The following is a 214,821-nucleotide window of genomic DNA, read 5'->3' as shown; positions in this document are numbered from 1 at the left end:
ACCCCTTCCCCCCGCCAAGGTGCGCTGCTGCTGCTGGTGACGCGGTCCGAGGAGGCCCCGGTGGTGGGAGCGGCCGGGACGAGGACGGGGAGGGGCGGTGCGCGGACTCGGACGCCGGCCGGGGTGGCGGTGGCCGGCCACGCGGCGGCGGTAATTTGGACAAACGCGGTGCTCTCGCGACTCGAGGACGGCGACGGCGGCACGGATCCAAAGCGAGCGCGCGAAAAAAAGAACGAAAAGAAAGACACGAGGCGGGGGTGTCTCCAACAGGTGAGCCATTCGGCGAGTGTGGTTGCTCTTAGCGAGGGGCCCAGCGACTGGCTCGCGTGGCCACGTTGTTTGGTTTGTCGAGGATTTGCTAACTGACACGGTTCCTGCCATGTAAGAGGCTGCTAGGCATAAATTCGGCCGCCGCGACCCCGTGCCGTGCCGCTGCTTCATATTGGATGGTGCCCCGCGCATTCCTCACGTTCGCGTCGGGTTGGTTGGGTTGGCAACCCTAGCCGGGCCGTGCCGGGCAGGCCGGGTCGGCGTTGGCACGGCCGGCGTGATCCTTTACCGCCAGTTTGCGGTGTGACCGTTCAGTTGGCAAGGCCCGCCAGGACGCCGGCCGCCGGGCCGCCAGGTTACCGACCTCCAAAACAAAGCAACAGCGGGACCGAGGTTCGCGCGGCGGTGCGGCACCGCGTGGCACCGCCCGCTGCGTGGGTGCTGGCCGGCTTTTGCACTACTTCCTCCACGCTGACGGCCTCCGACGCGTCCAAGGCCACGTCACGTCGGCCACGCCGAATCGGATAAAAGGTCGCAGTGCACGCTGGGTGCCTCGGGGCGGGCCTCCACGCGGGGTGGGCCGCACCGGGTTGGTATCTCCTCCGGCCAGGGCGGCAGGGCGGCCAGGTGACCTTAGCGCTGACGTTGACAAACCGGCCCGCTTTCTGCGGAAACTGATCGGCAGGGGCTGCAGCCCAGTGCGAGAATGATCGGCCGTTCCAGCGACGGCCGAGTTCGGCTGTCTGGAAGGGCGCCGCGAAAATATTCAAATTCGTCCGATTAAAAATGAAGGTAAGAGGTGCCGTCAAGAAGACAGCGCCCACACACTCATGGCTCTGAAACTGAGTCGAACGCGAAAAAAGCGATGCACCGCCCGAACCCTTTCCACTTAATTGCGCCATTAAATGGTCCGGAAGTGGCGCTGCTCGCCGCGCTCGCCGCTCTGTCTCCTTCCCGCGCACGCTCCTCTCCGTCTCTGCCGCTTCCACCCATTGCTCCATCTCTGCCCCGCGCACACGCGCCCCTCTCTCTCCCCCCCTCTCTCTCACACACCTGCCGCCCGCCCTCCGCCCGGTCATCACTCATATTCACTTGTGTCTCCGCTCTACAAATGACGCATAAGTCCCTCTGTCTGCTGACGGGCCCGCAGCACCGCACCGCGCCGCGGGTCCACCCTGCAGCGTCTTCGCCCCGCCGTCTCTGTCTCTCTCGGGGGGCTTTGTCGCGAGTGGGAGGGAGACGGGGCGCCGAAAGCGTAGTTCGGCATCAGTCTGCGGTGGCGGCGCGGGGAGGAATTAATAACTGCTCTAAGGAGAGGGCGTCTGCAGTGTAGTAGTCGCTCACGCATCAGGACGGTGTTGTCTCTGAATTAATCGCGCCGCCACTAGAAGCTTCGGGCCGGCGGCCCGCCGAGCACGTCGCGAGGAAGTTGACCCGCAAGGCCGTCGCGCTGAGCACGCGTTTGTGTTGTGTTTCTGGCCCGCGACGCGGGGCAGTTTTCGCCAAATGTCCCCCGCCATGTCAAAGGCTGCTGCGCGGTCGCGGTGGAAGACGAACGTGGGGCTGATGGCGGCCATGAGTCACAGCGGGTCTTTTACTCGTTTGTTCCTCGCGAGCGCCACCGCAGCCTCCGGGCCGGCAGTCGCCAGAGCGTATCGTGCTAAACACTCGGCAGGAGGACAGTTCCAAATAACTTTAGAATTTTCGTTTCGGCCGTTGCCATTTTCGCGTCCCACTCAGCGCGCGCCGCCTGGACGTATTACCGCGGCAAACGCCACGTGACGTGACGTCACATTTTCCCGGCCATTTCCCTGAAAGGGTGAACGCGGCCCGTCTCGCGACGCCGCCATCAAAACCCGTCACTTTCGGCAAACAAAGTGGCGCCGCCGCCAGAAAAAAGAGTGTGGTGGTTCGGCGGTGGCGGTGCGCCCGCTCCAGGCGCTCCGCGGGGAAACTGTTGCATATTTTGCCTGGAACTTGCAGTGCAAGCACGGCTACCCCTTCCTCGGCGGCATTGTCCACCTGGCGTCGCAAGACAGATTTCCCATTCTTTATTTTCCGGCCGTAATGAAAGCGCCGCTTTTCCTTCTTTTCCGAGGCGCCATTGTGCCGCGCGGCCGCGTCATTTTCCCCATTCACGGCCTTTTACAATGTGGGCGCACGGCCGGCGGGCTTTTTGAACTCGAGATGCTTCGCCCGGTTCGAAAAATGGCGGAAGACCAGCTGGCCCCGTCGTTTCCGGACGAAATAAAATATTTTTCGAACTGGAGCTGGAAGTTGGAGCGCTCGTTGGCGCGGACTGACGCTGCGACGGGCTGCGGCTGATTAAACACGCAAATTAGTGGCGATTCATCAACAAAAACGCGGCCAGCTACTAAAAATATCCTAATTTTTGCTGCCATCCCTTTTTGTTTCAATGATTTGTCCGTACCGATCGCCACGTCACTCACTGACGGATCAAACGCTTGCCGGAAAAGGCGCGTTGTCATGTGATTGCCATAACCGGCGTGAGAACAAAAACGAAAAGAGTGCGCGGTATCATTGCCCCCCTCCCCCCTCCCCCTTTTCCCTCTGACCGCGGGCAGGCGCCGCCAGTAGCGCCATCACCGCGATCAGAATTTGCTCATGTCGCTTTTGTTATTTGTCATCGCGAGCCCTACATAATTCATCAAGGCGACAGTGGCGCCCCCAGCGGGGGCATCGCGCACCACGCAACGCCATCAGCCGGCGAAAAAGGCAAACACCAAGCGGTGCCCAAATTTCACCATAAATTAAAAGCTTTTTTTCTTTTTTTTGTAAGTTGATGGCGGCAACTGCAACAGCCGCAAACTTGGAGGTGAAAGGGAAATTGGCGCGGAAAGGGCGCGTGCGACGGCTTGTCATTAGCGGGTAATAGCGGCGGTTAAAAGTTCGCCAAGACACGCGGCGCTGCGGTCGGCCCGCCGAGGCCCTCAAACCATCACGGGGAATCAGCATATCGACCCGAAGGTGAGAACACCTCGCAAATAAAAAGAGCCAGGCCCCGGTGGTCGGATGGTCGGCATAAACTTCATCAACTTGTTGGCAACTGCCGAATAGCGACGCTGCTTACTGCTTTTGGGGGCTGCAGCTTCGTCGGCGGGCATGCGCGAGGCTAATGGAAATGCGATGGACCGTCCTGATGTAATCTGCTGCAGGACAGCGGGGGGAGCACTGCGAAATAATCGACTGCTGGCGGGCGGGCGCGGGTTGCCGGGTTACGTGGCGGCTAGAAAATGAGACGGCGGCAGACTCCGTGGAGCCGCCGCTGTGGTCGCCATGGCTCTGCGCTGCCGGGCCGTTTTATGATGTTTCAGTCATTCAAATCGCATGCAATTGTTTATCATTGGCATGTTTCCCTTTCGTTCGGTCCACACACGCACGCTCACACAGACGCACACACAAACACGGAGCTGGCGCGCAAAAAATAAACCGCTTCGCGCCGCTCATCCATAAGCAAACACAGTGTGGTCAGGGGTCGACGCGGTCCGAGGCGCCATCGGCCGCCAGCGGCATGATCGCTGCTTCAGAGGAAGAAAAAAGGGGAAGGAAATAAAAACAGGAGGAAACGTGTCAGTCGCTGTCAGCCAAGACAGGGCGGAGGAAAAAAAAGGTTTATTCTGTCACTCGCAGTATAAGTTCGAGTAGTAGTGGCAGCAGTGGTGTGACGAAAGTCGCGGATTACTTGGTAATAATGCTGCGGTCAGGAAGCATTGCCGGACTATCTCTGGAGGTCACTGGCTTTCGTACACCCATGAAGATAAAGGCGATTCAATTAGAGTCTCGCGTTTCAAGAAAGAAGAAGGAGAAGAAGAAGAAGAAAAAGAAGAAGAACGCCGTCACGTTAGATTAATCCTTTGTCATAAAACTTTGGCGGTGTGAACGAGTCGGGCGTTTTGTCGGAACCCTTTCAAGGGTACCCCTGTTCCCCGGCCGGTAGCTCCACTCGGCCTTTTCACCTGTACCCGCTCGTCGCCGATGCTCCCTTGCCGCTACTTCACCCTCTCCTACAATGCAAATAGCGAACTATTAAGCCGGCGATGCTTATACAACGGTAATGAAAAGAAGAGAGGGTCGAAGGGGTGCGGCTAAATGAATTAATCTACCCCTTCCCTTCGAGTCGGCCGCCATTTTTCGTGTCGATATGACGCGGCGGCTGCAGCGACTCCCCGCCACTCTGCGAAACCCGACGCTCGCTTTCGATCGGCTCCGTTTCAGCGAGGCACAGCGAGGCTCAGCACGGCACAGCGAGGCCGTGTCGACGCCGCGCCGCTGAAAGGCTTCGTGCCGCGCCGGCATGGCGTCGCCCGGCGTCGCCCGGCGTCGTTGTTGTCGGTGCTCTTGTCCTCGTGAGAGATGTCGGCCCAAGACAAGGCCTCCGTCAACAACACCAGGCTCCGGGACGGGGTGGGCCCGCCAGACCCGCGGGGTGGGGCTTCCCCGACCACGACGTCGCCCTGCTGGTCCAGGAAGGCGTCCTCCTCTCCCGGCGAGGCGTGGCGTGGCGCGGCGCACCATCCATCACAGCGCATAGCGTCATCGGACGGCGGCCCAGGCAGGGCGAACGAACACCCCTGTTGTTGTTGTTGTCAATCAAAGCCGCAAAATGGAAACGGAAAAAAGGGAAGGCCAACTTTGAACGTTTATTTCGGAGAGAAATCGATTGAGAAGAGGGAACTGCTTCGAAAGTTTGGCGCTGTATTTTTGGCATTTACGTAGCGAGAGCATTTCTTCAACACAGCATTTTCTTTTGCCACATGTACTCTTTCTAGCTGAGAGCACTTTACATACTGCCAAGAGCAGTGTTCTGTGTCTATAGTTGAAGTATTCTGCTTCCTCCTGAAACCTGCATCCCGGCATCGGTCCCTTACCGCGTGAAGCGTTTTGGGGGCAGCGGACGGGCAGTAACTGTAATGCTACAGTATGTACGAACTTCAAAGAGGTCGACTCCCTCTCGGTTGAGCCGCTTTGGGGGTGGGGGCTGCGCGACCGAAAAGCACCAATAGAACGCCGGCTTGCAAACTGCTGAATCACGCTCAGCGCAACACCACTGCTGAGTCATGCAATGGAGACACCCTGCCTTCGGCGGGCCAAAACTGTTGGCACACAATCCAAAATAAAATGCGCAACTTTTTTTTTTTTAGAGTAATCCATGCATTATCAGGGTGGACCCGACGGGGCCAGATACAAGTCTGATACACTCAATGAAAGGGACCCAGCCTTGCAGGGCGCCGCGCCAGGGGGGTGGGGGCGATGACGACATTTGTCTTCCTCAGACTACTGTCACCCGGCGTCCCTCCGTACACGGCCAGGGCCGCCACGCCGCCACCCTCCCAAGACAACCCTCCGTCGCGGTGCGGAGCGGTGCGGCGCGGGACTGCGGGGTTGCCACTTCGGGAGGCCGCATCGACAGGTTACGGAGGTACCCGAGGTACCCGACGAACTTTGGGGCTCGAGGCGCCACCGTTACACCGCCGCCGCGACCCAGGAATTCGGATGTTGTGTCGCGGCCATGGCGCGTACATGTGTGCCGCGTCGTCCACGTCTCGCGGGGCCCGCGAGGGAGAGGACGAGAGGCACGCTGCGCGAGGGAGACAGAGAGAGGAACACTGCGAGACTAGACTCGCGCCACGCCAGCTGCCACTCAGAAAGAAGGGGCCTTGGCGGGCTTCATTTATCATCTTCATCGCAGTGGTGGGGGTAGCTACTCGTGTGTGTGTGTGTGTGTTGTGTGTGTGTGTCCGTGCGTGCGCCCCGCGGAGTGGCCTGGCAGGGCGCAGTGAGGGTGGTTCTAATATGATTCGGCGGCCTATGCAGCCCCTCCCCATGTAAGGGAGGGCTCAAACAATTCTTGCAATAACCAAAATGATAATAATTTTCCTCCATGATTGTCGAAAGCCCTGATAATACTCACCACGTCCGCGCCGTGAAGGTGTGAGTTCCATGAGAGTGGTGCCCTTAAAATGTGCGAGAGCGGCCGCCTAAGTGGACTGGCTCCTCCATGAATGCAGCTGTCTGGGTGCGTCGCACATGTTGTCCAAAACCAACCGTGCATCATGCAAGAGCGAATATTCTGGCTGGCTGAAAAATCAGCATATTGAAACATTCAAATAACGACGGTCTCCGGCAGCCCTGAAGCCGATATGACCTCTGCGCAGCAGCCTGGCAGACGAAATTCGTCCGCTACCCCTTTGCGAGTCAAATCCTGTGAAAATGGTATAAAGGCATGAAATCAACAGAAGAATAGTTAACAGCCCGACATGAACCTTGAGCACGGTCTCCGAAGTCACTGCCCCTGGTTGCGCTGGTAATTTACGTCCGCCTAGACACAGGGCGTCCTTGTCGAGTCCTCTCGTACAAAGACGCGTCTTGTCTTCGCGGCCAGATATCAATCTGTCAAATTAGGGGCAGACCGTCTTCACTCCATCGCTCTCCACTAACAAGGCGGCGGTGTGCAAAGTTTAAAATTGGAGCCGTTCCTTCATCCAAACCTATCGAGAGGAAGCGATGTTTGTTTTTGCTCCTCGATGCACCCAGGGAAAAATGAATGATTTTGAATTCAAGGAAGAAATCTCGACCTATGAATGTGTTACTTACTCGATTTAAGAAAAATGCTAATGGCACCTGTACTGAGACCATAGACATAGTAGAAATGTGTATGCCTGAGACTGTGAGCAACCTTCCAAGACCTTGATGCCCTGACTCAAGTATGCGATTGACATCACTTATTTAGGAGGAGAAGCCTGGCAAAGTTCAAAAAAAATATCACTTTTGTAAACGAATATTCGAAGCGGTTTCCCCCTTCCCAACGATGGATGAGTCAAAATTGACATCGAAATGAGTCAACTGATATACCCTCTGACTGGCATCATCACCACCTTGATGATTTTGCAGCAGAAATGACCCCTTCCAGACGAAGTCGCCAGTCTGAGGTGACTGCAGAATGTTCCCAATAACTCTGAACTGGACCGCAGCAAAACACGGTATTGACTTGACCGGCTCGTAATGGATGGCGTCGCCCTAACCTCGCACCTCTGCACCGCGAGGCGAGGCGACTAACGCGGTGTGAAGAACAGCTGCCCTGCGCGCATCGTCGGCCGCATCGCCGGCCGCATCGCCGCTTCGCCGCATCGGGCAGGTCGCAGTGTTTAGTGGGCTCTTGTTGTGGAAGCTGTCCATCGGCAGGGGCTCGATTAGATTAATGATGCCGTGTTGGGCCTCGCCAGCCCCGGGCGGTTTGCGTACGCTCACACACGCGGCCCGCTTCCAGCGCTTCCAGGGCCACGCCAGGGCCGCCACCTACACCATGCGAAATCGCGGCAGTCATAACACGAGACGCGGCCTGTCGATTTAGGGGTGATGGATGAAATGTCGAGTCGTGTCACCGCCATGTTCGAGTTGTTGTGTTGGTAGCAACAGCGGCCGGGGCGAGGTCCCGATGCAGCACGGACTCAGGCATGGAAAGACGAGGACTTGTTCGAAGAGTGTTATGTTTGAGTTATGTAAAGTCCAACCAAGTCTTTGGACTTGAACCAATTGGAAAATCAGAACATGACAGTCTTCCGTAAGGTTCACACTGCCACCAGAGAGGAAGCTGCGAGGTATGCGCGTTGCTGCGGCTTGAAGAACACACGCACCACACAAATGGCTCATTCATTCGTACAAATGACGATTCGACGAGCGGAGGCAACCGGCTAACTGTCGCTTAATCAGCAATCATGATACCACCGGCATGGAGGTGGTGTCACATGCTGGTGCCGGCCAGAGCTACTGATTGGATAAAATATTCAGCGCCAGTTTTAAGACTTTACCATCTTGTTGTTGTTAGCCAAGTCGACCATCCATCACCAACGAACACAGTCCCAACGTGTCCACGTTTTTTTATCGGTCTTTTTTCGTCCGCTACGTTATTTGACCCAGTGTCAATGGCACAAAAAGCACGAGGCAGGCACACACAACCAGTAGGCTTGTAAATAAAAATAAAATAATACTTTTGGCGAGGTTTGGCGTGTTCCCCGCGCCCGGCAGCCATCTTTGGCCACATTTGTCTCTTCCGCTTGGCCGGGCCAAAGCGAAGGCGGTCCGCCGCTCGGCTCCTGCGGATGAAAGCTGTATTATGCCCGCAGCCCGCGGGGCTTTCCCGGCCCTCGCCGCCAGCGCTTTCGGGAGCTTTCGGAGAGCTCGAGGCCAGCAGTGCCATCGGCCGGTGATGAGACACGCTGCGTTCCCAGGCCGTGTTGCCTTCGGGTGGCGGACGGTGGATTTGGGGTTTGGCCCTCGGTCGTTTTCCTTCTTGAATATTATTGGCCGGGGCGCCTAGTGCGTGGCCTGGCCTCGCGTGGAGGAAGCAGACTCATGAAAGGGGGGACACCCACTGGGAAGGCCAGCCCCATGCCGCTGTCGGATACACGTTGCGGGGGTGGAGTGAGAGAAGAGTGTGTGTGTGTGTGAGGGAGGGGGGAAGGGGTAGACTGACGCGCACGGGCATGCACCACGCCCTCGGAGGATCGTCTATGCAAGAGCAAGGTCACTGGTTGAGCGACCCGGATTGGAAAACCTCCGGACAAGGACAGCGAGCAGCAGTGGCACGCTCATGTCGAAATCCGGGCGGCGGGCAAGCAGGGTGCAGCCCCGTGGCAAAACATAAGCATTGTGGGATTTGCGGAGACGCTTGCTGCGATGATCCGAGCCTTCCAAGCCGCCCTGCAGCAGGACGACTCCGAGCAGGGGGTTCTCTCTCTCTGTCGCTCTCATGGGGCGCGCCGTGCGGGTGCGAGAGAGACAGACTGACCGCTCGGAGGCAGCCTGGCCGCCTCCCCCTCCCCGCCCAGCGTGATCCGCGTCCAGGGTCTTGATGAGGGCGGGCTGGGGGAGGGAAGTCCGACCGACCCCGGCAGAAGGGAGGACGCCGTCGTGGCGCAACCGACTCGCGGGGCAGGCGAAGATGGGCAACTTCTCTGTCGTGCCGACCAACCACCGCGTCGTGTCTGCTGCTTTGGTTCACGTCCGGATGGGGATGTCCGCATTGATAGGGCTGCTTGCGCGGGCAGGGCCGGGCACGGCGATCCGTCACTGCCAATCCAGAGGGCGATAGCGCAAACAGAAAAAGCAAAAACAAAAATAAATGGGCCGATCCGGCTAATGAGAAGAGAGCGTCAAAACGCGCCGGCCGCGTCGGATGAGTCAGATGTCGGCAGGAATGCTCCAATTACGAATGCTGCAGCAATTGACCAGCCGCCCCCGCGGCCGGTCGAGGGGGTGGGGTTGGCCGCCGGGGGAGGGGAAAGTTTTCACAAGCGTCCACTGATCGCCATCAAACCGCAATTCTTACTTCCAGTGGCCAGCGGCGCGGGCCCGGCCCGGTCGGCGTAAGGCGGGCGGGGAGGGCGGCCAGAGTTTCCCCGATAAATCTTGTTTACGGGGGGTTGAGCTGGCCGGGCTGGCGGCGGCCGTGCGGCCGGGCAGCGCGTTTACAAGTGAAGTGTCAATTGGCCGCCACTCCGACATGGGCGGCGAGAGCGGCGAGTGGCGGCCCCCGAAAAAAGGGCGCCGAATTCGAACGCCAGCGGTCAAAGTGCAATACAAATTCGAAGACCCCCACATGCACTGGGCGAGTTTCAGACAGTGCAGACCCAAGAACCTGACGGGTTCCGTGCAGTTTCCGAACCTCACGGTCTCCACTTGCATACATACCTGTGTTTCGTTAGAGCGCCGTGGCTTTGATCATGGAAATGGGCACGTGTAGCCATGGGCGGGTGTGGCATGGCGGGGTGGGCGGGGTGGGGCGAGGTGGGGCGGGGTGGGGCGCCCCCAGGAGCCCCTCGAGGCGTTCTGAAAAATGGGTGCAGTCGGGGACGTCGCGGAAAGAAAAGGGGGTGGGGGAGACAAGACAGTGACGCGAGGGGTGGGAATGAAAGGAAAAGAAAGTTGCATGTGAAACGGAACGGAACGTCGGAGGGGCAGTGGCGGAAGAAGAAGAAGAAGAAGAAGAAGAAGAAGAAGAAGAAGAAGAAGAAGAAGAAGGGTGGAAAAAGGGAAAAGAAAGGGCGAATATCAAAGCCAAAACGGCGCGCGCCACCCCGCCGTCGCTAGGGCCGTGCCGTGGCCATGCCCGGTACAAATGGCGCGGTGCGTGGGTGTGGCGCCCAGATTGATCGCGTGTGACGAGTTTCGATTATTTATTTTGGAGTTCAGTGGGTCGGAATCCGCGGCTAATGCGCCAGATCCGTCATCGGGGAGCAGCGCGGCAACGCGCCGCAAAGCGCGGCGGCAACGGCCGGGCACGACGGTTTTGGCGCCAAATTCAAACAACGTACCTGTTAGCGGGCCCCGTTTTTGTTTCGGCATAAAAAGAAGCGGGTGTAAGTGCGCGCTGTTGTCGACAGAGGCGGAATGTCCCGTGTGACACCTTAAGCACGGCCGGGACACTAATTAAGGGACGCGTTCCAAAATAAAGAAAGCGGCGGTGGCGGCGGAGGGAGGGGGGGGGAGAAGGGTGTATCCTAATTAAAAAATACAATTGGAGTAGTGAGGACTGAAATCCTGGGCTCTCTCCGCGCCGTCCCGCCTCAATCGCCAGCGAGCGATTTGTACCCGTCGCGAGGGAGCTCCGCAGTGCCCCCGCCTGCCGACCGCGTGCGAGCGGCGTCGTGGCGTCTCTCTCGCACTCGCGGGGCGTCCCGTGGCGGTGCGAGGGAGACAGCACCGTTTGGAGGCAGCCTGCAGCCCGCCTCGAGCCGGCTCGGGCCGGGGGAGCCAGGGGGTGTCGTCCCTCCCTATCTCTCTCCGTTTGTTTATCTCTCACCTTCTTTCCATACTGATGTACTTTGGTGACGTCTCGGCAGGAATGCCAACGTGTTCCGTTCGTTAGGTTGGCAACATGTCCGGCCGCTGCGGCGCGCCGGGCAGGAAGGCGGGCCGGACCGCGCGTGTGACACGCCGAGTAAAAGTGACCTCAGGGACATAAGGGAGGGAAGGGGTAAAAGTGACAGGGGATGGAGCGAGCCCTGGGGAGGCGCTGCTTCAAGTGGGGGAGGCTGACCTGCGCCCGCTGCCCGTTTCGACCGCAGGCCGGCCAACTTTCGGCATGGAGATGTTTGACGGCGAGCTTGAGGGCGGGGAGGATCGGCCGCGCGACGGCCCTGCTGCAGCCTGCTGCAGGGGAGTTGGCGGGCGGGGTGCGGGCGCAGTGTTTGAATGACAATAGCGGGAAACGCGGCGAGGCGCTTGGCGCTCTTGCCTGGGAGTGTACAGGGGAGGGGCGAGGCCCGGCGAGGCCGCGGTGGTCGCCCAGCCGGCGCAGGCCAGGACGGCGGCACGCAGGCGGGCGGGGAGGGGGCACGTCAGGGAGCCGTCACAGTTTTTGGAGCCTCCGAAGCTCGCAACATGGCCGCGGCTCGGCGGGGTGACGCAGGGTGACGCGCGGGGTGACGGCCGCGCGGCGGTTCGCTTGCCACGCTCCCACAAGCAGAGGCAGAGCAGAGCAGTGCGCATGTACAACCAGTCGCAAAGCGAACCGGTGACGCTGCAGTAAGAGTCATGTCAGAGTTTTTGCAATTAAAAGGACCTTCTTTACAGTACCAGAAGTACCTCTCCAATGTCTCTCTTCTGAGTGGCTGGCAAGTAATCAGCTCATTCAAGCTTCAAAGTGGAGAACGCTTGAAACGGGGCCTATCATGGCGTAAGTGCAGGTCTTGCTGGATAGTACAACGTGAGCACTCTCACAGACACTCGCACGCGTGTTGCGCACGGGACACACGTCGCCATCATCGCAGGCGGCGAGGAGGGGGTTGCGCGGCCGCAGCCTCGCGCCGCTAAGGCTATAAATTAGAAGGGTCTTTGTGGCGCGGACAAATAATGGCCAAATAATGGTCCAATAATGGAGTGTTGGCAACTCTAGCACCTCCACACGCACCGCGTGTCTAACGTGCCAAGTGCTTCATCGATGCGTCGAACCTAGCCTGACGAATAAATGATGTTGTACCAGTTACAAAGTATGTCCAATCCTAGCTACAAAGAGAGTGCTTCGTAATTTACGAAGTAATTCTTCGCATAATAAAGTACATAATTTGCACCTTACATGTGCTGAAAGCAATTCGTAAGGCCTTTACAATGTTCCTTTTTGGTGAGACCGAAAGTTACGCGCCAAGTTCCGAATTAGAATGTCGGCTTCCCTGTTCGTTCCCAGCGCCGCCTTTTGTTTTGCCCGCGGCGTGTGCTCGCGATCTCAAGGAACATTACCTCCTTAATGCAATGTGCAATTAGCGCGTAACGCATGCACGCGAGTAATTAAATTAATCAGACGGCGGCTATTAACGGCCGATTAGGATCGCGCCTAGTATTTCAGCGGTGTCGCCGGGGCGTTTTGTTTACCCGATCGACGCGGATGTGTAACGGCACAGCCAAACAAACCCGCGCAGATAAAACGACGACTCAATCCCGTTCGCCAGTCACCTGCTGACGACTGGTTGCTCAGTTCTAACGACGATGCTCAATCAGGGAAAAGGTGTTAGCGATCCGTCTCGCGCCGAGCCGAGCCGTGTCGAGCAGCGCCGCGAAATGTCTTCAGCGGGCTCATTCTGAACAGTGTCTGGTCGACGTCGGACGTCCCGCGGGTGCGAGAGAGACAGAGCGACACTCCGCGGAATCGGGCGGCGGGTGGCGGCGAATCCAACAAGGTGGTTCGGAGACACGCGGAAGGGATCATCTATCGGCTGGGGTTTTCGGGACGGGAATGGAATGGTGGACTCAGGCCAACCACAGGACTCCGAGTCTCAAGACCGTCTGAAGGGGACACAGTCTCTTATTCCCCGGCGATGATTCATGGCCAGGGAGATGGATCATCCATTTACTTTCTGTCTCGACCTGCGTGTCTCTGCGTCTGTCTGCCCATCTGTCCGGCCGTTGCCATGACAACCGTTCCCACGGCGTTCCAGGCCTCATTCCGATCCTGGTGTTACGCTGTCTTTCTTACTCTATTCGTGTATAAATACCGGGGGTAGACCACGATTCACTGGCCATTGACCTAGGGAAAGAAACATTTGAAACGACAGACAATTCACTAAAGTGGAGGTTAATCTCACCAACTTCACCATAGGTGCAGGTTGTTTGGAACTCGTTCACAGACTGAAATCACAAAAAATTGACGTTTAGAAGCATCTGTCGGTTTTTGAGCTTTGCTTTGAGCAGCCGCTTGTTTTCCGTTTTGATCACAACGTATAACTGTTCTTCACTCAAGAACAAGAACACGATAGACTTCACCACAAACACAGGGCCCTTCAACAACACGGACAAACGGTCTCTCAGAGAACGACGTCTCAAGAAATTCTGATAGAGCCTCGGAAATATGATTGTTTTTGTCATCGTGTTCAGCGGAGCGTTTCCGGGCTACCGCCAAAACCCTTGGCGTTTGTGCCGCTGATGTGGACAAATCATCATTTCCCTCCCAGTCATTTGGTTCGGAGGAACGGCGCACCAGCAGCAGCGTCAGCACAGCGCCAGAAACAGCGAAACACAAAGGACCGGCGCTGACAATGAGATATCAAAACAAGTCGGCCATTTGACGGCGCTCATTAATATTACGCAACAATACACGATGATGGGAATTTCCTCGCCTCTGGCCCGCCGGCCGCGATGGCCGCCTGGAGAGGCTCCGGACTGCACTGGAATCCACTGGCGAAACCAGACACAACCGCGCAAGTCAGGAGGGAACGGCACACGAGATACGCTCTTACGTCCGCGGAGTCCAGGTGAATCTGGACCGCAGAGTTCATCCCAGTATCGGCCTTACGTGACATCGAGCACGGAGAGATTATCTCGAGGGGTGAATTGCAATGGTAGATGAATAACCCATGGGCTGACTCCAAAACACGTGCATTCGGGCAGCGCGTGCGTGTGTGTGCGTGTGTAGGTGAGTGTGTCGCCCTCAGAGACGAAATGACTAGGACCACCTCTCGGAAATAACTTAATCAGGGAGGGCAGTGCCCCTGTCTATGCACTTCGCTCCGAGCCGGTTTTCGTTACAGTTTGATCAGGAAAAATAAAACGAGTGCACCCGGCAGCAGGAAGACAGGTACCCGGAGCGTCCCGCGGAGCTGATGGGCGGAGTAAAAGGGTTGCCTGTCGCCGCGCTATCGCCGTAACACGGCACCGGGTTCACGGTCGGCAACAGAAAATGGAAAGAAGGGAAAATAATGTTTAGGAGATTTTGTGCGGGCAGCTGCACACGCGGCGTTGCCAACACGACGACAACAACAGCGTGCACGCGGAGCCCAGGTGAGCCGAGGGTGGTCCGCCTGACCTTGACTCGGGATGGCACCCATCAATCTGCCCAGCGTCAATAGGTGTGCTGGGAGGGGGCACGGGAGAGCGAGAGAGAGGGGCAGAGTCCTGTAGAGTCACCGCAGCTGATGACCGCCACGCTCGCCACCACTTACGCCCTACGCGTGCCGATGGGGCATCCACACTGTGCGATGGGGCGTCCATACTACTGCCACTAACTGCAGCGGTAGGGCCGCCCGAAGTTCGCGCGAGGCACGGCCGCCTCCCGGCGGCTCAGGTCAGCCAGGTCGGCCATCCAGGCCGGTGCGTAACCTTGACCCGTCGCCGCCTAACGACGGCCCATCCGTCTCGCCACTGTATGCATGAGGTGCATCAGGTGTTTCTGGGAAAGCGGGACTGCCAATGCAGTTCAATGCAACGAGCCTCGCCGCAGTCGTTGACCCAAGAGTTGTGAGCAGAGAGCTAGCGGCCAGCGGTGACGCTCCATCTCCAGAGTGCTGCAAAAAAAGGGGGTGCGCTACAGAATCCGCTAAGCCGATTGTCTCGGCCGCTGGATTTCTCATAGCCGCCCGCGTATCGGCAGCTGCGGCGAGGAGAAAAATCCCCCGAGCGATCGCGCTTCTCCGGAGCTCAACAGGAAGCAGCAGGAATTCATTGGGCGGGCTGCGCGCAAGACGGATGGCGGCCCGGGCCGATTGCGCGCGAAGAAAGGAAGAAAGGCGTCTGACCGCGCCATCTCGGTTATCTCCCTGGGTGCTTTGGGCGCCTGGACGCCCATTAGGCAAAACAATCCGGCGATTTGCAGCAGGTGCCGCAGATTACACAGTGGGAAGCTGCATTCAAGTCACCGCCGAGAAATATCAACTGGTCGCGACGCGGGAAGCGGGGCGCCGGGGCGCCAGCCAGCGCGCGCAAACCAGCGGTACCAACCCACTCACGGACAAAAAAAATGTAAAAAGGGCGCGCTTGGACGCATTGTGACACGTTTCTGGCAGGGTTTTGAGGTCGTAATTTTCGGGTGAAAGGAGAATTATTTTAAGTGGCCGCCGCGTAGCCGCGTCCGGCACGTGGTTATTACGCATTTAACTCGCCATAAATAAGGTGGGGGATTTGATGGAAGGGCCGACGCGATCTCACGGCGAAGATGCTGCGTCTCAATCGGGCCCTCGCCGCCCTGGTGCCCGCTGGTGCGCGCTGCACAATGTTATTATTACTATATTCCCGATTTTTATCTCGCTCGTTGCCGCTGCTGCAGTTGCCCGGCCGCCTGATGTACGATGTGTGTTCAGGCGATCGATTTGGTGGCAGCAGCCTGCTTTTCTATCGGACCGACGAGTTATGAGGTGGAGCGGGAGGCGAGGTATTAGTGTCCAATTCGATACCGATCAATTACCGAAGCCGCGCACGCCGCCCGTCGCCTGGTTTCACTTTTTACGCCGGTTTTTTCCTTTTTTTCCGGTTTTGGAAACGTGGAACAACTGCGGGAGTGTTTGAACCATCAGTTAATCGGGGGCGCCTTAGATGAGTGAGCGCTCTGGCACCGCAGCACCATTGTTGTTGTCTGCAGCTGGACGCCTCCCACGGCCACGCGGCCACGGCCCTTTGCCACTGCGATGCCCTTTGCCCCGGAATGTCCGTCAGTCCGTCCGCTACTGCCCTTCTCGCACTCGGGAGACGGACGCGTACCCGGCGCAGACAATTCGAAAAATCGCGTAAAATTATTACTTCTTCAGCTTTAGGTCGCATTTTATCCCATTGCGATCGATGGGACCACCGCGCGGCATTGTTGAACCCCCCTGCTCGATCTCGTTTTCCCACTTTTCCTCTTTCCCTCTTTTTTCCCGCGTTCAAATTGATAGGTCAGACGGACGGAGGCAGCGAAGGCGGCCCGAAGGTCCCTCAACCCGCGCGGCCCGCGCCCGGGCGCACATATTTCGTGCAATCTTTCTGACATTTGCGTCGCCAACCGAGCGTGGCGGGCCGGGGTCTGCCCGGGGCCCGGGCCGGCAGTGCTGCTGGCGGCGGCACCAGATTTCCCCTTCATTGGCCGCCATTTTGGTGACGCACCCCCACCGTGGCGGCGGGGCCCTGGCGGGGCACTGGCAGGGCCGGCGGCGGCGCGGGCGGCCCACGGCGAGAGGCTTTCAATCACGTTGTATCAACGATCCGCCGTCAATTTCTGTCCGCCAGCCCCACGCCGTGTACCCACTCACAGGTTCCAGGTCCGAAATTTGCTCGCCGTGAAGACGCGTTTCTTGCCTGGCCACGCCACATCCCTCTGAGATGTGAACGGCAGTGCGTTCGCTTTCGAGGGCGTGTGGGTCTTCCTCAGCTATGAGAAATTTGCGTGCCGAATGAGGCTCAGAGCTCATCCGCCGCGCAAATTTCGCATACGCGTCCTTCCGCCGCGGGGCCCCGGAGGGCTTATTTGTTGGCCTAGGCCTGACGGGCCGCGAGGCGGCGCGGCCCTGGGGGCCCTTGGGGCCCTTGCGTGGGTTATGATCGGCTCCGTTTAGCATACGCGCGGCCATTTGTTGCCGAAACGGGACGCCCCGCGTCGTTGCCGCGTCGTTGGCGCGCCGTCCGCCGCGCCGTTGACACCGCGAGCCTCATTTGAAAGCGAGATGCGGCGTGGCGTGGCCCGGCGGCAGCGGCGCGGCAGTGTGTGCAGCAAGGTGCGGGTCGTCACTGGCCGCGGCTGAGCCTCTCACCGCCCACTAGATTATGCAAACAGCAGCGCGCTCGTGCCGCGGCTGCGAAGCTCTGCGACGCTCAAGCTCGGCGAAGCTCGCAGACCCTAAGCCGCCGCGCCACGCCCTGCCCCGCCACGCCACGCTCCCCCGCTGGGGCGCAACTCTTGCCGCCGCCGCTACAAAAGCCCCTAGAGCTCCCCGCTGCACGCGGCTGGCGCGGCTGGCGCGGCGGGTTGGCGGCACTGATCCCGCGTCAATCAGCATGCAGTTGGCAAGCTTGCGGCGCCTCAAATCCCTGCGGCGCCCCTCCTCCCGGATACATTTTTTATTTCTTGTTTCTCCGCGCCAAATTGAGTTTTCCCTTCCAGTTTTTGCGGCCGGAATGCAGTAGCGGCGCCGCCAGGGAAAGCCTTCCTCTCCTCCTCCTTCTTCCCGGTGCCCTTCGGCATGTTAATGCGGGGCCGATAGGCCAAGTCGGATGCTACTCGAAGTGACGTCACTGCTAGCAGTGTGCTCGCAGTGCCCTCTGCTTGCCGCGCAAACAATTACCGCAATCATTCGCGGCAAAAATGGCGCGAGTCGTGGCGCCGCTGCGTCATCCATCTCGCTCCCTCGCTCTGTCTTTGCCGCTATCTTTCTCTCGTCGAGCGCGCGATTGATGGCGAAGCATGGCGAGGCCTGGAGCCGCGGAACGGGGTGAGCGGGGCGGCGCGGCGCGGCCGGACTGCCCGCCTTTTGTTTGGAAACGCCAAGGGTTTTGACGGCGCCTTCCATTTTTGATGAGACTTCTGCGAGAAGCGCCACGTGCGTGCGGTGCGCCACCCACGCGGTGTGTTTCAATTCGCCATGATTACAATGTTTTGAATGGTGCATCGCGATATTAATGGCGGGAAACATGACAAATGACGAACGTCCACACGGCGGGCACGGCAGAGCGCGGCAGAGCCACGGGCAAAGCAAGACGGATCGCAGCGCGTCCGGAGCAGCGGCGCGCTGCCCCGAACACAGCCCGCGGGGCCTGCGGGTGCCTTCCCGCCTGCAGTCGCGGAAAATTAATAAATAACCCAACTTTTGCCAGTGTACCTCTCAAATCAGCCGCGCACAGCGCAACGCGCTCCCCACCGCAACGTTCATTTTTCGTCGTATTTTTTGAAAGGTGCGCCAGAACAGCGTTCCTGATAAAAGCCTTTCCCCACTATCGCCCCGTTTTCCCTCGCCTCCTCATAAAGAAATAACCAAACCTAACGCAAGTGCAACCGTCACTCACGCGTCGTGTCGCCATTTCACAGAGCGCGCCGCTCGCTCATATGTGCCCGCTCGCCTTGCTCGCAATAAATTTCTCATATTAATGCGACGCAATCAGTTACTCGCCATTGTTGGCGCCAAGTATGAAACTCGTCAACGTACACACTATGCGTCCCCGCTCGTTTTTCAGGAGGAGCGTATGGCGTTTGTGCTCTCCGTCATACGCGGCGGTGCAGGCTGATGCGCGACACGCGCGCCCCCTAGGAACGGTGCCACGTGGGCGCCCTCCAACCTCACCTAACCGACTAACCTCACCAAACCGACCAACCTCACCTAACCGACCAACCTCTCCTAACCGACCAACCTCACGACTGACCAACCTGACCAACCTAACCAAGCACCTAACCGACCAACCTCACCAAACCGACCAACCTCACCTAACCGACCAGCCTCTCCTAACCGACCAACCTCACGACTGACCAACCTCACCTAACCAAGCACCTAACCGACCAACCTCACCTAACCGTCAATCTCACCTAACCGACCAACCTCACCTAACCGACTAACCTCACCTGAACGACCAACCTCACCTGAACGACCAACCTCACCTAACCAACCGACTAACTCCACCAAACCGATCAACCTCACCTAACCTCACTTCAAGTCGGCCGGCAGCGCCAAAGGTGTGCCGTTGTTGTTGTAACACTGAAAGACCGAACAAACGGCGAGGCAGTGTTCTGGTTAAACGGACATTAGATGCACCCACGCGGCCTTGAGGTGTCGCATCCCGCCAGCGAGATATTGATGATGGCCCGGTAGCCTGGCCAGACGACGGACAATGCTCTGGAACCTTTTCCACCGGCCGACACACTTCGATTTGACCTCTGGGCACTGCCAAAAAAAGAGAGAGCTACTTACGAGGAGGCCAGGCCTTCTTCAGCACCAATTTATTAGCTGTGCCAATTTCCAATTCAGACCCAGGCTGACCCACTGTAGTCCGGGCAGCACATGTGCCGCATGCAGAGCGGTAACTCGACTCGAACGGCGCCTCTCTTTTCCACGGAAAGGTCGACCGAAGTGGCATGTGCCGAAAAATAGCTAATCTGTCCGCCTAATTTCGCATAATGACAAAAGACACCGCCAGGGCGGCGGGGCGCGGCCCTCCGAGCCCTCCACGTGTGGAAACTGGGTCAGCCTTTGTGGCGGCGAAGACTGACCTGCGGTGAGGAAGTTTTCATTACAACGTTTAGGAAGAGAGGCTATTGTGGCGGGGAGAGTGGACGACGCGCTTTTAGTTCCGCATTCTAATTGCATTTCCCCGGACCGCACAGATGGACGCATTATTCGCCAACGAGACGTCGCACGGAGGTTCGACGACCCAAGAAGAAGAAGAAGAAGAAGAAGAAGAAGAAGAAGAAGAAGAAGAAGAAGAAATATCCGGGCGACGTGTGCGGCGGCGGGGGGACACCGCACACAATATCGCACATCGGCCTCATTCCGGGGCGAAAAATTTCGCATTTGCAACACATGTTGAGATGAATTACGTGCAGCGCGGGCGGACGGCTGGACAGACAAGCTGGCGGCATAAAAACCGGAAGGCGATGTCTTCATATCAGGCGAGGGAGTGCGCGCCCCGAGCCTTTGCGCGGTGTGTGCGCGAGTCAGCAAGTAATTCCAACTCACTTGTGAGATGGCGTGCTGATGGAGGCGCTGCCTGCCTGCGGGCTGATTCCGAACCGGGCTTTCGTCGCTCCGTCGCCCCATCTCGCTCCCACTCAGGGGCGGGGCCGCAGAAGCGCGAGAGAGACGGGGGGACGAAACCGCCCGCAGGACCTGCCAGGTTGGGCCGTTGGCGATTTGGCGGCGATAAGGCGACTGGTTGTCCCGAACGGGGAAGTCCGCGCATTTCGACGGCCAATCAGGCTGGAGCGCGAATGCGTGTACAGCCATTGGCAGCTTTTGGCAACGGACTTTGGCCGCCGCGGAGACGAATGCCGTCCGGTGCGGGTGAATAAATAGGACGACGGCACGAGCTCAGAGTAATCCAGCTTGGTTGTTTTTTTGTATGTTTCTTAATTGGTTCGAGTCTCTTTCTCTCTGTCAAGCCAGACTTAAAATCAATTCGATCCACGACAATATCGATCACGAATGCACAACGTAGTTTGTTAGCGAATGTTTGAATTCGAATGCTAGACACTAAAAGAAAGGTCCAGAATCCCATGTTGTGCAGATAATCCAACGTCGTCATCGTTATCACCAACCAGTGAGAACAACAACACACGTCGCACGATAGATTATTTTCCACAGTGATATTACCGCGGCGCTTGAAAAAACGAACCTACTCGCATCAAAAATTAATAAAGAACATGCATCTTTAACCAGTTTAAAAATTCGGAGCCCCATTTCTCATGGGCGTCGAACACGCATTCCCCGGCCGGCTGCAGGGCTGGCTGGCTGGCAGGCTGCGCGGGCACGCCCGCTCGGCACGTGGGTGAGTCCTGATGGATGTCCCTTTCCGGCCGGACGGCTGTCTCTGTCGCTCCCACGGCGCGGCCGCGCTGCACCGCCGGCCCGACAGAGACGGTGCGCTGAGGCGCTTCCCGAGGACGCCGCCAGGGGGCGCGGGCGGCGCTACGCCACGCCGCGGCAGGCCGGCACGGCGCCTCTCCGCGTCGCATGGCGTCGCGGCGCCCCCAGCGCGGCGTAGCGACGGCGAAGCCTAGCGCCAGCCACACCAGTTTTCACTTTGTTTCCCTTCCAGGTTTCGCCGGCAGCTGAGCACCCGCTCCACTTTTTTCGCATTCTCGATGCGAAATTCAGCGCCGGTCAAAATAACGCGTTGGCCGGTCGGCGGAGCAGTGATTAATGGAACGTGGACTTGGACACAGCCGCAGACTCATTCAAGAACGTCCAGGATGTTGTCATGCATCACGACGGATAAAGCGGCAGAACGTTGCCATCCTCGCTTTGATGCCATTAGTCAAGTTCGGCTCCAGCCGCGACACCCAGCCGTCCGCGCCTCGCCGCCAATCCGGGCGCGGCCTGGAGCCTGCTGGAGCCCGCCGGAGCCCGCTGGAGCGGCCGGGAACCGCCCCAGATCCATTAGCATTGCGCGTACACCGTTAGAAAGGAGAATCGTAAACGCGCCGGTTGATGGCAGCCCCGTGGAAAACGTCACAGCTTTGTCCAATTATCCCGATATTTAAAAAATTAAGCTATCGTGTACACAAAAATTCATTCATTCATTCATTCGATATCGATGAAAACTTTTTTGTATCTTTCTGTTTTTAGACAGTTGGTTTACAATAAATATTTTCAAAATTTGCCAGTCGATCATATAAGGCCAACAAAACTGCTGCCAACTGTTAATTTTCACCATTGCCGATAATTGCGAGGAAATAAAACAACAAGGCCCCCTGCAAAAGGGCCCCGGAGGTCCTTGGAGGGTTCGCCACTCCGTCCGTCCAGTGACTTGCAGGACGCCTTGGATCACGCCGATGCCAGTTTTTACAGTCATCACTCAAGCGGGGCTGGTGCCTGTCGGCGGCGCGACCAATGGCAGCGCACGGAAAGTCATTACGGACTCCAGGGGCACAGCCATGGCAGGCACGGCACGCCACGGCGTAGGTAGGGGAAGTGCCAGGGGCGTAGCAGTGGCGTAGCTGCAGCCTTGGCCTTTTTCATACAGTAATTACGCTTCCGGGACGTTATGTGAGCTATGAAAAATATTTCGGCTCCTTTTGACGTTTCCTCTTGAGCTCCGCGCGCACGATCGAATAGCGAAGCGCGTTTTCTGTGGCGGGAGAACGCTGCAGATCGAAAAAAGAAAGATTTCATGGAGTCTTTGGCGCGGGTGCGAAGAGAATTCTGGCAGAAAAATGAGGGATTGCGAAGCCAAGCAAGCGCTTCGGCCGCGATGGATGTCGTGTTCCTTTGTGAGAGGCAGACTATCCGAATGTGACGGAGATGGTGTGTCTCCCTGAGGTGTGTGTGTGTGTGTGTGTGTGTGTGTGTGTGTGTGTGTGTGTGTGTGTGTGCCGAGAATGGGCCTCACCCGTTTCGAGTCGATCCATCAGTACATCGGCACGGGAAGCTGTCATCCCGTCAACCCGTCTAGCCCTGTCAACCAATCGCCTGCCGCGTACGGGGCCAGGGGCGTGGTCGGTGGGCTCAACGTGGGGCGAAGAACACACACGCACACACCACACACACATCGAAGTGGATTTCGATGCAGAGCCGGAATTGCACTTCCCTGGAGGAACCAGCAGCCGGCATACTCAACAGTTTTACTTTGCAAAAAGTAGTTTACTTGAATGTTTCAAGTAAAATTCATACTTGTGAAAACCACATTTGCGAGCGATGGAGCTCACCACGACGGGGCCTAGAAAGTAGCATTCTTCCCGTGTTCTTTTTTTACGCGCGCGTTTTGAAAACGGTAAACATTACAACGTCGGGCATTCGTCTTGGCGCCTGATGCTTTGTTTTGAAATGTGTGTGATGGCCTCCCCGTCTTGAGGGACGCCGATTAAACGGGCATCAGCGGCGCGAAGCATCATCGCAGTTCCGGCGCCATCTTCCCTTCGCCTTCCTGGACGTCGGGGGTGTGCTGCTGCTGATGGTGGTGGCGGTATTTCGCAGTGGAGGTTGGATAACAGCGAAAAGACGTTGATCCAAAGGCTTGCTTGCAAGGCGCGGGGAACCGGGCAGGCAGTCAGGCTGCGCGCTAGGCAGGTATTAATGCACCCACAGAGCCAGGTGGGAGTGATGATGAACAACAGGTGCACGCAGCAACATGGGACACACACACACACACGTCGACATTCGCAGGCGACAGCTTTTCCCCCGAAGGTTCCTCCATGGCGGCAATCAGGATCCGCGTTGATTGGCGATGCGATCTGGGCCGAGGCCGTGTAACCCTTGGCGGAGGCGCCGCGGGCGAAGTGCGGCGTCGTGTGGTGGGTGAAGGCCTTTCGTCGCGGTGTCGCGAGCAGAGGCAGTGAGCAGTCCGGGGTGGAGGCTGTAGTGAAGGCCGTGGAGGCTGTAGTGAAGGCCGCGGTGGAGGCTGTAGTGAAGGCCGTGGTGGAGGCTGTAGCGAAGGCCGTGGTGGAGGCTAGTAAAGGCCATGGCGGAGGCCGCGCAGAGGCAGTGAGCAGTCTGAGGTGGAGGTTGCTCTGGCAGTGGTGGAGGCCAAGGTTAGTCCGGCCGTCACCCAGATGCGACTTTAACCACCCCTAAATGGGCCATCATAGCCGGGCAAAGGGGTTGGCGGTCCGCGACGTGTGGCCAGCCAAGGCGGGGATGGAACCTCTCCAAAGACCTCCGAGAAGCGGACGGCGGCGCGGAGGTTTCAGTACGCGAGGTAATGTCCCTTCTTGCGTCCCTTCCCGCTGCCAGCACCGCGGAGTCGCGATGCAGCGGGTCCGGATAAAAATGCGGCATGTTGGTTGCTGCCATCCGTCAGCCGTCACACACAAACACTTTCCTCCCTCCTTTTACACGATTTCGGGGACCTCTTCCGTCCTTCTTGCGCTCCTTTTTCTCTGCGGCGGCCTCCTCGCCGCTCCGCCTGCCATCCGCTGGACGCGCTGGCAGCTTCCGTCAAACATCTCCATAAGACGGTCGCGCGTTCAAGTCGCCGCGCAGACTCTGCAGATCCCGGAAGAGTCGTGAATTTTTTGGCAATAGAACGTCCAGTACCGATGCGAGAGAGGTGGAGTGACGAAAGCACTGTTGTGGAATCGCTGGATGTAACACCCTTTGAACCAGTCTTCAAATGTGGATCAAATCACACACGGTTGGCTGCCACCCGTATTCGATTAGACCTAAAAACTCGTCATGACCGCCAAAACGGATTTTCTGGCCCACTGGGACGCCCAAAATGGCCGCCTGATCGAGAAAGGCCTCCCTCCAGGAACTACGCGTCGCGTCACGGTCGGTTAAAAAACGAATCTGATTCCGTTGGCTGCCGCCATGATGTTTGGGGCGCCCTCTGGTGAATCGAGCATGAAAGAGAAACAAAGACATCACGGTAATGGAGTTTATGCCGTCATTGGCTCTCTCTCGCTCTCTTCCCCGACTCTTCCCTGACGGTTCCCTGACGGCTTCTTGACGGACGGCTGAGTGATGACGCCGCCCGAACACCTCGGCTCCTGTGGGATTGAGAGGTCAATCTCGATCGTCGTTTGTTTCATGCCTTCCCCGAATTAAAAGGCAAGTCGAAAAAAAGGCGCGGGGAATCTGAAAGTAGGCCCGCGGAAAAAGCCTCCACTTCTTCATTTGGCTCGCCGCGCGAGTCGCTGGAGCAAGAAGTGTTCGCTGGCGTCTTTAATCCGACTTTAATACAGCGTTGGCGCCTATTGGCTGGTAACGAGTGCTGGCCGCTCGCAACCCTTCCCTCCATCACGGCCGCGGCGCCGCGGCACGTCAACTCGTAGTTTCGTTGTGTGTGGGGTCAAGCCGCCTTCTCGCTCGCACCGCCGCAACTGCCCAGGGAAAGCCCCGCAGTTAGGCCCTTCCAGGCCGAGCGACGAGGACGGGCGAGGACCTTGCGGTCTGGGCCTCCAGGCCCTGCAGGCCGGCCCCCGCGCCACCAAACTAATTATCCTGATTAGTTTTTAATGAGCGGCCAGCCGCGTCGGCAGCACCGCCGCCATCTTGGTCAATACGTGTCAAGACACTGCGTGGAATTCGACGCCGGAAAGGAAAAACCCTACCTGTTTTTTCAGTTTTGTGCTTTCAAATCAGAGAGAGAGAGGCAAGATTGCCGTTGCCTCGTGAAGACGCGAAGCTGTGCTCAATGCAGAGGACGACACTTGAAGGAAGGCAGTCGGCGTGATGCGACTTTAATGGCCGGGCACAAGCCATCCTTGCAACAATGTTTCAAGAAAGCACTTGAAAAAAAAAAAAACTGGGAGGAAAGAAAACTTAAAACTCCGTCAAACGTGTATAATGAGTAATTTTGACGTTTCAGGTTGCTGGTGTTGCCGCGTATCTAGCGTTGTGTACTTGTGTAAAAAGAGACGGGTACGAGACAAGCGTGGCGTGCAAACAGTGCCATTGCGTGCTCGCGTGCGCGGCGCACTAAAGTAAAAGCTTTCGGAACGCCCGGCGAAGGCCCGGCGAATGCCCACACGACCACAATGCGCAATTACATCGTTACGCGGAGCATCTGCAGCCACTTGGGAACTAAACCGTTTGATGAAATTAGCCCGGCCGACCAGCCCGCATTAGCCACTACACTGTTTTACAATTGCCGATCGCGTCACCGACATACACTCTGTCCTATACAGTGCGTACCGCGAGGCGCCAGCCTGGCCCTCCTGGAAAGCTCCAGGCTCCAGCCGTGGCTCCAGCGGCCCCGGCCATCAGCGGCCTGCAAACTTGGAGTGCAGCTCCATCAGGACTACGCGACGCGCCGGGAGGAGTGACACGGAATGATGGAACGGGAGGGAAAAAGGAAAAGGGAGGGAAAGGCGGGGAAAACAAGCACGGGAGGCTCAAGGTGTATCGCGCGGCCCAGCCCCGGCGCGCAAGCTGCGGACGCTGCGGAAATCATTGAAACAACAAGCTTTCTGGCCGAAAACTCGCGTAAAGATCCTCTCCGGGGAGGAGGAAACTTCATTCCCCGGCCGGCCCAGCCTCGTCCGCGGACGCGTCCTCGGGATTGAATAAGAGACGCGTCTCCGAAGGACGGACGGGTGGGGCGGCGGCACGCTGCGGCGGGCGGCGTAAAAAGAAGACCCTGCGCTCCCATTCTTCAAACTCTGTTGGTCTGTCCGCCACGGCAGTGCACGCCGGGCCATGACAGATGCGTGGGCAGTACCTGCGCTGCGCCCTGACGCCCCGCCGCCCCGCCGGGCTGGCAGCTCTAGATAGCACTGCGCGGCTAGAGCGCTAGAGGGCGCGGGGATCGCCAAGGGGTTGCCCGCCAAGGGGTTGCTTGCCACTTGTTGATGGATCGTCCCTTCGACCTGCAGGCCTGCCGGACGAATGCCCTTCCCTTCGGCCCGCTCCACCTTCACCATTTTCCTCTTTCCCTGCTGCTTTGGCTAACGAACGAGTCGCCGGGAATAATCACTGCGTTCGGTCGGAGGCTGCGCTGCTGCCGGGAGACGCCGGCAGCGCCCGGATTAGGATTTCATTCATTCTTATCACAACACGCCGCGCACGTGCCGACAGAGAGCGACAGAGAGCGACGCGTGCTGAGCGCTGTAGATATTGATGGCGAGTCATTGGGGCTGGCTGCCAGCTCGGGCTGTGGTGCCGGCGCGAGCGGCCAGCCATAAGCAGGCGACACACGCGGTCACACGACTGGGTCACCACCCTCTTCCTGCTTGACCAACCAGGCCGCACTTGGAACGGGGTCCGAGTACTAGCACGGAGGTTGAACGGGGCGGACAATGTGACCAATCAGCAAACGGTGCGCCACACGCGGAGAGAGGATGTCTCGTGTAAAATTGAGAGAGTGTTTGTGTGGCGGTAGTGCTCTGGGCCCTTTCACACACACACGCACATACACACTCTCCCACACACATATACACAGACACCACAGCAGCAGCAGCAACATCAGACTGAGTGCTCTCACTTGTTCTTTGGAAAATGAAAAATGAGCGTTTGGTGACAGAACGCGATACAACACGGTCTCCTCGCCGCGTGCCCCTCTCTCCCTCTCTCTCTCCCTGCGTCCCCCGTTCTCTGTTTTCCCTCCTCGCTCGGACCCTGCTGCCCTACCTACACACCGCGATCGGCCTACGATCATCGATTCTACTTTGGTCCACACTGTAAACACCCCACGCCATAGACGCCACTTGAGGTTTCAATCGATACTTCCACCGTGATCAGTCTGATTGAATGGTATAATACCCATTACTGAACGAAATTGTTTACGTTGTTTTGTTCTTGCTTTCCAGAAATGACGCAGCGTGTCGCCTCGCTGCGCGTCGCGCCAGTCGCGCCCCAACGGCCAAACTGAGAGATCAAGAGGGCGGTGGAACTTCAAAAGGCGCGCTGTGACGAATCCGGCCGAATTGAGACGCGACAGGTGCGGCCAGGTGCGCGGCGTGGCGCGGCGTGTTTATTCTAAAAGGGAAAAAGTTTGAACCGATCCGGCCGGAGACTATTGTATCTTGGCCGACACGTACACACGGACGAACGGACGGACAAACGGACAGACAGACGGGCACGCAGTCGGGCGGACGCGCGGACGGGCGGAAGGGCAAGCGAGAGAGAGAGAGACGGAGAGAGAGGGAAAAGAAAAATAGCTTGACGGGGATGACATATAGCCACTGATTCGTCAGTGTCACGGCGTGGAGGGGAGCGCCTAGGGGAGGGGGGCGCGGCGTGGCGCGGCAGCGCGGCCTCTGCAATGGAGGAGGGGCAGGGCGGGGCGGCAGGGTGCGGCGGGGCGGCGGCAGTCCGTGATGAGCGTTGCTGTGATATTATTACAGCCTCCGCCCTGCAGGGCCTGCATACACCCGATTCCAATTTACCTTGGGATCGCCCCTAAATAACGTCACCGCGTTTCGCGGCAGGGGCCACCCTTGCCTGCGTGCTTCGCGCTCAAAGGACCGAGATGCAGAGCGAGAGTCGAATGGGGCATTCGGGACACTCGATACCGGTCGTGCGGGCATTTGACCGGCGAGCTGCAGGCTGGCTGGTTGGGCAACACCGGTAGGAGGACCGCCCGGGGAGCGCGCTAGGCAGCTCCCGGAGCCCTGCGCTGGCGGGACGGCCGGACGGGCGAACGGCCGGGGCGCGGTCGCAGCGGCGTCGAAGCTGCGGAGCGGGCCTTCCAGTGCCTCGCCCGCCTCGCTGCCGCCTCGCTGCCGCCAGCGGGCGGAGAGGGCCAGCCGGCCTCAGAGCTCTCCTCTGATTGGTGGAGAACGGTTGACTAATGACATCTCCGGGACCCAAGCGGCGTAGCGCTCGGCTCGGCTCGGCCCGCTGCTCGCTCGGCGCTCGGCCCCGCTCGCTTAGCGCCGGCCGGGGCGGGGTGGGGTGGGGCGGGGCGGCTCCACGGCGGCGTGGTCCCTGCGCCCTGCGCCTCGCCGCTCCGCGCGCTCCGCGCCATCATGGCCGCGGCACACGGAGTGCTGCACCTGCCGCCCGGATCTGCAAGTGTAACCGCGCAGCCACCGCGGAGTCGCCGCCGAGGAACCACGGAGTCACCGCGACGGCGGCGTCTTGGAGGTCGCGCGCGTAATGGCAGGTGCAGAGTTATGCAGATGGCGGTCGTTGCGGCTCCCTCGAGTTTACCCGCTTCCTTCTTCAAGTTTGAACACTTTGATCGCCGCCATCACGCCGGCAATTATACGGCAGTACCGGCGGCGAGACGCGGAAAAGGGCCGCCAACCTGGCCCTGGCCAACGAACAAAGGGGGACCGTGTGGACCACCGCGTCCGATAAGGCTATCGCGCTGGCGGGCGGAGTGCGGCGGGAAGGGTATTCGTCTGGAAGGAGGAGAGCCTACACGGTGCAAACCGTTCCGAGTAGTATGTCGTACGCAAACGGTTAGTTTCAAGAAGAAGAAGAAGAAGAAGAAGAAGAAGAAGAAGAAGAAGAAGAAGAAGAAGAAGAAGAAGAAGAAGAAGAAGGGACCGAGCGGGCCAATTTGGTTAATTGTCAGCTCGAGCCGTGATGGTCATGTACCCCTGCTCCGCGCCGCCGCCGCGGTGCCGCGGTGCCGACGCCGGCCCTGTCTCCATCGCGGCTGATGAGACTTGGGCGAAGACGTTGCGACGCGCCATCCCTCCATGAATGCGCGATCGCGCGAGGCGAAGCGAAGCGCCCCGAAGCGCCATCGAAAAGTTTGCCTTCCTCCGAGCGGGGGGGCCTTCTGCATGCCATCCAGGCGCAGTAATGGCCGCGGTGAATTTTGATGCGGCAGGCCTCTCGAGGTCTCCCTCTCTCTCTCTCGCACTCGCGGGGCGTCCCGTGCGGGTGCGAGAGAGACAGAGCGACGCCTCCTCGCAGGGCCGCGCCCGCCGCCCGCCTCGCGGCGGAGCGCCTGGCGCGTAGGCAGCGCGCTGCGACGCCCGGCTCGACGGGCAGGCCGCCCGGCAGGGTGAAGCCAGCCGCTGGCCGCGACGCGAAACGCCCAACACACCGCGGAGAGGCCACCGGCCTGGCTGTCCAGCGGCGGTTAGACAAGCGCCACTTTTGTAGCACAGTTCGGAGATTGGTAAGGCCCGTTCACGATAAATTCAGTACATTAGTTTTCTTTTTACAGGGTTCAAACGAGTTGGATGATCGGATAGAGCGATTTGAATGCCACCGTTGAAATCCGCGGGCGCCTAGACACTATCCAACAATAAAAGTGCGTATTTTCGGTTTGCTGCAGTTTCCCCCGATGCGCGCGGAGACTGCAGACGCCAGCGATACCCCCTGCGCGGTTCGCACACGGTTGCCGCTCCACCCGACAGATGGCAGCACGGCCGCCACCCCGCGCTGGCCGCGCACGCAGCGCGCCGCCACCCTCGGCAGCCCTCGGCAGCCCTCGGCGCGCTCCAGCCGCACGGTGCTGCCGCCGGCGGGGGAGCGGCGAACTAGCAGCGCAGCAGCCAACGCGCCCCGGGCGAGAGCGCGGGAAAAGCGAGGCCGGCCGAACGCGGCGAGGCGGCGAGGGTCGCCGCCGTCGAGGGAAGGCACTGGAAGACACCGAGGCACGGCAGCTCATCAGCTGATTCGGCACGGCGCCGCGGCAGACCCGCCGGTTTCAAAACGCGAAAATGGCCGCCGTTTCGAAAGGGCGTAAACGCGGTTGGCGGCGAGGCTCGGGGACGCGCACCGCGACCACGGCGACGACGGACTCGGACGCCATCGCCGCGGCGTGACGCTGCAGAACGAACGTCGTGCCGCCATCGCTGACGACCTCGTGGGAAGCGGGCCGCCGGCGGCGCCATCACGACGCCGCACAAAGTTTTAGCGGGGAAAAAAGTAAAAAATGAAATCGAAACGGAATTTTTATCGGTGGCTGTGACGCAGCACGATCAGGGCTTTGTTGTACGTACGGGAGGGATTGGTCACGCAGAAGGCCGGCCGTGGCGTCCCGCTGCCCCAGGGCTGCCCCCGCCTCGTCGATTGAGACCAAGGTCGAGCAGAAGGGGTGCGTCGCGGCGGCCTCCCCGGCGCCCACCCTCTCACTCGCACTCGCGGCCCGGGCCGGCCGCGTCGTCGGGAGCGAGAGAGACGGCTGCCAAAGGGTTTGTTTTATGGTCGCGCGCCGGAGTCAACACAAATGCGAAGGAGAGAAAGTGGACCGTTTCCAATTGCCGTCGCGTTGGCTGCACTGGTGCTGCACTTGTTGGCCCCCTTTGTGCTCGGCGGAATCTGATGCACCGTACGGGGTGCGGCGACAATGAATGGCTGGTGACGTCGGAATTTAAACTTCGGCACGAAAATCACTTTCCACAGTACGTTCGGTACTCAAACATTTCGCATTCCGAAGGTGCAGCCAACTTTTGAAAAATAAATAGCTTGACCCTGGTGGCGGTAAAATTAAACGTGGCATCTATTGATGTAGGGCGGCCGGCAGCCCGTCACGTGTGCCGGGGGGAGGGGAGGGGGGGGGAATGTGCAGTGAAGGGGCTGCTGCGAATATTCAGACTTGCAGTGCACGTCCTTCGGCCTTCCCGCCGCCGCGGGTCTGAAAGGAATGCAATGTCTTGCAACACCAACACACGCACACACAGACACACGGCGGCGCGCGGTGAAGGGATGGTGGTCGCGATGGGGGTTGTGTGCTCCTCCCCCGTTGGCCGCGGCGTCCGCGCGCCTCGCCGCGCCTCGCCTGGCGCGGCAGTGGCACGGCGGCGCGCCGCTGCAAAACGCGGAAACCTTCGTCCAGAAGTCCATTAATCACCGCAACGTATCCAAAACGCGGTATAGACGCGGCCTTCGCCTGCCTGTCTATCTCTCTCTCTTTCCCCCTCACTCTGGCAGGCACCTCCCTGGATACGTTACACAACTGCGTTCCGCGTGCAAAAACGTTTTCTTTCGTCTCACTTTTACATAATCGAGTTTTGGTAAGATGCCTCTCCGCCCACGCCTCACCTCCTCCACGCCCACCTTGCGGCCGCGGACACCATTAGAGGCGGCGGCCACCCTCGGGAAGACATCTCTTTCAGTTTCATCAATCCCTCGGCTTGGCCGGCCATCAATTTCGCTCGGACCTGTCCTCCTCCAAGCAGCGCGTCGCCGCGGCACCCGCCGGGCCGGTGGCGTCAGGGCGTCAGGTATGCTCATTCAAGAGGGTGCCCCAAAACCATGGGTGATCTGGTCACCTATGTGATTACCACACCCCACACTTTTTAGGGTGGAAAAAGGCATCAAATATCTTAGAAATTAGTATTGAGGTCCTCAAAGGAGTCATTTGCTTCTGATAGACCAAAGGGCTCCCTTTACCTGAGCCGCACCAAAGGCCCCCAAATTCTGAATGCCTCGGAAACCTAGAAGCGCCTTCAAACTAGTCGCCTTGGATTCCCAGAATCTGGGCGTCTCCAAATGGTTACCAGAAACTCAACATCTTTAAGAAAATTTGCATGCTTCCATGTGCGTACAGAATAGAGCACAACAATGATTCACCGCTCCATAGGAGTGAAGTAAATCCTGATGGCCGGAGCAGGTATGGATAAAACTTAACTTATCCAACTTACCTAAAATTTAGGCTTTCTCGTTTTGACAAAAGCTTCTTGGTTTACTCGAACTTGCTGTATGGTTCTAAACTGCACAACACAATGTAAGACTCTTGGCTGAGATTACTGAGGTGTGGAGAGATAGGGTTAGCAGGTGGATTTCTTCCATAAAGCAAGTTCAATAATGCAATATTTGGCCATGTCAACACACACAAAGCACGTCCTCTGCGCTGCCGTTGACATACATTCGTGATTTTAAAGCCAAAAACATCTTGGGCACCTGAAAATTTGTTCAAAATTGACACAAAAGGCACTGTCATTGTACAAAAAACTCAACAAGTCGAACGTCGAACGCTGCAGCCAACTTAAGAAAATAAAACTGTGCGAGTGACGATGAATGGCGTAGGGGCCGCCGGGATTTTATTTTCTCATGTTGGTATCTCCGCCCCCTAACTGTTACTTGTTTATGTTCCGAAAAAAATATTTCAGTTTTGAGCAGATTCACAACTGCACAAGATATTTTCTACTTCGAAATTGAGGATGAGTATCTTTGGCAAGGGAGTGAACGTGCTTTGTGCGTGTTGACATGTCCCAATGTCGCAACGTCGAAGCTATTTTTAGGAAGGTTGTGGCCGACTAACCCTACAAACTTGACTGGCTTTCCATGACAGTGTCGAGTGATGTGTTGTGTTGTAAAGTCTAAAACCATTCAGCAAGCTCAAGAGAAACAAGAACCTACCGACCAAACAAATCACCCGCCAGGAACTTGGACTTCATGCAGTGTACGTATGGTGAGTCTCAAATCTGTATCTCCTCAGACGGTCATAATTGACAGCACTTGGAGCGGAACAGGGGAATTTTATTTCAGTTAAGTGTGCATGAAATAGCAGGAAAATTAGTCAAAGATTCCCAGTTTCCGGTGACCATTTCAAGACGCTCATTCATTTCAGGGCATTCAAGATGACTACGAAGGTTCTGGGCGACAAAGGCATTTAGATTGTGAACGCCTTTGGTGCTGCTCAGGTCCAAGCCACTCTTTGGCCTATCTATGGCCAATGAGGCATAGATGGTCTATCATGGGAGAAGGCCTGTTATTGGATCATGTATTTAGCTCCTTGAGACTAGTGAAGCGGCAGACAAGGTGCCTACTTTGTGGCATATCTGCTAATTATTTTGGTGGGTGACGGCAAGGGGCCTAAGTCCTGGTCACTCTTTTCTAAGAGTGTAGAGGTTTAGCCGCGCGTCCAGGCAGCGTGTCCGCGCCGCCGGCTGCCGGATTCCGGCCAAAAACTCAAAACAACGCCGCCGACATGCCGACAGTGTGTCCGACAGTCCGACATTGTGTGCCCATGCCTACGGCTGGATGCTGACGTCTGCTGACGTCGGCACTGCCAAGTCTGCCGCGGAGTGGTGCACGGCGGAATAACAAAAGCACGGAAAATATGACGGGCGCATGACCCAGATAACACTGTCTTCCTCTCTGTCTCTGCCGAGCCGACCCCCAGCCGCCCCGCCCCGCCCCGCCCCACCCCGCCGCCGCCTGGCCGCCAGCCCCGTCAGTCCGGCGCGCGGGGCTGCAGACTGATTCCGAGAGTCGTTTGCGTCGCTCTGTCTCTCTCGCACTCATGGGGCGCCCCGCATAGGTGTGAGACAGCGACGAAGGTGACTCTCGGAACCAGTGTGCTGGCGGGGCTGGTGCGGCTTTTATGGCTCTACGGTGCATTTCCAGCAGCAGCAACAGCAGCGGTGCAGTGACAGGCAGGGACTCGTCACAACACCGCACAAAAAAAAATTAAAACAATGGAGGATATTTTTGGAATGAAAGTGCACAGCGAAACGCAAGGGTGGTTTACGCGGAGTGGCTCCAAACTCCCGTCTCGCTGGACTCGGCCTAGTTCCAGGCGTGGTGCGTCCTGGAAAAGGGACTCCAGCCGCACGCACGCTCACACACGCACACACACAGACGCACACACTCTCCTACATTGAGCCAGGCAGCCAGCATCACAGACGGAGAGAGAAGATTAATTGAATTTGCCGGATGGGGGGAAGAAGTGAAAAGAAGTGTGTCGATCCTGGAACGCGGCGGCGCGGCGCGCAGTGGCGAGCAGGACACGGCGGCGCGTCGCTACCGGCCCGCCGGCCCGCGCCTCCAAAGGACTCCAAAGGACACAGCATGCAAAAAAGACGGCGCCGCCGGGGAGAGTCGAACCCCGGACCGTGCGGCCTGCGTCCAGGGCGCGGCGGCCGGCGTGGCCTGTGGCGTGGCCAGGTGCGTGGCGCCGAGACGCTGTGCTCTTTCTCCCTTTTCGCCGCGACGATCATTAATTCGTTTCTGACAAGGGCTGAAAGGTCGCCGTCCCTCCCGTCTAATTGTTTGCGCCGCCGGAATCAAAGAAAGCCAGTGCAGTGGCGTGGCGGCCGGGGGCTCGCCGACGGCGACGGTCGGAACGCGACACCGCCGAGGCGACGCGGGAAAGCTCGCAGTGGGCCAGAAGACCGGTCCGCCTCCACCGGCCCACTGTGAAGCGGCAGGCAGCACAAGCAGGGCGTCATATCGCTACTCGGGCTGATGGAAAATTACTTAATACTAGGATTCCCAAAGGAAAAAGGGAAAAAGGCGGCTTTGGGCGGTGGTGCGGAAGGGAGAGGACGGCCGGCGACATGACTGGTGGCGGCGAAGACGCCGGGCGGGGGGTGGAGTGGGTCCAGAGTCCCCGCAATTTTCTCAACTTTAAATTTATAATTTTTTTACCGTCCAAAACTTCCCCAAAAAAAATGGTGAAAATTTTACAAACTCCCGCGTTTTTTGGCGCACAAAAAAAACCCCGGGGCTTGATTGTGAAAAAAACTGGGAAGGTTGTGTCATTATTTTAAGTCAATTACGTTTTGGATGGTCTTTCCCTAAAATCCGTCAAAATTGTCGTAGCGACATGCCGTTTGCACAACCCTCCATAAAATGTTATTAGCGTTTTACAACAAGCATTAGTTTTAATTTGAGTTCAAAATTTAAGTTTCGATTTGGTGCAGCAGTTAAAAGGCCATTATTATTCCTCTGCCTTTTGTCCCGACTGCGAGGGTCGCGCTCCACCCGCACAAAGGGGCGGGGTCCGGGGGCCCGTGTCGAAGGGTCCAGGACGGGCCAGGTCAGAAATGTTGTTGCGGTAGCTGGGGAGGCGTAGCAAGGCGACAAAGATTGCCGAGCCGCCTTCCATCCTGAATCCTAGTATAATCCGCGTGCCGCCCCATAAGCCAGCCAAACGCGGAAACACAATGCCGCGACAAAGGCCAAATAAGGCATAATGGTGAAGGACGCGCTGCGAATGCTGCGAAAGGGAGAGGACGGGCCGGACGGACGGGGGATAGCAGTGTGGTGGCAAGGGGAGTGAGACGCGACTGGCGCGCGGGGGCCGAGCTGGAGCACTGGATCAGGAACAGAGGCGGTCCCCGCAAATTTTCTGCAACTTTTAAAATTTCCAAACATTTCTCGCTTTGTCCCGTCGCCCACACTTCCTGCAAAAAAAAGGTGAAAATTTTTGATGTGGTAACTCCCGCGGTTTGGCGCGACAAAATACGTACTTGACTTCTTTGAATTTTTGCGCCTTTTTTTTCGGAGCAAGTTGGGGTCTTGGATGACGAGGAAAAACACTGGGAACACTATGGCGTTTGCGGTAACCGAATCCGCGAGCCTTCCGCAGGCCGTGCATCGCGTCGCTGCGCTTCGCTATCGCCGCGGATTGGCCGAGCCGTTTTGATTGATGGCAGCCACCCCTCCCCCTCCCCCCCCTCTCCAGTCCCTCCACAAACCTGTGGCGCTGCCCAGCGGACCAGACACTGCCCCCTCCCCCCTCACTTCTTGCGCACAACTCTGTGCGATTTCGGTGTAAGTACAGTCGACTCCAGAAAAGAGGGAGGGAGCGCCGACTCGTACAGAAAAGGGAAAAATAAAGTTTTTGAAATCATCGCTCTGCGGGTGCGTACATACGCACCGCGTGCGGTTGTGAATTTTACGGAAGAGTGGGAATACGGGGGTCATTTCACCGGCAATCGAACCCCCTCTTCCTCTCTGTAAACTTTTGGCACCGGCAGATGGGCGACACAAATCTTTGCGGCCGACCCACACGCGAGTCGACTTACACACACACACATACACGCGCGCTTGTACACACACACACACACACACACACAGCCGCTCCCTCCGCGAGCGTGCCGCGTCCAACTCATAACTCTCGCCACGTCTCTATTACGGGGAGCGCGTTTTACACTTTTTGTGTGGCGGCCATCCGTCGGTGGCGCGGTGCTCGCGGTACTACTACTACAGGATCGTTATGATTGTCATTATCGCCGGATTATCATTAATTCAATTACCTTACAAGGTTTCACTCCATCGTCCGGCGCTGCAGGTCGCGTTCTAGTGCTGCTGCCGGTGGTCTCGGAGGGGGTGAGGGAGGCCGGGGTGTCGCGACGCCGCGCGCTGAAGAAGGAGGAGGAGGAGGAGGAGGCCGAGGACCATTACGGCGGCGTTCGTCACGGGGGCCGCGCGGGGCCGCGCATGCTGAGGCGAATCGAAAAGTGTAAACAAAAATTAGAAGGCCGCGCAGTCATTTCGCCGCAATGAATGACTTGCACGGGCCTCCTGAACGCGGTGCGGCGGCCGGATGGGCCGGATGTGCGGGGTAAACAGGGGCCCCTTTGATCGGGTTCACGAGAGCGCGGGTCCAGCGGGGTTTTGGGGGGCGTCGGCGCGGGGTTTTCGACGCGGCCGACGCGGTCTCGGGGCGGGTGCGTCGGTGCGTCCACTCCACTGCAAGCAACCTGTGCGATGAGCCACTCGGGAAAGTGCTCCAGTTGTCGCGGGGGCGGTCCCGGATTTCACGGCCGATTTGGCGCGCGATGAGTTGCAGTGTTGCAGTGCACACTGCATGCCTGCCACGCCACTGCCACGCCGGACCGCTGCGCGGCGGCACACCGGCAGATTGGAGGCTTTTCAAAGTCCGGGGGAAAGGTTTTATGGCCGTGCATCCTCCGGGCGGGCCGGGCCGGGTCGGGGCGCAGGCTGACGGCCAGCAGGTCGACGTCGGCGCGGTCGGCGCGGTGCGGCGACAGCAGGCTCAGGAAGAGGGGCGAGGAAAGGCGGTCATAAAACCGAACCCGGGTGCCACACGGGTGCCGCTACTCGCAGCAGGCTCGCAGCTTGCCGGTTCACTTTGCTTGCTTTGCTCCCTGCACCGTTTCACCCCCTGTTTACCCCCGCTTTCATTTGCGTGACCTACTTTTCCAAATGAACGTGATTTTTCTTGTATTTTTCAAAAACACAAAGCGGTGCGTGCTTTTCTCTCGCGAGTGGACCGCCGCCACCGCCCCCCACACTGGCGGTCCAGTTTCGCCTACGCAGGCTGCAGCCGCCAACCGAGGCGCGGCGCATGGCGGGGCGGCGGGGCGTGGCGGGGCGTGGCGGGGCGGGCCGCGGTGGCGGAGCGCGGCAGCGCAAGGGGTGCGTCCTTTGTTCAAGCGAGGGGGCTGGCCGCGCTGCCCGCGCTCGCCGGGGTAGTGGGAGGCGGGGGGAGGGGGTGGGGGAGGGAGGAGCCGCCGGATATAATAAGGCTCCATTTCAAATGTCTCACGGTGCTCCGCGCTGCAGCGCGGCGCAGCGCGTCATGAATGAAAACAACGGGTGTAATGCGGGAAACAAACAAGGGTCGGCACGGATTGGCCGCAGAGCGAGCGAACGGACAGAAGTGCCGAGTGAGCAGTCTCTGTCTAGCGCCGCGAACTGCAACGCACACACTCACACTCGGGCGATCCAGCAGCCTCTGATATCCCCCGATTTCTTTAAAATTTACTCGCTTGCGTTTTCTGGTCGATTCGCGCTTGATTCTAAAACGGCCTCCTTCCGGTGCGCCTGCCCCGTGGCTCGCAGTGTGCTCGCCGAAGCGCGCCGCGCAGTCACGTGACGGGCGGGGACGCGTGCCGCACGCGCGGCCAGCCAGCGCGACGCCGCGATGATACAGTGTCGATACCGTCCCAACGGCTGCAGGCGGATTCCGGACAGGGCCTCGACGCCCTGTCTCTCTCGCACCCTCACGGGGTGCTGCAGGGGTGCGAGAGAGACGGCGCGACGACGCGGTGCTCGGAGTTACTCGGAGTCAGCCCGCCGCCGCGGCGAGGCTGCGAGTTGGCGGAGGCCGCGGCGTTTTGGGGTGTTTTGGAGGGTGACTTCCCTGCAACCCCTACGCTGTTCGCCGCGCTGGCTGCGCGCTGCGCGCTCCGCGGCCTGCACGCGCGCCGCATTGTTCGCGCTCGCATCCCCCAGCCTGCCTCCCCAGCCTCCCCCCGCAAAACCAACGACCCCTCCCCTCTCCCTCGCCTCCCCCATCCGGGCGAGCGGACGGGCCGGGCCGGCGCGCAGGCCGACGGACCGCCGGGGTGCTGCAGTCTGCTGTGGGACAATTGCCCCCCAACAACAGTGGCACACATTTCAATACGGATCCGAAGCCGGCCGAGGCAGGACTGGCAGGACGACAGCAGTGCATCGGCGACACCCGGGCGGCCACGACGGCCATGTTCTAGTGCAGTGACAGTGCGTTTGTGTTGTTTGTGTGTGTGATTGTGCGTCGCCATGAGCAGCTACGCCATGTACGAGACGTCAGGCAACTACTGGAGCGGCGCCAACGGCTACGAGGCGGGCAGCTACTACCAGGGCGGCTACTACCAGGCCAACGGGTACCCCCAGCAGCAGCAGACCGGAGGCTACTTCGCGCCGCCGTCACCGGGAACGCCGCAGCAGCAGCTCGCAGGCTGGGGCGAGGTCGCCGACGACGTGCCCTCCACGACGGCCACCTCCGCGACGGCCACCTCCCCGCACTACGCGCCGCACTCGCCCGTCGGCGCGCAGACCTACTCCGTCAAGGCGGAGGACACCGCGGCCCAGGAGTACCGCCAGCAGGTGATGTACCAGCAGATGTACCTGCAGCAGCGGCAGTACCAGCAGAACATGACTCAGTACCAGCAGAAGGCGTTGCTGCAGCAGCAACAACAACTTCAACAAATGCAACAGCAGCAGCAGCAACAACAACACCAGCGGCAGCAGCAACAACAACAACAACATCAGCGGCAGCAGCAGCAACAACAACTCCAGCGGCAGCAGCAGCTTCAACAACAGCTACAACAGCAGCAGCAACAACAACAACAGCAGCTTCGACAGCACCAGTACCGGCAGCAGCAGCAGCAGCAGCCAGGGCCTCAGCCCCAGCCCCAGCAGCCCCAGGAGCACAAGGTGACCACCACGCTGTCGCCGTTCAGCTCGCCGTGCGAGGAGTTCGACGGCGCGTTCCAGGAAGCGGCGCCCGCCGACCTGCAGCCCTCGCTGGAGGCACTGGCGGCGCTGGAGACGCCCCCGCCCACCGGCTACTACACGCAGCGTGACACGCAGCGCCGCGGCGGCCCCTCCCCGCCGTCACCTGTGCGCCCCGCCCCCTCTTCCGGCCCGGCGGGTGAGAAGCCCAGCTTCCAGCTGCTCAAGTCCCTCCTGGAGAGGGGCATCTCCGTCGCCCGGAATCCAGGGCCCATCGCCGGGGCCACCGCCGGGACGTCACCTCCGGACGCCAAGCGGGAGCGGCAGTCGCCCCCTTCCGGCGACGAGGAGGGCTTCGCGAAGATGCTCGCGGACATGCAGCGCCCCGCCCCCGCTGCCCCCGCCGCCGCCGCGCGGGAGCTGACTACGCTGGAGAGACGCGGCGCCACCGCGGAGCCGCCGAAACCTGCACCTGTGGCCGCCCCCGTCGCCCCCGCAGCGCCAGCCGCCCCTGCAGTGCCAGCCGCCCCCGCCAACCCCGCCGCCCCTGCGGCCCGCAAGCCCCCGGAAGTGGTGGGCCGCCACAAGGGGCTGCCCAAGATGATCCAGAGGGAGCAGTCGGTGCCCAGCCCCAGGTCGGCCAGGTCCCCGGCGTGCCCGTCGCCCAGCGTGCCGGCCGACCAGGCCAGTGGACAGCACGCCGACGACGCCCCCAGCACCCAGACTCTCCAGCACGTCGACGACGTCCTCAGTCAGCACAGCCAGGACCGCGCCCAGGACGCCCCCAGTGGGCGTGGGGGCCGCCAGCAGCCCGAGGACCTCAGTGGGCAAGGCCAGCTTCGTCAGCACGCCGAGGACCTCAGTGGCCACGGCCAGCTTTTCCAGCACGCCGACGACGCCCACCGCGGCCAGGGTCAGCTTCACGACCTCGCCGACGACGTCCTCAACAGTCACAGCCAGCTCCGCCAGTTCACCGACAGCCCTTACGGGGGCCAGTTCGGCGGCCAGCGTGGCGGCCAGCAGGACGACACGAGGCAGGACGACGACGACAGCCAGACGGAGGACGACACGTACATGGCCTACCACCTGAGGCTGGCCATGGGGCCGGTGGACGCCGTGCTGCGCGCCAAGGAGGACGCCGCCTGGGCGAAGGCAGCCGGTAAGTCATCGCACGCCGCTCTTTACAGTGTAGTTTCCAGGCCGTTGCAACCCAGTGCTCACAGCCCTCCGTGACTGTTCCAGGCGCCGAGTCCAAGGCGGCGGCCGAGGTGCCGGGCGGCAAGCGCACGCGACAGACGTACTCGCGCAACCAGACGCTGGAGCTGGAGAGGGAGTTCCACTTCAACAAGTACCTGACGCGGCGGCGCCGCATGGAGATCGCCGCCAAGCTGGGGCTGTCCGACCGCCAGATCAAGATCTGGTTCCAGAACCGCCGCATGAAGGCCAAGAAGGACCAACCCGCCAGGTGAGACTTGACTTGCGCCAAATCTGTCGCCTTTTGGCCCCTCTTGTCTGTCTGTCTGTCCGTCCGTCTCCCCCTTGCGTCGCGCCACCCCGTGCGCCCAGGTCGGGGTGGCTGGCCATTCTGCGTCCCCGGCGTCCCCGACGGCAGCAGGTCAGCTGGGGAGCGAGAGGTCGTAAATTGTATCTCGCCCTGGTCACCACTGTCTCTTGTTCTCGCCCCTCTCCTCTCCAGGGGTGCCGTCCGTGTGTCCGTCCGTGCGTCCGTCCGCTTTTGTCGGTCAGTTGGGCCGATTGTCCGACTGTCTGTCCGTCTGTCTGTCTCTGTGCGTCATCCCGCCTCGCCTATTTCGCTTCGCGGAGGTTATGATCTGGAAATCTGCCGAGTTTTTCCGGTTGTTTCGCCCAGCGCTCTAATCATGTTGGTGCTGTTCCAGCTCCAGGGTTCCCGCCGGCCCCTCCTCGGACGAGGACTCGATGCTGGACGCCGCGGCCGCCGCCCCGCTGGGACCGCAGGCGGGGCAGGGCCTCCACGACGGCGGCCTCGACGCGCCCAGCCTGCAGCAGTTCCAGCAGCACCAGCGCCTGCACATGGAGAACCTCCAGTCGTACCAGCACTTCCTGCAGCAACAGCAGCTCCTCAGCCGCCAACTGCAGCAGCAACAGCAGCACCTGCCCGCCATGCCGGACCGCTTCCTGCCGCCCATGCCCTTCATGGACAAGAGCAGGTCGGGCTTCGAGTCGGCGCTCGACGCCCTGTCCTAGTGGAGTACACCGCCAAACGGCCAAGTATCTCGGTTTCAAAGTTCCTCGTCTGGTTAGAAATGCTCGACAATTTTTGCAGGTTAGAATTAAGTTTTAAAATGAATTGTTTTGGGGGTTGATTTATTTTAGCGAGTCTCTATTTTCGGGGTCGTTCTTTTTTTTTGACGCTGGACCTTGAGGCACTTCTTATGGGGCCACATGTGACAGCGGGGCCTTCCTGGACTTCGCGTCCGTATTTTGTGACATCCACGGGGATTCTCTTTTGTTTCTTAGGGGTGTGCGCATCCGGCCCCGGAAAGGGGGGGGGGTCTGGCAGACATGAAATGGGCCTTGACGTGGTCTGCGACTGCACCGTTCAGTCCTTCGCGTCGCGACCGCGGCCGGCTGCGCGCACATTGACTGCCGCGTAGGTTTGTTTTTTCATGACCCGACTTCAATGAGGGGCGAATACGGGGAGGGAGTCGCAGGAAATTTACTGCTCTCATGTTTAACAATCGTTCAAATCAGTCCATTCGCCCCGCGGTGAGGCAATCTGCATGCACCTGGATCGGCCGCGGTCGTTCGGAGTAAACCGTAGTAGTATTGACCCAATTCGCTTCTCGGCTAAAAGCAGAAATGTTTTTCTTTTTTTTACATTTTATTCTTTGCCGCGCGCGAAGCTGGAGTGGACACGTCGTGTAGTTTGTTTGTCTAGCCCTCTGGACACGCCGCGCCAACTCGTTTTTCCCGAAGAAGTCAGTTTTCGGCGAATAATTTACTGCCTATAGAGAGGCCGGGACAAAAGGGGCGGCGCAGGCGGCGCGACAGAGGACGTCCGAGCGTGTCCGTGCTGCCCGGGGTGGCTGCACTGTAAGGCTCTCCGGACAGGCCGACCTGGGCAGTGTGGCAGCACTGTGGCGGCGGCGCCCGTCCCGCCTGTTTTGACCGCTGTATATTTTGTCCCTTTGGCCGGTGCCCCAACAGGTCCCGCGTGACATGCACTTTGGGCGGATTACTGTAACGGACCGATACAGTGTGGCGGGGGTGTTTTGCCTTTCGGAGAGTTGCCGCGCAAACATCGGCCCCCGGGGAGACCCTTCGGTCGGTGCTAATGGTTATGATGTTCCAAAAAAAAATTAGAAATAAAATTGCGGGTGTTTTAGGATGTTTTCTTTTTTTTGCCGCGCTTTGTTTGCGCGGTTCTAGGTTGTCTATGACTAATGGACTGATGTAAGTTAGATTCTAATGAGCTCTCTGCCTTTTGTATCTTGATTATATATTTTATTCAAGAGATGTTCTAATGATGGAAGGAGATGTGATATGTATTTTAAGAGATAATTTGGCGATTTTGAATGTGAACTTTTCTCGCACTTTTCCGGGCGCTTCACTGTTTTTTGAGTTATAACGCAGTTTCGCCCCTGCGCTGCCGACTGAAATCGAAAGTGAGAACGCTGAATTAACTCCAAAATGGATGCCAAATTTATCTAGTCTTGGTCCTGCCCCGCGGCCCGCGCGTCGCCGGGCGCCGGACGCGTTGTGCCGAAGCCTTGCCATACGTGTATATTTTCTTAGCGTGTAATAAAGAGGAAAGTTACGAATTTTGTTCACCTTGTTCTTCTTGTTTCAACCCCCATTCTGTTCGTTTTCCACGCCGATATGCCACAGCCAGTTTGGCGGTCTGATGGGAGAAGGGTTGCGAAGGGACGTGGGCGGCGCGCGGAGAGCGAGAGAGAGACACACAGGGAGAGGGGGAAGCACTTCAGCTCCACTTTGCCACCGCTTGCCCTTTCCCTGACACCTGACATGGTCCCATTAGAAAGATGGTCCAGCGCGGCCGGCCGGACAGACAGACAGACAGACAGACAGGTAGGCGGAAGGGCGATAACCACCACACCCTTCAGACGGCGCGCCAGAGCCACCGGCCGGCCTCACGCCGAGCCTCACGGACTTGAGGGTCATCGGACGGCAACAACGGCCTCTGCCGTTCCCCGGAAAAGTGACCCGCACTCGCTTCCCGGATGCTTTGCCGTCGACGCGCTGTCTCTCTCGCACTGCAGGTAAGGCCGTGCAGGTGCGAGAGAGACAGACAGAGCGACGAGACGCTTTGCGGAATCCGCCAGCAGGCCGCTGCAGTCCTCAAGGGGGCGCTCGTAAGCGACGAGAGGGGGTTTGGGCTTGAACCGATTGATGAATCCGAGGGGGGCACTGGGAAGAGAGATAAACAGACAGACTGACAGACGGAAGGACAGACAGACAGTCAGACCGACAGACAGACAGACGTAATGTAAGGCACCGTTCGCTGTAGGGTACCGCCGCTCTAGATTTGCCCAACTTACACCGACTACGTACAGTCCACGTCTCTACTTGAGGCAAATAGAACAAACAGGTCCCTGTGGCTTGTTTCGCGTGTCTCGGGGCGAGACGTGGCGACCGTTCCCGGCCGTGTCCGCGGGGAAGGGGGACGGCGACGGCGTGGCACAGGGGTGGCGTCGGCGATACTCCGCGCTCAGAGAGACACTGCGCCGCCGGGCCGGCCGAGGCGGCAGCGACAACCAAGTGACGCCAATTTCGGTGACAGGCAGACGACCTGGGTCCAGATAAGCGTCCCAGGTGAGCCCGCTTTTCAGTTGCAAGGTAACGCGGAAGACATGAACACCGGCGTGCAAGTCGAACTTGCGAAGCAACTCGGCGGATTGTTCATTTGGGTTCAACTTGCCGTTGCAGCCGATGCATCATCTGCTGAAAACACTTTCACCCGGGCCGCGTTTGACGCGTCCCTTCGGGGAGTCCCTTTGGGGAGCCGGGAAAATCCATTAGCAGAATGCCTGCCGGCCCAGTGCCGGCCCAGTGGCGGCCCTCGCCGCCCTGCCGCGGCCCGACTGGCCCTCGCGGAGGAGGAGGGGAGGTCCTAAAACAAATACAAGTCTGGAATTTGTGAATGGTGTCGAACGCCGGGACCCCTCTCCGCGCTTTCCCCCTCGCGCCTCCAGAGTTTCAAGGTCTTTTTCCAGTGGAGGGGTAGTTTCCACCCCGGTCGGCGGGCAGGCAGCCGGCGTCAGTAACTTGTGTTTCCCTTTCCAAAAAAGGGCCGCCGCCGTCGGGCGAACCACCCCCGTGCCCCACGTCCAACTTGTCGAGGGGTGCGGCGTGGCGCGGCGGGGTGGGGTGGGGCGGGGCGCCCGCGCTTCACTGCGCGGTATTTGCTGGCTTGTCTTTGCGGTTGACAGCTGCTGCTGCCACTGCCGCCAGGTCGAGAAGGCAGGCGGGCAGCCCGCTCTCCATGCTCGCCACTCCGCGGCTCTGCGAGTCGAAAAACCATTAGTCAATCCATCAGAGAGGCAACTACCCTCTCCTCTCCGCGGCACCCCTGCCGTCCCCGTCGGCCTGCCCGCCAGCCAGCCGCCCGGGCCTGGACCGCACTCTCACACCGCAACGACACTTTGAACCCACCGGCCGTGCGCGCGCCGTGTCGCGGTCCGCGTGAGCAGACGACGCATTGTTGGCGATACCCCGCGCGCTGGCCATGCCGGGGGCTGGTGCTGCCCGCCTCGCCCGCCGCGCGGCGTCTCTGGCGCGCGGGGTATCGCCGGCCGCGGAGGGAAGCGAGCCAGCCTCCGCCGCCCCGCCAGTCAACACGGCCTGGCCATCGGCCGGCCATCGCCTGCACTGTAATGACGCCCACGACGGATTTACCGGCCGATCGCGGAATGGCCGTAAAGCTTTCACGCCGCCCCGGGCATACGCCCCGAATGGCGCCGTCTCGCTCGCACTCAGGGGGCGCGAGGGAGACAGCGCGGACCGCTGTGCTCAATCAGTCCACCGGGCATCCACTGCGCGTCAAAACAAGCCGCGACTTATGGCGAGCGCATCGCAGGTGACTCCGAGCGGCGCTAGTTCTAGTTCCAGCGACCGCCGCAAGCCAGGTGGCGCCACCGGCACACGCACGCCGCGGTCGAGTCCGGCGCGATGGTGCGCGAGGCCCGGTGTGACCGGCTTGCCAGGCAGCAGGCAGGCACAGCGCCGCAGTGCACAGCAGTGCCGGCTTGGAACTCATTAGTGCCTATACATCACTGGCTTTAACGCCACTCAATTTGGCCCCCTGCCGGACTACACCGCTACAAACTCCGCGACACTGTAGACTGGACCCGCGCGATAACTCACCACCACTGCGAATGCAACAGTCTTGCTTGCAAAACTGCCCATTAATAACGGCCTAATCGAGCGATGGGAAAGTGAGCAAACACGCGGCGACTGTGTTTATGAGAAATTAAGCGGTGCCGCGACCCCCCTTTGGGGCTTTGAGGGGCTCGCCGTACATCACCGCACTCGCGCGCCAATAAGGCCCCATTCAGTGGCGGCTGGCAGGGAAATTTCCCGCACGAACGGTTGCCTGGACCGCGTTCAATGAGCTCACACTGAAGGGAGGATGAGAAGGGAACTTTCCCAGCATAGTTATACGGCTCAGCTTGGCCGTTTCCTTTATGAGATAAAATGTGTGTGGGGGGAGGGGGACGTCTCAGAGGGGAAATTCCCCAACACGATCACCTGGTGTAATTGCGCAAAAAGTGTGAGGGGCGGGGGAGAAATTTCCCGCCATGCCACGGGCGTGCCTCGGCCCGGCTCACCTGGACCGCATTCAATGAGCGCCAACAAGCCAACAGGTGGTTCGGCCGGTCTAGCGACGCCAGCGATAAATTTGGCGGTGGAGGCCGTGGAGGCCGCCACTCTGGTGGCGAGCTGACGACGTGCATTGTGAGCACCGCGTCTTCCTCCTTTCTCTCTCTCTCTCTCTCTCTCTCTCTCTCTCTCTCTCTCTCTCTCTCTCTCTCTCTCTCTCTCTCTCTCTCTCTGATCGCCGGCGCGATGTCCGTCCCGCTGGAGGTGTCCCGCCTCTCTCTCCCTCCCGGTGGTGTGACGTCACAACGGCCATAAATCCTCTGGGGCCACCTTGTCCCTGAGCTTTGTCCAGGTAATTGCCGTGATTATGATTTGATTTCACGTTTCCAGGAGCCGGCCCGTGTAGCCGGGCCCGCTGCCACAATGGCCATTCAGCAATGCGGCGGTGGAAATTCGCACTTGCGATCGTCTCTCTAGTCTCTAGCCGACGCTTAAATTTTTAAAATTACGTATGTACATACTGTTTCGAAAATAGATGAATAAGTACTTCAGACCACATCTTGGCGTGGTGGCTTGGTGTTGGTTGTCCCACTCATTCATTCCGTATAACTGTCCCACCTTCCCCTCGCCTAATTTTAAAACGGGAAACGTTCAATAAAATGGCAAAGCTTCTTCAAGCTCGATTCTGCTATAAAGAGTACTAAAGAAAAAGAGAAACTTGGATTTTTTTTAAAAAAATCGCACGTATTTTTGCAGTGTGTGCGGCACACACGTTTCTGCACGGTCTTGCATGCGCGGCAATGGACAATGGGACTGCCGGGTCAGGTCAGACTGTTTCACGGAACACTAGTGCCGCCCCAACCGCACACCGCGCCCTATCCGGCCATCCCTGTCTCTCTCGCACCCCCGGGCAACGCCCCGTGAGTGCGAGGGAGACAGAAGACGCTGTTCGGGATCGGTCTGACTCCGGCCCGGCTGACTCGACCTCCGGAGTTCTCCGGGCCTCCTCCGGGGTCTCCGGGGTCAAGAGCCGCCCCGGTGTGTCTGTGGGCCAGGGCAGCCAGGGCAGCGGGGCCGGCACGCAGGTACACTGTGAAGAACGGCGCAGGACGCGAGCGGGGAGGAAGTCGACCGCCGGCTTCTGGTTCTGCTCAGCAGCGCGTCAGGTGTGGGTGCTGTCGGTGCACTCTGTCAGATCCTCTGCAGCCGAGGTGCAGCCCCTGGCGCGAGATTGACCAGATCGCGGCGCTTGTCACTGACTTCCTGACTTTCCCCTGACGAGGACGGGAGAGAGAGAGGGGGAAAACAAAACCGAGTGCGTCTTCTAATTGACGCGTAGTCGGCTTATGAAGAGCCACAATGGCAGAGCAGCTGAGCGCTGCCGCTATGCATTCAGAGGAACAATGCTGAAATAGAAAGTGAGCCGCGAAAACCCTTTTCTTCTTCTTCTCCCTCACCTGACAGCGTCTGGAATAAATTACCTGGCCACCCTTACAAAGGCACCCCAACGGACCGTCATCGTCGTGGCGTGCTACACGACGTGCTCGCCGCGTCCGTGTGGCCGCGTCGCGCGCATCGATTCAGAATTAAACATTTTTAGAATGCGGTTTTCTTTGTACGCGTCGGTTTTTGGTGGGAGGGTGTGTCGCATTCGGCGGAGCATGCGATTCCGTCGTTTGAGCCCCACAAAGGGGAGGACGGCGGCGATGAGTCTCCCTCGCCAAATGCAAACATTTTCGGCGGTGGGTCGTCGTCCTCGTCCACCGCCTTGAGGCCGCGGCTTCAGCGCGCCGAGCGGAGTGTCGCGTTTCGTTGTGATGAATTGTAGTGGCGACTCTGCTGTTATGAGAATTCAACACGGCGTTTATGACACCCCATCAACAAGGTGAGGCCACACACACACACACACACACACGGCCAGGGCTCGCGTTTTGTTTCATCTTTAATTAATGATGGCCTTTCAATAAACACACGTATCCCGTGTTGTCGGTGGCAGTCTGTTGGATCCCCATTCCCACCATCCATCATCCCCGATAGTCCTCACTTTCGCCGTGTCTCTGCGGCCCGGGCGGCGGGGCCACGGGGCCCGGGGCGGCTCGCTGGCTCGTTTTGTAGTGTTATCTCCGCGCGGGCTTGCTACGTGCGCTGAAAGTAGCAGCCTCATTATTTAAAATTTTTAGTACCCGAAAAAATATTTACCAATAGCTACCAGTAACACTTTACCAAAAAAAAAACATTTCGTATTAAAAATTGTGTCATAAATTTTTATTTTTCAAGCTTGCATCATTGGACTTCACGCGCCACTTTGATGAAGTCTTAATCTCGTGTATCCGAGGTGGGGCGTATCGATGCACACCGCCGGGCGAACAGACGGACAGACAGACGGACGGACTGACCGAATGACTCGAGGCGCAGCCACGCCGTTCTGACGTATCGGCAAGTTGTCAGCGGGTACCTCACGCTGCAAACCTGATCACGAGTAGCGATACAATTGGAACGGGCACGAGTGCGGAGCCGGGCTGGACTCGGCACTGGAGGAAAAACAGTCGTCATAATAGAAGAAAATAAGAGGAGGAGCGACGTGCGATAGATGCCCCTTTGACCCCATAAATTCCCGATGCCACACAGCGCACGTACAGGCTGCGTCAAAAGCCTAAGTATGTGTGTACACATATCCGGTGACACCACCGCATGGCGGACTGGGCTGAGCGGCCCTGAAAGCCGTTTTTCTCCGAGCGCACTCCCCCCTCGGATATCAAGCCGATTCGAGGCGGATGAAAATAAGCCGAGAAGTTGACATGCGGTCAGAAGCAGCGTAGTGGTTGGTCCTTTTCTCCGGCTGGCCGACCGGCTGGCTGCCCGGCTGGCTGCTCGGCCGGCTGGCCCGGCTGGCTGGCTGCTCCGTCTGCCCGTCCGTCTGCGCGCCATTTGACTCGCAACCTCCCAATGGCTGATAACAGCTGCTTTTGGCTCGCGACACACGCCACAGACCTAGCCCTGTAAATCATCCTTCACTCCCAGCTGGGATGGAATGCGGCGCCATTAGCACTCGTCTTAATTAGCAATTATGAAGAGCAGCAAACAAGGACAAGAGGAAGATGAGCCACAGCAACAACAACAGCAAGCAGAGGGCCCTTGATTGAATCGGCGAGGCGTTTCGCAGAGCAAGTGGCCCGCGGGGACATGATGACAACTCCTTGTACATAAGCGGCGTATTAATTTGCGTTTAGGAAGCCATTAACGCGAGCAACAAATCTCGCGCCTCAACAACGGTAATAATAGCTAGCGGGCGTCATAAATTCTAACCTACACGGCGGGGCGTGGCGGGGCGGGCAGCCTGGACTGCAGCGCTCCGAATCGGACGACACGAACCGCGACATTAATTTCGTATTTATCACCCTCGGCAGATGAGAGAGGTCAGTTTCAAGTGGCCGCCTGTCTCTTTTTGCAGTTTGCCTGTAATTGCTGCCGGGGGGTGTTGCTGCGTCTCTCTCGCACGCGTGCGCCTCGCCGCCGCCGCGCTTGCTCTCTCTCCCCCACCGGCCGGCTATAAATTACTGGCTCCCCCGGGCTGGCCGCGCTACCAAAACAAACAGCGGTGTGATTGTGTGAAATATTTATGACGTGTGAATCGGCCGGTCGGCCCCGGGCGGGGCAGCGGGGCGGGACACTAACTCGTCTTTGACCTGTTAATCGGCCGGGTGGTCGGATTATCAGATTAAACGGCCGTGTGAGGGGCTCACTTGGAGAAAGGAAGAGTGTCCTTCAGGAGAGTGGCAGGGCAGGGCCCACTCAACAAAATTTCAAATATCTCTGAAACGGCGAGAGATACTGGACCTCTGCTCGGGACAGTTTAGTCTCTAAATTTTATTTCTTATCTTTGTCACTCTGGGCATTAAACTTGTAACAGTCACCGTTTCGGAGATATCAACCTGAATCCGTCCGTAAAATAATTTTAATTTTTGCTCGTCAAGTTGGCGCGAGCTTTGCTGTGTACGGTACCGCACGTTGTCCGCTCTGGACGCGGTGCGACGCGGTGCCAATGTCTGTCAATGGCTGGCTGCTCTCCTTTCCCTTTCGGTGATTGTCTTTGCCTTCCCGTTGCTTTGCCTGTGCTGGCGCTGCAGGTGCCCGCCGGGCATGCCCATCACAGAGTCAAGGACTTGCAACGGTCAATAAGGGTTGCCGGCCTTGGGTCACACACGCTAGCCTCACAAAGGGCCCCAACAAAGGTCCTCATCTGTATGCACGCCAAGGAATGGGCATTGGCGAAGGACGGCGCGCGAAAGCTTTCCGCAGAACGCGCCCTTGCGGTTTGCGCTACTTCGTGCTTCAGGCCGACTTCTATTTCAACTTTATTTTTCCTCTGAACCCGTCGGGACTGAATGGCGGAACCGCCTTTTGAACAGACAGGCTTTCGGGCGCACCTTACACGGTACTCGGGGCGTTGAAAGGGACATGGGAGGGCCATGGGAGACCATGGAAATGGAGCGGTGCTCGGCCCGATTTCAGGCGCGTTACTCTACTAACTGGCCCATTCAGAGCGCCGAGATGGAGCTGTGACAAGCCAGCGTAAAAGGGTGCCTGGGCAGCACCAAATGAACATGATAGGCAAGAGACGCAAAAGTTGCAATACGCTGCGGTGCACCAGGATTCTGGCTAAACAAAGCTTTCCCCTCTTGAACATTTTTCTTTTTCAATTCATCGATGGGGATCGTGTTCAAATAATTGTGCAAAAATGGCGAGAATCCTCCGGGCCGCGGCTGCCTGTGGCTTGCGCCAGGCTTGCGCCGCGCGGTGCACGCTGCTCCGCCCACAGGGCCGCTCTGCCGCGCTCTGCCTCGCCGTGGCGCGGCCCGTCCCTCCCCTGCGGCCGGGCTGAGGCCGGGGCCAGCGGCTCGGCGCGCCCTCCCCTCCAGGCCCGGCGCGCCGTGTCCCCCACCACGCGCGGCCTGCCTCCCCGCCGCCGCCGGCTAGACCCCTCCCCACCAAGTCGGTACCCAATCACCGGTTGACGGACTTGGGGCATCGCCGCGCGGCCTGAAGTTTCCGTCAGAGCGACGGAGAGCGACGCCGTGCGCGACGAGGACGGCGATAGGAGCGAGAGAGAGGCCGGCGGCGCGCGCGGGTGCGAGTGAGAGCGCACTAGCTGGTGCTGGCATGGGGCATGGCCCGGGCGCACTCCGTGTCTCGTCGTCGTGGACGCCGCAGGTCGCCGCCGTGCCGCGTGTCGTGTGAGCCTGACTCGCCGTCAGAGTGCCGTGCCGTCCGTCCGCGCAGTGCCGCGCAGTGCCGCGCCGCGACAGTGCACCTGTGGGGGCCCACGCCGTGCCAGGGCCACACTCAGGGCCACCTTGGAGGGGCCGCCTTGGAGGGGCCCAGCGCACCGCCGCCACCATGGCCCGCAACGTGTGACAAAGTGAATTCCGTGTGTGTGATGAAGTGATAGTGCAGTGTGATAACAGTGACAACATGAGTTCGTACCAGTTCGTCAGCTCGCTCGCCTCCTGCTACGCCAACCAGGCCCAGCAGCAGGCGCGCACGGGGGCTTCCCCGGTGGAGGGCCCCGGGGGCCACCACCAGCAGCACGCCGGCGCGGCCACCTCGCCCGGCGGCGAGTACTACAACAACAACGCGAGCTACAGCGCGTCGCCGACATGCTACTCGCCGCAGGGCTACCCGCAGCAGGGCTACGGGCACATGAGCAACGACATGATGGACTACACGCAGCTGCACCCCGCGAGCCACCAGCGGACACACCTCCAGCACCACATGCCCACCAGCCCGGCGCCAGGGCCCGCCCCGCAGACGCCCAGCGGGCTGCTCAGCCCCGGCGGCGTCAACAGTAGCTGCAAGTACGAGGGCATGCCCGGCGGCCTGGCACCCTCCGTGTCCTCGCCGCAGGACCTGAGCAGCTCGTCGTCCTCGGCCACCAAGTCCACGGCCAGCGCCAGCAAGGCGCCGCCGTCGTCCGTCACGTCCCCGGTGACCGTGTCCACGCGGCCGTCGTCGTCGGCGTCCCCGGGCCTCAACGAGGCCTCGCCGTCGCCCGCGTCCTCCACGTCGTCCACCTCGAGTGGCAACAACAACGGCTCCTCCAAGTCGGGGGGAGGGTCCGGCAGCTCCGCCAACCCGCCCCAGATCTACCCCTGGATGAAGCGGGTCCACCTCGGCCAGAGTGAGTACTCTTTCATTTGTCACTTCCTAGTCACCTGACCTGTCACTGACAGCAGTCACCTGGCGTGACGACGCGGTGACGTACCTTGTCGGCACCCTCAGTCTGCCAAGGGGAGGCTCCGATCGGGAGCGTTCTCAGAAAGTCACCGTCATTTAAGTTTCGACTGAATAGCTTTGCGATTTCGCATCCACCAGTTGATAGTCCAGCATCATTAGGCTCCCCGCTAAAGACGGTGGCCGCCCTGCCCGGCAGTGCCCGCCGCCTGGCTGGCGTCTTGCATCTAGGACTGGATATAATTTATGGATTCGCCATGGAAATGAGCCGAGCTGCTCTAAGCTGGCCGCCAAACGACAGCACGACGAGAGGCGCGAGGACGCTTGTAAGGCGCACTGGGAAAACTCGTTAAAACCGCATCGACAAGCTTTCCTGGATGTTCGCGGTGACCACAGGGAGATCTCCACATTTTACAAACTCGGTTGCCATTCATCCAGTAAATGAATGGGGACCTCGCTTACACCTTATTCAATTATGACTTCATTGTTTCGCTTGATGCTGTAGCTGTGTCATCTGCTAATATTGACTGTGACTGCAATTTTCTTTATGATTTTTGATATTCACCTCATAACATGCAGAAGTATTCTTTCCTTGGACCAAAAATGCTCGTGAAAGAACCGCAAAGCATTTACTTGACACGAATGAAACATACTTTGCACCATAAGAGCTCACTCTGCACCCGCCACACTTTCCGTTTTTGGCTCGAAATTCAAACGGAGCGCTGCCGCCACCGCGGTGCCGTTGGACACTCACTGTTAATCATTAATCATAATGAAGGAGCAGACCCTTTCAGCGGGGTGGGTCCGGGCCGCCACCCTGGGCTGCCTGGGCTGCGGGGCGCGAGCCCCACAGAATCGCTCCGCTCCGCGACGAATCGAAGGCACGCCACTCTCCCGCCCTTAATTCAAGTTCCCCGCAGCAAAAGTTCATTGGTTCCCAACTTCCTCTCTCGCGGAAAGGGGCGCGACTGGCAGACTGACATCACCCCCCGCCGAGCCCAGCCTGGGGCCAGTGTCAAAATACTTTTTCCGAGGTGGATCATTAATCGAGGAAATAAGGAAAGTTGGGGCTTTGTTGGCCGCGGAATCGGAAAAACCAATAAGCGCCTTCAGTGCAAACAGTAGTGGTCCTCACGAAATCACCGCGGCGCGATGTGTGTGTGTGTGTGTGCGTGCATGGGAACGAATTTTTTCGAAAGTTTTGTCACCGGGTGCCTAGGTCTAAAAACTCTCGACACAATCTAAACACGCAGATTTCGCATGTAAAGTCTAGTAAAATCTTATCACAAAACATTCCTGACGATCTCGCTTGAACGAGGTGCAAAATCTATTCTTCCGATATTTTTGGACCAAGGGTCGTTGAACAATTAACCCTAAGGCGAGCTAATAATGTCTTTGAATGAATGGACACGTTATCTTTGGTTTTGAAAAGATCTTGACAGTGGCTCAAGAGCTAGAATGTCCTCTCCTGGATGGAAATTGTTTTATTGCCATTTTAATCAGACAGACTCGTTGTTTTCAGTAAAACGAAAATTTCAAAAAATCCTTTGGTGCTTAAGTGCAGATTCGGACTGAAGCCTCAACGTCCCGCGAGACGTCCACTCCACTGCGTCCAGGTCGTGCGAAGCGAGCGAAGGGCCCCGCGATGCCTTATCACCGAGCGTGACTCGCCGGCCCATAAATCAAAGCCGTGCGAGCTTATGTCAAATTACAAAGCGAGTCTCATTGTTGGATTTGCGGTGCGGTTTGAAAACTTGTGCCGTCTTGCGAAACGAGACCGCAGCTCGCCTCCTCACCACCCGCTCATTTTGGGGATGAAACAAAAAGCACGCCCTCTCCGTGTTTTGTTGTTGTTGTTGCCACACACGATTGCGCTATCGTGCCGTTTTCTTTCCCAGTGTACCCCAAGAACCTGCTGTCCTGCATAGCAGGGGAGTCACCCCAACGGAGCCCGCAGAGAGAGAGGGCATGTTACATATCCAACCGGGTGTCACTTCCCTCCGATGCCCTCTTCTCTCCTTTTTTCTTTTTTTTCTGTCGTCTTCTCTACCGAGCTCACCTTCCAATCGAACGGACAGGCATTCAGGCGCACAGGAGGGCAGGCTTCTTCCTTTTCTCTTCGTTCAAACATTCTAATAAGGGTATTTTCCGTGGTTTGGGGATGACACCCGGATAGGTGATTTACGGCTTGTGCGCCTGTCAGGTGACAAAACACACACACATACACACCCACGTCGTGCGGCTTTCTTATTTTCCCCCGGGACCCCTTCCGTGATTGGTGGAGAAGGTAGAGAAAACAAACACCCCTGCTTGCCTCCAAACTCCATTTTGGCGCGTGCTTCGCTTGCTATTTCTGCTCCTTTTCGCCCTTTTTCTCGACTTTTAGCACCGACAAATGGCCACAACTGGCTTTCGATTGAGCCCGATTACCCTTCGAGCCGTCCGGGCGCCGTGCGCACTTCGGCCAGCAGGGGGGCCGAACTACAAGCCCATAAATAACTTGGAGACGCTCCAGATATTAATTTACTGGCCGGCCGGCCGGGCCTGCTGACGGTCTATTCCACAGGAATGAGTTGAAAATTTCAAACACGGTGTCAGTGTGATGCGCGTGGCCTGCCGGCGCGGGGGGCCGCCTCGCTTCTTCTTCTTCTTCTTCTTCTTCTTCTTCTTCTTCTTCTTCTTCTTCTTCTTCTTCTTCTTCTTCTTCCACGTACGGTTCGGATTGGTTTCGGAGTACTACGTAAGAGCACAGCGGACATGCGCGCGGCAGCTAAAACTACGCAAACTAATTTGCACACCCCCGTACCCCGCCCCGCCCCGCTGAGCCTCGACAAGTGCCCCCGAAATCCGACTCCGGAAAAGGTCCCGCGCGGAGACTGGTGACAGCTCAAGGCTCTCCAAGAAGGAGCGAATAGTTCAGCTTGATAGAGTATTTAAAATGTAAAGACTGCCAATGAAACGTGGTGAAAAATTTGTCGGTTGTGGCAGAGCGCGGTGTGGGCCAAAGTATGAGAAATTGTCCGCGCGGCCTGTTGGGCCGCTGGACGCGGCTGAATGCCTGCCTTGACACCGGCTAAGGCGCTCAACTAGCGTGCGCCCAGCAGCAGGTACGCGCGCCTGCTCAGGCACAAGATTTATAGGAAGCACGTCGCGGCACGAATGCTAAATAAACTCTCATTCAAATCTTGAAAGTCCCGCGGCGGCCCGCAGCACTGGCGACTCCATATATACCGAACAAAACGGGCCAATCAGATACAGCCGTCGAGATATCGCGGCAAACACGCGAGAGAAACTCTAGAGTATCGAGGTGTCGGACGATTCCCCGGATTGGGGCGACTGTCCGCGCCTCTCCAGCATTGACGCCTGGAGCGGATCGCCGCGGTGCGCCGCGGGGAAGGGCGCTTCCTCCAGTCATTCCAGCGGGAACTCCCATCCGTCTCCAGTAGCCAGCCCGGCGTGCTCCTTCCGAACTGCGTCGCTCTGTCTCTCTCGCGCCCGCACGGAACGGCCCGTGAGTGCGAGAGGGACGGAGCACTGATCGCAAGCAGCCTGCAGGGGGCCGAAGTCGAGAAATTGCCCGGTGCAGCTCATTGGTGCTCGGTGCACGCATCAGGCTACTCGACTTGTGCTCGCTGCGCACGGTAGTTGTGATGCGCCAGGCCACCGACCCCCGCTTAGAGCACCGTATGTGGCATGGCGGCCCTGCGTGGTTAGGACCTTCTTCCCGGGCGGTTCGCAGGGTCGGGCCCGGCCAGGCGGTGGCCGGGCGTCGTCGTCCGGGTGTCCTCCGGCCAGTTTCTATTCAGCGGCCCGACAGAGAACTAAGCGGCCGAGGGTCCGCGAGGGGTCAGAGGGCGCGGCTACACTCGGCTACACTGCAACACCGACTTGCTGCGGCACGCTGCGGCACTGGAATTGGGCTGATTCGAATCGCGAGCTGGCTGGCTGGCACGGCGAGCCGCGCTGCAGCGTGGGCCGGTCACGTTGTGTTGCCGGCAATATTTACGCGTCACCCCCACGGCCCCCGCGGCCCCCGCGGCCCCACGCCCCCCGCGCTGCTGCACGAAAGGATGAAAAATTCGACAGGCGCGGCGGGCGGCTGGCTCCTCTAGTCTGCCTGTCTTCCGATTCGCGTCGCCTGCCTGTCTGACCGTCCGTCTGTTCGCCCGGCTGTCCGACTGTGTGTCCGCCAGCCTGGCCGGCTCAACAGGGCTGGGGGTTGCAAGGTGGACCTTGAACCCATTCGGGTGCAGTGCGGTGCAGGGCGGTACGCGCGGCGCGTGGCGGACACGGTGAGGGCCTTGTTGTGGTACGGGTTGGCTTTCCGGGCGGCCATTGTCATCGTTCAACGCCTGGCTGGCTGGGCGAGGCGGCTGGCCTGTGATTGACAGGTATTGACTGACACAGTGCACGCACAGCAAGGCGAGACCTAATTTCAAGGACCCCTTTCTCGCCTGGGAAACAGTCGCTGGCCCTCTGTGGGGCCTTTGTTTTGCATGCACCCTTTCAGCCACGATCGAAAGTTTCTTCGTTTTTACCACTTTCTATCTCCTTTTTGGGACACCAGGTCCCATTGTGCCCTTTCCCCTTGACGGCTTTTTGGATAGTATTTTCGATTTATTCCGTGTGCAATTGAGTTTTTTTTCAAACGATATTGATATTTGCCTTACTTTGAAAGACGTTTTAAAAATTTCGCCGCGCTTCACGGCGTAACCTTTCCTGTTCCTGCCGATGGACACGTGCGCGGCGCTGCAATGAAATTTCAATAAGAACAATACGAGGTGATCGGGCAATAAATAACGGCCTGCCCGGCCCGGCTCCCGACGCCCGTCTCGGCTGACGCGGCGTCGCGGCGTCGCGGCCTGCTCCACTCGCAGCGGGCGATGCCTCGGCGCTGCCTGCGGCGCCTGCACTGCCTCGGCGCTGCGGACAAGGCAGTGACACGGGCCGCGGCGCGGGCTGGCCATGTACGTGCGTCAGGCCGTCTTGTTTGCTTACTGAACTGCGGACCAGAAAGCTCGCGGAAAATCACTTCTCGGTTAGAAAACTCTGAAGAGACGATCGATAAGATCACTTTAGTACTTTGGTTCAATTTTTATCCACCTTCATTCATTACCTGAATTTCCATTCAAGGTTTCCTTTCCCACTCATGTCCCATTCATTTCTTCACGTTTATTTTCCACTCTTGTTTTGTTGTTCATTTCTTATTTATTGTTTTTTTCATGTCCATTTTTATTTAACGTTTGATCTTTTGTTCCCTTGAGACTTGTTTTTCGTTCATTTCTTTAACCTTTATTTTTCATTCATTCTCCGGGGCGTTCACTCGGCTTTCCGTTCCGTTTCCGTTCATCTGCATTTTCGTTTTCCCGGCCGGATCAAATAACACGGCCGTCCTGTAATCAGCCCGGAGTGAAATTCGGTGTCCGCCGGCCGCGCTGGCCGCGGTCCACTGCGTGATAATCATGAAGGCAATCTGGCGGGCCGCGCCGCGCTGGGCTGGCTGCCGCGGGCGAGGGAGATGACCAGCGTGGAGGAGGGGAGCGATCGCTCCCGCGCGCCTCCAAGCTAGTCGTGTGCGAGTTGGGCCCTTCTTACCTGCCGCTCTCACGCGCTGTAATGTAGACGTCGATGCACGCCTTCTATTAACTGCACATAAATAACCCTAAAGACGCGCGCCGCGCCCAGAGCGGCCCGGAGGGAAGGCCACTGGGCAGCCTGCCCCTCGGCGTGCCTGTCGGCCAGCCTCGCGGACCGCACCGGCACCGGGCCGTCCCCGCACAGTGGGCCAGAAGACCGGTAGGGGCGGCCAAAACTCTAGACGCGTTTTGAGCTCCAGAGTCGCTAAACAGGACTCGAACCGAACGTGTGACCCCACCAATGGATTCCTCGCTCGGAGAGCAATCCATTGGTGGGGTCACACGTTCGATTCTGGGGCTCAATACGCGTCCGGAACTTTGACCGCCTCCACCCGGTCTTCTGGCCCACTGTGCGCCGCAGTCCCGCCGCTCGGACGGACGCACTTCGCGAAAGCGTGCGCCTCTCAAAAGCAGTCACAGCGAGGAATGCAGCCGTCACACTTGTCCAGCGACGCGCCTGGAGGCTGGCCTTTGGCTGGCGGCTGGCTGGCCGGCTGTCGCTGGAGGCTGGCCGGGCCGGCGGGCAGGAATGCTAAACGCAACAGGAGGCTGGATGAACGGACAGCCGCGTCTCAATCGAGGCGGCCGGTCAGTGCGGGGCCGCGGGGCCGCGGGGCCAGTGCCGGCCAGTGCCGGGGCTCGTCGCTGATTTATGGCCTCGCGTGTGTTGAGCTCCGAGGCGCCCAATTCGCGGCGCCAAAGGCAGCCAAGGGCCCCAGTGTGCTGGCCAGTGTGCTGGCCGCCGTGGAGGAGGACGTCGTCTTCCACGGCCTGGACGACGCCGACCCCACTGGAAAATAAAGTCAAGATGAAGGTTTACTGTATACAGTCGTCTTGAAAGCAACGTGACCTACAGGGTACTTGAACTTGACCGAGGAAATCAACTCAGTTTCAGTCGATTCAATCTCCGATTTCTTTGGCAGTGCCGTGTCGCACGGGGAGTCCGGGTCCCTGCTTAGCCCGTAAATAGCGCCCTGGGCGGGTGGCGTCGACGACATCATGCGAGGGGGCACTGTCGGAAGCAGCAGACGAGCGGGAAATTTAAACACTGCGCGATGATTCCCCGCTGGAGTTTCGCTTTTGTTCTGATTCGTTTCGTAATCCTCCCGCGAGAGTGCGCGCTGGGGTCCGCTCCAATTCGCCGCGGCTCGATCGCGCCCAGTCAAAGTTTGACCTCGTCTTAGCGGGTCGGGCGGCGTCGGGCGGCGGCGGCGTCAGGTCGCTGCCGGGGAGACGCCACTCTCACGTCACAGGCTGTCCCAAAGTTGCGGGCCGAGGCAGCGCGGAGCAGGGCGAGGCGGAGGCAGCGCCACTGCCGGTACACTGGAAGCAGCCCAAAAAATTGTTCTCCTCGCTCTTTTCCTCCGTGTAGAAAACGGTCAAGCCTGCGTCTGCGCGGCGAGCAGACGCGAACCTGGGCCGAAAGGAAAAGAATGATCTGTGAAAGAATGCGAAATTAAATTGGGAGCCGTTCATGCGTTTTCGAATCCGGGATTGATATCGAGGGTGCATAATGGTGGCTAATGATGTTTCCCCCTCGCTTCGTCCCCGCGTCGCTGCGTCGCCGCGTCACCGCGTCCCTCGCGTCGCGCGACAGCTGTCACTGGCCAGAACGGCGTATGTCAGGGGCGGGAGGTGGGAGTTACGCTTTTGTGTGTCCAGCGGCCCGGACACACGTCTCGCTGGCCGGACGCGGCGTGGCGGGGCGGCGGGGCCCTGCGACCCAAACCTAGCGTGGCGCCGCATTCCTGCAGCCTATCACAAAAAAATGCAAACTATTTTCAAAAACGAAAACTTTTCCCCCCTTTTTGATAAGAACTCCGCGGCGTGTGCGGTCGTGGGGCCGGTGGCGGCGCGTGACAACCAAGTGACGGCAAAACAAACCCAGAGCCCCACCCGAGTGATCCGAGGAAAGCTCTAAATCAAAGTCCCCTCCTCCACGTCCTCCACCGGGACGTGCAGTGGCCCACCAGGCCCACCAGGCCCACCAGCCTGCCTCTGGTTCGCCCCCTGCGACGACTGTGGGTCCCACCTCGGAAACCTCCAATCAGATACACGCCAAAAAAAAATCCAGGAAAAAAATTCTCCCTTTGAAACCTAATTTTAAAACTGGCTCCTTCTTCAACTTGTGCGTCTAGTGTAAGACTGCGCGCGCCGTTGCCCTGCTCGCCGCAGCGGATGCGCGCCGCGCCGAAAAACTGCAACACTATTAATCACTCCGGACAAAACAAAGCGGGCAAAACAAAAGACATTGTCGGTCGCAAAGTTAACACGCGGAGTAGAGACAGAGTAGAGCAGCGGACAATGTGCCGCATTCCCCCGCGGCCAGCGCGGCCAGCAGCGCCGTGCCGTGACAAGTCGAGTGCGAATTTGGGGCGGAGAGAGGCAGCCCGCGATTGGCCAACAACCTCCTTGCTTTAGCCCGTTTCATCCGACACCTTGAGCACTCCCCCTCCCCCGCGTCCTCCTCCGCTGTCGCCGGCCGGCTCTTCTTATCGGGGGGAGCTTCGACTAATAGAACCTCCCAAGCGCAAAATGAGCTCTAAACCTCACATGATAACTCTATAAATCCTTGCCGCGGTACCGCCCAGCTCGCGCGTGTGTTTGTGTGTGTGTGCGTGCGTGTGTGCGTGCGTGTGTGTTGTCGCACTGCACGCCGCCCCAGCGTGCCCCAGCGCGCAGGAAGGGCCATAATTTTTGCTTGTCCGCGGCGTGATGCGCGCCTCCCTTCGCCCTCCCCCCTTGACGCGGGGAGCGCGGTGCATTTGCGGACTGAGGCAACCGCATGCCAGTTGTGGTAGTCCTCCTCCTTCGCCATGCCGATGAGAGGGGGAGGAAATTTTTCCTAAATTCACCTTTGACATTTCCCCCTGAAAGAAATTGAAAATTATGAACATGTCGGGGGGATTAACTGACAGCTTTTTGAAGTGCTCTGATATTTTTTCCAGCTTTTGTGTCGAAAGATTTCGTGTCTTCCTATCCATCTTTTTGTTTTTGTTTTTCTGATCAACAACAATAATGATCATGTTGTTGGAAACCGACACGGTAATGTCGAGCTCGGTTTAACGCTTTTGTTTTTCTCGTTTTCAGACCCACGTGAGTACCGCGGATTTTCTTTCGACACTGCCAAGGCGCCAACCTGAGAGGTGAACCCACCCACGGCGTTAGATCAACATCTTTCCGCACTGTTCTCACGATAAGTTTGCTCATTTTGTATGGAGTGTCCTACATCGTATTGTGCCGACCATTTTCCTCGTTTGTGCTCAAATTCGCACGAGAAATGAAAATGTGTGCAGAACCATGGAAGACACTCTTACAAAATTGCGCATAAAATCTTTAGTGTGCTCGGTTGATCTAACGCCGTCCTGGGTGGAGCACAGCAAACCCGCCCCTCCAAGTTAGTGTCAAAGGCGACAAAAAAAAGCCTTTTCATTGAATTTGCTTTTGGATCCCTTCTTGTGAGTATTCACCTCTCAGGTGCTTTCTTTTGATTCTTACTCTAGCTATGTAAGCGCGAGGCATAAAGGGGAGCGCCCCGCCCCGTCCCGCCCCGCCTGACAGCCGAGAGCAACTTCTGTCAGCAGCTTGTCCCGTGTGTCTCCGAGTCATTAGGCAAGGGGTGGAGGTTCGCCACGTTCGCCGCCGCGACAGGTCCGTCTTGACAAATCGCGATAGAAGGAGGTCGCGGGGCTCGGTTGCGGGGATGTGGGGCATTTGACGGGGCGGCGCGGCCCGGGTTCGAATCCCCCCCGCGCCCGGAGCACAATTTTTTTTTCCTGGTGTGCGTTGATGCGCCTCGAGTCAGTGCCACTTGCAGCGCCTCGTCCCCGCAATTACGTCATTTATTCTCCACGCCGATTGACAGCAAAATGGGGGTCTCGTTGGAGACGGCGCCGCGACGAGCGCCGCGACGCCAACGACTAGGTGCTGCTAAAGTGGCACCGCGACGCCAGTCACGCCGCCAGGCTGTCGACCTCAGCCAAAGACCCCTCCGCGAAACGCTGTTGCAGAGAGAAGGGGGGAGACAACCAGGAAACTCTTTTTCTTTATATTCACTCCTCCGGCCTTGCGTCTGTCTGGCCGGTGTCGGTGTGATAATTAACATAAACTGGTTCTCGTCCGCCGAGCAGCAGCAGCGCCGGCAAGTGCGCACGCAAGTTGATTAAAAACAAAATGGCGGCTCCCGGAGGCGGATAAAAACAAAAGTGGGGAGTTGGAAGGAGAGGGTTGAGGTTTAGGACCCCCTGGCGAGGCACCTGCGTGGACTGCGCGGTAGCTGCAGCCAGCAGGCAATCGAGAGGGCCTCCCCGTGGCGTGGCGCGGCGTGGAGGTCACCCGGAGTCTCGTCGCGGTGTCCAGCAGGCGCCGCCCCACCCAGGCCCCTCCACGGGCCGGCGCCAGGCCGCCAGGCCCCGCCTCCCAGCGCGCCGCCCGCCCCCCGCGACACCGCCACGCCCCGCCGCGCCCTCCGTGGGGCCACCACCGCGTGTCATACTTTTGCCTCATCGTTCGTCTTGGACCGTGATTGACACGGCCCGATACTTCCCCCACAATGCACGCCCGTGACGTCACGCATTGACCAGGTCGGAGCGAGAGAGACAGGGGCGCGGCGCGGGCCGCCGCGGAGCGAGAGGGAGCGAGAGGAGAAAAAATGGAGAATTAATGATGTGCGCGCGAGATCGGCGGGCCGCTGAGGAAGGGGAGTGAATGTGTGTCTGTCTCTATGGATGTGTGCCTGTGTGTGTGTGTGCGTGTATGTGTGTGTGTGTAAGGGGCCCCTTCTGCCACGCGGGCATTGGGCTAAATGGATGGTTCCGGTTCGATTCCCGTGGCAGGCGAGGAAAAGGGAAATTGAATATTACGCACGGAAGGACGGGTACCATCCGCGGGGAAAATAAAGTGTGTTTGAGGAACGCGGCTGGACGCGGCGGGGCGCGGACTCGCGTCGGGAAAGGCCGTGTTCTAGTTGTTGCTGGCGGCGATGCTGCTGCTGACGGACCGGGGCAACGGTCCCGCTGACATCCATCGTGACAGGGGCACCGGCCCAGCCAAGCCCTCCCGTCCGCCGCGCGGACGCAAGGCAAAAGCAAGGCGGCAGAGAAACACTTCACTTTTCGAAAAAAAATTCGACAATGCAAAAAAAAGTGATTCAAAACCCCCGCCGCTAATTCTGTCCTTGAATTCCCAGCCTTCGGAGTGCTTTTCTTTTCTCTCTCTTTCCCCGCGGCGCTCAAAGCGGCCGCGCTCCCTCCCTCCCTTTATCCGCGGCGAGACGACGATTGTCGCATCATTAATAATTATCCAACGACCGCCGCCTTGCGCCGCCACCGCAAAAGTTTTGTGTTTGTTTTTATTTTTTTTATTTTTGTTTTGTTCCCAAATTGAAAACGCGTCGTCGTGTCTGTACTTGCTGGGTATTTAAAAGCGACGGCATGGCTGAGCTTGGCGTGTGGGTTCCTGCTTGGCTCGCCGGGGTTGGGGATGGGGTTGGGGATGGGGTGTTCCCGTAACGCACCAGCTCACGCACCTGGAGTGTGATAGCGGCCCGACGGCCGCCCCGGCCTCGGCCCCGGCGCCTCCCTCGCTATCGTCCCTCGGCATCGCCGCCAAGGCCCCCGAGATGATGACTGCTTTGCCCGGAACGGACGCAAACAGACGCGGAGGGTTGGGGAATAATAAGTACTAACCTCAACGACTTTGCATGAAAAACTTTCTCATTTTCTCCCGAATCGCGTATATAAAATGCGGCCGCGCAAATTACAAAGGCAGCGCGAAAGTGATTATGGAGTGCGCGGGCCGCGGTGCAACAGGTCATGCTCCCGGTGGGGCGGGGCGGGGCGGGGCGCGCTACGGTGGTGCTGCTGGCGTGCGGTGGGCCTGTTGCCTGATCAGTCGATGCAGCGTCTTCACAAACGACCTCATTTACACGATTGTATCGGCCCCTCCTCCGAGCCTCCAAGCCTGCGCCGACGCTTGACACGCCACGCGATGAGTCCCGGACAACGCACGTCCACGTCAACAAACTTACAGGGGGAATTTGTCCGGCGGGTATCGAGACCGTGGCCCCGCGCGTCTCGGCTGCGCTGCGGCCGTCCAAGGAGAGCCTGGCGGTGGCGGACGCGCTGACGCCGAGGTCGACGGTCTGCTGGGCGCGGCGGCGGCGGTGTTGTTGGCGAGTGGGAATGCGTGTTAGGCGCGGCGGGGCTGGCGGGGCTGGCGGCCGGGCGGGGCAGACGAGGCTGGCAGAGCGTCAGACACAAGACGTGCAATCAGTCAAGACCGGGCAGCCAGTCCGCGACCAGGGCCGAGGCTTGCATCGGCTCGCCTGCGTTCCTCGTCCTTCGTCCGCCAGTGGCGTTGGTGCTGGCAGTGCAGCGATGGTGATAAGCAAGCCGTCACGCGCCGCCACGCCCCGTCACTCCGCCCCGTGCGGGTGACGCGTGTGACACCGGCGTGACGGGCCGCGTGCGCACTGTCACAGGCGGCGACGACGACGGCACGAGCTGGCGCACCGCGCGCGGAATGGAGGCGTTCTTCAGGGACTCGGGCAGCAGGGCGACGACGCGAACGCGACGCAACGCGAAGCAACGCGAAGCTGTCACGCGGCGAGAGGCCTTTGGTGTCCTTTGGTGCACGGCGGCGGGGCGTGGCGGGGCGGCGGGGCGGCAGCGCGGCAGCAGCACGAAGCGCGGACAGGCGGCCGACAAGGCTAGGCAGCTGCGCATCTGCGGCGCGCGGCCCGGCTGCTGCAGCTTACGTCGCCGATGACGTCACGCCGCCGATTCGGCTCATCTCCTCAAACAGAAAAATGGCCCGGATTTGCCGGCCGCCGCACGGCCGCCGCGGCTCGACATTCTCGGACAAAACCGACACACACACACACACACACACACACACACACACACACACACGTGCGCGTCGGTGGTTGCGCTAGGCAAACTGTTTTCCGAGCAAGGCGTGCGACGCGGGGCGACGTCGCGAAGCGTTGACGGTACTCCACCCGTGTCGCCTTCCCGTCCGCTCCTCGGAAGCGTGTTTGACGTCCGCCTCCCCCGCCGGCCGCCCCTCCCCTCCCCCCCCCCTCCCGAGGCCGTCGTCGTGGCCGTCGTCGTGGCCGTCGGCGACGATGCGCCGGACGTTGGTCCATGTCGGCGGCGACAAGCTCTTTCTCTCTGAAGGCGCGGCGTGGCGCGGGCGCATCGCGGGGCAGCGGTCCAACTGACTGCGCGCGTTCGGAAAAAAGTTTAATAATCGTTTATTTTGATGAAATTGGACTTGGTCGAAAGCGACGCGACGAGTGCGCTCCAGCAGCGCGACGGGGCCCATGTGGTGCGCCCGGAACGCGGAGTCGAACAAGTCGAACGCACGCAGACGGTCGCAGACACTCCTCCGGCGCCACATAAATCAAAAAGCGGGCACCCACTATAAAAAGTAATCAGCGTAAACAAAACGTGTGTGCGCAGCGTGCGTGTGTGAGTGTGTGTGTGTGTGCGTGTGACGCCGCCAAAGAGTATTAATTGCCGAAATGTGCAGTGAGCCGAGCGCCACCACATGGCTTCACTTTCTTCCGCTGCCTAGGGTCCTTCCCTCCTCGCCGTCCGTCTGTCTGTCTGTCTGTCTGTCCGTCTGTCCGTCTGCCCCCGTCCGTTCGTCCACCATACTCTCTCCTGTCACAGAAACACGGCCGGGTAAGTTCCTGTTGACCTGTCGGCTTATGTTGGTATCCTTCTCGCCTCCCTTGTGCCCCCTGGGGAAAGGCGGCCTCGCGGGGGAGGATGTGTGAGTAAGGAAGACGTGCGAGAGAGACGGACAGTCAGAGGGACAGACTGCGTCCGGACGGACGGACCGACGAACATGGTCTAGATCGGGAAGGTTCGGCAGCCAAAATTCGGCCGTCGTATCAAAACCAACAACTGTCCCGTCCAAGAGTGCGTCCGTTCGTCCGCGGCCCGCGTGCCTGTGCCGTCCCTCCACCGCGAGGGGGCCGTGGGGGTCCTCTGGGGCGCGGCGGCGCGGCGCGCGTCGGCCCCGAGCCCCTGGAGGCTCTGACGGCCCTGACGGCCCAGCGGCGCGCGGCTGTCTCTTTAAAAATACATTTCTCTCTCGGCGCCGAGCCGTCCCGGTAATTGCTTTCTAAACGCACAAATTGTCTCGGCCGCGCTTTAAAGAGCCGTGACAGGGGCGCTACCTTGCGAGGACATCCACATTCACATTGGGGTTGGGTGCGAGGGCCGGTCCGGGGATCGCATGACCCACATTCACATCGGGTTTGGGTCTCAGGTGCGGCCGTGTTGGTCTAGCCAGGCCGGGTCGTACCGATCTGTACCTCACATTCGCATTGCGGTTCGTCGGCTATTTTCCGCCGCGGATTGGGCGCCGCGGTGATGAATCGCAGCGCATGCCCGGCCAGCCCGCCCGGTTGTTTTGTCTTTTCGCTAGTTTCGGATCAACGCTTCAACGCGCCGCAAGATCCGAAAATCCGTTCGGCCGGCGGGCCGTGGCGGGGCGGGGCGCGGCGGGCGAGCCTGGCCGAGCGACGCAGACAGACAAACAATACACACCGAGCCATTCATCGCCGTCGCCCTGATGGTCCCTGATCCCGGCGTCGTCCTGCTCCTGATCCCCCCGACGGCCTCCCAGCTGCCCCGCACTGCCCCGCCGACGCGGACGACCGGTGCCGATTGTCACAGTGCCAACAAAGGCTGGCAGGTGTGCCTACAATGGGCGCTAGACGCCTAGAACTCCTAGAACGGCCTGGACGAGGCGGGTACCCGGTACGCGAGTGCCGGGACGCCCTGCTAGCTGGTTACCCGATCGGCACTCGGTGGACGGGGCGCCAGGAGAGGAGACACTTTTCGAGCTGGTCGCACTCAAGTGGAGCCTCCAATCGTCGCGCCCTTCAGACGAGACACCTCGCTACTGTTGCTAGACCTGAGAAAGTGTTCCCAGGCGCACGGTGGTACCCGCTTTACGCCGTTCGCTACCGTGGCTGGCCAACGCCTCTGGCCGATTGGTCTTGCACGGCGACGTTCTGAAAAAGATGAGAAATGTATTCGCCGCTGCGCGTGTGGGCGTGTGGGCGCGCCTAGACAGGGGCTTAGGCATTTATTCGAGTCGCCAAGCGCCGCGATGCGCCCCGCCCCGCCCGCGCGGGGTGGTCCTGGCGGGCCGCTGGCGGGCCGTGCGACGAGGACGCAACAGGTGCGCTGCCAGGGTGAGAGAGAGAGAAACGGGGCGAGAGAGAGCACACACGGCCCGTAATACGGAAAGCGTGTAGTACCCGTGACCTCATCGCAGCCCCAGTTTATCCCGGTATCAAAACAAAACCGAAAAAACTACTTACTTTGCGTACTCGACCCGCTCGGGCGGTACTACTTGACATTCGACCCGCGCCGCAGCCACTGTGGGCGTCAGGCTCGATTCACCTCAAACTGACCCTGCTAGAGACCGCAAGCCGGCGCGGCCCCAGGGGACCCTCCTCTCTCTCTCTCTCTCTCTCTCTCTCTCTCTCTCTCTCTGACTCTCTTTCTCCGCGGGGACCGTATGAAGGAAACTAAAAAAACGCGAAATAATTCCTCGCTGCGAAAACGTACGGCACCCAGGGGACGGCCTGCGGCGTGCGCTGGGTCGCCTCCGAAATGCGGCCTGGCCTCGGGTTTGCCCTCATTGCCCGCTAATGCAGACACACGGTCGCTTGGACGCGGTCCGACGGGCCTTTGGCCTGGAGGCGGCCTGGAGGCGGCCTGGAGGCGGCCTGGAGGCGGCCTGGAGGCGACTGTTGCACCTCGTTCTCTTTTCCCTTTTCCCATACCGTAAGGTTGTCGAAAAGACTCAGAGTGATTTTGCCCTTGTGATTGGGAGTTGTCACGCTGCCCCCCCCCCCTTTCGGCCGCGTTCAGGACCCGCTTGCAGGAGAGGCCTCGCCCTGGAGCCTGGCCTGGAGGGGCCCGGCTGCTGGAACGCTGCTGGAACGCCCCGTCCGTCCGAAGAGACAGTCATCCCGCGGAACGGGTTGCAGGCCGGCCGCTGATTGGACGAGATTGGAGGGGAATCGCACGCAATCAGCCAATCACACTGCTCTGCCTGCCTCGGTGACAAGGCGCGTTGGATGTCTGCGCTGTAAACAGAGAGAGAGAGAGAGAGAGAGAGAGAGAGAGAGAGAGAGACACGCCACACGGCCGGCGGAATGCCTCGGCGGCGACAACAGTGGCGTGTGCGTCGTCGTCGGGGAGGTGCGGCGGCCTGGTGGCGGCCGACGGGGTGCTCCAAGTGGCCGTGATGGTGACTGACACTTGGCCAATGAGCGAGCGGTTTGTCGTCCGCCCTTTCTGCTGAGTAATCCCCGAGCCTCCATGCCTCCATCGAGACCGTCGCCGTCACCCGCATGGCCACTGAATGCCTGCCACCCTGTCCCCGCCTGGCCGGCTGCTGCCGGCTGGCCCGGATTAGGGATTAAAATGGAGGGCTGTCAATCCCTCGTCACAGTCCCTTGAGGCGTCATGTCGGTCGGGTCGGGTCGCTGAGAGTGGCAGGGCGGCCCCCCCATTGGCCGCCGAGCGGCAGCGCGCCACGGCAGCCAATGGCAGACCGGGATTTGCAAGTTTGCGACGGGGGAAGGGACAAGTTGTTTTTGTTGTCGTGCGTGCAGTGCTGTTTTTGCTGGCGGAAATTGCGGCGCTTGGTTCCGGCGCTTGGTTGCGGCGCGGCCGCGCTTCGTGACGCTGTTTCCTTTTTGCTGACGCGCTTGTCTTTGTCCGCAGGCACCGTCAACGCCAACGGTGAAACGAAGCGGCAGCGGACGTCCTACACGCGGTACCAGACGCTGGAGCTGGAGAAGGAGTTCCACTTCAACCGCTACCTCACGCGGCGCCGGCGCATCGAGATCGCGCACGCCCTGTGCCTCACGGAGCGACAGATCAAGATCTGGTTCCAGAACCGGCGCATGAAGTGGAAGAAGGAGCACAAGATGGCCAGCATGAACATCGTGCCGTACTACCACAACATGAGCATGTCAGCCATGACCAACTACGGCGGCTACCCCAGCCCGCACCAGTTCGCCCCGCCCGCGCACCACGCGCAGTTCACGCACCTCACCACCTAGTATTAGACCGCCGTGTCGATGGGGAACCTGGGGAACCTGGCCAACCTGGGGAGCAGGGCGGGATCGGCCCTCAACGCCGCCCTGGGCCCCAGCTTCGGCTCGGGCTCCGGTCCAGGCTCCGGCCCAGGCTCAGGCCTCGGCTCAAGCGCCGGCCTGGGGCCCCAGAGGGGTGCCCCCGACCCCTGGGCCGGCGTGCCTGGCGTCCCCGGTGTCCCCGTTGATACGGACTTCAAGTACAGCCCGTCGCCGCAGCCCCCCGGCGAGGACTACTGGTGAAGGACTGGTGAGGTGGCGGCTGGTGGGGCAGCCGCGGGGCGGGGCCGGCCTCAAAGTGATAAAACTGTGCGAGTGGACGCTGCAAGCTGCAACGAGGAGTAGTAGTTAAGTAGTTTTACGGAAAGGATTAAGAAAATAATTACTTCGTTCGTAGGGACGGTTTTCACATAGCGCCCTAGGGGTGTTATACCTTATTCTACTAGTCACATTAAAAAATTAAAATGAAAGGACTCTGAATTGAGATTTTCGTATCGACTCGGTGTAGTTTCTAAATTTGTTCTTTATATGAGTGAGAATGTGAATTTTGTTCTTTTTTTATGGAATGGGGATCCCCCCACAGTCGAGCGATGAAGGAAGACTGCTAAAAGGCCTTGGCTTGTTCATACCTGGTTGTCATTTTCTTGTTCTCTATAGCCTCGCCTTGTCTCGTAGGTGAATCGCAATTCGAAATCTGCATCCTGGGTTTTGTTTAAACTCACCAAACTGTTGTTAAGCTTTTTGATTTGTATCGCTGTGTTTGTGTATCTGGAATGTGATATTTGATATTTTGTGCACATATAGCTGAATTGATGTAGTTAATTTGGTTTGAACATGTCTAACAGTGATATTAGTTGTCTACAGATATAGGTTTATATACTCGAATAGTGTCAAAGCTACAAACAAACCATCAAGGGCAATTTGTTTTTATTTGTCACATTTACTGACGTTATGTGTACCGTGCTTTAATGTGAGCTGTCATTTGTTAGTTAATTTGACTGCTTCTATCTACATTAAGTAATTGTTTGGTAACATTCCATTGGTGTCTTTTCACCAAAATATAGACACGTTTTTAGAGAAAAACAATACGAAAGCAAAATATTAATTTACTTTGAGGCTCAAAGTATTCCTGGATGTCGAAAATTCAATATTTGGCGATAGATTGCTGCTAAAGTAATCGTTTTGAATGTTACATTTGCCATAATGGTACAAGTAGATAACTGAAACGAGATCGTAGAATGTTCAAGCAGTTCCTGTTCGAGCAACATTTTTTTTTTGCACCCTTGGTAATTGGGTCACATAGATGACGTGGAGATGGTGTTTGGCCTGATTACCGTCTTCAAAAGAATAGAAGTTGTTGCTCAAAAGCACACGGTCCCTGCGCATAGCGCACTGGCGCTACATTGATCTCAATTTCGTGGGAGCAAGTGTGCTCTAAAAACAAAACGTTAGGAACACAGTTTCGTTTTTAGAAGTGTATTGTACATTTTGTGTAATAGATTTTGAGACTTATGTTTGTTTCATTCGTTTTTGTTAACAAATTACGTTGTGTCATTATTTTTTGTTGAGTGTACAGACCTATTTGAAAGCTGGTTACGTTCTTTTGATTTAAATGTTATGGCCAATTTTCTTTTCTGTAAAAGTTAAAAAGGTTTCTTGTTGTAAAGTAATTGATATATTTGTACCTTTGCACATTCGTCTTCGTCAAATTTTTATGAGACCTGTTACATCTTGTACAATCCTGTGCTGGGGTGTCTTTAGTACGAGGAAAAATTTTGCTTCAAACCAAATACTGTACATGAGAGTGCGTGCAGAAAAACTCAAATACGTAAACTTGATTTAATCTTATTTAAGAAACGAAAAGAGTGCAATTAATTTTCTGAGTCATTGTATACCAAATCCTGTTGCAGATTAGAAGTTTGTTTTTGTTAATTGTTCGTCAATAAACTCAACTGCACTCATTACCGACCGAGTCGTGTCTTTGCGACACAGACATCAAAACGCACCGTACTTCTGATTCTTAAGACCCAGTATTTTTTATAAACATACAATATATATTTTGCATATAGCTTAACTGTGTAGTGATGATCGTGTACACATATTTCATCGTCCTACGGCCCGATCCTGTGATTTGATAGGACGACCAAATTTTGACATAATTGTTTTATTATTATTTATCTATTGTTTTATTCTGTAAAATGTTTCAACCCCTTATAAATAATGATTATAATTATTATAGAAATGTCGTAAAGTGTCTATACTGTGTACAAAACAAATTTTATGGAAATAAAAAGTGCAATAAGACCTTATGCGTTCCAAAACGAGAAACAAGCATTTTCTTTTCTTTTTTTCTTCCTTTCTTTTTCGTTGTTTTTCACCCTACCCCAGACGACGACAGCTTGAAAGGAAACACACATTTTACTTTCTAGTGCTCATGAGTTGCTCGGTCTGAGCCGCCCGGTTATTTGTTTCACCGTTCAAGCAATAACAGCGAGTCCCCCTGCCGCTCCGCCGCCCCGCCGCTCGGCCGCCGCTCTTCCCCGGAATGCCAAAGTTGTTCTGCCTGCTTATTTCGAAACCACGCGCCCCTCTGACAGCGCGCGCCGAAACGCGCGGCCAAAAAGTCTCAGAGGTCGGTGGGAGGAGCGAACAAGCATCAGTCACCTCATCACGCCAACGGACCAAAAATGGGTATTATTTGCCGCGGATTGCTCGGCGGCGTCGCTCCACGCACAGGAAACACTTTCAGTCAGCTGACTGCGTGGGCGGGGCGCGAGGGGTCTCTATGTTCTTCTTCCCTTTCGCTTCCAGAGCGCTATCGCTTTGCCATCCATCACCGAACGGCATGAACAACAAGGACCGCGTCATCTTGATGCGGAAGTAGCGCACAGTCCCTTTGGCATAACCTTTTTCACACGCACACTCACACACACACAGGCCGCTCTAGCTGGCCGCCCGGCCGTGTCGATGGAGACATCGGGGGCGCCAATGGTCAGCCAGATTAATGGACTTGGGCCGGACAGCCCAGCAGCCAGTCCACGGCAGCCAGTCCACGGCAGCCCCCGGAGTCACCGAATCATCCCTCCAGCATCTCCAGGCTCTGCTGGCGCTCCAGGTGCAGAACATCTCCCGCGGCCCGGAGTCCGGAGAGGCGCTGGCTTTGGCGGTGACTTGACGGCGGCCCTGCTCCGCGCGTCTCTCGCTCTCTGCATCGCTCTGCGGTTCGCGCTGCTGCCGCCGCGGTCCGTTTCCGTGACACTCGCACGATTAGCAAGTCAAGCAGGACCACATCCTGGCCGGCCCCGTCAGTCGCATACGGTGACCCGGTGACCAGCCGTACCGAGAACCCGAAGAAGAAGAAGAAGAAGAAGAAGAAGAAGAAGAAGAAGAAGAAGAAGAAGAAGAAGAAGAAGAAGAAGAAGAAGAAGCGTCAATGAGACAAAACAGGCCCCGAATCAATCAGGCAATCAGATCGCCGGTCAATCAGTCAATCAATGACTCAACGAGGCCTCCTCCGCTATGCCTCCGCGGTGTCAGTGCGGCGGAGCGGCGGTGTGGAACGAACAAGCGGCGCTACCTGAGCCAGGCCTGAGCCTCCGCGGCGTGATTGCCCCCCGGGCACAAGCAGCCGTTGATTTGGGGGGGAGGGGGGAAGGGGGGCCCGTCTTGAACGCGTGGCAAAAAGCGGGGCTGAGGTAATGCGGCCTAAGTGGACGCCACCGTAGGACACACCAGGACGCGACAGTGATTCAATTTGCGTCCCCGCCTATTGAGCGCGTCTCCCGGCGTGACGTTACCGCCTGTTACCGCCGCCCCTTCCAGGACGACGACGGCGACGACCTGGACGGTGAATATTACGGGTGCATTGTGTAGCCGGGGCCTTCGGCCTAGGCCGCGTCGCGGTCGACTGCGTGCACGCCGTGAACGCCGTGAACGCGGAGGAGCAGATCGGCTTCCTCCACGCTGGCGTCACTACGAACGCGTTTTCGGCCCACTGTCCACCAGTTAGAAGCTTCGTCGTGCGAAGGGGCTGGCCGATTCTCAACCCGTTCGGGCAGCTCGAAACGGTCCAGAGCTGTTCCATCGTCTGGTCGTGGAAGGTCTGGCCCCCGCCGTACGCACTCCTTGTCATCGCGTCCTGTCCGTATGTCTCTCCGCCAGTCGCTGCAGCCCGTGCGTCCGTCCGTTTGCATCTCCCGCGAGTCTTTCTCTCCCCCTCCCCACCCCGCCGCCCCGCCGACCGACAGTGATAGATAATCCGTCAAGTCGCCCTCCTCGCGCCGCGCCGGGCCGCGCTTTCCCGCCCCGCCACCGCACTACTGCCCCTGTCCTGCCCTCGCGGCACCGCGCCGCACCGCGCCACCTTCAGGCCTTCAGTGTTGCACCCCGCGTGTCCTTCCGTTTGGTCCGGCTCGGTGGCGAGGCGAGTTAGCACCACGTGATGAGCTAGTGACGCGGCGACGCGATCACGGTAAAAGAAATTTAGGGGTATTGATGAATGGTCTAAAAGGAGTCAATGTTGCATCCGGGCTTAGACCACGGCTTACGTAGTGCAGCCAACTTTCGTACCTGCCGGGTCTTAGACGGATCTCTCTTGTATCCGTTAAAGACCCGGTTTCGCGGAAGTTGCGACAAACACTGTCGCTGACACGCTCACGTCACGGCCTCGGCAAGTGTCCCAGCGCTGAGACCTTCCAAAGCCGAAACGTGCATAGCTTGTCAGAACATGGCCATACAGGCATCAGCCGCGCGGATCCGTGACAAGATCCAACCCGCGGTGCTGACATCACACCAGGCATGCCTCGGACCCCTTCCAGCAATCGGCACACGGGTGTCGTATATATGCCGCGTGAGTGTCCCCGACACCGCCACCGAGAGGGTAGGGCCAGGCTCCCTTCGCGGCCGAGGCGCCGCCGCCGACGTCCGGCTTGGCCGCGAGGGCCCCGCGCGGTCACTTCCCCGGCCATCGCCGGGCAGGCCGCCCCCCGGCCGCGCGTCCGACGCTCCCTTCCAGCGATTTTGCTGCACGCAGCACGCCGACACGACCGCCAGCGCCCCTAGCGGCCCTGGCGCGCACCGGGCCGCCGCCTACGCGAGGGGTATCGGCGGCCATACTCCGCCAGCGGCCCCCGGCGATACCCCTCGCAGACGAGCGGCGGGGAAGGCCAGGAATACCCCACGTGGCGCGCGCGTTCCGGGAATACCCCCTGCGCGTCGCGCGAGGCGTCTGCCTGCCGTTTTGCGGGCAGGATGGGCGGGCTACTACTGCGGTCTGGGGCCCAAACAGGCCGCGTTCAGGATGATGCCCTCTCTTTGTGTGCTTCGCGGTGCTATGGCGCTGCCGCCGCCACGCGGCCCCAGGCGGCCCCCGCCGCAGCAGCGCCGCGGCACCGCGCCGATGTCCGAAATAGCGGGGCTCGGGGGAGCACTCCATTACACTGGCGGCGGTCAAAGTTCACGGCACTCTCGCCCCATCCGTCGACGCCACCCTGCCAGAAGCCAGCAGGCCCAACTGCGCTCTCGTCGCACTCGTGGGGGTGCGAGAGAGACAGAGCGGCTGTCTGCAAACGGCCGGATGTGACCTGGTGACGCGCGCGGAAGTGCAGTGAGTTCTAAATGGGAGAGAGCACGCCGTGGATAGGCAACACGGTCTACGGTGGCGGGGGCGGTGCGGCGGCACTCTGCTACTTAGAGGGACTGACTCAGCTTATTGTTCTGGTTGCACAAGCGGGCGAAACCGAGGGCCGAGGGGGCCGAGGTAGCGAGGGGCGGCTGTTTTCCAAGGTGGCTCGGGAGATTTCGGGTGAAACAAGCAAAGGCCCTCACATCGCCTGTATTAAACGCCTCTGGCTCGCGCGGGATTTGGCCTGCGCGGTTGGCCGCTGGCAGCTGCCGCGGAGGACGGCGTCGACCGGCGCGCCACCGCGTGCGGGAGGCTGTTTTGTCTGGACGACGCGGAGAAACTCGGCTGCATGCACCAGGCCGGGGAAGGGTGGAGAAGGGCGGAAACGCATGGCAGAAGGTGGAGCGGAGCGGGGGCGGCGGGACCTGCGGGTGCGACGGAGCGCGGGGACGGTCCGGGGACGGAGCGAAGGGAGAAAGGGAGAAAGGGAGCGGCCGTCATAGGGCAGAAATAGCCCGTAGGGCAGCGGGGCGCAGCGCAGCACAAGGGTCCCTTCGCGCGTCGCTTTCCCCGTGTTTTATCCGCGCTTCATTTTCTCGTTTTCTTCTGAAAGGGGGTGGGGGCAATCCAAACAGCCTCCCCGGCCCGCTGGGGGGCCCCCAGCCCCCGCGGCCCCGCAGCCCCCACCCTCCGCCAAGGGGAGCTGAACACAACGCAGCGGCAGAACCAAGCAGCCCGTCGACGCGGCCGCACCGCCAGCACGCCGACGACGCCCTCCGACACCGCGAGCGCCACCACGCCGCCGGCACCGAGCGGTGCAAGCGGCCACCGGCCGGCCGACGAGCAGCAGGCGAAGCAGTGCAGCGACTCCGACGGCAGCACGCCGTCAACGGCAGGTGTGACCGCCACCAGCAACCACGTGAGTAGCGCCACCAACGTCGTGCTCCAAGTTTTGAATTGATTTCGATGCAATGTCCTCCCACCCCTTTGATGACCGACTGTAAACAAAGAAAAAATGGCCGCTTTAAAATCGTCATAATTATGGTATGGTCAGTTTCTTATGCATCTTTTCGTGTAGTCTCATGCGCTGCCTGTTAGACGATTCGGTCTACGTAATCGTCCCAGTCGTGACAGCTCCCACAGCATTGTGCGAGGAGTCCAGATTGGTTGTGTACTACGTAGCGCGGAGTTTCTAGATGCTCCGCCATACATCAAACTGCCTTTGTGACACACACACTCACACACACACACACATACATGGACACCGAGGGCGTAAACACCCCGGTGCAGTGCCAGCCGAACAATGGGCTCCTCGCTATTAACGCTTCGTAGTGCAGCGCTGTGTGTGTGTGTGTGTGTGTGTGTGTGTGTGTCCCTTTTGCCACCTCGCTGCCATGCTGCAACTGCCTCCGCTCGTTGCGGCTTTGTCCTTTGTGCGCCGCGCGCTCCATTTTCCGAATTTCTCATCCCGGGTCGTCCCGGCCCCTCGCGGCCTCTCGCGCGGCTGCAGGCTGATTCCGAAGAGTCATCTCTCCGTCTCTGTCGCGCTCGTGGGGCGTCCCGTAAGGGTGCGAGAGAGACAGAGCGACGAAAAGGCGATTCTTCGGGATCGCTCGACGGCCGGGGGGTCGTCGGCGGCCGCGAAGCGTCCGCGTGCGCCGCGGTGCAGTCCAGGCCGTTGCTCCGGTGTCGGATGGGTTGCCTACCGCCAGGCGGTGGCGGGGGCACTGCCAGGCTACCTGCCGACACATTGCCTCCCCGGCCGTGCCGGGCCTAGCCGTGCCGGGCCGCCGCCCCGTGACGTGGGGGTGCTATTTGTGGCGCGGAGTGTGTAGTGGGCTGCGTGCGAGGAGAGAGGCCGCCGTCGCCAGGACCGGCCGCGCAGCCACACTGCAGGGGCTCACGGACGCGGACTCACGGCCGTCGGCGTCCGGACGCCACCCTGCCGGCGTACCCTCCGAAAAACGGTGTCGCCGCGTGCGCGTGACGAGTGGGTGCGTGAGCCTTGAACTTTGCACGCGGAACGAACTCGGCCCGAGGAAACTGCAGGCCAGGCACGACCCGCGGGTGCGTGAACTTGAGCGCGGGTGTGTGAGTGTGCAGTGTGTGTGTCGGGGGTTGTTGGCAGCTGTGTGGCGAACTGGCCACGTTACAGCCAATTTGACGCAACGCCGAGATGCGTTTCAGCTTCTGGGTTGGTAGACGTTCAAGTGTCTTTGCGTCATCCGGATTTTTTGGCATGGAATGCGTGTGCTATATTAGCGGGAGAGTTGAAAAACGTTTTTGTTGGTCTGGTTGTTCAGCGTAAACCTTGAGTCCGTCCGTTTTGTTATTTCTAATGGGGGGTTTGGTATCCCCAATGGTTGCCAATGATGAAAGCCGTGCACGTCTCCGACTGCAGCTCTTTCCCAAAAGAATGCAATTCGCTGTCCGATCTTGGCGAGCGGTCATTTCCGGCTTGTAGTTACGCGGCCAACCTTCTTCTTGGTACTTCACGAAAATAACCCCGGTATTTATGAGGTTCCGTGTCAAGGGTGTCCCTGCCGTCGCTGCCGGTGCAAGATACCGCCAGGACACCGCCGCGCGAACCTCCAATTCAGACATTCAGCCGTCCACCGAAGCCAACCTAACCTAAATCGAGCCCGTCATTATGACGTCACCGTCACGCCCTCGACGGAAGGTCTCGCGTCTCTTTGGCTCAAAGTCACTCACGGCCTAGACTTGGGCGCCATCGTTGTTAAGCCTTATGATAAATCCGTGAAATTCCTCTAGGATTAACGTGGCACAGTGGTTTTTAAATTCTTCCGATGCTAAAAAATTGAAATTATTCCCGCAGCCCGCTGAGAGGCAGCCACCTCGACGCTCGACGGCTAGCCAGCCGCTCGACGCTTTTGACGACATAGCCGTTCCGTTCCGACTCCCCAGCAGTAAGATAAAGACGCCGCCCCGCCGCCGAGTCCAAGTCTTGGACAGAAATAGTCTGCGCTTCCTGAGCCCGATCGCCCGATCTCCGAGCACTCTTCAAATTATGCCATTTCTTACCTTTTGCCCTCTCCGCGTCCGCAGGTGAGCCCATGCCCGGCGGCCTAGGCGACACACTAGAGGACCATGGGCGCGGCACAGAGCGTCAGCTCCACCGACCACCGGGACCCGGAGGACGCCGTCGACCCCTGGTGGGGCAGCAGCGATGCACGCGTGAGTACATGCGCGTCTCGGCGCCGAATTTCACCATTGTCAGCTGGAGGCGTCCCGGGAGGGGGGCTAAGTGGGATATTGGCCGGCAGAGTCGTCGTTCCCGACGCATATGGCCTGGTTAAGGCCATCACTGCGGGCGTGGCTCGGCGGCTCGGCGGCTCGGCGACGTACCGCGGAAGCCAGCAGGCTGATTCCGCGCAGTGTTTCGTCGTTTCGTCGCTCTGTCTCTCTCGCACCTCTACGGAACGGCCCACGAGTGCGAGAGAGACAGAGCGGCTAGCCCGCGGCACGTGGCTGCAAGTGACCGCAGCCCCATTTCAGGATCACAAAGTCAATAAGACGTTGGCAGCGCGGCATCTTTGATTTAAAAATAGAAATAGCCTCCAGGAAGAGCGCGCGTGCCAAGTCGGGACGATGGAAAAATAAATCCCTCGTTATTCGTCTTGCAGAGCGCGACACCGCCGAGGGCTGACCCGGAGCCGGTGCCCGAGACCTTGTCCACGACGCCGTCCTCGACGCTGTCCTCGCAGGACGACATGCTGGGGCTGATGGTGCGGCGCGTCGAGGAGCTGACGGCCGAGCTGGCCCACGAGCGCCAGGAGCGGCACCGCGCCTGGAGAGAGGTGGTGGGGGAGGTGCTGGCCCGTCTCGGCCACGTCCACGGGGCACTCCAGGGGGACCAGGGGGACCAGGGGGGAGCGGCCGGTGAGGGCGACGACGCCGCGACGCACGCCGCGCCGCAGTTGTCGGAGTCGCGGCGTCGCGAGCTGGACATGCTGCGGACGCAGCTGGGCGCGCAGCGCGAGGCGCGGCGCCGCAAGCTGGACGAGGTGTCCGCCGAGATGGACCGCCTGCGCGCCGAGCTGGCCGCCGAGCGCGCGATGCGCGAGCAGCTGGAGCGGCGTCTGCACGACGACGACGAGGACCAGATGCTGCGGGACGCCATGCTCGTCGAGTCGGACCAGCTCCGCGACGACCTGGAACGCGAGCGTGAGGCGCGCCAGCAGGTCCAGCTGCAGGTGCTGCAGCTGCAGCTGCGCTGCGACGAGCTGCAGGCCGCGCTGGACGCCGCGGACGGCGACGCGCGACGGGAGCGCGACGCGGCGGGGGCGGCGCGCCTCGAGTCCGGCCGGCTGCAGGGCGAGCTGCACGAGGCCGCCGCCGAGCTGGCCACCAGCAGGGAGGAGGGCGAGCGCGCCACCGTCCAGCTCGACGAGGTGCAGCGCCAGGCCACCGCGCTCAAGGAGGTGGCCGCCCTCAGCAAGCGCATGCTCGCCATCCGCGAGGCGCAGGTGCACGACATGCGGCAGCAGCTCACGGCCATCGAGGAGAAGGTGGGCAGTCCCGAGCACACGGCCACCACACTCACCCACCTGCGCTCCGAGTACGAGAAGCAGATCACCAACATCCGCGGCCTCAAGCAGCTCTACGAAGAGCGCGCGCGCGTGCTGCAGCAGGAGAAGGACAAGCAGGCCGGCGAGCTGGAGCAGCGCACACAGGAGGTGGGTGACAACGGCTATTTGGTTGGTTGTTTAGTTTACCAGATTTGTTAACTCGGGGTGCTCTCTGCCACCAGGTGGGCGAGCTCCAGGACGCCGTCAAGGAACTGGAGGAAAAGGCCAGCCAATTGGAAGCGACGCTGTCGGAGCGCAGCGACGCCCTGGAGGAGCTGGAGTTCCAGCTGGGCGACTCGGTGGCCGAGTGCCAGAGCCTGACGGCGCAGATGGCCAGGATCAACGGACTCTTCACGCAGATGCTGCTGGGCTGCAGCCACCCCGACATCGACCTGGACCGCCTCGGGCACCTGCTGCACGAGAACCACGACCTGATCGCCGACATCACCGACAAGGACGGCGGCACGGACATCGCGCCCGTGTTGCCCAAGCTCATCCTGGACCTCATCACGCAGGTGGAGGAAGAGGCCAGGCTGAAGCAGGAGGCCGAGGAGGGGGAGGAGGAGGAGGTCTGCGAGGACGCGGACGTCAAGGAAGGCGAGGAGGCCGTCAAGCAGGAGGACCAGCAGTCCGCGGAGGGCCAGGTTCAGGCAGACGACAAGCCGGCCGACGAGAAGCCGGCTGACGACAAGCAGGTCGGCGACAAGACAACCGAAGACCAGCAGCCCGAGGGTGCACAGCAGAACCCCCAGGACGCGGAGAAGGCGGTCATCGCGGCCGCGCCCGGCAGGGAGGAGCTCGTCAACGAGATTGCGTCCAACCTGCCCAAGGCGAGTACCTCGCCACGCGGCGTGTTGTCGCCTCACTCCGGCGCCCGTCCAACAACACTCTCTGCTTGCAGGTGTGGGCGGTGCTGCGGGAGCTGGTGTCTCAGCAGGCGGGCCGCGGCGTGCGGCGCGGCTCGGTGGGCGACTCGGAGAAGGGCAAGGCGTCGTGCTACACCAGCGTCAACACGCCGGGCGGCCCGCGCAAAGTCATCTCCGTGTCCAAGACGTACATCCGCCTCAAGGACCTGATCGTCGAGAAGCGCTCCCTGCAGAAGGAGCTGTGCAGCCTCAAGCAGCTCAACGGGCACCTGGAGACCCGCCTGGACGAGCAGGAAAACAGGTGAGGGAGGACGCCAGCTGCACGGAGTGATTCCGAACAGCGCTTCGTCGCCATCCTCCTCTCACCCGCACGTGGAGCGTGAGTGCGAGAGAGATGGAGCGACGAACGCGCCGTTCGGAATCTGCCTGCAGACAAAGGTGGTCCGCGTAAGGCGCGCAAAGAGCAATCGCGACGCAGCGCGAGGCGGCCGGCCAAGACATGCAGGCCGGCCGGGCCGGTCGGGCAGCGCGACGCGTGCGCCGTCGCCTCGGCCGTCGCCGTGTCGCAACAACAAGTACAGTGCAGCGTATACTAATGCGCTCGGATTGCCCTGTTTCTGTTGCGCCTCGGATATTATTGGACGTGCTTCATCTCTGGCAGCGCGACGCGGCGGACGCCGTTTGAGCGCGATCGGGCTGCTCTTGTTGTCGCTCGCGACTCGCGGTGTGGCGGCTGGCAGCGACCTTGCAGCGCGCCGCCACGCCGCCGTGTTGTGACGCGGGCTAACGCGGGCCGGGCCGCGCGGTGCAGTGCGTCACCGCGGAAGCGGCGCGCGGAAGGCAGCACCGCCAAGCCCAAGTATGGGCCGCCGGCCATACCCCGCGCGCGGAGCCGGAGCCCCGGCCGCGGAGTATTGCCGAGTCGCACGCGTTCTGACGACTGTTGCGTTGCTTGCAGGCTCGGCAAGGTGTCGTCCGAGCTGCACAAGACGTGGGGGCTGGTGGGCCGCCTGCAGGCGCAGCACCAGCAGCTGCACACGCACGAGAAGATCCTGCGCTACGAGCTGCACCAGAAGCGCGAGCTGCTGTCGGAGCTGAAGCAGGAGCTGGAGTACTGCCGCGAGAAGTGGGAGAGCGCGCGCGAGAAGAACTCGCAGACGGACCGCGAGTGGCGGGTGCTGCGGCGCGAGTTCGCGGCCCGCAAGACGAGGGACGCCACCCGCCTGGACGACCTCAACAACTCCACCTCCGGCGAGAGCGGCCTCGGCGAGGACAGCGGCGAGGACGACGCGGACGTGTCCTCTGGCCGGTCCGAGACGCCCTCCGTCGCCGAGGACGCCGTCGTCACCTCGTCGCTGGCAGAAGAGGACCTCGTCGTCGCGGCGCCAGACCTGCCTGTCGACCCGGAGAACGCCGTGGTCGAGGAGGCGGCCGCGCCCGCCGAAGCGTCGGCCGTGCCGATTCAGGTGAGTAGCTCCGGGCGCCTGCGAACTCGAGGGCGGGCCGCTCCGTTACGCGCGGGCGTTCGGCGGCACAGCATAACCTCCAGGCGCTCCAGCGTGGCCGCCGAGGCCCGCCGGGCTGCCCTGCGCCTTGACTCCAGCGCGCTGACTGAGGCCGCGTATCTTTATGTGCTGCTGCAGGTGTCGATGGCGCCGCAGCTCGAGGCGACTGAGGACGTGGAGATGCTCCCCCTGGAGCTGGCCCCGGTGCGCGCGGTCACGTCGAGTGCGTGCCGCGTGGTGACGACGGAGCCGCTGACGGCCACGGTGGTGCGCTCCGCCGCCGTGGTGCTGCAGACGGAGGTGGTGCCCGCCCAGCGCGCCACGACCACTCCACTGCCAGCGGCGCGTCGCCTCGGGGACGACGCCTCTGACGCCTCGGACAGCGACGCGTCGGGGCCGCGAGGAGCAGTGCGCGACCTCACGGACCTGAAGGCGCGGGCCCTCGTCACCTACGCCCAGCGCGTCGCCAGCATGCGGCAGCAGGACACCCTGCAGGACACCCTGCAGGACACCCGACAGGATGCCCAGCAGGACAGCCAGCAGGACAGCTCGCGGGACACGGAGGAGGAACCCGACCAGCCGAAGCCGAAGTGCAGGCCTCTGGCGGCGCGGCTGGACGTATCCCCGGCACCACTGGGAACCGACAGTCGAACGGACAGCCGAACGGACAGCCCCCCGGACACGCCGCAGGACACGGCGCTGCGGCCCCCGCCCACCAGGGTGGTGCCCGTGTTCGACCCGCTGGCCGCGGTGCGGCCGCCACAAGCCGCCCCGCAGTCCGACACCGCCACGCCCATGCTGTTCGGCTCGTTCGACGTGGCCTCGCTGGACTTCTCCGCGCTGGACGTCACCAAGTCCCTGGCGCCGGCCGCCGTCCACGAGGAGCAGCGTACCGCCCCCGTGGCGGAGTCGCCCTCAAGGGAAGGGTTATCCGCGTCCAGCCAGCGTGAGTACAGGGAATGTCAAACCGCTAATTGAAACCTCTCTCACGCAGTTTTTAAAATCTTTCTTTTCGTTTGCTTAGTGACCAGCAAGTTGACGGAGACGGCCTCGGCGGCCAGCAGCGCGAGGTCGCAGCGCACCCCGGAGGAGATCCTGGCGGACCGGTCGGCTCGGCTGCAGCGGCTGGAGCAGCAGGCTGACTGGCTAAAGCGGAAGGTGGCCAGCAACAACCAGCGGGGCACCGCCCTGTGCACCAAGCTGGAGGAGCTGCACGAGCAGTACGGGTCTGCCTCGGCCACCACCACAGCCGCGGAGCCCTCAGCGACGGCCGGCGTGGCGTCGGCAGTGACGCCTTCGGCCTCTCTGGACGCGGCCACCACGGCCTCGACCGTCGCGGCTTCGGTATCCACGGCCTCAACCACCACTGCCTCGGCCACCACGTCCTCGGACGTCGCGGTCCCGCCGACCACGGTCTCGGCCTCCACCAGGACCCCGGAGGAAATCCTGGCGGCGCGCGCGGAGCGACTGAGCCGCCTGGAGGAGCAGTGCAGCTCGCTGTTCAGCCAAATGAACCGCACCTCCAGGTTCAGCAGTGTGCTGTCCAACCGCCTCGAAGAGCTCCACGAACACTACGGCCAGGACGCCGCCAACACCGCGCCGGTCCCGCCGGTCCCGCCACCCATGCCCGGCGTGCTGCCCGCCGCCCGCCTCCCCGTCAGCGAGCCGCCCCCAGGCGCCGCCCCCGAGGAGCAGCGCGAAGAGGGAGGACCGCGGTAGAGCGTCGGGGGAGGGAGGGGCGTCGTGTGGGTGCACAGGGGTTGCTGAAAACGACTTATTTTAATGAAAAGATAATGTTTAGTATTGATAATTCTGTCTTGAGAAGAAGACTGATGGCGTTGCCGTGCTGTGAATTTTCAAAGACGGAAGACGAAGAGTCGAACGTGATGTTTCAGACGATAGATGAAGGCGGGTGGAAACTTCCGTAGAAAAAGAACATGTGGAAATGCCAGGTTCGTGCCACATTGATACAGAATTAGTGTTTAGTAGCGTTAAAATACCACAGTTTTAAAAATTACTTAAGTATTTGTGCCAACATTACCCTACGAACCTGCTCCACTTTTACAAAGGACAGGACCACGCGCTTCTTATGTGAAGTTGCAGACATCACAGTCACAGTTTAAGTTTCTATACAGTCTGATACCATATATTCTGTATATTTTCGTACCTGCTGCTTTGTTTTGTATTCGGCAATGCGAGAAGCATTGCTCCCAATAATTGTGTACAAATATATATTGTTTTAGACGATTGCATTTTGTCGTAATTTTACCCATCTAATCCCATTCGTACTAGGTATTTCTTTTCAATTCCCACTTGGTGCTCTACCGGTGCATTCAGGTCTCTCCGGCTTTAGAAGTTTTTCCTGAACGTAGAGGTACAGGAGGCAGTCACCGGGGTCGAACGCGACCTGCCCTAATTCGCCGTCACTACACCGGAAGTCCGGCCGGGCGTAATGCGGACGCGTGGGTCGGCGCGTTGCGCGTTCGGGCAGGACAGGGTGCTGGAAGTGCCAATCGATGTGCTTCTGTGTTTTGTGTACGTCTGAACCCGTCGCGGGGCACGGCGGGCACGGGGCGCGCTTCGGTGCGTGGCGGCAGTAGCGGGCCTCCGGTTGCACCTCGCCGACACGGCGCCGACTGTACCCTCTCGGCCCCCGCCTCCCCTCAGCCCTCGCCCGCCCTCGCCCGGCCGCCACCGGGGGCGCCGGCACTGTCACCGCGCCCAGACAGTCAGTCAATCCGGTCAGTCCAGCGTGGTGAGGGGAAGCAACCGGAGCAGCGTTCTCGGCGTTACCGTCGTCGTCCTGGTGAATCGGCCCTCGTATCTGCTATGATGAAATCGGTAAGTGTGTTTCGCTCGGTGGCGCCATCCGTCACAGCGTACTTAATGCGGGGCCGCCCCATTCCGAGGGGTCTCTCTCGCACTTATGGGGCGTTCCGAAGGGGTGCGAGATAGACAGAGCGACGCAACGATTCCACGGAATCAGGCTGCCGCCAGGGGGCCAGGGGGCATCAGAGGCTCTCCAGGCGTCTCCAGGCATCACCGCGACGTCCTGCGCGGGGGCCGCGGCCATGCCCCGGGGTGGGGCTCGGGGGCCTCGGATCCATCACGCCGCACACATAAAGGGTTGGCGTGGGGCGGCAAACGCGGCAGGTAGTGGTGCGTCTCAAAGGGTGGCGGGGCGCTATGTATCGGGGTGGCCAAGGCCGCCAGGGCCCGCGGGCCGAGGGGGCCTGCACCGAGGCAAGTCAAGGCACTCGAGGGCGGAGCGGGCTGCAGCGAGCACGGCGCCATGAAGCAGCAGGGCCAGCAGCAGCAGGGCTCGGCGTCGGCGGGGGTGAGTCCGGCCGTCGTGAGGGTCTCGGCTTCGAATACCGACGGCGGCGGGCTGTTTTCGACCTTTTCGTGTGTGTTTGTGTGTGTGTGCGCGCGCGCAAAAGAGAGATAGAGAGAGCCCCTTCTGCCCGTCTCTGTGCGTGAGCGTGGCCGCAGGACCAGGTGAGGCGGCCAAGGAGGGCTCGGGGGCAAGTTGAGTCGAGGGCCGCACGGACTCCCCGGACTAGGCCAAGGCTCGCCAAGGCTTGAGGAGCCTCGCGACAAGCACGACAAGCCTGTCCACACCAAGGGCGCTTGATGCCTGATCGATACGAGACGGGCCACTCTGCGGCCGACCGGCGCTTCTGTAATGGTTTCGCTGGAAAACGCAGCCGTTAATATTTGACGACCGCGCGGCATGACTCGGCTCGGCAGGTGGTCGCGAAAGCGGGGTGCGTCGTAGCTGCTCTTGGGAACGCGAGCAGACGCCGCCAAGGCCGAGGCGCGGCGGGGCGTCGCGGTGGCGCATCGCGGTGCGGCCCAGGGGCTCAACAGGAAGTGCCACGCAACGACAGAGAGACGGGCAGCGGGCACCGGGGGTACTTGGTGTGTCCCAGCGAAACACGGCGCCACTCGTGCGGATAAGGCTTGGGGGGAAGCGTTTCCTTGCTGGAATAACTGATTGGGGGCGCGAGGCGTTGCGATGCGCGCGGCCCTCCCCGCCCTGCCGTATCTCGCGTCATCGTCCGGGCAGTGGGTCGCGCCGAGGGGGTGGGGGAGGTCACTGTCCACGGTATCGACAGGTCGCTCCTCCGTGCGACATGCCAAGAGAGGGAAGCCCCGGTTACCCACTTCCCATGCGCCTATGGCGCGCTATGGCGGCGGCGCCCGTTGTGTCCACCTGGCCCATCCCCTAACAACGCGCGCCGAAGGAGGTCATCGTGTAGATGGTCTAGATGGCCGGCCTGCTCACGCGAGACGCGCTTGGCGGCGTGGCGTGCCCCGCGCCGAGTTTGACCCCGTTGCCAAGACCGCCACCGTCGGCGACGTTCGATGCGTCGTCCTGCCGGCCACTAATTGACCATGCCGAGGCCGGGTTAGCCCAACGAGTGCACGTCGCTGCCCCTTGCTGCAGCGGGAGTGCCTGTCCATCCACATCGGCCAGGCGGGGGTGCAGATGGGGTCGGCGTGCTGGGAGCTGTACTGCCTGGAGCACGGCATCCAGCCCGACGGCCAGATGCCGGCCGACACCACCCTGGGCTCCGAGGCCGACTCGTTCAACACCTTCTACTCGGAGACCTCGAACGGCAAGCACGTGCCTCGCGCCATCTTCGTGGACCTGGAGCCCACCGTCGTCGGTAAGCACCGTGGCCTCGATCGTGGCGACCACGCATCAGTGGCTGTGTGTTTTCAGTGTAAGTATATGTTCTCTTCCGACTCGCAGACGAGATCCGCTCCGGCGCCTACCGGCAGCTGTTCCACCCGGAGCACCTCATCACCGGCAAGGAGGACGCCGCCAACAACTACGCCCGCGGCCACTACACCATCGGCAAGGAGATCATCGACGTGACCCTGGACCGGATCCGCAAGATGGCGGACCACTGCCACGGCCTGCAGGGCTTCCTCATCTTCCACTCGTTCGGCGGCGGCACGGGCTCGGGCTTTGCGTCGCTCCTGCTCGAGCGGCTGTCCGTCGACTTCCCCAAGAAGAGCAAGCTCACCTTCTCCATCTACCCCGCGCCACAGGTGAGGTGACGCGTGTGGCCGCTAGTCGCGGTGGTTTCAGCTTGCAGTAATTTTCCCCTCGTCTTTCCCCTCGGTAGGTGTCGACGGCGATGGTGGAGCCCTACAACGCGATCCTGTACACGCACCCGACGCTGGAGCACTGCGAGGTGGCCTTCCTCGTGGACAACCAGGCCATCTACCAGATCTGCAAGGAGAAGCTGGGCATCGAGCGGCCGCGCTACACGAACCTGAACCGACTCATCGGCCAGATCGTGTCCTCCATCACGGCCTCGCTGCGCTTCGACGGCGCGCTCAACGTCGACCTCAACGAGTTCCAGACCAACCTCGTGCCCTACCCGCGCATCCATTTCCCCTTGGTACAGCGCCATACAGGACTGTGGCCTTTTTTCATTGTTTAAATTGCTCAACTGTTGTCATTTTACTTATTTTTAGGCAACGTACGCACCCGTCATTTCGGCCGACAAAGTAGGCCACGAAAAAATGACGGTGACGGACATAACGAAATCGTGTTTCGAGCCCAACAACCAGATGGTGAGTGCTGCTGCGTGTTTCGGATGCGGCTGCAATGCAACCATCTGCAACGCACCCCGTGTCGTCAGGTCAACTGCAACCCCCGCAACGGCAAGTACATGGCGGTGTGCCTGCTGTACCGCGGCGACGTGGTTCCGAAGGACGTGAACGCCGCCATCGCCCTCATGAAGAAGGAACGCACCGTGCAGTTCGTCGAGTGGTGCCCCACGGGCTTCAAGGTGGGCATCAACTACCAGCCACCCACCGTGGTGCCCGGCGGCGACCTGGCCCGCGTGTCCAGGGCCGTGTGCTCGCTCTGCAACACGAGCGCCATCGTGGACGCCTGGGCCGCCCTCGACAACAAGTTCGACCTCATGTACGCAAAGCGCGCTTTCGTGCACTGGTACGTCGGCGAGGGCATGGAGGAAGGTAAGTCGTCCTCGTCGTGGGACCCGTCCGACTGGCTAGTTGTTGCCTCCACTATTCGTAAGCGTCAACCTTGTTTCTCTTGCTTTGCGCTCAGGTGAATTCTCAGAGGCGAGGGAAGACCTGGCCGCGCTGGAGATGGACTACAGAGAGGTGCAAGAGGACTCTGTGCCAGACGACCAGGACGACTACTGAAGCCTCCAGAGTTCATTTGGGTCCAGCACTGTCTCAAAGGCAGGCTTAACAAATTATTTCCTCCACAACAAAGCTTTGTCATAGGATGGTTCAAGGTTCAAGAATGGAAACACAACTTTTATGTACACTTTATTGAAAATGTATGGGTACCTTGTAATCTCTTTTACAAAAGTACTATAATAGTTCATCAGACAATCTCAAGAATTTATAATAAAAGTAAATTGAAAACTTTAAGGTAGTTTCATCTAAGTAACTTCTAAATTGTTGGTTAAATTATTGGTCCTTTCCTTCAGGTGTTGATTGGAGTTGATCAACTCTCTGCTTGAGTTGTTGAACCAAGGTGTTTTGGTGCGACTGGAGACCCTGTGCTACACTCTGAGCACCGCTCAGAAGAGTTTGAACAATACTTGCTCTAGCTGTGTCGATATCCGGGATAGAAGCCAAAGATTGTAACTGGGTAAAACTAAGGATTCTTCCATCAACAACAGCACCTACAACATAAAAACAATAGAACACTTTTCGGTAAAGACATTAATGATATTAAAATCATTGTCTGGAGATTTTAATCACATAACTTACACAGTAGATGGTAGTGGGGTAGTTTTTGATTGATAGAAACAAGAGAAGAAATATTTGCTTCAGGTGAAAACACCATAAAATTAACAGCATCAAAGAGCGGTAGCAGGTTTCGGAACTCAGTATCACCAATGGCTTCCTTTACTATGTGTTTATTTCGGACAACTATTTTCATATTGGCTTTAAAGAAGAGTATCTTGGCCTGTAAAAGAACATTTAAAATGGAACAAATGTAAACGTACAAAAATTCCATGATCTTGGTTGATCACATCTCGGATACAAACATACCTGATGCATTTCATGAAAATCATAGTTACACCGAGTAAAAATAGCGGAGAGTGCAGATGTCTTAAACATGTCACGAAGTTCAGAGGCATAGATCTTGTCAAGTGCATCAAGCTGCAAAAAAGTCAGAAAAATAAAAATTTTGCAACCCACTTAAAATTTATCTTCCGACATCATGAATGACAACTTACGTCAACTGGGGGCATGATCTGAACAGGTTTCAAACACTTATCAATGGGAGGACGGGTGTCCTCCTCATAAATCGGTTTAGTAACTGCCAATAATTTGGATTTGAGAAAATGTGGATGTTTGGGTCGTTGAATATTTGGACGGTTTCTTGAAAATCGAACCTGTTGGTATACCAGAGGGAAAACTCGAAGAAAACCTGAAAAACAAATTTGGCTTAACCTCCAGAACTTGAGTAAAACACATTACATTAGACAGGAACGAGGATCCGCTAAGCTTGACAGACAGTCTCTCTCACTGTCGTTTCCCAAACCTTTATTAGTGCAGGTTGCCATGGCTCTTCTAAGATCAATTACAGGAAAAAATGAATATAAACCACTATCTAAATTAGTTGAAGCATGCCAGCAGACTCTTTCTGCTTCTGCTAGAACACCTGCTGTATACCAACCTGACGGTGCAAAAACAAATCAACAGGATGCATGAAAATCGTTTCAGCTAAGTTAAAATGTTATTTTACGTAATCTAAGAAATTTCAATCATCACTATTTGAAATTTAAAAAACAAAGCTTCCATATCTATGACCTTTTTTCGAAAAAAATTGTGCGCTTCAGTTTTTACTTTTGACATGTTGTTGTTTGTTTGTAGTTGTTTTTCTTGTTGCATATGCCGCTTCGTTCTTTGTACGAAGCGGAACTGTTTGAAAGAGCAAGTTTCTCTTCGTGTTTGCGCTCTCATTCGCAACTGTTTTGACTTGAGAAAAGATAAAAAGACTCGCCATTCAAGATGAATCCTATGACGTTAGTATATCGGGTTTTACTCCCGCCATCGTGTGTAGGTTATGTTTATGTATGTACATTTCTAATACATTTCCCTTTTTACAGAAATATGAAAAATGTGAAAAAGCTCTCGGAGCAAGAGCTTAATTTTGGCATGAAAACATCATGGCATGACCAATACAAACACAGTGCTTGGATTTTTGTTGGAGGTCTACCTTTTGATCTGACTGAGGGAGACATCATCTGTGTTTTTTCGCAGTAAGTTTGCTGAAATTGTATGGGCTAAAAGTGCTACAATAACTCTTATCTAATTCTGTTTTCTTTTCACCCTCAGATATGGTGAGGTGGTGAATATTAATTTGGTACGGGACAAAGGAACAGGCAAGTCTCGTGGTTTCTGTTTCATCTGTTACGAAGATCAAAGAAGCACCAATCTAGCAGTTGATAATTTCAATGGCATTAAGGTATGACGACCGTTCTTTTTCTCAGATACACTGTGTTCTTTAATTGGTGTGATAAATACATTTCTTTTTCATCCAGCTTCTGAACCGAACTATCAGAGTTGACCACTGTGAAGGCTACAAAGCACCAAAGGATGACAAAATGGATGAGGAATCTCGTTCACTCCATGCAGAAGGATGTGCACCTGGTTCCAAATATGGTGATTTGCCAAAATTACCAAGCTCCTCAAACTCAAATGGAGGCCTAGATAAAGGTTTTAATCTACCACCAATGGAGAGTTTGCTCAAATTAAAAACTGGTAGGGTAGTTTTTGTCAGTTCATTTCCTCGACTTTATCTGTTGTGTTTGTTTAAGTTAGTTTTCTACTATGACTTCGCATTTATTTTTTTTCAGAAAAAGAAGACTCTCCAAAAAAGCATAAGGACAAATCAGAGAAAAAAGAGAAAAATGCTAAGAAAACGAAAGATAAGATAAAAAAGTTATTCAGGAAGAAAAAGAAAGAGGAAAGTTCGTCAAGTAGCAGTTCTTCAGAGAGTAGTTCTGAGTCAGATGAAGAAACATCCAGGAAGAAGAGGACAAAGAAGGAAAAATCAAAGCGGAGGAAAAATGAGTCATCATCTAGTGGTGAAGAAAGTAACTCAAACATTAGTAAAAGGAAATTGAAAAAGAAGCAAAGGAAGGAATCATCATCTGATAGTGACAGTGATACTGATGAAAAGCCTCAGGAAAAGAAAAGGGGGAAGCTCAAAAAGAAATCTGATAAGATTAAATCATCAGAGAGTGAAGATGAAGAAGTCAAAAGAACAGAGCACTCCCATAAATTTCATAAAAGTAGTAAAGATGAAGGTATTAATAAGTATGACCGAGATTCCAGTAAATATAGGCATGAGCCATCAGATAGGTCCACTGATAAGGATAGAAAATTTTCTGGTGAAAATAACAGAGAGAACCTGAGGCGATATGGCGACGAAAGTAAAAGCAGGGATGATGGACGACATGACAGAGAAAGAAGAGATGACAGAGACCGGAAAGACGATAGAAATCGGAAACCAGACCAAGACAGATGGGATGATAGGGGCAGAAGAGATGACAGGAGTAGAAGAGATGATAGGGACAGAAAGTATTCAGGTGAGAAAAGCCAAGAAGACAGTAGAAGACAGTACGAAAGAAAGGAAAGAGATAGAAGGTAAGGTGTGCCCAATGAAATAGCCGCATTACTTTTGGTAGGTTTGTAAATGTATTGCCAAGTTTCAATCAGAAATAACTGAAATATTCAAAGTTTTATAATCTTATCATGTCTTGTTCTTTTATGAAAAGGGGATGGGGAGTAATAAAACAAATTGATTATCAATTTATGAAATTGTATTTATCACATTGGTATATAAATCAACATTAAATTCAACAGGCCACTTTATACATGTTTTTGCAATGCCTTGAGTAAACATAGACCATGTTGCAATGCAGAACATCACATCATTAACTTGTCACAGAAAGAAACATGTCACAGGCCTGTAGCACAGGCAGTAACATGGGATACATAATTGTACAGCTTTCCAACATACAGAAATTACACATATAAAGTAGAAGATAACAATAATCTATCTCTGGGTTCAGTCATTAAAAAGTTCTTTTTAAACAAAATATACATAAAAAGTGAATATCATAATTCAGTGATACCAGAATTTCAATACTAGAGAGAAAGGAAAGAAGATAACACATTAAAAGATACTAGCATAGGCACTTGATTGAGCTGAGCTTGAGTGCAGGGACTGCAGCTTGAGCTAAAGGTATAAAAAAAATAGAGCACAGATTTTGTATAAAATCAAGTCTTGCCCCTGTTGAAAGTATACAGCAGCTGTTGGGAACCTATTTTGTTACAGTAGTTAAAAATGTCTTAGTCTCTAGAAGAATGCTTTAAGTTTCTGACTCAACAGGCAGGAAGTACTAGAATAAAGGATAAATTTGAGTTAAAATTTACTTACATACTAATAATAAAAATAGAAAGTAGTTATCAGGTTAGAAGGAAAGAAGAGCACCAACACCAAATGGTCAATCCACCACAATGAGTTTCCAACGAGTAATCAAAATGCTGTTTCATTCACAGACACACCAGCTGCAGCACTTTCACTCAAACATCTATCAATCTCACTCTGAACACACGTGTTATGGAATTCTGTTTCAGAGTCAGCAGAAAGCATGTTATGATTATTAAAATTAATTTGGTCTGCATTCAGGGCCTCCTCAAAGCTATTGGTAACTTTACTTTCGGGTTTAGCGTTAGGCATGCTCAAGGAGCCATTGTCATCATGGTCACCTTCTACTCCCGATGATTCATAATCCTCATCGACTGGTCCTTTGTCACTAAGATTAGATGCAGCCCCAGTAGAATTCAGTGACTTCTTATCTACTTCAGGTAGGTCACTGGCATCCAAGCACGATGGTTCATTGCCATTAAGACAATACAATAAAGAATCACTTAAGTTGTCATTACTTAGAACATATCTCACCTCACGTTCAGAGGAAGAATCAAAATCCCCAGTGTGACTAGAGAAGCTCAGATCCACTGGGCTTGCAGTAAGAACACTGCGGCTCAAGACTATTTCTCTGAACGTTCCGGTCAAAGCACTACCGTCACTACTGCAGCTGTAGTAATCTAAGGAACCATTTCCCCCACTACAAGTTGCACATTTCTCATCAGGGCAGCATTCACAGCCTTCAGTTCCACTCAACACATGTTTCTCAGTTGCCGCCATCTCACTTTTCTGGAGTGTAACATCTTTTGGCACCTCTTTGGCAAGCATTCGCTCAATAGGGATGTGGACAGTCAAGTCATCTTGGAAGTTGTCATCTACTTCCCGTTCGATAAAACTCTCCTCTTTCATCAAAAGTTTGCTGCTCAGAGATGCTCCTGCTTCGCTGAGTAATGTGGCTCGAGATGTAGCGTCGCGTCTCAGCTCTCCTGACCCGGAACGCCCCCACCCGCCTAAATGTGCCAACTGGGACAAGTTGGAGCTGGACAAGGCCACGACAGGTTTCCGACTGCGAGGTGTCATCATGTCCTCCTGCAAGCAAAGAAAGTCAATTGTCACAGAGTCATCCGCGAGTCTCTCATTCAGCCGGTTGTCTTGTTTCAAATTATCTAAGTAGCAGCGGTTTACTTCCACCCCTCATAGAAGCATATATTATGTAGGCAGTTCAGCGAAGTCCAAACCACATAGATTTTATTAAAAAATCACAAAGCCAAGCAACTAATAATTGCCTTGTAATAACAATTGCAGATAAGATCTCCTTAGTACAATATCACATCAAGCAAACAGCAGTTATGCAAAGAAATGGATGCTTGTGAAAAGGGGGGACCAAAGTGGCAGATAAAGTAAGAATGATGCTGCCCATACAGGACTGAAAAGTTGTTATAGTTTGTTAGCACTGTTAAGATGAAAATGTTCATAGAGCATGGAAGAATGGACTTATTAAAATATGATGCAAGTTACAGAGGAACAAACAAACTGGAAAAGGGTTGAAGGAATTTAGGAGGATGACATGCATATGCATAAGTAGAAGAGGCTTGGTTAAAAATGATAGTGATGGTGAACACATTCTTACCTGCATTGCCTTAGACATTTTCTGCGTAGATCGTGTTATGGGAGACATAGAGTTATTGCCAGTGGCATTGGAAGGTGTTAGTAGGCAGTTACCAAGAGGACTGTCATTTTGATGGCAAGCACGTGCATATGCAGGAGTGCTGGTCATCCAGGCCAACACATTGCGAGGAGTTAGTATGTTATGAGCGCTAGGAAGCCCAGCCGAAGAGAGATTGCCACAGGATGAAGCGGACACCACGGCAGATGCAGAGGCAGAGGCAGTACTCACAGGCCATGACTCATCTCTACAGGTACCTGGCGGATGTTTGACATCAGGACTGGTTGCCAGCCTTTCGCCAGATTGGGTAGAGGGAACTGAGGAGGGGAAACATGGTTCAATGCGCGGGGATTTAGTGGGGCCACCCTCCTTGGAATCAACATTTTTATCCCGATGACTGAGAGAGGAAGTGGTCCGTTTGAGCACATTGCGCAAGCGCTCATCACCTGCTGTATTAGAATCATTGCTAGATGTTGAGGAACTCTCCTCCCTGTCAGTGCCAATATTTTCAGAAGTAACTGATGCTGGAGTCCTTTTAGCATTGGCCGAAAGACGCATTCGGATTGATTTAGCCTCATCGACATCCATAACTAGTGATTTCTTGAGAGAGGGCATGACCGAGGGTGATGGGAGAATATTTTCTCCATCACTCTTCTGGAAAACATTCTTGACTTTAGTGACTGGTGAACTGTGTGGGCTCTGTAAAGTATATTTACATTAAGTATAGATGTGGAAGGTGAATTCAAAAGTAATACAATTTGAATATCACTTACATCAAATGGTTCTTTTGAGTAAAACTCATCACTCAGCTTCTTAGGTTCTTTAGATCCCTTATTAAATACATGAATATGTTTCTGTTAGAAAAAAATCATTAAAAAAAAGAGATTTGTCAGCTAAATCGATTTAAAGGTAAAAACACTATGCATGATGAATATTACTTACCTTTATGGAATCCCCAAGGGAACGACTTCGCTGCCTTGGTTTGGGACCAGCAGTGCGATTCCTTGCTCTGCCTGTCCTGTTAGACCCCATTATTAACTGAGGAGTACCTTGTCCATTCTCTTTATTAAATTGTTTTATCAGTTTCCTCTTCTTGGATGATTCAGGTAAGGATTGAATGTGAGCATAAAGCTGCGCAAGTGCTGCTTCTGTTGGATTAGCTGATGCACTTGCTTCAGCTGTCTTTTCCCGATCTACAAATGTAAAAACTGTCTTTGCAGCCATTCCATCACAGGTGCTCTCATTAAGCTGTGGAAAATCAATATGATTTAACAATAAAACTTTTAATAATATGAAATTCAGTACTAGACTATTTTACTTACATCTTTTTTTGGCAAAAGTGTTCTTTTATCCCGAGATGACCAATAAGCTCTGATATCTGTGGCCAATTGAGCTGGAATGTGGAAGAGCGTAGGGCCTTGTTTGATCATAAATGATACAACTTTTGACATTGTCTGGGAATTAGTATGCAGAGCTTCAGGACTTAACTAAAAAGACATAAAGAAATTTTTTTTAGCAATTACAAATAGTTTAAACAACCTTTCGATTTATCCAGTTAGAACACAGTACATACCTTTCTTGGACAAAGTAAATGAGGTGTAAATAGGGTGGCCAAGTTATCTGCAGACATTTTATTGACATGAGCATAGGTTGAAGTAAGATGCAATAAGCCAAACAAGTCTTTTAAAAGTTGCAAATTCTCCAAAGGCAGTAACAGAAGTATGAGTTGAATGGCTTTCAGAAGACGCTCTTCATCTACTGGTTCATTGTTTCCAGCACAAAGCTCTGCAATGTTTGAGGAATGATTTATCAAAAAGTAAACACACAAGGACAAGAAAAATTTTGAAATTGAAAAATCAAAATGAAAACCAACCAGCAATTTGGCAATGAGCAGGGTAGTAAGCTTCAGTTAATAATGGCTCTGGAAGCTGAGCTAAAAAGTTTTTGAGGACACTTGCACAGTCATGAACAGAAAATTGTCCCTCATCTAATTTTAATGGACACCCAGAAGTCAGTAGGACTTTTAATTCTTGCTGTCTTGTCATTTTCCCACTTCGGCGAAAAATACCTTCTTGAATGACATCTAAACAAAGAAAACAAAGGTAAGAATGAGTAAGGGACTAGAGAGGCTACAATAACCCAATCATTGAAAAAGAAACAAAAAAAACACTCACTCTGCTCGAGACTCAGCCATTGGATTAATTGATATACTTGGGAAATACCTTCCTGAGTCAGTGTAACTCCTTCAGTGACAGGACGATTAACAGGTTTAGATTTCTTAGCAAAGGGGGTAAAACTCCATTTCATGGGGCGGAATTTCCCAGATTTTTCAGAAACACCATCGCACCTACAATAAAGCATTAGTCAGTTGTAGGTAGAAGGAAGTATTGACCAACTCAATACAATGCTTGATAATAGTTTGAGTTTGATGACTTACTCGTCAGTATTCAGATCTAATACAAAGGATAAATGCATGCGAACAAGTGTAAGGAACTGCTCTGGATCATCACGCCGCAGTGTTTCTGCTAGCTCAGCATCCTCAGATTTCGGCCCAGACACCATTGTGCTGTCCTGGAGAGCAAGAAGAAAGTCAAATCCAGTCAAAGTGGTTTACCTTAAAAAAAGTTTCCATTTACATAAATTTGCAAAATAAAGGAAACCTCAAAGTTTGAAAGAAAAGGCAACCAAATTGATATTGAAGAAAATAGTGATAACTCATAATTCCAGCACAAAGACTGACAACAAGGAAGATCTAAACACTCACCTCAATAGACGTTCCTCGCAGCAAATGATTTTCCTATCGCGAAACATAAAAATCTAAAACTGGAACAGGTCACAAAGACAGTCGTTAACAACAAGCCGGTTAAACAGCCACACGCACAGGAAATGAGTACTAATATCGTTAACAAGTACCCGAAATAAAACTTCTTGACTGAAACATTGTTCTCACGCATGTGCAAATGTCCTGGAGTCAGATTGACTGCGCATAAATTCCCTAACCAAAGACAACGGATCTAAATTATCATTTCACATCTTCAACAACACAACAATTTCAAACATTTCAAACGCATGCTCCGCTCAATTTTGATTGGTCAACCATTTGTGCCTTCTCTAAAAACGCATAACTTTCTCGACAAAAGTAGTTCGTAGAAGGCTGTGAAATAGTGTTTTGTTCTGGTTCGATAGGTCGATGCGGACCGGCAACAAAATCGAACTCGAAGTTCGTTATTTTCGTTTGTGACAGCTTGTAGTCTAAGCGAAAATCTTTCATTAATCAGCTACTTGTCCATGTCTATGTCTTTGGACTGATTTGAGAGGCCCACTGTAAGAATGCTTTCATGTTTTATGTCGTCAATTTTCATCCTCTTGATGCTATCACTCATTTTGCATGTTTTGTTATACATAACCTCCCACCGTGGCATTTAGTCATGTCACAGTGTTGTCGTCTTACATATTTTTAGCGCTTTCTTGATTCGCAATTATGTTCTTGGTGGGTTTCGAGAGTGTGAGGAGCAATTCTGCACCTCTTTCTGGTCATGACGTGATGCATTTTTATTGAAATATCGAAAGCTCAGACGTATCTTCTCCGAGTTCACAATTGCTTTTCATAGACTTCATTGTGTCACCTATTTTGACTCTAATTAGCGTGCTAGAGCAATGGATTTGTCTCTCCGAACTAGCTTCTATGTTTCGGACGATACCTGCCCCTTGTTTTACATGATTCACGCATTAGAATATCTTTGGTTTGCGGCTGCAGTGTCCACCGGCCTACCGAACCGGCTCTCTAATACTAAATTGAGGTCAAGCACAGTTCAGCTTATTTGAGCTGCCCTGGAGCTGCCTGAATACTAGACCATAGGCGCTGGGGATTCGTCATGTTTTAAATGACATGATCGACGAGTGGAGAAGTAATATTGACAAGTTAATCTTTACAGAATTAGGGAAGCAGTCAGCTGCTAAGATAAGATAAGATAGGACTTCGGTTTAATCCAAGCTGTGTGAAAAATTCTTCTCTGAGCAGCTCACTATCAGTTTGGCTTGGGCCTTTGATGCATTCCTAAACAGACCAGTAATTTTTTGTGTGGTTCTTGAATTTCTTTGTCTCAGATAGATGTTTCAATAATTCAACTTTATTTTACAGAACCCATCCTGCCGAAAAATGGTGAATTTGAAGTCAACTTCCCATTTATTGGAGAAGTTGCGAGCTTTGATGAAGAATAATAAGTATGTTCAGGAGCCAATACATGCGTACATTATACCCTCAGAAGACCGTCATCAGGTAAAGTTATCCAATTACAATTTTATAAGATTGTAAACATCTACGTATTAATCTAACTCTTATAATCTTTTGTTGATTCTTAAATTTTTTTTAAACCATTTCAGAGTGAATATATAGCTGAATGTGATCGCCGACGAGCCTTCATTACTGGTTTCACAGGTTCCAGTGGAACAGCTGTTGTGACTGATAAGGATGCCTGCCTTTGGACTGATGGACGCTACTATCTTCAAGCGTCGCAAGAAATGGACAAGAACTGGACGTTAATGAAGCTTAGTATGTGATGCTCTTTCCATGCATGTGTTATCTGACTCAACTCCTAATTATGTGTTTGCTAAAATGTTCTTGTCCCGCCTCCTTGTTCCAGATGATCCTGGTACCCCTACTGAGAGTGTTTGGTTGAGCAAAGTGCTTCCCGTAGGCTCACGTGTTGGTGTTGACCCTCAGCTAATGTCTTACGACAGTTGGCACCCTATGCAAACTCAGCTTGAGGCATCAGGGATGTCATTAGTTCCTGTGCATGCAAACCTTATTGATGCCATATGGGAGGATAGACCAGCTCCACCATGCAATGTTATTCAGCCTCATCCTCTCAAGTACTCAGGTACAATTTCCCTCCTGTTTAAACCTTTTATTTGATTTATTTTTTCTTTTGTTTATTTTTTTAATTTTGTTAACCTTATTTTTTAACTACTTTTTTAGGCAAAACATGTAAAAGCAAGGTACAAGAAGTACGTTTAGACATGGTTGAGAAAGGTGCTTCTTTGCTGGTGGTTACAGCTCTGGATGAAATTGCTTGTTAGTTTCTTTTGTTATCTTACCTTGGTTAAATTATTTTTTACTGCATGTTATTTTTTTTCTTTGACATTACAAACTATTTTTTGACAGGGTTGCTCAATTTGAGAGGATCGGATATAAACTACAACCCAGTATTTTTCTCTTATGTAATTGTCTCTCCGACCGCTGTGCATTTCTTTGTTGAAGAATCAAAAGTAACTGGAGCTGTGCGTGACCATTTTCTCCAAGAGGACTTGGCTGTAACCTTCCATCCGTATGACAAAGTGTACTCGTTTCTCACTGAGCAGGTATGCAGTAGTGGTTAAAATTACTTTCTTATAGCTTGATTTTGTTTCTAACCAAGCTTTCTCCCCAGATACCCATCCAAGAGGGTAAAATATGGCTGTCTTACTTATCATCTTATGGATTAATAGCTGCTATCCCTGAGAGAAAGAGAGTCACTGACATTTCTCCAATTGCTGTTATGAAGGCTGTGAAAAACCCTACTGAAGTTGCTGGTATTACAGGCCTTCCTTCCTAAGAATTAAAATTTCTTCTTTTTTTCCCACTTTTGAGACATTTTTTTTTTTTTTAAATTTCAGGTTTAGTAAATTGCCATATTAGAGATGGCGCTGCTGTTTGCTGTTATCTTTCCTGGCTAGAAAAAGAAATTAAAGAAGGCAAGAGTGTAGTTACTGAGGTGTCTGGGGCTACTCAGCTAGAGGAGTTCAGGAAGTACGAATTTCACTTTTTTAATTGCTTGTCAAAAAAATGTAAAATAATAATAATTGTGTTGCAATTTTACTATTCCAGACAGATGGATGATTTTGTGGGACTAAGCTTCACGACAATTTCATCATCTGGTCCCAATGGAGCCATCATCCATTACACCCCTTCGATTGAAAATGATAGAGTTATTACTGCCAATGAGTTGTACTTGTGTGATTCTGGTGCTCAGTTCAGGTATTATTGTGATTTAAAATTGTCATTTGTACTCATCTGTGTCAAAAGTGTTTACCAATTTTGTTCTTTGGCAGAGATGGGACCACTGATATTACAAGAACTGTCCATTTTGGAACTCCTACAGAGTACGAAAAGGAGTGCTTCACAAGAGTGTTCAAAGGACAAGCAAGTTTAGCGAGTGCTGTCTTCCCTCAGAAGATTAAGGTGTGGTCTAGAGTCCATTCATTCTTATCTCAACAATCGTGCCTTAGTCAAAAGTGTAATATGAGTAATGTTTATTTTTAGGGCCACTACTTGGACACACTGGCAAGAAAGTTTTTGTGGGATGTTGGACTAGATTATCTGCATGGCACTGGCCATGGTATTGGTTCTTACCTCAATGTTCATGAAGGACCCATGGGAGTGTCATGGAGAGCTTATCCTGATGACCCAGGTCTTAGTGAAGGAATGTTCCTTTCTAATGGTATGTATTGAATTTCTGAAGAAGGATCTCAACACACAAGTTCCTACTAGTATCATTTCATGTCAAAGAAATTTCTCGCTTCTAGAACCTGGATACTATGAGGATGGGAAGTTTGGCATCCGCCTTGAAAATATTGAGCGTGTGGTACAAGCTGAGACTAAATACAATCTCCCTATTCGTAAATTTATTACTTTTGAAACTGTGACTATGGTGCCAATTCAAACTAAACTGTTAGTTCCTGAGCTTCTCACAGAAAAAGAGGTAGGCTGGATTCATTCAGTTTTCTTCTGCTTTCATTTTCCTTCCAACTACATTTACTTGAGAATAACTCTTTTTTTCTTCAGATTTCATACCTCAACAACTACCACATGAAAGTGCGAGAGTCAGTGGGGCCAATTCTCAAGAAAATGGGCCATGTGGAAGCATTGGAGTGGCTCTACCGGGAAACTGAGCCAATTGGTTAAGATTTTACAAGAATATTCATGCTGTAAATGTTAAGCATATACGGTAACAGCAGGGTCCAAAAATTTGTATTGTGATCCTTCTGTTTTTAACCCTGTCCATTTTTTCAATTTTAAATATAATTTATGTTATGTTTTATGAAAGAAATATATTTTACAGCAATTTACAATTTATTATCCTGAAGTAGTCTTTCTGTCTACCTATATTTGACTTTCCTAATTACACACATTTAAAGAAAAAAAGCCCACAGTCAAATGAAAATCAGCTAAATCAGCTGGCCCCGCGCGCCTGCGAGTTCCCCAGCTGGGCCAGCCCGCCGAGCGGGCGCGTTGAGCGGGACTGCCTATGCCCGAGTTCGCAGGCGTTTCAGGCGTCTTGCCTTCCGCCACGCGCTACGCAGCGCAGTGTTCTAGTGCCCGAGGTGTGGCTCACAGCACGCACGATTTTGTGTACGCTGATTGTGGGACTTTGCTGGGATGTGCGAGATTTCTTAACCACCCACCCCCAGGAATGCTTGCTTATCCCCCTCAAGTGTCACAGCGTACAGCGTTTCAGACGGAATGTGTGATGTGTCATTTCTTCTTCTTCAGTAAATAGGTCGACATGAGTTGTGAGATTGTCAGTTCTGACAGGAGAGCTGGGCGCTCGGCTGGGCGTTTTCTTCATTCTTACTATCAAGGAATGTGAGTTCTAGAAATTGTAAATTTTCCGGCAATGTGGCCTGGGAGGTATCCCCGAGTCGTTAGTGCATGATACAATGGTTAGTTAATTCACTGTCCATAGGAACTCGAATTTTAAGAATTGACTCCTTGTCTTTCAAGACAGGACTGAAATTTGTCATCTGGCCAAACATGCGTATGAAATTTTTAGACTGAAAATATTATTTTGATGCAATACCCGATGGTTGTTTTCCTCATACTTTGACTCTAACCACACATCTATTAATTAAGGGGTTCTCATGCATCACTAAACACACCAAGTAATTTTAGACAAGGTTCCTTCAAGAAACCAATGGAAGATTATCCCACTGGTTCACTACTCTACAAACCACCACCAGTAGTAAGAACGTATAAACAAGAGATATTGTAGAACTAACACACAGATTGAAACTAGGTGCTGAAAACGAACCGAAGTTTGTATGATTTGAAAATACTCTAGCCTTTCACACAATATTGCAACAAACTCAGTTCAAATGGCTCTTAGAACAAAAAAGCACCAAAAATTTAGCACTCAAATGATAAAAAGATCACACCATAAACCAATACAACTACAACAAGAAACAAATTTCTAAAAGGCTGTTAACATTCTTGTTAAGGTCATAGAGGTGTGATTATGTAGATTTAAATTCTGGTGGGAAAATGTGAATAGGGCCACTTTAATGAAGAATTCACGTAATGTTTCGTAAACTTTACATTAATTTACACCCATTTTTTTGCGAGACTTTACTGGGGAAGGGTTGTTGTTTGGTTACTCCAGGGTGGCTTCTGCACGTAATGAGGGGTCACCGTCACCCTTTATCTGACTTTATGAGAATGCACTACTTGATCACACCCCTACAAAACACCCCTGCACCTTGAGGGGGCTCTTTATCAGAATCCCATGATTCTCATTTCCTCACAAAGGGGCTGCAGGGCTCAGTGAGTGCTGTAGAAAATTCACTAGCCTTGTGAAAGCGATGCAACATGTTTCTACAAGTTTTGCACCACACATCGCATTTACATACTTACCACGTGCTAGAGCAAGGCACGTTCTACAGGGAAAATGTGAAATGTGCACAGAAAGTACAAGACTTTGACCTGAAGGTCTTATATACAGATATTAACTTCTGTTTGTTAAGAGAGAATTTTCCCTTTTCTTTTCTTTTTTGAAAAAAGAATGTTTTCCTGACCAAGAGCATAAAATGCTGAGTGTGCTGACTTTCTTAGAATGGTATTCTGATAGCAAATCGTGAGCTTTTTTTTATCCATCTATTGAATTTATGAGTCAAAACTCCCATAACTCAGAGCTGTTCAATTTATAAATACACCATTTTATTTCAAAACACCATTCAGCAAGTCTAGATTTCAATAAAAGAAACCCAAAAGTCATAACACAACCTTGAAATGTTTTGTACAATATTCCACAGGTGATTTAAGGGACTGAGAAATATCCTCTACAATAGATAAAACATACAGTAGAAATAATTAGTAAGTGGTAGTAGCCATAAAAGTTACGAAAGTAAATGGTACTAAAGAGGACTGAAGGAGTGTTGAAGGTAGAATGCCAACCTCAAAAGTTGAATAATATAGACTATTTGAAAATATTACACACACATCACCATTAAGAGCAAGCCACTGTTTGAGTATTTGATTCAGAGAACATTCAAGTAACACCACAGAGACAGAAGAGAGATATATGTATTGAATTTGATAGTGATGAAACAGATGAGCAGAATTATTCAAAGAAAGCAAGAAAATTGATCAGAGCTGAGGTTGTGGCACATACGTACTTAATAAACACATTCAGATCAACATATGCCAAGATGCTATGCTGACATAAAAAGAACCAAACACTACCCAACAATATATATGTGCATGTTTAATAGTATCTTATATGAATGAATTCATTCCTCTTAGTCACATCCAAGACAAGCTTAGTCATCTTTTTCTCTATCAAATTGCAACTAATAGTGTTAAAAAAAGAAGAAAAAAAAGAGGAATGAGCAGCACTGAGTGCATTCAGGAAAGCTATTGAATAAGCTTATCTTAGGGTGACTAGGAGTGCAGGTGAGTTAGTCACACAAGGAGAAAGCCAGAGTTCTGCAAAACCAAACTAGGACACTCAGTTTGTTAGGAGTTGATAACTGGAATGAAAAGACTGATTGGTGAGAGAAAAGATAGGGGTGCATGCATTTCAAGAGAAACATTAAAAAAGGCAGTTCAGAAAAAAATGTACCCCGTACAAGAAGGCCCTCTAGGGACAGAACCAATCAGTATTTTCATTCCTGAGTATAAACAGAGTAAGCTTTCATTACTTACAGCACCAGCAGCCACCTCAAACCCCAGACTAGGCCAAACAAGCAAGTAGGAAATAAATTTTAATAAATATTACCATCAAGCAGTTCTACTCAAACTACATTTATTTTGAAACCATCTACATGTGCATAATTTTCCTTTGCCAGATGGCATATGTCCGAGCCATCTTGCACCAGCCTATGTCTACACACATAACTACAAAAGAACATCTAACTCTAAAGTAACTATTTATCAGGTGTAATTTAATCTCTACAACCTTTAAAATCCAACAAACCACCAAATATTGGAACTAAACTAAAACAGTCGTGGGAGAAGGCCGAATGGCAAATTGTTTGACAAAACATTGTCTGCACCAACTTTCTCAGAGAGTTCATTTCTGGTGCAAGTTAACACCACAAAAGCATTAAAGAAATAAGACAAACTTTATTCGCTTATCTTGAATTAAATACAAAAATAGAGGGTTTTCACATCTGCGATCTTTTTAACACTTATTGCTGTTCAATATTGTTTAAAGTATATTGTCACCCACACGAAAATGGGAAAATGAACAAGGAAAATGAATACAGGGACAATGACCCAATAATAAAACAAATCAAATTTAAAGCTTTCAAAGAAAACGGGCTCATTTTTCTCCATGTGTGGTAAGTAAACAGGAGGTTGGAAATTTCAATTGTTATGACCCACATTGAAATGAAAAATTAATGGGTGGCTGGAAAATTTCACACCACTAAACCCACATGTAAATTCTCTGCTAAAACCCTCTTTGGAAATAATATACATCACACTATAGTGTGTTAAGTACAAGAAAAAAGCATCTTACCTTAAGCCTAGCACACTTGAAATTATATATTAAGCAGAAAGTTTGTTTCACCTCTCCTGTCCATTTTCCATCCACTCAATATCTATATTTAAGATCAAGTTTCAATAAATAGATTTAAAGTTTGAAGGTTTTGCAGAGAATGGTGCTAACCCTACTGGTATCAGAAAGAGTATTTGTATGGTTATTCCTTCCTAACAATTCAATGACCACTCGATTACCTAAATAACTAATACAAAATGACTATCAATGAATAACAATCGATCTGAAATAATTCAGAAAAGAGTTGGCTGCACACATGATCAAAATTGGGAGCACGACACATGCACAGTAATGTATAATGAGAGATAGCAAAGCTAAGAAAAACGCCTGCCACTATTAAATAAAATAGTTTGCCCACTCGAGCATAGGGCTTCAATGAGAAAACACTGGTATTGGTCACTTAATTCCAACACAAATAAATGGGATCATGACCTATCAAAAACACAATTTCACTGGGGAGAGGAGGGGGGTTTCACATTCATTGATGTGAAAAAGAAATAAATTAAGTATCTAGCCAGCAAACCTCCTTACAAGAGGTAAAAAAAAGGGGGGGGACAAATAAATAAGAACACTTGCCAATTTGTACTTTTTTAACTTTTAAAACAAAATAAAATACTTATGATCACAGCTTACGTGGATTTTTAAATCTTTACAGATAAGAATCTGACTCCAATTCACACATTCACAATGTGGAGTCAAAAAGATGCGGACAACTAATCTACTCATAAATAAATAACAAAACAAATGGTCTTGGTTAAACCGCAGGTAGAACCACATAAATAAATGAACACAACCCTAAAGACAAAAAAAATCAATGAGGGGAGGGGATTTAATTAATTCAGGAAAATTCATGCTCATTGACAATCTTCTATCAGACAAGACAAATTTAATTTTGGAAGAAATAGGTACCAAACAGATTGGTCCACAAAAAAATGTCAATACCATTTCAGGCCAAGAGCATGTAAACCTCATTATCCCTTCCCCTGTAATGACTGCTATGGAATGTTGTCAACCAGAGATTTTCATTAATCATAAAAATCAAGGGAGAATATTACTTATTTTGGATCCAGTAAAAGGTGCTGTAACCATAGCCAAAATATTCCGAACATGACTCCACAGAAAAAACTATCAAGTGTCTGTCGTCAGTCTTGGCAGGGGCAGCACAGAGGGGATAGGCAGCCTCAAAAGGCTTGTGACTAGACAGCGTGTCCCTCTGCACTTTCCATTGAATAAACACTAGGATACTGTACGATTACTAGCGGAACTTGACACCTAGGTATGCTATCATTGAGATCCAAGAAACACTTTCTTGATAATACTCTCATAACAATGCTCACTAATCATTTTCATATGGCACCCAATTTATACACAACAATAATCCACAAGTTGAAATAAACCATGAAGAAGCACAGACGTAATACTATCATGATACAAATTCGCAGGCTTAAAACTCAGCACAATATATAAAATATTGATAGTTTCGAGAGACTTTGCAGAAAAACAGAGAGCAACACTGAAGCTTTGTCAAGTTTGACGACTTCTTTAGCAAAAGAATGATAGAGCATTATTTCATAGAGAATTATTCATAGACAACAATGTTTACGTTTGACAAAGTATCACTTTTCAACACTAAAAAGGGAAGGAAATTGCGAAAGAAAATATGCTTTTCCCTTTCATCTTTGTCTAAGAGACAATTCCTTACACTTAACAAATTTACATGTTAAAGATGGGTCTGCATTCTTCACAGAAAGATAGATCCTTACTTTAAGAGGAAACTTACAGAAAGAAATGCAAGAGAAAAAAAAAAGGGAAAACACGAAACACAATGTAACTTGGAAGATGCAAGTACCATTACGTGATAATACTGGTTATTGCCAATTATTGCTTCCCCACCCTAGCCGCGCCACACACGGGCTGGGCCGCACGTTGCCATCCTACACATACATACCCATGCCGTACATTGAGCTCCAGTCTACCCCCTGAAAGCTGGACATGTCCACGTTGGTGAGTGAGTAGCCCTGATAGGGGTTGGCAGGGGCGGGTACGGGGGGCACCGCCGTGGGGGTCTGAGCGGGGGCGGGGGTGGCCGATGGCACGGCCTGCAGTGGGTAGGGGGAGTACCGGTACGATGCCAGGGGGTACGCGCCAAACAGCTTGCCGTAGCCTGCCTGCGCCTGGGCCTGCGCGGCCAGCTGCGTGGCGGCCACCTGGGCGTGGGCCGCGGCTTGCGCCTGCACGGCGGCGAGCTGCGTGGCGGCGGCGGGCGCCGCTGTGGGGCCTACCCGCATCAGCATGCGTTTGCTCAGGAGCAGCCCGTTGACGCCCAGGTTGGCGGCGGCCACCGACTCCTTGGGTTGCGCCTTCTTACACTCCACCTTCTTGTTCTTGATGGTGTGGAAGTGGATCTCACACACTCGGTCCACCACATCCTCCTGCTCAAACGTCACGAAGCCAAAGCCACGGTGGCGCTTCGTCTGCTGGTCCATCAGCATCACTGTCTCCTCGACCTGTAGCGAGCACAGCAACAGTTGGGTCAGAGAAACGGTCCAAACCTGAACTAGAGCAGAATCGAGCCGCGCTGAGCCTCACCTTGCCGAACTGGTTGAAGTACGCCTTCACTTCCTCTGTGGTGGTGTCCTGGCTCACGCCGCCGACGAAGATCTTCTTGGTTCGGTTCGCGACGCGCCCTCTGTTCTTTGGAGTCGCGTGCTTGGGGTCGATCTTCTTGCCGTCGAGGGTGTGGACTGGCACTTTAAGGACCTTCTCCACCGTCTCGGCGTCCTGGAAGGTGATAAAGCCAAAGCCCCGATTCCTCTGCAAAGGACGAAGGGCGAGCGAAGGGTTAGACGGCCGCCCCCAGAACGAGCCACGAGCAGACGCAGGGCCTGTGTCTCACCTGTGTCATGGGGTCCTTCATGATGAGCACGTCGGTGACGGTGCCGAACATGCCGAAGTACTCCTTGAGCCTCTCGGCCGACGTCTGCCAACTGAGGCCGCCGACAAACAGCTTGCCGGGGGCGGGGTCCGCGGCCGACGGCGACACCCTGCCGGGTGACGTGCTGCCGTTGTTGACGGGCACGCCGACCGGGACGCCGACGGGAACGCCGGCGGCGGCCGCGGCCGCGGCGGCTTGGGCCTGCGCGTTGCCGTTGGCGCCGTTCATCTGAACGGGGCTCGTGTCCATCTTGATCTGCATGCGCGCGGCGTGGCCCGCGTGCCCGTTGGCCTGCACGGGCACGATGGAGGCGGCGGGGACGGCGGGCACCAGCCCACTGTGGGCGGCGGAGTGCGCCGTTCCGTTGGGGATCGCCACGCCGGGGTGGGCCATGAGGCCGTTGAAGCGAGTATGGTCAGCCAGCGCCATGCTATCCATACCCAAACTGCAACAGACACAAGGGCACAGCGTGAGCGCCAACAAAACGGCCAGCTACCATTGCGTTGGTGGTTGGTGGTGGATGGTGGTGGTGGTGGATGGTGGTAGTGGTTGGTTGGTTGGAGACGCAAGGACAGAACCAAATGATAACGAGAAAAAATAGATCAGGACAGAAGAAACAAGTTTATGCCTCGCCGGGACGGTTCGACCTGATCGCATCCCTAGCAACATCATCTTGGTCTTCGACGCGCGACGTCCATGCCCAGTTGCTGCGAGGAGAGCGAAGGGCACCTCGACCCCCAACCAGTGTGTCACCAAGGCCGGTCGCTCGGCGGACTCTGCGCGGGTTGGGTGCGCGCGAAGCGCGTTGCGCGGGCCAACGACAGTCCGAAGACGTGCCACAACCATGCTGGTGAAGGCTTGCAACCCACCGAGAACTCCCGAGTCACGCGGACCTGCCAGTCACTCTGTCGCTAAACGCGGCAACCGCGGACCGCGGCACTCAACGACCACAACGCCCGCCGCGACTCCCCGAAGACCGTCTTCGGCTGCGAATCGGATAGAAATGTCAAATCGCCATGTAAGGGGATCCCGCGCTTATCGCCCCGTAGGCCCGCCGCCCCATCAGCGCCACCGCCGCGAAGGTGGCAGCATCTCCAGCAACATCCTGCCCCTGGGGCCCCGAGGCCAACGACCGCCTCCTCGCCCAGCACCCCCTGCCCGTCCCGAGCTCGGCGTAGCGGCGTAGCCTGGCGCTGACGTTCCAGAGCGCATTACTTGGGCAGCAGCCCCTCCCTGCCCCGAGGCCGCCCCCCGCCCCCGCCAGACTCGCCCCGCATCTCGTCCAGCCCGACAGCCCCGCGACGACGTCCACGCCGCCAGCTCGAGCACAGGCCGCGGCCAAAATAATGTTTTTCAAAATCAATTTCCGAGCCTCGGTGAGGGGGGAGGGGAGGGGTGGTGGGGGTCGCCCGCGGGGGTGGCTGCGGCGCTGCGAGGGCCGCCGTGGTGGGGGCGTGGCGGAGGCGGCGCGGGCGGCGGAGGCAGCAGGACAATGGTGGGATTGATCGCGAAGGGTGAGGGCGGCGCACCAGGGCGGCGCGCACGCGCGACAGGGGTGGGGAGGGGCGGCGGGGAAGGGTGGCCGCCCGGGGGTGGCTCGGCATGCTCGGCATGCTCGGCACTGGGCGGTGGCGCTGCCCGAGCTTCCCCAGTCGAGTTGCGACCGCCCCGCCGACCCGACCGGGCGCCTCCGCGGCCGGCACCGCCTGCGTCGCCCAGGCCTCCCAGGCCCCCGTCAGCGCCCAGCGACAAGCAGGTGAGTCCTGGAGCCGCCCCGCAGCTCCAGCACTCCAGCCAGCCCGTCCTCCAGGCCACCGCGTCGGCACGCCCCAGCCCCCGCCGTCGCCGACCTCTCCGCCGCGCCCGGGTCTGTGATATTGTCCTGTCACAGCAGTACTGACATTAAAGCCTACTGCTGTTATGGGACATGACCTCAGCCCCGGGCCGTCGCCGTCACCGCCCCGGCCAGCGACGCCGCAGACGCCGAGGACGCCGAGTAGCAGGTACCCGAGGCAGGATCAATACCGGAGGATAGTGCGGCCGTGCGGCCGCCCAGCGACACCGCGGGATGTGCTGCGGCGCTACGCCGCTACGCGGTGCCACGCCCTGCAAGACACAGCGAGGGCTGCCCGCGCCCGCCCGCCCGCGCCTGCCCGCCCGAGGAGCATGTTGACGCCGGCCAACGCATTACCCAAATTGAGTGCCGCCGCGGCAAGGCACCGCACGGCCGCAGCGCGACGGAAGGGCGGCCGATTATCGCAGATAAGTCCATCGACCATCTGGCAAGCGCCACGCCCCAATCAATACGCCGATTTCGTCCCGCCCGTCCCGCCCGCCCTGCGCACCTTCCTCCTGCCCTTTGGGATGATGCGGCCTGCCCGCCGCGGCCCGCCGCCCGATCGATGCGCAGGATAAGCAGCGCAGCAGCGCCAGCCCCGTGTTTTGGTCCCAGTTTCGCCACATTTCATCCCGCGCAGCCCCACCGAGGGCCCCACCGAGGGCCCCACCGAGGGCCCCACCGAGGGCCCCACCGAGGGCCCGACCCGCCTGGCCCCGCGGGTGCCCTACGCCCGTCCTGCTGGACAATCTGGGACAGGTGACGAAGGGGGGTCGGGTGTAGCAGAAACTGGAGCATTTGCAACGTTGCCGCTCGGGGCAGAGGAAGTCCCGCTGGAGCCGGGAGGGTGGCGCGGCGCGCGGAGCACCAACCCTGGGGAGGAAAGGGGAGGGGGAGGGGGGATTCAACCCCTTCTGGCGGAACCGGATTCAAACCCGAAGAGCCTCGCGGTACGCAAGAAAAGGCCAGCGCCGCCGCCGGGACGCGAACCAGGGACCGGGCGAGCCTGGCCGGCCAAGGCTTTATCCTCCAGCAACACCAGCTTCCGGCGGGAAAAGGCGAGGGGACGGGAGGGAGGCCAGGACGAGGGCAGGACTCCTTTTGCATGTTTGATGCCTGCGCCTCAGACCGGCGGGGAGGAGGGGGAGGCTGGCATCACCAACACTACCATTACCATGTATGTACAGCACAAAAGGACTCGTTCCTACAACGTCATGGAGATAAACCAACAACTTAGAGACTATCACAATCTAAGGTAACTTTACCAGGTATACAAGTTAGTAGAGAGCTAGTTAGTAGTCAAAAGGATAGATGATCCTGTCACAAAAAATAAATAAAAAAAACGTTCTACAAAGTAAAATTATAAACAACAGAAAGACTTAGAAGAAGTTCCATATACTTCTGCGGGTTATCACTTTGTCTACGAGACTGAAACAAGACGAATGTATATGCTATGGGGGAAACACGTGTCAATACGAAGAGGAATAGAATGATAGAAAATAAAACACCTCTAAACTCCACCTACTAGTCAAGTACTGGCTGCCGACTGACTGGTCCTTGCCTCCCTCCCTCCCTCTCATCTACAGCACGCACAAAGTAAGCTCGGCGCGGCAGCCTCGCTGTGTACAGTCGCTTCAGATCGTCCACCCCTTCTCTCATGCTCGCTCTTTCACTCTCCTCCGCTGATATCGATTCGGGCCGGGGGTTGGGGCGGCCGGGGGTTGAGGCGGGCAGGGTGGGGACGGCCGGGCGCCGGCACCCACATGACGAGTGCTGCCAAATGCACTGCCGGGCTGACTGCCTGGGTTCGAATCCCCTCGAGGCTGACGCGGGGCTGACGGGGGCCAGGCCTGACTTGTCGGGGGGCTCTAGACGGACACGGCGGACTTTGCTACGAGCCTTGCAAATTTTCCCAACTAGCGACGAGGAAGAGTTCGACGGCGACGGGACACATTCAAACGAAAATAGGTTGCAGGAAAAATCATGCTTCTGCCTCGGGGTGTAAATGTGTACTAGTACTAACAAGAAGCCTCGTCGAGAGGAACCTAACGGTAAACACACCAAACGGGCGGAAAGAATATGCCCAAAAGTCTATTACACAGTGAACAATTGGACACAAACAGTTACAGTTGAAAAGTGCAGTGCCTTGGCCCGACATGCATAATAAGACTAAAATAAAGGTGCACTTTTAGAATTTGTGATCCACAATAAGCCCATTAAACCTCCATATGCTACAGAAAAGAGGCCGAGTTGTAACAGCTTAGAATTCCTCGAAATTAATTATTTGCTTTCTGTACAGACAACCCCGCACATAGGGTCATCTAGGTCTATTTACTTACGGAGGCAAAATACTTTGCTGGTTTTAAGACTAAAAACCGCCAGAACTGGCGGGAAATACTTATACCTTTTATCCAAAATAATTGTTCAAGAGCAATTTGAAGTGATTGCAACGTTAATATTTTCTTACTTTGGAGCAAGAACTGGAGCTTCAGTATAACTGTTTCACATATCAATGAAAAGACCGTATTTAGACAGTATTGATATAAAGACAAACTGATGCGTCAAGGATAGAGGGGCTTACCTAAAGCACCTTCCGCAAAATCTCCAGCCAAAGCATATGCAATTGTGAGTAAATAGTAACAAGGACAACCCCATATGTACAGAGGCATTTAGCATATTTAGCCAAGATCGTGCTTTGCTCAAATTTTAAAATTACAGTACAGTTCTATCCAATAAGATACACAGAAAAGCAAATAGAATTGGAAGGTGATAAACAAGAGCCCAGCTGCCTCCAAACAGGCCCTCACAAGAACTACAAATCCCGTAAGTGCAGAAAATGTTGCAAAATTTTGCTTGATCCGGAAAGGATTGAGTGTCTGCTCATTGTTACGGTTCCCACTGCCTGCTACAGGCATGCACGTCCGACTGGGTTTTGCCTAGGCACGTGGTTCTACTTCCACATTCGGATACACAAACTTTCAAATGAAAACAACACTCCAGGATAAGGAAAGACTTTTCTGGAAACCTCTGAGATACAAACTGCGATTCTTTGGTTGTGATATCACTCAATTTGTCCTTGACATTGGATAAACTACAGCTAACTACCTAAAGTCTTCAACAATGAGGTGAAAAAAATCTATCACAGTTCCATTAGTGCTAAAGGCTAAGAGCGTCGGGCACGGTACCCGGTCACTTACCGTGGCCCGCACATAGCAAAGACAACACATCCGCAATTCACCATTAGGGATTCATGGGGATTCCTGCCAATACTACGCAAGGGATACGGGGTGGCGGGTAAAATGCCCTAACTATACTGATGACAACGATTCACCGCTGTCTACAGAACACTCAAAAAAACACTGACACTTGGGGCAGGTCCCGAGGGTCCAAATTGTTAGTATACCCCCTACTTGATACGTAGCCACCCCAGATTACAAGAAAATCTCATTAGACCTCAGTTGCTTTAGCGCCCACGAGAACTAGGGCAAATTCGTTAACGTAGTTACCACCCACACTTTCTGGTGGTGCAACGCCAATTACATTGAGAGTGATTTAGTTTGTTCCAAGAGATTTCAGTAAAATGAGGTGTACTTGAAAATCTAACCATGCATCCTAGACAGCCAGCCAGCCAGACAGACAACATACAGACCGGAGAATCCCCGCTTATCCACGCAACACATACACAAACAGGAAAAAGAGACTGAAAATGACTTATTGCCAACTTGCCTAAGGACAACCATAATCTTAAACCATAATATGAGCCTTTAAAATTTACATCTACAGTCTAAGAATGAAAGCTCAATCCCAATTATGGTTACGTTAAGCAAATTGACATATTAGCTATGGTTCCTACACCAAAACCAAGTACAAAACCAATTTCAGCCTCACCTCCTGTGCACAACAGCAGTACAGTACAGTCAGAGGAGGTTAGTAAACAGATCGCTGTGTTAGCAAGGTACAATCAATCCAAACAATCAATCGATAAATTAATCAACCGCTGCAGGCTACGGCAGGTCCGACTACATCAGGCACCTGGTTACCTGGGGGGTGCCCGGGCGGGCGTTGGAGCCCCGTGGGGTGCCTCTGGGCACAACCCCCCACGGGGCCATCCGCAGACTCATCTTTCTTGTCCTCGCGATCGCCGGCTCGACGCTGCATCAACAAACATCGTTAGGGTCATCGACGAATCCGCTGCCATCAGAGACCTGGAGACCACCATCATAGCCCTGAATCTTGAGTTCCGACACCAACTAAAAAGCGGCATGCAGTGAGAGTGAGACAAAGACAGACCCCGCGCTTGGTACCTAAATAATCAGGTCAAGGATGGAGGGTCTTTTTGAAAGCCATGTGCCTCAAAATAACAAACTCCTATTTTGATTTGTTTCAGATTTACTTGCCGGAGGCCCACCCTCCAGCGCCACTCAAGAAATGGCCAGAACCCACAAAAAGAAGAGAAACTAAGGACAAAAGTGCGCCCAAAGCAGTGCGCAAAGGAAAGGGTAAACCCCATGCACGAGTTGAAAGCAAATAAAGATTGAATTTTTGTAACTCCTAACCCCTTTTTGACCCGGTAGTTCAAAGACATTTAGATGTAGATTAGCTATGATGCAATGTGAAATACTGTAGTTCTACAGATAGGCACAAATAACTTGCAAGAGTACGTTAAATGTTTAGTGAAATACTTAGGCATTATTTAAGCACATAGACAATTTGCAGTTTAAGCGTCAAAATTTAGACATCCTCCATCCCAAACCACACACAGAAAGCACATGAAACTACTTAAAGACAACTACAACCCACGAAAAAAGAGCACTGTTGGGGCTCCAACGCTGGAATGCACATCTATTCTACTGATTCTTCAGAAGGTGTCTAGGACGACAGGGTATCACATAATATTGTAGCTAGAACAAGCAAAAGATTAAGTTGGTAAAGCTCGACCATGCATTTCATGAGGTCTACACTCGGACCGTTTCGTATGCCTGATGGCATGGAAAAAGTGGTTGAAGAACAATACAAAACAGAAAAAAAGTCATGATTTGCATGAAAATTGCAAATTTTTAAACCTGTTGCACTAGCAAAGGAACACAAGCCGATCCAAAGACATTAACCTCCAAGATATACACAAGTAGTGGCCTAATAGTAAAATCATCATACCAGGAACCTTCTAATAGAACAAGTCAGCATTAAAACCCAAGTAATGCAACAGCTAGCTTCAAAGTGAACCTGCGACATTGCTATGCAAATCCCGCATCTGGAGTGCTAATAAGCTTGAGCAAATGGTACACGGCACATCGACTTCATCACTTCAAAGCTGTGGATAGTAAAAAGTACCAAAAACAGATGAGTAGTCTTTGAATGTAGATAGTGTGAGAAAGCTTTGCTTCATCTAGTCGTTTGCTTGCTTAGTCTCTTAAAATCAGAATATAGAATTTGTAGAATAAACCGTTTACCGTATGCTTCAAACAATGGTTACTAAAATGCAGGCTAGAAATAGAACGCCAAATATTTACAATACTAGCGCAAAAATTCTTTTTTAAATGTTATCACAGAAAGATAGAAAGTGTTCGAAAGCATTAGACTGCACGTGTATTTTTGGTAAAGACTTCAGAAAATGCAGACAAAAGCCACTCACACATTGTTGGTTGCTATGGAGAGGGACTACAGTACTAGCAAAATTAGAGATGGATTGCTGTAAGAATAAGGTACAAAGACATGCTTCTCTATTGAAGTGGGAGCAAGTAATATACATTGCAGTTATGTTTACGTAGATTTAATACATAGTCATGATAGATTGTTAGATTATCATGCTCTACATCTAGATCCCACACAAAGTAAGTCACCTTCTGAAGATCTACAGCTGCTTCAATTGCCGGAACTCTGCTGCTTAGCTACATTTAACCGTAAACCCTATGGCCATGCACATATATCAAGAGGAACAAGGTGACAAAAACAAAACATTTAAACAAGAACATCACCGCAGGATCAAAAGATTTAAAGAGATCAAACACATTAATTAATGATATTCTTAAAACTGAATTTAATAGTCGGTAGACTATCTTAACCTTGGTCCCCTCTACACTCATCTTACGATTTGAAATTGAGAAAATTTTACTGTCAATGATCTCAAAATTTGAAATGGAAGTAATCTAGTCTCAAAGGCAGCACATTTTTTTAAATTTTTCCCCTGACATTTCAATTTAATGACTTTAAAATAATATCTTCATTTCATTAAGCATCATTTATGTTATTACTCTAACCTGAGTTGAGTGTTTGGAGGTGCCATTGATATCCCAGGGGAAACACCACTGAGCATTACCTGGAACACAAAACAAACAAGGCAAGATTAGCATCAGATATAATGGGGATGGACAGGGCAGGGAAGCCGAAACACGACAATCATTTTTTAAATCTGCGTATTCAGTTTTATTGCCGAGTTCACTGTGTATACTCGGGCGGGTTATTCCTATGCATTCCGAAACGCGTGCGGGCCAGAGGGCGAGATGGCCATGCACCAGGGTCGGGACCCAGCCACCGACGATACCCGTGGCGCCATCCCTCGGTGGATGCCGCAAGCTGTGCCAGGCGGCAGTTCACCCTAGGCTCTCTAGCACACCCCCGCGACGCGAGCTTGCACCGCCGCCACCACCCCTCCCTCCTCCACCCCCTCGGGGCTAAGCACGGCTGGCTCGGCACCATTGGTCGATACGTCCCTGAAGCGAGCGACGCCCTGCCATGGCCCTGCATCCGTAAGGGCTGCCCGCCCCAGCCGCCCCCACCCCCACATACCCGCACATGTTACCCCGCCGAGCTTCCGGATCCCCTTTTTCCCTTCACACTCGGCCCCGCCGCCCCGCGGCCCTTCGACACCTCGCCGCTTTCATTTTTAAACACAAAGCCGCGGCATGAGGGGCGTCGGCGGGCGGAAAACAAGCACCCGAAAAGGCAGCGGCTGGCATTGCGACCTGGCGCTGCGACGGGGCGGCCGGGCCTGGGGCCGGACGCGGCGTCGAAAAAAGGCCGCGGGGAGGGTCGTCCTTGCGCTTTATCCACGCGACGCTCTTCTATCAATAGCCGTGGCAGCCAAGCCGGGGCACCCCGCTGTAAGCCCCGCTGGACCCAGCGTTCTTTTGGAGGCAGCGCGAGGGGCGGAGCGCGGAGCTGAGGCCGTGCCAAGAGGCGGAGGGGAGGTCTTGCGTCTGGTGGACTCTGGTGGCACGCCGCCAAGCGACGGCCACGCTAAGCACCACCGCGACGACTCGCGGATCAATGACTGGACTTTTTCGCCCAGAGGCGAACGCCGCGCACACTGCCAAAGCGACAGCCCGCCGATTGAAAACGGAGCCCTGCCAGGAGCAACGCCAGAGAGGACCGCGCTGACGCACGCCGCCCCGGCCGACGGCATGCACTCGGCGTCGCGCGTCACAATCCGACCGAACTCGATTGGCAGCAAACCGAGGCCCTCGCAAAGCCCCTCACGTATCCTCCGCCCACGCGCGGACCCCGGCGCATACCCGGAGGCCCAAAGAAATCCCAAGTGGCCTTCTCCGCCTTCCGGGCCGTCGCCGAGTACCTCCCTTCCCCCGCACGTGCACCTGCGCGATAACAACCCCCACCGCGCCGCAACGCGCAGCAAGGCGCGGCCGCAAGGACAGAACTACACCCCGGCCACTTCTGCCCCCACCCCAACCAGTCCCCATGGCAACCACGTGACGGCCGAGGATGCGTTTGGAAAACACAGGGCGGATCGCCGTGGCCGCGGACGCGGCCCGAGGAGCGGCGAGATCGCCGACGTGCCACCACTTTGCGTGGCGCCAGGCCGCGGGACAGGGCAACGGCACCTGTGTGCTCGACGGGCAGCGGAAGCCGCCGCCTTCCTGTGCGCGACGACGCAGTACTGTACCCCTTCCGCCCAATCGGAGACGCCGGCGGTAATCGCGCCGCGGACGACACGGCGAGCGGCTCAAATACGGAGGCCAATTTTCAGGACAAACTTCCGCCGAGCGCTATCTCCACTCCACTCCGGCCGGCACCGCGCCGAGGCGACCGAGGCGAGGACCGAGGCGACCGGCACGGCGGCGGCGGGGCAGCGGCGCGGCGCACATGCATTTTATTCCCAGTCACGTTCCGCGAGAAGGCCCTCGGAAAAAGACGAGTCGGATCGGCCGGCCCCTCGGCAACGCCAATCCGGAGCGCGCCGCCGTGCCGCGCCGGCCTAGTCTGCCCGAGTCACTCTCTCCGGCAGCCAGTTCCTTCTTTTGCTTCGATTCCGCCCATTCCGCCACGCGCCGCCAAAGCAAGCACGCTTCACTTGACTGGGCACGCTCTGGCGCCGCCGCAGCACGCCGACCAGGCCGCCGTCATGCCAAAGCAAGCACGCCGTTTGCAGAGGGGGCCGCGAGGGCCGCGGGGGCAGGTGGCCCCACCGCCGCAGGCCGGGGGCGGGGCGCTTAGCGCTACGCAAAGACCGGGGGCATGACCTCCAGTGTCCACATTGAACACGCGGCGCGCGGCAGCGAGATAGCGTTTAAATACCCGCAGAGGGAGGCCGCGGCCGCGCGGGCTGCAGCGCTGCAGCGCCAACGACCCCCCAGCTAGCCGAGCTTGTCGCACCGCCAAGCGATTCGCTGCAACATGCGGGCGCATTGTGCCAGTGTGGGCACCGCGTGCACAGTGCAGCGCGCGCACCCAGCCACCCGCAGTGTAGTGGCCGCCGAGCCGCCGACAGGTTCGCGAAGCAGGTGCCGTGCGGGCTGGACAGGTGCCCCTGTACACTACACCCGAAAAACAAGGCTGAGGCATGCCGCCTACTTCTCGTTCTCTTTTCCCCGTTCCCCGCTGGACTTGGCAGTGTAGCCCCGCGCGGCTGAATGAATCCGCGGCACCGCGACGGCACCGCGACGCCTCGGGGAGCCGCGGGGAGCGGCGCGTCGTTAGTATTTTTGAGTTATCGTGTTGATGCGGGACCAAATTATTTTGGGACGCTGATTGGTCGGACGGACGCAGGCAGAGGCGAGGCAGCGCGCAGCCCAGCCTTCACCTGAGCAGCGACACACGACTCACACACCCTTTCGGTTCAAGGGCCGTCCGGGGAGAACAGGAAGAAGATGCTTCTCGAGCAGCAGCCCGCAGCAGATGCCCAGCCAGGCCGGCAGGCGGACGGGCAGGCAGGCCGGCAGCCAGGCCTCTCCCCCAGCAGACGACGCAAGGAGTCGCAGAAAACGAGACAAAAGAGTCTTCTTCAACCCTTCGCCTCGCTCCGCCTCGCCCTCGCCGCCTCGCGATCGATGCCGGGCCACGCACCGCAGGCAGGCCCGGCAGGCCCGGCACGCCCGGCACGCCGCCCAGTCATTACAGGCGTCAACCCGGCCGCGCCGCCTCGCTCGCACTCGCGGGGCGCGCGGCAAGGCGCGGCAAGGCGGCAGGGGTGCGAGAGAGACACAGGCAGCCGCCGCGCGCGCCAAAAAGTTGGGGACCGCGCCAAACACCCGCCGCCGTGTCCGGGCCGAGCGAGTCCACCCGCCGAGGCAGAATGGAGAGCAAGGCCGATGGCCGACCACCGCGGCGCCGGCCAGCACGGCCGCGCGCCGCCACGCCGCGAAGACGACACCTCTGGCCGACGGGCCGACGCGGAGCCGCGGGGGCACTTACCGCGGGCAGCGATCTGGAGCGGGCGTCCGGAAAGTGCACCGCAAAAAGTAAAAGAAGAGAAAGAGCGTCCTTTCCCACCGTCCGGGCCGTCCCGGGCCGTCCCGGCGCATCCAATCCAATTAGCTTATCCGGGCCGGCGGGCCAATCGACCGCCTAACGACGGCGCCAAAGGCTTGCGCGGCCGCGGGGGCCGCACGGCCGAAAAAGAGCCGGAAAAACGCCCCCACGGCCGCGCCGTCGAACTAGGCCGCGGCCGGGATTCGAACCCGGGCCGATCGGCCGCCGCGCGCCATGACGTCAGCGCGCGTCGCCACGCCGAAATCGATATCGCAGACCGAACCAAAGACGGCGGCATAGGCACGGCGGCGATGGCGGCGGTCCTGGGCAAGCACAAGCCTCCAAACATCCATGAGTCTGGAGCACCGCGCCGTGGCTGGCTGCCAGCCTGCCTGGCCGCCTGGCTCCGTGCTCTCGCCGTGGTGGCCACACAAAGAACTCGGGGGACCGACCGGCAACGCGCCATCTGCCGTCTGCTCGAGCGGCTCCACCCGGCGCGGCGCGGGACGGGACGGGGCGGACGGGGCGCGGGGCGGGCAGCACGAGTACCAGCCAGTGGCGTAGCAAGCGTCGCACCAGCCGAACCAGGTCAGCATCCATCAGGCATCGCGGCCGTTCGGCCGTTCGGCGGGCCGCCGGCGTCCAACGCGGGCCCAGCTGCCGGGGCTGCCGGCGAATTTGCGCGCTATTTCCGCCCTGCCGGTGAGCGCGGCGCGCGGAACGCCGCGGCACGCCGGGGCCATCGTCTAATTTTACAGGGAAAAGGGGGGAAAGGACATACGAGCGGTCGCGTGCCGCGCCTCAGCGAGAAACCGGGGGAAAAGAGGGGGGGGGGCAGGTGTGCTGCAACAGTCCCTCCCCGGGGAGCCCCCTGCCCGGCCTGCCTCTCAGACTTGCAGTGTGCACGTGCCCCCGGGCGATCGGACGGTAGACAGACAGACACACACACCCCCGGGTTAGGCCCGCTGGAGACAAAGGCGAGGCGAGGCCGAGGAGACATCGCGCAGCTCGCGTGGCTCGCGCAGCAGCCATGTTGATCCAAACTGCACGGTCAGAGCACTCTGTGCAGAGCAGTGCGGAACAAAGACAGCGAGCCGGCGAGCGGACGGAAGACAGCCAGACAGACCGCCACGACCTCCCGTAGTACCGCCAGGACCGCCAGGTCAGACCGTCCGCCCGCCTGTCCTCCGCTTCGCCAAGAGCCTTGCACAGGCTGGCTGCCCTGGCTGCCCGCCTGCCCTGCCGTTGAGTCGGCGGCTGGCGGCTCCAGGAGGAGAGGGGCGGGGGGCAGTACGGAAGGTAGGTGGTCCCCTCTCCCCCCTTCCAAATTTTTGGGGTCCTTGCTAAATCCTCGTCCTCTCGGTCGGCCGGCCTCACGGTCGGGGTCGGTCGGCGGTCGTTCGCCAAAATCTTTTTATTGCAAATCTGTGACAAAGCGCGCGCGCAACGCGGCAACAGCGCCTGGACCTCCTCCACCTCCTCGGGCGTGGCGCCCGGCCCGGCGGCCCCGCTCGGTCGACGGCGGCACAGCGACCGCGCAGCGCACCAAGACCTGGCAGATAGTTCAATCAGCTGATCGGCTGGTAGCGGCCCGCCGCGCCCCGCCACGCCACGCACTAGACCGGCCAAGGACTCTAACCACTTTCCATTTCACCCAGCGCTCCACGCTCCAGCACGCACCGCGCAGCACAGCGAGGCTGGCGGCGTTCAGCAGCGACACTGCAGCAGCGGCAGGGCCGACAGTGTGCCTGCATCTCGCTGAACCTGGAGCAGGAGGCAGGCCGGCCGTTGTTCCTGGACAACGCCCCGCCTGGCCTGGCGGGCCTGGCCGCCGCCTGCGCCGCGCCGTGACCAGCCCGTCAAGGCTGGGCCGAGTCGGGCCGGTACGCCTCGACACCTTTCCCTCGCCAGAGTTGTGTCCTGTTACTGTCCTAATCCCCGGCCCCGCCCACGCACAACAAGGCCCCCGAGACCCCCGCCGACCGTCACGACAAGGACCCAATCAGTGGTGCGCCGCCGCGACTCGAACCACTGAACCCGGGCCCCGCGGCGCCGACGTGAAACGCAGCCTCGCCGAGCAGACAGCCCAGCCATTCCGCATCTCTCTCGCACCCTAACGAGGCGCCCCTCGAGTGCGACAGAGACAGAACGGCCGACTCGGCAGGCGCCCGATCCGGAAGTACTCGAGCACGGCCGTGTGGTTTCTTTTCCCGCCGTAATCCTGCTACACATTGCAGACCGTGCCAAAGGGGTTCTCGGACGCATCCTGGACAGGACGACCGGCGGGCCGGCGGCTGACCGACCGACCGGTGGACTCCGGGGGAAGGTGAGGCGGGCAGGGGGCCGGCGCGCCGGCTGACCGTGGGTCTTACCCCCTCCTCCTCCTTCCTGTGCGCCGAGTGCGCCGTGCGGTTCGACGACATGGCCCTCTCTCTCGCACTCGTTACTTTTCGAAGACGGTGTGCCGGACCCAACTCGTCCTGGCCGATGACTCGCTGCACAGCCTTTATCCCGCCAGGTCCACCCACGCAGCGCGAGGCGCGCACGGCGCAGCCACGCAGCCGGGAACAAGTCTTTAACGGCTACGAATAAAAAGAAAATAAACCGAGAGCAACGCTCTGCCCGCTCGGCCTACGCCCCACACAATGCCACATACAGGCCGCCGCCGCCGCCACCCCGCCAGCGACACCTCCAGGAGGCGAAGCGGGCAGGACGCGCGGCGGGCTGCGTCCGGAAAAGTGCGCACGCCACTTCCGCCTGCATCGGCCTGCAGCCGCCGGGACGACGCGCGACGCGCACAAAGGGGCCACTTTTTACACGCAGCCGAGAGCGGGGAGCCGAGCCAGTCAAGCCACCCCGGCGAGCCGCCTTCTCTGAACCACCCCTAAGCGGCAGTCCGCGGCCGTGGTGCAATGTCTGCCCGTCCGTCTGTCTGTCCGCCAGGTATGACAACACAATGAGGAGGAAACCGGAGCAGCGGACAGACAGACAGACGGACGGACAGGCGGGCAGGCAGGCAGGCCGGCGGGAAGCCCGAGCTGGCGGCCAGTACCACACCAGGTGAGGGACACGCACCACTTCACATCCCTGCCTGCTTGCGCTGCTTGCCATGCCTGGCCGTGCCGAAAAAGAAACAAAAGAGGAGCCGGCCAAGCGCCGCCAATACTTCTCCATTTCAATTTTAAATTCGGCCGCTTCCGCCTCGGAGATGAAAAGAAAAATTAAACCTCCCCGAACGTCACGAAATTCCAGGCCGGCGCCGGGCATGACGCACTGACGTTGTGGCTGCAACATCCACAAAATTGAAAATTGAATTGAAGGAGTTTGAATTGGCTGGCCGGACTGCCATTCGGACCGAGACTTCTGCGAAAGGCGACAGCAGCCCCCGAGTTGCACAGCGCTTGCGCAACGTCGCAACGGCCAGCCCCTTTTTGCAAGTCGCGCCACAAACGCAAAAACGAAAACTGTCTTGCCATGCTGCCATATCGGCACGCCGAGGGGGCCCAGGGCCCAGGCAGGGGCCCCGGCAGGCCGGCGGCCAGCATCTCGCATCGCAGCATGCCGTGGACACCGCAGCCTCAACAATCGCCCAGCGCCGGTCCGCGTAAACAAAGGAGTGTCCGTCCTTCGCGACGCCGGCACGGATCGCCCCGTCGTCGCCTCCGCCACTGGCTGCACGCCCCGCGGCTGCTACGCCCTTGGAGGCGACGCCGATCGCCGAGCCCCAACCCCGGGGCTCCAAAACAGCGCACTGGCCTCGCCGCAGCGCAGCGCGCAGCGCCGCCAGGCCGACCATAACCTAGCTTCACGGCGCGGCTCCGCGGCTCCGCAAGCCAAACAAAGACGCCGCTGGTCGACGGCGTCCTCGACGCGCCGTGCCTCGCCCCGGGACCGCGTCACCGACGACGACACCGCCAACGACGCCGGCCGCGACCACGCACAAATCACTGGAAAACACTCACACAATCTCCTTGTAAACACTTGCGACGGCGGACGAACTGTGGTACGCCGGGAACGCAAGAGATCAGCACCAAACTCGCGCGCCAACTGAGCTCTGAGCTCTTTCCCAGTCTGTCGAGCCTGGAGCGGTGGGGGGAAGCACGGGGCAGAGGCGGCGCGGGGAGGGCGGCGCGGGGCGCGCGGGGCTAGGTGGGGGAGGGGAGGCGCGCTGCTCAACTGTTCGCTCCGCCGCCGCTGCTGCCGCCACCGCCGCAGTCCGGAGCGCGGCAGCGCGGCTCCCCTTGCCAGCCTTGCCAGCCGCGGCCGCGGGGGAGGAGGGGGCGGCGGGGGCAGGGGGTGGGGGCGGAGGGGCGGCGGAAGGGGCCCTTCCTCTCTCCTTTTACTCCGCACAGGACCAGAGACCAGGCCCCTCGGTACGTACGCACCACGCCGTGCCATGCCACGCCACGGCGGTGTGGCACGGCACCCCACGAAGCCCCGCGGGTCCTCGCCGCCTCGCCAGCCCAAAACTTTGAAATAAAGATCCTGGGCCCGCGGCCCGCTTCGTCGGCGAGGTCAAACATGGAGTAGCAGGACCATCAGCGGCACCCCTTTCCGCGCTGCGGACCGCGGGGTTGCGGGTTCGAATCCCCCCGCGCCGGGGGCCGGCAACATTTTATTTTTCCGATCTATTTTTTGGCTGGCGTTGGCCGATGTTGAATGGGCGACAGCGGCGACAGGGACGGCGACCGGTGGTGTGCGAGAGAGCGCGCGATGGACGCGGCTCCGCGGTGCTGGGCCTGGGCCGCGCTGGCCGCACGGGTCGTGACCGTGACAGAGAAACTAATCCCCTCCCCCTCCCCCAACCTCCCCCAGCCGTGCTCGCCGCCCCGCCGACCCTCCCCGCCGGCCCCCGTCGCCACCCCCTCGGCCTCCAAGTACTGCACTGCGTATTTTGGTTTTCGCAGCTTCCCTTCTCTCCTCTCCGCCCTTCGCTCGCTCCGCAGCTCCCTCTCTCCCTTCGCGCCCAGCAGGGCAGGCAGGGCCCAGCAGGGGACGGCCCTCCCGATAAACTACCGCCGCGCCCTGCCTGCCTGCCTGCCTGCCTGCCTGTCCATGGAGAGCGGCCAGAAAAATTACAAACGGCTCTCGGGGTCCGACCGATTTTCCCACCCCCGGCGTCGGGGTAGGCAAGGCAAGGCGATCCGCAGCACGCAGACCCGGACAGAATTTAGGAGCCCACCCGCAAAGACGGAGAGTGTTGGCCGAATTTCGCGTCCAAAGAAAACAGGCGAGCCCGCTGCGCGCCACGCCTGCGCCACGCGCTGCGCCACGGGACGGGGACGGGCGTGGGTAAACCACCCTATTCCCCGCAGTTTCGACCAGCAGCACCCTCCTGGAATTGGGCGGAAAGCCTTGAGAGAGAATTCTGGGGGCGGCCAAGGCTGCCAGGGCTGCCTGGTCCGCTACGTGTACACAGACAGCGAGGGCCGCGGCGGTCGAGACGAAGACCAGGTACGACCAGGTGAGTCACTTGAAGCCAAGCGCGCGGGGGTCTTGGCGACCAGCCGCAGTCCGACAGCCGCCCCTCCCCTCCCCTCCTTTCTCCTCCAAAAGAAAGGCGACGTTGCCGCGCGGCGCTTTAACCGTGATGAATCGCACGTGCGGCGCGGCAGGGCTGGCGGGGCCGATTCCGGATATTCCGGGCAGTGCCGTCTCTCTCGCACCCGCGGCTCATCCTGTCGGGGTGCGAGAGAGACGGCGGACTCGGACTGCACGCAGGCCGCCGCGGCCGGAGCAGCGCCAGCCAGCAGGGCGGCAACGCCGCGCTCCAACCCCTAGCGTTGTCCTCGGCCTAAAACGCCACCGAGGCCGTGCGGCCGGAGGGCGGCTGGAGAGCCCCGCGCACTTGGGCCCCACCGCCCGCATGCTGCAGCAGCACGGGGTGCGTCAGGCACTCTCTGGACCTGCCTGCGGTGCTGCAGGCTGGTGCGGCTGGTGCACACGGACGCCGCCATCGCGGACCCTTTAAAGGTCACTCACACCGCCACTCCCCCTCCCCCACCCCCGAGGGTGCCGCTACCGTGCCGCGCCGTGCCACGCCGTGCCACGCCGTGCCCTGCACACATGACAACAGCGCAGCCTCCCCTCCTGCGGCACGGACTACGGCACGGACCCCAACGCGGCGAACGCAGCGCGCAAGATGGAATCAGCTGCTGGAAGTGCTGGAGTCTGCTGGAACACACAATTCATCGGCCGTGACGCCCTGCCCGCCAGTGTGCCCGCCCGCGGAGCAGCAGCGCAGCAGTGCCCAGCGAAATAAATCTTGGAAAATGAAAACTTCAACTTTCCCCCATTACACCATTACACCACAGCCCCGGCACCGCTGTGCGGCAGTGCGGCACCGGGCACTGCAGGATTGTTTTTTACGCCCGTCTGAAAATAGCGCGTTCGTACAGCCCGCAGCGGGGCCCGGACTCAGGGTTCCGCTGGAACCTGCACTGGAAATCGTCGCGGCCTCCCCGTCATCCCAGTGTCGCCGCCGTCGCGGGCGTCGCCGCAGATGCGACGTTCGTTCTTCCGTGACGACACTCGCCCATTTTCCCTTCCCCAGAATGCACCGAGGTAAATAGGAGGGCCTTGATCGCCTGCGTGGCGGCGTGGCGCAGTCAGTGCCTGGCGCTGCCGGGCGGGTGGCGCGAGGGGGTGGCGGGGCGCGGAGTCTCTGGCGCGCGGGGTATCGCGGCCACCCTCTCGCCGACACGGCGCGGTGCTGCCCCGCCAGGGCCAGGCCCGCCAGGCCGCCACCACGCAACAGAAGGAAGGAACAACACTCCGATCAATGAGGCGGCGGGGCGAGGACGCGGAATTTACAGCGAGGATCCCCGCCGCGGGGAGTATCGACGACTCCGAGTGACACGCGCGCTGTCGATACCCCCCGCGGAGACACGGCCGTGACGGCGACGGCCCCGAGACCGCAGACGTCGCACGCCGTGCACCGGAAGCGGCCGGGAAATGCGACGCCGTGTCATCCAACGGCGCCCCCAGCCGAGTGATTCCGAAGGGCCGTTCAATCGCTCTGTCTCCCACACCCTCGGGTACGCCTCGTGAGTGTGAGGGAGACAGCGACGAAATGATCCTGCGGGATCGCTCCGCAGGGTACTCGTCCGACTCGACGGTACCGGACAGGCTAAGTACGGCTTCACCCTGCTTCGGCCCCGGCCCGCAGGCCCGGCCGCCCCACGACCACCATAGAGTGGCCACCTGACCGCAGCGTCACTAGGGTTGCCAACCGCCTGGGATTAGACGAGACCACGTCCCACTAAGCCGGTTCGACAAAAAGTTGGCCCCTGCGGGGTACGCGATGCTCGGGAAAGGAAAGGGCTGACCCTTCACCGCGCCCCCAGGCCGGCAGGGCTGGGTTGGTCCCCGGGGAGGCGGTCACGGCCACGCCACTGCCACGCCACGGCCACGCAAGCTTGTCCGCGCCGCCAACCAGCCAACTGCCCCTCGCCGGCGCCGCAGTTGCCGTCATCTTGCCGTCCTCGAAGGCCTGGAACGCCCGCGCCGTGGTGCTATATTTGTGGTGGTCGTCCACTGCCGCAATCTCTACGCGGCGCGCGCGGCCCGGCGGCCCGGCCCCGAGCACGTCGTAGAGGCCCTGGCCGTCTCGCCCGCACTCACCGGACGCAGCAGGCCAGCCAGTGGAAGCGAAAGCGAGCACCCGAAGCGAACGAAGTGGCCGAAGAAGGGTCAGGCGGGCCTCTTTGGCCTTTCCCGTGACCGGACCCTCGCCGGCCCTCGGCCCCGGGGCTCCCGGAACCGACGGCAGGACAAAAGTGCGACCGGACGCCGCCGATTTCACCGCCCGCCCCAGTGGCGCAATCGGTTAGCGCACGGTACTTATAGACAGTAGGTCGTGAGCGATGCCGGGGTTGTGAGTTCGAGCCTCACCTGGGGCACTTTTTTTGTGGTCAATAAATGATCTCCTTTGGTGTCTCACGGTCCTTAGCCGGGGTCCGCACGTCGGCATGTGGTTTAGCGGCGTCGGTGCGACGGGGCGACGCGGGCCGATTAGAAGGGGTTTGGAGGCATGCCAGTCGGTGGTCGCAGTAGTACAACTGCCACAATACGTCAAGTGGCGGTGCGCGGCGGGCGGCACATTGGGCGGCACAGTGGGCAGCACAACGACGCAACTGGCTGGGCGGCCGCGCGGCCCGGGGCAGTTACGCCGGCGCACTTGCCGAGCACGTGGCCGCCCTGCCGCCGGTGTGCCGTGCCAACGATCTTAGCGCGGTGTCACATCTCGAGTTCATTGTCGCGCTTGTAGTGGAGGGGCCGAAGGGGAAGAGGGGCAGCGCGACGAGCAACGACTGTTCGCACGCCGCGGCCGCGACGGCGACGTGCTGCTGCACCGCAGAGCTACAAGAACCGCGCGCGCGTCTCGCTGGCGGCGTCTGCTCACCTTTCCGAGACCGCGCGCGGCAAAAATTTGAAGTTACGGCATTTGTGGCGGCGGCGCTGCGGCGTGCCAGGCCTGCCGCAGTAAATCCATCGCCGAGATGGCCTGCCCGGTACACTGCCGGTGCAGCACTCGGTGCAGTTTGCAGTTCCGAGAGCAGCCAACTGCAGCAACAGCCGGCGCCGCGGCGTGGCGGCGAGTGACGCAACCGCAACGGTACACTAACGCGCATCTCCCCGAGAACACGGCCGTCTCGAAGGAGGCGGCGGCGCTGAGAGGCCATCACCTGGCAGGCCGTCAAACTCCCCTGCCGACGGCCCAGACGGGGCGACGTGCCGGGACGGCTTCGGCGGCAGGGCCTCCATGGGGGCGCCGGCGACGTCTCTGACCGCAAGGCGCGCCAAAAAGGAGCAGGAGAAAGGGGCCGGCCCGGCGAGGAGGGAAGTCGCCGGGGAAGGATCGTGAAGTCCCGGCTCTATTTCCGAGCAGCGGTCCTTCCCTGTCTGTCTGCCTGTCCGTCCGCCCGCCGTCCACTCGGCACTGCCTCCCTTCGGGTCTCCCTTCGGGCCCTTCGTGTGTCACTCGCCCTTATTCGCAGCACATAAAAGGGCCGAAGCGCTGTCCACTCTGGCCGATCAACAGCGCGGACGTGGCCGCCGCGTGCCGGCCGTGCCGGCCGTCCCGTCCGGGACGTCAACGTCCATGGCGATGGCGCCAACAGGTCGACAGCGTGTCAACACGAAAGCGCACGATAGCACGGCCTGCAGCACCACGTGCAGCACGAAGGCGAAGCGGTCCGTCACGGAAGTGCCGTGCGACTCGCCGGAGAGCGCCCCGTGGGGCTTTCCGTTCCGGGCCGCCCCGCCGCGCCGTCCTCGTCCTCTGGGGCTCCGGGGATTGGATTAGCATTAGTAGCGGCAGGGGGCTGCCCGCCTGCCCCGCCCTGCCCCGTCCGGCTACTGCTGGACCCGGAGCGCGTCCACCTGTGCCCGCCCCAGTGGCGCAATCGGTTAGCGCACGGTACTTATAGACAGTGAGTCGTGAGCGATGCCGGGGTTGTGAGTTCGAGCCTCACCTGGGGCACGTATTTTTTTTTACCCGCACCGACGTCTCTGGGGAGAGCTCAGGTGACCACCACAACGTAGGCGGCGGGGCAGGTCAGGCGTGGCGGGGAGGAGGCGGTCGCGTGGCGGCGCGGCACGGCACGCCAGGTGCATGTGTGTGTGAACACGTGCGTGACGGGCGCAGCACCAAAGCACACTCAGTGCGCGAGGCGCGAGGCGGGAAAGAGGGGGCGGGGCAGGAAGGTCTTCGGACACGCCGGGGCAGGGCAGCCAGGGCCCGACGGCCAGCTCGGTGGCTCTCGTCTAGTCGAGTCTAGCCGAGTCACGGTTTTCATTAGGCCCCTTCCAGGCAGGCACCACCCCGTCGGTAGTGGAATCCGAATTGGAGACGGCGACGCCAAACTTGTTGGCGCGGGGATTGGCTGCCGAGGCCGCGGCGTCGTCATCGCCGTGCCAGAGGGGTCGCGGTGGTCGCGGCGGCGTGGCGGCGCGGCGGGGACGGGGTATAGTAGCGGCACTACTCCGCGCCGGGAGAGACTCTGGAGCGCCCTCGCCCTTGCAGCGTCCTGCTCGCCCCTCTCGTCTCGCGCGCCGGCCTTGCGGGGCTCGACGGGGTAGTCCCGCCCCGCCGCGCCCCGCGATGCGCGCACCGTGTTCCGTGTTCCGCAGCAGCCCGCGCACGCCAAATATTTTCAAATTTGCGGCGGAACATGCGGGAATGAGGGCACGCCGCTGCAGGCCGCGAGCACGGCGGCCACTCCGCGCATCGGGCACCCCGGTCGTGTACGAGCACCGCATGAAGATCTACTGCCGCCGCCAGCACCGCCAGCACCACCGCCACCTGCAGCAGCGCCGGTCTGTCTCTCTGGCAGCCATGAGTGCGAGAGAGAGCCCTCCCCGCAAGGCCAACATGAGGGACGGGCGCGGCGTGCCCCAGCCAGCAGCATCCGGGCTAATGCGCCGACAACAACGGCCCCAGCACCCCGGACCCCGACCCCAGCGACCCCGGCACAGCGACGCGCTTCGCAACCATTTTCCCGCCCACTTCCGCGAGGGCCTTCGGGGCGCTTCGCCCGAAACGGCAAGGACACGTCGGGTCGAGTGAGGCAGGGCGGACGGACAACGGGAGCAGCGAGAGGTGAAGCCCCCCCCCCTCTTTCCGCCGTCTCACTGGGTTCACACCAACGCGCTAATCTTTCCAGGCGCTACCCGCGCGCAAACTATTAAAACTTTCGCGACTCAGTGATTTCGGTCGGTCCTATCGTTGTTGGAGATGAATCCCGGGCCATTCCACCCTAGGCGTCGTCGTCGTCGTCGGGCCAGGGCGTGCCAGCACTGCCAGAGACGCTCATTCCGAGTGCAAAAGCCTCTTTCTATTCATGCACCCCTTCCCCTCGCCTCCCCTCCCCGTCCAGGCCCTTTCTTCACACAAGATTCATTGCCCCCGATGAGAAAAGCGGAGGGGGTGGTTCGGAGCGGTATGTGGGGGAGGCGGGGGCGGCGGGGAGCAGGAGCTACAAACAGCGGCGCGGCCAGCAGGGCGCAGTCTCTCTCGCACTCATGGGGCGACCCGTGCGGGTGCGAGAGAGACAGAGCGAAGAGACGCCGCTGAGCCTGCAGCGGCCCCACTTGGACCGGCCATCCCCAAGCGAGTCGCGGCCCGCCAACGACTTACGCGAGTTTTGACAGAAAGGGGGCGAGAGAGAGAGCGCCGCCCGGAGGGCCTCTCTCCAGTGGCAATATGGGGCGGACGCTGCTGGCTCGTTCCGAACGGCTCTGTCTCTCTCCCACCGCTGCGGGCCGGCCCCTGCGAGCGACAGAGACGTGCTGTTCCCGGAATCTGCCCGGGCTCCACCAAAAACGGCGGAATTGCTCTTGATATTCGCGGACTGTCTAATGACCCGGGGAGGCGGCGGCGGAGACAAAGAGGCCAATCTGGAAGAGGAGAGGGGGGGGGGGGAGCACCGCGCCGAGGCCAGCACTGGAACGGCGGTCCGCTCAAATATTGCCCCGCCGGTTTAAATACTCGGCACACACCGCACCGCGCGCGCCGCACGTGGAGCACACCCTGGAGGACGTCGTGGAGGACCCGGTGCGCTCCCCGCAGTGCTTTTTTGTCTTGTTTGATAAGGGGAGGATGGCGACGCGATTGGGGCTCGGGGGCCCGCCGCCCCGCCCCGCCCCGCCCGGGTCCGGACGCGCGCCCAGGAAATGTCAAAGGCACCCTCGAGGAGGACGCGCGCGTCAAGGGGCGGCGCCAGGGAGCACCGGGGCGGAGCGGCGACGCGACGAGTGGCTTGTAAACACGGCCGGTCGCCTCGCCGCCGATTCCCTACACTGCCACCGCGCCACCGCGCCCACTGGAGGCCGCGGCGGGGCTCTCGACGAGGCCATGACTATGGATGTGTGTCAAAGGTGGAGCGGCATGCTGCAGCACAGCGTCGGGGGCGGTCGGGGGCGGTCGGGGGCGGTCGGGGGTGTCTCGGTGGCTGCGGACTGCGGGGGCGGCTGCGGCGTCGCCAAGCAGGGTCAGCCCTTCCGCCCTTCACGCGGCGGGACTCCATATCAGATTTTGCGCGCCGGGCGGGGCGAGGAGGGCGCGGAGGGCGCGGAGGGCGCGGAGGGCGAGAGGGGCGCCGAGATGGTGGAGACGGTCGCCGCTTTGTTCTCGGGACAAAGCGGGGTACGCGCAGAAAAAGAAGGGCCGGCTCGCCGGGCGGCTGGAGCGGCTGGAGCGGCTGGAGCTGGACGCGGAATGAAATCGTGCAGTCCGAGCGTAACTTCAGCGAGACGCTGCGCTGCGCCGCGGCGCAGGGTTTCCAGCGAGAGTCGAACCAAGCGTCGCGTGCTCCGTCGGGAAATTTAATTAAAAACAAAATCAGATTTTCCCCAAAGGAAAGCAACAAAAAAAAGTGCACCTGCCGACTCTCCCAGTTTACGAGGCACTTCCCTCAAAAGTGCTGCGTTTACGAGCGGTTTAAGACACGGGGTGTCGCGCGAGAGTCTCTCTTCCCCCCCCCCTCTCCCTCCCTCCCTCCGCCCCCCAGACCCACTCACCACCGCACCGTCGTCCTGCAGGTCCTGTAGCAGGAGCACAAGGCGAACGTCCTTACCTGCAACAAATTAGGAGGGCCAATCAGTGCGGGCGGCAACAAGAAGAAGGAGAAGAAATGAAACACCTTCCCTTGTCGGGCACAGCGCCAGCGGGACATAAATCTGGCGCCTCTCTCTCGCTCCCCCGCCCTCTCTCTCTCTCTCCCTCCTCCCCCGCGCGATACACCTTCATTATCGGAGGCAGTCTGGCCGAATTGAGGCGCGCGGGAGACGAATCAATTCCCTCGACACGAAGGACCGGCCAGGGCGGGGCGGGGCGGGGCGGGGCGGGGCGAGGGTCCGAGCAGTCCATAGCGCAGAGAGCCGCAAAACGGGGGAAATTGGGCGAGCGGGGTGTCGCCCTGTGTCGCTGCAGGAGCCGCCGCACACCCTCAGGCAGGCCAGGCCAGCCGGGCGACTGACTGGCAGAAATGTCACCCCAGCAGCCCTGGCCGCCCCGGCTGCACGGCCGGCCCTGCGGTGACAGCCCGGCTACTTTTTCCCTTTATTATTTCCAACAAAAAGAGGGGAAAATAGCACGAAAAGTAGAGGAAAAAGTGCACTTTTGCCGATGCCTCTTGGCGGCACACACGGCAGTTTCTCCGCAACTTTGGCGAGGCGCCACGGCGCACGCTCGGCGGGTTCGGCGGTGACGCAGAGTGACGCAGAGTGACGCAGGGCGACGCGGCATGGAGAGCCCCGCGCCCCAGCTGCCGGCGTGACTGGCCGAAACCGCGAGCCCTTCCTACCCCGGCCGCGGCGTGTCTGGCGTGTCCTTCGAGGGCATTTCGCAATCTCAGCAGATTAATGGCACTGCAGGGCGTGATGCCGCCACGTCCGGCACGGCGATCGAGACGACCTCCAGGCTCCACCGCACAGTGGGCCAGAGGACCGGTGGAGCGGCCAAAATGATAGACGCGTTTTGAGCTACAGAGTCGCTAAATGGGACTCGAACCGAACGTGTGACCCCACCAATGGATTGCTCTCCGAACGAGGAATCCATTGGTGGGGTCACACGTTCGATTCGACTCTGTAGCTCAAAACGCGTCTCGAATTTTGGCCGCTCCACCGGTCTTCTGGCCCACTGTGCACCGTCCAGGGCCCGCCGGTCGGCAGGTGGAGAAACCGCCGCGGAGGAGCAGCCCCACCCCTGTTCCCTCGGTTCCCTGTTCTCGTACACCAGTCACCATCCCGCCCAAAGTACCAGCGCAAAGTTGGCAAAGCGCATGGAGATAAGCGTTTTGCATGGCCGCCTCCGGGCCGAGCCTCGCACCAGCCCGTCGCCGTACTCGTCTCCGCGAGTTCACCAAGACCGCCCTCCCACTGCCCCACCACGCCCCACAGTGGGCCAGAAGACCGGTTGAGCGGCCAAAATTCGAGACGCGTTTTGAGCTCCAGAGTCGCTAAATGGGACTCGAACCGACCGTGTGACCCCACTAATGGATAGCTTTCCGAACGAGGAATCCATTGGTGGGGTCACACGGTCGGTTGGTGTCCCGTTTAGCGACTCTGGAGCTCAAAACGCGTCTCGAATTTTGGCCGCTCCACCGGTCTTCTGGCCCACTGTGCGCCCCCCGGCCCGCCAGGGAGATTCCGGCACTATTTTTATCCCCAATAATCCTCCGGCCGATCCCCAGAACGACCCCCTCCGCCCCCCAACCCGCGAGGCCGCTCTTGTCCGCCAACGGCCCAACGGACACAGCAGCATGCCGCGCCACGCCCCGCGCATTCGCATTGCCATTCCCATCACATTCACATTACTATTCGGGGCTGTCTCTGTCGCACTCGCGGCACGCCCCACCCCGCCCCGCCGTCATGCATCCAATGCAATGGCAATGCAATCGCCCAGTGTACCGCCACCAATCCCGGCGCGCGGCGTGTGATTTTATTAAAAGGAACAAATCAAACAGCGGCACGCAGACAGGAAAAAGCGCGCGGGATTCCACCGCCAACGCCATGGCGCGCGGCCGGGGCGCTCTGCTTTGTGTTGGATTGAATCCGGCAGTGTCTGCCGGGCCCGGCCCCCACCGCTGCAAAGTGTTTATCGCCCCCATTTGGCAGAGGGACGGCAGCCAGCGCCGGCCAACGGCCAATAAGAAACTTGGCGTCGCACTATTGGGCCGATGAGGCAGGCTGATCCCGAACGGGGGTCTCGGTCCTCCGTCTCTCTCGCACTTGCACGGGACGCCCCAGGAGTGCGAGAGAGAAAGAGCGGCTGAATCAGTGTCCTCGCGGCGACAGAAGGGGAGGCCCTAATCAGAAGCCCGATTGCCTGGCCGCCGTAAAGCACGCCGTCAAGCAGCACGGCGGCGAGGAAGCCGACTGCGACCTGCGGTCGGTCATCGCGTGGCTCCCCTCCCGCCACAGCCAGGTGGGCGGGCATGGAAGCCCAGGATCACCCCTCAAACAGTCCTCGAACCGTGCAGAGCAAGTCAAGTACGTGAGCGCAGTGGTCCAGCAGTCAAGAGCCCCCGCGCGGTAGGCCGCCCGGCCGGCAGCCGTGCCCGCCCGCTGCAGCGCTGCCTACCCGACGGGCGCCTCTTGAACTTGACTTCGCAAACGCGCGCCGCGACTGCTGCGGAACAGAGGCGGGGAATCACACTCCATAGGGAAGGCAGGCTAACGGAAGCACAAAAGCATGAGTTCGAAACCCGGCCTGGATAGGACGCTGTGGCCGCCAAAAATCAGCCACGGTTCGTCACCACTTTGACCAACTTGGCAACAAGTCCGAACCCCTCAAATTCACAAGTACTCTTTTATGTATGTATTCGTACTTGGTGGTTTTCATGTCCAGACTGGTCCTCGGCCCGCTGCAACGCTGCGCCGCCACCCCGCCCGTCCGCCGCTCCAGCCGCGGGCGTGGGGTATTGCCGCGCCGCCCTTCCGACGATACCCCCCGCCCGCGCTCCGCCTTGCCGCCAAATTCCGCGGGGTAATTAAATTGGGCAAAACTTGACGCGGTGCAGTGGAGTGGCGGAGCGCGCCTCTTGGGCCTCTGGGCCCCGGAGCGTCCGAGAGCGCCCCGTTGGCCGGTGGGAGCCTCCAAGCGGGGAAAATAGAAATGATCGTCTCCTCGCGGGCCGCAGGGGCGGGGGGCTGCGGGGGCCGCGGGGGCCGCGGGGGTCGCCGATGATGCCGAAGTTGGCCGAATACTGGGTCGGTCGGAATGGTGCACGGGCCATTCAGCAAGTTGGGCGGTATAGTGTAGTGGCTGGCTTGACTGGCTGGGCGCCGGGCGGGCCGGCCCCGGGCCCCGGCGGCCCAGGCGCTTACAGCTGCTTGTCTGCCTGCGCCTGATTGGCCAGCGCGACTATTCAAACAGAATTACACAAACTTGCTGGGCCACGTCCGCGCGTCCTCGCCGAGCTCCACAAGTAGTGAGCACTAGTTCGCAGACAGATAGGACCCGCAGGCAGACAGACAGGCGGACAGGCAGGCAGACTGACGGGCCGACAGACATACAGTCTCTCGAGGCGACTTGCCACGGCGACGGCGGACAGGAGGCTGACAGACATGCAGTGTTTCCAAAGGAATACCCTGAGGGCGCATTATAATCCGATAAGTGCCGCCGAGTCACGCAGCCCGAGTCCTACAGTGTAAGGAAGCGCCGAGGAGGTGGAGGGGGAGGAAAAGGGGGTGGGGGAAAGGGGAGAGAGGTACCAGGCTGTGCCAAGCGGCTCCCCGCGCCATGCGCCACGGGGTGCACCACATTAAGCCGCGCTCATACACATGCACTCCCTCACACTCACATATAAAAGGCGCACTTCCTCACTTCTCCAGGGGTAACGTTCTAAGGCAGGCAGTAGTAGTAATATCACTAGTGCTTATAGCAACAACGACGAAAACAACAACAACAACAACAAAATCAAGCTTATCTTGATGAAAACAAACTCACATACTCACACACTCACACACACACACACATGAAGTATACAGACGGACGAAAGGCCATCAGGAGACACCGCGGTCACAGGTAATTACATAAACCGACCAGATATAAACTCCATGCATTAATTAAATATTACAGTGGCGAAAGTACAGGTTGCCGACGGTGCGGGGTGGTTGGGAGACGGGCACAGGCGCTGGGCCGGGGGTTGGGGGCGGTGGGGGCGGGGTGGCAGGAAAGACTTAAGGGGTGGTGTGCGTCATCGCGTGGAGTGGGGGGTGGGGGTGGGGGTTTCGTCGCGACGCCGGGGGGACGCCCGGGACGCCCCGATATTTGTCTGCCCGCCCGGTGGGGTGGTTGTAGAGACCTTGCAGAGATAAGAATGAGATACAATGATTGCTCACGATGTCTCGTCTGGGAGCGGGCGGCTTGGAGCGGCCGCGGGGAACCTACGGCGAACCGCTCAGGAATAAATATAAATAAAAAATAAATAAAAATGAATGGAAAGGAACAACACTGAACATCCCCGAACCAATACGTAGGCCGGCAGGGGGGCGCCGACGGAAAATGCAGAGCAGATCGGGTAAGCCGAGAGTCACTCAATATTTTTCACTCCCTCGCACTGCACTCTATGTTGTGACACCGCATAGCAGCGAGCGCTCTGTGTGCGGGCTGCTCCTTTAGGGCCGTCCCCCGGCGCCCGGCCCACCCCCACCACGTCCCCTCTCCAATCCTGGCGCGGAAACCATTTCGGACCGCCGCCGCTTTCCGGGGTGGGCCGTGGGCCGCGGGCCGTGGGCCGACCGAACGCCGGGAGAGGCGGGAGGCGCGCCCGGCGGGACTCGAACCCGGTCCTCGTCCATCCATATTTCAGCCACCAAGTGGAACAGAACGGTATGGGTGGCGGGCGGGCGTGCGGCGGGGCGTCCCTCTGGCCGACATTATTCATGGGGCGCGTCCCTAAATAATGCGCGCAATCGGGACGGTCTGGGCCGCGTCTGCCACCCTGCTGGCGGATTTCGAGCAGCGCGCCGCGGCTCTCTCTCCCTCGCACCCTTCCGGGACGCGCCGCGACGGAGAGAGAGACAGCGCGACGAAGACGGAGGCACGCCTTCCGAAATGAGCCCGCTGCCGCCGTGGCAGGGCGAAGAAGACGTCGCGCTCGGGCGCGGGACTCTCCGACAGCTCTCACGGCCTCAAACAGGACGCGAATGGAACACCAACGGACTGCTCTCGGAACGAAGAACCATCGCGGTTCCCACTGCAATTCGACGGGCGACCTCGGAACCCGCCTCAGTTGGTCCGACCAAACAGAAACAGGCCCTCTCGCGCCGCTCGTCGCTTTGATGTTGACGCGGTGAGAGCCGCCTGGTGGTAACGAACCTCTTCACAAAGCGACAACGCGTTTTTCGGGGAGCGCGCGATCCTGGCTTGGAGAGCGGCAGTGACATCTCAACCCGCCGAACGGAGCGTCCCTGCGAGACTCCCCCCCCCCCCCCGCTCCATGGCCGTGCCATGGGCGTGCCATGACCGTGCCATGGCCGTGCCGCACCCCTGGTTCACCATTTCCATAGCTGAACATGACGATGCGAACGCCCTCTGCCGGTCGGTCGGCGACCTGCCCCCCACCCCACCCCACGGCCCCACCAGGCCGACTCGTTACAGCCAGCCAATGGCGGCCGGCCGTGCCGCTCCCAACAAGAACAAGGGTGGCTGCAGCGTGGCCGTGGCCTGGCCGAGCGCCTGGCCGAGGTACAGAACGAGTTATGTTCAAAGGGGGTGAAAGCCGATGTGCCCTCTCCCGCCGCCCCGCCGCCCGCCACGCCGCCGCCACGCCCCGCCCCGCCCCGCCCGCCCCGCCCGCCGGCCCGCGGCGGCGCTTGCCAAGATCCAGCCGTCCTGCCGTTCGAGTGATCGTAACTCAGACGCAGTCTCGCGCACGCCCCGCGCAGAGGTCCGGTGCTGTTACTTATCATTTCGGCCGCTTGGTATTCAACAAAAGAACGACCGCACTTCCCAGCCAGCAGTTTTCCCGCACTGCACTTTGCAAAGCCGGGGGGCTCAGGGCGCTGCAGCCTTATACATGCACTGGCTAAGCCGGCCGGAGAGCTCGCCGGAGAGCCTGCGCGCTGGCTGTGTCGCCATTGGGGGGCTCGTCGCCGCATCGCCGGAGAGGCCGGCTGGAGCGTCGCGAATCGCGCCGCTGGAGAGATTCGCTGGAGAAGCCCACTGGAAGGGCTTCCGCCACTATCATAATTTCTCAGACGTTGCCGCTCTAAAGCTTTTCGCATGTTCCGTCACATAAATTTAACTTACAGCTCGAGGCCGTAATCCTGCAGCGCGCGAGTCCACACACACACGCACGCACACAGCCACGCCGCGGGGCCGAAGTTGCGCGGCTCCGACCGTAGTGCGAGGCACAGGTGGGCCGCAGAGTGGGCCCGCCGCGGCCCGCCGCCCCAGGTGTGTTAATAATCATGGAAAAGGTATGGAGCTGGCCTGCAATAAACGGCGAGCCACACCGACCGGCCCTGCGGCTGAATCAAACCGAAAGCGGAGCGCTCTCTCACTGAATTATTCTTTTCAGCCCATCGGCGAGGGGGAAGGGGGCGGGGAGGACGCCGCGGGCGGAACAGACCGCGGAACAAAACGCCCGGTGTAATCCGCAATCCGCACTACAGCCACTTTCGACACCTCGCTCCTTCCCCCTCCCCTCCCCCGGCGGCGACCTTCACCGCAGCGGCAGCCACGGACACGGCTCGGGCCGCGTTACAGTTCCAAAGTCCGCTAATGGCCCTCGCATCGAACACACGAGGGTGCCAATGGATTGCTCGTTCGAAGGGCAGTGGGAACGGTCGCGTCGAGTGTTTGATTCGAGTGCCGTTCGAGGACGGCACGGCAGTGCGACAGCGCGCGGAGCGTCTCTGGCGCGCTGGCCGGGGCGAGGCGCCGTGCAGGCAGGCCGCTGGCGGGCACGCCGGCCGAGCGGGCAGCCTACCGCGCGGGGGCTCCGGGACGCCGAGACGCGCAGTGCGGTGGCGGCGGCGACCCGCTGCCGTCCCGTTGCCGTTGCCACTCCAGAAGGGCCGATCGAATGACTGGCCGATGGAATTACCAAACCGCCCCGCCGCCCCGCCGCCCTTCACCCCCTCGCTCTGATGGACGGCCGTCGGGCGAATTCGGCGTGCCCTCGCCACACCTCCACGATAAGCCACGGCCCGGCACGGCAGCCCACGGCTAGCGCCACCGCCCAGGGCAGGCGGGCAGGCACAGAGGACGTGCCGGCTTAGCCCGCCCGGCCCGGGCCTCGATTCCACGGGCAGTCTCTTGTGGACGGACGGGACGGGGCAGGGTCCGAACGACCCGGTTTTAACAGTGAACGCACCGAGTGGAGAAGCAGCATTTTCGCGCCAACTGCACGGCTCGGCGTTGGGAAATCAACTTGAAACAAAGCACCGCACTCTGCAAAATGGCTCCGGCGCTGCGACTGACCGGGACGGCGGCCCGGATGCCCGGATGGCCCCACTAAATTCGGGAATGTCGTTACGTCAAAGCGGCCGGCCAGGCCCTGCTGGGGTCGGCCGGGATACACACCACCCGGACTAAACTCTACACGCCCCCTCTCTGTCCCACACACGCAACTCTGTTCCGGTATAACAATCAGGCTGGACGACCCCAGCGGCCCCAGTGGCCCCCGCGGCCCCACGCCCCAGCCCAGCCACCCCCGGGCCCTGCCGTCCTGCGGTGGGCTGCCGTGCCAGAGTCGGCTGGTCTGTCCCCTGAGGAATCGGGGGCCCGGCTAAGCGGAATGGGTTCGCACCACACACTCCCTCACTCCGTCACTGCCCCTCTCACTCACACGGCGCGGCCAAATCGGCCCCTTGTTTTCGCTGCTCGTGCCTGCTCCGGGAAGCCCGGAAAAGTTCCACTCACCGACTGCTGCTATCCCATCCCGGGCCTCAATAAACATGGCGACTAGATCTGATAGAGAAACTTGGGGGTGGATCCGTCTCCGCGTCTCTCGGCCGCGGCGTAGCCCTCGCGGATGGGATGGGATGGTGCTGCCAATATGCCGTTCCCTCAAAAGTTTCCGCGGCTCCGACACGGCGGCCGCACGGCCACGGCCGCGACGCCGAGCGCCGCAGCGCCCGCCCCTAATTTTAATGAGACGACATGACGGGTCGACGGGACGGACTGACGGACTGACGGACGGACTGGCGAGTGATACCTCTTCAATTCATCTTGAACAAGGCGAACAAGGCACGTACGTCACTGTCTGTTATTTTTCAGAGCTCGAAATCCGAACGAAAATATTTTGATACTGCGCGGCAAACGGATTCCCTGCTGCCCCCTCCGTTTATTTCCAACCCTTTCCGATGATGCCGCTGCGATAACGGATAAACGTATTGCCCGCCTCCTGGAGGAGGACTCCCCTCCCCCCACCCCACCACAACCACAACAAGTCAATTTTATTATTGTTTTTTATTCCCAATTTGGCAATAAACCACGCAAGCAATACTCTACTACTGCGCTGCCGCTCGCGTCCGCGACAACGCAGCGCCGGGACGGAAGGACAGAGAGAGAGAGAGGAGGGTAGAGGAAAGGGGATGGAGGTAGGGTAGAGGAAGGATCGGACAGAGAAATGAGGATAGAGCAGAGAGGATGGATCCTACAGCAGGCAGCAGGGGAGGATAGATCCAGGGTACATAGAGCACTATTGCTGATAGACAGAGCGGGGTGATAGAGAATGGAGAATCGACGTAAAAGGGAGCTGAAAAAAAAATCCGTGGCGCGAAAGTGGGGCACAAAAGCGCGGCGAACAAACAGGCGGGCGATGCGTGGCGGCGTGGCAGTGTGGCGGCGTGGCAGTGTGGTGGCATGACGAGTGTTCATTGCCGCATGGCGTGCGCCGCGGCGCTTGGCGCTTCCGATCGGACTCGAAGCGTTCGACAGCCGCCGACAAGCTGGGCCCTGGCCGGGCAGCGCCCCGTATCTACGCCGGAAACGGACTGCAGTTGCGCGCCTTCGCCTTCGCCTTGGCCAGGGGGCGCTGGAAAAAAAAGGAGTCCCCCCTTGCGAGTTTGCGCGAGGCACACTGGGAAAAAGAAGGGGAATCATTTGGGCGACTTTCTGGCCGAAATACCAGCAGCAGCCGCCTGCGGCGCGCTCTGCATCCCAAGATAGCGGAGTGCGGCGCCACTGTGGGAAGGCGGCGAGGCAGAGGCGCGCCGACAGCCGCAGAGAATTATCGCGCTAACTAGCAGCCAGCCCCGGCCCGGCCCGGCCCCGCCCCGCCCCGCCGCGGGACGGGCGGCGAAGGCGTTCCAAAAACTTGCCCGCGACTTCCGCAGCATACTTGCTAGACTCCCCCCCCCCCCACTCATTACCAGCAGGGGAAGGTACCGCGCGCCAAGGCCTTGCGCGGGTAATTCACGCTTGTCATGCACCGGAAAAAAAAAGAATGACGTGAAACGCAATAAAAAGAGATTCTCAAGTCTTGCTTGCCGATCCGGTGGGGTGGGCAGCGGTATCGAGTGGCTGGCGCGGCCGGGCTGCAGGCTGTTTCCGAACAGTGTCGGTGCGTCCGTCTCTCTCGCACCCGCGGGGAGCTCCGTCGGGGTGCGAGAGAGACGGAGCGAGAGGGCGCCGGTCGGAATTGGCCCGCTGGCCGGCAGTTTAAACAGCGCTGGCAATGAGGCGGTTGCGTGCGAGGCGGTGGACGCCGGCGGGGCGGGGCGGGGCGGGGCGGGGCGGCCCTCGCGGGATGGGCCCGGGATTGGGCCTTGTCGAGGCCGAGGGGTCGAGGGGCCGAGGGGCTTGTGGGGCCGAGGGGTTTCCCTGGGGCGGCACGGGGCTTCCCCCAGCGAGGGGTGGCAAGGCGCGAGGCACCCCACACACGCCTGCACCGCCTGCACCTGCCTGCATTACAGCGCCCGTCAAGCCCGTCGTAAATTCCCTAGCACTAAAAAAAAATTCTTGAAGACCAAAATTTTTTAGAACAACAAAAACTTGGACAACAAACGAATGTTTTATTCTCTGTTCAGCAAAACAAAAAAAGGGAAAAACAACAACTCTCAAGTCATGACGATTTTACGTTCTCGGTGAGGACCATCATCTGCGACTGTCTTGTCTCGAGAGCCATTATCCCGCCCGTGACCTTCCCTTCCCGTGCCTTCCGCTCCTTGGCGCGGCTCGGCGCGGCGCAGCCCCGCCTTTGGTGGGCCGCCCTTGGATGTCACATTCAATGTCTCATGCCGCGCCGCGGCGTTTTAGAAAGCGGCTTACGCGGAATGGGGGTCAAGCGGCCCTTCCTTCTTCCTCCAATCCGTCGTCGGGTCGGCCGCCTGCTGCCTTTGAGGGCTCAGGCCCGGACCTCGCGACGGCCTCGCGACGGCCTTGGGCCAGCCTTGCCCGTACAGAGTGAGGCACGGGACTCACCTGCGCACGTATCCAGGGAGAATCTGAGGATCCATCATGGTGGCGACCTGCAACAGGGAGGAGAGCAGCCAATGAGAACAAGAAGAAGAAGGAGGAGGTGGGGGAGGGAGAGAAGAAGGAGGCGGAGGAAGAGAAGGAGGAAGAAGAAGAAGAAGAAGAAGAAGAAGAAGAAGAAGAAGAAGAAGAAGAAGAAGAAGAAGAAGAAGAAGAAGAGGGGCAAAAGAAGGGCGAAGGGACGGCTCCTCTAGAACGGCACCCTTCGGCTTCCTCCAATGCGATTTGCGACACGGTGCCGCGTCGGTGCCGCGTGGGGCTTCGGCCGGCACGACACGCTGGGGCGGCCAGGGGGCGGCGAGGGCGCGCTGCCCCCCTCAATGTGAATGTGCATCCAAATTGTTTCCCCTCCCTTTCCCCACCTGTTTTCGCGGCCCTTCCGCGTCCCCCTTACGAGACCGAGGGGACCGGAGGGGACCTAGCCCCTAGCTTTACGTCTGGATGTGCCGAAATGGGCGGGATGGAGCCCCGCCGGGGAGGGGAGGGGGCGGGCTTTGGCTTACCGGCGCTACTGTACATTCTTATTTTCCCACCTGTAACGGACAGCAGGGGTGGGTGGGGGGTGAGACATGTGATTGGGAGCATGTTTTCCTCGTGGCGTCTGACGGTCCCATTGGAACGAGACTCGCGCACTGTGTATGCGCGTCTGTGTGTGAGTGTGTGTGTGTGTGTGTGCATGCGGTCGCAAGGGAAGGCGTCGTGTCTGCGTGAGTTCGCAGCGTGACTTCAAAAGGCTCAACAGGAAACTCCGCGTCAGGTTCTCTGGTTGCGAAAGCGCGGCGCCGTGCCATGCACCCCCAACCCCTTACTATCACCCTCCACGCAAAAAAAAAAAACAAACAAAAAAAACCACGCCCCTCTCCTCTTCCCTCTCTCACACACACACTCCTCACGCAGACATGCATGCGAGCAGTGGACACAGGTCAATAAAGCAGCGTAATTCAATAAAAACGCGAGTTCCTTATCGGGAGGGTATGTGCGCCGGGCCGTTTGGGAGACAGAGAAACGGAATGCGCTTATGACGACGATTCAGCGGTCGCTCGCTTTTATCGCATATCGGCACACACACACACACACACACACACACACACACACACACACCACACACACACACACAGTGTAGCGAGCAAGACGCGGCGTGGAGCCGAGCCAAGGCAGCCAAGGCAGCCAAGGCAGCAAGGCATGACAAAAGTGTTGGCACACATTCGGCGCGTATTAACCCTGGCATGCATCATCGCCACCCCCATTTACTGGCCATCACGCTCCCCCTTTTCCTCCTCGAGCAGCTTCGCCCGCTGCGCCCGGTGGGAGGCTAGGCTGCGCTACACCGCCGCTTCCAGAATCTGACGGGCGAAAACGGCGGGAAAAAGATGAGGGACAAGTTTGACGGATCCTGCGGAGTAGTGTACTAGTAACCCGAGTCGCAAAGTGGTCGGAAGCTCCATGAGGAGAAGGCGCCCGCTCGGCGCGCTGGGGAAAGGGGTGGGGGGTGGCGGGGGCGGGGCAAGAAACATGTCTAACCGCTCCGACTACCGCACGTTATCAAAGTTTGCCAAGGTGAGGGGAACCACACTGAACGACGACTCCTCTTCAAGAGCCCCCGCCCCGCCCCGCCCCGCCCCGCCTCGATGGCTCACCGTCTCGCTCCAGCAACACGGCGCTTATTCTGGAACTTCATCCCCGTCAAGCGCCGCGCCTCCGCGCCGCTTCCGTCGGACAGGGCGCGCCGCGAGCACTGTGGAAGGGCGGTGAGCGGCTCCATGCGTCAACCCAAACGCGCCCGGCAATGCGACATGGATATTTCAGTTAAAATGCCGTCGAAAAAAAGGGGACTCATGCAAAATCGATTCAAAATATTTGTCCGACGGTGAGTAAAAATGGCGGCTTTTACCCCCGCTCTGCGAGCAACAGCCCTCGGGCAGTCCATCGGTGACTATCAGTGTGGGCATCCCGTCCGGCTGGAGGACGACAGGGCTCGCACATCGCACAGAGTCGTCGTGTCCGCCAAACGGACTGTCGGGTCGGCCGGGGCGCGGTGGCCGGACGCGTCCTGGGAGGCATTCGGTCGCACACAAAGGTAGCGCAGCGTGGCGGTGTGGCGGTGCACTCGCCGTACCTTTGCCAAGTCCCCCGCGGAGCGCCCCCGATTCGGGGGAAGTGGTCCAAATCGCAATCCTCTGAGGGACGCCCACCCGCCAGCCCGCCAGCCAGCCCACCAGCCAGCCCACCCAGTGCAAAAGCGCACAGAAAAAGTTGGCGCAAAGCGGCCCTACGCTGTCCCGGCGTCGTCTGCCTCCGCCGCTCCGCCTCCCCTTCCGCGTCAGTCAACCCTCTCAAGAGTCACTATCTCCCTTGCTGCTGCCATTGTCTCTATTTCCTGGCTTTTTAATTAAAAAGGGACAATAACGAGATGCGTTGTGGCGTTGTTGTTTTTTCGTCCGTTTGTTGTCGTCTCTACGTAACCCCCTTCCCCGTTCCGGCGCGGCGTGTAACCCTCCGCGGCGTTGTCCGCGCTTTTTGTTGTGCGCGTCGCCGTTGTCCCCGTTGTGTCCGTCGCCGTGCCGCCGCCGCCACGCCGCCGTCATCCTCGTAGCGTCCGTCACCGTGCCGCCGCCACCACGCTGCCACCACCTCGATGCCGCCATCCTCGCCGTGTCCGCCATGTGTCGGGCTCAGCACCGCGCCGACGTCGCCGCCGTCCTGAACCGCCGCCGGCGTTGCGCCGCGTCTTCCATCGAGATAAGCAAGGCGGTGAAGTGCCCGGGCGTGCCCCGGCATGGCGCCGTCCGTTCAGGCCGCCGTCTGGCTCGGCCTCCTCGGGGCAGCCCAGGCCCTCGCAAATGAACCCCGCCGAGTTCTCCATCGAGTGGCGCGGCCCCTCACAATGGAGATGTCGGACGCCGCGGCGTTTTTCACGAGACTCTGAGGGCCGCGCGCTGGCGCTGCACAGTGGGCCAGAAGGCCGGTGGAGGCGGACAAAACTCAAGACGCGTTTTGAGCTCCAGAGTCGCCAAATGGGACTCGAATCGAACGTGCGACCCCACCAAAGGATTCCTCGTTCGGAGAGCAATCCTTTGGTGGGGTCACACGTTCGGTTCGAGTCCCATTTGGCGACTCTGGAGCTCAAAACGCGTCCGGAGTTTCGTCCGCCTCCACCGGTCTTCTGGCCCACTGTGCGCTGCCGGTGGCCGACCTCGTTCAGAAAGGTTCCTCATCGCCTTAGCACCGAGCGGCCAGGAAATATGACGACTGGGACGAATAACGCTGGAGGGGGCACGGCTCTGTTCCCCCAGATTACGCCGCGCTCCCCCATTTCACGGCTCATGGAGATGGCAAAAGTTCTGACCACCTAGAGGCATAATCGACTGGGGTGCGTGGCGGGGCGTGGCGGCTAAAAGGCGGGATGGGGGATTCAAGTGCGGCTCTGAATCGAGGAGGGGGGGCAGCAGTACGTAGAGTGGGACGGACGAGCCCGGTGGAGAACAGGGGGCAGAGGCGATATCCGACCCTGTACGGCGACCAAAGGAGAGGGGGCACTCGCCCCGTCCTCGTCGCTTCTCTCTCTCTCTCTCTCTCTCTCTCTCTCTCTCTCTCTCTCTCTCTCTCTCTCTCTCTCTCCAGTGCGTTCCGGGCGGCCGAGTAGAGCGGGATGGGATGGAGGCGGGGCGCTTCCCGATCGCGTCCCCACACATCGGACCGCCGTTTGAATTTGGCGCCACCGGGGCGTGGCGGTGCTGCAGCGGCGCATTAATTTAAATTAGTCGCGCGCTTTTACCCCGCTCTGGCCGCGTTTGTTCGTTTGTTTGTTTGTCTTTCAGTTTCCCCGCGTGTTTCGCCCCTTTCCTTTGTCACCGGGCTTCTGGACGCGGCAATCTGGGCACTTCACATGCTGCGGGCGCGTTGGCGTTTTCTCTACTATGTAGGTCAATCCATCTCCAAAAAACAACAAAAAACAACAAAAATAAATTAACGACAAACAAACGGGATACAACCCACACACCCGATAAGACCCGAGCCCGAAATCGGGGAGCCGCCGCCGCGGACCTCGGGCAACACATCCACGGGGTGGGAAACGAGAGAAACATTATTTCGCCGGGTGAGCTGAAAACCCAAACGAGCGGACTCCAATTTCGCGAGGGGCTGATGCCGCTATTGCCCCAGAGACGCGAGGCAAAGCGAACCAACAAGAGATATAACTGCATCTGCGATTGGGATTGGGACGGCTGACCGGACGAGCGCGCCGCGGAGTGCTGCGGAGTCAAGCTGCCGTCGCGGGGAGGCGGGGAGGGGGGCGCCTTGAGGGCGGGCCGACCCGCCACGCACGCGCGTTCGACGGGCTCGCTGCGAGCCGGGCGTTCCACTCATTACTCCACGACCCGGCCCGTCCGTCCCTCCGTCTGTCTGTCTGTCTGACTGTCTGTCCGTCCGTCCGCCCGCCGCTACTCTGCGATTGGCCGCTGATGGCCGCAGCGCCGCGCGTTCCGGCCGTGACAACAGTGTGCTATCATGCTCCCCTATACCTTTGGCTGTCCGTCCGTTCCGCCCTGACACACACACACACACACACACACAAACACACCACACACAACACACACACACACACACACACACACACACACAGGGAAATGCCGGTCGTGTTTTGGGTGGATGGGGGTGGAGGCCCTGCTGGCCCAGTGAAACTACTAATGAAATGATGTACGGTACACTCGGTGCGCTCCAGCCGCTCCAGCACAGGGGCCAAGGCGAGTTCCAGCAGCCGTCCTGCAGAGAGACAGCCGAGGCCGGGGTCGCAGCCTTATCGACCGGGCGTCCTTATCAATAGACGGGCCGTAATAGGCCTGCAAGGAGCAGTTCCAGCGAGGCGGCCTGGAGCCGGCCTGGAGCTGGCCTCGATCCAAGGGGCTGCAGTTGCAGCATGCAGCGGCGGCGGGGCTACACAGCGGATGCTGTAAGCGAGTGTTCGGTCTGGCTCGCAGTTCCTGGCACCCTCTCTCCTTACAGCGCGCTGCTGCTGCTGCTGGAGAAGGTTCTGGAACTGGCGTTCCGTTCGCGAAATTCTCCCCCAGAGCGAGCGGAGTGCGAGAGTGCTGCGCGTTTAGAGCAACTTTGGCCGCGGGTTGCAGCGGCGGCGGCGGCGGCGGCGATGTTGGCGAACAGCTCGACTCGACTCGGGGTTCCGTTTGCCGCTTTCCAGGCCCCCCGGAGCGGGAAAAGCGTCGCCGTGTCGCGCGTCAGTCCAGGTCAGTGCGGTTGCACATTTCCATGACGCGTGGCCCGCCAGCCCGCCCGCTCGGCGGGGGCCCCTGTGCGCGCTCCTGGCTCAAGTGTTTGCTGAAAGTTGATGGGGTCCGGCGGCCGCAGTCGCCCGCCCCACTTCAAACACGCGGCATCAGCACCGCGCGCGCGTGTGTGTGCGTGTGTGTGATCGTGCCAGTGTGTGTGCGCTCCCACTGTGCGTGTGAACGAGAGGGGATGCACCGACTATGTCTAGTCAGCCACTTTGAGTGAGAACGCAGGCAGGCGGCCACGCAGGCGGGCGCGACAAAGGCAGTTGACATTTTCACCCCTGATGTCATGAAAAGTCAATGCGAGACTGACAATAAAGATGGAGCAGGAGAGATAGAGAAGTGAAAGGGAGGGAGGGTTGGCACTGACCGGCGGGCGAGCAGGGGGAGTCAAAAACCGAGGGGGAAAAGGTCGGGGAAAAAAAAGGGCAAACGCGAATGAAGCAAAGTGGCGGCAAAAGAAAGTGCTTGTCACTTATCTCATAAAACGGGGTATTTCCCTGCTGGGCCCGCTCGGCCCGCGTCGGCCCCGATCAGGCCAGCATCAATCACTCCGCCGCCGGACCGGCAGGAGGCGGCGCGAGGTGGCGGGCCGCGCCTCACACAGTGGGCCAGAAGACCGGTGGAGGCGGCCAAAACACTGGACGCGTTTTGAGCTCCAGAGTCGCTAAATGGGACTCGAACCGAACGTGTGACCCCACCAATGGATTGCTGTCCGAACGAGGAATCCATTGGTGGGGTCACACGTTCAGTTCGAGTCCCGTTTAGCGACTTTGGAGCTCAAACCGCGCGTCTGGACTTTTGTCCGCCTCAACCGGTCTTCTGACCCACTGTGCTTCGGCTGCGCCGGGCTGCGCCGCCCGGAACCAGATTCGCATCCAGACAACCGCAGCCCTCAGCAGCCTCAAGCCCTTCCGTCCGTCTAATCGGACCTGACTTTCTTGCCCGCCGCCGCGCGGAAAGCATCCCGACCGGACAGGGACCCCCGCCACACTCTCGGCCCTTTTCCCGACGCACTTGCCGACCCCCTGTTTTCGGCAGAGGACCGCTGCCGGGGGTGTTCCACCACAGTGTTCCACAGTGTCGCGCTGTGCCACAGCAGCGCCGCGGCCACAGTGTAGTGTAGAGCGCCACTCCGGAATGCGCCGGAATTCCCCTGCGAGGCGCCGCGCCACGCCACGCCACGCCGCGCGCAGCAGGGACAGCGCGTGGGCAGCGGGGTCGCCTTTCCCGGTCCAGGGCCCAGGGGCGGCGGAGAAGGGCTGACAAAAGGGGGGGGAGGGGAGGGGCTGTGTTTGTGCTCGGATTTCAGCTCGGTCACTCTGTTTGGGCCGTAAAGACCGCCCGGCTCCTTGGTTGGCTCTCCCCCACCGCAGCCGCCACCACCACGACACGACCCCGGACACACACACACACACACACGCTCGCTCTAAGGATGCACCGGTATGCGGGTGCTACTCTCGGGGAAGTGAAAAATTAAAAATGGATGCGCGTTTTTGTGGCGCAGCAGCATGAGGGCCTCCACGCTTGCACTCACGCCGGGGCCCAAGTGCTGAGCAAGCAGGACGGGCCGCTGACGTTGACGACGTCCACGACGGAGTTGACGGCGACGGGCAGGTGACGGCGGCGGGGAGTCTGACGGCGGCAGCGGCGTCACCGGTTGACCCGTAAAACAACACGGCCTGGACGCTTCGGTCGTGTGCCCTTTCTCCGATCCAACACGTCTGCCTGCCTGCCTGCCCGTCCGCCAGACTGGTCCACTAATAATGAATGGCGTGGCGATGCTGAGCCGCTGGACTGCGCTACACTCTGATTCCGAGCACTGCTTCGCCGCTGTCTCCCTTTGCTCCCCTACGGCACGTGAGTGCGAGAGAGACAGAGCGACGAAAGCGCCGAGCGGAATCAGCCCACCGCTCGCCTGCGCGTCTCGCGGGGAAGAGGCGAAGATGAACGATAGCCGAGAAACTTGAACGAGAACTTGAAGGCCCGCCGGGGCCGGGGTGGGCCGGGGCTTGTCTAGGGTTGCCACCCCAACGTGCGAGACGTGTGTGCGACCCAACCGCCATCGCCGCGTCGCCGCGCCGCCGCCTTGAGCGCCTCAAAAAGAAAATCTTTCCCCTTCCCCGACAGATTGGAATTCGGCCACGAAACTCTCACGTATTGGCGGAGAAAGAGGGAGAGAAAGAGAGAGGCGTCGGGCGGCGACACGGCACAACTTTTCCCCCTCGGCGGGCTCGGCGGGGAGGTGCCATGGCGGCAGAGTCATGGCGCCGGCGGCGTGGCGGTGTTGGTGGAGGCGGCCGGGCTTTGGCTGCTGGCTCCGGGGACCGAGGACTCCCCAGGGCGCGCTAGCTCGGCGCTGCCCTCGGCCGCACATCCACTACCCAGGCCATAAGGTCCAAATCCCCGGCCGCGCCGTTCAGTACACCGTTCAGGACGGCCGGGTGCGCGGCGGCCTCGGGCAGTCCGAGGGTGCATGTGGACGTGGCCGACGAGGCCGACGTGACCTGCTTAATCGGCCGGCCGGGCTGGCAGTGGGCAGGCCGAGGCACTATCGGCCGTCGTCCTTGCCGATGCGGTCGCCGTGCTCGAGGTTGGGAGGCTGCAATGCCCGGCAATGCCCCAAAAGGACCACGTCGCCAGCAACAAATTCTCTTTCTCTCTCGAGCTCGCGAGCAGGCCGACGCAGCGGAATCACCAGCAGCGCTACAAATTCCCTTTCCAGCCAGCCAGGCAGCCAGCCAGGCAGGCAGTGGCGCCGCATTCGGACTCCGTTTGGCGCTATAAACGACGCCCTCCAATATTGATTTGGCATCGGGCGGCTCAGCCCGGTGGCTCTGCCCTGCGCTGCCCCCGGCCCTCCGGGCGGTGCTCGCCGACGGCCTGCCCAAGCCCGAGCAGCCCGAGGAGCCGGAGCACGGCGTCATGGGATCAAGCAGCCGGCGGGGTTGTCCTCAGTCACGGCCCTCGGCGGCCGTGTGGCCGTGCAGCAGCCACGGCGGCAGCCCTCCCCGAAATCCTCATAACAGGCGACGAGGGATAAGGCACGGCGCGGCACGGCCCGGATGATGTTCTCCGGGAGGATATACCTGTCCACCTCCACCTGGGGGCTGGCTGGGGCGGCCCGGGGGCGGAGGGGCTGGATAGACGAACAGGGGGCTCAGGGGCAGCAATGACGCCGAACAAACAGACGAAACAAAGAAAGAGAGGGCCGCATGCACGCCCTTCTGGGTAGCATCCTAATAAAAAAGAGATGAGAAATATCACACACACACACACAGACAAAACAAAAAAAAAGCAGTCGGGGGTCGTTTACATCCGCAAAACTTTCCAGGCCTCTCACACATACAACAGTGGGAAGGACTGAAACAAAACGACAGAAAAACACAAAAACTGGAAAGAAAAAGCGATGAGGGAAGGGGAGGGGGAGCGGGGGGTGGCAGCAGCAGCGCTAGCGCCAGCTCGCTGATGGAAGATTCTAGCTTCCGCAATTCAAACCGGGCGGGCCGGCGCGCGTCACGGATCGCCCCCACCCCCTTTCCCCCTCCACCCCCGCCCCGGTCCCGATAATCTTAGGCCCCTCCGGCAATGAAGTCTCCGTGCCGGGCTTGGTCTGGCCCCGGCCGCCCCCGGCCGCCCCTGGCCGCCCCGCGGAACGCAAACTCCCAAATTATACAGGGTGTCCTGAGAATGCCCCCTTTTTCGGGCCGCATTTCCCCAGCGGGCTGCAGCAGCGGCGCCATCGCCAACAGCGCCGCCACGCAGCCCAGCCAGGGCGAGGAGTTCGCAGCTGCGGCCGATAGGCGAGGCCGAGGGGTTTCCAACGGAAAATCGAGTCGGTTTTCGGATGCTGCCACACACAGTGTGAACGTGGCGGCGTGGCCAAAACGTGTCATCGCCCCGCTTGACCACGCTCGCCAACCTGCAAGTGCGATTCTGCGACCGTGTCGATGCCGAATCGATATAAATCGGTGCCGATCGAGCAGGGGGGAATGATTCGTCGAATTTAAACTTGCTCCTCCATTGGCACCAGCCTCTGGCCAATTAGTAGCGCTGCGCGGGCAAGGGGTTGGGGTTGGCACACCTGTGCCGCAAGACGCGAGGGGGGGGGGGGCGTTCATCGCGTTTCGTGCTTCGGTGGGACTAGGCCAGGCGCTCTAAACACAACGCCCCTTCTCTTTCCCCCTCCCCGCCCCTACGGCCGCCGAGAAGGAAACGGGCCTCGGGGGACCAACTCAACTCTGTGCGGTGTGCTCGCACCGCGCGCACGGAGGCGGCACTGCGCGCGGCACGCAGCGCACTCCAGCCAGCGCGGCGCGGTCGGTACTTCCAGAGGCCATCCCCTGACGCTGGCCCCGCGCCGCGCCGCCCCCGCCTCGCCCCCGCCTCGCCCCCGCCCCGGCCGGCCCCTATCTTAACTCTCATCTCCAACACTTCCTGTGTCCCCCAACTCCTCGGGCCGGCCCTGCGGCATAGTGGGCCGGCCGGGCGTGGCGGAGGCCCTGCCCGCCAACTACCTGCGTACCTGCAGCGGGTAGTACAGTGCGGGGGTAATTCGGCTCTCATTTATTGATGGCGCGTGCTGCGTGCCCCACCGGCCTGGCGTCCGCATTGCAGGGCTTTGCAGGGCTTTGCAGGGCTTTGCAGGGAGGAGGCTGCGGGGTCAACAGAACCGAGCCGCCGACTGCCTGTCTGCCCCCGGCCTGCCCCCGGCCCGCCAAGCGACGCGAAAACAAACACTCTCGCTTTCATCTCTCTAGTGATTCGCGCCAAAGTTTCGGCAGCAGCAGATCAGCAAAAAAAGAGGAAAAAGAAAAAGGGCGGGACAATGACACACGGTTATATCGGGAGTTATCCGCCACGACTTTCAGGAGAAGGCGGGCGCGCGCGCGCGCACACACACACACACAGACGTGACTCGTTGGCTGCGAGTTGGGTACTCGCCTGCTGCTGTGGCGTGACAAAAATTGGGGAATCTGTTTTTGCGGCACCGCGTTAGGTCCGTGGGGGAAAGGGGGTGGGGGTGGGGGTTGGGGGCGGCTTGTGATTGGCATGTGGTGTGTGTAACAAGCCTGCTTGGGATTCTCGCCCCGGCCTGCCTGCCGCACCCTTTCCCGTGCGAGTCGTAGGCGCGGGTGGCGGAGAGAGGGGGGGGGGGTCGTAGACGAACACGTGAATCTTGTTCTTCTCCTCTCGGACCGCAGCGTGGAGCGCGCCGCAGCGGACGTGCCAAATTGAAAGATGATTTCCACCCCCACCCCCTCCCCCTCGGGGGCCCGCTAGGCCCCACAAGGCCCCACACGGCCCCACATAGCGGCGCGCACCGCCACAGTGACGGAAGGATTGGCCCTCGCGCCGCCATTCGTTCGATCAACTCTCCCGAAATACACTGCGCGCGGCCCGTCCTGCAGTGGTGCATGCACCGCCTGACGCCGCTTAATTAAATCGCAACGCACGCCGGTTCGTTGCCTCTCTCGCACACCGTGATGAGTGCGAGAGAGAGCGACGAGGGCACTGTTACACTGTTACAGTGTATTCGCATTTGGCGTTGGCGATTCACAGTAGGGAAAACTCCCTACGGCGCGGCAGTGTCGAAACAGTTGCCAACCTCAGCCTGCAGGCAATTGTTGTCTTCTCAAGAGCTGGCTGGCTGAAGTTGACAACCCTTTCAACGCACGGTGGGGATTTTCGACTTCTCGTGTGGCGGCACTGTTCGCAGTCCGGAGCGGCGGGGCCCCTGCTGCTCGAGGGATGATACCGATGCAGCGAAAGGGGGGGGGGGGAGGAGGAGGCTGTTTGAGGATCAATCTGCTGTGCCAACACTGCGCCAAGGACAATGCCACCGACAGTGGAGCGCAGCTGAAACAGAAGCATGCCCGGCTAAAGGGTCGCGTTAACCCTCGTTACCCAAAGTGAACGGCCAACTTTCTTGACGCCCTGGGCCCTGCCTGGCCCCGCCTGGCCCCGCCTGGCCCCACTGTGCAGCGATGCATACTCGCGCGGGCTCCGTTCGACCGATGCAGTGCAAAAAGGCGACAGGGTGAAGGGGCAGCGCGCCGCCCGCCCAAGTTTCGGACCGTTATCCAGTGGGGCCGGCAGGCTGATTCCGAACAGGGCTTCCGTCTCTCTCGCACTCACGGGGAGAGGGCGCGACGCGGAGACGGGGCGACGAGGCACTGCCCTTCTACAGCCAGCTGCCGCGCTGCCGCCTCGCGAGGCCTCGAGGGGCTGATCCGATATTAATGGGCCGGGCACTGTCAAACACTATTTCCCATCAGAGCGGGACGGCGCGACGCAAACGGGGAGAGAGAGAGAGAGAGAGAGAGAGAGAGAGAGAGAGAGAGAGAGAGAGAGAGAGAGAGACGGAGCGGACCCCTGGAGGGTAGGCAGCCGTGCCGTAGGCAGTACGACGGAGCCAACCCTGCAGGCGGTCGCGCGCGGCGAAATAGAAGTAAGGAACCTGGCCGAGAAAATGGGATTATTCTGCATGTGGCGGCCGTTTGGAGTGTCCACACACACACACACACACACACACACACACACACACACACACACACACACACACACACCAGAAACGCTCGACACGCTCCGGAACTGGCAAGTATGCGACAGTTATTTGATTACGCAAGGTGGCGGGCATGCTGGTGGCATTCCCAAGTCGCGGGGGGGACACACATTTTCCGACGATGAAGGGAATTCGCGGCCCGCCTCGGCCCGCCTTGGCAAGGCCTTCCTTGCCTGGCACAATACGGCCGGACGGGGCGCCCCCTGGTGTGTATGTGTGTGTGTGAAAGTGTGTGAGTGTGGGGTAGGGGTTAACGCCAACCCACTGCCGTCGAATTTTCCACAAAAACGGCCAACGGGCGGAAGAAGAAGAAGTAACTCTTTGGTTCGACTCACTGCTCCGCTCCCCCGGGCGCTCGTCAAATCATCAGCCAGCCAGCCAGGCAGGAGCCAGAGACCGCTCTCACACTCCCTTACCTGCAACAGAGGGGAGAGAGGAAGGCGTTAGACACGTTAGCCAAATTTGCAGAGAGAAAAGCAGTGTGGGAGCGCTGTGTACACGGCGTCCTGGAGTCCTGACGAGCAAGAAAAGCGGATCCAATCGTCGCCGGGCACCTTTCATTTCGGCCTTCGGCTTGTCGATGCGCCATGTCCGCCGGCACTGCCGGCACCAAGGACCGAACTGGGCCAGGCAGCCAGCCAGGCAGCCAGCCCGGCGACCCACATCGGATTTCAATAACGGGTGGAATGAGAATAAAATGTTGGAAAGAAGGGAGGCGACAAAATACTTTGGGGAGCCATCTGGCAGTTTGATGAAACGGTTTAGACCGACCGGCCCGGCCGGAGAGATCCCGCGGCGAGGCGAGGCGAAACTTTTCCCGACCAATGTTTTCCCTCGCTAAAGGTTCGAAATGAGACGATGGAGGCCCTCATGCTGCCCCGCCCCGTCTGCCGCCCACCTCGTGTCGAAAACAAATAACAGAAACTTGCGCCGAGAGCCGCGGAGCCGCGCGCCGACACGGAGACACGAGCCCTCGCGCCGCGACGCACCGACGGCACCGCGGGATGGATTGCACGCCAGGTGGGGGTCGCGGCGCGCGGTGCAGAGCGCGGGGCATGTGTCGGCAGTGCGGTCGGCATTGTCACGACAAAAAGTCCGTCATTTTCGGTGTAGTTTGAATGTCGAGAAGCGAGGCTGCGTCGCCGGCAGCGCTCCATAGCCACCCTCCCCTCCTGAGAGTGCAGCACAGTGGAGCGCCGCCTCGCGCCGCCTCGCTCCAGACTCCAGGCAAGAGGGATTTAATTAGCATATATGGAGATGCAATAGAGGGGATGTGGCACGCCATGGCGCCCCCCGCGGACAGCACTTGAACCACGGCACGCCGGCACGGCGGCGCGGAGTCGCGACGCGCCGAAAGTTGGAGCCAAACGACCGCGCGGCCCGGCGCGGCCTGCCTTCTTCGCTTTAGTTGTTATTTTCTTTTTCGGCGCCGCGGCGCGCGCGCTGGTCGATCTGCGGGCCGCACTGCTTGGGCGCGGTGCATGTCGAGTCCCGGCGGGGCGTGGCGGGGCGTGGCGGGGCGTGGCGGGGCGTGGCGGGGCGTGGCGCTGGGTTAATTTTAGAGAGGGCCGGCCCCTAAATCGCGCAACGTATTTCGGGCAGCAAATAGACCGCCCGGTGCACTCGGCACTCCATTCCCCGAACTTGCGGCCGCGCGGGCCGCGCGAGCAAAGGAATTTTCATTCATGAAAAATTCAGCGCGCACGCACACTTTCGGCCGTTATTTCGGGCGCCGCCTCCCACGCCGCCCTAGTGCACTGCACTGCGAGCACCCGCCGTGCCGTAAAATCAAGCGGGGCGTTCTGCGACCGATAAAACTGAACGGCAACAGGGGGCGGGGCACGGCGGGTACCCGCGAGCGCACCGCGGCACCGCGGGCGGTATCACAATCGCACTAACGAGTCAATCCGACGCACGCAGCGCAGGGCCGCAAGAACAACGCGCAGCTGGAACTGACCTACATCGCCGTGCTGGCGGCGCACGGCGCGCGAGGGTCGCTGGACCCGCCGCGTGGCCTACCGCACCGCGGCGGCAGCCTCCGGGCAGAGCCGCGGCCGGGGCTGGGCCTTCCCTGCTCTGCCTTCCACTACACCATGGTTCTCAACCCTGGGGTCGCGACCCCAAATGGGGTCGCGAATTTTTTTTAAGGGGTCGCGGTGAGGTAGCTGGGGTCGTGTTTTGGACCGGTTTTAAGCAGCCACTGCGTCTGATCCGAGGCGGGCATTTTGCTCCCTCAACAGGCAATTGGTCTTTGGACCTTCCTTTAGCATGCCTTTGTTACGGAGTGCGATTATCAGTCTTAGTTGGGAGCGTATTGTCTCAAAGTTGGCCGAAACGCTCAGAAATGTCTTGGAAAAATCGTGTTTTGGGGCCGTTTTAAGCAGCCACTGCGTCTGATCCGAGGCGGGCATTTTGCTCCCTCAACGGGCAATTGGTCTTGTGAACCTTCCTTTAGCATGCCTTTGTTACGGAGTGCGATTATCAGTCTTAGTTTGGGAGCAGTATTGTCTCAAAGTTGGCCGAAACGCTCAGAAATGTCTTGGAAAAATCGTGTTTTGGGGCCGATTTTAAGCAGCCACTGCGTCTGACCTGAGGCGGTATTTCGTCCTCCCTCAACGGGCAATTTGGTCTTTGAACCTTCCTTTAGCATGCCTTTGTTACGGAGTGCGATTATCAGTCTTAGTTTGGGAGCAATATTGTCTCAAAGTCGATCAAAACGGTCGCAAATGTCTTTGAAAAATTGTTGTGACTGTTTTGGTCAACTTTGAGACAATACTGCTCCCTAACTAAGACTGATAATCGCACTCCGTAACAAAGCATGCTAAAGGAAGGTCCAAAGCCCAAATTGGTCCGTTGAGGGAGGACGAAATACCGCCTCGGATCAGACGCAGTGGCTGCTTAAAATCGGCCCAAAACACGATTTTTCCAAGACATTTCTGAGCGTTTCGGCCAATTTTGGGGGACAATACTGCTCCAAACTAAGACTGATAATTGCACTCCGTAACAAAGGCATGCTAAAGGAAGGTCCAAAGACCAACTGCCCGTTGAGGGAGCAAAATGCCCGCCTCGGATCAGACGCAGTGGTATGCTAAAGGAGGGGTCCCGTGGGGTCGCGAAATTTTTCCTTGGGGTCGCGGAAATTTTTGGCTACAAATTTGGGGTCGCGAGCCGAGAAAGGTTGAGAGCCGCTGCACTACACCCACTGAGCGACCCGCGAGTAAGACGAGGGAGTCACACGCGGCAGGCCTGTCTTGTCCGGCCGTCCGTCGCCGTCGCCCCCCACCACGTCGCGTGGGTGGTCGCGCGCGGCTTCTTGAATGAAGCGCACTGTACGCGATGCGCGTGTGTGTGCGTGAGTGCGTACACTGGCTGCTACTCGGTGGCGTGTCCGCGGTGAGGTAATACTCCGTCCGTGTCGGGGAGGAAGAGGAGAGTGTTTACACGCGAGTTGAGGACTTAACCTGGTTTCGTTCCCCGTTTCTTTTGTTATTTGAATAATACGGTCGTACTGTTATTGGATTGGGGCAATGCTAATAAAACGGCCGCCGGACCGGCACCACTGCGCATCACTTGGGACCAAAGCCCGCCCGTCCTATTTTGACAGCCGAAAAAGCAAACACAAACAAGAAGGAAGCAGACGAAAAAGTGAGGGTCAGAAAATGGGTACCAGCAACGGCGCTGGTCTGGTGTATCATTCGGCCAGCACGACAAACAAAACGGAATGCAGGCAGCCAGGCAGGGCAGCCAGCCAGCCCGTGTTTCTGGTCCAGCGCTCTCCGCTCCGCGCTGCAACCGCTCCACCTCCGCACGTCTGCCGAGGCTGAGGTCGCCCACCACTGCTCAATTTAATACCCCAAGAGCCTCAATAAAGAAAGAAGTGGCCAAAATGTCTGGCCGAAGAGGTAGCGCGGAGCCTAGGCACCCTCCAGGAAGCAGGAGGCAAAGCTGGAGCATTGTCTATGCAGACGAAACAAGGGAACGTCAAGGCCTTCCTTGTCGACCAGTAAAGTTAGCACCTGTTCTTTCGTACCACGGGTTACTATTATGCTTGGGATTTCAACTTAAGAAACGTGTATTTTGTTTCTCGCTTCAACGCGTCCGAGAGTCCCTGGTCAGCCTCGTCTGCGCATTATTTCTTTTTATTTCGCAGAGTAGTGGCCTGCTGGCGGCGCTCCGCGTTCCACGCTTCACTTTCGGATCGGCATTCGCCGGTTGCGAACCCCATCCGCGGCCGGCCGCCGATACTGCCGCGTTGCCGAGGCAAACGTTATCTCAACCCGAATTCTGCAACTAATTCGCATCTCTCTCCTCTCTCTCTCTCTCTCTCTCTCTTCTCTCTCTCTCTCTCTCTCTCTCCTCTCTCTCTCTCTCCCGCGGCACGGGCCGGGCCTCCGGTGATGCAATATTCGTACCGCTGGAATGAGATTCCCGACCTGAATGTGTTTCTTTGATGAGCACTCGGTGCTCCGTTTTTATTTTCCGAAAAGCGAAGAAGTGCAAAGCGCGAAATGAGAAAAAACAGGTGAAGTGTGGGGGCCGAAGAGCGAGCGGCAAAGCAGAGAGAGGTAACCTTAAACCCGCCTGGGAAACACAAAATTCCACCCGAGAGTGGGTGGGGAGTTCTGGGAAGGAGAGAAGAGGGGGGATTCTGTCTGTCGACCGAACGGTGGCGGCGGGCAAATTCTCGCCTCGGCGTTCGCGGTTCGCGGCCCGTTGGCGGCGCGAGCGCGGAGACAGGCAAGTGGAGCGGAGCGCTCGGCCCCGCGGCTGTCTCCGCGGCGGCCGCGTCCAGCGATCGGCCGCCTCGGAGACAGCCGCGCCAACGGCCGTGTCCAATGCGGTCCCAAAGAAAGCGCAGCCGCGCCGCCCTGCCGCGCCTCGCCGCAGAGACTCCCACAATTTTTATCCTGTCGGCCGGCCGGTCGGTCGGACAACGACCAAGCGGACCGAACGCGCAAAGCCAGGGAAAGCTAGATCATCTGTCCGGCAGTTGCCGTTCCTTTTTTCGCCGTCGTCCGCGAGTCCCTCGCCGCTTTATTTACACTGCGAAAGTAGTGTTCTTGTCGCCATTAGTGCGGATGGATGGCTCCGCGCTGCACTTGGCGTTTTATTTCCGCCTGCATAGTGTAGTGGAGCGGCACAGTGGGCCAGAATACCGGTGGAGGCGGACAAAACTCTAGACGCGTTTCGAGCTCCAGAGTCGCTAAATAGGAGTCGAACTGAACGTGTGACCCCACCAATGGATTGCTCTCCGAACGAGGAATCCGTTGGTGGGGTCACACGTCCGGTTCGAGCCCTGTTTACCGACTCTGGAGCTCAAAACGCGTCTAGAGTTTTGTCCGCCTCCACCGGTCTTCTGGCCCACTGTGAGTGGGCCCCGCAGTCGTCCCTTTTCCTCCGGCCGGTAAAACACGACAGGGCCGAAAACAAAGAGCGAAATCGGTTCACGTGGACGGTTTTTCAACGAACTGCCAACATTTTTGCAATTTTGGTTCGGCGCGAATTGTCTTGTCAACGGCTTCATAAAAGAAAAACAATTAAAAATTTGGGTTGAGGCTGGCCGGCTTGCTTTATGAAGTCTGCGTGCGCAGTAGTTGGGGCCGTTGTATCTGTCAGCTGCACCGGATCCCTGCCGGTTGCTTCCACCCCCTGTTGCTGGTGCGTGAAGCCCCCAAAGCATTCGCTAGAGACATGTTTCCGCCCGGAGGGGGGTGGGGGAGAGGGCACTGCAAACACAAGGTCTGCAACGGCAGCACCTTTCCAAGGCCCCGCAGTTAGCGCAGGCGGATTATCTTTTTTTTTCAGGGAGGATCGCATGACCCAAAGAAAAACCAGTTTTCCTCGCGTTTTTTTTTCTTTCGTGCTGACTTCAATGATAATCCAAGTGTGGGACAGGCATGCACTAGAGAACGTGGGACAAACTGTCCCACGCTTGTAAGCGTGGGACAAAATGTCCCACGTTTGCAGCGTGGGCAAATGTCCCGTTTGGCGGGGACAACGTGTTACACGCTTACAAGCGGGGACAACCGTGTCCCACACTACAAGGTGGGACAAATCCGTGTCCCACACTACAAGCGTGGGACAAACGGTGTCACGTTGTAAGCGTGGGACATCCGTGTCCCCCTTGCAAGCGTGGGACAACCGTGTCCCACGCTTGCAAGGTGGGACATTTGTCCCACGCTTACAAGACGGGACATTTTGTCCCACGTATCAGTGCATGCCTGTCCCACACTTGGATTTCAGTGTTGTTTTGGCCGGAATCGCTGTATTGAGGGATGCCCTTTGTAGAGCCGGGGCGGGAGGGGCTCGGGGAACGCGCCCCACGAACACAAAAGCACAGCGCTCATCACTAAATTCATAGTGTCGCGGGGGGTCGTGTGTGCGTGCGTGCGTGTGTGTGTGCATGTGTGTGTGTGTGGCACGCTCGACAGAGAACGTGACGCGGCGTGACAATGCGACACGCGACCCGTCCGTCCGTCAGCGTGCAAAACACACACACACACACACACACACACACACACACACACACACACACACACACACCGGCGCCAAACTTGGTAGCGTAGGGCGGCGCGCTTTGCGCTTGACTGTGCCTGACTCTGTAGCACAGTGTGCCACACAGTGTGCCACACAGCGAGCCCCACGCCGAACCGAGGCCCCGGCATGCCGAATGAGTCCCGCCAACCGAAATGATCCTCGGCACTGCCAGCACTGCCTGCTCCGCGGCCCCGGAAAGCACTGGTGTTTATTTCGCCGGCATCGCGTTTGGCGAGGGCTTGCCTGGGGCTGCCCTGCCCGGAGCCGCCCTGCGGCACGCTATAGCAGCGCTGGCGGGGCTAGCCTCGCGGCGCGCCGCCACTCCACGCCACTGGCGAAGCGCGAGGAACCGATACCTAAAGCCACCAGGGGGGTTTGCAAAAGGCAACGCCCGCCGTCGCGTTCGGGTGCTGGTCCGCCGGCCGGCCAGCCTTCGGGTTCGTTCATTCGTCTTGCGGACGACACCCACGGGCACCCAACGGGCACCCACGGGAACGCTCCGCCCGTAAAATTAAAGCGTCGATGCGGTGACGCAGGCACTCCCTCCCAGTCCGATCGGGAAGGCTGGAAAAGCCGGCGTCCTCGTCGAGGTCCTCGTCCGCGGTTCATGCGAGCGGAGCGCCGTAACTTCCTAGGGTAGGCAACCCGGCGGCAGCGCTGTGCGGCGGGCCCGCGGGCTGCAGGCGGCGTGCCCCACCCGGCCACGGCCAGGCAGGCAGGCCGAGCTGGCAGACAACGGCGGCGCCGTCGGCGTCGTTCGCATCGTTCGCGTTGCAGCATTTATTGTTGTGCCGGTAAATCACGGCATGGGCCCGCCCCGCCTCGGCCAGCGCGCTGCAGCGCCGTGGAGCATGGAGCCATGGATCATCTCATCGACGATGCAGATTTCTCGGCACCGCCGCCTCGCCACCGAGATTGCCCTCATCCTCTCCCCCCTCCTCTCCTCCGCCAGGCTTCCTGTCGCTGGCGGCGCTGCGGTGAAAGGACGGGCAGGGGAATGGGGGGGGGGGATGCAGATCGGAGTGAAATGCAATGCGTGTCCCCTGCCTGGTTAGTGCACAGCCTGGCCACCGCGGGCGGCTCGGCGCGGCACGCCACTGCGGGCACCGTGCCGGCCAGCGGGGTTCCGAAATCCGCGAGAGCTTTAGATTATCGCCGTGACCAGCAAGCCCGAGCGCGCAAGCCCGTTTCGCGGGAAATCACAAAGCCCAAAGCCCCCCACGCGCTTAACAAAAGCCCGCCGCCCGACACGACCAAATGTTAAAATGAAAGCCCGCATAAATAAAAGTTGGCCGGCTAAATCACTTTTCCATTCGGGTATTTTCCTGTTTGTCCGCGGGCTGGGGGAGCGGGGGGCGGAGGGCCTAGATGGATGTGGCGACCTTCGCGTTAGATTGATTGCAGGAGTGTCACCGAGGGCTGCCGCCGCCTGACGCGTTCCCATGGTTCCCATACGCCGCCAGCCGCCGCAGACGACGTGGGGCCTCGAGGCCCAGAGCCCTCCGCCGAGGCCCTGCAGTCCTTGGAGACCAGCAGGCCCGCCACTGTCCACTCGGGCTAGTCCGGCCTCGTCTCGCCTCGCTCCGCCCGCGCAGGGCAGGGCGCCGTCAAGGGCCGCGCAGGTAAGGGCCCCGGTAGACACCGCGCTGAGTGCCGGGCGTGGCGGCGCGCGGGGCGGGGCGGGGCGACCACGGCGCGGACAAGGCTGGTCGCCTTTCGCACTGCAGCAGATCAGGCTGCCCACAGTGCAGGCTGCCCACGGTTGCCAACTGCGCGCGCAAGTATCGCCACTTTCTCCGATCGCAGAGCGGCAGAATGACCCCCCCTCTTTCCTCCTCGCCCCGCCACGCCCCGCCACGCGTCCGCGCTCGCAATGTGTCCTGCAGGGCGCAGGGCCGGCCGGCCGGTCAGGGCGGAGAGTCGGCGGAGAGGAGAGGATCCACCCAGACCCAGACGGCTGCGTCCGCAGGGCGTCCCGCCCAGGGCCCGGCACGCTCGGCCAGCGCTCCGTACGCAGCCAGACAGGAACCGGTCCTCGGCGTCCTGGACCGTCGGACCGACCTGGACCCAGGGCGCGTCCTTCCCGACCTGCGCCACTCCGCCACCAGTCCGTTCCGCACCGGGCCGCGCCGCACCGGGCCGCGCCGCACCGGGCCGCGCCGCACCGAGCCAAGCCGCACCGCAGTGTACCAGCTGCCCGTTTCATTCACTTTCCCGCCAAACAGTGGCGGAAAATCCGCGACGATTGCTGGCAACCGTGGCCCGCCGCCGCAGCCTTGTGTGTGATGGGCGTGGTCGGATCATTACTGTATTCACGCTGTACCTTTGTGGCTGCAGCAGTCTCTCTCGCTCCATCTCTGTCTCTCTAATTTGTGCCCCCCCTCTCCCCCCCCCTCCCGTCCGTCTAGTGGTGACCTTTGCCGCCCCGCGGGCTACGCCGCTACGCCGCTACGCTCTAGGGAGTCGCCCCTTAACGGACCGAATGACTCATTGAGACACTGCAGGCCAGGTTATGGTTTACGACATGCATTGGCACACAGAGCACGGCGCACTACACTGCTCGCCCCGCCGATCGCGCGAGAAAGAAACAGAGAGAGGCGAAAAAATGACAGTAAAGTGTCGCAGTAAAAAGCACTGCGGCGTTCGGCCGGGTCGCCGGCCGGCGCCGCGTACGCAGTAAAACGCGGGCAATTAATTAATGGCACGTTTGGTGACGACCAGGGGCAGCAAAGCCTTCCCGGGGAGGCGGGGCAGGGCGGGGCGGGGCGGGGCGGGGCGGGCAGACTAATGAGGAATTGAAGCGAGCCAGGCCGCGGACTGCTTATCCCTGGCCGTCCTCGCCGAGTGGATCGCCCTCCGGGTCCTCCTTCCCTCTTGGAAACTGCCAAAGCTGTGTGCTCTAGGCCGCGCTAGGCCGCGCTAGGCCGAGGCGCGCTTGACGTGGTCGATACGACGGACAGGAATAGTGCCTTCCTTGTGTGCGCCGTCAATGCAGCAGCGAAGCGCCGCGCCGGCCAGGCGAGGCCAGCAGCAGCGCAACAATTATTTCCCAGATTCGGCGAGTAAACGCGAGTTGGATGGGGCCGCCCGGCAGGCTGCTTCCGAAAGCGCTTTCGTCGCTCTGTCTCTCTCGCACCCTAGGGACGCTCCGCTGGGTGCGAGAGAGACAGAGAAGCGCTGTTCGTCCCGTCCTGCCATGAGTAACGGCCCTTCCTTTCCGGTGGCCGGGCCGCTGGTCCAAAGCAAGGTCGGTCATCAGGGCCTCCCAATAAAAATAAACAAATTTTCTCAGCTCGTTAGGCCAAACGCACTTTTATCTTTTTTTTCTATTTGCTTCGCCGCTGTCTGCGGGCAGGCGTGTTTGACCGCTTCGCCGCCAAAGGAAGGAGAGAGAGGGAACGGGTTAACGTGGGAGTTCACTGTATAGCGACTCGGGTGCAAGACAAACACTGCATCGCGTTGTTGGTCTTTGGGGTTTGCGCGCGATAGTCTTACCCCCGACCTGTGACTGTAACCACACTCCGTCGCACAAAACTCCAACACAAAGTTCCTAAATTTTTCTAATCTTTTCGTTGCTGGCCGAACATGACGTGACTTGCGCCTGGCCCTTCCCACCAGCTCTCGATGCAAATTTTCTCTCCCCCCCCTCCTCTCTCCCCGAGGCTCTCCAATACATCACCCGGGATTTATTGCTGGCCCCTTCACGCCCCTCGTCCGGAGGGGCCGTCCTTAAGCGCGACGGCACTCACCTGCAACATGGAGAACAAGACTGTCAGGCAAAAGGACAAACAGAGCGGGCAAACAGGCTCACGCTCACGCCTCGGGATTAGAATATTTTCCGTGTCAAACGGCGCGCCTCGTCCTCCGGGCCGGGCTCATAGCGAGGAGCCATTTCGTCGCTCCGTCTCTCTCACACTCCCGGGGGCGGTCCCGAGCGGTGCGAGAGAGACGGGGCGATCGGCATCCCTGCCGTCGCGGGGCTTCCGGTCATTTCCACCCCGGTGCGGGGATCGCGTGGCGGCCGCGAGTTGCTGGTGTAGAGGTCGGTGTGGGAACGCCTCGGAACGCCTCGGAACGCCTCGGAACGCCTCGGAACGCCTCGGAACGCCTCGGAACGCCTCGCTGGAGGGTGCCGTCGGGGAATCCAGACTCGGGCTATCGCAAAACGCCTGCAGGGAAACTGGCGGGCAAGCAACCAGCGCCACGCCACGCCATAGTGAGAGGTCCGTAAAAAAGCGCAGTCCGTTTTAGTGCGATTGGCGTGGCGTGGCGGGCGTGGCGTGGTTGCGCGGCGGGGTACGTAATACGCGGGGCTCTGTGCGCGCGGCCCGCGGCGCTACCGATTGCTGGCTTGCTAGCCGCGGGGCGCGGCGGGGCCCTGGCCCGAACGCGACCGCCAGCACGGCACCGAGTCCATTCCGAACGCCGTCCCGTCGCCTTCTCTCTCGCACCACCACTCGCACCACCACGGAACGCCGCGCGAGTGCGAGAGAGACAGGCAGAGCGATGACAGCTTTCGGCTTGCACACCTGGTGGCGGGATTTGGCGGCCCGAAGGCGATCGATGGGATCGACGAAGACAGAGAGATGAACTCGACTTGAGTCGAAACCGCGAGCGCCCCGCTCGATACAGTGAAGAGGGATAACAAAGCGAAGCGCCGCACAGTGGGCCAGAAGACCGGTGGAGGCGGTCAAAATCCCGGACGCGTTTTGAGCTCCAGAGTCCCATTTAGCGCGACTCTGGAGCTCAAAACGCGTCTCTAGAGTTTTGACCGCCTCCACCTACCTTCTGGCCCACTGTGCGGCGCGCCGCGCGTGCCACGCGTCCCGCTGGGATCAAGAGGGCGCGGCGCGCCAGGCTGACGCGATAGATAGAAAGAAGCCGTGTCGCACCGGGGGCCCGTAAACTGATTTTAATTATGACGCTAATGGCGAGCTCGTCCTGTTTATACCGTGTCAACAAAATTAAAACGCCGCCCTGTGTTATTCCGCGCCACTTCTCTTTTATTTTTCTGCCGCCGAAATCGCGCGGGAAAGGGGAGAAATTGTAAAAAAAGACACACACGCCAGGCCAGTGTTTTAGCGAGCCGCATAATACATGTAATTACATGGCGGGGATAGAGAGAGAGAGAGAGAGAGAAGAACGCCGGCAATCCTCGTTTCGGGGGCGAGATTACCTTGAGCGCTTCCACCGCGCGATAGAGAGGGATAGAGCAGGATAAATGGATCGAGAGATAGACGGAGATAGATTTTTGGACGTGACGCGAGTCGGCGAATCGGCGCGAATCGCTTTGGGAGCGCGCCGCTGCCGCGCTGCCCCGCCGAACGCGCTCCCCCGCAGCCGCTCTATTATTCAAGGCTGACCTTCAAATTTTGAGCGCGCTGCGCTCGGTTCGGTCGGCTCGCTCCACCGAGGGGGCGGCGGGCCGGCACAGGTGCGAGCCTCCGAAGCCCCGAAGCTCATCAAGCCAGCACAGCTCTTTATTAATCCCCAATTAACTTGGCAGACGCACTCATCTGGGCGCGGTGCTGCGCCACTCCACTGAGACCGCCTTCCTTATTGTGCCCCGCGCGCTCGCTTTATTTTACTTTTTTTTCGGGTGTTCAAATAAAAAACTTTGTCGCGCGTTTTCCTTTACGGCCATCTTGAAACCCCCTCTATTATTTCAGGGCTCCGCCATAGTCTTACTGCGCCCCCACCCCCCTTTTTTGCCAGCGTCTTTGTTTGGCAGCTCCTTCTTGCTTGCGTTCCTCACTCTTCTCCTTTGGTATCCCCCTTTGGGGCCTCCGTTAGCACGTCGCTACTTCTAGAGTCCGGGCACACGCACCTCTCTCTCTCTCTCTCTCTCTCTCTCTCTCTCTCTCTCTCTCTCTCTCTCTCTCCTTTCGCTGCATCCACTCTCGTTAACGTTCGCGCCAACCCCCACCTTGAATGAACACACACACACACTCACACGCGCCTTATTTCATCCCCAGAAGCTGCGCAGCTGGTGCGCCACCTGCCTGCGCCCGCGCTTGTGTGTGTGTGTGTGTGTGTGTGTGTGTGTGTGAGCGTGCGTGCGTTCCCGCGTGCATGTGTGGCGAGCGTGCGCGGAAAGCGCCTTCAACGTTTGCTCACGGCGCCCCCCGAAGATGAAAAGAAGCCAATCTGCGGATTATTCTATTTCTCCCCTGCGGCATTGTGTGTGTGAGTGAGAGAGAGAGAGAGAGTATGTGTGTGTGAGTATGTGTGTGGGCGCGAGTATGTGTGTGTCGGGTCACAGGCCGTCCCCATACTTTGGAGTCTTTTTGACGGCGAGGGCGGGCGAGGGAGGGGCGGGTGGGGGTGGGAATGTGTTCGAATATAGGGCGCGCAGCACATGGCCGGGCACTTTGGGCGGGCGTCGTAGCGTGTTAAACGTGCGGCGCCCTGGAGGCGGCCCTGGATGGAGGCGGCCGGAGGGGAGGCGGCCTGGAGCGCGGCCCTGGAGGCGGCCTGGGCGCGGAGCGCAGAGAGAGTCGGCCTGGTGGTGGCCTTGGAGGTCTTGAAGTCGGCCTTGGGGCTGGAGGGCTTTTACCGGACAGCGCGAGGCGGCGAGGCGGCGTCGAGCAGGCCGCGTGGCGGTGCTGGACCGCCCAGGGATGAGGGCGGATGGTGGATCACGCCCCCGGGGGTGCTCCACGGGGAAAAGTGGGGGGGGGGGCTGAAAGGTTCAAAGGGTTGAAGACAGAGGGGGCGACGGCGGCCTTTGCACCCACGGCACGTCGGCGTCGCGGGCCTCGGCGGCGCGCTGCTGGCGGTGACAGGGGCGCGGGGGGCGCGGTGCGCGGGTACACGTCGCCCCCATGCTTGTTGAACAGGCCGAAATCCGAACGACGAGGCGAAGGGGGGCTTCCTTGACGACCACGGCGACGACGGCGGCGGCCCCAGGTGTGGCGGCGAGGACAGGTGAGTGGGCCCGCGCGTCACGGACGCCATAAAGGCCACTTTTACGTGCGCCTCGCCCGGCCTCGCCCCGCCTCGCCCCGCCTCGCCCCACCTCGCCAGGGAAGCAGCCGGAAGCGCGGAGACGCGCGGAAGGACAGCGGGGCGCCACAGGTGCACTCCCACACACTCCTGGGAGGCGAGCACAGAGACATGACTGACTGCAGCGTCGCAGTGATGCCGTGGCGAGCGAGGGCCGCCAAGACTGCCCTGCCCTCGGCGAGGCCCTCCATGAGCCTCTCAGCGGCCGAGGGCAGGCGCGCACTTTCTGACCCGGAAAAATTCCCCCCGCGCCCGAACAGCACCACTGCCGTGCCGCTACCGCGCTACCGCCACGCCGCCGCGAGCCGTGCTGAAAAGCACCATATTTCTCCGCCCTCGGGGAATGGATCGTGAAAGAGAGACAAGCGGGATGAAGGGGATGGGGATGGGGGGCCGTGGAGGGGGCCGGGGAGGGGGACCATTCCGGCGGAACCACAAGCCCCGTGCTTACACATACTGAAGCTGACTCATGGCCCTCCCCGCGTGAAGGGCGCGCAAGGGCGGCAGCGAGCGGCAGTGTGGTGCGGCCCTTTTCTGCGCCCTGCTGGCCCTGCCGGTCCTGGAGAAGGGCCTCCAGCGCGCTGGAAGGGCCGCTAGGGGTTGCTTGGCATCTCGCAATCCTCCAGCGGCTAATTCCGAGTCCGCACAGTGTGGGCGGCCCGGCCCGGCCCAGGCTGATTCGGAACAGTGCCCCCGTCGCTCCGTCTCTCTCGCACACATGAGGCGGTCCGCGGGGCGGGGGTGCGTGGGAGACGGTTCGGAGTCGGACTAAAGCTCCCGGCCGGCCCTACCCAAGACACAGCAGGGAGCAGTGTCTGTCCGCGCAGGTCAGTCCTCCCTGTGTCGGGGGCCAAACGAGGAGCTAGGTGCGCCCACTGGGCTGGCGAGGGTAGCGAGACAAGGGTAGTGGACGGAGTGGTGCAGCGGACTGGCCCAACTGTGACGCACACTGTGACGCACACTGTGACTGACGGGCACGCCGTGACGCACAGACACTGATGCGACACAGAGGCAAGTCACTGTTCGATGCCAGTAATCTCCGTAATGTGGCGGCAGTCTCTCTGTCTCTCTCTCGCTCTCCTGCCGCCCTGCGGCCTCGCCACCCGTTTGAAGTCCTTGTGCGCTGCTGCGCTGCGGCTGGACGGGGGAGGAAGCACTGCGGGAGAGGAGCAGTGCGGGAGGGGAGCAGCGACGGAGAGGGGAGTGGTGAGGGAGAGGAGCAGTGAGAGGGAGAGGAGTGGCGAGAGGGAGAGGAGCAGCGAGAGGGAGCCGAGCTGCGAGGGAGAGGAGCGCACTGTTGGGAGGGAACAGTCCGCTTTATTTCATAGCCACTGGCTGCCGCTGCTGCCGGTGCGCGTCAGAGTGAAGCCCTCTGGAGGCACGGGGCGAGGAGGCAGGGAGGGGGAGGGGGCGGACGACCCAAGGGGCAGCAATAGGGGCGGAGGAAGACGGATGTTGAGGTCAAGAGTTGCAGCCCCTACGGGATATCATGGACGGGGGGAGGCTGCTAGCCGCAGGCCGCAGTGGCCGGCGTGTTTGTGATGACACACTCCGCGGAAACACCCCCAAGGTCTTCCCCGAGACGCTCGCACTCACTCACACACACACACACACACACACACACACACACACACACACACACACACGCGCGCGCGCACCAGACGGCCGACGCGCACACGCGTTATTTCATTTTTCCGCAGAAAGATTTAATTCCAAGCGCACATCATGAATGAAAGAGGTGTACACAGACTTCTCGTCAGCGGAATAAAGTTGCAGATTTAATCTTGTGTGTGAGCGCACTGTACTAGTACTTGCTAATGGTTGTTTTTTTTTCAGTGTATACGGAACACAGACTCCGAGCGCTGCAGGGCGGCCTCCACGCTCTCCGATGGTCTCGATGATCGTGGTGGCGTATCGGATGCCTCGCCAGCCACCCCGCCGAGGCGCGCGTCGCGTGGCATGGCGTCGCGCATACCGGGGCGACAATCGGCCGTCGGTAATAAGTCACCCCGCCGCACCCCAGCCCGCCCCGCCACGCCCCGCCCCGCCCCGCCCCGCCACTTTCAATGCCGGGCGCAGTCAGGCGCCATGCAAGTCTCTTATATTCACCAGCCCATCCTAAATGAGGTGGAATGCCTGATAAGTTTGCGTGTGGCTTTAATGGCCTGGAAGTTGTGATCGGGGAGGTGCGGGTGGCGTGGCGGGGCGTGGCGGGTGGCGGCGCCCTGGCTGGCACGGGGTGCCGGCGTTGGCGCTGCAGGTGAGGGAGGACGAGGAGAAGAAGAAGAAGGAGAAGGGGTTGCAGGCGGCCGAGCACAATGCTCGCGGGCAAAAACGTCCACATTGGCTGCAATTCAATGGCGCCGCTTTGGCTGGCTCTGGCCGCGGCCGCCCCTGTCGGCGGCAGCGTTCGCCGCGCTGTCTCCGTCGCACTCGTGTGGTGTGGCGCGTCCCGTGCGGGTGCGAGAGAGACAGCGCGATGAGGCACTGTTCGCAGAATGCGCCCGCTGCCTCGGCGCCAGTTATTAGTCATAGTTTGCGCGGCGCGCCCTTCCGACGGGGCGGGGCGGGGCGGGGCGGCGGGCGCGCAAAGTTTCCGACAAAAGGAACACGCGCTATTGGCAGATACTTTCCTGCGGAGAGTGTCGCGGCCTCTAATTGCCAAGTCTTGCCGGGGTATTTTTAAACCCGCGGCAATAATAATTACTCAGGATCGGGCGGCGCGGCGGCCGCGGGGGCCCGGGGACGCGGGGCGGACGGGGGTCGACGGGGACCTCGCGTCTGTTGGCCGGCAGCGCCGTCGGCCCGCGTCGCGGTTCGAACATGTGGCGACGAGTCGGAAACTTTGAACAAACACGTGGAGAGGGTGTCGTCTCTTAGCAATGCATGTGGACTGACTCAAAAACAGAGAAAACGAAGAACCAAAGGGAAGCCTTTTCCAGGGTGGATCTCGAACTTGCGTTCCCGGTTCTTCTCCGGGCACGTCTAGGCGTGGGAGGGAGTGGGCTGCTGGCCGCTTTTGTGCACTGATAAATTTATTACCGCCACACTAAATTGTCTGCGCAATCCGATGACCTCCTCCCCCCCCCCTTTTCCCGTTGCGTGTTCCGCCGCGACCCCGGCGGTAGGCATTGATTGGGAAAACGCTCCGAACCGCTCCGCGCGCCTGCAGACACGCAGACACGCACCAGATCCATACCGTGGCGCGCTGCTCGTGAGCCCACCAAGAATGCCGTTGTTCTGTTTCCCGCACCCCCTCGCCATAAACATGCCACTCGCAGTCACCCCCTTCATTTGCGTACACGCCGGGCGATAGATTTCAATGCGAACGGCCCGCCCGGCTGCACCAGTCAATATCATTTTCACGCGGGCTGGGGAAAAAAATCTCGCTGAAAAGTCATTAATCCGCGCCAGGGCGGGTATCGACAAGCAGACTGCGCTGATGAGGGCGGCTGCTTTTGAGCGCCGCCGCGGTGGCGGGGTGGAGGTCGCCTCGGTGGTCGCCGTCGCGGTGGTCATGACGGCGCCGAAAATAAAGAGTCGCCGTACCGCTAACGACCCCGTCAGCCAGGCCACCTTCCTCCATCTCGGGGGCGGTGGAGCCGCGGAGGGGCCCCGCCCGGCCCGGCACGGCCGCCGAGATTCGGCCCTCCCAACCTGCAGCAGGGATGATTAGCCCGCCACGCCACGCCGCCACGCCCGGCGAGTTACGGCGCCGATAAGGCGCGGCGATATTGCCTGGCACCGCCTTTACGGTGGTGGTCCGCTCCGAGGACGGCGAGGACAGTGAAGACGCTGAGGACGGCGAGGACGCTGGCTCGGCTTCTTTCACCCTGCTTCAAGGCCGACTCCCCATTTCGGGGCGCTCGCTCTGCATTTTCTCAAGCAGGCTTCTGCTGCCGGTCTGCCGGTGCTGCGGTGCTGGAGCCGGCCGAGGGGGAATCAACTTTAAAGTCAAGTGCGTGTACCGAAAAAACGTTTGGGAAATAAAATCAAGGAAATCAGCAACGTTCGCGCATTTTGCTGCTGTTGAAAAGTCAGAGCCGAAACTTTTCAAATCATTTCAATCATAAAGTAACTTACAGAAAAACAAGGATCTAAATCTTTAGAAAGCTTTCCGAGCGAGTGACAAGTCAAACAGCTTTTTTGCAAGGGTGCGCTCTGCACAGGGAAATTTGCGGAAATTTGGCAGTTGTTGCCCAAGTTGTTCCGCCCTGGAGTCCTGCTCGGCCTGCCGCTGCAATCTCCCCGGGCTGGAGCGTCTACACTACTGGAGGCCGGCATGCTGGAGGCTGCTGCAGGCTCCTCGCTGGAGCCCTCGCTGGTGCTCTGGAGCCGTCCGGGGCGCGCGGCTCTGGCGGCCCCGACTGCTGCCCCACAGTGGGCCAGAAGACCGGTGGAGGCGGCCAAAACTCTTGACGCGTTTTGAGCCCCAGAGTCGCTAAATGGGTCTCGAACCGAACGTGTGACCCCATCAATGGATTGCTCTTCGAAGGAGGAATCCATTGGTGGGGTCACACGTTTGGTTCGAGTCCTGTCTAGTGACTCTGGAGCTCAAAACGCGTCTGGAGTTTTGGCCGCCTCCACCGTTCTTCTGACCCACTGTGTGCCCCCATTTCTGGGGGGTGACCGCCGCAGCACCGCCGGCAGCGCTCTGCTGGAGTCGTGCCCAGGGCCGGGGCCGGGCCCAGGCCATCGCCACGCCTCCAACTAAAAGAACCGCCAACCCTGCGGGATGAAAAGGACCCCCCACAATGCAGGGGCGAGGCATTAACAGCGAGAGGGAGAGAGGGGCTGGCTGGGCCCCCTGGCGCACACTTAAAACTTTACTGTCGATTTGAGCCATGCCCGCTCGTCCGGCGCCTCGAGGAGGAAAAAGGAGTTCTCGGTGGTGAGTGGCGAGCGGCGCGCCCTGGCGGCCTTATCGGAAACAAAACCGTGCTCTTCGTTCCGACGGCGCAGAACGCGCAGAACGCGCAGAGCGAGGCCGTGAGTAGGTCGACGCCAACCCTCTGCCCGCCGCGCGCTCCGTGCCGCTCCATGCCCACCGTGGGCACTCCGCGTCTCACCTTCCGACGGCTGTCAGGCGCCGATATCGGCCTCCCCTCCCCTCCCTCTCTCCCCGCCGCGCTTCCTCCAGCCGATACAGCAGCTTCCTATACCAACACGGGTGGCGGCCGCGGCGGCGCTCCAGTAGTTTCCCCCAATGAACCAAAAGAATGCAGCAACGGTAGTTGGTACGCTTTTCCAGCGTAGCCGTTCGTCTGTGTGTTTTCCAGAGCAGTAGCTGGCTCGCAAATTCCTGGACGAGACGTTCCCGCCGCCCCCCGAGCCGCCCCCCGCCAGCCCGGCCGCCTATTAAACGCCTCCCAGCCGTGACTTGGCTCGCGGCCTAACCAACCTATATTCCTTTGTCTGGCCGCCACCCCGCCGCGCGGACGGGAAGCAGCAGGGGAGGCAACGCAAAAAACAAAAAGGGAAAAAAAATTGCACTGGTACTTTTTTCTTGCAATGACATCGGAAAGGGTCACGTACCGGCCGCCTAATGGAATCATTATACGTCGCTCTGCGTCTCTCTCGCACTCCTGCGGCACGCCGATGAGTGCGAGAGAGACAGAGACAGCGGCGGCCAAACGATGCTTCGGATCGAGACTGACTCAGTGCAACGACTGACCCGGCGCCAACGACCCCTGAAGATGGTGGTGATGGCGGTGACGGCGGTGACAGCTTTCGGCAAACGCTCCCGCGCGGCCCGTCCCGCCGCCCCCGCCGCCCCCGCCGCCCCCGCCGCCCCCAATTCCTCCAGTTTCGACCCCCGGCCCGCGACTTGCCCTTTCCCCCACCGCCGCGACCGGCCTCGCCTGTTGCGAAATGTGATTAAAAATAAAGCGAGACGGGAACGCAAATTAGCAGAGCACGGAGCAGACGGAGCGCCGGGTGGTCTGACAGACGGACAGACAGACAAACGGCGCTGGCTAAACGGACAGGTACTTACCGCCAGTATTTGAACCCGGAACCCGGCCCGTCTGCTGTCTCGGCGAAAGCAAACAAAGACGCGGGCTGCCAGCCGCCGGACCACTGGACCGCGACGTTTCAAACACCTGCGCGGCGAGTGCTCGGAGCGACAGGGGAGGGGGGAGGGGGTGGGGAGGGGCGTACGTCCTGCATCCTAACGCGGCGTCGTTCTCGACACATGTCCCGTGCCGCCCCTAGCGCCAGGCCGGGCAGCCGGGCCGCCAGGCCGCCGGGCCCAGGGTCGTTGCCGCGACGCCGCCCTCCACATGAGGGCCCTTAATGTGTACAGTGGACACCCTGCCCGTCATACTAATGCCGTGGAGTGGGACATTAACGCGGCAGAGGCCGTGTGCCGGCCGTGCCGGCCGTGGCGGTGGAGGCCGTGGCGGTGCACGGCCGACGGAAGGCCTGCTACACGACGTCCCTTCTTCCTGCTGTTCGCTGGCCGCGACGACTGCCTTTTCTCATGACCGTCTGATCGCCTTTCTTTCTTTCCTTTCTCTCCTTTTTTTCCTCGGATGCGCCGGCAGTGACGGCAGCGCCAGCAGTGCGGCCCGAAGCCTTCTAAATGCTCAGCGCGCCGTGCTGGCCGTGCCGGCCGTGCCGGCCGGGCTCAAGGTGCAGCCAAGCAGTGCGGGGAACCGCTCGTCGTGGCGGGGCGTGGCGGGGCGTGGCGGGGCGGGGCGGCGGGCGGCGGGCGGGGCGCGGCGGGGCGGGCGCGGCGGGGCGGGCGTGGCGGGGCGCGGCGGGGCAACTCGGTCACCGAAAACCGGCGCGGGGCAAAGCGTGCCGCACGACTGAGCAGCCCCGCCCGCCCCGCCCCGCCCCGCCCCGCCCCGCCGCGCCCCGCCGCGCCATGCAGTTGGGCCCCTGGCTAACTCATTTACGGGAAGTAAGTGTGTCGCAAAGAAAGTGTTTTGTGCACTTCTCCTTCTTTCGGCGGCCCTTTCCCCGGTCGCGCCTTCGCTGCTTGGCGGCTTCCAATCCGACCCCTGCACTGTAATTAGCGGGCCGGGGGGCCCGGGCGTGACCCCGCGGTCAAGGCGGCACGCGCCCGCCGCGCCCACCGCGCCCGCCACACTGGCAAAAATAACAACAAATAAAGCGGCAGCAACAACTTTCCTCCCAAACTTGGAATGACAGTTTTCCTAAATAGCGCCGTCTTGCCAAAGTGCCCCGCCTCGCCCCGCCCCCTCCGCCTCCCCGTCCGTTCCCATGCTGGATGACTATTACAAAGACGGGCGCGTAGAGACGCCCCCCACCCCCTCTCCCTCTTGGGGCTCGTCCCACCCCATCGCGCTCCCGGCCGCAATAAGCATCGTGTTTTGAGATATGACGTCCACATAAAACGGGCCCAACTACAAAAGGCTGGGAATGGAATAAAATGTCGCGGTTTGCAGCCGCGCCAAATGATGGCGAATGTGAATGCTGCGGCGGAGCGGCGGACAATTTCAATGTGAATAAAAAGCGAGGGCCGCTGCGGCGAATGGCGGCGGCGTGCCCCGGCCTAACTGGGTTATGAAAGGGAGGCGCAAGTTCGGCGGTGGCCGCGTAATTGGCAGTGTGGCACGCGTGTAAGTCAAAGCGCACCGAACGGCCACACTCACAGACGGGCAGACAGACAGACAGACAGACAGACAGACAGACAGACGGAAGGGCAGGCGGCCCGAAGGGGAGCCCACGCGGTTGTTCAATTAGTGGCCAATCAACTGGCCGTGTCCGTTAAAAGTGGAGGCGCGCCGGGCGGACGGTGGACGACGGCCCTCGTAGAGGCTAAGAAGGGTTTTTTCGGTTCTGGAAGGGGTCGCGTCAGTGAGGCGCAGCACGGGCCGCGCAGGCCGCGCCAGCCGCCACGGAATGGTGTATAAAATGGCGCTGAATCAATTGGCCATCGGCCGCCGTGCCTCACACGTGCGTGTGTCTGTGTGTGTGTGTGCGTGGAGGGAAGCCGGGGGGCGGAGGCACGCGTGTACCACTGCGTGTGTGTGTGCCCTGCAAACCAGGGGTGAAAGGGGAGGGTGGAATGGGCAAAATAGGAGTCCCCACGAAGCCCTGCCCGACCGCTCTGCGCCGCTCCACACCCCGCCCCGCCCCGCCCCGCCCCGGCCGAGATGTCAATATGCCCGTTGACGTTGCGTGCGTCGCGCCGCGTCCCCCGAACCCCCTCCAGCCGAGCCGAGCCGGCTCATGACAATCTGATTTATAGACGGCGTGGCTTGTCGGGGCGTCGCTCGGCCGACGCATGGGCTCAACCCGGACGAAAGTGAAAATCCGCAGTGGCCGAGAGCCGAGCCGTCGTCTTGCCCGCCTCCTTGCGCTCGGCCCGGCTCGGCTCGGCTCGGCTCGGCACGGCTCGGCTCGCGTGTAACTGAACCGGCCAGCACTCCGGCACTCCAGCCGGCGGGATAGTGTTTCCGCGACTTTAGCGCCAAAATGCAGCACGCAAAGTATCGCTCCGACGCTGCTGTCCACCCCCTCTCCGGCCAGGTGCACGGCGCGGTGTCTGGCGTGGTGCAGGCCGCGGTGTACGGCGCCGAGGGCAGCGTACGCCGAACGGGCTGTAGCCGGCGTCTGAGTCACGGCATTGTTGTCGGTGCCTTTGAATCACCATCACCCCCCAGCCACAGACAGGGGTGCTGATTCACACACTCACACACCCTCGCGGCCCCGCGTGGCCTTTCCAGCAGCCACGCGGTGTCAGTGTCAGAGTCGCGACTTCACAGGCATGACAATGCATCCGGCGAGACAGCGACGAGCCGCCACACCGCGGCGCCTACAGCGATGCTGTGAGGCTGGCGACGCTGGCGACGCTGGCGCATGGACTCACCGGTAGCGACGCCGTGGTGGCGAGCGGCAGGGTCGGGCTCCCCTCGAAGAAGGAGGAGCCGGCGGAGGGGAAGACCTGGTCGGCCAGCACGGCGACGGGGGTACGTGCGCCGCACGTACGAAGCGTGCGCTGACGGACGCGGACGGACGCGCCGCGGACGTCGAGATGCACCTGGAGCACGTAGCACGTCACACGAACGCACGCGTCGACCCCTTGCTTGGCTACCACCGCGAGTACGAGTCCTGCCGAGCGCTGCCAGACAAGCTCTGGCCGAGGCGAGGCAGCGCCGCTCGCAGCCGAGTCGAGTCGGGACGCCTCCCCACGCCTCGGCTCGGCTCGGCTCGGCTCGGTCGCATCGAGCGTCGAGAGGAGCCGAGCGGCGCTCCCGAACGCTGCCGAGCGGGGCCGAAGCCGGGCCGAACGCGGGGCCGAGCGCGCCGCGCGCGCGACGCCGCCACCGCCGCCGCCAGCACCGCCGCGCTGCGCCACGGCTTGGCTGCCTTGGCTGCTGGCATGCGCGCGTCGCTATGGCAACCGGCGAAAAAACTTGGGTCCATGGAGGGTGGGCGGAGCAGGGCGGGGCGCGGCGGGGGCCTCTTGTCGAGAGCGAGAGTAGAGGCCGGGCACATGTTGCCCCAAGACTTTGTCTCTGCATGGCGCGCCCGCACTTGTCAACCACCGCGTGTCGTCGCTCTCACTCGCTCCCACTCGCAACTCGCACCCCATCGTAATCCCGTCAATGCACTAACGCCACTAACGCGCCCTAATCCCCCGGATCGCACTTCCGGCGAGGAGGTGGGGCGCGGCGCGAGCCGAAACAAGGCAGTAAGACAACGGCAGGATTAGTCGTCGGCGTGGTCTCGCGGCCCGGGGACGAGGCGAAGGGACCGGGGACGAGACAGCCGTCGGGGCCGCCGCCGTATTATAGTGGTGGAATTTGTTTGCCAAACAGTCTTGCCATAGTTTCCCTAAGTCGTCTCTCTGCGGCGGCATCCAGCCTCCAGACTCCAGGCTGCTCGCCTTCCCGGAGGTCCAGGCTCAGCAAGCCAGCGCGGCGGGCCGCCTGGAGCGCAGGCAACCCGGCGCTCTGACGTGTCCGACGGGCGCGTCCACCGCCACGGCGCGCAGGCTGGAGGACAGGCAACCCGGCGCACTGACGTGTCCGACGGGCGCGTCCACCGCCACGGCGCGCAGGCTGGCTGGCGGCCTTGGCCGGCTGCTGCAGCCCCTGCCCGTTGCGCCGGCCCACACCGCCCTGCCGGCCCTGGCCGCCCACACGCCCACACGCCCGGCCGCGGGCATCACCTGGCGACGCGGCCCGACGAGGCCCGACGCGGCGTGCAGCTGAGAGCTCTAAATCCAAACCGTCACCGTGACGTCCCGTCCGGCTCACCTGCTGCTCCTGGGCCTTCATGGCCTCGCCGCGCCACGCCTCGCTCGCACCCACTCGCAGAGCGGCGGCTTCCGGGCGGCAGGCCCACGGCCAGCCTCAAACGCAACCCGACAAAAAGAAAAGCAGCGGGAAACGGATAAAGAGGTGCGTCAACTGCGGGCCGGTAAGCCGCGGGCACTAACAAGGGTGTCTACCCGCACCACGGCCACTCACACCGTTTGTGTGCGGATGCGTGCGTGTGGAACGTCGACTACGTCGCAACCAGGGCGACACACTACAACACTACTGCACACTACCACTCGCGCAACAATTAGCGCTCATCCCGTCACTGGGGCTCGGCGGGGCACACAATTCATCACACGTGGCAGCGCGCGACACGCCACGTCCACAGCAGGTGCCCACCCCGCCCCGCCACCAACATCCATCCTGCAGCGTCAATGCCAGTCGCGCGTCCTTTTTATGCGGCGGCGGGACTCGGCGTGAGGCAGGCCGCACATGTCTTATCAAAGTTCCGTCCTCTGCTGTGCGCCGCATGACCTGGTCTCCGGACATGACCTTCCATTGCTTATAGCCTATAAATGAATTGCTGTGTTTCTTGCGGCACGCACGTTGCTTCACGACTGGCCATCGTAAGTTTTTATTTGTCTTTTTTAGTTAACTTTTTTTTTGGTAGTGGTGGCATGCCGTCGTCCCCTTGCCGTGGGGCTTACGTCCTTGCAGTCCGCCCCTGCCCGCCGAGGTCCTTGCGAGGTTTCCTGACCCACAGCGTCCTGCGCGTCCTGCAGGCCGGGCGGGGCGGGCAGGGCGGACAGGGCAGCCGGACGGGGCGGCGAGAGCCCTTCCACGGAAGCAAAGCACTCGACGACGCCCGAGGCAGCGAGGCAGGAGGAAAACCTGCGACCTGTCCCAAGCAAAAGGACTCTAGCCGTTGATGAAAATCCCTGACGGGCAGCAGTGCCCTGGCAGTGCCCTGGCAGTGCCACTCACTCGGCGCCGGCGGCGGCGAGATGAGTCCGATCTCTCGCTCCCCAACGAGGCCCTCGTCGAGGCCGCGGCCGCCAACACATCGGCTGTCGCGATGTCGCCTGCCTGGTTCCGCTGGTACCGATTTAGCGCGCGTCGCCACCGCCCCCACTGGCAGGCCATCGGGCGGCCCCGGCCAGCCCGGCATGAATGAGCAGGGTCTTTTTCTCCGTGCTCGCTGCCCACTCCGCATAAATCTTGCCCCCCCCCCTCCCCTCCTCTCCGACACTCGCCGAAAAAAAATACCCCGAGAACACTCATAGACACTCACTCACTCGCGTACTCCGCATGAATGATCACACGCCAGGTGTGTGGGGCGGGGGAGGGGGAGGGGGAGGGGGAGGGGGAGGGGGAGGGTGCCTCTGCCTGGCTTCCCGCCCGTCTGGAGGCGCCACCAGGCTAAGCCAGGGCAGAGCCAGGGGCAAAGTCGGCTCGCTAAATGAGCTGTGCGTAAAAATGCAGCGACTTGCGAGCTGCGCCTGGCCGTGCTGCCGTTTCGCTCATTTTTCAAGCGGCCAATCGGCGAGGACCATTAAGTCCGGAGGCGGCAACGGCGAACCGGTAAATGAATTATGGCGAACGAAAACCGCGGCAATTGCGTCGGCTCGCTGTCTGTCCCAATTTCACTTCATTTTTCAATCATTTTTATTTTTTTTCCTATACGGTTATTGATTGTTTCTGTGGCGTTTCTCTGGAAATTCCTCGACAGTCACAGCTTGCTCGAGGTTCCTTCATTAACCGCACCACAAAAAACTCGCCGATAATGCCTTTTCGCACGCCGCCCCCTGGAGGGCCCTGGACCGGCTGGGGCGGGCTGGGGCGCGTGACGGAGTCACTTAAAAAGCAATCCAAGCAGCACGCCGCCGTCGCTAACGACTTCCTCGCGACAACATATCGCGGCCAATACCAAACTCATTTGAGAGGCACTTTCCCTTTCCCGCACTTTTTTTCCCCCTTTTTTCCCGCCCCCCCCAAATTCGCCTTCTGCGTGACGCATGGCGCTGTCGGGGCGCCGCGACGCGCGGCGGACTGATTCTGAGGAGTCGCTGCGTCTCAGTCGCACTCACGGAGCGTCCCGCAAGGGTGCGAGAGAGACAGAGAAACGACTTTTGGGAAAAGCGCGCGGCCAGCCGCCAGTCAGTCGCTGTCAGGACGGAACACCGCAGTGTTGGTAGTGCTGCCGATGCAAAAGAGGAACATTATCAACAACGCCGCTCTGATTTAATGACCCCCTCTCCCTCCCTCTCCCTCCCCCTATGGGATTGGCCAGTGAGGCGTGCTCCGCCTATCTTCTCTCTCACACTCCACCGCCGCCACTGCCGTATCGACAGGCATTGTGTAAACATTACCGCCACCTATAGACGGCTGAGCCAGTAATGCTGGGGGGGTGGATTTGGAGGAGTACCGCCGTGCCGTGCCTGCCGTGCCGTGCCGTGCCGTGCCTGCCACACCGCACCGCGCGGCAGGACGTCAAGAAGGCTAAAGCGCCGCTACCCGCCCCGTCAGCCTCTCACGACACGTCGCCTGCGGAGGAGCTCGGCAGTGCCAGGACCTGGCTTCGGTCGCTTCGGTCGCTTCGGCCGCCTCGGTCTTCGGCCACCCCACCGCCGCCACGCCACTGTGGCACCACCGACGCCTGCACTGCTCGCGAGTCTCGCAAGCCTTCCCACAAAATTGGAGGAAAAAGAAAGCCTCCCGTCCAAAACTTTGGCTTCGGCCGTTTGTCAAAAGTGTCCCACATTACCGCGATAGAAATTTACTTCATTGAAAAAGAATAATATCATCATGGAAGTTGAATGGCAGTAGTGGCTGGCTGCCGAGCACGAGGCCATTGAATACCTCTTTTTTTTTTTTTTTTTTTTGAGAGAGAGAGTACCGCGCGCTTTGGCAATCCATCATGGTTATTTTCCTCTTTTTACGGAATCCGTCCGCCGTCGTCCGCATTTTTGTCCGCAGGGAGTTAGTTGGAAAAAGGGCCCTGCGTGGCGTGGCGTGGCGTGGCGTGGCGTGGCGTGGCGTGGTGGGGAGCCCACCTGGCGAAAGTGAGCGGCTAATTTCTGCGGGCCGCGGGCCCAGAAATATATAGGAAGGGCGGCAGGTGTGAAGGGAAGCGGCAAAGTTGTAATTGCTAGATTACTTTCCTAAACAACTTGGACGCATCACGGCTGAAAAGGGTAGCAGTGCGTCGGTGCCACGCGCCGGCAAGGAAGGAAGGAAGGGAGAAAAGAATCAGCATTTATTACAATATCCTCCTCCTGAAACATTAAGGTGCCAGCGGTTTTTTTTTGTGTCGAAAACTGGTGGTGGTGGAGGCAGGCGTGGCAGGCACTCGCCGGGCTGGTCGGGCCACGGAGCGCCCGGAGGGGGGGCCGTCCCGCCACGCTCCCGTGCGCTCGCCGGAGCGGGTTGCCTAACCGTGACTTGGCAGGCGCCGACCGGCTGCAGGCTGGAATGTACACTGTGTACACTCCCCCGCAAAAGGCCCCGCCCCGCCGCCCCGCCGCGCGTCGTGGCGGCACTGGAATGCACGCCGAACACGTTCCGCACGTCTGCCGCCCCGCCGCGCCGCCGGGCTAAGAAATGACCTCATAGCCGAGCGGAATTACAACGTTTGTACGTGACAATTACCGCCCCGACCACCTGTACAGCAACAACAGCAGCAGCAACAACAGCGCCAACAACAAGAGCAAGCTCGTTGCGCTTATGAGTCGCGCCGTCTCGCCCTACATTGTGTGCACACACCCCTCGCGGAGGAATGCCTACTGTCCTCCGGGCCGCCCCGCGCGCGCACACACACACACACACACACACACACACACACACAAACGCAGTTTACCCACGTCTCTGCCCCATACCCACGCATCCACGCGCGCCAAAACTGCTGCCAGACTGACTGGGCGTCGGTGCGTTCGCCCCGCGGTCCGCCCGTCCAACCCTACTCCCTTGCTCGTCCTTCCCGAAAGCAAAATCGCGCTTTTCATTAAGCCGGCACTGCTGGCTGCAGCCGCCTCGGCTGGGGCCCACGGGGCCCGCGGGGGGTTCGAACATACCAACAATGTTTCCAGTGTGTATTATTGTTTCTTTCGGAGATTTTTTTTTCCACGCTGTGTCGACAAAGCGTTCGGGGAGAGCAGGCCAGGGGGTTGATGGAAACTCCGCGTCCAAGAAAAGACTCGGGAATGGCATGGCGCTTGGGGGGGAGGAGACAGGGAGAGAGGGAGAGGGGAGGGGATTCGGAGTATGTGAGGAGCGGCGCGTACCGCCAAATACGAGCCAAATACCGAAGCGAGGAGGAAAAGTGAAACTCGGTTCTGCGACCGTCGTGAACGCCGTGAACGCCGTGAACCTTCTCGGCAACGAGGAGGATGGGATCGTGTGCGGGACTCGTCGGGGCCCACTGGCATTTACCATTCCGGGAAGGGAGGCAGCCAATAAGAGCCTCCCGCGGAGCTCCGTCGCTCCGTCTCTCTCGCACGCATACGCGACACCCGCGAGTGCGAGAGAGACTGAGCGACCCGCCTGCTGATAGAGAAGCAATCACGTCGCTGATTGGGCCACCAACGTGGCCGTGACCCTCCAACACCCACGACCGCCACCGCGCAAGGCCTGGCTGGCAGAGGCCCGGGTTCAAACCCCGGCCATCGTGACCTTCGCTCACTAGGAAAGGAAATCAAGGAAATTTTTCGTCACTGGTCAGCGAACAAACGCGTTGTTCACATGGCATTTTTCTTAGAAGTCCCGTGTGAATGAGTTAAAAAGTGTGCAGGGCAGTCGGTGGTGGCGGGTGTGCATTGCACTGCAAGGGGCGGCGAGGGACAGAGCGAAGGGTGAGGCGATAGGACGGCAACGAATGTGTGTCAGGTATTGCGGCGCATTGCGCGCATAGCGGCGGGGCGGGGCGGGGCGGGGCAGGGCGGGGCGGGGCGGGTTGGGCGTTCTCAGCGACACTTACAGGGGAGGCTGAAGGAAGTGCCGCTGGGAGAGTCACTTGCGCGCCGGCGGCGGCGCCAGAGAGGCAGGCAGGCAGGCAGGCAGGCAGGCAGGAGGCAGGCAGGCAGGCAGGCAGGCAGGCAGGCAGGCAGGCGGCAGGCAGGCAGGCAGGCAGGCAGGCACATCGCGTCTTTGTGGAAACGGCTTCAGCGTGTTCCCCCCTCCCCCTCCCCCCCCCCCACAGGCCGCAACGCCGTGGTGCCCCCACTGGTAACACTGTTCATCTTTCCCATTTCACGGCACGATAAAAACGTATGCCGTGGGCTTGCCGTCGGCGCGCGTCGTGGCGGAGGCCGTGACGGAGGCCGTGACCGTGGCGCGAGGGCGTGGCCGCGGCGTCGTCGGCATTTCGCCGCCGCCTTTTCGGTTTCTTCCTTTCAAAATAACAAACAACAACAACAGCAGCAACAGGGGATTCCAAATCGCATCGCCAGCGTGGTCCAAATATTTGGGTTTGGTGCATGGGGGCGGGGGCGGGCGGGGCGAAGACAGGCGCGTGCGGGATGCGTGTTGGCACGGCACGGCGCGGCACGGCGGGGTGCGTCGGGTCGCGCTGTGAATGGGCGAGTAACAATGCCGAACGATGAATGGACCGCGAGTGGGCGTCGCGCCCACAATAGCGGCGTGGCCGCGTGCCCAGTGGACCCACTCCGAACGGGGCGTCGCCGCGCCGTCTCCCTCGCACCCCTTCGGACCGGCCGACCCCGGGCCGAGCGCCCCGCGAGCGCGAGAGAGACGGGAGAGCACTACGCGGCGGCAGCCTACCAGAAAACACGCAACTGGCCGGCGCGGCGCGCGGACCTGCGTGCCTCTCGACGGCGACCTGGGCGGCGCAGCACCGCGCTGGCGGTAATGAAATCCAATTGGAGGGGATTTGCTCGGCCGTTGTGTCGCGGCGGCCCCACACGTTCCCGCTCCCTACAACGATTTCCTAGTCGATTCCCCCTACAAGTGCTTCTATTTCCGTTTTCGCTTTTTGATAATTGCGTGCGACGGGCCGGGCAGCCAGGCAGCCAGCCAGGCAGCCAGCCAGGCAAGCAGCCAGGCAAGCAGCGAGGCGCAGCGCCCCGTTCCACCGGTTCCACTCCAACAGTCCGACACCGCCAGGAAGGCAGGCAGGCAGGCAGCCAGCCTCACGGGCCGTGCGATTCGTCCCAGCGCCACACATGTAGACATATGTCACGCCGACTTTTTCCTCCTCAATGGGGGCGGCCAGCGGCGTAGCAGCGTGGTGGGTGCGGGGGCGGGCGGGGCGGGGCGGGGCGGGGCGGGGCGGGGCGCAGAAATAGCAGGTCCGCGCCACGCGGCGCTACGCCAGCCTCACCTTCCGGCGGTCCTTTGATTGATCGCCACATATTCTGGCACAGATTTCTCCCCCTCCCCCCCCCCCCTCCCCCCTCCCCCACGTCCGCGCGAGTGGCGGCCGAGTGGCGGGCGCGTCGTGAATTCATCGCCCGGCCAGTCACACGGCTCACTTAACGACCCGCATAAACACGGCTGCTTATCGGCGTTTATTACGCCGCGCTGTCATTAGGCCAACCCATTTTTCGACAGGTTTAAATAAAAACTTGGTTCACCCGCCTGCGCTTTTTTCGCCCCTCAAAATTTGTGTTGTTATGCGAATGTTCGGGGAAGATGGTCAGTTAAAACGGTTGTTGGCAGGATGTTTGGGTTGCACCGCAGACCGCAGAGGGACTCTGTGGAAAACGTGGAGACGCTGGGTTTTCGAACGCTGGACCTTGGGGTTGGCGTCCACAGACGACGCGCTGGCGTCCACAGTGGCCGACGGAGCGGAGTTGATGCACGGCACCATGCATGAACGAACAGTCACGCTGACGTCTGTTGCGTGCTGGCAAACGCAAGGGCAAAAGTAAACCGAAACGACCTCGCAAAATGTCGAGTCAGCTGTTTCTTTTCGCCGCAAGTTTGGAACGGTGCCGGCGGGACCCTCTAAAGGGGGTTTGCGCTGCGACGCGCTGCGCTCTGCTCGGCTCGCGGCAAAAAACGCGGCGCAAGACGAAGTGGGCCGCGTCGCGGCCAGAGCGACCAGAGCCACCTGATGCTGCAGCTAAAAGTGTCACCACCTGCAGCAAAGTGCGCGGCTTTACTGGATGCACATGCACGCCGCACGTGTGTGTGTGACTGCGAGCGACTGTGTGAGTGTGCTCGTGGGAAAGGGGAGGGGTTGCCACAGGGCCACGGGCAGAAATGAATGGTGCTACGTTCGTATGAATGGGGCACCTTCGCCACTGACTGCCGCGCTGCAGCGGGCGGGGCGGGGTGGGGTGGGGCCCGGGCGGGGGCGCGTCGCAGCGTGTTATACGCCGGCCACTCTGGCCGACAGAACGCCAGCCGAGCTGTCCGAACGTCCCAATCCCGAGGCGAGACGCTAAGTCTTGGGAATATCTGTCGCAAATCTGGCGGCCAGCCGCGGACACCTTGACGGGCCTCCCTTGGGGACGGGGCAGTGCGGGGCGGGCGGGGCAGGGCGGGGCGGGGCCGATGGGGCGACGAGGACGAGGCACGGCAGGTGACCCTTGAATATGAGGCGTGGAAATGTTGTCGCGGTGCCGCTTCCCCGCGCGGATGCCGCCACGTCGCCACGTCAGACGTAACGGCGCTTTAGAGCGACAGAGACTGCCTCGATCGAAAGTGTCGAAGACGAGGAAGTCCACCACGGCGATGATGGCGTCCCGCGCCACTTGAAAGTCCGACTCGAAAGTGGTAGAGGTGGTGACCGCGGGGCGGGTCTCGGGGCTCACGGAGGAGGCAAGGCAACTCATATTGACGCTGGTCAAAAGCACGAGCTATAAATACGGGTAACCGCAGGGCCTCTTCGGCCTGTCAAAACATTTTCCGATCACCAAAATACCAGCCGCGGGCCGCGCCATCCGTTTGCGCGGGACGGGCGCTCGCAGCCTCGCGGCCCTACATTTTTCACGGTTGACTCGCAGCAGGCAGCGGGCAGCGGGCCCGGGGCGGTCCGCGGTGGGGCTCTGCCTGGGGCTCTGCGCTCTGCGCGCTCCGCGGCCCTGCCGCCCGAATGAGACATCGACCCCTTTGAAGCGGCAGTAATGATGCGGCGACACCGCGGGGCAGGCCTCGCCGGGCCTCGCCTGCCGCCTTGCCCAAAGGGCCTCGCCGAACGGGAGGCCCACCGTTTCTGGCCTCTAGTCCGCAAAAATAATGTCCCTAGAACGTAGGGCTCTGACTTTTACCCGGGTCTGCGGGTTGCCCGGAGCCTTGGATCCCGCCCTGGCAGTGGGCAACACGCCAGTGTGCTCCATGGGCCGCGGACCCGGTTCTGACCCGGGCGGGGTTTTTGAGAGGCCTAACTAGAACGGTAGAGGTCGATAGCTTTCCGCCTGCCGGAGAAAAATCGAAAGTCTGCCTGGCTGAGAGATACAGATCGAAGCCCTCAGTCCGCGGCCCTCTCTCTTTCCCCAACACTGTTCCTATAAATCCAGTTTTTAATCGCCTGATCGGGATGAGACTTCCCGACGCGACGCCCTTCCCAAACTTCCATCCCCGCGCTCCTTTTAACGCCTGTTTGTTCTGCCCGGCCCCGCCCCGCTAAGAGCCGTAAAGGCTGCCGAAAGTCTGCCTCGTCGCGTAGTAACAAGGCGTCGCTGCGGAATGTGAATCAGTGCAGCGGCACGCCGCGCCGTGAAATACGGTCCGTTCGGCAGACGCCGCCTGAAGGCCTGGAGCCAGCCCCCCTGGAGCCGCGTCCTGGAGCCGCCACTGGAGCCCCCCCCCCCCCCCTGGAGCCGCCTGGAGGAAAGGGAATCACTTTACGGAACAAACACTGCGCCTACAAGCAAACGATAAAACACGTTCCCGGTGCAGGGCTGCAGTACACGTCAGCGTACATAAAAGAAAGGAACAAAAACGGCAGCTGCTCCGGAAGAGGAGAGATAGTGACAAATTTAATCGCTCGCGGACACCTTTACGAGGACTTGCGTCGCCGTGTGCGTGGCAGTCTCGTTTATTCCAGATAAGTCTCGGTCTATTGACCAGAAAAAGAGGCGGGGGAAGGGAAATCGCACGCGCGGATAGAGATGACGGTCTGGCGAAAATAAAAGCGGACGAAAAGATAAAAAAAAGAAACGATAAATGTGAAAAACAAGTCACGAGTGGAGGCTATGCAAATGGACGCGACTGGAAGGAAAAGCCAACCACACTCGGCCGCACAGTGACGAGGCTGGCGAAAGAAAAGATTGAAAGAAAAAAGGGGGAATAAAGAGGCAAAAAAGGACGAAAAGTGGCCGCAATTAAGACGCGCCACTGTCGCTGGAACTGATATAAGCAAACGGGACAAAAAAGAAGGAGCGAACTGCCGGGGCCCGCTGTGCCGCTGCGCGCTTAGACCGTTTAGAGAGAACCCCTTGCTGGAGCGGGGAGTGGGGGTGGGGGGGGGGGGGGGGAGGGGGGGAGGGGAACAGCGCCAGCCCGTCCCGTCCCCAGACCAGGACGAGAAATCAAGCGGAAACCCTGGACGGCAAACAAATGGAGCAGTCACATCGGGCCGAGCCGAGCACGCCCTGAGCACGCCACGCCGCCCAGCCAGCCAGCGCAGCATCGGGGAGGGGATCTTGTAACGAGGCTGCTGTTGCTGGGAGCCCCGAGGAGCCCCGAGGAGCGCTGGGATTGCGTAACAATAGGGGCAGTGGCGGCTTGCAAAGGGCTCCAGACGCTGTGCCCCTCAACGGAGCCCCCAACCCCTCCCACTGGCCCGCCCCCACTCCACTCCGAACCCCTCGCTGCCAACCCCCACCCCCTGGGCGGCCGGCACCTGTGTCAGCACCTGCAGATGAGGTGCCACCCAATCAATCATCCGCAGACCCCAGCCTCTGCCTCGCTGGACACATTAGGTGCTTCCTCCCCCGCTCCGCACACGAACGGAAGCCCTGCGCGCACTATGCGCTGCAGAAAAAGCGACTGGAGGCCCTCTGGGTGGACTATCCGCAACGACAAACTTGCTGGGATAAGCCCTTCGTCTTGCCGGACGGCATGGCAGCCGCAGCAGTGGCCGTGGCGCCGACATTTCAATGTTTTAATTTGCCGCTGCTCTGGCTCCGTTCCGCCCCGTTCCCCAACCCGCTCTGCCGTTTCTTTCATTTTGTTGTAATTTTTTTTTTCAGACAAACGGCAAATTGATATTCACACCACGACCGCCGAGAGGCATGTGTCGCCGTAATTGGCTGGCCTGGCGCGCCATGGCGTGCCCCGCCCTGCCAGGCAGGTGGACCATTAGCGGCGAGATGGACGCGCCGCGTTCGTCAAAATATTAAACGGCTCAGCCCGGTGAACTCGGCCAGGAATAAATCTTTCAGTCCATATTGTTTTCGGAGTCGAGGCGAATGAAAAGTGGGTATTTATTGCCAAAGCTTTCCAAAAACCTTGAGAGTTTTAGTCGAGGGGTCAACCGCTTTTGATGTTAAGGCGGACACAAAGATTTCTTAAGAGACGAGATTTCTTCGGATTTCACAAGATTTCGTTCAAGTTTACGCCTAAAATCTGCTTGTTTTTTGCCTTTTGGGGGGAAGATTTCGGATCTCCAGAGATTTCGAGCGATCTAGGGGGGCACAGGATTTCTCGAGTGGTTGTCCTCTCGATTTTAGTGTTTGTTGAGCCACATGGCGTCTATTGGCTATTCGCCTCGAACTATCATGAGTGCATTTCGTTTCGAGTTTTCAGGGTAACTTACTTTGATTTGCTGTCCACAGCAGAACGAAAACGATTCAGAAGAGTCAGTGCTCGATCTCCGCTGCCTGCTGGAACCCCAAACGGCCCACGATTGGAACTCCGTGCGCCGGAAAGACAGCGGGCCGTGAGGACACACGCAGCCCCGCAGAAGGACGAGCCGACGGACAAAAACCGTCCTCAGATTAAGACGCGTCCGGAGCAGTTTGTGACGAAGTTACAGCGCCCCTGCCGAGCCCGGCAGACAAGATGGCCGACCTTGGCACTAAAAACTAACCTCCTGAACGGGACAGCAGCGCTTGCTGCGCGCGACGTTAAATAAATGAGCATCACTTTGTCGCGGGAATCTTTTCAGAGGCGCTTCTCCGCTTGCTCTGCCGCTTGCTGGTCTCTTCCGTGGCCTCTCCGTTTTTTCTTCGCCACTGTGGGGCCAGCGGATCGGCCAGCGACCGGCGCAGGGACGAGCACATGGTGGCAATATCGTTCGGGAAGTTTCACCTCGTTTTTCCACCCACCAAGACCGTAACTAGCCGCTCTTCTTCTTCTTCTTCTTCTTCTTCTTCTTCTTCTTCTTCTTCTTCTTCTTCTTCTTCTTCTTCTTCTTCTTCTTCTTCTTCTTCTTCTTCTTCTTCTTCTCCATATCCCACCTGCCTTACCCCGGCTCTAGGGCCCCAACCGTAAACATTGGGACTGATATCTCGGCTAGGCCCGCGTCGTCGTCTTGGCGGCCCAGCCCACCAGCCCCAGCCCCATGGCCTCCAGCCTCAGCCTTTCAGCCCGACCGGGGAATGACGACCGAGTGAGACATCAGTGCGGTGCCGCCTTGCCACATCCGAGCACCTGCTGCGGATATAGTGGCAAACTTTGAGCTTGAAAATTGAAAACCAGTCTCTGGGATATCAAAAAACAGAAATCTAGAAAAGTCTGCGGTGAATAAAAATAGTCCGTAGGATATCAAAAAGTGTGTAGGATATCAAAAAGTCTGTGGGGCATCAAAAGCAGTCTCCAAAAGTGAAGGGTCGCTCCACTCCACGCTCCCCGCCACGCTCCGACCCATGTCAATGGGCACAACAATGCGCGGATGGCGGCAAAACAATCTAATGGCTGGCTCGCCTCGGCGCAGCCAGCCTTGCAGTGCCTTGCAGCCAGCCACCCCGGGGAGGGAGCACAGCCGAGAGGACCCAGCTGCGAACTCGGCTCGAAAGCCGATATCGGCATACCAAATAAACTATTGGCGGGGCAACGGGCTCGTGTCGAGGGCAGCGCGGCATAGGGCACGCGGAGCAAGGGCCGACGAGGGGCGCGGAATCATTGCCCGGACCTCCAAGTTTTAATCCAGCCTGGCAGCGACACAAAAAGCTTTCGCAAAAGACTTGCCGCGTCAATTGCGACACGATTACGCAGAAATTAGGACCGCCCTCCCTCCCCCGTCCCTGGGGGAGGCGGAGGAACTCGGCGAGAAGGGGGCGCGGGACCGGGGGCGGCCGGGGGCGGCACACAATACGAGTAAAACACGCATATTTCACGGCGTGGTGCGGAAGTGCTCTCATATGTCCGCCACAGGCGCAGCCCGGCGCAGCGGGCCCATTTCGAGCAGCGCCCTGTCCCTCTCGCACTCGCGCGGCGTCCCGTGCGCGGTGCGAGGGCGGACCGACTGGCCGCGCCGTTCGGAGCGAGCTCGCTGGCCGGCGCGGCCCCTGGTGCGAACAGTGTGGATGGAGCAGCCACTCAACTGCAGCGCGGGCCGCGGCAGTTACACGCGTCGCGGCGGGGCGGAGGGACGCCGGGCTCTTTGCGTGCGGCGTACATGGCGCTGCACGGAACCGCCAGCACCGCCAGCCCGAGCGGAGGTATACGGCTGCTGGGCCAGCCCGGCCAGCCCAGCCCCCCGGCGGTCGGGTCCAGTGCAGCGAGAACGGGCCGCAGTACATCACAACGCCGCTCGCCGCTACCGCTGTCCTGAACACACTCCGGGCTCGGGGGCGGCTCCGGCCAATATCTGGCCCTTCATGGACGGCAGGGACAAACACCAACAGCGCGCGGGCTTGTTCCGAGACCACTCCTCCGCCGGCACAACAAGTACGCCAGCCCGCACCGCGGCGGGCGCGCTCAGAAACTACTTTCAAAGCCGGCGAAATATGGGACGCCCCGTTTCCTTTTGATTTGAAGCGCTGTTGGCCTGGGACGGCCTAGCACCGGCCCCCGGCCCTTGCAGAAGCGCCTCAAAGCCTCTAAGCCTCAAACACGTCGTCAATATTTAAATGACGCCCGAGTCATCTTCGTGACACGTCGCCGTGCTTGCTCAGTGCATCGTAAAGGCCCAAAGGCGGCGGCAAACTCCACGGCCCCGCCGTACATTCATCGTGGGGTACATCCATCGTCCCACACCGGCAGAGCGCGCCACCAGGGTGCACAGGCAGGCCAAGGCCTTCCGTCAAGGCCCGAGAGGTGGAACGCTCCGCGTGCGACTGCGGCGTGGTTAGTGCCTGCTCAGTGCGTTCTCGCAATCGCAAGCGAAGTGTTCCTCCTCGAGAGCTGCAACGCTGCAACGCCACAATGTACGAGGATGTTTGTGACGACGTTGGGACCGAGCAACGAGGCCAAGATATCACGGCACCAGCAGTTTTCTCTCGCGGCAGAGGCTGCTTCCGAGTGGCCCTCCGTCTCTCCCGCACCCAGGACGACGCCCCATGAGTGCGAGAGGGACAGACAGAGGAAATGACGGCTCTCAGAGAGCAGGGCCAGGGCGGCCTCGGGCGGCGGGGCGGGGGAAGCCACTGAAGCCAAATCGGATCAAGGCCGCTGCGACGCGAAGCGCCAAGCCGGCCAAGCCCCACAAGTACCTCTTCCTGCTCGCCACGGCGCGCCACCGCGCGCCACCGCGCATATTCCGATCCTCCACTTTCCCGCGCATTGTTCGGCCACCCCGCACAGTGGGCCAGAAGACCGGCGCAGGCGGCCAAAACTCTGCTGGACGCGTTTTGAGCGCCAGAGTCGCTAAACAGGACTCGACCCGAACGTGTGACCCCACCAATGGATTCCTCGTTTGGAGGGCAATCCATTGGTGGGGTCACACGGACGATTCGGGTCCTATTTAGCGACTCTGAAGATCAAAATGCGTCTGAAGTTTTGGCCGGCTCCGCCGGTCCTCCGGCCCACTGTGCCCCGCCGCGCGGCCACCCCGACACCTCGGCGACTCGTTTTACGGTGGAGGCGCTGCACTGCGCTGCGACTCAATTCGGAGAATGCCGCAAATTTGGAAGGTGGTGTGGTATGCAGCGTCGTACTTGCCCCTCTGCCTCGGGGGACGCGGCCGAGCCAGGAAGCCAGCAAGACGCTCTGATTAGACAAGCAAGGAGGGATCGGGGCGGCAGTGGCGGGCCTTGAAGGCGCGGGGCAGGCCGGTTCCAGCGCGGTGGACACCCCCCCCCCCTCTCTCGCTCCCACACGACGGCACGCCCCTCGAGTGCGAGCGAGAGGCCGTGAGGCTGGCTGCCGCGCTGTCGCACTCGTCCGCCTCCAAACTGAGTAATGACCGAGAAGGGGTAGACGCGGAAATCCCGCGCTGTCGCTGTGCGTCGTTGCGGAGCGAAGCGTCGCCTCGTTGCTCTTCTGTCTCTCTCGCACCCCTCTGGGACGACCAACGCGTGCGAGCGAGACACAGTGACGAGACGACTCTTAGCAACGAGCTGCCTGCGCGTTGCGTCGCTGTACGTCGCCGTGCTCGCGGTGCAGTGCCGCGATTCGGCCGCAGAGGGTGCGCGGGGCGGGGCGCGGACTTGTCGCCGTAATCCTTACAGACGATGTCGCGCCTCGCGCAAACACACTACACTGCGCCCCGTCGCGCCGCCGCGCCGCCGCGTCTGGCTCGCCGGGCTCTGGAGACTCGTTCTGCCCAGACAGACGGCGGCCGTGGTGGCGCGCGCTGGAATTTGAACGTTTCGATAATGCCGAGTTACTCCGAGGGGGCTGAGCTGGGCTGCCCTCCCCGGCGGCCGGGCCGGGGGCGGGGCGGCGGGGCGGCCTTCGAGGGTTGCGGCGCGGGCAGGCACGGCGCAGCACGGCGACACGCAGTCTGCAGTTTATGGTACGGCGCGTCAGCCCTTTACTCCCCCGCCCCCTTTTCTCTCCCCCTACGACGTCTGCATGTTGTCCCCATAAACAGACAAAGTGAGTCCTGGCCGTGATGCCCAATAACGCGGCACTGACCGCCCCAGAGTGGCTGACGGGCTCTTGTTGTTGTTGTTTGGCCGGCAAATAAGCAGACGGGCTTTCCTCAAGTCGCCATGTAGACCCGGTGCAGCGCATAGTGTCGCGCCAGAAAACAACAAAAAAAATTTCTAAAATAAAAATTGTCATTTAAAGCAGGCAGGCCAGTTTCACGCGGGATGTGAGTGAGACTGAAATGGGCAGCAGACGAAGCAGGCCGCCGGCGTGGCAGCGTCACGTGCCGGCAGGTTGTAAGCCTGGACGGCCTGGACGGCGTGGTAGGGTCGTTAGCCGCCTTGCCGTCTGCAGCGCGTCTGCGTCGCGCCTTCGCAAAGTAAACAAAGAGGCTGGGCTCGTTTGCATGACTGGCCCGACTAGCGACGGCATAGCGCGACGGCCATCCCGAACGGCGAGCACCGCAGCAGCCACGGCCCACGGCCAAGCACGGTGAAGCACGGCCCGTCCGTCCAAACTTTGACTCGCTCGTTGCCATTAGTGTCGAATTCCTGCAGTCCGTTAACGATGCGTCCGAAACGACGCACCCGTGGGCTGTGTGCGTGTGTGTGCGTGTGTTTGTGTGTGTTTTTGTGTGTGTGTGTGTGTCTGTCTGTCTGTCTGTCTGTCTGTCTGTCTGTCTGCTTGCCTGGCTGTGTATCGGTGTCTGAAGCGCAGGCCAAGGCAACAAACACGAAAATGCCCCCCTCCTCCAACCACACGCTCATCAACAAGATGCCTTTTGTGTGACAGGGCCGACCCTAATTGGAAGGCTCCGACACTAACGCCCGGCAGCCCCGCTTCCTCCAGCCAAGCAGGCAGGCAGGCAGGCAGCCAGCCAGCCAGCCAGCCTGCCCCAGCGCCTTTGTGTCCGGGGATAGCCTGTGCCGGGCGACGCGCGAGGCCGCCGCGTGGCCTACAGTGCAGGCGTTCTCCGCTGCAGCAGCCCGCATCTCCCGAGCAAACATGATACGCTTTCGCCTTTTTCTAGGGCGTTTTGTTGTTGTTGTTGTTGTTGTTGTTGTTGTTGTTTCCGCTTTTCGAGCTGGCGGCCGAGGTCGGCACACACGGCTCCCTGATGGCGTCCGCGACGTGCAAGTAGGTGCAGGCAGTGCAGGCAGCCCCGGCAGCGCGAGCAAAGAGACTTATCTGCGTCGTTTTGTTTGTGCCGGCCGACTTGCCACGGAGAACGCCCTAACTGCGAGCCAGCCCCGTCACAGTTGGGCCCTTTCAGGGTACCGGTCTTGGTGCCCTCGGGCCGCACGGCACCGCACGGCTCGGCACCGGGACGAGACGAGGCACGGTCCGTCAGCACTCTTTAATATTTCATCGTGTTGTGCCAAGGAGATGAACCAACCTGGGCGGTTGCGCCCTGAGCGGCCCTGAGCGGCCCTGAGCCCCAAAGGGGACACGCGATATTACAGCAACAACAACGGGCAACGTCAAGCAACAACAAGAGCGGGAAGACCGCCACCGCCACACTGATGGGCGCGCGTGATGTATTCGTTATTTTTGCGCGTTCGGACGAGCCTGCAGACTGATTCCGAGAATCCTTTTCGTCGCTCTGTCTCTCTCGCACCTATACGGAATGCCCCATGAGTGCGAGAGAGACAGAGCCACGAAAAGAACTCTCGGAATCAGTCTGCTGGATGACTGATGGTGCGCCAGATCGTCGCGACGATTCGGGGACTGTCCGCCCGGTGGAAGTGCAAGCAGAGAGTCCACTGGCCGAGCAAACATTCCTCTCCTTGCACGACGATTGCCAGTCAGCAGGTTCCTCCCCCTCCAGCGCCCGCCCGCCCTGTCAGGAGGGTCCGAGGGGTAGGGGAGAGCCACGGCCCACTCAAAGTGGAATGTACGTTTATTGCCGTGTGCGGTTATGCCGTGCTTAGGGAGGAATTCCCTAATTGTTTCCTGCGGTTCGCTGCCCGGCTGCGTGAGAGTTTTAAAAAAAGAACCGCACGCACACACGCACACACGCACACGAGGCACGCACAAAGCGCCGGGGAAAGAAGACAACAGCGAAACCGCAAAAGGGTCCGTGTTCAGCGGGACATAAAAGAGTGGCGCTGTCGCGAGGCGTGGCGCGTGCCAAAACCCTCGCCAAGCCAAAGCCAGCAAGGTGGCCACTTCATTCGGCCGCAATGTGTGCGGATCGAGATATTACGCTGCTCAACGTGTGGCCACTGCCACTGCTTCAAAAATATGACGTCAACCCTCTCGGAGTGTGATGAGGCCAGGCTTGGTTCGCTCCGCACGGTTAGCGTGCAGAAAATGGCAAAGAAATGGCAGGACTCGAACAACCAACCTCGTTGTGACGTGTCAACGCCTTAGGGCACCCCTGCGAAGATCGGGACGATCAGGACGCGAGGCCCTGGACACACTGTAATGGCGCCCTCTCCACCACAGAAATGGCACCCGAAAGACCCGATGCGAAGAGGGCAACTACAGTGTGCACACTCAGTGCCCCAATCATCGCTGCCGTACATTGCGCACTTGGTCGCCGTGTCCATTCCGCAGCCACTCGGGATCAGCCAAGGCGCCCCCCCCTCCCCCGCCACTCTCGAAATTACCCCCTCCGTTATCGCAGTGTGCCCATTGTCCCGGGCCGCCCTTGCAATGCACGCGGGCTGCGTCCGGAAGCGGGAGTCGCGTCGCCGCGTCGCCGCGCCGCACGCAGCCCGGCGAACAGGAGAAGCGGGGGGCATTGTGCAGAGCGCTCCGGGCAGCGGCCGCGAGGTGGGAGGAGCGGGGGGCAGATTTGAAAGCCATGGCAGCAGCAGTGACGTGCAGAAGGGGGTGGGGGAAGGGGGATGTCCGAAGACAGCAGGCAGCAGCGTCGAGCCTAATGAGTCGAAAACAATGCGCGAGTGTCCTGCAGCGGCTTCCAGGACGCCGTGCTCCAGGACGCCGTGCTTCCAGGACGCCGTGCTCCAGGACGCCGTGCTTCCAGGACGCCGTGCTCCAGGACGCAGTCCTCGGCGTGCCGCTGCGCCCCGACGTGCGCGACGTACGCGACGCCAAACCAGCCGGAAGAAGAAAGCGAGTGGACCGGAAGCGAGGCCATCACGGCCCGTCGCGGCCAGGCCTCGGCCGGGCAGGGCCGGGACGCACATTTCAACAAATGGAGCAGCAGCAGCGGCAGGGCGCGGCGCGGCACAGCGGCACGGCCCACTCGGGTTACAAGTCACATCGCCCCGCTCGGACGTTAAAGCGAGGAGTGCAGGCCGGAGAGAGCGGCCTGCCATACAGCCTTCATTTCCGGCCGCGTTCCATCTCTTTCTTTTTCTCGGTTTGATTCACAGTGTGGGGTGCGGGGTGCCCGCCACACTCGCGATTTGCTGGGCGTCAATGGGCACGGTGGGTGACATGACACGGAAAACATCAAAAAAGGCCAAAGCGAAACGGGTAAAGAGTGGAGAGCAGCAAATAGATTCATCAGTGAGCTGAGCGACCGCATCGGAATCGGAGCGCAAAAACTTGGCGCAAAATTGAACTAAAGAAAAGAGTTTAAGGTTAAAGAGAGGGGGCGTGAGGGAGTGTGGATTGAGCCCGGCGTAACGGGAGACGGGCGAGGGGCTTAAAAAGTCCAAGAAGTGCCTCAGAAGTAATTAAAAGAAATCCAATTGTGTTGTTGATTTATGCAAGCTGCACTGCCGGGATTATGGTCTCCACAACCAGCAAAGTCGGACGGCCGAAAAACGTGTTGCTGTCAGTGTGGGGGTCGGGAAGGGGGCGGGGGAGGCACCGGCCCGAGATGGCTCCGGCGGGGCTGGCAGGGCTGGCAGGGCTGGCGGGGCGGGCGGGGCTGGCAGACCCACGCCAAGAATGCGGCCCGGAAAAATTCTCATCAGGGCGTTGCCTGGCGCGACGTGCCACAACGTAGCGAGAGAAAAGCAGGAAAAAACGCGCGAAAATTTAAACCGGCAATAAAGTTATCGCGGCACCGTTCGCACTCGCAGCGAGTGGCGGCAGGCGCGGCGCGAGGCATGGCGCGAGACGTGCAAGATTAATTCGGCCGGAGTGGGTGTAATAACACTCAGGCAGACGTTTCAATGGAATCAGAGGGCCTCGATTGTGTGGCGCCGCATTATCAGGATGGGAGAGGGAGAGAGGGGGTGGGGAGGAAGGGGGGCAGCTGGCCAGACTCCCGTCCACAGGTGCCGCGGCTTAGCGTTACAACTTTGCTTGGACTGCAGAGACTGATACCGCGGGAGACCCTTCTCTCTCGCACTCCATGGGGCGCGTCCTGCGTGGGTGCGAGAGAGATTGTAGCCCGACGGCTGCTCTGCTGGCTGGGGGAAAGAGGAAAAGCGGTCCTCCAGTGGAGCCTCGCTGCGGCGCGCTGCGGCGGCACCGTTGGCTGCCACGCCGCCTGCGAGGTAGGCAACGCCCCACGCCGCGCGCACCGCTGTCCCCGCGATGCCTATCTGCCAGGCGGCAAGGCAGAGCACGTTTCGCCGCTCTCTGTCGCACGCATGGGGCCTCGCGGAGAGATGCGAGAGAGACCACGACGAAAACGGATTTCAGAGTGCGTCTGCTGCCTTTGGCGGTGCCGTCGCGATGCGCCGCGATGCGCGGTCCTTTTGGAATGCGGCAATGCCGCGGACCGCGCGCTGCCGGCCCAACCAGAGGGCAGAGGGCGGCCACACAGCACGGCGCGGCACGGCACGGCACGGCCAGTGGGGCCACCGGGCAAAGCAATCAGCGGGAGAGGAAGGCGCCCAAAGGAATCGAGGCGAAAACCGCGTCGCCGACGCCCCGCCCCGCCCCCGCGCCCAGGCGCCACGGAACTGTTAATAACTTGGCTCGGCCTTGTTCGCAGATGTGGGCCACCACTATGCACAGGGCGGAACCGGAAACAAAACACCGAGTCGCGTCTTCTGCTACAGCGGTTCCGCGCCAAAAGGAGGGGCGCGTTTCAAAGAAGGGTTGCCACAACAACGCCGTTTTCATTCTCACACAGACACACAGACAGACAGACACACACACACACACAGACATTTCAAACGGGAACCACACATACCACTCGCTTTGGGCGGACAAACGCGTATGGACGGGCATAGCGCTTTCAACGGCTATAATTTTTAATAATTTTTTTTCAGACCGGGTACGCGCATTTGCGAACCAGCGCAAAATTAGGCCAAAAACTCGTTGTGTCCGGAAGTACCTAACGAAAAGTAAAAGACAAACGGAGCCGGATAGTTTTACTCGATGAGTCAACCCTGTGCACAAGTTCGTTGCGAGAGTTATCTTTTCGCCCGTAGTGCATCACAATCCGTGTGCCCCCTTTGCTCATCTCTCTCTCTCTCTCTCTCTCTCTCTCTCTTCTCTCTCTCTCTCTCTCTCTCTCTCTCTCTCACTCAGCGAGATGACGGCGGGGTGCGGCCCGCGGCCCAGAAAGGCGGCGGCGTGAAATCGCGGTCCACAAAGGAGAGCTTCGAATCGTGAGCAGCAAAAAGGGGAACGGATGGCGACATCTGCGGCGACGTTGCCTCGCGCTTTTGGCTCGAGAACAAGCACAGCTGCCCGCCGAGCCGAGCCGAGCCGAGCCGAGGCGCCGAAAATCGACAAGCCGTGTTTTTGTTTGCCTTTCAAAATAGGGGTTGAAACACTGGTTTGTTTGGTAACTTGAAAATTTTCTGTACTTGAGAACGTCATTCGGTGTTCAACCTTTGACTGCATCGTTCCAGTGAGTCACCATGCATCCTCACCCCGTATGCTCTAAGCGCAATGGCGCACACCGAAAACCATGGGAAGCAACGAAAAACTCAATTTGTAAATTTTGGCCGAAATTGGCCGATTATTTGTAAGTAGGGTTCTGCGCCTAAAGAGAAGCCATGATGATGGTGATCAGCGCACTGAAAACGGCAGGAAGGACACTCATACAACTCAGCAAGCGATTAATGTGCCATGAGCTTCACTTTTTTTTCAGTAAGGTTGTGGTGGGCCGCCGAGGGAAGGCTGCAGTAGCTAGCGGCGTCAAGAGTGGGGTGGTGGCGGTGGTGTGTGCCTGTGGGCAAGCACCGCCGGGGCGGGGCGGGGCGAGCGGCTTATGACGGCAAGAAGATTCCCGCGGCTTATATTCGATCTCGGCGTCGTTGGCGCCTCCTTAATGGCGGGACGATTACCGCGGCAAAAAGCCCGCCAAATTTAAAAGGCGGCGCCTCGCCGCGCCACGCCACTAACGAGTCGCGCGGGATTCGATTTGAATGCATAGTGGCGCGGGGGGGACGCGACGAGCGGCTCATAGAAAGTGATTCATTTTTTTTTAAAAAGGGGGTACAAAAAAACGGCAAAGTCACGCATAACAGGCTTTCTGGCATCGTCAAATAAAAATTATATGATCACAATTTGCTGGCATGTGGCTGAGATGCGAGGGGAACCTCCGAGTGCCTTGTCTGAAAGTTTCTTGTTTCCGATTTTTCACACTTTTTTCGCAAAAAAACCTCAGCTTTCCAAAAAACGAAGGCCCAAAACGCGTTGCTGTGCGCGGTCGTGCTGCCCCCCCCCCCCCCCCCTCCGGGGCCCCGCTCCCGCGGTCTAAACGGCGTGTGATTTCGTTCCGTCATTTTGCGAGACAGAGTGGCGCACTCCGTCTCTCTCTGGTCGCCGCCACGCCGTCCACTTCGTCTCCGTCCGCGGCGGAGGGACAGGTCTGTTTGAGTTTTCGATTCCTTTCGCCCGGCTGGAGCGGGGCCGAGCCAGACCCCCCCCCCCCTCCCGTCCCAGTAGTCGTTGCCTGCAGACGTCATAGATTGAATGTCTTTCCCGGGTTGACTTCAAGTGCCACAACTATAAACGCCCCGCGGGGAGGTGGAGGGGGGAGGGCGGGGCATAACTTTGGGTTAGGACCAAGCGGCCGAGTCCCCGGACAAGACGAGGAGCAGCGGGAGGGGGAAGGGGCGGACGGCAAGATTTATTTTTTTACGGCCGTCATGAACGTCACGCGCACGGAGCGCTATTCGCAGCCCGGTGCGTGGCGGCGTGCGCGCTGCAGGTAAGGGTTTATACTGCGAATAAGCGGGGTTTTGAGTGCCGGCGTCACGTCTTATTTGCAGTCTACTAACAGGGGGAAAGCAAAGTCGTGACTGCGAATAAATCTGGGAACCTGCCCAGGGGTCTATATCACTCGACCGACCCAAATAAGACCGACAAAAACTAGCCTCACCCAGCCCCGACCCAGACAATAATATTGAACAATTCGAATTCAATGGGATATCAACACCTAGCCTAGGACCGCGCCGTCCTCAACACCATTATATTGATAAATTGACAGAGTGCTGCAACCTAGCAGTCATTTTGGGGGCGGGGGGTGGGGGTCCGATCAAGAAAATGGTTGACACGTCGCTTCGGGACGGGCCCTTGTACCTTCTTCCTCTGCATAATAGCCACTATACCAGCGTACGCGACCCCTGCTTTCGCACCGGAAGGCTAAACGCACTCACACACACATACACACGCTCATACTAAATCGCGGCCCCCCTGGCCGCCCCCACCCCGCTACTGCCCCTTGCTTGCTTGCGTGCGATTAGGCTATCTCAGCCTTCCGGGCGACGGGACAGGGCCCGGCGGGGCGGGGCGGGGCGGGGCGGGGCGGGGCGGGGCGGCATCAGCATTGTGCAGCGTGCGCACTTCATTTCACTGGGCACTCGTCCGAGAGGATCACACCGACGGCCACAGTGGGCGATCGCTGGCGCCGTTTTTTGACCGCGGCCCCGCCATGTCCGTCACAACAACAGCGCGCCCTTTGTTGGCGCATTCCAAAAGAGAGAGAGAGAGATAAAGCGAACCACCATTTTCGGGCAGTGGCGTCGCGAGCGGCGTGCTGGGATGAGAGACGCGTTGCGGACAACGCCAATGTCTTGTTCTTGCGGGCGCACGTGCAGGGCGCGCTGGCGCGGGGCAGCTGTACCGAAACTCCCTTTTTGCCCTCTTCCAAGGTGCGGCCGCTGCGGCCCAGGATACAAGAAATCACTTCCCCGCCGCGCCACGCCGCGCCACGCACGGAGGAGCAGCGCGCCTCGATCACGCGGCCGTCTTGGCGGACAATTTGTTGGCCATTCTCGTCATGTACAAGCAGATTAGGTCGCAGCCGTCCGGGCACCGCGACGTCGCGGAGTCTGCGGAGGCCCGGGCGGCCGGGGGAGGATGGCCGAGCCCGAGAGGGAACAAGCAGCCGGAGATAGCGGCACGGAGGACGGGAGCCGGCCGCAAAACACGACGGCCACGTCACCGACACCACCGCGCCCCCGCGCCCCCGCAACCCCGTGGAGGCCTTCGCCTTTCACCTCGGCGTGTCGAGATAGTGGAGGAGCCGGCGACAGCTGCGGCAACAAAAAACAGCGGGATTTGAGAGTGACGCTTCTGCCACTGACTTCCCTCCCTCCCTCTCTCTCTGTCTCTCTGTCTCTCACACGCCCTGCCACTTGCCAATCTCCGGGCGGCCCGCCCAGTGACCCGGCATGTATAAAACATTACTAAGGGCGCCAACGCTTTACCGCCACGTCAAAATTTCCGTCTAGTTTATTATGCCTACGTTGTTGTTTTTGTTTTTGTTGTTGTTTTGGAACGATTTTGTTTTTTCATTGCGCGCGGGTACCTGCCCAGTCAGCTGCAGAGGAAGCAAGCGTGAGTGATGGTGTGGGCCGTGCCGTGGCGTGCTATAGCCCGGGGGCTGGACCCGCAAGAAGTGCGTACAAGTTGGAGTGGCGGGGGTGAAAAGGGGTGTAGGGCGGGGCGGGGCGTGGTCCGACATGCAGTGGGCCGACCGAACGGGCCGAGCGGCGGCCCTGGAAAATAGAAATTAGAAGCGGAAGTATTTAGTGGGGATGCTTTGGGAAACAGCACTGGACATTTTGCCCTGCAAACGAGGAGGGCTAAAGGGGCGGCCGGTGGCTCCAGGTTCCTCCAGGTCCCTCCAGGTCACTCCAGGTTCCTCCAGGTCCCTTCAGGTCCCTCCAGGTTCCTCCAGGTCCCAGGTTCCTCCAGGTGTGACTGCTTGACGTCTCTTTGCTCGTCATTCCCTCTCCTTGCTGCAAGGTGCGACCCGTTGGAGTGGGGTGGCTGGAGCGAGCGAAGGAGAGAGAGAGCGAGGTGACAAGCGAGAGAGAGAGAGAGAGAGCGAGAGAGAGAGGGCGACACCAGCCCGCTCTCTGGCCACATCATATATTAAACACATAAATCACAGCCCCAGCCAGCCCCAGCCAGCCTCAGCCAGCCAGCTCGGTCAGTTGCAGCCACCTCTCCATGCTCGGCCCCGCCCCGCTCCCCCTCCTCCAGCTCCGGTGGCTAGGTTCGGTGCGAGTGAACCGCGCGTGCAGCTATCGGCAAACACACCCACACAAACTTCCACACACACACATTCACAGAGTCTTCCAGTTTTTTTTCGCGCTCCATTTCATTCCGCGTGTTGATCACCACGGCCCCTTTTTCCCGATTCCGCGGCGCGCGCTTCGCCGCTCGGTCTCTCTCGGTCTCTCTCGCACCCGCGGGGCGGCCGAGGGGCGGCCGTGCGAGTGCGAGGAGGACCTGATAACGAGCCGCCGTTCGGATTCGGCCTGCCGATGCGGCGCGGCCGCGCGGCTGTAGATTCATGACGGTCTTCATCACGGCGAGGAGCGGGGAGTCGCTTTTGGCGCCGAATATTCCTCCTTCCCCCCGTGAGCGGCAATAATTCAAACCCGGCACCGCGAGGTGGAATCGCTGCCTCTTCATTTTTCATTTTCACCGTTCTGAAGTTTCAAACACAGCAGCCTCCGTTCACCCAGCGGTGGCCGAGGGGGTAGCGTGCGCGTCTGTGGAGCCAAGGGCCGGAAGTTCGAATCTCGCTAGACGCAAACTTTCATCTGTTTGCGGCGTGTTTTGTTGCGCGTGTGTTGCAAGCGGAAATCAGGGCAGATTAATGCTCCCGCACGCCGCGCGCGCCGCGCACGCCGCCAGAGCAATGAGTAATTGGGGATTTTAATGAGGAGCACGCTGCCTCGCCGCCTCGCTTGCATGGAATAAAATCATTACGATTAATTATCGCGGCTTGTCGTGAGCACGGAGCAGAGCTGACTGATTCCGAAGAGTCTTCCTGCCCCTGTCGCACTTGTGAGGCGTCCCGGAGGGAGTGCGAGAGAGTCAGACTGATCGCTCGGCGGCCAGGCCACAAAGCGGAGCGGCGGCACGGATGCGCGCGCTGAGCCGCCGCGTGGTTTAGGTGGACACCTTCGCGGGGGTCCCGGTCCCGAATCTCTGGGAGAGAAAGAGATCCTGGGGGAGAGGGGCTCTACGTAGTCCGATGAGGTCCCGAATCGCAGCCCCGGAAAAAAAGGAAAGAAACAGGGGGAGGCTCGAATTATGGGGGTCCACCAACCCTATGAGGGGCGGCCAAGGTTCCTGAAAATGGGAGGGCGCCGGCGCGTGGGTGGAATGGGTTGGGGGGGTCCCTGAAGGTTGCAGGAAGGGAGGGACTCGCCGCATGCATCTAAACGGGATCATTTCCAAGGGGTGGCAACGAAGCAAACGACCTCCCCGCACGCCAAGATACGTCACGCCGCGCACCTGTAGGCCAGCGGCGCAATGAGCACACACGCCATCAGCCCCGCTGTCGGCCTGTCCGTCTGACCGGCAGTCTGTCTGTCCGTCCGTCCGCCCGGGCCTCATTCCAGGGCCCAATCGTGCCGACAGAATGGGAGGTTATCGGCTGGGCTGCGGGGGTGAGCGGGCTCGAGCGGGCCTCACGGCGATCGCGCCCCCCAACCCCAACCCTTCCCCTCCCCCAGCGGCGGTCCATCTGACCACCAAACGACCACACACCCGACCGGTCCGGCCCATTAGGAACACCCTCGCCGGGCGGGGCGGGGCGGGGCGGCCCGTGTCCACTTGGCTCAATGCAAATCTCATGCGCACCGCCCTGCCTGCCCGTCTCCCTCGGACTGATTCGTCTTCTGCTTATCTGGACCGCACTTCATACCTATTAGGACGCCCCGCATCCTGTGGCTGGTTGGGCGGAACGGGCCGGCCGCGAACCAGGGAGGGGGAAGAAAAATCTCGTGGTACTGACAGTTTCTTACAAATTGAATTTGATTTCTTTTTCCGGAATCTCTTTTTTTATCTTTTGTAAAAAAATGTTCTGCGTCGTTTTCATTAGATTTTTTTTGACGTTTTGTTTAAAAAAAAAATGGGGCTTGCTTATTCTATTGGATATTCCTTCAACGTCCGGCACATAACTTGCAACATGATTTGAGGGTCTCACCCACACATCCACACACACACTGACACCGGGGCAGGCACGTCCCTGTCAGAGGCATGTGAGGCACCACGCCATACATCAGGCCAACATGGCCAGCTAGGGATTAATGGCCAATGCTAATTACCATCATCCCGCGCATACATATACACGCGTACTCACACACACTCGCACACTCACACACCCCCTCTCCCTTGCACTCATACAAACGCGGACGAAAAAGTTGCGGGCCACCATCCATTGGCAGCCCTGCGGCCTCCGTATCACTCCGTGTGTTTCCCGGCCCAACTCTCGACAGCGCGGAGCACAGCAATGCCAGCAAATGCAAGTCGACCGTCGAAACCGAAAATAGGAAAAAGTTAGTTTTCCATCGGTTATGACTGAACGTCGAGGGTGGCCTCGTCAGGACGTCGGCCCGTCCAGTCGATGTTGGCGCGAGGGCGCACAGTGGGCCAGAAGGCCGGTGGAGGTGGCCAAAACTCATGGCGCGTTTTGAGCTCCAGAGTCGCTAAATGGGACTCGAACCGAACGTGTGACCCCACCAATCGATTCCTCGTTCGGAGAGCAATCCATTGGTGGAGTCACAAGTTCGGTTCTAGGCCTGTTTAGCGACTCTGGAGCTCAAAACGCGTCTAGAGTTTTGGCCGCCCCCACCGGTCGTCCGGCCCACTGTGAGACGCCACCGAAAAACGGGTCCGCGCTGACTCCCAGCTGGAACAGCCGCCACGCTCCCACTGCGGGGAGCGCCGTGAAGAGTCGCGCTGTCTCTCTCGCACCCTTGCCGGGACGGCCCGTGAGTGCGAGAGAGACGAGGCGACTGAGGGCGGCCGGCGTCTGGGAGTCACGCTGGGATAATCGCTTGCTAAGCTTCCGGAACGAAAAGCCGGCGAGCAGCAGGGCGGCCACAACACGGCTTAGACGCCGATGTCTAGGAGTCCGGGCCGAACGGCCGTGGCCGCCCCGCAGGCCAACCAGTCCATTAATAAGTATTGGGGGGCGTTATCCCTGGACGCAAGTTGGGGAGGACGGGGCTCCCTGGCGGACTGCTTAGCGTCGCCCAGGTGCGGCCACCAACTATTGCAAATGAAAAAGTGAGTTTGCCGCTCGGCCGCTGCCAGGGCGCTGTGCGCGAAGACGAAGTGCCCGCTTCCGCCGTCTGAACTAATCTGGACGGGGCTTTCGCGGCGCAGTGATTCGCTCCGTCTCCAAGGGTTGCAAACGGTTGCGAAGATGACCGCCTTTCCTGGGGCGAGGTGCGCGAGGCGAAAGGGGACGTGACATTTGGGTCGGAGAGCAAACCAAGGCGCGCTCGTCCGCGTCGAGTTCGTGCTTCACGACGCCTTGTTCCTCCCGGACGACTCGGCGGCTCGGCCGCCCTGTCACCAGCAGGCAGGGCCGCCGCGGCGCGCCGTCTCCAGGAGCGGGAAGAAGGCCAAGGGGAAGCACGGCACTGGTAAATGTTCCGTCGCAGCCAGCCAAGCCAGCCAAGCCAGCCGGCAGTGTGCTAGTTTGCATAAACATGAGGTGCCAGCTGCCACCCCTGCAGGGCGGCATGCGCGGCCAGCGCGGCCAACGCGGCCAACGCCCAAAACATCCTCGCGAAACACGCTGTTGGAGTGTCGGCCGCGCCCGACAACAAGCAGCGGCCAGACTCAACGTGTTTTCAGCGCTGCAGTCACCAAACACTGGGATTGAAATCGAACGCACGAGGAAACCAATGTATTCATCGATAAGCCAGGGAAGCCATTTCATTGGTTCTCGCCAGGGTCATCGCCAGGGCTTCGGCCAGAGAGAGCCTCGGCCCCGGTCGGCCTGGCCGCTGGAACCTGGACCTGGAACCCCCGGAGCGCCGCCAAGCGGCGGACCACGGCGCACTGCCGCCGGAGTTTCCGCCGCCTCCCCCAGCCGCCCCGCCCCGCCCCGCCCCGCCCCGCCATCCACTCACGGAGGCATTCCGCGCGATCCCGGTCCGGGCCTTGGCCGCGTGTTTAGCCCCGCAATTATTAATCACTAGCAATATGAATAGCGATATGAATGGCGATGTGAATACCGGTGTGAATAGGCCGGCCCGCGAATAATCGGCCGCTGAGCTTGGGTCGCGTTCCTCGCGAGGCCGTCCGGGGCCGTCCTGCTCGGGGCGAGCACGGCCGGCACCCGGACGGGAGGGGGGGTGTCGGCGGGGTCCCTCCGGGTCCCTCGGTGTGCCCTTGTTCGCACCGCCGCAGCGTCCCCCAGGAGCACCCCCTGCCCCTTCTGCACTTGAAATCTTGCGTCCCCTGCAAGTGTCTCCCCACCCCCTCGGCCTATCTGGGATGCATGCCAAACAATGGGGCCCTGTTGTGGCGGAGCAAACGGCGAGGGGCAGGAGGCAGGTCTCCCCCCCCCCTCTCTCTCTCTCCGCTGTCCGCCCCGAATATGGAAGGACTATCAGGGACGAATAGGAAACGCCTCTACCCTTCGCGCGCGAGTCTCTCTAATCGGCTGCAGGCGTGGAGTATGTAACTTTCTTCGGCATGGAGAGACTAGCAACTTCTCATCTCAGTACCAAGCCATCCAGCTTTCTGTGATTCGCAAAAGTAATGATTTCTTTTATCGTTAGGGCCATTGGTAATCCTCTTCGACCGTTGTGTTCATCCGATCAGTCGGATCGGTCGGATCAGCCTGCTCATCCACTTATTGCTCCCCTTGCCGCTCCGGCTGGACGGACGGACAGCGTCGCGAGAGGCGCTCGGAGTATCTGCGCCGCCACGCCGCCGTAAATACCCCGTGCCGGAGGGTGCCGCCGCGCGGAGTAGCGACAGTGAGTATGAGAAACGCGTGATGACGTTTCTATGGGGGAGTATAAGACTCTACGAGAGGCGGTCCCGGCAGAATCTATGTACACTGCCCTCCTCAGACACTTTGAAAGGGGGTTCGGGTGAAAATGAGCCCAACAGAAAGAAAACAGTACATTTAATACAATCAATTGCCTACAACAAATACATCAGGCCCATAACGGCAATACTTTGTCCGTCCGGACATGCAACACTGTGAAAAAACATCTCAACTTGCAACACTGATTTCAATAAATAAGACAAGATCAACAAATTAAGTTATAAATAAATAGAAGCAAACTTATCTGAAGAAATAACATCCAATTGTGTTGCAGGTTCCTTTGATAAAATTGCTTCTTAACAAGAAAAATCACATACTTGAGTTGAAATGTCTGAAAATAATTTATGTGATATTTATGTACATTTATGCAAATTTTCGTCAAGTACAATCTAAAACGCCGAACCAACAGATATGTAACGAAAGTTCTCGAGTTGGTTCGGAGTTCAAAATCCGATTCTACGATAATTTTCTCTTCAATTAATTTCTTAATGAGAGGCGAGAAAGTCTCGGAAAACACGGCGGTACACCTTCGCATGCCTTAGGCCCTTAGATGCGCACACTGACTGACCATGCGCGACGAACAAACGCGTCTACCCTTTCCGTTCTCTCCATCAACAATTTTGTGCACTATCTCGACATGGAGCTCAAACCAACCACGTACTTTCACCACACGCCTCGCACAAAAGTCAGAACTGCATTCGTCCCCCGCCGTAACACTCTTAACTTAGGACTAGGTGAATCTTCACTTCCGGTCCCAGCTGCTGCTGTTGTAGAACCACGTCGGGTCCTCCCGCTTCGGCCACACCGAGTCCAGGTTGTTGTCCTGGAAACCAGAAAAACGTGGTAAGTTGTCAAAGTTTGGCGTCTCCAAAGGCATAGGGTGGTGGTTTTGCTGACCTGGACTACGTTGAGCTGGGCCGCCCCCGGGCCGAGGTAGTCCACGTTCGAGTAGTAGTACCCCTGCCCCCAGGAGGGCTGGCCGCCGCTGGCGCCGGAGCCCCCGCCGCCCCCCGCACTACCCACGGCCCCGGGGGCGGCCGAGACGGGCGGGGGCGGCACCGGGGGCCCGGGGGCCAGGCCGGGGGCGGCGGCGGGGTAGTTGCGCCCCTCCAGGCAGCTGTCGATGGCCGCCGGGCTCCAGATGGACGAGCCGCCGTACGGCGAGTTGGGGCTGCTGCAACACAACGAAGGACCGTCAGACACAAACCGTCACGCCGACGACGGGGTTTGAACCCACGCGCTCCAGCTGCTGCGCAGAGCGCCTGCGTGGCAGGCAACCCATTCGGCACGCCCGCATCACAGCCAGGCGCGTGGCCTACCCGCCGGGCGGCGTGCTGCCGCACTCACCTCTGGCTGAGGAGGGGCTTGAGGTAGCTGGCGTCGCGCTGGCTCGCCGGGGTCACCGAGGTGCCGTTCAGGGCGGGCTTGCATGGCACGGCCCCCGGCACCGCTCCCGAGACGGTCCCCGCCGTGGCGCCGCCGGGGAGGCTTGCGGAGGACGGCGCGGTGCTCTTCTTGGCGGCGCCGCTGAGCGCCGACGAGGACGTCGACGACGAGCGCTTGGCGTCCGAGCTGCTGTGCTGCTGCTGCTTCTGCTGCTGCCGGCACTTGGCGCGCCGGTTCTTGAACCACACCTGTGACAAAAACAAAGAACGCGTTGAACACTGTGCTTGCCGACGTGCCCCGCAATGCGACTTGTTGAGTGTGAATCGTGCGAATAGCCAGGGTCATCAGATTCAGATTCACATTCAGCTGTTATTTGCACGCGGTGCATAGTGGTCAACATAAACAAAACAACATCAAAACATGGCCGCTCTTGGATCATCGTAACGTCGAAAATGTCACTTTTGAGTGCATTTGGTCTCGCCGTGGTCAACGATAGCTTATTTCTGTCACTTTCTATCGTGTTATACTACTTTTGGAAGGCTTGAGTACGCTCGGACTATCTCGTGGTTGGTTAAATGTTGTAAATTAAGGAAGGTTTTGGAGGTACCGGATTTGCTACTTAGTGGGGCTAAGAAGCTGGCTCATGTCTTCCTGATTTGAGAATAGACTGAAACTGTTTGCTGTGTCAGCCCCTTTTCAAGAGAGAGTGATTCCGTGATGTCCAGCTTCTTCATGTTGATGTGAGTACCATCCTGCCAGTGTCTGAGGTTGCTGGCAAAACCAAAGAGATTCCGATGTTAACGTGTAATCTGAAAATACAGATGCAGGTCTTGGATGTATTTTGCAGTATGATTGCAGTGATTCAAAAGAGGGATTCTTGGCACTGGAGGCTATTGTTTAAACATTATCTATTCTATAAACTTCATTCAAGCTATTTCTTTTGGAGTGCCAACTTCTAGCTTTGTTGTCTGTGGTGCGCTGTGGAATGGAACGCCAAACTTTGGCGCTCTTTATGGAACACAAACAGTGGTAAAACTAAAGCGTAGTATTACCCACTGTTTGCAAGAGTAATCAGTTTACGCTTGAAATCAAGCATAACAGGCTCGTCCCCCAATTTTTCCCCCCGTCTAAATGCACGGGGTAATTTCTAGTATATGCTTCATTTCAAGCGTAATGTCTTCAAGTGTAACAACTGTAAATTTTGACGAGAAGTCCAGGGAACCAGGGATAGGCACGCTAAATTTTGGCAGTCTGAAAAGAGCGCCAAATTAGTGACGAGGAAACTTGCACCGGGTTTGCAGTGCCGCCGCGTCGCGTCGTCGATACTCCGTGCCGCGAGCACGGGGTGTGTCCCACTGGCTCTGGCGGCGCGGGGTATCGCCGGCGCCTCGCCCTTCATCCCCCCACCCCCTGCCCCAGCCGCGGACGGTGGCTGATATTGAAGCCAGCGGGCCAGCCTGCGCGTTCGAGCGTCCAACCGCGGTTTGGTAAGTACTCCGCTCCAATGGCATCAGCGGCAATCTAATGCAGAACAGGCTCTGCAATGCGAAATTGGCTTCGGCGCAACGAAAACCTAAAACGTTGCGGCAAAATGCGTGCATTATTTCTCCCCTCGGCCCTCACCTTGAGGGTTGGTGACCCCGCCGTCCCCTCCCCTTTTTAGAACGGGCGCGAGCGAAGCCGGACCAAGCCGGCCATATCGTGTGACTGCAACTCTAGAAGCGCCGCGCCACGGCGGGCCGGGCCTGCACTGCACAGACTGCGCGGCACTGCGCGGCACTCCTACACTCTAAAGGGCAGAGCCGAGGACAGTGTGCAGTTCAGGGCGGCACGGCGGTACACTCAAAGGGAAAATTCGGCCGAACGGCCGAAGATCAGGCGGGAAAGTAGGACGGCCTGGTGAACTGGGAGGCAAAAGACAGGAAGAAAGAGTAACGAAGACAAGCGAAAGAGAGAAAGAGAGAGACGAAGAAGGGGCGGTAGTCGTCCATCACAAGCCAGCCTATTGATCCTCCCTTTCCCCGGCCGAAACAGAGAGGGAGAGAGAGAGGCCGCTGTGGTTGCCTGCCTGCCGGGGGTCGGAGGCTGCCAGGCAGCCAGGCAGCCAGCCTGTTGGCATCCCTGCCTGGCCTGGCCCGGCCCGGCCGCCTGCACGCCCGCCGCGTTTCGCCACGTCGCCGAGGTTGGCGGCCCTTTTGTTTTCATTATTACTTGCCGCCAAGTTTCCTCTTTCGCCTTTGTTCGCGGCTGGCGCGGTTGCTGGAGTGAAGGGCTTGGCAGTGCCTGGAGTTAGAGTCCTACATCCCCTTCGGGGGTAATGTAGGGCTCTACCTGGAGTGCCTGGAGCGCCCGGCCCGTGTACCCGGCCGCAGCGCGGCGGTGCCGGAGGGGCGGCCTGCCTGCCGGGCGCCCTCCACCGAGGCGCCCTCCACCGAGGCGCCCTCCACCGAGGCGGCCCTGCCCTGCTATTGGCGGGGCGCTGCGGCGGTGGCGGCCCCAGCTGGGTAGAGCAAACCTCTGACGACCAAGGCGCCCCGCTCTGCACCGCTCTGCCCCGCTCGCGTCCGAGAGTGCTGGTCTCGAGTGTAGCTTTGGTCGATAGGGACGGAAGGGGGAGGGGAGGGAGAACAAGTCCCGTACGGCGGTATCGCCAAGGTACAGCAGCAGGAAAATCCTGGAGATGTAGCAAAGGGGCTCATTAGGGACAACAGTCAAAGGGATGAGCGAACAGACGGACGGACAGACAGGCAGACAGACAGACAGACAGACAGACAGACCGGGGATTTGAAGCCCTGCAAGGGCGTGAGGCGTCGCTCCGATCACGCGACGCGGGACGCACCGAGACAATGCCGCGGGCCTAGCGCGTCATGGGGGCATTTTATGAACCGCGAGACGTGGGAAAACTCTGACTAATACGTTGTCTGTTTGTTAAAATTTGCAACTATTCATCTAAAATATCGTTCCATTTGTGTGCTGGACTTGTAGAATAAACTCGACGGATAATCTGGCTCGGTTTCATTGAGCTGGCCGGCGTATTTTTTGCACGGTGCGCGCACGGCGAGACGACGACACTACGGCGATGGCGGCGGAATTTGTCACAGTGTGGGGACGAGGGTGCCCCGGCCCCGGCCGCCCTGCGCGCCCTGCACTGCCCAGGCGGCGCGCGTAAAAAGCGCGCCAAGGCGGAGGGAGGCGAGAAGAATGGGACGGACAAAGACAACGCCAATGGCCGCTCTGTATGCGCGCACACGCACCGCACCCCGGGGCGGGGCGGGCGCGGCGGGCGTACCGCGGCGCGGCTGAACACTCCCCCGGGGCGTACTGCGAAGGAACGCCCCTTGGCGTACCCGGACGTCCGGAAGACCTCCCGAAGAGCGCGCGAACTCTTGCTGAGTCGGGGCGCACCGCGATTGGAACACCTTCCCTTGGGCCCACTCGGTACGCCCGCTGCGACCGGTACGCCCTCCCTGGTTTATCTCGCGCGCCCTCTGCCTCGCCACGCCACTAGGAACGCCACGCACGCCGCGCCGCAGCAGGCCGTGCAGATCGTCAATCAAACTCCCCTAATTGGCCTATTGGTCGCTGTGCTAAAGTGTCACTTCCTGCCAGCTGAACTCTTGGGCGGGGCGGGGTGGGGCGGGGTGGGGCGCGGCGCGGCGGGGTGCGAGCACGCCGCAAAGAGGAAGGCGGGACGCACCCCTTGTTTGCACTTCTAAAATAAACACAGTCGCGCTACCGTTCACAGATCCGCGCTACCCCCTCCCCCTTCCCCCCCCCCTCCCCGCCGCGCTGCGCATTTTCCAGGGGTTTAAAGCCCCAGCGTCAGTTCCGCGACAAGTGAAACTGGAGTCGCATGACGCGTCGCGCGACGGATTCGCGGCAGAGCCAAGGTGGAGGGGGTGCGGCAGTCGGCAGTCGGCAAATTGCAGTCGAAATATGAAGAGCACGCAAGAAAGTGAGCGTCTGCTCCGCGACGTCGTGGAGACTCGACAGTCGTCGCCTCGCCTCTCCCTCGCGCGTCGCGGCGACGCTGCGACGCTGCGACACCCCTCCCGCCCCCTTCTCGCTCGCGTCGCTCGCGTCGCTCGCACACACAAAGACAAATTTCTCCTCCGCTGTTTACTTTCCACACCCTTGTGCGCCGCGGCTTGCTGTCATCGGTAATGTAACAGCCGCCCCACCATCACCATGCACCATCATCATGCATCATCATCACCACGGCCATGCACACAATGATGCAGCACCACCATGCCGCGCCACGGTCACGGGCGTGAGTCTTGACGCGCAGGTCCGGCGATCGGCGGCGAGGAGGCGCTACCCGATTAGCATAATCGTAATCGCAAGATTAGCAGGGGCCGCAGGGGCCGCAGGGCTGCGCAGGGCTGGGCGGGACTCCCTCAACCATAACACGCTCCAATCCGGAGGCCGGGCCGGGCCGGTCGCACCACGCGTGTCGTAAAACTCGCCGAGGATCGAGGAGAGCAACGCGCTATCTTTGTCGCACTCATGGTGCGTCCAGTAGGGGTGCGAGAGAGTGTCAACCCTGTGCGCCCCGTACTCACCTGCACTCTGGACTCGGGCAGGTTGATCTTGAGGGCCACCTCCTCGCGCATGAAGATGTCCGGGTACCTCGTCTTGCCGAACAGGGCCTCCAGGACGTCGAGCTGGGCGCGCGTGAACGTCGTCCGCTCGCGCCGCTGCTTGCGCGAGTTGGCGGACCCCATCAGCGGGCCTGCAGCAACAACAACAACACGTTGGACAAACGTTCGTTGTTTTTGTTGTCCTTTTTGGCGCTGAATGGACTGACCTGAGGGGAAGCCCATGGGCGGGTGCAGCGAGTCCATGGCGCCCATGGACAGCCCGATGCCGTTGACGCCGTAGGGCGGCGACTTGAGGTACGCGGCCATGGGCGGCGGCCCGGAGCCGCAGGACCCGCCAAAGCCCAGCAGCTCGCCCTCGGGGCCGCACCTGAAAGAGAGAGAAGCTCTTCCTTAGTGGTCCAGCTTGAACCTGCGCCTGTCAGCCTCGACGCTGCCGTAGCCGTGTTTGGTGCTACAGTGATGCACGTGACGTCGGTAGCGTGTCAGTGACGTGTCAGTGGCGTGTCAGTCGCCAAACAAGCACGTCAATCGCGCGTCTGAAACGCACCGCGTCCCCAAATGAGATGCCGCCTCTCTCTCCCCTCCCTCTCCCACGGTGGCCGGAAGTGAGGCTGTCGACACCTTTCGGCCGCATTCTGCTGCAAGTCTGCCGCCACAATGCGTGCCAATGTCAATACTAATACACATGCAACAAAATCGGCCCCACAAAGGCGGCCGGGGCTCCCCCGGACACGTCATGCATTGTGCGGCCGGCGTGTTGGAAGGCCTGGAAGGCGGAAATGGACGAATTTCGCGCTATAATGCAGCCCGGGGAAACACTGCTTTTCAATTATTTCACTTATTTGCAACAACAAACAGAGCGGCGTCTGAGCGGCGGCGACTAGAATAGTATATTCCTACAGCATTAAATTTAATCACATTTAATTTCGTACTCGACACTTTCTTTGGCGCAGCTGTGCCATGAATAAAAAGAGCGCATTTTTGCACGCTAAAAAAAATGGTGTTCCCATACGCCACCCCCGCGCGAATAAACTGAAAAGGATAGCACACTGCACGACGGGGCCGACGGGGAGGGTGACGAAGACGACGACGGCGACGACCGTCGCCACAAAAGGAGTTGCCCAACACGATGACAGTTCGGCTACATTCGCCGGGCCGGGGCGTTTTATATCGCACAGACATGCCGGGGAGTATGGGCAGGCCGTGGCAGGCCCGCCACCCCCTTATGTAACCGACTTCGGTCCGCCCCGCGCCGCCCCACCCCGCGCGCCATTGTAGCCCCTGGGATTAGCGCGGCCGCGCGAGGACACGCCACATGTGGACCATGAAGAAGAAGAAGAAGAAGAAGAAGAAGAAGAAGAAGGAAGAAGAAGAAGAAGAAAAGACAGATATGAAATATGCAAGAGTAATAGAATCCCGCGCGGGGTGCCCGCCGTCCAGCCAGAGCCTCCTCTCCTCTCCCGCCACTTTTCCCCCTGATTGCCCGCCGTAATAGGTTTCATTGTGATGGGGCGGGGCAAGGGGGGGGGGGTCCCCAGGGAATGCCCGGCCGTGTCGCGCCGTGTTGTTCCAAACACTGTCACCGTGACGCGACCGAGGGCGGGGCCGCGCTGGCGTGGGTGTCGCTGGACGCATCGATCCTCCATCATCGCATTGAATCTGTCGGTGGTAAATTGAATAAATTTGTCGAGGAACAAACATACGGGTGTGTCATTGTCGTTTAGACGTCCCCCGGGGCATCTTACTTACTACCCGGAGTCGTGTATCATACACAAGGGTGCGGAGGAGAATGATGAGTGCAACGATGACGAGGTGAAACATCTTCGGACTGAAGAGAGAATTTTGTAAGTTTTTCGAAATGGTTCGTAAATTTGTACGTGCCTTCCTCATTTCCATTCTAGGCTATGCTAATTCATTGGAGCTCAAATGCTCTCACTTTTGCTGTGATTCAGAATGGGGCCGGTCTTGCATCCATTTCTCATCCGGTGCTGAAGTAAT

General features: G+C 59.0%; 10 protein-coding genes and 2 non-coding genes across 22 annotated transcripts in view; 8 read left to right on the top strand and 4 right to left on the bottom strand.

Moving 5' to 3' along the window:
• The first annotated feature begins 40,028 nt into the window (after nt 1–40,028).
• LOC117641116 (homeobox protein Hox-A5-like) lies at nt 40,029–40,897 on the top strand. Its single transcript, XM_034378229.1, has 3 exons — nt 40,029–40,063; nt 40,181–40,587; nt 40,671–40,897. Exons 1-3 carry the CDS (start codon nt 40,029–40,031, stop codon nt 40,895–40,897), a joined length of 669 nt encoding a protein of 222 aa, XP_034234120.1.
• Nucleotides 40,898–51,451: 10,554 nt separating this feature from the next.
• Nucleotides 51,452–71,585, top strand: LOC117641385 (homeotic protein Sex combs reduced). 2 transcript variants are annotated; one of them, XM_034378653.1, is made up of 3 exons: nt 51,455–52,428; nt 61,208–61,213; nt 68,878–71,585. In XM_034378653.1, the coding sequence occupies exons 1-3, from the start codon at nt 51,723–51,725 to the stop codon at nt 69,216–69,218; spliced, it is 1,053 nt and encodes a 350-aa protein (XP_034234544.1). In that variant the 5' UTR covers nt 51,455–51,722; the 3' UTR covers nt 69,219–71,585. The 2 variants fall into 2 exon arrangements, with proteins under 2 accessions (XP_034234545.1, XP_034234544.1); XM_034378654.1 differs by lacking the exon at nt 61,208–61,213 and having other exon boundaries at nt 51,452–52,428.
• Nucleotides 71,586–78,842: 7,257 nt separating this feature from the next.
• Nucleotides 78,843–84,082, top strand: LOC117641115 (golgin subfamily A member 3). The gene is made up of 7 exons (XM_034378228.1): nt 78,843–79,088; nt 79,224–79,571; nt 79,646–80,293; nt 80,365–80,630; nt 81,288–81,795; nt 81,973–82,780; nt 82,859–84,082. The coding sequence occupies exons 1-7, from the start codon at nt 78,843–78,845 to the stop codon at nt 83,551–83,553; spliced, it is 3,519 nt and encodes a 1,172-aa protein (XP_034234119.1). The 3' UTR covers nt 83,554–84,082.
• A 495-nt stretch (nt 84,083–84,577) lies between these two features.
• Nucleotides 84,578–88,287, top strand: LOC117641633 (tubulin alpha-1C chain-like). Its single transcript, XM_034379122.1, has 7 exons — nt 84,578–84,675; nt 86,285–86,507; nt 86,594–86,895; nt 86,973–87,251; nt 87,328–87,426; nt 87,495–87,834; nt 87,929–88,287. Exons 1-7 carry the CDS (start codon nt 84,664–84,666, stop codon nt 88,024–88,026), a joined length of 1,353 nt encoding a protein of 450 aa, XP_034235013.1. The 5' UTR covers nt 84,578–84,663; the 3' UTR covers nt 88,027–88,287.
• LOC117641636 (39S ribosomal protein L10, mitochondrial) lies at nt 88,143–89,540 on the bottom strand. The gene is made up of 5 exons (XM_034379129.1): nt 89,387–89,540; nt 89,079–89,272; nt 88,891–89,001; nt 88,606–88,804; nt 88,143–88,517 (listed from the first exon to the last, which is right to left on the bottom strand). Exons 1-5 carry the CDS (start codon nt 89,406–89,408, stop codon nt 88,300–88,302), a joined length of 744 nt encoding a protein of 247 aa, XP_034235020.1. The 5' UTR covers nt 89,409–89,540; the 3' UTR covers nt 88,143–88,299.
• Nucleotides 89,541–89,698: 158 nt separating this feature from the next.
• On the top strand, nt 89,699–91,666 carry LOC117641635 (RNA-binding motif protein, X-linked 2-like). The gene is made up of 5 exons (XM_034379128.1): nt 89,699–89,870; nt 89,955–90,107; nt 90,184–90,313; nt 90,390–90,609; nt 90,705–91,666. The coding sequence occupies exons 1-5, from the start codon at nt 89,857–89,859 to the stop codon at nt 91,499–91,501; spliced, it is 1,314 nt and encodes a 437-aa protein (XP_034235019.1). The 5' UTR covers nt 89,699–89,856; the 3' UTR covers nt 91,502–91,666.
• On the bottom strand, nt 91,656–97,029 carry LOC117641630 (rho GTPase-activating protein 19). 3 transcript variants are annotated; one of them, XM_034379116.1, is made up of 11 exons: nt 96,864–97,029; nt 96,715–96,773; nt 96,388–96,521; nt 96,125–96,297; nt 95,824–96,033; nt 95,524–95,735; nt 95,273–95,437; nt 94,893–95,198; nt 94,724–94,804; nt 93,915–94,649; nt 91,656–93,373 (listed from the first exon to the last, which is right to left on the bottom strand). In XM_034379116.1, exons 3-11 carry the CDS (start codon nt 96,510–96,512, stop codon nt 92,393–92,395), a joined length of 2,988 nt encoding a protein of 995 aa, XP_034235007.1. In that variant the 5' UTR covers nt 96,513–96,521; nt 96,715–96,773; nt 96,864–97,029; the 3' UTR covers nt 91,656–92,392. The 3 variants fall into 3 exon arrangements, with proteins under 3 accessions (XP_034235007.1, XP_034235008.1, XP_034235009.1); XM_034379117.1 differs by having other exon boundaries at nt 94,182–94,649; XM_034379118.1 differs by having other exon boundaries at nt 93,013–93,373; nt 94,208–94,649.
• A 102-nt stretch (nt 97,030–97,131) lies between these two features.
• On the top strand, nt 97,132–101,067 carry LOC117641631 (xaa-Pro aminopeptidase 1-like). Of its 3 annotated transcripts, none has more exons than XM_034379120.1 (13): nt 97,132–97,274; nt 98,092–98,229; nt 98,334–98,502; nt 98,594–98,830; nt 98,929–99,024; nt 99,115–99,311; nt 99,380–99,521; nt 99,606–99,738; nt 99,817–99,966; nt 100,041–100,170; nt 100,252–100,429; nt 100,515–100,690; nt 100,774–101,067. In XM_034379120.1, the coding sequence occupies exons 2-13, from the start codon at nt 98,110–98,112 to the stop codon at nt 100,891–100,893; spliced, it is 1,848 nt and encodes a 615-aa protein (XP_034235011.1). In that variant the 5' UTR covers nt 97,132–97,274; nt 98,092–98,109; the 3' UTR covers nt 100,894–101,067. The 3 variants fall into 3 exon arrangements, with proteins under 3 accessions (XP_034235011.1, XP_034235010.1, XP_034235012.1); XM_034379119.1 differs by lacking the exon at nt 97,132–97,274 and adding an exon at nt 97,417–97,440; XM_034379121.1 differs by lacking the exon at nt 97,132–97,274 and adding an exon at nt 97,886–98,019.
• Nucleotides 101,068–103,269: 2,202 nt separating this feature from the next.
• Nucleotides 103,270–176,661, bottom strand: LOC117641634 (RNA-binding protein Musashi homolog 2-like). 4 transcript variants are annotated; one of them, XM_034379125.1, is made up of 6 exons: nt 123,204–123,320; nt 115,794–115,852; nt 113,577–113,688; nt 107,661–108,144; nt 107,354–107,578; nt 103,270–107,271 (listed from the first exon to the last, which is right to left on the bottom strand). In XM_034379125.1, the coding sequence occupies exons 4-6, from the start codon at nt 108,135–108,137 to the stop codon at nt 106,699–106,701; spliced, it is 1,275 nt and encodes a 424-aa protein (XP_034235016.1). In that variant the 5' UTR covers nt 108,138–108,144; nt 113,577–113,688; nt 115,794–115,852; nt 123,204–123,320; the 3' UTR covers nt 103,270–106,698. The 4 variants fall into 4 exon arrangements, with proteins under 4 accessions (XP_034235016.1, XP_034235015.1, XP_034235018.1 ...); XM_034379124.1 differs by lacking the exons at nt 113,577–113,688; nt 115,794–115,852; nt 123,204–123,320 and adding exons at nt 142,124–142,170; nt 176,412–176,661; XM_034379127.1 differs by lacking the exons at nt 115,794–115,852; nt 123,204–123,320 and adding an exon at nt 142,124–142,170.
• Nucleotides 127,051–127,142, top strand: Trnai-uau. The gene is given in 2 exon segments: nt 127,051–127,088; nt 127,107–127,142. It is a non-coding gene; the product is annotated as a tRNA-Ile (tRNA).
• Nucleotides 128,634–128,725, top strand: Trnai-uau. Its single transcript is given in 2 exon segments — nt 128,634–128,671; nt 128,690–128,725. It is a non-coding gene; the product is annotated as a tRNA-Ile (tRNA).
• A 30,236-nt stretch (nt 176,662–206,897) lies between the features above and the next one.
• LOC117641376 (homeobox protein OTX2-like) overlaps nt 206,898–214,821 on the bottom strand; it is a 19,017-nt gene continuing 11,093 nt past the window's right edge. For all 3 annotated transcript variants that reach the window (XM_034378638.1, XM_034378637.1, XM_034378639.1), the window contains exons 4-8: nt 213,030–213,190; nt 212,785–212,954; nt 208,184–208,470; nt 207,734–208,010; nt 206,898–207,659 (exon numbers count right to left, since the gene is read on the bottom strand). In XM_034378638.1, the coding sequence (XP_034234529.1) occupies nt 207,579–207,659; nt 207,734–208,010; nt 208,184–208,470; nt 212,785–212,954; nt 213,030–213,190 (976 nt within the window). In that variant the 3' untranslated portion in view covers nt 206,898–207,578. The remainder of the gene's footprint in view (nt 207,660–207,733; nt 208,011–208,183; nt 208,471–212,784; nt 212,955–213,029; nt 213,191–214,821) is intronic.

Source organism: Thrips palmi, unplaced genomic scaffold (genome assembly GCF_012932325.1).
Source record: "Thrips palmi isolate BJ-2018 unplaced genomic scaffold, TpBJ-2018v1 HiC_scaffold_15, whole genome shotgun sequence".
NCBI classification, from domain to species: domain Eukaryota; kingdom Metazoa; phylum Arthropoda; class Insecta; order Thysanoptera; family Thripidae; genus Thrips; species Thrips palmi.
This window is presented reverse-complemented; position numbering and strand designations above follow the sequence as displayed.

Coding starts and splice junctions, on each gene's coding strand:
- LOC117641116 (XM_034378229.1), top strand. CDS start 40,029: ATGATCCAGAGGGAGCAGTCGGTGCCCAGCCCCAG. Junction 40,064..40,180: donor CAGTCGGTGCCCAGCCCCAG/GTCGGCCAGGTC, acceptor CGACGTCCTCAG/TCAGCACAGCCAGGACCGCG. Junction 40,588..40,670: donor CGCCTGGGCGAAGGCAGCCG/GTAAGTCATCGC, acceptor TGACTGTTCCAG/GCGCCGAGTCCAAGGCGGCG.
- LOC117641385 (XM_034378653.1), top strand. CDS start 51,723: ATGAGTTCGTACCAGTTCGTCAGCTCGCTCGCCTCCTGCTACGCCAAC.
- LOC117641115 (XM_034378228.1), top strand. CDS start 78,843: ATGCTGCGGACGCAGCTGGGCGCGCAGCGCGAGGCGCGGCGCCGCAAG. Junction 80,294..80,364: donor TTGCGTCCAACCTGCCCAAG/GCGAGTACCTCG, acceptor CTCTGCTTGCAG/GTGTGGGCGGTGCTGCGGGA. Junction 81,796..81,972: donor CGTCGGCCGTGCCGATTCAG/GTGAGTAGCTCC, acceptor GTGCTGCTGCAG/GTGTCGATGGCGCCGCAGCT.
- LOC117641633 (XM_034379122.1), top strand. Junction 87,252..87,327: donor CGCGCATCCATTTCCCCTTG/GTACAGCGCCAT, acceptor ACTTATTTTTAG/GCAACGTACGCACCCGTCAT. Junction 87,835..87,928: donor CGGCGAGGGCATGGAGGAAG/GTAAGTCGTCCT, acceptor CTTTGCGCTCAG/GTGAATTCTCAGAGGCGAGG.
- LOC117641636 (XM_034379129.1), bottom strand. CDS start 89,408: ATGGCAACCTGCACTAATAAAG. Junction 89,002..89,078: donor AGATCATGCCCCCAGTTGAC/GTAAGTTGTCAT, acceptor ACTTTTTTGCAG/CTTGATGCACTTGACAAGAT. Junction 88,805..88,890: donor ATTTTCATGAAATGCATCAG/GTATGTTTGTAT, acceptor GTTCTTTTACAG/GCCAAGATACTCTTCTTTAA.
- LOC117641635 (XM_034379128.1), top strand. Junction 90,314..90,389: donor ATAATTTCAATGGCATTAAG/GTATGACGACCG, acceptor TTTTTCATCCAG/CTTCTGAACCGAACTATCAG. Junction 90,610..90,704: donor TTTGCTCAAATTAAAAACTG/GTAGGGTAGTTT, acceptor ATTTTTTTTCAG/AAAAAGAAGACTCTCCAAAA.
- LOC117641630 (XM_034379116.1), bottom strand. CDS start 96,512: ATGGTGTCTGGGCCGAAATCTGAGGATGCTGAGCTAGCAGAAACACTG. Junction 96,298..96,387: donor TTAGATCTGAATACTGACGA/GTAAGTCATCAA, acceptor GCTTTATTGTAG/GTGCGATGGTGTTTCTGAAA. Junction 94,650..94,723: donor ACTCAAAAGAACCATTTGAT/GTAAGTGATATT, acceptor TATACTTTACAG/AGCCCACACAGTTCACCAGT.
- LOC117641631 (XM_034379119.1), top strand. Junction 99,739..99,816: donor CAGCTAGAGGAGTTCAGGAA/GTACGAATTTCA, acceptor TTACTATTCCAG/ACAGATGGATGATTTTGTGG. Junction 100,430..100,514: donor AGGAATGTTCCTTTCTAATG/GTATGTATTGAA, acceptor TCTCGCTTCTAG/AACCTGGATACTATGAGGAT.
- LOC117641634 (XM_034379123.1), bottom strand. CDS start 115,849: ATGCTCAGTGGTGTTTCCCCTGGGATATCAATGGCACCTCCAAACACT. Junction 107,579..107,660: donor TGAAGGACCCCATGACACAG/GTGAGACACAGG, acceptor CGTCCTTTGCAG/AGGAATCGGGGCTTTGGCTT. Junction 107,272..107,353: donor ACTTCAACCAGTTCGGCAAG/GTGAGGCTCAGC, acceptor TGCTCGCTACAG/GTCGAGGAGACAGTGATGCT.